This window comes from Hippoglossus hippoglossus, chromosome 3, assembly GCF_009819705.1.
Source record: "Hippoglossus hippoglossus isolate fHipHip1 chromosome 3, fHipHip1.pri, whole genome shotgun sequence".
Taxonomy (NCBI): domain Eukaryota; kingdom Metazoa; phylum Chordata; class Actinopteri; order Pleuronectiformes; family Pleuronectidae; genus Hippoglossus; species Hippoglossus hippoglossus.
The window spans coordinates 10,263,837-10,494,951 of NC_047153.1; the positions used below are offsets into that span (position 1 = coordinate 10,263,837).

Below are 231,115 nucleotides of genomic sequence, written 5' to 3' on the forward strand. Positions count from 1 at the left end.
ATGCGTGCGGGTGTGTCTGTCTGAGAGAGATACACAAAGACAGACATTTCCATTTCAATGGGTTGACCTTTACTGAGCGACAAAGGATTGAATGTCCCCTACTCTCACGACCTGCCTGTCCTTTCTGGCGTGATCACGTGTTTTTGGAATAGGAACAACTGTGGTTACACGCATTGGTTACACACACTGTCTATCATTTCATTGCTATTTCATACTCACAAAGTGCGCCGCCTACCGCCTTCCCCGCTGGCTGGGTGGTGGCGGCTGACTGGAGGGGTTCTGGGCAGCTTCAGCCTGCAGACAAGGACATGATCAACACGGTTAACGAATGACAATGAGGTGGGAAGCGTGTCAGGCGCCGTGCACGGCAGCAGGCCAACTGACCTGTTTTCTCTCCTTCTCTGCCTGCTCCTCTGCCCTTTTCTCCGCCAGCCAGTCGTCGACCGAGCGGCCCTCGGCACGGGAGCAGAAGTGCAGCGCTCTGTAGCGACTGTGGCCGTACTCCCGTGTCTTTGGCTGGCCACAGCGCTTGCAGGTAAAATGTTCGCAGCGCTTTCGGGTCTTGGTAGGAAGGCCCATCTCCCTGGCCCGCCGCTGCTCTTCCTCCCGGACCTTCCTCTGCCAGGCGGTGGATCTGGGCACGGCGGCGGGTGGGGCGGGGGCAGCAGAGGCAGCAGAGGTGGAGGCGGCGTGGGCAGCCGAGGTGGAGGCCACGGCGCCGTGGCCGGCCGAGGTGGAGGCGACGCCGGCGCGGGCGGCCGACGTGGAGGCGCCGGTGGGGACGGCAGACGTGGAGGCGCCCCCGTGGGCGACCGACGTGGAGGCTACGGCGCGGGCTGCAGAGGCGTGGGCTGCGGAGGCGGCGAGGATGTTAAAGAGTGGCGGTGCCAGGGGCCCTCTGCGTGTGACAGCCTGGCCAGACGCGTCCTCTGGGAGGGAGAGCGCGAGAGGCCGGTCAGGCTGCAGAGGCTCCTGCAGCAGAGCCCTGGCTGGAGGAAGCGGTTCTGCTGCCGTCTGCTGCGCGCTGGGCCCCGGCATCCCCTGGCACACCGTGTCCACCATCGTCCGCTTGCTCCTTTTGTGGTGCCTGACGGAAGGGAACAGAATGATATTGATGACGAGCGTCTTCCTTCCAGTATGCACATTCCACACATTGCAGGGAAAAGGCCGCCCGCTCACCACAGCAGCAGGGTCCGTTGGTTGACCTCGAGGAGTTGGATGGGGGCTGCTCTGGACAGCTCGCGACTGCTGTAATAGCTTTCCCGGATTCGCGAGTAGTCCCTCCTGACAGCACCCCAGCGGTTCACCCGGACCCCGGCGAGGGTACGGCCCTCCTGGTGTACGCTGCACAGCTCCAAGAAGATGGCCTCCATCAACCTGCTGGCATCCGGGAACTGTGCAGCACCCGCGCCCTGCCCGAGATACGAACTGCGCGCGCGCACGCACGCACGCACGCAGAGGGGTTAGCACCATACATGATAAAAAAAGGAGAAGAATATGACCGAAACGACTGTAAAGCGCATTTACCGCGTCACGCTGTCCACGCCGGGCGTGTGGGTGGTCTTGGAGCTGCGGGTCTTGAAGCGGCCCTTGGTCAGCCGCTTCTGGTGGCGCGGGGGGAAGGAGATAGGGGCCTTGTCCCGGTCTGACAGCTTCTGCCAGAGACCACCTATCTGCCTAACCTGCTCCTGCGTGACGTACAGGTGCTCGCGCAGCTCCACCAACGCCTGGGCCAGATGGACGGCGTGCTGGTAGCCGCCGTGTCCGTCTGGGCCAAGTACGTCCTGCAACAGACAGAGGTCAAGCATTTAATAGACGCGCCGCAGCATATGGCCCCTCCCTCGGCTGACTTGACTAGGCTTACCTCCTCCTCCTCCTCCTCCACCACCACCACAACGGCCGGGCGATGAGGCGTGTCACGCAATATGGCGTGTATCCCGGGCAGCTCCTCTTGGAAGCCCTCATCGTCGTCCTCCTCCTCCTCGTCCTCGTCCTCCTCCTCCTCGTCGTCGTCCCACTCTTCTTCCATCCCGTCTGCCACGTCGGGATCACGGGCCATTGCTTCGCGCAGAGCGCCGTCGCCTGTCTGGGAGTACAGGTACTCGACCCCGATGAGCTCCCCTGAGTTAAACAGAAAAGAAGAGAAATGTGGATTCTGGGCCCCTCAGCGCATTACACCTACGTTATGTGCATACCTGTGTACTCCCCAGGCTGTGTGAAATTCTCCACCAACGTCTTCCCCATGAATTTTTGGCTCAGCCTGCGGACGCCGCTCAGCAGCTGGGCGCTGTAGCAGCGTGCGGTGGAGCGCCGGGGCTCACCCGCCACTGCAGCGCGGGCGCGGTCTTCATTCCACCTCACCAGGCCCTCCAGCAGGTAGACCTGGAAGTGGAGGGCGTTGGCAGACGTGCCTGTGAGGGGAGGGAGACAGACGTTAGTCACTCACTCACTCGCTCAGTCAGTCGTGCCGGCTCATTCTGACAAACACACTCACCCGGAATGAAACGGCACAGGTGGAGGTGGAATGACTCCAGGGAAGTGGACCCGCGGGCGCAGCGGTAGACGGGGAGCACCACGCCGCCCCGGGTCAACTCCCCCTTCTTGGCATACAGCTCCACTCCCGGCGGGTCCTGTATGCAGCGGAGATGGCGACGCTGCGTGCTCCAGATGTCCTCCATCTTGGGCCGGTCGATGAGAGGGACACCCATGTTGTTGGTGGCCTCCCACATGGTATCCAGCAGCTCCTGAATGAGACGCTCCGTCTCCTCTGCGCCCCTGGTGCGTCGGCGGCAGTGACGGGCCAGCTCTCTGGACGTGGGATCCAGGCGGGACTGCTTGGCCTCTTGCAGGCGGGTCACGTCGCCGCCGTCCCACTCAAAGATGGCAAACGAGAGCCGAGACATGAATACGCCGTACAGCGGGTGGCTGTCGGTGGTCACGCCCCTGGCGAAGCGACGCATCAGATGCCACACGTCCAGGTGCACCACCAGCTGCTCCCACTCGCCGAACATTGCCGCCGTCTGACGAGAATGAGAAAGTGATCAGTCGCGTGCCTTGTTGTCGTTGTTGCTGCTGCTGTGTGATGTACCTTGCAGCGTCCGACTGTGGAACAGCAGTCCCGGTCCACGTACAGGACCCGAGGAGGGGCCTTGCCGGCTGCGCTGTAACGCCGCATCAGGCCCGCCGCCATGGGCAACAGCCCGTCCCCCTCGGACTCGGTGAGCACGGACATGAGCACCTGCCCGTGCTCGTTGCCCACGTTTGACACCCAGGCGGCCGTCCCGGCAGCCTCGCCCGCCAGCTTCTTTGTCATCTGCAAAGGAGAACCAGAGTCACGTGTGTTTCTCACTCGCCATGTAGTCGCTCATGTCTTTATTTATGCTGTGTGTGTATATTTGCATTCACAAGCCTGCCTTCTTGGTGGAGTCCATTTTCAGGATGTCCCCAAAGACGGACGTGACCCTGGCTTTGGTCTCCTCCAGACGTCCGAGGGCCTCCCTGGCGTACACGGAAATAAGCCAGGGCACGTTGGGGACTGCCTGCATCGGCGGCACCGTCACCAGCCGCGGAGGCACGCCGGGCACGTGGAGCTGCTCGTGGACCGACAGGTAGCGCAGGGTCCGCACCAGCCAGTCCTTGGTGTGCTGCTCCACCAGAGCGGCACGGAGGCGAGACGCGCTGTTGCCCAGAGTGCGCGCCTTCATCATCCCCACCACCCTCTTGTCGCAAGACAACCTGCAAAGGCACAAGAGGGGACTACTGTCAGCTGAGAAACACAAACACACACACACACACACACAGACAGGCTTTAACAGTGCAGCTTACTTGTATGTCAGGACAGCGGGGAACAGAGCCTGGTGAGCCAGGTCCAGCTGACCAACGATGTCTTGGGCCCAGGCAGCGTACTTCCGCTTACAGGAACCGCCACATTCCAGGTACTCTGTGCCCATGTAGTACCATCCGTCGATGTCCAGCACGCGACGGACGGTCCTGTAGAGGCCCGCGCCGGTCAGTTGCCGCCCGCAGTTGGGGCACGCCAGCTTGTAGGCCCACATCTTGTAGGGCGCCCACAGGAAGAAGCGGCAGTGGAAGAAGGCCTGGGCAGAGGGGATCTGCGTGTACAGGAGCCGGGCTCCTGGAGGGGCCCACCAGAGGCGCAGCTTGCTGGTGAGGACGGGCTGCTTGCCCGGGCCGCTGGTGAACAGAGCCTGGCCCACCCAGTTTTGCTGTTCCAGCGGCAGCGTCTGCCTCCAGCCCTTGGGCAGAAGCTGCACAGACAATATAGAGACATATCCAGATTAAAGTCAAGCCGCAGACGATGTTGACAAACACGCACTAGTCTGCACACGTGTCGCGCGTTTACCTGTGCGCTGGTGACCAGCAGCGGGGGATGACGCTCATCCGGTGCAGCGGCCACAGGGCGGTGGACCGCAGGCACCAGGGGTACAGCCCGGGAGGGTCCAGGCAGGGAGGGTCCAGGCCGGGAGGGTCCAGCCAGGGAGGGTCCAGCCCTGGTGGGTCCAGCCCTGGTGGGTCCAGCCCGGGTGGGTCCAGGCTGGGAAACTGTAAAATACACACTCAAGTTGTCACACTGACATACATAGATAGATATATATATATAGTACCAACGATGTTTACAGTCAAAAACACTCACGCAGAGTGTCAACCTCCATGGCAGCGGCGAGGACGACGTCGTCAGGCAACTCTGACGTAGGGGCCGCAGATGCCGCACCTGCGTTTGTGCAGAGGAGGAAAAATGAATGTGCCTCTTGATATGTGAACACACTACGCATTAGCTACAGACAGATTGACAGACATACAGGCAGGCAGGCAGACAGGCAGACAGACAGACAGACAGACAGGCTGACAGGCAGGCAGACAGGCTATCAGGCAGGCAGGCAGGCAGGCAGGCAGGCAGGCAGGCAGGCAGGCTGTCAGGCAGGCAGGCAGTCAGTCAGTCAGGCAGTGGGCCAGGCAGGCAGGCAGGCAGGCAGGCTGTGAGGCAGGCAGACAGGCGGTCAGGCAGGCAGGCAGGCAGGCTGGCGGGCAGGCCTTACTCGGTGCAGGCCGTGAAGATCTCTGCTGAGCTGGAGGAGGAGGAGCAGCAGCCGATGGCCCTGCTGCTCGCCCCTCTTTGTCCCGGCCCAGTATGTAGACCTTTGCAGTGTGCATCAGCGACCCCACGTTCACCTCCTTTTTGCGTAGCCACTGCAAGTAGCTGCAGACAGGAAAAGGAACAAAGTCGCATGTCAACACCTGTCACATCCAATCGTCAACTGCACCTGCGGACGCAATACTTACGTTTGAGAGTCGGTGCTGGTGGCCTCGTACATGGCTCGGAGCGACATGTGGGCGTGCGCTCCGAACCCCACCAACGCCTGGTCCATGCACCGCACGGACACAGACCCCTCACGCATCCGACGCCACTGGATCAACTGCCCCATCTCCGGGAACAGTTTAGCGTAAGAGGCCAGGGCGTCTTTATGCACGCCGAGAGGCGACTGGGAGGTGTCCCCGGCTTCCCTCTCCTGCATGTGGGACACCAGGATCCCACAGGCGTAGCCCACGTCGTGGCTGAGGAGCCACTTGAACGTTTGACCCCGGTACTGGCCAAACTGGAGCTGGCTCTCGCTGTACACCAGCTGCCAGCACGCGGGGTCTCCTCCGGCCTGGAGGATGCGGGCCTTGGCCTCCTCCCTCACCAACTCTGGTCTCTTGACCGCACATGCCACGGTGGCCCTGCGGTTGGCTGTGGAGACCGCCAGCGCAGCAGCTGAGGCCTTGAGGGTCAGCGTGTTGCTGGAAGGCAAGACACGGAAAGTGGGACGGTATTCCATTCTGAAAAGACATTAAGCAGACAAGCAGCAACGTTAGACAGGCACAAAAGACAGTAGCAGCACACAAAACAGTCAAACACAAAAGCATAGGAAAACAACCAGTCCATACTCTACAGTACATGCAAGTGTATTGGCATCACACAGACATGTGATGATGATGATGATGCTGATGATGATAATAAAACAGTACAGTAGCAGGATGTTACATGACGCTGGGTTAAACGGCACACTGTACACGGACAACATCGCCGGGGAAAGAGGCACTTTCCCCGGCGGAAAATGGCCGTTTGAGTCCGCGACGACATCAGCGGTGTGAAGGCACATTCTGCCCCGGGGCAACACACCCCTTTCCCCGGCGGGAAAGAACGTCGCGCCGGCGAGCACATCAGCGTACTATACGGACACTATTCGCCGTGCAAAACGACATTTTCCCCGCAGGAAAAGTACATCCACCCCGCGACGCCATCAGCGCACTTTACCAACATTACTCGCCGTGGAAAACAACCTTTTCCCCGGCGGACAAAGTACATCTACCCCGCGACGATGGCAGCGTGGTGACGTTAGCTTACGCGACGGACATTATTCACCGTGAAAAACTACCTTGTCCCGGCGGAAAAGTACATGGCGACGGAGCCGATAGCAGCGTTGTGAAGTCACAATGTACACCCGTGAAACACAGCCTGTTCCCGGGGGGAAAACGGCGGAACACGGCGGTGACATGACCATGACCTTACTGTCCATGCCTCATTTAACCGTGACGCACGACAGAAACAGGCAACCGGCAGGAAAAAAGAACATTAAACATGCACATGGATCGCTACTTACATCTCTCGCTTGGTTGTTTCACTTTATTCTCCCGTTAGGTGTGTCTCGTAGGAAGTTCACCGGCAGAATGACAGGGCCTCCCGCCCCACACTCTGGAGGGCGGCAGCCAGCCAATCCGAGAGCAGCGGTTCTAACATTCCGGCCAATGAAACGTTGCGAGAATTCGGCCATCTCCGAAAATTAAGGACACGCGGAGGTGGGGCTTCGAAGGACTCTAGGACTCGAAGCAGAGTACATCCCGACCCGCTGGGCGCAAAGACTGGCACGGGATGTGCGAGGTGGAGGCCCCGGCGCCCGGGGGGCGGGCCGAGCGGCCAGGCGGCCGCAGAGTACTTTTCGGGGACGCACTGTGGAGCCCTTTTGGTCATTGTCGCTCTCGGTGTATTTTTCCCGAATATCACCTTTGGAGAATGGAACGCAACGTCCAAAGGGGGGGGCCGTCGCCGGCTCACCGCGTCACGCGGCGCAGAGGCACCGCGTCACGCAGGTCACAGGGCTCCTACGCAAATGAGCCACGCGGGCCGACCGCCGGATGTCAACACGGGAGAGCGGCCTCTCCCTAACACGCCCTCCCTCCATCTCTCCCTCAGCATCAGCATCCCTGACGGCAGAGAAACCGTTATTCGACTGCAGACGTATAAAGCACCAATAAACACATGGAGGAGATATATTAAGCCCTTATGTTCAACTCTGTGATGGGCATAGATAAAGCACAATATTAACCTGTAGATATTATAGATTATATATATATATATAGATATTTATATTTATGTATGTATAGTAGCATAAACTAATACAGCTGTAATGCAACTACATCCCTTGCACCTACATTTTACTGGAGGCTGTATGATGACAAATGAGCAGTCTGAGAAGAGTGTAAAGAAATAAGTGTTTTTATTGCTAAACAATAAACATAAAAACAAGAACGCCAACAACACACACACGGAAGCTCTGGTGTCGTCGTCGTCGTCATCGTCATCGGCGTCATTCTCCCTCTCCCTCTCCTTCTCCTTCTCCCTCTCCTTCTCCTTCTCCCTCTCCTTCTCCTTCTCCCTCTCCTTCTCCCTCTCCTTCTCCTGCTCCTTCTCCTGCTCCAGGTCCTTGCCTTTGCAGCCTTCTCTCCCTCCGCGCCTTCTTTGCCTCCTGCGCTTCCTCCTGAATAACGAGAGACAGTGAGTGAGTGGGAGAAACACAGGATATGAGGAACAGACAGAAAGGAACAAGGCAAATACTCAAACACACCTCCTTCTCCCTGGTCCGATGCCGCGCCTGCCACAGGTCCAGGCTAATGCCGTCCCGCATGGCACAGTAGGACACCTTTCCTGTGCGCAGGTTCAGCTGGCTGTGGCCATAGTCTTTGACGGCAGGATGGCCACAGCGCTGGCAGATGCGCACTTTGGACACCTTCCGGGGCTTCCCCTGTCCCTCCTCTTCCTCCCGCTCGTGTGCCTTTTTCAGCCGCCACATGGTGGTTCGCGGGATACGCACGGCGTCCGCACGCGTATGCAGCCACTCCTGCGGAGTCTTCCCGCCGGGCCCTTCCGCGGTCGAGCAGTAAAAGTCCCCGCCGTAGAAGGCGTGGCCCGTGTCCAGGCGGCGGAGATCGCCGCAGATTTCGCAGTGTCGCTGCGGATGCAGGTTCTCGCTACCCTCGGCCTCGGACAGGATTTTCTGGTCTTTCTCTGCCCTCTTCTGCCTCCGGTACAGAGTGCACCGAGTGGGACGCTTGCGCTTCCTGTCCGCGGTGGAGGAACACGAGGGCTCAGAGGGGGAGGGGGAGTCCGACGACGACTCCGACGACGACTCCGACGACGACGACTCCGACGACGACTCCGACGACGACTCCGGCGACCACGACGACTCCGACGACGACGACGACAATGACTTCTTCATGCTGCACAGGAAGGGTGAAACAAAAGCAAAGTCAAGGAACAGTACAGTGAGACAGACGGACGGACGGACGGACAGAGAGAGACACTCACGTTGCAAGCACAAGTGGTCGACTGCAGTTGTTTGCCGTCGACCTGCTGTCCTTGTAGCAGCGGCAGCAGTGGCCGGGCAGCTTCCTCTGATCTGATTGGCTGGCTCTCCCCCCCCCCGATTGTCACAAAGACGTCTGATGGCTCGTTCCGGAAATGTCCCCCTGCAGTTCACACCTGGGGCCAGGTGTGTTGGACCCGAGGCTCGTGGTTGGCTGGCTGTGCGCGCATGCATGCATGCGTGCGGGTGTGTCTGTCTGAGAGAGATACACAAAGACAGACATTTCCATTTCAATGGGTTGACCTTTACTGAGCGACAAAGGATTGAATGTCCCCTACTCTCACGACCTGCCTGTCCTTTCTGGCGTGATCACGTGTTTTTGGAATAGGAACAACTGTGGTTACACGCATTGGTTACACACACTGTCTATCATTTCATTGCTATTTCATACTCACAAAGTGCGCCGCCTACCGCCTTCCCCGCTGGCTGGGTGGTGGCGGCTGACTGGAGGGGTTCTGGGCAGCTTCAGCCTGCAGACAAGGACATGATCAACACGGTTAACGAATGACAATGAGGTGGGAAGCGTGTCAGGCGCCGTGCACGGCAGCAGGCCAACTGACCTGTTTTCTCTCCTTCTCTGCCTGCTCCTCTGCCCTTTTCTCCGCCAGCCAGTCGTCGACCGAGCGGCCCTCGGCACGGGAGCAGAAGTGCAGCGCTCTGTAGCGACTGTGGCCGTACTCCCGTGTCTTTGGCTGGCCACAGCGCTTGCAGGTAAAATGTTCGCAGCGCTTTCGGGTCTTGGTAGGAAGGCCCATCTCCCTGGCCCGCCGCTGCTCTTCCTCCCGGACCTTCCTCTGCCAGGCGGTGGATCTGGGCACGGCGGCGGGTGGGGCGGGGGCAGCAGAGGCAGCAGAGGTGGAGGCGGCGTGGGCAGCCGAGGTGGAGGCCACGGCGCCGTGGCCGGCCGAGGTGGAGGCGACGCCGGCGCGGGCGGCCGACGTGGAGGCGCCGGTGGGGACGGCAGACGTGGAGGCGCCCCCGTGGGCGACCGACGTGGAGGCTACGGCGCGGGCTGCAGAGGCGTGGGCTGCGGAGGCGGCGAGGATGTTAAAGAGTGGCGGTGCCAGGGGCCCTCTGCGTGTGACAGCCTGGCCAGACGCGTCCTCTGGGAGGGAGAGCGCGAGAGGCCGGTCAGGCTGCAGAGGCTCCTGCAGCAGAGCCCTGGCTGGAGGAAGCGGTTCTGCTGCCGTCTGCTGCGCGCTGGGCCCCGGCATCCCCTGGCACACCGTGTCCACCATCGTCCGCTTGCTCCTTTTGTGGTGCCTGACGGAAGGGAACAGAATGATATTGATGACGAGCGTCTTCCTTCCAGTATGCACATTCCACACATTGCAGGGAAAAGGCCGCCCGCTCACCACAGCAGCAGGGTCCGTTGGTTGACCTCGAGGAGTTGGATGGGGGCTGCTCTGGACAGCTCGCGACTGCTGTAATAGCTTTCCCGGATTCGCGAGTAGTCCCTCCTGACAGCACCCCAGCGGTTCACCCGGACCCCGGCGAGGGTACGGCCCTCCTGGTGTACGCTGCACAGCTCCAAGAAGATGGCCTCCATCAACCTGCTGGCATCCGGGAACTGTGCAGCACCCGCGCCCTGCCCGAGATACGAACTGCGCGCGCGCACGCACGCACGCACGCAGAGGGGTTAGCACCATACATGATAAAAAAAGGAGAAGAATATGACCGAAACGACTGTAAAGCGCATTTACCGCGTCACGCTGTCCACGCCGGGCGTGTGGGTGGTCTTGGAGCTGCGGGTCTTGAAGCGGCCCTTGGTCAGCCGCTTCTGGTGGCGCGGGGGGAAGGAGATAGGGGCCTTGTCCCGGTCTGACAGCTTCTGCCAGAGACCACCTATCTGCCTAACCTGCTCCTGCGTGACGTACAGGTGCTCGCGCAGCTCCACCAACGCCTGGGCCAGATGGACGGCGTGCTGGTAGCCGCCGTGTCCGTCTGGGCCAAGTACGTCCTGCAACAGACAGAGGTCAAGCATTTAATAGACGCGCCGCAGCATATGGCCCCTCCCTCGGCTGACTTGACTAGGCTTACCTCCTCCTCCTCCTCCTCCTCCACCACCACCACAACGGCCGGGCGATGAGGCGTGTCACGCAATATGGCGTGTATCCCGGGCAGCTCCTCTTGGAAGCCCTCATCGTCGTCCTCCTCCTCCTCGTCCTCGTCCTCCTCCTCCTCGTCGTCGTCCCACTCTTCTTCCATCCCGTCTGCCACGTCGGGATCACGGGCCATTGCTTCGCGCAGAGCGCCGTCGCCTGTCTGGGAGTACAGGTACTCGACCCCGATGAGCTCCCCTGAGTTAAACAGAAAAGAAGAGAAATGTGGATTCTGGGCCCCTCAGCGCATTACACCTACGTTATGTGCATACCTGTGTACTCCCCAGGCTGTGTGAAATTCTCCACCAACGTCTTCCCCATGAATTTTTGGCTCAGCCTGCGGACGCCGCTCAGCAGCTGGGCGCTGTAGCAGCGTGCGGTGGAGCGCCGGGGCTCACCCGCCACTGCAGCGCGGGCGCGGTCTTCATTCCACCTCACCAGGCCCTCCAGCAGGTAGACCTGGAAGTGGAGGGCGTTGGCAGACGTGCCTGTGAGGGGAGGGAGACAGACGTTAGTCACTCACTCACTCGCTCAGTCAGTCGTGCCGGCTCATTCTGACAAACACACTCACCCGGAATGAAACGGCACAGGTGGAGGTGGAATGACTCCAGGGAAGTGGACCCGCGGGCGCAGCGGTAGACGGGGAGCACCACGCCGCCCCGGGTCAACTCCCCCTTCTTGGCATACAGCTCCACTCCCGGCGGGTCCTGTATGCAGCGGAGATGGCGACGCTGCGTGCTCCAGATGTCCTCCATCTTGGGCCGGTCGATGAGAGGGACGCCCATGTTGTCGGTGGCCTCCCACATGGTGTCCAGCAGCTCCTGAATGAGACGCGCCGTCTCCTCCTCGCCCCTGGTGCGTCGGCGGCAGTGACGGGCCAGCTCTCTGGACGTGGGATCCTGGCGGGACTGCTTGGCCTCTTGCAGGCGGGTCACGTCGCCGCCGTCCCACTCAAAGATGGCAAACGAGAGGCGAGACATAAATACGCCGTACAGCGGGTGGCTGTCGGTGGTCACGCCCCTGGCGAAGCGACGCATCAGATGCCACACGTCCAGGCGCACCACCAGCTGCTCCCACTCGCCGAACATTGCCGCCGTCTGACGAGAATGAGAAAGTGATCAGTCGCGTGCCTTGTTGTCGTTGTTGCTGCTGCTGTGTGATGTACCTTGCAGCGTCCGACTGTGGAACAGCAGTCCCGGTCCACGTACAGGACCCGAGGAGGGGCCTTGCCGGCTGCGCTGTAACGCCGCATCAGGCCCGCCGCCATGGGCAACAGCCCGTCCCCCTCGGACTCGGTGAGCACGGACATGAGCACCTGCCCGTGCTCGTTGCCCACGTTTGACACCCAGGCGGCCGTCCCGGCAGCCTCGCCCGCCAGCTTCTTTGTCATCTGCAAAGGAGAACCAGAGTCACGTGTGTTTCTCACTCGCCATGTAGTCGCTCATGTCTTTATTTATGCTGTGTGTGTATATTTGCATTCACAAGCCTGCCTTCTTGGTGGAGTCCATTTTCAGGATGTCCCCAAAGACGGACGTGACCCTGGCTTTGGTCTCCTCCAGACGTCCGAGGGCCTCCCTGGCGTACACGGAAATAAGCCAGGGCACGTTGGGGACTGCCTGCATCGGCGGCACCGTCACCAGCCGCGGAGGCCACGCCAGGGCACGTGGAGCTGCTCGTGGACCGACAGGTAGCGCAGGGTCCGCACCAGCCAGTCCTTGGTGTGCTGCTCCACCAGAGCGGCACGGAGGCGAGACGCGCTGTTGCCCAAAGTGCGCGCCTTCATCATCCCCACGACCCTCTTGTCGCAAGACAACCTGCAAAGGCGCAAGAGGGGACTACTGTCAGCTGAGAAACACAAACACACACACACACACACACACACAGGCTTTAACAGTGCAGCTTACTTGTATGTCAGGACAGCTGGGAACTGAGCCTGGTGAGCCAGGTCCAGCTGACCAACGATGTCTTGGGCCCAGGCTGCGTACTTCCGCTTGCAGGAACCGCCGCATTCCAGGTACTCTGTGCCCATGTAGTACCATCCGTCGATGTCCAGCACGCGACAGACGGTCCTGTAGAGCCCGGCCCCGGTCAGTTGCCGCCCGCAGTTGGGGCACGCCAGCTTGTAGGCCCACATCCTGTAGGGCGCCCACAGGAAGAAGCGGCAGTGGAAGAAGGTGTGGGCAGAGGGGATCTGAGTGTACAGGAGCCGGGCTCCTGGAGGGGTCCACCAGAGGCGCAGCTTGCTGGTGAGGACGGGCTGCTTGCCCAGGCCGCTGGTGAACAGAGCCTGGCCCACCCTGTTTTGCTGTTCCACCGGCAGCGTCTGCCTCCAGCCCTTGGGCAGAAGCTGCACAGACAATATAGAGACATATCCAGATTAAAGTCAAGCCGCAGACGATGTTGACAAACACGCACTAGTCTGCACACGTGTCGCGCGTTTACCTGTGCGCTGGTGACCAGCAGCGGGGGATGACGCTCATCCGGTGCAGCGGCCACAGGGTGGTGGACCGCAGGCACCAGGGGTACAGCCCGGGAGGGTCCAGGCAGGGAGGGTCCAGGCCGGGAGGGTCCAGCCAGGGAGGGTCCAGCCCTGGTGGGTCCAGCCCTGGTGGGTCCAGCCCGGGTGGGTCCAGGCTGGGAAACTGTAAAATACACACTCAAGTTGTCACACTGACATACATAGATAGATATATATATATAGTACCAACGATGTTTACAGTCAAAAACACTCACGCAGAGTGTCAACCTCCATGGCAGCGGCGAAGACGACGTCGTCAGGCAACTCTGACGTAGGGGCCGCAGATGCCGCACCTGCGTTTGTGCAGTGGAGGAAAAATGCATGTGCCTTTTGATATGTGAACACACTACGCATTAGCTACAGACAGATTGACAGACATACAGGCAGGCAGGCGGGCGGGCAGGCAGGCATGCATGCAGGCAGGCAGGCAGACAGACAGGCTGACAGGCAGGCAGACAGGCTATCAGGCAGGCAGGCAGGCAGGCAGGCAGGCAGGCAGGCAGGCAGGCTGTCAGGCAGGCAGGCAGTCAGTCAGTCAGGCAGTGGGCCAGGCAGGCAGGCAGGCAGGCAGGCTGTGAGGCAGGCAGACAGGCGGTCAGGCAGGCAGGCAGGCAGGCTGGCGGGCAGGCCTTACTCGGTGCAGGCCGTGATGATCTCTGCTGAGCTGGAGGAGGAGGAGCAGCAGCCGATGGCCCTGCTGCTTGCCCCTCTTTGTCCCGGCCCAGTATGTAGACCTTTGCAGTGTGCATCAGCGACCCCACGTTCACCTCCTTTGTGCGTAGCCACTGCACGTAGCTGCAGACAGGAAAAGGAACAAAGTCGCATGTCAACACCTGTCACATCCAATCGTCAACTGCACCTGCGGACGCAATACTTACGTTTGAGAGTCGGTGCTGGTGGCCTCGTACATGGCTCGGAGCGACATGTGGGCGTGCGCTCCGAACCCCACCAACGCCTGGTCCATGGCCCGCACGGACACAGACCCCTCACGCATCCGACGCCACTGGATCAACTGCCCCATCTCCGGGAACAGTTTAGCGTAAGAGGCCAGGGCGTCTTTATGCACGCCGAGAGGCGACTGGGAGGTGTCCCCGGCTTCCCTCTCCTGCATGTGGGACACCAGGATCCCACAGGCGTAGCCCACGTCGTGGCTGAGGAGCCACTTGAACGTTTGACCCCGGTACTGGCCAAACTGGAGCTGGCTCTCGCTGTACACCAGCTGCCAGCACGCGGGGTCTCCTCCGGCCTGGAGGATGCGGGCCTTGGCCTCCTCCCTCACCAACTCTGGTCTCTTGACCGCACATGCCACGGTGGCCCTGCGGTTGGCTGTGGAGACCGCCAGCGCAGCAGCTGAGGCCTTGAGGGTCAGCGTGTTGCTGGAAGGCAAGACACGGAAAGTGGGACGGTATTCCATTCTGAAAAGACATTAAGCAGACAAGCAGCAACGTTAGACAGGCACAAAAGACAGTAGCAGCACACAAAACAGTCAAACACAAAAGCATAGGAAAACAACCAGTCCATACTCTACAGTACATGCAAGTGTATTGGCATCACACAGACATGTGATGATGATGATGATGCTGATGATGATAATAAAACAGTACAGTAGCAGGATGTTACATGACGCTGGGTTAAACGGCACACTGTACACGGACAACATCGCCGGGGAAAGAGGCACTTTCCCCGGCGGAAAATGGCCGTTTGAGTCCGCGACGACATCAGCGGTGTGAAGGCACATTCTGCCCCGGGGCAACACACCCCTTTCCCCGGCGGGAAAGAACGTCGCGCCGGCGAGCACATCAGCGTACTATACGGACACTATTCGCCGTGCAAAACGACATTTTCCCCGCAGGAAAAGTACATCCACCCCGCGACGCCATCAGCGCACTTTACCAACATTACTCGCCGTGGAAAACAACCTTTTCCCCGGCGGACAAAGTACATCTACCCCGCGACGATGGCAGCGTGGTGACGTTAGCTTACGCGACGGACATTATTCACCGTGAAAAACTACCTTGTCCCGGCGGAAAAGTACATGGCGACGGAGCCGATAGCAGCGTTGTGAAGTCACAATGTACACCCGTGAAACACAGCCTGTTCCCGGGGGGAAAACGGCGGAACACGGCGGTGACATGACCATGACCTTACTGTCCATGCCTCATTTAACCGTGACGCACGACAGAAACAGGCAACCGGCAGGAAAAAAGAACATTAAACATGCACATGGATCGCTACTTACATCTCTCGCTTGGTTGTTTCACTTTATTCTCCCGTTAGGTGTGTCTCGTAGGAAGTTCACCGGCAGAATGACAGGGCCTCCCGCCCCACACTCTGGAGGGCGGCAGCCAGCCAATCCGAGAGCAGCGGTTCTAACATTCCGGCCAATGAAACGTTGCGAGAATTCGGCCATCTCCGAAAATTAAGGACACGCGGAGGTGGGGCTTCGAAGGACTCTAGGACTCGAAGCAGAGTACATCCCGACCCGCTGGGCGCAAGGATGACACGCAAATTCGTGAAGCGTTCCTCATTTTGTCCTCATTTTGTCCTCATTTTGTCCTCATTTTGTCTTGATTTGTCCTGAATTTCAAAAAAAATTTTTTTTTGCACCCTTGTCACACAGAAGGGAACTGCAGGTATCGGGCTCCCTCTTGTGGTGGACCAACAGCATCACAGCCACCGAACTGGCCCGAAGCAGACGCTGGGTGGCGCAATGGCACAAGAGAAAACCCTGGTGCAAGCTCCGTTTCTAGGATAAATATCTAAAAGAGGAACATGTAAGAAGCTGTTCATCAAGATTACAAACATTGAAGAATAGTATTACGATTCAAACAATAGGAAGTTTATAATAATAAATCATGAAGCTGAGTAAAGAGACACAATCAAACACCAGTTGTAAAGTAATTATTATCACAATTACAGACATGAAGTCATTATAATATTGATAACAGACATTCATAATTGTAACCTTTTTTTACAGGACAACACATTTAAAATGATATTCAATCATATATCCTTGACACACACACACACACACAGTCATGAGGTGCTTCAAGTTTGTTTCATTCACTCCGTCAGAATTTCCTGATTTCTGAATTTCTTCTTGGAAATAGGTCTGAGTTTTAGTATTTTAGCGAGCGACCCCTCACACTGTTTTTTGGTGCTGCCTCCAGGTGCTGTCGAAAAAAACCCATAACACTACTCAGAGGACGACCAAGTTTTTTTGACCCCTATTTTAATCTTTTTCAATTCTAATTCAAATGTCCGACTGTATATTCTTGAGAATTAAAAGTTCATTGCTCTTTGTAAGGGTTATTGTTGTCATGCTAGGATATTATCATTATACCAGTGGTATTAAATGGTTTCAAAATGATAACAATAATATCATTTATCACAATCATTTCTGAGACAACACATCGTCACAGGCCTACCTTAATATTTTTAATAATGCACCAAGTTAGAGCTTTCCTTGCACAAAATACTAGCAAGCATAGCTAGCCACATTATTTAGCATTTGACCATTTGCCAACGCTCACTCAGTATAAAGTATAAAGTGCTACACTTAAAGTTGTCATATGCAGTTCATTGACGTTAAATGTAAATTCTTAAACATTATCTTATATTATATGTACATTACTATACATACAAGTGCCCTTGATATTATTCACAATAATTTGCACATGATGAATAGGTTATTCCTCATGTTATCTATTATCATAATCATACTACATATGCTTACATGCCTCAAGTGCTTGTTTAGCCTGTCTTCAAACAGTCACCCTCTCCATGATCACATTCATCTCACTGCAGGTGAGGAATGACAGATAAATTACATTATTGTCATGTGGAATGATATAAAGAGAACACATTGTTAACAGGCTGAAACCACATTTGTTTTCAAACAGATATTCTTTGTGACTGAGTTCCAAGAGACAGACGCCTCTCACCTGCACATCCGTCGAGGTCCTGGGATCTGGCTGTTCGTGCTGGTCTGCTGTGCAGTTCAGGCTGCTCTCTGTGGCTGGCTTGTTCAGGAACGGCCCTGGTTATTTGACCATGTGGCAAACATGAAAATAGACTTTGTGAGAGCCTTCCTGTCATGCCCAGTGTCACCTCTGACTGGATTTGCCTTAATGCCATGTGTTATGGCCCTTAACTCATTCATGTGCACCTTCATGGCGGGGAAGCCTCTAAAGCCCAAAGGCCTCAAAATGGTAAAGGTTCTTCGAGGTTCGGGACCCCTGCCCCTGCCAGCTCCCTTTACTTTTGCCGACTCGCCTATGTCGGCCTTTTGCCTCCGGACGTCCTACTTGAATTTTTGCCCAATGTCAAGAAATGACATGCCGGCCAAAGTCGGGGGCGGCGGTGGGGCCGGTCACATGCATATCAGACCCTCACGCGGCAATGAGCCAAGGGGCCGACCGGATGTAAACACAGGAGGAGCACACGCCCGCTCTCTCTCTCCCAGTGTCAGCATTCATTCATGTGATGGATTTATCGAACAATCACAGACACAAATAAAGCAAGATATTAAACTGCAAGAGGGAGGAACCAGTCTGGTGTAAATATAAAGTATTTAGATATAAAGGGCCCACCATTTTGTACAATTGAGATGATTACACACTAGTGACAACATCACTAGGATTATTTGATAATCAATTGCTGCCAATACCTTCCTTTCACCTACATCTTACATGCTCACTGGAGCCTTGAGGTGCATATCATGACAAATCATAACACATGTGCAACATGTTAAATGAGCAGTCTGAGAAGAGCATAAAGTGCAAAAAAAAGGCTTTTTATTAAAAAAAAAACGCCACCACTGTTGGGACATGGTTTTTGGGAAACCAAAGTTCGGCCTCCATTATTTAGAGATCCTGCAGCGAGGGAGAGTGGTGGCACACACAAAGTTTCATTTTTGGTACTGCCTTCAGGTGCTATCGAAAACCCCAAACACTACTCAGAGGACGACCAAGGCCCAATCCCATTTCACCCTGTATGCCTACCCCTTGTTTTTTAGGGTTATCTTGCCCGTTGAAACGGAGTCACAAGGGTTAGTGGTTGAAATCTTCCCCTACGAATTGGGACAGAAATTAACCAAATACAATTTCAAAACAACTTGTATTGATTGCTCACAGGCGCGTGTGGTGCAGGTGCATTGTACGAGTGAACTATTATGATCTAATTCAACTATGTTCAATGTGTTTAAATCGTTTTTTTACCCTCGGGGTGGGGGAGGGGCGGCGCGCCAGCGCCCCGTATTAACAAGACGCACGAACCTCTTGGGCCCTAGTTTTCAATTTAACCTCGGGCCCTAGTTATCCTCGTACGCCACAGCGCACTGTACAAATCGCAGTATTATATTCATTCATAGGGCCCACCATGTCTAGTGGCACCCCTGGGTGTGTTCTTAGTTTGCTGTGTTAAAATGTTTTTATACACGAGTGGAGTGTTTTTCATGTGGACTTGTTATTTCCCACTGCCCGTGAAGGACACCTGAACCCCAGGCACACTCATGTTATTAGAGTAGCGCGGCTCCTTTAGGGGAGAGTGCTTGAAGGAGTGAGTGGTGAAGCGAGCGAGAGAGAGCGAGTCAGGAGAAAGTTTAAAGATGTCTCGAGCAGAAGCAGCTGACGCGCAGTGATCCAGAGACACTGCCTGTTTGCTTTGTTACTGTTGTGGACAAGTTTGGCTTAGTATTAGGGCTGTCAAAACATTAACGTTTTTTATCAGATTAATCACAGGATGGAAAGATAAATGACAGAAGGCGGATATATACATTTAACATTAGTTTTTTTATTGATGACAAGTCCAAATGATAGTTATTAAGATTGAAAAATAAACTAAAATCAAACTAAAACATACCACACCATAATTAAATGTGGCTGTCTCTTTGCTATGCCTCTGAGCAAACATAGGATGATGTTATTTAGAATTTTTTTTTTTTTTATCAAACTCAAAGATAACCCTTATCCTAAACAATTGGGGCATCTTAGCCTTTGCTCTTTTTTTTGTGCAAATATAGGATAGTTGAATAAAACTTGTGTGACAGTAACATTGCTGCTTCAGTGCTGTCCACGTACGTATAGAGCTGTATTTTCTTAAATTTACGGTATACGATTAGCTCTCACTGATTAAACGGTGAGAGCAGAGTGGAGGAGGACACAGAAACTCCAGCTCGGTACAAACCAGCTTCTGCTCTGATCATGACGCAGCTGATCACTGAGCAGCTGAGACCAGAGAGACTCTGTGTTTCACGGTTCTTCTTCAAAGTCCCCGACTTGCTGCTTCACGTGCACGAGCTCTGATCTCACTGCGCGTGTCGCTCTGAGCGAGTGAGTGGGGGCGGGTATGGGTACATGGAGCGGCTCATTCTGCGCATGCGTTATATTCCTCTTCTTCTTCTTAGTATTTGTATACTCGGGTTGGGCTTTTAACGTCATGGCGATTAAAAGGCTGAAACACCTGATGACGCCAAGGTACAACTGAAGATGTTCATTATAACAACCAGTCCGACAGAGTTGGAAAGTGATGCTCCTCTCTCACCCCCCACCCCTATCCATCTCTCCTTTCTACTCCCTCTTCGCCACCCCAACCGGTTGAGGCAGATGGCCGCCCACAGTGAGTCTGGTTCTGCTAGAGGTTTCTCCCAGTTAATGAGGGAGTTTTTTTCTCTCTCTCCACTGCAGTCGCCAAAGTGCTGCTCACTGTGGGAACTGTCTATAAATGTAAGGACTTGACCCTTTTATGTTATGATTTGGCTCTGAAAATGACACTTAACTGAATAGCTTCTATTATAATTCATTCCTCATTTTGCCATGGATTGTTTGTGTGAAGCACTTTAACCTTGTTTAGATAAGTGCTATATAAATGAAGTTATTATTATTATAATTATTGTTCTAGTCTTTATGACCACTCAGAGCGCTTCACAGTACAGTTTTATTGCCATTCACCTATTCACACACACATTCACTCCATTACCCATTTATGGGCAGCCGTTCTTTCTATGAGGGGCAATACAAGGTTCAGTATCTTGCCCAAGGACACTTCGGGCATGCAGATGGGGAAGACTGGGATCAAACCGCCAACCTTCTGGTTAGGGGACGGCCACTTTTTCTAACTGATTCAGCAGTTCAGCTTGAAATTTCCTCTTTTTCCATTCAGTTTATGTTCTCATCCAATGAAAACAGTTGTATAATGTCGTCTCTGGTCCTGGAGGAGCTTTGTCAAATTTGAGTTAATAAGCCATGCTGATACAGTGATGTCATGGATGACAGATGGTCTAATAGAGACAATAGATTTGCATTAAGGGAAATGTGGGAATTTTTTTGTTTTTGACTCTGGTGTGTTTATTGTGTGGTGTGTATAGTAAATCTAAATAGTGACCTTTCATCTTCAGTAGTTTGGTAAACACAGGTCCTGAGTACTCAGCCTGGATCAGAGAGTTTGTGTGTAAAAGACTCTTCTGACTGCATCATGTAAGTTTGGATCAAACACAGTACAGTATATATCTTAATGGAAACAGATCAGCTGGGAGAAGAAGCTCTCGCTCTGCCCCTTTAACCCGTTCACCCCGCTCCGCTCCTCGTCTCTCTCTCTCTCTGTTCCCCATCTCGCCGCTTTGTGTTCACCGTCGCTCCTCCGATCATGGCTGCTCACTCCACCGAAGAACCGTTCCCCTTCCACGGGCTGCTCCCCAAGAAAGAAACCGGCGCCGCGTCTTACCTCACCAGGTTCCCCGAGCACGATGGCCGAGGGGTGCTCGTCGCCATCCTCGACACCGGCGTGGACCCCGGGGCCCCCGGCATGCAGGTAAACCCGACCGGCTGTCGCACGTTAGTCAGTTAGCTTCGAGCTAGCAAAGCTAAAGGCCCCACTCATTCACATAATTTACACACAGCTATGTAGCTTGTTAGCATCGAGTAACGCACACGAAAACTGTGGCAATAAGCTTCATAGCATTCATGACAGCTAAACTAAAATAATCGATAACATGTATTTCGTCCTGTTGCCAAATGACATTAAAAGGCCAGAATGGTTTACAGTTAACTAACAGTAGCTGGTTACCTAGCACGTTAGCCTAGCAGCTAAGATCTGCATTATTCTGCTTTAGTTTTCTCAGTAAACACAAGTTGTCCTGTCATGTGGTTAAATCTGATCTATTTGTTGTGACCTGGTTAATGTGAGCTTAATGAAATAACTAATGCTCAGTCAGTTGTCGGTTAATGAGGCGTTCAGAGCTGCACCTTAAGTGCCTAGTCACACTGGAGTCCTGGTAGTTAGCTTCACAGTGCTAACTTTGTTGGTAGTAACCGGCTGGTTTTCATACAGTTATGGTCGTGAGGTTAGTTGGCTCATTGTTAATAGATTATTGTCAGACATATGTTGTCGTTCTGTAATCCTGGTTTGAAACGGACAGAGACTGAACCTGCTCCCCTCCAGTGTGTAAACAAATATCCTCCCATCGGGAGGGTTTGTATGCAGCTGAGCTTTAAGATCAGATTCAAGTGACAGGTTGGGATTTTTGTGTCAGAGGCTGAATATGTTTTCTACACCCTCTGATTTTTGACATTCTATGTAAAGTGCCCTGAGATAATGTATATTTTGATTTGGCGCTATACAAATAAAATTGAATTGGTGTCTCTAAAGCTGTCAGTGTCTGAATATGTACTCTACACCCTCTGATGTCTCTAAATGATTATTGTTCCCTTAGGTCACAACAGAGGGGAAGCCAAAGATCATCGATATCATCGATACGACAGGCAGCGGTGACGTGAACATGGCCACAGTGGCAGAACCTCAAGACGGGACAATCGCAGGCCTTTCTGGCAGAACACTTAAGGTCAGCAGACATCATTTGGTAACAGCTGTCACATACGATGTGTTGTTACAGCTACTGTCCTGTATGTTAAGTCATTTTGTAGTAATGTGTAATCATTTCTTGAAACCAAATTAGATCATTTGACCCAAACTTGATATATCTTCTTCATGTCTGTCTCACACCGAGTCTTTTTCTGTCTTCCAGATTCCTCCTGCTTGGGTCAATCCTTCAGGGAAGTATCGCATTGGAGTTAAAAATGGCTACGAATTCTTCCCTAAGGCTCTTAAAGAAAGAATACAGGTAGGAATACGGGGACTTTATTTCTGTACCAGCTCTGCCATGGCTTTGATTTTTGAACTCTATGGTTGTGCATCATAATATATAGCTATAAAACTTGTAAGAATGAAATGAGAGATTTTAAGATTTTCAATGATTATTTTTCAAGTGACACCTGTCACATCTTTATAATATGAACAAACAAGTACCTTATGAAAGAGTAGAAAAACTGGACTAATTTGATAAGCACAGTTTCTGCTGATGCAGCTGTTGTAGTATCATTTCTTTACATAGATTCATAATGACTAGTACACAGTACACTAGTACATTGCCAAATTTGAAAAACAATTAGAATAAACGTAAGGTTTGTCGGCTTCTGTCAATGTTGTTAAGGCACTTTAACTTTTGTTTACTAGAAAGAGCGAAAGGAGAAGATATGGGACCCACCACACAGAGCGGCGCTTGCTGAGGCCTCCCGAAAGACAGAAGAGTTTGACCTTTCTCACCCAACGCCCTCACAGGTTAGACCTGCGAAGTGGATCTCTTGATTACACATAACCTTTGCATGCTAGTCATAGCAAGGTAATGTTTCCTTTTCTGATTTGTCTCGATCACTTTCACATGTATCCCTCAACCCTGCTTTCTCCCTCCAGATGGAGAAGTTGCAGAAAGAAGAGCTGCAGAGTCAGTCAGAGCTGCTGGCATCTCTAGAAAAGAAGTACAGTGATCCTGGTCCTGTATATGACTGTGTGCTTTGGCATGATGGAGTCACATGGAGGTACCCATACTACATCTATTCCCTCATAATCCATCATTCTGTCATCTCTTTCTAGTCTTGGTACCACTTTGTTTTTGTTTAATTTATGTTTCAATTTTTATTTTTAGGGCTGTCGTGGACACTTCAGAATGTGGAGAGCTGTCCCAGTGCACTGTGCTGTGCTCCTACAGAGAGACTCAAGAATACGCCACATTAGGAAATGCTGAGATGCTTAACTACTCTATTAATATTTATGATGAGGGAAATACACTCTGCATTGTCACCAGTGGAGGTAAGGCAATCCTAGCAAAAGATGAATATTTGTTTTTCAGTTGCTCTTAAAGGAGTTAACACAAAAGATGTTCAGCGAAACAGTTAAGCTCCATTGTGTTATCTCCATTCTAACTTGCCTGTGTGCTTTTAAAGGGGCTCATGGGACACATGTGGCAAGCATCGCAGCAGGTTACTTCCCAGAGGAACCAGAGCGCAATGGTGTGGCCCCCGGTGCCCAGATCCTGGCTTTGAAGATTGGAGACACCCGCCTTAGCACCATGGAAACAGGCACAGGACTCATCCGTGCAGTACGTTGCACAGACGCTGGATATTAAAGTTTAGCTTCAATTGTTGTTTTTAACCTTTTTAACATTTTTGGTTTATCTTATGTCTTTGTCACATAAAGATGATTGAAGTAATCAACTACAAGTGCGACCTGGTAAACTACAGCTATGGAGAAGCCACTCATTGGCCCAATTCAGGGTAAGTATTGCTTAGTGGTAACAATGGGGTTATTCATTGTGTGGGTTAATTTGTGTTGCACATTTATGGTCGCTTACTTTTGTCATTTCTTTCCATTTTAGGAGGATTTGTGAGGTGATCACAGAGGCTGTCCAGAAGCACAATGTGATATTTGTCTCAAGTGCAGGAAACAACGGCCCTTGTCTCTCTACTGTTGGCTGCCCAGGGGGAACCACTAGCAGTGTCATAGGTACAAACACAGAAAAAACACATACATTGCAAAGGTATATCTTAGTTTAATATTTGAAATTGTATGCACCCTGAACTGTTGGAGTGGGGTTAGGAGTCTGCGTGTGGGTACAACAAATGCACAATATTAGATGGCCCATGCAAAATAGAGACGGCTTTACAAATTGGGGCAACTGTGGTTTAAAAACATACAATTTCTTACATTCCTGCTCTCTTCTTTTTTCCCCAAAGGAGTTGGAGCGTATGTGACTCCAGACATGATGGTGGCAGAATATTCTCTAAGGGAGAAACTCCCAGCTAACCAGTACACTTGGTCATCCAGGGGCCCCAGTACAGACGGGGCCCTGGGGGTCAGCATCAGTGCCCCTGGTGGTGCCATTGCGTCTGTACCCAACTGGACTCTTCGTGGTACCCAGCTGATGAACGGGACATCCATGTCATCGCCTAATGCCTGTGGAGGCATTGCACTAATCCTCTCGGGTGTGTTCTTGGACTAATATTTCATGTGGGAATATATATTCCATGTGTGCATGAATGTAGATCTAATGCTAGTTTGTGATTTTTGTGTGATAAAGGTCTGAAGCAGAACGGGATCCATCCCTCTGCTCCTGCGGTCAGAAGAGCGCTGGAAAACACAGCTCTGAAGGTTGATGACATTGAGGTTTTTGCACAGGGCCATGGAATAATCCAGGTAACTTGACCTAAGTTAATTTTTGGGGTTTCTTTTTCTGTCTCTTGTAACAGTCTCTTGTTCTATTTTTACTGTAAGTGCTGTTAATGTTATTTCTTTCAGTAATTTCCTCTTTTTCCTTCTCTCAGGTGGACAAGGCATTAGACTACCTCACTCAACATGCCTCTTTACCCACGAGCCACTTAGGCTTCTCAATAAGCGTGGGAACACAGAGAGGTATCTACCTCAGGGACCCATGCCAAATTCTTGGCCCTTCAGATCATGGAGTAGGAATTGAACCCATCTTCCCAGAGAACACAGGTGCTGTTCCTACTAGGGAGCACATTCACTGCGTTTTATTGTAGCGTTTTCTCTTTTTTAAAACACAATCTGTCTTTCTCTAATATCTTTCACAGAAAACTCTGAGCGAATCTCCTTGCAGCTGCACTTGGCGCTCACATGTGCTGCCCCTTGGGTCCAGTGTCCCTCGCATCTAGAGCTGATGAACCAGTGTCGTCACGTCAATGTCCGCATCGATCCTGTCGGACTGAGAGAGGGAGTGCACTACACAGAGGTAGGAACAGGACAGAGAGGAGGAGGAAAAACACGGAGCTGTCTCAGCTGAGTCTGTTAATGTTAATCTGATCACTGTGAATGTGTTTGTTTAGGTGTGTGGGTACGACACATCAGCACCAACCTGCGGCCCACTGTTCAGAGTTCCCATCACGGTCATTATCCCTGCCAAGTGAGTTCTTCTGTTAATTTGGCTTCTTTTAGAGGTAGAGGTTTGCATGAGTGTGTCTGACAGCCCTGTGTGTCTTTCTTCAGAGTGACGGATAATCGTAATCAGGAGGTGTGTTTCACGGACATCCACTTTAGACCAGGTCAGATCAGGCGCCACTTCATCACCGTTCCTCAGGGAGCCTCCTGGGCAGGTGAGCGTTCTGCACTTCTATATTTTCTTCAATTGGTGCAATTCCAGGGCACATGAATTAATTGATTAATATATTATCAAGAATTATTTTTATTTACAGCTGTCAACTAGTGACAAATGCAATATGATTGTATGCACTCATAACATAGCTGTAGGCTTTGTACTGTAGGCTTTGTGCTGCTGCTGGTTTTTCGCGGATGACTGAAATAAGTGTTAAATTGCACTGTATGTGAGATACAACTGGTCTTAAAGTGTAATTTAAGTCTAACTTATTTTGATGAGCCCTGCAGAAACCCTGTATCCTGTTAGACTCCTAGGATTTTGCTCAACGTATCAAATGTTGAATTTAGTTCTGTTTCGATTCACAAGTTAATGATACATTTCACTCTGGTTTAAGTTACACTTGAGGAAATGACTTGTTTCTGTTTTTATTTGAACATTTGGATTTATTTTACATTTCAAAATGAAACTGATGGTGTCATTGCAACATTTTAATTTTGAATTCTTCCTGTCTTCCTCCCCCACTTTCTGGTCTCTCTGGTTCCTTTCTCACCCTAACCTGCCCCCCCCTCTCCTCCCTGTTGTTCTGTTATTCACCTCTCTGTCCTGCAGAGATTACACTGACCTCTCATTCAGGAGACGTGTCGTCAAAGTTTGTTCTCCATGCCGTGCACCTGGTCAAACAGAAGGCATACAGAGCTAATGAATTCTACAAGTTCTCTTCACTATTGGAAAGAGGCTCGTTAACAGAGGCTTTTCCTGTGCTGGTACGTATACTTTATTTATAATAAGCATTTATTTGACTGCAACTTTGTATAAAAGTCATTAAGTAAACATACCAGAGTCAGATATATTAATAAAGGCCAATGCAAGTAACTCCATTTCTTAGATGCATGCATATAAACATGTTGGATTAATTCCTCTTTGTTTTTATCTCCTCCCCAGTCTGGTCGGATAGTAGAGTTTTGCATTGCTCGCTGGTGGGCGAGCCTGGGTGACGTCACAGTGGACTACAGCATCTCGTTCCATGGACTCAACACATCTCCTTCTCTCTTGCACATAGTAAGAATACAGACACAGCACAAAATAATTTGCAGTGTCAGCTCTGTTTTTTTCTTCTTCTTTCTTTGACTCTCGTGTGTCTCTACCCAGCTTGCATCAGAGGGAGTGACGAGTTTTGATGTGTCGTCGCCTCTGAGGTACGAGGAGGTTTCGCCCGCTATTACCCTCAAGTCCTGGGTTCAGCCTCTCAGGTAACACACATGCTCGCGCACACACATATGTATATATTGCTGTGTGATAACAGTGCTGTTCATCGTGTGTTCCCTGTTGTCTCTTTTTGGTTTTAGGCCTTTAAGTTCAAAGATAAAAGCTTTGGGAATGAGGGATGTTCTACCCAATAACAGACAACTCTACGAGATAGTCCTGACCTACAGTTTTCACCAGGTACTGCCAGTGCAACACAAGAGAAACAAAGGTTTTTTTAAAACTTTAATATGTGTGTGTATAATCTTATTTTGTTCTGTCCTCAGCCTAAGAGTGGAGAGGTTACCCCCAGCTGTCCCATGCTGTGTGAGCTGCTGTATGAGTCTGAGTTTGACAGTCAGCTCTGGATGCTGTTCGATCAGAACAAGAGACTACTGGGCTCAGGAGACGCCTACCCACACCAGGTACGCTCAGACAAGATGTGATTGCACCTAAGATTATATGGGTTTTTTTCTTCGCAAGATGTTCACACTTATCGGTAGCTCTTTTTCCCGAGATAGTATTCGGAATGAGAACACAGATTTCTCTGCCATGTTTACCAGTTGTTACCAGGTATTGAATCAGTATGACAACAAAAGACTGCAGACAAAAAGACTAAATGCTTGTTCATGATTTCCACTTGTCCTCAGACAGGGATTTTTTTGTGCGTTGAAAATGATGATGGACTGCCTGACATCAAGAAGAAGCGCGTGTTGTCATATTTGTCTGAAAAACATAAAAAAAAGGAATACAAGGATAGCCCTTGTCTATCTCTGATCTGCTGCATTTATACACAGATTTATGGTTACCATGTCACTGCAGGGCATCTAAACCAATGGTTTCTAATCTGAGTAATCGCACTGATTATGGATAAGAATAAATTCCTTGTGTGCACTTAATAAACTGAACTGTATCCTCTCTCTTCTGCCTGTTTGACCTCACAGTATTCCCTGAAGCTGGAAAAAGGGGACTACACCGTGCGACTGCAAGTTCGCCACGAGCAGACCAGTGAGCTCGAGCGACTGAAGGACCTGCCATTTGTGGTGTCTCACCGTCTGTCCACCACCCTCAGTCTAGATGTGTACGAGTCGCATCGAGCTGCCCTCATGGCCAAGAAGAAGGCCAACTCTGTCACCCTGTGCCCGGGTACCACTCAGCCTTTCTACGTCACAGCCTTGCCAGACGACAAGTGAGTCAAACTGGCCAGACTGCTTTAGTACAACTTTATAAAAGGATAACAAGAATGCCTCACCTAATGGGTATGACTGGTGCCTGGTCACAGCACAGAAGAGGTCTCACTGAAATTAAAAATGGTTCAATTTTCTCCCATGAAATGTGACATGAGGCTGAGCAGGAAACAGCTGTGGCTTGAGATCCTTTCATTCTCTTGTAATCTAAAGGAGACAGATTCAATTATCTTTAAATGAAAAGTATAAAGGTCATTTTGTAATTGATAAAATGTAACTTAGGGATGTATTCAGTTTCTGATAAACCTAATATTTAGGCGGCTGGGAAAGTGTGATGTTTACTCCCACTTACTATATTCTATTGAGTCTCTTAAACCGCAAATATCCCGGTGTAGCAGAATAACAATAGAATAGGTCAAATATTCTCTGCATTAATATAATTGAATATGACATTTCAGTCTTTATTCTTTCTATCTTTGTGTTTCTCCCTTTACGTCTTCCTCTCTCAGGATCCCCAAAGGGACGAGTCCAGGCTGCTATCTCTCAGGCTCCCTCGTTGTCTCCAAGAGCGAGTATGGCAAGAAAGCAGTGAGTGACTCTGTTCTTTCTTCATCTCTATATTTCAGAGCAGCAGTCAAGTCCTGATCCTCAGGACCCCAAAGTCACCAGTGCTGTTTTTTTTCACTTTCACACATAGTCGAATGAATGCAGAACAAACCCACAGGGTAATAGGGCTCGTTCGGTTATCAGAGCCACCCTGACAATCCTGGTCAATGATGTAAAGTCGGAAATTTAGTCATTAAATATGTGAAGACCAGTGCTTTTTGCTTTTTGCTTTTCACTTTTTAAAATATTGTCAGACATACTGTTTCTCCCATGACGATCAGACCTCAGTCTGGTCTCTTTAATTTTGACCTAATTTATCATGAAGTTCTTTATCACATATTTAACATATTAAACACATATTTAAACTGGTTTCCATCCTTTTGGTTAATGCATGTTCTTTTTTTCTGACTCAATTGCCTTTGTCCATTGTTCTGTAAAAACAGCCTGATGTTGCTTATGTCAGATTGTAACTGTGTACGACTGACTTACACTGGTTAAAATGAATCTTTTAATGGTGAGGGTCACCTGCTTTTGGAGCACGTTATCAATATTTCACCTAACCTGAAACTGAGAAAAATATTAGGTTTAGCAAAAAGGAGGGATTAGCCTGGTTTTAGCTTTTATACTGTTTGTCTGTGTTAGTATATAAATAAATGGCACAAATGAAAATGACATTGTTACCAGCAACACATTGTGTGTTTGTCAAAAACCACGAATTAATCTGATATACATTTGCAAAAACATTACTTGTATGTACACAACAATTGCGCATGTGGTTGAACTCACTGTACTTAGTGGCTCTAATGCAAAGGACTGTAAACTTTATCAGCCATTTAAAAACAATATTTAAAAACATTTTGAATGTTGTTTCACTCTGCATTGCTGGAGACCCATTTAAGTATAACACAAACACTATTTAAAAAAATAATATTAGTGAGATAGAAACCTGAGATTCACACCACTGTTTTCTGCATCACATGTTATACAGCAAGTCTGACAGGTAGGTGACAGACAGACTCTGAATGAGGGTGAACGATCAAATGAAGACAGAGAGCGAATCCTTTTTGGTGTGTTTGTGTTTTCTCTTCCTCACTCTGTGTTATTCTGACCACCAGGGGCAGGCCTCTGCAAAACGACAAGGAAAGTTTAAAAAGGTACTGGATGAGCTAGAAACACTGTACAACAGAGCTTCCACTGCTCTCCTACCATTTGGGAAATGGCCTATTCCTCACTCTAAGTCGGGATTTGTAACATCTGCATTAATCATGTCAAAGCATGTCAATATTGCTGTATAGAAGTTTGCATCATAGCTGGCAGCTGTTTTGATAGGGAGAAGTTAAAGTTTTCTGGTGGTCAGTGAAATTATGAATATATCAGTAATTGATAAACTTTAATAACTGGGTGTTGAAAAGCTTTTTTCTTAACATTAAAGAGAGAGAGAGAGAACCAGAGGGAGTTGGTTTGTAGGAAGAGGGTGAGCATCTGCTGATTCAGAGTAGAAAAAGAGAATTTGTTGAATGTGTCAGTTTTTGGTTTTTCATTAAACTAAACTCTTCTGTGTTCAAACAGGACATCGTACCAGTCGTTTATCATCTAATTCCTGCTCCCAACAAAACAAAGAATGGAGGGAAGGAGAAGGACAAGGAAGCCGACAAAGAGAAAGATGTGAAAGAGGAATTTGCAGAAGCCATGCGGGACATGAAGATTCAGTGGATGACAAAGTGTGTACAGTTTCTCATCTGCTTACTTTAAATGGAAAAATGTCCAAAGCAACTAAGTCGGACATTTATGTTCTCACATACAACCCCTCTGGAAAATTTCAGGAAAATGTCCTGACTTCAGCGCATCTGAAGTCTGATACTAGCTTTATTCTTTCAGTTCTCACTCATCCATGTGTCCGGTCCCCTCTTTGCCTTTCAGGTTGGACTCCAGCTCCATCTATGAAGAACTGATGGAAAACCACCTGGATTACCTTCCGCTGCATGTGCAAAGACTGCACCAGCTGGACTCCGAGAAGGTAACAGAGCACACAAGCAAGAGAAAAGGGGAAATGGAGGAGACTCTGTCAGGAGTATTGATTTATTTTGAACCAGATGTTGGAATCTTATAATCTCTGCTCACAGTCATTTCTCCTGTTTGTGTTAAGGAACGTGTCAAACGTCTCAGGGAGGTGGCGACAGCTGCAGACATCGTCATCTCCCACATTGACCAGACAGCCCTGGCTGTTTACCTGACCATGAAGACAGACCCTCGGCCCGATGCCGCCTCTATCAAGACGTATGTGCCACTGAAGAATCCTAATAAGAGTAGAAATGTGAATCCTGCATCAATGCATACTTAACCGATATTAAAGAGCCAAACAATAGCAGGAGAACCACACAAAATAACTCTGATATACAGTATAACAATACTTCAATTTTTACAATTACTTTCCTTATAATGATCAAGCATTTAACATTAACTCCAACATTCGAAATGTAGGGTTTCTACCAGGTAATTGCCAGATCCTAGTGTGACCAGTAGCTCATGGTAGCTAATGTTAGGAAATTGAAGATTAATATCATGTAACAGATTTTTGTTACGGTCACTTCTAAGCATTTAACTCCATCTAGTAATTCTCATTTGTGACGTTTCGTAGCCTGACTTTAAATATATGGTATTTGCTATTTTATATGTTGTTTCAATTATTTTTGCCTAAACCCTAACTATTTCAGAAAAGTTCTTTTTTTTTATTAGTGTTATTATGTCTGCCGACGAACACCAGGAAACCCTGAGTAGATCATCCAAAGCCCAAGGCCTTATTTTGCACATCTGCATTTCAGTGACATGGAGAAGCAGAAGTCGTCTCTGCTGGACGCTCTTTGTAGGAAGGGCTGTGCGCTGGCTGACCAGCTCCTGCTGCCCCCCGCGCTGCAGGAAGGTGCCGGTGCCCTCGCCATGGAACAAATAACAACAACAACTACTACAACAACAACAACAACTACAACAACTACAACAACAGCAGCAGTAGAGGAGGAGGAGGAGGATGGGTTGCAGGTGGCGAGCAGTTCTGACGACGCCGTGCAGAGCGTGGCTAAAGCTCTGACAGATACGTTTTGGGAGGTGCAGAAGTGGGCAGAGCTAACTGACTCCAAGGTGAGCAAAGGGTTCTTAGAAACCGAAGTGAATGACTTGGTACCGTGCAAACACAATTACATTGAACTATTTCAAATTGTTCTACTTTGACTATATTTTCCATGTGTTAAAGGATAAAGCTGACTCTTATCTCTCTATTCTCTATTTTTCTCATTGTCAACAAATTCCATGAAAAGACCGATGTGTTTTTCTTCCTTCCTAATTTTAATGCAGCACTAAGCTGGAGTCCAATGCCTAAGACACACATCTTTATATAATGTTCCACAATTGTATATCCGGACCCAATTATCTGGACTTTACCCAAAGGTCCTATATGAAAACGGCTTTAGACTCTTCTTACCTGTTGTTTCATTGACACTGAGTGCAGTAATAGTATTTAGGAGTATTTACAACAGTTGGATGTTGTAGTGAATGTGGGACTGAGTTAAAACCAACTACAAAGCCCAGTTTCATAGGAATAAAGAAACAAATTCTTTTCTGGTTTTTGTCTTTTCATGGTTGTTGTTGTGAATTACAAAATACAGTAACACCTAAGTTATCATCATTTAATACCATCATCTAATAATGTGTGATGTTGTTTTAATCCCTTTGCCTGTGATCTTTGTGTCATAACATTGAAGGTCTTAACTAAAACACTGCTCTCCTGCGGCTTCCCACCTAAAAAAATGTGGATTTAATGTATGTTGCTGTAAAAAGCTTGACACTTTTATACTAATTCAGTTAAGTAATATATTTTGTTTGTCTTTTGCCTTTTCCACTGCTCAGGTGTTGATGTTTTCATACAAACATGCTCTTGTGAACAAGATGTACAGCCGGGCCTTAAAATACGCCTCAAAGATGGTGGAGGAGAAGCCCAGCAAAGAGAACATGAAGAACTGCATCCAGGTATCACACGAGTGACGTCTGATGTCTGTCCCAACCTGAAATATTTGCTAGATATTTTGACTCCTTAGAGTAGAATAACATTTAAAAAAAACATATTCATGATTGAATCATTTTGTTAGCTGAATGTTTTGTTAATTTCCTGTTTCTCGTTTTCCAGCTAATGCGACATCTACGATGGACACACTGCGCGACCTACAGTGAGAACTGGCTTCCTGTCATGTACCCCACTGACTACACTCCTTACTAGGCACACACAGACACACACACACACAGACACACACACACATGCATGAACAACACGGCCATTCACGGTCCATTACATGGTTAGTTTGATATTGTGTCCCTCAGGGTCACATGGTCTATGCATCTGACCAACCAGCTGCCTCCTGAGAATTTCTTTATTTTAGATTGAGATGTAGGTGAACACCAAAATGAAGGACAACGCTGTGTGTAAACCGTTTGATACACTCAACACCTTATGAGACATCTTAGCTGGATGTTGTCTTTTATTTTGGTGTTACCTACACATGTGGAGGCTTTCAATCCACCCACCCTCCCCCTCGGCTGTTTGGGCCCCATATCAATAACCTCATTCTCTCATGTAAATACTGTGAAAGGGCCAGTGTGGACTCCAGGGATTCGTCCCAACTCTTTAAAAACACTGAAGTCACTTTCAGAAAAACCACAACAGAATGATGCGTCAGTGAGAAGTCGGGAGGACTCGCTGCTGCACATGCTGGGACATACGAGGGCAGGCAGCTGCCTGATCCTGGAATCAAAAGGAAAGGAGTCTCGGACAGAACTTAATCTTGTCTCTTTGTTTTTTAACGGCTCCAGGATGGCTGGGTTTATACAGTCAACGTTGAATCTTGTCTGTCTTGAGACCTGATTACACAGTCTCAACACACAACAGTGCTGAGGTGCCTTTCTACATGTACCTTACCTTCTCTGATGGGACGAAAGATGAAGTGCAAGGGTTTTGACCACTGACCGCTGCAGAATCAGCAGCATCAGTCAGCACTCCGCCACTTGCCGTCATTTCTCCCATCAGCCTTTGGTGTCAATATGGTTTTTAAGCTTGTATCAGCAGTGTGATGTGTCCGGGCACCTTAAGCAGGTTGTTGGTGACTTGTCAGGAACCTACAAACCTGCTCTCTTGGCTTCTACCTCCAGAGGTGTTGTTCACCCACGTCACACTGCTGTAACCCAAACACCACATTTGACTCCATCACACAGACCTCACTTAACACAGTTGCAGTTGGAGGAAGCGATAGGATGATCACATCACATTTCACTGTAAAATGTTCATGTCGTAGTCCAGTTTTTTCTCTGCTGCATTTAAAATGTTGCATTTGTACACAATGTCATGAAATGTACAGACACACGTAACATAAAAATATTATGATGCAATAGGTATATAATACAAATATTATTCTAATCAATGTATTTTGCATATATGCATGTCTTCTAGGATGTAAGAAAAAATAGTTTTATTTGGAAGATTTTTAGTCAGAAACAAGATTTTGACAATATCCACTTTCTTAGTGTGTGTTTGTGAATGATTTTATGTGAACCTGTGAGCATATTTTGTGTACATGAACAGAACTAAAACGATTGCCATTTAGGGGGGGGGGGTTCATCAGAAGTTTATTTAATTTTTTCTTCAAACACATTATTTACTTGGAAGGACTAAGCCAGTGGTTTTGTATGTTTTATTATAAATCACATCACAGTGAACCATTGTGCTCATTTGGTTATTTTAGACTTTTTATTTTGGAGCTATTCTTCCAGATAATCTTTGGTTTCCATTTATTTCTTTCCATGATGAACATTGAGTCTGAATTTATTCAAATTTCTCCGTCGTCTTCTTACAGTGGCCATCGAACATCAAATCGTATCCGTTTCACACAGCAACCGTCTGTCTGAGCTCCTCACTGGTTTGTGCACCTTTGTGTGCACCAATCAGATTTTAGCAATATTTGAATCTGAATCAGCTGACAGTTCTGGTGAAAGAGATTAGAAAAAATAGTTTTCAGGGAGTTTCAGTCATTTCCACAGTTTCAGTTTGTCGTGGGTTAGACTAAGTAAAATGAGTGCGCTGCCAGTTTTCATTGCTCTTGTGTAACATTACTGGACTCACCATGCACAGGTTTTTTTTTAATGTTTAAGTTGATACAGGCCAATCAGAGATGTAGTTTTCTATGTCTGGCACCTACATTACCCACAATGCTGACAGTTCAGTCCGTGATTTAGATGTGTAATGTTAGTAGCCTGCGTACTGTATGTAGCCTGGAGCTTCTAACCTCAAGTAGAAACGAGGAACAGGCTGCAGAGCTCGATTATTTCAATAAGCTCAATGTCAACTTCATTGTTTTCAGACTTTTCAGTTTTCCCTGAAGCTTCATCTTACTTGTGTCATAGTGGCTACTACCCGAGACCTGAGAACAGACTTTAATGTGGAAATGAGTGGAGTTCCCCTTTGAGCAAGTGTGAAACCCGCTTATTTTCGATGTCATATGGAAATGAATGGATGGATCGAATAGTTGCACAAAATTGATGCCTTTGAAAATGGTCAACATTAATTTGAAGTGATTTTTAGTTAAGGAGCTAACACATGAAAAAACCCTGCTATGGTCCTTTTTAGAATGTTTCACCCAACTCGCGTAACAATCGAGGACTCGTGGCTCTTAGTTTTTAGCTTATTGAGCTAAATGCTAAAGATACGAACAACCCGTTCAGTCGTTTCCTGTTTATATTTGTGATAGTTGTCCCTATTTTCACTTCTGTAAAAACAAACTGAGTTCCTGCCACACGTTGTAGTATAGTCAGTCTAACCAAAGAAGGTTTTTCCCATGTTAATTATGAAGGCTGAAAAGTTTTATCAGTAAAACTAAAGATGGTGAAATTGGACATTTAACGTGTAGAAGAAGGAAATAAGGATATACAGTAATGTTTGTACTTAATGGCGTCGTCTTTCCCTGAGGTTTTTTCTGTTGTCTCACAAGTGGAAGGTACAAACTTAAGAATGTAAAAGCAGCTGCTTTCAAGCCGAGGCCTTTAGTCCTCATGGGTATAATCAATCTGTTCTGGGATGACCAATACATGCGCAGCAAATCAGTGGTCACAACTCATGTTGACCCGGGGGTAGCAACACTTTGCGTTTCTGTTTTTAGCTGTGATTTGTTTTCACTTTTTGCAGCAGCCTCAGCACAGGCCTCTCCAAGTGCACATGGATTTTACAGGAGCGATGTGGTTTTGGTTTTTGAAAAAATGTGTGTCGATCATTTTTACATCTTTGCATCTTTTCTGTTCTGTATTCTCTGTGTCATTTTTTTCACCTTTTCTTCCTCCTGTGTTCGGGTTTTGGTTCAGACAGACGTCATGTTCAGGGCTCAGCAGTCGTCAGTACGCGTTGCCAGTGACAGTCTCTCCGAGAACAGCCTTAACTTTCACCGCAGGACTGAACCGTCCAGTTCTGGCACCAGACAGTCACCTCATATCTGTTGCTCCGCACTCCGCTGGTGTCAGGAAGAATTTAAACTTCTGGATGTTGAGTGTTTGTATTTATAATCATGAAATGTAGTAAATGCCAATGTTTTACAGAATGTTGATGGGATGAGGTTGAATGCTCTCAGTATTATTTTATACCCATTCTTCCTCCATAACATGTGGGAAAGACCTGAGCTACTGTCGCAACATTTTGTGCTCACATGGAATTCAAGTCACAAACAAGAAAAATGACACTGAATAAAAATTATTCGGAAGAAACAGTGGTCGTCTCTTACACATTTATTTACAGCTAATACGATTTTTTTCTTCATCGGGGTCAACTTGTCATATTTTAGTTGTGTTCTTCAATATGAGAGAATTCATTATACATGAGTTCATAGAGACATGACGAGAAAGTACAAGACAAAAAAGTTTTTCTTCAATTTCTTAATACTGTATTAAACATTAAAATGTAAAAAATAAACCGAACGAGGGCATTTCATTAGTGACCCTTATCCAAACTGTGATAGGGCAACAATTGGCTACAAAACATGTAAAATGTTTAAAATATATATTATACTACTAAAACTGTCTAAAGATATTAGAGGTATCTTCATTTTTATATATCAATTCACATCTGAGAGGCTGGTTTGGCATTTGTGTTTCAAAATTACTGAAATTGTTAATTAATTATCCAATGGTCTACACCGAGATCATTGATATGATTATATATTATATCATTCTCATCGCGTGGGGCACAGATGTTTCTCAGGATAATATCTCACCCGGCCTGGATCACATTACTGCAACGTCCTATGTTAGAGTCATGCTGGAGGCAAAAATACAAAAACTTCATTTAAAAAAACAAACTGCAGAAAATAACGAAAAATCTCATATTTTGCTTTTATTACCTTGTGTAGCTCATGCATCCTTAAAAGAGTTCACCCAAAAATGAAAATTCACTCAACATCTCCTCACCCCTATGCCGATGGAGGAGTGGGTGAAGTGTTTGAGTCCACAAAAAACTGCTGGAGTTTCAGGGGTAAACAGTGTTGCAGCCCAATCCAACACAACTGAAGATATTAGGGGCTTATCTTCAGACGTAGAAAAACCCACACATACCTCCATACTGCTCCTGTGGTGTCATCCAAGTGTCCACAAGCCCCGACATTCATATTCAACTGGAAACGAGGTCATTTACACCAAGTTTTAAAGCCTAAATGTCTGCTGATATCTGCCGACGAGGTGCATTCAGGGACCGTCAGAAATGGCAACGTCCACTAGCTTAGCCACTTCTGGTGTTTGAGGTGTAAAACACGGTGAAATTACCCACCCCTCCGTCGGCATAGGGGTGAGTAGATAATGAGTGAATTGTCATTTTTGGGTGGGCTAGTCCATTAAACAAATTGCGTTTAGTTACTTTCTTAACTGTTCCTAAAGGAATTAAGCTGATGTCCACTCAGAGGTAAAAGGCCCAGTGTATGTGACGCCTTCCCATCCTTCACCTTATCTCAGGTCATGCTGCTGTTTTCATGTTTTTTTTACCAAACTGGAAAAACAAATCCAAACTGACACATACTATATTTAACAAAAATAATATCATCTACAAAATAAAGAGAACATCTGTGATGCTGGTAACGAAGCTTATAGCGTGAAACTATGCGTGAAACTATGATTTCAATCAGCCAATCATGTTGTTGCTGCCAAACTTAAAATATATTCTCAGTGGGATTTGGGTTAGGGTTAAGGGCTAACCCTGACCCTAACCCCAACCCCAACCCAAATAATGTGACAAACACATCCTCATTCGAAGCCCTTTGACTTAACAAGAAACGTTAAACTCAAGCACTTCAGGGGGTCTGATGTAAGGGCCACATAACCCCTAGGGCCCACAGGCCTGTACCCAGTGAGCCAGCTCAGTGATCCAACCACTCCTTTTCTGTGTCTCCCTTTCTGCACGTCGCCATGAAGATTTTCATGTCTCCGTCCTCCACCACTAAACTTGTGTGAAAAGTCTTTTTAAAGTTCTCAGTGAAAGTCAAATCAGACTCCATCCTGACCCTGTTGGCCCAGATCACCTTCGTCCCGGGTCGACAGAAATGCTTCATGGTGGCCAGAAGCTCGGATAAGAAGTCGTGGTGGTAGACCACATCAGCTGCCAGCACGTAGTCGTACCTGTAGAGGGATGTAGGGTAGGTGGGCTCGAGGTCGTAGCTCCAGGACAGATCCGCCACCTGGGGCAGTTGTCTGCAACGCCCCCTGGTGTTCCTCATCACATTTGCCGTGAGGTTACTCAACACATGCGGTAAGTCTGTGGCTGTGACCACAGCTCCTGAGGATGCAGAAACATGACACGTGTCACCGTCATCATCACAGTAACAGGAAAGGAGCTCACTGGAGTCCAAATACATAAATTCCAACGCAGTACCATGAAGTACAGGGAGGTGACGTCGCGATGGGTTCCAGAACAGCTTGCAGAATTAGAATAAAAAGCAATAAAATTATACATTTCACGGGACCTCTACTGATTTATCGAATACAAATCAAACGATATGAGTCTTTCACAGACGTATCTGTATCAGCATTTGTGTTTGCCAATGTGAAACATTTTATGGTCTATGATCACAAAGGTTTAAGTGTCATGTTGGGGAGAAAGGCGCCTTCCATTTCTTTTCCTAAGCTGACGTCCTTTGACTAGTGTGTTTGTCATGATGAGCGCTCACCAAGCAGTGTGGCCACGATGGTGACCAGTCCTGTTCCTGCTCCCAGCTCCAGCACCTCCTTCCCCTGCAGGTTCACCTCCTCCCTGTTGTTGTCCAGGAAGGAGCACAGAGCCAACGCCTGCACCAAAACAAAAATCGGCAGGAATAAATTACGCTGCTGAGGTGAGATGTAAAGAAACCTTTAGCATGTGTACAAATTACTCACTGCCGGCCACATGACTGCTCCAAAGGAGTCTATGGATTCATAAATGACGATGTCCTCCCCTGCGTAGTGGTAGATGTCTTTACCAAGGCTGCAAATGATCCTGGGAGTCCAGGCCGGGGGTCTGGACTGCTGTGCAGCTGTTTGTTTCTCTAACATCTGTCCTGTAAATGCATATAAGTTCCCTCACAGTCAAACACAGTAAAGACAGAAATGTAAATTCACAGTGAATAGACCCTGACGGGAAAACAAAGAGATGATAAGTCAGCAGAGGAGGTTTTGTTCTCGTCTGCGTTTGTTTGCTGTTTGCAGGATTGCACAAAAACGACTGAACAGATAACCCTGAAACTTGGTGGAAGGATGCGCTGTGAGTCCAGGAAGAACCCATTTAATTCTGGTAGGGCTCTGGATCAGGGGGCGGATCCTGGAATTTCTTATCACTGTTATTAACATCACGAGACTGGGAGCTATCCACCCTGGACAGGTCTCTAACCTATTCCAGGGCTAAAATTCAGAGACATTCAAACCTAATTTAAAGAACCTGTGTGTCTTTGGACTGTGGGAGGAAGAAAACCTACCCTGACATTGGGAGAACATGTAAACTCACCTGAAATGTCCTCATCGCTGGCCGTGTTGCTGCAGTTTGAATCACCCCTCTTAGGTTTGTCCTTCTCGTCTATGATGCCCACGATCGTCCCCATCTCTTCATCACAATCATCCTCATTTTCTTCTTCGGCATCTCTTCTTTCAGACTCTGTCTCATCATTATAACTTTCCTGGTTGTGTCTTTCTTCATCGTCAGCTCCGTTTCCTTCCTCCCTCACTCTCAGCTGATCCTGGATTTCAAGCCCCTCTTCACCTTCTCCCTCTTCTTCTCTGCACGTCGCCATGAAGATTTTTATGTCTCCATCCTCAGCCAGCAAACTTGTGTGAAAGGCCTTTTTAAAGTTCTCAGTGAAAGTCAGATCAGACTCCATCTTGTCCTTGTTGGCCCAGATCATGGACGTCCCTGGTTGACAGAAATGCTTCATGGTGGCCAGAACCTGATCAAAGAAGTCCTGGTGGTAGACCACATCAGCTGCAAGCACGTAGTCATACCTGTAGTCGGATGTAGGGTAGGTTTGCTTCAGGTTGCAGTCCCAGGATAGAGCTGCCACTTTGGGCGTGTGTCTGCAACGCCCCCTGGTGTTCCTGCTAAGGTTTACTCTCAGATTGTCATGGACCTCTGGAAGGTCTGTAGCTGTTACCCAAGCACCTGAGGACAGTAGATAAAAAGCATTTAATTTCCTCTCAGGTAATTATGGATTGATCATGAGACGATGACGCCTGTTTAGAGTAGTTTACTCGATTGTATTTGTGGACATTTTGTGGCCTTTTTGTGGTCATTTTACACACTATTGTAGTTGTTTTGTGTCTCTCAAAATTATTGTAAATTTTCATTTCTATGATGGCTATTCCATACAGACGCTTTGGTTCAGGGGCCTAAGGAGTCTCGGGGCTTGTGCCTGGTGGGTCTGCTCAGTAGTCCGTTCTTGTTAGTGCGTGAGAACAGGTTCACAGTTTATCTCCTCTTACGTACCCAGGAGTGCTGCTACAATAGACACGAGGCCAGTCCCTGCTCCGATCTCCAGGACGGCTTTGTCCACAAGATTCAACTGTTCTCGGTGCGTGTCGAGGTAGCGGCTCAGAGCCAAAGCCTGAGGGTACACATCATCAATACAATCAATACTAATACTCAACACTTTGGTTCTGTTTATTTATTTGACATGGACATAGAAATAGCATTGGAGCTGCAACAAACAATAATGCACAGACACCAGATGCACTGCGTTTAGGGTTTGCAACACAGAAGGTTTTTTAAGAAAACAAGAATAGTATTGTTTGTCTTTCAGCCATGATCTAACACCTTTATTAAGAACATTAAGATTGTGTTGCATTTTCAGCTCAGTAGATATAAGTTCCAAAGTTTTGCTCATTTAACAGAAAAGAATGTTTTTCAAAATGTGGTTTTGAGCACCAATTCTGCATCCCATGTGCTGACTCTTGTGTAGTGTTGGTTTCTTGCAACAAATTCATTAAAGGGATAGTTCACACAGTCATGAAAATTAACTCATTATCTACTCACCCCTATGCCATGGGGGTTGGGTGAAGACTATTGGAGTTTCAGGGGTAAACAGTGTAGCTGATTAGTGACCTATCTTCAGTCGTAATAAAACAACAGAAAAAACATATAACATGATTCCATACTGCTCGTGTGGTGTCATCCAAGTGTCCGGAAGCCCCGACATTCATATTCGACTCGAAACGGCGTCGTTTCCACCGTGTTTTAGGTCTAAAAGTCCACAAGAAGTGGCTACGCTAGAGACATTAGCATTTCCGACGGTCCCTGAATGCACCTCGTCTGCAGTTGAATATGAATGTCGGGGCTTGCGGACACTTGGATGACACCACACGAGCAGTATGGAGGCATGTTGTTTTTTCTATTGTTTTATTACGTCTGAAGAAGAACTCACCATTGACTTCAATTGTTTTGGATTCTGCTCTTACAAAGTTTACCCCCTGAGACTCCAGGAGTGTTTTTTGGCCTCAAACACTTCACCCCTCCCCCCATCAGCATAGGGGTGAGGAGATCATGAGTGAATTGTCATTTTTGGTTGAACTATCCCTTTAAGCAGTGATGGAGCATGGCCATGCAAACATTTAAATGTTAGCTTTAGGTTGGAGTCGCTTGTGAAGCTGATCATGTTGTGTTTCTCCAAGATGTGACAGTGGTGCCACCTCATTGGGTTTTTCTTCATGATTTTTATTGTCTGATTATATATTGATATGAGTTGGTTTATAGTTGATTGTGAGGCTTGTGCCCAGGAAATAGATGTGAGAACATCATGGCATGCATGGAACTGAACTTTAAAATAGAGATTATTAACCAGTTAATTATGATTAACTATTATTAACAGGACACAGGTTATAAGGTTCCAAATTTCAAAACAAGGTGCCACTCACCTCTGGAAGTATCATGCTTGCATCTGAGTCCAAAGCCTCTTCGATGATGATCTCCTGCCCGGCGTAATAATGAACCTCTTTATCTGTTTTGCAGAGGAAACTCGGAGCACAGGTCGTTCTTTGGTCTGTCTGTGACTCATCTGAAAGATATAAAAATCAAACACACAGATCTGTGGAGTCTGAATCAAAAAGTCTAACCCAGAGTGGTTCATCTTACATGTTTCCTCATCTTCATCATCTCCACCTTTCTCCTCTTCATCTTCTTCCTCTTCCTCGTCTCTGCTTCTCATACAAAAGGTCTCCTCCACAAAATATGTCGATAAAGCATCCATGTAAAATCTGTTGGACAAAGATACTATCAGTTACACATGAAAAAAAATAAAAGAATGCATCAAATGCATTAGAGAATAAGCTTTAATAAGGTAATAATGTGTTCAGTCTCTCCTACAATTGTCTCCATTATCTTAGCCCTTAAATGAAGTAAAATAAAATGAGAAACTGTTTTTAAAATGATTTTTAGTCAGAGAAAACAGACTTTTACAAACCTTAACATAATATCCAAACTCGTCACCTTAAGTACTTCCCCCAAAACCTTTGCAAATTCAGTGAAAACCTCATGATCAGATTTCTTTGGCGTTCGATGACCTACCTGCTGCCGCTCTCCGGTAAAAACTCTCAGGAGCAATGTGACTGCATCTGGAGACGTCTGACTGCGCGGTTATAAAGACTCAGCATCCTGGAGGACACACCCATCATCACCACAAGGGCACGAGGGTATTTTTAGAGCCGTGCCCCTGAGAAATCAACACAAGAACACGTAGATACAAACGGCCGCCCACACACACACACACACACAACAACAAACAACAACAAAGATGATTCGGAGAGGGAGTCATGTCACATCAACAGTTGTAGATCTTTCTATAGGCTTTCGTGACCAAATAACTCTGATATAGCACGCATATTTGTGCTCAGCTTGAAAGCATCTTGACAAAGTGCCCTTGAATGTGTTTTGTCAACAAAAGCCTCATAAACTGATTTTAATGTCTATTAAGTTGGTGTCACTTCTACTGCAAGTCTTCTTAAAGCCGAGAATCTGTTTAGAAATACAATCTGGGACATTGCTTGCTTTTCCTGTAATGGCCTGAATTGCTCCAGCAGACATGGCAGGTAACAGGATCAGGCTGGCATGCAGCGGGCATGCATCGACCCTCCCCCCCCCCCCCCACCGAGCAAAAGAAAGGTGCTCCTTTAATCTGCACCTCAATCCGACCTAACCTCGGTTACATTTTAACGGCGTTTGACCATGAGGCATCATCCCAGTTTAAGTTTCAGGTATCATCAAACTAAATCTGTTCACATCCCAAAAAGCTGAACTCCATCCAGGAGCTCTGGGTGCTTTGACATGTTAATGGGGAGCGAGAGAGAAGTGCAGTTGTGTTGATGATGTGCTGCAGCCTTATTTGGTAAAAAAAGATGAGTTTTTGAGCTTCATCTTAGCTCTGCCTCCCAGTGAAAGGACGTTCGTGAAGTGATGAAGTGAACTGATACCTCCACAAGGCCACAGACCATTTACAGCTGCCGTGTGTTTGTTTGTCTTGACCATCGTACACGGAGCTTCACTGCCAGCATTAATAATCTCTGGTCCTCTTTAATCCAGCTCTTCATCACTCGTCTCCCTCTGCAGCCAAGCAACACATGTCAAAAAAAGAAGAGGAGTTACAGGGTAGAAAATGACCTGGATTTGGTATCCAGTACAGTATCAGATTTACCAGGTCACATAGTAATAATAGCTGGTGGCTCTAACTTAGCGTTGTCTTACCAAGAGAATCTCACAAAACTGGTGAGTTTCCAAAACATACAAAAATTGTGTGTGATGTGTTGACATCACTGAAGCAGTCCTCACTGCCCGAAATAGAAATTCTTTAATTTGATCTCTTCAAAAGTGTTTTGCTGTTGATGTTAACCGAAGAAGAACCATAAACACAAAAAACCTTAACATTAATAACATATGGAAGTAAGGTTTTTAGTTTGTTTTTTACCCAATGTGATTATCAGGTTCATACTGATGTCATGACTAAACTATGAGATAAAGAGTTTTTGGATTTTTGTTGGACTCTTTTGATTATGGACTCTTACCTGTGTTTTCCTTGTGTTTGGATTTGTATTCATTCTGAGTTCTGTGTTTTATTTTGAAGTTTGTTTCCTCCTGTGTCTCTAACTTCACTTGCTGTCTTTGTCCTGTTTCCCACCCCTGTGATTGTCTGTACCTGTTCCTCATGTCTTTCACCTGTGTTATATTATCCCCACCTACCTTGTGTATAGAAGTCTCAGTGCCTCCCTTTGTCAGTTTGTCGTTGGTTCTCACTGTCTGGTTTCCAGTGTCTTCTTGTTCCTAGTGTTTTCTAAGTTTTTTCCATTTAGCCTTCTTTGTCTTTTCTACTTTCCAGTGTTTTTCTGTTTTTTGGACTTTGATTTTTGTAAGTACCTTCATTAAATGACACTTTTTGTTTTGCATTTTTGGGTCCACCAGCACACCACAACTCTGACAACCTGTATAATGAAAACAGGGGATCTACCATTTTTGGGATTTTTGTGGAATGCAAATGGATTGAAAAGTACAAAAAATAACAACAAAATATTATTTTAGAAAGTTTTCTGTAGTTAAATGTAAATCATAGTAAACGTTTGGTAAATACAACAACAAAACTTAAAGTTTGCATTTTTGCCAAATGTCTGATTTGAGCTAATTTATTTTTGGTCACACTGGTGTAATGGGTGCTCATCTGAATTGATTGATACATTGAACTTTCCACCCAAAGAATGAAAAGTCCAGTATTCACTCTCCCTGTGTCTCTGTTTTTGGTCTCCACCAGCTCCTCTAGGAATCCGTCTGTCATGGTTCTCCACTGTGTTCACGGTGCTTGTCTGCTGTTCGGTGTTGAGCAGGTAGTGAACAGAGCATTTTAGCAGAAAAAGAAGCCACGAGGTGAGAGTGAACCAGAACAGTTCTGTGTTTCTGGGCCTGACAGCAAATCATTTTCCATATGAAAAAGCCTTCGAGTGTATCCAGACATACAGAGTTGCCATTTTATCAACATTTAAATTAAATGCAAAGCAACAGTCCTGCAATAAATGAAGTCACTAGTCATTTTGAGTTAAATAATATTGTATTATATTGAAATGTGTCAAGTGGACAAAGGTAAATACACCAGTTATTACCTTATATAATAGAATACACTGTAAAAACATGGATTTAATCTTGATATCTTTAAATGATAGGTCAAACTATGAGCAGCATGAAATAAAAACATTAAGACATTTATTCAAGATATATAAAAACACATTTAGCAAGATAACGCAGCAGTGACACAATATAGAATTGACCACTGTCAAACTCTCTGTTTTCTCAGTTCAGGCAGCAGCTTCTCCTCGGTCTTTTGTCGTCGTGTCCTTCCTCCAGGCCCAGAACAGTTTGATGCTCAGGCTCGGGAGGTCGTACAGCTCCTCCAGGTGGAAGCGCTGCTGGAAGCGATCCACAAAGCTGTTCTCTAGGTCCAGGCGGAAACGCATAGCCCAGAGGATCTGTGTGTTGTCCTGGCACAGGTGGTCGAAGGTGTCCATCAGCTCTTCCAGGTACGGGTGGGAGTACACCACGTCGGCCGCCAGGATGTAGTCAAAGCAGTGGGTGGCGCGCGGGAAACGCTGCTCCACCTCCTTACCCCAGAAGAGCTCAGTGACCTGGAGAAGATTTAGGGTTGATTAGCTCAGTATTACACCAACGTGTTCTATCCTGATTTATAAAAGTTTTTTTTTTTTAAAGGAAAATTCCACTTTTACGTACTTTTAGAATTTTTTTTTTTTATATCATCCATTTGGCCTTAGTGACACTGGAATTATCCCATGACAGTAGATTTTACATTTGGTCCTTGACTGCAAAAATAAACCAAGAAAAACACAATGCAGAATATATTGCTGATGTCGGTTTAATAAGAAGTAACTTGTAATATATCTGTATTTATTTCACACATTCATCAAACTCAAAATAGGAAACATGATAATAGAAACCCACCACAGGGACGTATTTGCACCGGCCCTTTGTATTGCGCTGAACGTTGTACCGGAGGTTCCCCAACACGTCTGGCAGGTCTGTGGACGTCACCTTAGCACCTGAAGAAGAAGAAGAAGGAGAAAGGCAGTGCAGCTGAGGAAATAATACAGAGACTTAACATTGACAGATTACGTCAAAGGGATAAATATGGTCACTGGACTGTTTTGTTTCTGTACCTAACAGGCTGGACACGATGGTGACGAGTCCGGTCCCTGCACCCAGTTCAATCACATTTTTGTCCGTCAGGTTGTATTTGTCCTGGTTGGTCTCTAAGAAATGACACAGCACCATTGCCTGGTTGGAAGACGAAGGTTTAGCATAGCTTAAAATGAACAGTAGTAGAATATTGGGACATTGAGTTTGGGTGTACCGAGGGCCAGAGGACAGCTCCGTAGAGGTCAGTGGACTCTTTGATGCGGATCTTCAGGTCAGAGAAGACGTATCCCTCCCAGGCCTCCGAGCCAATGAGAGAGGGGAGGAAATGCCGAGCCATTATGGTTTTAGCCAGCTCTGCTTCCACAGGATAAAAATAAAATATTTTTATATTGAGCTTTTCAAAAACCAAATTTCACAAATGACAAAAAAAACAACTAGTGGACATCATTACATTTTCAGTCTCACTGGCGTCATATACTGGTGCACCTCAATGGTGTGAAGCTATAATTAATATCATTAGCTGCACTTCTTTCTATGACCAGGACAAATGTATACGGTGACAAAAAATACCTCCAGAGCAAATACCAGCTGGATTGAAGATACTCTTTTGATAGTGTTTTGTTTTGGTGTTGTCTGTGTCCATTTTAGAGTTGTACATGTCTGCAAATATCTACAAATATAAATATCTCGCAGAGTCGGCTCCGATAGATCGACGACAGTTTTGAGTACTGCTGATTCCCCGTATTTGATACATGAGATGTTTCATTCGTGTGACGGCGCAGAAACACAAGCTGCACAATTACTTCTAGATAGATAGAGAGCTAGATATGTACTAAGTAAATTACTTCTACCTCTGAATTGTCATATTCACCATGAAATCCCAGTGGGCTCCACAGTGCTGTTTGTGAGACCTCAATTTATTTTTGCTTGATATTTGTTGAGGCTCTAAGTTCCCTTGATTGAGGACTGGATCATCAAGGTGGATTTTCTTCATCAGACCCCAAAAACAGGACTTTACATGAGACACGTGTACAATTATAATTTTCCCAGTTGCCTTGTGCTTTTCTGTTAAACGCTGGTGAAACATGGACCATGAGGAAGGAACCAGCTTTGCCTCCTTGTCAGTATTAGATGTTCCTGTGATTTTCTGACAGCTTCACATCAGGCAGACGAGTTGTTTGTTTTCATATCACATTACAGATAACACTGAATTCTCTGCTCTATAAATGAATCACACTGAGGATCATGATGCCTCCACTGATCCAGCTGTGTTGCTCTGTAACATTATGCCAGTGTGTCAGACTCCAGCTATGAGAGCTATCAGGGTGTATGACACACAGCTCCAGTTATGTAAGACAGGTTTAGAGAGAAGGTTAGGGGACCCCACAGAGTGACAATGCAGGAGATGAATGAGGTTTAAAGCTGTTGTGTTGTATAAATAACTGTTTATATCTGTCATTACCAAGCAGCCACAGTCGTTCACAGGGAATTAATATTTCAACACAACCACAAATCTTCAAGTTCGGACATTATCTTCATACGCAGCAGGTTTTTTAGGATTTATCTTGAATAAAACCTCGGAAAGGTTTAAAAAAGAACAGCATAAATTAATGCCACTGAAATAAAAGTTTGTTTTATTCTGTGCATGACTCCAATTTCGTACCTTCTTTAGTCTTGGAGTCCTCCGTGGTCTTAGACTGTTGAGACTCCATTTCTGAAGAAATCCAATCAGGAGGCCGGGACAGAAAAAAAATCTAGGCCAACTGTTTCTCTCCTTCTTGTCCAAGATGAAGTCCTTTGGATTTAAGTCAAACTGGATCCAGATCTCTAGCAGGCCCTCAACCGTCACCCTGTATGGTTTTAAGTTACACACAAATACAGTGTTTCCTAACTTCTTGTCCAAGCTCCCCACATTTCTTGCGCTCTCTGGCTCAAACCCCTCGGTGCAGCTGTAAAAGTGACTGACAGCAGCACCTGCTCCACCAGGCTGCTGAGCTGGAGCCTCACGGGGAGGAGGAGGAGGAGTAAAGACGGATATAAAGAAAACGTTAGTGAGGAAGAAAACTAAAGTTAATACAGAATTAATGCAAAAATTATTTTTAGATGCAGAAGTTTATATATATATATATGTGTGTGTGTGTGTGTGTGTATATAGAGTGTGTATGTGTGTGTGTGTATAGAGTGTGTATGTGTGTACGCAGGAGTACAAGTTGGCTGAAATACACCCTGAAAGAAATGTGAGGGATGTGTGGCACTGAAGATCAGACGACTCACTGTGAACACATTGACAAATGAGTCTGAGTCAAACTGAAATCCACTGTGGAAATATTTTTAAGCATTCCGCTTTAAATAAATTCACAAAATATTGTCTCTAACAGATCTACAACAGGTAAAAAATGTTTTCAGTCACAAACAGTTTACAAAATACCTTTTCTATGATATAGAAAAAAAACTGAATTCATATCCGTTAATGACAGGATGCATTTTCACTTTCACATTTCCATAATCAACATCAAATACTATATCACAGGCATCATTACCTCCAACAAGGAGGTTTGGTCTTGTTTGGTTTTTCGTTTGTCAGTTAGCAAGATTATGCAAAAACTACCAGACAGATTACAATGAAACTAAGTGGAAGGATGTGGTCGGGAAAGAATCCATCAAATTGGTGCAGATCTGGCTCAGGTGGCGGATCCAGGAATTTTGAGTCAATTTCTTTAACATTGTGAGTTCGTGCGTTTTTCCAACATTGATTTCTCAGAGAATAATTCATAAACCTCGACTGATAGTTATGAGGCTGTGCAATTTGGTGAGGATCCAATCAAAAATCTGGATCTATCTAATTAAAATGTGGTTTCATAAGGGGACTGTTGGGCCTTGGCAGAGGTATATACGGTCTTCAGTTTTTTCCTCGCGTTTTCTTTCCTCTTCCCTTCCCTCTCCCTCTCGTGTTTTTCGCGTTGCGCCCTCGTGCGCTGCCTTCAAAGACAGATCGGGCTGTAACCATAGCGACCTCGCCAACACCATCGCTGTCCTCGCCAGAGCTGCTGCTGCTGCTCCTGACCTTCCGAGGTGGAGTCTTAGTACACTGAGGGGCAGACTTTACTGAGATGGACTCGTGGTTGACGCTGCTCACGTCCTTGGACTCGTGGTTGACGCTGCTCACGTCCTTGGACTCGTGGTTGACGCTGCTCACGTCCTTGAGAGACGTATGAGGAGATTCATCAGTCACCTCTGACCCCAGAAACCCTCCTCCTGCCACGGCTCTCTCCGTTTCCTTCTCTCCTCCTCCTTTCTTTGAATTCTTGCTTGCTTCCTTCCCTCTCTTGGATTTGATTGGGGAAGGCATCTCCTCCTCACTCTCCTCCGCTCCTTCCCCCTTCTCCTTCCTCTTCAGGCAGGTGACCGCTCGCCGGAGTCGCTGGCTGCGGATCGCCTGTTTTTCTTGTTGCTCCATGCGGAAGAAAGAGTCGATCCGCAGCTGAGTCTGAACAAAAACAGCGACAGATAACATTTAATTGATGAATGACGACCATTATCCACTACTTTAATCATTTAGTTTTTGCTAAACTAACTAACTTTATTCATACTAAAAGGCTTATTTAGTAGAAGTGTGCAACTTTAAAACCTGATGATCTGTCTGTGAGCATCTCGTGTTGTGTCGCAGGTTTAAACATGTGTCTCAAACTCTAGAGAATCAAACAAACACAAGGTAAATGTCAGTTCTGTACGTGACCTAATAACTTGAGTGCTGGTGTTTATTGTCAAAGTGTAAAGTGAGCAGTGAACTGATGGTGTGGCCCCCACAGAGCCCTGATCCAAACATCATGGAGTCAGTCTGGGATCACAGGAAGAGACAGAAGACACTGAGACTAGATAAGTTCTCTAAGACGCTTGGAACAATCCCAAGTGTCTTGAGAAACATTGTGCAAAAGGCTCAAAGGCAAAAAAAAATGTAGTTTCACCAAATTTAATGTGTTTTCTCTCTTCTGAGATTTCTCCGTTACCTGCTGCGTGTTGAGCTGCTTGATCATAGGCTGAAGAGTCTCCTCTGTTTTCCGACTGCTCCAACCAAAGCGATTCAGACAGAACGTGCACTGCCGGTTCAGGAAAATTCATACATTCAATAACGTGCACACACACAAAAAGCTCCACCGCTCACGCAGAGGGAAAAGGATATTCTTTAATCACGTCGATCTGGGGGCGTCCCCAGCTGAAGGAGCCGTCTGAGTGGTCCACAGCGGGCTGCAGATACGCCTGAGCCACCGCCGGGTTTGGGAACCCAGGCCGCAGTTTTAGATCCCTCAACTTCTTCTTCACCTTTGTGTCCCGCGGATTAGCCACTAGGCGCTTTTTCTCCTGAGCCTCTGACCACCACTGACTAGAGGAAGGACACGATAACCAGATAAATTCAAATAAGACATCGACATTAGAAAGAGCAATACTTTATCAAATCTAGTTATTGTGCTGTACAAAACACGTGTTTTAGGATAAAACTAATTTACTGTACATATTAAGTCACAGAAGAACTGGAACTTATCGAGGTCATCACATTTGCCTGTATTTGACAGACAGTATGAAGAGACTGGAGGGATTAAATGTGAAAGACTTACGAGTTTGGAAACACTTTACTTTAAGTCCCTCTGTTCATTATCGGTATACAAAAGTTAGTAAATGTTTATCATAGACTATTAAGTAATTGTAAGCAGATGTAAGAAATTGTGTGCAGTAAAGGAAAAGTTTACTCATGCACAATACTAGTTAATAATTTAAACTTCTTTGAAGACATAAATACAACTGTATGAGTTGCTGACATTACTATTACAGTAATCATCAGTTTTATCTGCTTCCTACATTACAGTTTGTCATATTACTATTTATTAAACACTTGGATACTGATTATAAATGGTGAAAAGTGGAATTAACAAGTTGTGTTGGAACTAGAATTACAGCATTGCACATTTTGTGAGGTGAAATTAAACCTTTGACAACCGAATTCTAATCACAATTTTTGAGTTCAAGTCAAGTTCAAGTATCTGTGGTAGTGACTACACTCTCATTCCGTAAAAATGTACGAACCATGATGTTCATTATAAATCCTCGAACCTCTACCAAACCCTGACACGAACACACACACCTGAACTGTGTTAGCGGATCCAGCCCCGGTCCTGGGAACTCATTCAGTATCTCCATGCCGGTCACGTACCCGACCCCCGGCACGCCCTCTGTGTAGTCACTTCCAAGCAGGTACGCCAGGTTTATCAGCTTGGTCCTGTCCAGACCTGAGAGAGGAAGAGAGAGTGAGGCGGAGAGCGAGCTGTGGGCATTCTGTGCTCAATTTGTTGACAGCCTCATCAGTCAGCACCAGCATTAACACCTGACCCTGATATGTCCAATATTAGCGTATCAGATTCCTACAGTGATGTTATCTTAACACATTACTCTCCCATTTCAGCAGGCCCCAAAAAAGCTAAATGATCTCATATGATTGAGAATAACGACTGACATGAATCAACATATCCACATTTCAAATGCAGGAAAATAGGAAATAGTTGGTGATTGATGGCGAGCACTGACCCAGTTGGTTCTGCAGATCACTGCACTGGTAATGTTCCACGTATTTGTTCTGGCTGAAGAAGTTTTTGTACACGTGCCGCCCTCCGAACAGCCACACATCAGAGTCGTCCGTGATGGTCCCGTGAGTCTGTTCGGCGCGGTCGAGCTCTGCACACTGAGCCTCGGCCTCCATCGGCGCCACCAGGAAGGGCACGCCGAACAGTCGCAGCAGCTCCTGGTTTCAAACAGGAAACAGTCACTTCTTGTAAAAAACAGACGAGTCAAAGAGTTTAGTTTGTCTATTTGTAAAATTTTAGGTTATAGTCATAATCACCTCCGCCAAGTTGGTTGCGTTTTCACCCCTGTATGTTGATTTTCATACGCAAAAACAACTGAATGGAATTCCACGAAACTTAGTGGAAGGATAAATCATGGGTCAAGAAAGAACCCATTACATTTTGGGGTGGATCCAGACAAAGGAGTGGATTCAGCGTTTTTATAAACATTGCAAGAGAGGGCTTTTTATTTTGAAATTTTCTCCAATTTCCCAGGGGATAGTTCAGAGATATTGAAAAAAATATATATCAGGCACATTCAGAGAGCTGATATCTATGAGTGTAGCTTGATTGAATTTAAGAGACCTATTGGTCCTTGGCGGAGACATGTGAAGCCTATTCTTTTAAACATTGTTCTAATTTCAATGACAGGGACACTACTTGACTGACATGATTTTAAAACTTGGATTGTGAATCAGAAATCTACAGCAGCAAATTCCAGGTGGCTTTTAGCAGTTTGAAAAAAACAACCTTTCCTCATCAGGCATCGAAGATTACGTCGCCTGAAGTCAAATGAGAAATTCCTCTGCTCTTAACAGCTTAACATTGAAAACTCACCAGAAATCGTTGGTGATAAAGATCAGGTTTCTTATTAGTGGTAATTTTATAAGGGGGAAAATACTGACAGCCTGTGAAATTTAAGAGTGTTGGTGAGTGACACACACAGACAGCACAGATTGTGAGGTGAAACTGTATGTGAAGTAATACGTGAAGGCTCTGGGAATGTTTGGAAGAGGCCCCATAAAGAAATGTATCCCCAGTTGGTCCCACACCTGTTCTGGGTTGTCTTTTCTCAGTGCAGTGACAGAATGTATTCATGACAAGTTCAGTTTTGTCTTACAATCATAATTCCGTTTGCTTCAGGATAGATTTATATGTCCGTGTGTGTGTTGGTCAGAATTGATCTCGTCTGTGGTTCACCTGGCTCTCCAGGTACATCTGTCCGGTGACCGTGTTCGCCATCCTCTCCTGCTGCTGTTTCTGCTCCCTCAGGCTGCTCTGCTCCACCTGCAGAGAGCTCTCCAGAGCCTCCAGCTCCTCCTGCAACACAACACACACATTTGTGCCAGCGTCATACACATGAATCTGCTGAGCAGCAGGAAACACGGCTGAACAGCTCAAACACATCCCTTAAAATCCATCAGCAGCTTCTATACATCAGCTGATAAATAACAAGGAACTAAAGACCATCTATGTCAGAGATATATTTAAGGTAATGTCGATATTTTGCCATTAGATCGAAAAGCTGATCCTTTAAAATCTGGTATCAAAGTCTTGAATATCTGAACAAACATTTAAGGCTGCAACTGACAATTATTTCAACCATTACTTAATCTGGCAACTTTCTGGACTAATCGATTTGTTTTTTGGAAAACAAAAAGGTCATAAAATAGTAAATAATGCTCCTGGGATGACGTTTTGAAATCCCCTGTTTTGCCCAAACAACAATTATTTCAGTTCATCATTGAATAAGACAAAAAAAAGCAGCAAATTCTCATATTTGTGAAGCTGAATAAAGGTAATGTCCACAATTTAGCTACAACAATTACAGATTATCATGTTTGTTGCCGATTTTCTGTTTATGAATATGACAGAAATACCAACCATATCCATGTGATTCCATTCGTTGACCACTGGATTTGAGCTGGCCTCTGTTTCTTTTCGCTCGTCCTCTTCATCCTGTCTCTGTTTGTCCTCGTCTGATTTCAGAGCAGCAGCTTGAGCCTCTGTCGAACTTTCCTCTGGTTCTTCTTTCTTCTTGGTCTCATCTTCATGGACGTCAGCCGGACGCTCCATCTCTCTGATTTCAACAATCGAATCATCTTCATCCTCCTCTTTAAATTCTTCTTCTGAGACCTCCATGAAGCTCTCTGAGAAAACACAGAGCACAGCACTTTTAAAAAAAATCTACTTTTCTAAGAAATGATGAACGAGTCTGATCTTACTGATTCTCACCTTCTGACTCGCTCCCCTCGCCGCCCTCTGACTTCACATCATCTTCATCACTCTCCTCCAGAGTCTCAGCGGACACGTTTCTTCTCTGCTCTGACAGAACAGGCTGAGTCTCTGCACTCAGAGGTTTTACACACCGCTGAGCAGAAAGATTGATGGATGATGTGTTTTGACTGGAAGCAGCAGCAGCGTGCGGTTGAACCAAATCATCTTTCTTTTCTATCTGCCCTCCACTTCCTGTCGTTACATCCTCTTTCAGCTCTCTGTCCTTCATCTCCTCTTCTGACCTCATCTCTTTCCTGTGAGGTTGTGGCAGCACTGCAGTGTGAAGTGCTTTATTACTCTGACCAATCACGTCCTTCATCTCGTCTTCAGAACTACTAACTAACAAGCTATCTTTCACATGTGGACTTCTGCCTGTCGGGTTCTCCCTATAGTCAGTACTAGTTAATAAACACTTTACATCAAGGGGTTCTGTCTCTTCCTCTGAGCTGCTGATCACCAGTTGTGGCACAGGACGATGAATAGTCTTCTGCAGGTTGACGGATACGTTTCTCTGTTCAGCTCCACTGTCTTCCTCCTCAACCAGGACGTTTTGGATTGCCAGCAGAGTACGTGGAGACACGCTGCCATCCTTCTTACCCCGTCCCACCGTCTCCTCATCTGAGCTGTCGTTCATTGCGGCCTGGATCGCCTCGAGTGTGCGAGGGGAGGGTGGCGCTGTGTCCCCCTGAGGGGGTTCTGATGCTGAGCGTTTGAAGTCTTCTTTGGAGGGACTCGACTTGTCCTCCTCTCCCTCACAAACAGGACGCCACAGGGGCTCGGGTCTGTCGGCTGGTCGTCTTCTGCAGCCCGTCAGGGAGCTGCCAGACCAGGGTGCAGTGGCAGGTTGGCTCTCGGTGGCAGTTTTACTCTCTGTGGCAGTTTTACTCTTTTTGGAGCCTGATTAGGAGAAGTGTAGTTGTGTGTTAAATACATTAACACTCTCTTTAACCAAAGAAACTCTCACTTTGCATAATCCTGCTAACAGTCAGACAAACAGCAATGAAAATTAAAAACCTTGACGGTAATAATTTGTGAGTTTTGTTGTTCATGAAAATAACTGTAAAGATACAGTTGTGAACAGTGACTATATAGACGTGTTTTTTTGATTAACTCAACAAATGAGAGAACTGATGATAGACAATTTCCCTTGAAACACTGAAAAAAAACTGTTATGGTCCTTTACGAGACTGCACACATCATCACCTTTAATGAGGATATAGTGGGAATTGTCTTCTGAAACCAGTCGACGTGCCTCCACGCTGTGACTCTGCCCGTCCTGTTGGCAGAGCTGTGGAGCGCTGCCGGCGCTCCGCTCGTTCATCTCTTTCTCCACTCCCTCCAGACGCTGGTTCAGCTTGTTCCTCTGCAGCAGGCCGGACAACTGGTACTGAGAAAAGTCACCTGAGCCCTGAGAGGGAGGGAAGAGATGTCCGTGTTGAGAGGAGTAGACGGGTGAGCGGGTGAGTTTGAGCAGAGAGAGAAGGTTACCTCTGGAGGTTGCTGGTACAGGGTGCGGCGTCGTTTGGAAAACTCCTTCATGTCTTTGAGGATCTCGTGTTTCATCTCAGGAGGCAGGATGGCAAACTCCTCTGAGTTGATGTCCACTGAGTTGGGGTCTCCAGGCAGATCGCCCTAAAAAAAAGTGAGCAGCTTCAAACTTAGTGAACACAACGTAAACGTGTGAACGCAAATACAATTAACACAAAATACCAGATACTAGAAAGTCTCTCTATCACCATCAACATTATATTGTTTCCTCCAGCTCAAACACAAAGGATTTAAACTATAATTATTCGGTGATACTGCTACACAATATGATGTACTTGTGTGTAATGTGATAAATTTACCTGATACATGTGATAACTGTCACTCCCCTCTAACTCTTTATCTTCCTCCTCATCTGAACTGCAGGGGAAGGAGAGAAAACAAATGATAAGGATTACAGAACCAGTATAAGGGAAATAACTAATAATGAATAAGGCAATGCGTTTTGATAAGAGCATCTTTTGCCACAGTTAATGACGACTTGTCAGTGATTAATGAAGTATTTTCATCAGTCAGTTCGGTTTGTGAAAAGAGGACCTGAAATGGAAATATATAAAAGTACAGAAATTAAAAAAAGAAAAATCACAATATTTATACAGTTGTTTTTTTGTCTCTTTCCTATTTGATAATTGGATGTCTGTTTAACTCTGCAGATTTTATTTCTTGCCACTTTATCCACAATAGCATGTGAATCGTAACCTTTGCCTGGCCTCTGATCCGCTTTCGTCCTTCTCCTCTGCAGGTGGGAGGGCTGGAAGAACATACATGTCGTCCACCTCAGGTCTCTTCACAGTGGAGAGGCTGGGGAGAGGATCCTGACTGTGGCAGGGGGGGGAACACAGAAGATGGTTCAGACAAAACCACTGAGATTACAAGGATTACGATGTTTCTGGAGAATTACGTCGTGTTTTCTTTGCCATCCCTCCGCCTGTGCACGTCACTGTCCCTCACCTGCGGTCTCCAAGTGCAGCTTTGATAGCTTGTCTCTTGAGGAACGTCTTGAGGAGTTTCTCATTGGTCTGTTTGGACTCTTGGCTCAACTCCTCCTTCCTCTGCCTCCTCAGAGCCTGCAGGAGAACCACAGTCAAACACAAATCTATCTAGAGAACAGGTGGGAATAACAGGAAAGGCCTAAACTGTTGGTTGTGTTCACATGGAATCACTGGTGAAAGAAATCACTGGACTTACCAGAGTCTGCCTCTTCAGCAGCGGTGCGTCCCCGTCAAACACAAAGACTGGCCGGATGCGAAAGAAGAGCAGCTTGCAGACGCGGTGGAAGAGAGTGAGGAGGTGGGCGTTCTGGACGCTGTTGCCGTCCCGGTCCCTCACCCCCTTCACGGCCTGGTTCAGCCATATGCTGATGTCTGGAGGTGTCTGATTAAGGTCAATGCTAAGTCTTGACAGAAGAAAGTCAGATACAACAATATATCTGATGGAGAGACAACAGGCGGTGGTAGAGTTACTTTTAATTATAATGTTTTTGTGACAGCTGACTTAAGGATTATCAATAAATTACTCTTTATGTCATTGAATAAAGAGTGATTTAGGTCTATTTGTTCATTAGGTTTAATTTAGTATGGACTGTCTTATTTTGGGGTGTCTCTAGAGAAGTGGAGGAAGGTACATAAGAGGACTCTGACTTTCTTTGAGACAGGTAGACACTGGTTTGGTGAGTTGAGCCAAGGTTTAGATATATTTGTCCAATAGAGTAGTTCCATATCAAGATGGTATGTGGCCCCTGTGAAGTGGGGAGAGTATCATACTCCTTTTTGCAAGGACAGCTCAGATTTGGTGACGCTAATAAATTTTAATCAAATGACACAATACCAATGTCTTTTAAACACCCGTCTGAGCTGCCAATATTAGTGGAAATCATGAATTTTTAAATGGCTTAAAGGCTCAGTGTGTAGAATTTCATGACAACTAGTGGTGAAGTTGCACATTACAGCTGAATACCCCTCACCCCCCCTTCCAAACATGAAGGAGAACCCGTGGAAGCCTTCAATTGTCATAAAAACTCAAAAGGTATTTAGTTTGTCCTGTTTGAACTACTGAAAAAAACATGGCAGCCTCCGTAGAGAGGACCCGCTCTCGATGTATATATAAAGTATTTAAATATAAAAGGCCCATTCTAGGGTAAAGAAAACAACAATCACACCAGTGAAACACTAGTGAAAACATCACTAGGATTATATTAGATTCAATTTCTACCCTTTCAACTAAATTTTACACACTGAACCTTTAAATGTTCTCATGTAGTGATCTTACTACGATAGCTAATATGGAATGCATTTATTTTACATACATGTTTTAATAGAGAATAATTCATGTTTTTGTGATCAAATGAGTCCACATCAACACCAGAAAATAAATTTATATGTAAACTAATTCATACTGGATCAAGTGATTCTTAAATTTAAAGGTATGTATTAGAATGAAAATGAATGAGTTTTGTCTCCCTGTGACTCACAGACAGACAGAGCATCAGCAGGTGAGGATACCGACAGCGAGGATCTTCCCGTCCAGGGTCTCCGGGTTGATGGGCTTCCCTGAGCTCTCCAGCAGCCTCCACAGTCCGTGCACCCCCATGACAACACCCACCCGAAACTATGTGGATTTCAAAACTCTGACATTAACCGACCGGACTCAGCCGATCAGAAGGTTTTCAACAACTTCACAGCGTTTGTTGTAACAGTATTTATGTCCGTAGAGCAAATATTCCCAAGAGTCAAACGTTCCGCCTTATTCCCGTCGGGTCATATTACGCGGTTACACCACCGGCGTCAGGCAGCATCCGCTCACTGATCCCGGGTCAGTTTCAACATTTGGTTTCCGGCGGTAGACTGTGATAAGAAAGAAGTAAAGACTGATTGTAGATCAGTTGTCTTATGTTGGCTGGGTTTCGATCAAATAGACTTGTTGTCGTTATCGTTAAAAATGATAAACTTGTACATCCGTGATAAATTTGTTTTGATGGATGTTATGATGTGAACACGGAGCTTCCCCCCCCCCCAATGAGGAGAAAGCTCCGGTTCCTAAACAGGAAGTTCCTCCTCACAGCCTCCATTCTCCAGACGCCAACAGTATCCGGTGGCAAAACAAACCAGTTTTTCTGCGGCTCACGGCGATTTAAACGGCGGAGTGCGACCCATCTTTACCCGGTATGGTTTCTAACAAGCTGTCCGAACCCTAACTCAACGTGGAACAGCCGCCCCGGTGGCGTCCACGTGACCGCGTCTTGGGGATGGGGGAACTTTGTGTTTACGTTAGCAAGTTAGCTTTCAAGCTAGCTGCAGTCCACCGATACAGTGGAGCGTGATCAGACCGCCGCTGATCAACCCGGACCTTTGACCAGCGGCTTCCACTGATCGCTGATATAAACACCGACTGTTGTAAATATTAACAACTGAACGTGTCTCTGTGTTTCATCACAGGAAGAAGAGTCAGCGGGTTTTCTCCTGAACTACAGACATCTTGTCTCTCCTCCACCATGACCGCTGCTGTTGTGAGAGGTACCCATTGTTTCCCTGTTTCTCCTAACGAGTCTTTACACCTTTTGTTTAAAATACATCCTCATAGTTCATCATGTCTCCATATTGTCTCTCTTTACTGTTAATCAAAGCACCTACAATGATAGATAGATAGATAGATAGATAGATAGATAGATGGATGGAAAGATACTTTATTGATCCCGAGGGGGAATGTGGGCTTTCAGTATCAGACTGAACAGTCAAACACAAGAGCATCATAATGATAGAAGGTCAAAATGAGTCGAGATAACACAATTGTTACTTAGAACTGTCCTTAGACCAATTAAAACTGTAAAATCATATTTTTTGATCAGATTTAGTGACTGATGCTAAAAACTAAAAATTACATCTCTAATCATCTGTACAGCTGTGGCCCAATATGGTTTGAGATTGTTTGATATTTTTGATACTGAGTTTACTCCCACTTTAAGGAACTTAGTCATGTTTTTATAAGGCTTTTTTCCATTTAACAAAGGAAGTCTGAATCCTCCATTTCTTAATGTTGTCCAAACACAAACAGCCATACAAGACAAATGAGTAATCAAGATGACTAATCTGACACGTGTTTTTTAAATCACGTGTGCAACAGACGTACCAGAAAGTGTTAAGATTGAATGCCCAGTCCTATATGCAGCTATAGAGGGACTGTGGTGGCAATGCCTTGGCTTCTGTTTGACAACTTGTAGTTCTGGTTTGTGTGTAGAAGGAGTGGTCAGGATTACCACTGCACAATATGTGACGCATGAATCCCCTCAAATATGCACAGCTGCATCCCATTTAATCCTTTGAGTGTCACAGGAATGTTCACACGTAGATTTAGAGCATTCCACTTCTAAGTGGACCCCTCATGATACATTTAAGAGTAAACATGGCCTTATTTATTTCATCCAGGTTCTGCCAGGGCGCCTGTCCGAGGTGCTGGCGATGGCATGGAAACTGAGAAACCACCGGCCATCCTGGAGTTAAAAACGGATATACTGCTACCAGGTCCAACTGATGTTCCCCTTCTGAGGGCGACAAGCCCAAAACACAGCCCAAAATCTGCCCGTTCGGCTGCACCCCAGCCTCTCGGGGTGCTCCATCTGGGCAAGGTTAGTCGAGAGGCCTGCACAGAGGTGGAGGCTGTGAGAATCATCGTACCACGTTCTGCTATAAGCCGGAGCAGTCGCACAGGACCTGCTGAGGGTAAAGGGGACCACGGGCAACAGGCTGAGGAGCAGAGCTCTCCCCCGCCTCCACTGGTGGAGGACTGGAGAGGACAGATGGAGAAGCTGCAGAACTCTGAACGCAGGCTGCTGCAGGACAAGGAAGGGCTTTGCAATCAGCTCCGTGTGCAGACAGAGGTAAGGCTCCAATGAAACAGTTTAATTTAATGTGGATAGGAGACAAAGTGGGCTCTGAACAGCCAGGTTTGTTGTTGTTTCACATCTCAAACCATGCAGCGGTAAGTATAGATTAGTAGAAGCATACAGCACAGTCAGTGCAGGGTTATCATGCTCCTCTCAACAAGATAAACCCACTGTGTTTTTGTTAATCTTTTCAGTGAATGAGTGCCTTAAATGATTATAAAAGAAATAGTTAATTTCCTCATTTGTCTTCACCTTTGTTTGTTTCCCTTCCAGGTGAATCGTGAGCTAAAGAGACTGCTGGTGGCGTCGGTGGGTGACGACCTTCAGTACCATTTTGAGCGGCTGGCGCGGGAGAAGAACCAGCTGATTCTGGAGAACGAAGCTCTAGGCCGGAGTCTGGCTCACACTGCAGAGCAGCTGGAGCGAATGAGTATTCAGTGTGACGTTTGGAGGAGCAAGTTCCTGGCCAGCAGGTATGGAAGAGACGAAAGTTATTGTGGTACAAATAGAAACTGTTTAAAATGAAAAAGATAAAGATGTAAAGTGAGGGGATGTTTTATCCGAAAGCATCAGCTACGGACATCTCGTCCTCAGTTTTAAAACCATCTTTATTTGTATAGCTGAAGGAGGACAAATTAAAAAGGGCTGAAGTACTGTTAAGTGTTGACATAATTAGTTATCATGCTGAATAAACACTTGAATCAATGTTGCCTCTTCAGAGTCATGGCAGAGGAGCTGACGAATGCCAGAGCTTCTATGCAGAGACAAACCAGAGAGGCACAAGGAGCCATTCAGGATCTGCTGTTGGAGAGAGAAGAGTTCTCCGGGGACATGGTTCTCGCTCACAGGTAACATAACCACTGATCCACCACAGGTTGAGGAAATTCTTTGTTATAATAGAATCTGTATGAATATTACATACAAGAAACAGAGACGACTAATCTACGCATGTGAGCACAACCTCAGCAGCACTTTATTGCAGTGCTTGTGAGGTTTAAATTAAGAACCAGAGGTGACGGAGTCTAATGATGATTTATCTTCTGGATCTTCCGTCAGATCTCTGGAGCAGCTCCTGGTGTCTCTGCAGTGGGGCCGACAGCAGACCTACTACCCCAGTGCACAGCCCCTCACTACAAGAGAGCTGGCAGCAGCCAATTACAAGCTAGCAGACGCCATCAACTCCCACCTACTGGGCAACACCAGTAACAGCGGCAGCAGCACAGTGGTGAAGAGCAGCAGCGCAACAGCCGAGCAGCTGTGCAGCACGCCGGCCGAGAAGATGGCAGAGAAGGTATCGACTCCATATCCTTGTAAAACTCTGACCACTTTCTAACGTTAGTTGTAAAACCTAAAGGTTCACAAATGTGCTGTCTCTTCTGTCTAAGGTGCTGAAGATTTTAGACCCAATTTCCTGCCCAGAAAGCCAGACTGAACCTGAACTGAGTGACTGCACCCCATCAAACTTCCTCACCAATAAGAAGAGCATCGGCAGGTTTCACCCGTACACCCGCTATGAGAACATCACCTTTAACTGCTGCGAGCGCTGCTCAGGAGACATCCTGGTGCTGTAGAGATCCAAGAGCGACAACACGACCTGATGCCAGCGCAGCATCAGAACTTATATCAAATGGTCTGAACAGGAATGGATGCCGGTGGAACACGCTGCTTTTTTGTTGAGTGACATGAAAAGTTTGCAGCTTTTTTGCATCTTTGGTTGTTCCATCGATTTGAGTTCATACCTGCAGATAGTTGTATTTATAAAACTTTGGAGAATGGTTTTAAATTGTATCAACCTGATGTTTATTTAGTTCTTTGAGAAAATTTTGTTTTGTACATGTTGATTGCATTTCAGAGCCTGGTCTAAACCATGGAAAGTGTTATTTATTTCTGGATTGTGAGATCAAGATGAGTCTGTGTTACATGGTGAACAGATGCCTTTAACATGTCTGCTTCCTCTGACTTGACCATCAGGCGAGTGGGTTTAGATGTTTATTCACTCATGTTATGTTCTCAAGTCAGTGTGCACACCACAGAGCAAATGACAAGACGTGCAGAGGAAGTGTGAGTCTGTTCTTACAAGGAAAGTCTTACATACACTGTCTGTGCAATAGGTTTGCCCCAGTTCCTCTGTATGATGGGGCTGTCATATTTCAACGACATAGTATTTATGTATTTTGAATATTGAATGCTGTAAAGTATTCACAAGACATTCGACCCTTTGGAAGTTTATCAACGGTACGACAGACTTATTGTGCAGCAGCATCTTTTAAAAAAGGTCTTATGTTTTCAAATGCAGTTTGAAATAGAACTTTGAAGCAACAATGTTTTGATATTTTTCCAGATATTTGATTTGTTTTACTTGAATCGTGTTATATTCATTTGGGGGATGTTTCTATTATTTATTATATAAAAAAACAAAAACAGGATACAACAATGAAATTACTGTGTTTTTGTAATAATAATTAAAAAAAGCTGTGTAATACTTTGGTTTACTTCATCTGTATAAATGATGGTGATGCTATAATTTATCGTGGAAACACAAACAAAATATTCATACATCATTTGTATATCAGATCAAAAATAAAGACCAAAGTAGTTTCGACAGTTTTTAAATTGTCTTGTATTTTTTAACATTTCCACAGACAGTGCTTTTAACCTCAAATGTCCTTATTACACCGTGTTACAGTTTTTAAAGGCTTCACTCATCATTCCACCACAACTTGCTGGCCTTTTTTTTTTGTTCCACGTTGCTCTTAAACGAAGTCCGTACTTTGGTCACAGCTGCTTTATTTTCTCTGTCACTGGACACTCCAGCCATTCTGTCTCTGCCGGTGAACCTGGGCTCTTTATGTGACCTGTAAAGACCCTGGTCCCCAGTTTTAAATGTCTTTTCTCCAGATCTGAGCAGCCTGTCTCCATCCTCTCTTGGCCCATGATTTGTGACTCCCCGGCCCTTGTTGTGGATAGTCCCCTTATGATGCTGCTGCTGCGGCTGGTGGAATCCATCGTGCTTCCTCTTAGGCACGAACGTCAACGCCTGCTCCCATTTCCCCGTATCCTTGAGCGTGAGCATGATGCGGATCATCTGGTCCAGGGTCAGATTTTTGGCTCCTATCTCCCAGTGGAGGAACTCGTCCAGCGGTAAACGGGCCGTGGCCAGCTTCAGGCGCTTGGCGTTGGCCAGCGACAAGCCCGACTGGATGGACCGGTCTACCAGAGCTCCGATGATGTAGACCTTGGAGTGGTCGAAGGTGCGGAGGACGTTGGGGGAGTCTGCGGTGAGGTACACGAGCCGGTCCCGGGGGAACACGTCGACATGCTGGCGGTCCGTGCTGGTGATGAGCAGGCGGTCCCAGGTCTCCGCGCCGTATCGCTTGAGCAGCTCCGTCTCGTAGGCACCACCCGGCTGCAGGTTGCAGAAGTGGAGGTGGTAGGGCTCGGTGGCACGCCGGTTCCACCCGTCCACCTCCATCAGCTGGGACACTGTGTTCTCCACCTCCCGCCTGGACATGTTGGAGGCGTAGCTCAAGTCAAACACCAGCGGCTGATTGAACAGCATGGCCTGGGCGCTCCTCCAGGCCAGCACTTTGTCCAGGGAGCGGTTCCAGAACTTGAGGAGGAAGGTGTTTCTTAACTCCTCTCCATCACCGGCCTCTTCCCTCCTCCGCTCCAGCATGGCTTCCCTCTCCACCTTCCTCTGCTGCTGCTTCTCCTTGTGGCTCCGCTTGTAGCCCTCCTTGATGGCCAGGAACTTCAGGTACTTCTTCCTGGCGGACTTGGTGGTGAGCTTCGCCAGCGCTTCCACCTCCTCGTCCGTCATCTCTGCGGGTACCAGCTTCCCAGCCTGCCGCCACATCACGACCAGATCCCTGGTGGCCTCCAGGGAAGAACCGCCACCCTTTTCATCATGGTCGCTTCCATCCTCTTCATCGTCGACTTGTTGTCTCTCTTCTGATGCAGCTTTCGATCTCATCACAGATTTCCATTTGTCCAGATCGACTGTCTCCATGTCGTCTGACTTGTCTCCTTCAGGCTGCAGAGCATCTTTCCACACCGGGCTGCCGGTGCTGAGGAGGCGGACAGACACGGAGGCTCGGTGGTGACAGACTGGGAGAAAACCCAAGAGCTTCTGTCGCTTGGTGACACAAGATGCCACAAACCGACTGCACCTGTAGACTTCATGAAACCCCTGGATGTTGAAGAGCCGCAGCATCGCGAGGAAGAACTGCAGCTGAGAGCTCAGGCTAGGAAATAAACACTTCCGCTACGAGTCGAATGATTTAAACGGAACACAGGAAGTTACGGAGGAAGACCCGTTTCTTTGACATTTTATAAAAGAATTTCAAGTTAAAGCTGAACCGTGTTTCACGTGTGAAGTTTCCAGGAACTTAGCTCCACCTGATCTGTGTCCATGCTTGTCAGAAAGATATGGAAGGTCACGTTGCCACACGGTGCCTCACTGTAATATGACGTAGTGAAATTAAACTCTTAGTGTTATTTTATCCTGCTCACCGCAGCAAATTGATAAACCAATAGAAAATCACTGTAGGTTTTATCCTCTGTAAAATATCACTATAGATTATGCTAATATTTTTTATTATTATTGTACATATATCTTATTTTTTGCAGTACAAATATTTTTGCTTTTGTTTCCAGGTGAATGTTTTACAGCGTTGCACAGCGGCAGGGACGTAACTTCCTCTCGGTAACAAAATAAGACGCTTCGTTAGCCGCGAACATGAGTTTGTTTTTGCCGAAATTGACTTGTAAAAAAGACATAGATGAGGTTATTAAATGTGTGGCAGAGAAAGTCGTAGTGCTGAGGTTCGGTAGAGACGAAGACTCGGTTTGTCTCCAGCTCGACGAGATTGTAAGAAAGAAAAATAGATGTAAAAAAAAACCAAAACCGCTGCTCGGAGTCGGTGTGTTTATGCTAATGTGCTAATCTGTCGTTTCTGTCTTCTTGTAGTTGTCCAAAACTTCCCACGACCTCAGCAACATGGCGTCGATCTACATCGTGGATGTGAACAAAGCTCCGATCTACACGAGATACTTTGACATCAGCTACATCCCCTCCATCGTCTTCTTCTTCAACGGGCAGCACATGAAGGTGGACTATGGGTGAGAGCTGCTGAATACACGAGTCTCTGGGTCAGAATCAAACTGAAAATGACTGTTTTCAGTATAAAATGACCGCCACAGCTTCTCAGAGCTATGACTTCTACCTACTCCTTGTTTTTTCTATTTAGTACAAGCGAGAAACTGAAACCGGGAAATATTTAATGTGTTAACTGAATCATTTTATGTTGGTGTAATCATTTCATCTTTATAATCATGTGATTGTAGAGTAGTGTAAAATGTCCACCATGATTGCTAAGAGTCCAAACTGACATTTATACTGCGTGTCAATGGTCTATATCCTTTATATATAGAAAGTAATAAAAGCTGCAGATTAGTTTTACAACTAACAGTAATTTTCATCTTCAATTAATCTGCTGATCATGTATTCCTGTTGAAGGCTGGTGCTGGCCAGAGGAAATTACAGCTTTTGACTGTGCTCATTCAACATTTATGTTTCTTGGACAGTTTGGTGTTCAAACGTCTGTGTTGGAAAACTTTTTTTTACCAGCTGGATGTAACACAGTATGGACACTAAAGAAAAAGCATTATGATATAAATCATCTGCAAAGTTTGGTTTTCACTTCATCATTCGTACACGTCTAAACAAAGCTCAAATAGCAACCAGTAGCAGCTTAGTCGCTACATATTCAGTCAATGAAATAGAATTAAAGATAAATCATCATCTCCACAAATTTACAGAGTCAAAGGTAACACCTTTAAATGTCTTGTCTTGTTTGGTTGATAATAATTTTACTTTTTTCTCTTTCAGCTCCCCAGATCACACCAAATTTGTTGGCAGTTTTAAGACAAAGCAAGATTTCATGGATCTGATCGAAGTCATATACAGAGGAGCCATGCGGGGAAAGATGATTGTTCAGAGTCCCATCGACCCTCGGAATATTCCCAAATATGATCTCCTCTATCATGGAATTTAAACTCAGCACGTCCACTGTGTGGCCTTACGATCATAATGCGGTATCTACCACTGCTGAGTGATTAAGTCACAAAAATGTCTTCAACCTTCAGATACTAAACAACTGGCTGAAGAATTTTTTTATCTCAAGTGTTGTAGATTAGGAGCCTAATTAAATATAGTCACTTTCCAACAGAAGCTAAACAGCACATGACCCCTTACTTTTTCTTCTCTGTTGTGTGTTTGTGAAGTTTTGATACATGCACGTTCCAGTCAGTGGTTTCATCATATTCCACTGATCAACGGGTTCCACAGGAACATGAAGGTGCTGTTGAGGAAAAGTGAAAGGTTGTAAATATGGATGTTAACAATGCATCTTTCATGGTTTTAAAGAATTTTGGTTTTGCAGGGTTACATACAATTTTTGAGAAATGCAGAATGTAAACAGAAACTTTGTTTTCTAGAAAACTTCACAGGACTCTTGTGTACTGACACAAACTTCACCCAAACCTCATATAGTGTTAGTGTGACTGACTAAGATAGAACAAATATACACAATAAAATGGACTTTGTTTAAGATCCCATATTCAAATGTATTAACAGCAGGACATTTTTATGGTTTTCTCATTAATTGATGGTTTACGTATAGTGTGTGAGTTTGGATGAATGAATCGCTGTAGCTTTGTTGTAATTTATTTTTTCCCATGTAAAAAAATGTCTTATGCTTTTTTGATATTTCCAATGGAAATCAGCTGTTTATCAGCAATAAACTTTTATATGTCACCACGCACCAGAGTTTTTTCTTCTCCCATCTTTCTGTAAACTGTTAATGTTAATGTTTACAGTGTAGGGTTTAGTTTGTAGGGTTACAGTATCTCAGTGTAAAGAGGAGCAGGGTTTGGGTTCACAGTCATCATATTGCTTCATCATGCAAACTTTAGGAAATTTCTTTCACTGAGGTTAATGGATTACAACAAATACTAAACATTAAAAAACACCTTAGTGTAATATCACGATGACCCCACAAACCACATGCACTAAAATTATCATACTGATGACATCAACAATTTACAGTTAACTTTCATGCAGGTAGGGATTATTACAGGACTGTTGTATTAGACTGCATTAGTTTCAGTTTAGTGTAGATCCAACTAATACACTTAAAACAGGATGTGATATTTGAACTATTGACTTTTACATTAAGAAAAAAAAAATACATGTAAATAACTAATGGTGTATTAAGTTGCAGCAGTAGCTTAAAACAACAAGCCGATCTAAGTCTGTTGCTATGATTATCACTGGTTTACTTTAAACTCTGTCTGGCTTTTATTGTGAAAAACGCTCGGACAGACAGGAAGTGATTCTTCTTCTGACGGAACACTGCCGGAAGTGGTGCAGCAGAAATGGCAGCGACCTTCTCCAGAGCGTGTTCACGTCAGTTTAGTTAATTCACAGAATACAATGTTCATGTCTCGACCTCAGGAAGTGACGGTCCAGTGTTTATAGAGTCCAGCGCAACATCACCGACATGATTTCATTCATCAAGGCCGCTGCGGGCGGACTGACCGGAATCTGCAGATCCTCCGGTCACCGACAAGGTAACGACACTGACACTGTCTGTGCTGTATTTATTCACATATGGGTATATTTAACAGGTAGTGTGCATATTAATAAACACTGAAACACACACATGTAACATAACGCTGTTTGCTCCATTAGACAACAAGTAATCAGATCAATGATATAAGGACATGGAAGGAAACTGTAAAGATAATATTTACCTAACAGTATTGTTATAAGTTGTTAAAGTTGACAAATATACAAAATAAAGAACAAATATCTGGTGCAGTAATTACAAGGCATTCAAAACATGGATTGCAACACAAGCATAATAATATAAATAATATAATAAAAACGTTATATTATCCTTGACAGAGTTTATAACTCATAAGCAGTCATTCTCTCTCTCTGCCGTTCGCTTGAACCGAGTTTTGTTCACATTCAGAAATGTAAACTGAGCTAATTAAGCATTAACATATGACCATTCTGTTTTTGGCTGCTTTGTCCAAACATCATGTCAACGTGTCTGCTGCTCTTTATCCCACAGGTCCTTTGTACAGCTCCTTGAAAGTCCTGGCTGCTGGACTCAAGACGTATGACATCCCACCAGACTTCAGTGGTAACCCTTTATCATCTTATCATGTACTTGTTGTTTGTTGTATGTATTTTTGATTTATTGCACAACATAATTACAAGTGTGCATGTCAACAGCGAAGTGGAAACACCACTGAGTTCACAGACATTTGAGTTTGATCCAGATTTGGGATCTTTTTTTAATTCTCAGTTTAACAAGACGTGTTTCCTTGAAACTGTATGTTATTGTTGTTCTCATGTTTCTTTGTTCTTGTGTTTACCTTTCGAAGATGTGGTGCTGCCTGAGAAACCTAAACTGAAGTTCATTAACAAGGTGCCCAACTTAAAAAAGGCCAAAAAAGAGATGAAGAAGCTACGTGATATCCAAGGACCGGCGAGGGCAGCAAATACCTTCACTACAGGACAGTACGCTATCGTGGTGAGTCCATTTATTCTCTGTAAACGTGACCGCTGCTCAAAGCATTAAAGTCTATGAAAATGATATACTTTCACCTGATTCATTGATTAAACTGACATTTTGCTCTTCTGCTGTCTCTCTCTCTGATGTTCAGGCCCTGGGCGGGGGCTACCTACACTGGGGTCACATAGAGATGATTCGTCTAACCATCAACCGCAAGATGGATTCCCGGACTACATTTGCCCGGTGGCGCGTCAATGCACCATACAAGCCCCTCACGCGTAAAGGTCTGGGTCAGCGCATGGGTGGAGGAAAGGGAGCCATCGACCACTATGTGACGCCTGTGCGCTACGGTCGTTTAATCGTGGAGGTGGGAGGAAAAGTGGAGCTGGGGGAGGTGCAGCATATCTTGATTGAGGTGGCAAAGAAGCTACCTTTCCCTGCCAAGGTGAGAAAACAAAGACACTATCTACCTTGCCATTTTCTATATTAACAAATGTAGTGTATTCTGAAAGTATTTTAATTTGAGTACTTACGTCTAGAATATATAATTTATTTCTTTTCAACACTATAATTGTAATTAATTTCAACATTTATTACAGTTTATTTTTTTTCTCCCTGGTATTTCTGTGTTAAAATGTTTTATTATTGATGTTTTTCCAGGTCATGAGCAGAGAGAGCCTAGCAGATCTGCATCAGAAGCAGGCTGATATGGAGCAGAACAACCAGAATCCCTGGACCTTTAGACAGATAGTGCGGGGCAACATGCTGGGGATCAGGAAGGTGCTCAGCCCCTTTGACCTGCACAACCACGGACGCTTCACAGGCAAATTTCACATCCCGGGGAGGGTGTGACAGACCTGAGGGACTGGAATCAATAAACTGTCGCACCATCCAGACCACACTGTTGAAGAAGGAATCAACATTTTGGAAACCAGACTTTCTGTCACATTCGTAAAAACTTTTTTCCATATTTGTTTTGTTTTGGCATCGTTATAAGAGCCATTGTCATTTTGTTAAACAGACACGTTTTCCATTTTTCTGCTTTGAAAAAACAAATAAAATATGTATTTCAGTTTCACATGGTGACTCAAGTATTATGAAAATATTCAATTTGAGTCTTTTTGACTTATCAACTAAATTGACACCAATAAAAAAACATACAATTGAATAGAAAGTATTTACTTCTGTTTACAAAAAAATACGATCATGACAAACATTCCCAACTCTGAAGGAACGAATTTCATTGGATGACGAGAGATGCTTATGGCAACAGTTGTCTCGGTTACACCTGTATGTGCTCTGTCATTTGTTGTATTTAAAGTAAAATACAACGTGGCATTCAGAGACAGTGGGAAAATAAACATGAACATTTTCAGTTTAAAAATGTGGATATTAAAGAACACGTATCGTAAAAAAAAGATTTGGATATGACGGGATTGAAATCATATCATTGATGTAAAGTTGAGTCATATTTGAGCAGGGAGAACCCTAGTGTTAATTCTAATACATTTTATTTATTGGCCTTACAAGACAGTGATAAAAGCAATGAAACAAAAAAGATCAATACAAATAACAGTGAATAAAACATTATGTAGGTTGGCCAAATGTTATATAATCTCCAGAAGGACAGATCTATAATAAAATGTTTTTTAAATAATCTCAATTCCCTTTCAATCCATATTATATTCATGGTGCTCTATGCCCTGACTTTTTCCTCACAGGTAGCGTTTTGGTCCTGGCATGTTAGTGCAGTGGTTACTTTCTAGTATAACTGAAAGGAGCCATGTTTGTACATGCATCAACGACTTAACATATTCAATTTCATCTTAACATGAGCAGATTGCATTTTTAGCACAAGTGATGAAATGCATTCAGCCTGAGAAGAGGAGCCGCTGCCTGACAAACCTACTCCGGGGCAAGTTGTACCACGGTCCACGCATGCGCGTTATTCGAAAGTAACCGCGAAAAGCAGCTCGGTCTTCGCTCGGTAGCCGCTGCACCAGTGTCGCTTTGTTTACGTTAGCTTAGCTTAGCCGGACGTTAACGTCACGTTACTTTACATCTACGTCCTCGTCCGCTCGCCAGCAGATACAGTATGAAACCTGTACGAGGCTCGAACCGGCCGCCATCGAAAGCTCCTGGTTTAAAACACAAGAGGAAGACGACGGAAGAGACGAAGAAACAACAGACAGCACAACAGACAGCACAACAGACAGCACAACAACAGGTGAGTGTTGACTCGTGTCTGCAGTGTCCTGTCAGTCTGTGGTTGACATGTGAGCTACTGTTGATGCTTCATGGTGTGTTTACTGCAGGACCCGGAGCTCAGGGACGAGAACAGCCACAGACAAGCAGCACAGAAGAGGAAAGGTAAGAGCAACATGTCCCAGCAACATGTCCCAGCAACATGTCCACACAAGACAATAACAAGTAGAATGAAATGGAATATTACACATGTACAATTCTTTATTATAAAGGCAAAGTTGGCTACTTTTTCATTACAGGACTCATAACTTGCTCATATGAAATATATATATTGATATATTTTTTAAACTCCATCATCAACCATGAACAAGAGTGAGGTGAAATATCTGTGTCTCTCAAGGAAAGATAACAATTGACAAACAGCAAAACATTTGATAAATCTGAGCTTCATCAATTGTTATACGTCCTCACTGTGCATGCACAATTTGTATTATATCAGCATATATTGGACTTTTGTTATATTGCTAATGATGAAATTTATATTTTGGTAACAGTTATTATTATTGTTTCCTTGCCCAGCCCTAGGAACAATATGAGATCATGTAGGGTTAATGATGGATCACCTTTCTGGCTTTGGTCCTCAAAGCAAACAAACTCCACCTTTTTTTGTTCTTCTTGTGTCTGGAATAGCTGAAGATTCATCTTCGAATGCAAAGAAAGTCAAAGGACAAAATAACTGGAAGCAGATGCCACGGTCCACCATCATTTCTCTGGAGAACATAATGGACCTGTCATTGCTGTGAGTTTCAATGCTCAACACCTGTGAGGCTCTCGTTGCTACGCTGAAAATAATTGTTTATTTATTTTGGCTTATTACATAGATTTGCCTTTCTTCAAAAGTTGATGCAGTTTTTAAATTATTAAATTAAAAAAACTTGGATTTGCAGATTTCGTGTAGCGTGTCAATAAACAGTCTGACTTCTACAACAGAACAGTTTTTACTCCCCTCACTTGTTTTATAGATACATTTTTGCAGTATGGACATTCAGGCAAGAACAAATACAAGACACAAGATTAGGTAGGGAGCCTCTCAAGAGAACATGACCTGTGGGCCTGGTGTGTTACATTGAACGTGTAGCAGTAGGACATCATCCCATTCCACTGGTCATTTAGATCTCCTCAATCTATATTCAGATGGTGTCTGAGTTGTTCACTATTCCAAATACATATCTTTTTTTATCCTGTCAATCCATCTGAAATATGAAAGACATACAATGCAAGTAAATGGACGAGGTCATTAGGTTTTGTCACACCATTTGTTTTTAGGATGTTAACCTGGTCAAATAAGTCGCCCTCCATCTATTAACACCACAAGACATTTTATGCAAAATTGTCAAAATCTAAATTACAAGGATTACTTTCTTCTCTCTGTGTTATCAGAGCTGTTCTTGCTTTGAAGAGGACAGACAGGAAAGAGAGCCAGGAACATCTGAACCTGATGAAAACCAGGTGAGTAGCAAGTTAATTTGAGACTGACTGATTCCAGTGAAAGTTGATAAATGAACATCAAAATATCATCCCTCCCTTCTCCCCAACCTTGTATTGATGTAAACATCCTTATTTCATAAAAGTGAACAGGAAAAGCGTTGATTGTTTTTTAGTTGTACTTTTGATTTCGCTGATGTATTTCACTTTTTCAGGTTCCTTGCTGAGTGTGCACAGCTCACAGTTCCAGTGCACAAACAAAAAGATTTGAAGAGTTCACATCACCATCACCAGGAGGAGACCAAGAGGGCTGTGGCTGGAAAGTCGAGTTTGAGCAGAGTGGAGGTGAGAAACACTGTCATCTGGAGGGTTTATAGTTCTTTTACGATTATTATGATGAATTGGTTAAATAGAAAATTGATTTGCAGCAGTTTTAACTATCTTTTCTAAAACAAAACAAACAGGTTGGTTTAATTAATCTGTTGGTTGGGACAAAATAGGTGATTGGTTTAAACTTGGTAGAATTTTCTTCCTTGTGTTGCTTTGGTGTCTGAGAGTTGAGTTTATGTTTTCTTTTTAAGTAAAACATTGTAAAGTCATAAAGTTTATTGTTAAACGACATCAAAGGAGTCGTTGCCAGCTTTGTAAAACATTATATATGGACTGATTTATCTGGATTTGAAATTTTCACTCCCTAATATCTGTATTGGCTGAGCTCTCATTAATTATGTATTTTATATGTAAGGAAATTGTGTCACATTCTGTCATGTTGTCCTTATTACCAGGAAGACTTGCGGGCAGTGGTCCGTGCTCTGGAGAATGCTGAGGAGCAGACCGTCTCTTTACAGCAGACATGCAGTGCACTGAGAGACCAGGTGGAGGAAGAGGAGGAGAAAGCTAAAGAGGTACGACATAGTGACACAAGCCTACATACAAATATGCTATAGAATGTTTATGTGGCCTGAACTTTTAATACCAGCTGTTAGTATATTATAATACTTCAATGTGTTGCTTTAAACTTGGTGGAGTTCTCAGTTTGAATAGGTTTTTTGTATGCTGCCTGTTTTCATGTCCACACAGGAAACACACATTTTGGACAGGATAATAAAATACCCAATAACTCCCTCAAATATGCAGCTAATATGTGTAAAGATCTGTTTGGACGAGAAATGTTATGTTGTAAAAATCTGTCTTGTGTGTTTGAGATTTGACTTTATTAAATGGGCCATTTCATTACTGTAGACGTTAGAATTGAAAGGGAAGTGGTTGCATTTCTCTCACCCTGTTTGACATGTGAGTCAGTGAGTCTGAACACATCTTGTCGGTTCAGTTGAACTACTTAAGACACGATGTCTTAGCAGCACGCACAGGAAATATATATCTTTCCACATCAAAGCATTTTTTTCATGTTTGGTAATTATCTCAATTATTCGAGGGAGAGATACAAATATTATGATTTTCTAACACAGAACCTTTCTTCCGGTCTGTTCACACAGATTCTACAGATAAGTAGACAGGGAGTTCTTAACCTTCAACCTCATCCGCCACAAAAAGACAAAACATCATCAGAGGTGAGTGTGAGTAGTGCACAAAACACTCTTTCACAATATCTACTATGTGCTTGACTTGTTCTTATTGCTTAATACATGTTATTACTATTTGAGGTATTCATGTTGTTGAGATGTAGTGGAAAGGTCTGAGTCAGCATTTCCTTCCTTGTAACTTCTTTAAACCTGTCTCATGTAAGGCACAGAGATAAAGTGACATCTGGAGCTTTAGGATGTCGTGTTGATCTTATCAACTACTGCCAACCAAAAGTACACCTGCTAGAAGGACACAAATCCATGTTAGTGCTGAATATTTGTTTTTGTTTTCCTCAGACAATGAAAAAGATTATAGCAGACAGTGACTCTGAAGCCACTGCACGAAGACTGGGAGAAATTCTGCAGAAGTCTAAGGCCGTTCAGAACGCACAGGTGCTACTTCTACACGCACACAAACACGCTGATCGACTGTTCAGCTCTGGCTGCAGCACCATCAGTGGTTCACCTTGCTCAGAAGGAACTTAGCCAAGTCTTTCTTTACACCCGTCGGAAAACAATTGTTTGAACAAAGTGTACAGGTGTAAGTATTGTGTGCACACACTGTTTGGAGTGTCTGAAAATATAACCTGGTCTCAAAGGAACTCAGTTCCAAATTCAGCTCCAACATTACTACCAGTTATTGTAGTGCTACTGACAGCAGTTTTGTAAACCAGAAGATTTTGTTGAAGTTTGTGGAAGTATGTAAATATGAGGGTGGAAGTGACACTTCTCTGCTTGAAATTCATTGAGGTGGCAGTCACACTCTGCTTCTCGTCTCCGGTTTTCGTGCTTTCACCTCAGGATTCAGTAAATGTTGTATTTGAATTAACATTTACACTAAAGATGCATTTGTTTGTGGTGGAATGAATGTTCAGATATCCAGCTTCAGCATGCTGTAGAAAAGTATAAACAAACAAGCCTGCAAGTGTTTGTACGATCAGGTGTAATAAAATTATACAATTTCATAAAATCAAAATTTTTTTATTAATGTAGACAGAAAATAAATGTAAAGTGCTACCATTCATTTATATTGAAGCCATTTTTTGCACAAATAAAGTCCAGTCTTGGATGCGGTACATTCACAATGTCACAGAAAATCGTGCAACTTCCTGTTAAGCTTGTTTTGCTTTGTCCTCACAGTCATACATTCAGTGGGTCATTCAGTAGGAACAGGTAGCAACGGGTAGGTCGATACGGACCATAGACTGTAAAAAAACAAACAAAAATTGACGTCATAACAGTTCCACAAAAGTGATGCCAAATCGCCTTCATTGCCCCTTGGTGGCTGGCTGAGTTATAGGGCACCCTCCTCCATGTCAGTGGATGGGACATGTACCAAACTATGGTAGTTTTCATACCATTAAAACAGGTGAAATGTCATGACTGACAGCTGAGACTGACTCATGAGTTGTCGTGTGCATGTATCAGCAGGACCTGGAAACCTGTGGTTCATCTTTATGTACACTATGATCAGGACCTATTTTAACATAGAAATCTCATACAGGCATAAGTAAATCTGAGTTTCTGTTACATGAATCATACTGAGACGGTACGTGTGAGCTATGATGTAATGTTGTATTGTAAGCACCCATTACTATGGGGACCGGAATCTCTAATATTCTCTCTAAACATGTGGCCTGGGGCCTCATATCTAAGAAGCTGTTTCCTGCCCACAAACCAACATACAAGATGGTTCATGAATTCGTTTGGATGCCAGCTATGACCCTGCCTTCAGCATGTCGCAACAGAAGAGGCATTTTTAGAGTCCTCAGTCATCTGGTTTTACTGACCATGTATCTTCTTGTTCCACGGTAGAGGAATCCAGTGTTTTTCACTGATGAGATGTGTATTTGTCCTTCTGCACTGTTCACTGTTTTCTTATTCAGGCATCGTCTGTCAGGCAAATCACGAGAGCTGAGCTGTGTTTACCTAAAATGTTGAAATTATGATTTCTGCCAACATCAATCCACGCCTTTAAAACAAACTTTTTAATGCTAATCTCCTGTCAGAAGTGTTTCTTACATGGTGGAATGACACAAGTGGGAGCAGTCAAACTATGATTCAGCCAGAATCACTTCAGATTACAGTCAAATCTGTGCAGCAGGATAATGTCTCCTCTACATATAGGTCACGAGATCCACCAATTTTTCCATCTGCTGGGCCCTTCACACTGATCTGGAAAAGACTGGCCTGAAAATTTCACTCAATTCCTCAAACCTCTTTCTCATCTTTACTCAGCTCCCTTTTTGGATTGGTTATGAGCTATCTGCACTAATGGAGGAATCAACCAATTAAAAGTAACATCTCCATTTTCCACTTTACAAATATGAAAAGCATTTATGTTTTTAACTAACAAAACTACCTAAAACTCACACTGTTGACCCCTCGGTTACATCCGTGAGTTCTTCAGTGACTTCCGCCGTATGGACTCTGTGGAGTCGTCATTGAAAAGTCGCTCAATCGTGGAGACAAGTGAAGCTTTGACAGCCCGGCTTAAGCCTCTGGCAGCAAACACATAGAGCACAGGATTAAGAGCACTCTTGATGTACACCAGGTACAGTGATATGTAAGTGCCAAGTAACGATCCTCGATGCAGCTTGGTCCAATGAGGTTGATCCACGGTCAAGGCTAGCAGGAACCGACAAACAAAATAGGGCACCCAGCAGGTGAGGAAGAGGAGCATGGTGGAAAAGAGCACATGGTACATCCTGGTCATCCTGCGTGCAGTTGAAGGGCTGGAGGAGGTGGGTGTTGAAGGCAGTGCTTGCTGCTGAATGGTGAGTAATACGGCCATGTTACTTCCCAGGAACACGAGCAGGGGCAGGATGAAACCTCCTATTGTCTCTGTGAGAAACAGACCCATGTTAAAGTCTCCGCTCTCTATGCACTGGTATTTTCCGTTTATTTCCAACAGGACAGCGCTGTGCAAGTAGGGGGCAGACATAATGGTGGCTACCAGCCATAGGAGTCCACAGGCCAGAGGAACAGCCCAGGAAGGCCGTTGCAGTCGAGCCCACACAGGTCTTAGCAGACACAGGCATCGCTCCAGTGCCACAGCACAGAGAAGGAAGGCGGAGGCGTACAGCCCCAGGCCTCGCAGGAATATGATGAGGTGGCAGAAGACACGACCAAACGGCCAGCTGTAGTTGTGAGCTATGTAGCCCAACATGAGTGGGGTCCGCAGGAGAAGCACCAGGTCAGCTACGGCCAGGTTCAGTACATAAATACGGAAGCTGCTGGCGGCACGCGTCTGCTCACCACTGCCTCTGCGCTTCAAGTGGCTGTGACGCTGCATTCCAAGTGCCCAGACCACCAGCCCATTCAGAGGGATACCCACCTGGAGGAGCCAAGAGAAGCAGCAGGACTTTAGACTCCGATGACTTTAAAAGAATCAGTTTGACTTTAACAGGACTGAGCTCATTTGTTCCCTTGGAAAGAGTTAGATGAGACGATCAACAGGACTCTCATGTCTGTTCAATAGATATTAAACTACAAAGGAAGTTAGCTTAGCTTAGCATAGAGGCTGGAAACAGATGGAAAATGCTAGCCTGGCTTTGTCGAAATAATAACATCTGACGATCTGGCACAACCTAATGTTCATTAATAAACATGTTATATGTTTTCTTTGAAATCGGATCAACAGAAGTGTAAGAAGTTGTGGTTTTATTCGGCGTGTGCAAGAAATAGCCTTAGCATTTCTCCTAAAAGCTATTTATTTAAAAGATGTTAAGAGCAACGGCAAGACTTTTCTACCCAGTAACATTGTTGCACGTTTTTAAAAAAATCCCCAAAACCCATAAACTATCTGTGTTTTCAGCTCTACGTCCAATAGCAGGGTACAATTTTTAATGGAGCCACCAAGAATTTCTCACCAGAAAGATGAGCAGTGTCGCTGTGATCTGGATTCCCCTGATGGCCTCTGCTTGCCAAGAGCTGCTGGAGATGTTGGGGCTGGTCAGGGGCTGGTTCACTCCATTGACAGGAAACTGTGTCCCATTCATGTTAGCCATTGACGTGACGTGAACCTGGAGACGAGGCTGAAACGCAAGAGGCATATATTTAATGGATTTCTTTTTTTTTCTTTAAAAATTTCACTTAAAATATGAAACATTACAGCGTAAAAGCAACTTAGCATTTATGAAGATGGAAATGTGCAACCTGCATGAGGAGGTTATTTTTTCATCTGCGGTTGTTTGTCATGTGGCCGGATTATGCAAAAACTAGGGGACAGATTACCAAATTACCCTGTTGTTGGTCAGAGAAAACCCATTCAATTTTGGTGCTGATCCAACCAATTTATTTCACTTTCTCGAGATGGGATAGTTTTTGTGACCTTCTCAAAAAATGAACAGTTGAAAATGTGTGCAGATGTTGGTTAATGATCCGGATTTTGTGAATCAAAATTCATATTTATATGGGGGTGATCTTTATTGTACAGTGCCAAATATTCCTTTCGACTATATCAGATAATTTATATTTTGCCTGCAATAAATAACAGTTTGAGTTCTGCAAGTTCCTGTCCAGCTACAAATATGGATTTCACTTGTGTCGGTTGCCTAAAACTTGAACAGGCTTATGTCGAAATCACACAGACCACAGACGTCCTTCAAACTTTTGACACAGTGAATAATGTGAGTTTAGCAATGCAACCTGTGGCTTTGCAGCATGTCTGCATACAGACAGATAACAATAAAATACAATACTACGTGCTTACTCTCGTGCTGTAGAAAATGGAATAGATAACCAAACAAGGAGCAGCTTTTCGCTCTTAAAAAAGTCAAGTCCCCACAATGTCAAAACACGCACTCACCCACAGAGCAACCAGGTGTTGTATTAGCAGTAATGAAGAGAAAGGAATCTGATTTTGTCCCCTGCAGGCTCTGCTGCCCCGGGGCCCTGAGTGAGTGCACATCTAGACTGAGCCTGTTTGTTTGCAGCTGGGGTGACATCAGCATTCAAGCTGATAACACACCTGTGTTAATCAACCCCTCCTTTGGTCTCCAAACAGAAGCAGCGCTCACCCATACCAAAGTAACTGATAGCAGTTGTGGTGTTCAGTGATTGAAAGCTCCTGAAATTCAGATTTCTAGTATCAGCGGGGAGATCAATACGTTTAGGAAACAGGATTTACAGAATCAGTGTCTTGTAAATTTAAAGAGTTTGCTTCTTACCTCCTTCGTTGTCCTTGTGTGTTGGAGAAACGGCGCAGGAGACAGAGAGAGGTGTGCCCACTGGCTGCTATTAGATCATTGTCACCACCTCCCTCGTTCTCGCTCTTTCTTTCCTGTGTGTGATTGCAACACCCAAGCCTTCCTAAGAACGTATCTGCAAACATCAGAAACACTTAATCATGTTAGTTTTCAGCCAATGAAAAGCCAATTCCTGTGTCCAAACTGATTTGCATAAGCACACATTAACTATAACAGCATAAAAGGCAAAGAGAACAAAGTTATACATTAAACTGATGATTCATTCAACTATTTAAAATGTTGTAATAAAACATCCATGTTCTCCAGGTTACTACTTTATTCCTCTGCTTGTTTCTGTGGATACTCTGACATACATTTCCATAAAGAATCCTCATATAAATTTCCAGATTAGACACTTTTGCTCTGTAGATATAAAATCTGACGGGAAGAACTGGGAGGAAGGGGGAGTAAAATGCGGCAAATGTCCCCCAGTTGCCCTCAAACTGACAATGCTCCAATTACATGATCGGCATCTTAAAACCCATGACACCTTTATACCTCATCATTTGTTTCTAACATTTTCCACAAACTTTTTAAATGTTTTCTGTCTGTGCTTTGCTGCTTTGTCTGTGGGAAGCTTAGTTTTGCAACAATGGCAAAAGAAACATCAGAGAAGCAACATGTGTTTTTTAACACTGGAAAAATATAAAAGGTGCTGGATGATACAACAAACAAAGTAGCCACACACCGGGCTATTTTTAACTGCAGTTTAAAACCGTACGTGTTTTAAAACAATAGCATCCAGTCGAGCACACAGCTGTGGTTTCTACTTCTGCAAGTTGTGGTGTAACAGCCTGACCTAAGTTTGACAGAAGTAACAGAGCAAACAGTGACTCAAGATCTCCAGTTCGATTCCCAATACAGCTTCAACTTTCTTATTGGTCGATAAAGATGCTGCTGGCACCAAAACACTTTCCTGAAAACACACACGTGTATGATGTTTGGATAGAAGTGCGTTTTTGGGTTGTGTAGACACGAAAGCACTGTTCTAGACGCCTGTTGGCAGCTGCCACTTAAACTATTGAAGTCTGTATGTCAAACCTTCAAAGCATTAGCGGTATAGATAATTGAAAACCCAAAGAAGAAAAATTTAACTTAAACTGGTCCGAAATATTAACTTTAATTTAAACAAAGGAAAAATTCTTAAAACAGCAGGGAGCTGCAGTTTTTAATATCTGTTACTCAAAGTTGAATGAGTATATTTATAGACACACATTTTGTGGGTATGGAATTTATTGACTATAAGAAAAGTTAAGATGTCACCAAACCTAACATGTTTTGAAGTCTCTTTCTTTGAAGTCTGCTCTGTTGTGATGGTAAGACACGCCCTGTGCGAGGTTGTTACACTGAGGATGCAATTGTGGATTTTCACCAACAGATGACAGTGCTGCTCATTCGGTGAGAGGAGGCGCCAATATCTGTCTTCATGTGTCTTTCAGGGATGACGTGCTTTTTTTCTAATTGGCTACAATTTGTATGTGAGTGAAGTGAAACATGACTTTAATTACATGAGCAGCTTTAAGGGATTTTTGTGTTTTCCAGAATGAATAACAATGACGACATTTGATACATTTCTTTCACATGTCTGTATAGTGAGAACTTTCAAGCTTTTTGTTTATAAAGAATATGTTTCTAATTCGTACAAATACAAACAGAAGATTAGATTTAGATTATTATCACATATATAGATTTTTATACTAAACATATTTATATTTTCTATAATAATACATATTTCTTGTATCATTTTCCATTAATTACCTCATCTGTTTCCAAAAATAGAACTGCAATTTCTTTATCTGTATCCATTTTGCCGTTAGTTCTACCTTTGAGCCGTAGAAATGACTATTAATAAATTACAAAGCTAAATAATTTTCCTGGAATGGAAGTGGAGACATTTTCAATTTTTTAGAACTTAAGCAGGGTTGATTACCAATTTATTGTGATACGTTTAAATAGGGAGCAGTTCAATTTTGAAACGATTGCTTGTGTGTGGGAGACGTCAGACTGTCTGAATTAAGGGTTTATGCACATGTTCATGTTCCTACACCACATTTTCTGTGAAATGTGTTTATATTGTTTTAATCATTAACAAAAACTAATTAGTAGTCCCTCAACATTAGTTACAGATTGAAGAACCTGTGAGGATCCCAAACATTTATTTCTTATGAATATAAACTTTTACAGATGCAGTGTGGAGGTCACTTAAGGACACTGAGCTGATGTCTTTCAAACACAGAGATCTGTCTTAAACATAATCGGAAGCAGTTGAAATGTTGTCATGACAACTAATTTTAATGAAGCGCAAGTGACAAAACCTCAGCATGATCTTGAAACGTATAAGGTACATACATGTTACATGAATGAGTAAATATGTATTTTATGAATATTGAACATGATTCGTGTCATCTACAGGTTTCACATTAATTCATAAACTTGATTTTCTTTTGATAAAAGACATTTCCAGTTGTAATGACACTAGTTTGTGTTTTGAAATAATTGTAATGTGTGAAGTGATGACTGTGATTTATGGATGGACTGTTCAAAGTCAATACAAAACTTCTTTCTGTCTTTCTTTCTTTCTTATTGATTTTTATATTCACATAATGAGATTAATCCCTTGACACACGTCTGGATGACTTAAAATATTATAAAATGTTTGTATCATAGGAATTAAACATGAGTTTTAGGATGATACCAGAGGGAGGATTGAGGAGGAGTTTGTCATTTCCGCTTTAAAATTCTTCTTCTTGCCACTAATGATGCCAATGCTACAATATTCTTTAACGTTTAATGAAAAAATAAACAATAGCTGTCTAAATACGATGGAGGATGCAAATTGAATAGAAGTAAATTCAGGTCAAGGGGCATTTATGTTTATTTCTTCCTCAGCATCATCACCCTAAGAGCGGTTCCCTCTTTTTCTATTTATACTTTGCTTTAACATGTGGAAGACCCTTAAAAAAAAGAGAGTAAACAATACAGGATGTGAGACCCGTAACAAAATAGATTCAAGCCCTGACTTTGGAGGTACAATGGGAAATTTTAGATTCTGGGACAGAGCAAAGAGACGCGCCTGAAATTATGGAAAAAGGGAGGGTGAATTATGTATTTTAGTGTTTCACATCATTTGTTAGACAAAAATACTTTTCCTTAGTCTTTAGACAATAAAGCCAGTTTACCATACAAACCTATTATGTCTGCAATATATAATCAATATGGGAGTTACTGACAAATCTTCAAAAAAGCAAACAACCTAATACATCAATAAAGAAAAAGAAGTGATGTTTTGTTGTGCAGGCAGTATTTAAATTAACAGTCTGACAAGTAGATTGAAGATTTTCATGAAACCAATCACGACTACTTTCAATAAACCGAATTTGAGAAGTGTGTATGAATATTTAAAGTTGCTTTGTGGAATTTAACAAGTGTCGGTCTTTCCACCTCTGCTGCTCGCCCACACTTCCTGAAAATCGGCTAATTATAGATGCTGGGGTTTTGATCGGGGTAAACCAAATCTTTTTTGAACATAGTGTTTATCGAGGTATAAGTTGTTTAATGTTTTGCAGTAAACTGAGCGCTGATGGTTTGAGACAGATGTTGTAAGGATATTAAAATAAGATATATCTGCCAAAGAAACAACAACCTCAGTCTGTGTCAAGTCTGAAATTTTCCCACGTGGTGCCACATATATCACACTTTGACGACACACAGACTTCGGCATCGAGAGCTGGAAATGTTATCAGATCATATCAGCTGTATGTCTGTCGGGCCTCTCATGCGTATCCCACATATGACAGGAAAGCATGACAGGCCCTTGCGTTGCCCACGTGGAAACACTGAAACGGAGATCTGCGCTGAAGAAACGTACAGAAAAAGAAAGTTGTTTTTTTTCCTGCTTTCATCACGCAAAAATCATTTTGCTTTAATGTACAAACTTTCTCGCTGGTTTTCGTTTCTGGTTTCCTTTGCTGTAGCTCAGAAAATAATAGAAAGTAGGTGAGGTTGTGAGTGAAGGTGACGATAGTGATGAGCATCCGTCTCTGTCGAAATTTGACGTCACTTTAAGAAGATTAAAATCTGCTTTCCTCTTAACACCGACATATGATATTAGTTCCCCATTCAGGTGAAGGTTAGACATTTACATTTTAAATGTTTTAATTGATTAAATCAATCAATCAAATTGTATTTGTATAGCCCATATTCACAAATCACAATTTGTCTCATAGGGCTTAAAGGGATAGGGCACCCAAAAATGAAAATGCACTCATTATCTACTCACCAATATGCCGATGGAGGGGTTGGCGAAGTGTTTGAGTCCACAAAACACTTTTTGGAGCCAAATCCAATAAAATTTAAGTAAATGGTGACCACTTCTTCAAACGTAAAAAAAACCATTAAATGCCTCCATACTGCTCCTGAAGAACCTGTGAGGATCCCAAACATTTATTTCTTATGAATATAAACTTCTACAGATGCAGTGTGGAGGTCATTTAAGGACACGGCATAATTTTGAGCCGATGTCTTTCAAACACAGAGATCTGTCACATTAAGTCTTAAACAGAATCGGAAGCAGTTGAATTGTTGTCATGACAACAAATTTTAATGAAACATATAAGGTACATACATGTTACATGAATGTGTACTCAAACACTTCACCCACCCCTCCATCAGCATAGTGGTGAGTAGATAATGAATGAATTTTCATTTTTCAGTGAACTATCGTTTAAATCCTCAACAAGAGTAAGGAAAACGGCCAAAAAAACCCTTTTAACACTAATGAAAGGGTCTTCTCATCAGCAGGGAAACTTCTAAAAGCACAACTTCCCTAAATTTGTAATGTATAAGCAGAAGAGACAGACAGAAAGAAGAGAATCACATTTGAAGCTTCCTCAGCTGGCATATTACACATTGTGAATTTCCAGCATGTGAAGAGGGGGGGTCCCTGCCACGCTGTGCTTTTCCCCCACCTCCTCATATACTCCTTTTCCTTTTAAATACTTCATCATTGATCTGTCTGTTCTAAAGTGTTTCCTCTTCAGCACACACACGGGAATGCGACGTATATATGAGCAAGTCCGGCGAGTGAGATGCAAGCAAGGGGTTTGCGTGAAGTGCAGCCAGCAAGTGGGGGGAGGGGGATAGGTAGTGAGAATGGACGGGGAGGCACCGAGTGTACTCAGAAACAGACCAGTATGACTTGGTTACTGGGTTACCACAAGCAAACACTGCCGGCAATACGATTCTGGGCCAAGTTTACAGACAACACAAGAGATGTTGATGAGGATAGTTTGTAGGATCACAGTCATTTAGTGGAAAAGGGTCTCGTTGAAAATCCCCCATGAGGACACTCCCATAACTGGCAATCAGAAATCCAATTCATTTCATGAGCCTGCACAGTCATAACGTTCAGTCACTGTACATGTGGCTTGATAAGAATTGCTTGTTTAATATTTGTGTGAAACATTACTTATAAAATGTACATATTTTAAAATGTTTAAGGACTTTAACAAAAATATCTGTTTATGTCCACCGACACTAATAACGTTTCCTCTTACACCTGCAGAAATGTTGTCATTTGTCATTTTTAAACATCTATTTCTATGACCATAGGAAAGACTGCCATAAAATTTTGTTCGGTTTCAGTGAAAAAATGAAATCTCCCAATACGATACCTGTAAATATGACATAACCCCTATTCCTCAGATACAGTGTTTGTTTAGTGCTAAATGTGAGCATGCTAAGTACACTCGACTATCATTGTGAACATCAGGCTGATATTAGCAGTATATAACGACCTTAGAGAGCTGCTAGCATGGCCAGTGGTTCGATGTGATCATCTAAATTGTACGAATTGTTGTAGAATGGGCGTTATTTATTTTAATACTTTATATTTAAATCGGAAGCGGTTCCTTTCTACGGAGGCAGCCAATTTTTTTTTTTTTTACAGTAGACTGGACAAACTAAACACCTTTTGGAGTTTTTATGACAACCGAAGGCTACCACGGGTTCTCTTTCATGTTTTGGGGTTGAGGGGTATTCGGCTGCAACATGCAACTTCACCACTAGATGTTGCCAAATTCTATACACTGAACCTTTAACTGCCTTTAAGAGCTGCTAGCATGCCCAGCGTTTTAGCAGGCTGGTATTATTTAGCTGCCTCAGACAGCTGCTATTATGCAGCGTGTCAACAGGCTGATATTAGCATGGCTATAGATTCCGACAGCATATCTCTAAAACAAGTCACACACATATTTCAAGATGGTAATTAATGGTTTGTAGGAAAAGTGAGAAAGTGAAGTTTCCATAAACCAGACATAATGCAGATTTAATAGAGTCGATATTGGAGTGATCTGTTGATGGACACCATTCTCTCATGGTGAAATACATAAAGGGAATAGAGGGGAAAATGAAATGTAGTTGGAGAAGAAACACATCCGTAGAGATAACGAAAAATGAAAAAAATATTGGTAAAGAATCACTTTTTATTTGTTTTGTGAAGTGTTTGTATACTGTTAAACAGTAGAAGAACAAACCTTGGAATAAATGGTTTTGTATTTATATAGAGCTTTTCTAGTCTTGATGACCCAAAGCTCTTTACAGTACAGTTTTACATTCACACACACATTCATACAGTGCATCTATAAGCAGCACTTTTGTTGTTCTATGAGGGGCAATTCATGGATAAAGGGACTTCGGCATGCAGATGGGGAAGACTGGGGATTAAACTGCCGACCTTCAGATTGGGGGACGACCGCTCTACCCCTCAGCCACAGCCGCCCTAATAAGCAATGTAGTATGAATTTGGGACCCGGCTTCAGTTCTTATATCTTAAGGGAAAGTGAGGAATCACCAACTGTGAATGTTTTTAAGTGTCTTCTTTATTTATTCATCCACTCTCTTTATGAGGCAGTACAAAATGTGAGGAAAGGAAACACTGTTGAAAATCTTTTAGGTGTTTGATACTAAAACAGGTTGTTTTCTACTCTCATACACTATTTAAGTATCATTATCAAATTAATTCAATGTTCTACTATAATGGTGGCCTCTGTCCCTTATCCATTTTGCATACATTACTTCAAGTTTGATTAAAACTCTCTTAACCTCTCAGGTCCTAATGAGAATTTTTACACATGTTGCTCAAACCCAGCCATGTATTGGCCCACATTTATTATTCTGTCAAATCTTTACCGTGTTACATATTTAACGAGACCAACGTTTAAATTCATGATGTCAATCTGCCGTCATCTTTGCGTAAAGCTCTGGTGCTGTCATTGCAAAACCGTAAATACCGTGAAAAATCCAAAAAACTAATATACTTTGTCAAATGTAGGAGGCATTTACATAGAAGACAACTTCAAATTGGTTGCGTGATTGTCTTTCACTTTTTAAAAGTCATTCAGTTAGAAGGGGATTTTGCATGACTCACACTAGTGTATAAAAGACACGTAAAACCCACATTTGTGCCGACTGCGACACAGAGAGAAATACGGAGGGTGGAGAGATGACAGACGAGAGAGAAGCACGGAGCAAAGGAGGAGAGAAACGCCCGTTGTTGAAAGAGGAAGTGCTGTCAATGTGGAGACAGGTCAGTACCTATCTAACTCGTAACACACAGACTTACTTCCTGACATCTCAACTAAGATTAGTAGTTTCTAAGCCAGATGTATAAGAGCACCTGGTACATCCTGTTATTCCTCGTAACGTCTCTGTGGGGATACAATTTAACCGAAAGTATGATGGCCTCCACCTCGACTTCTTTAGTCTTAGAATTGTTTCTGATTTACCTGAAGATTTATCTGTTAAACTGTTCAACCTCACCCTTAAGAGGGTCAGAAATATGGTTCAAACCCACAGGAACATATTTCTGGTTTCTGATGCTTCCCGACAGACTGAAGGGCCTAAATGACGTCTTTTCAACGTTGAAACCCAAGTTGTTTAAGGGAGAATATAAGAATAGTTTAAATAAAAGGGTTAAATGTGTACACAGAGGAGTCTTTTTTTGGTATTTTGATTTATTGGGTAGTTGTGTTTGCAAAGTAAGAGTTTAGATCAATATTAATCATCATACAGGGTTTATTCCCTCTGAGCTTGTTTTTAAAATACAGACAAAACATCAAATCCTGCGCAAATTGGATTTTCTTTCTTTTTTTTCAGTTAAATGAAAATCTTTGCTGTTGTCAACTGTAATCTAGATTACCAAAAATTCACCACAACGCCCAGTTATTGGTTTATGTATAGTCAGTAATTGTGAATGAAACTCTTCAGTTGAAATGTATTCATCATCACTCAAAACCAACCAGTAATCTGTGTGTCTATCGCCCCCTGCAGGACTTGTCCAACACTGAGGTAAGCCCAGGAGTGATGACACAGCCAAGTCTTGTCCCAGGTTGAGGTTAATGCTAATCGTGATAGGGGTTGTTCTCTAGCAGACACCTACCATGTTAGCATTACCTTCAATTTGGGAGATCTCACAAAAACAAAAACAACAAACTGGAGACTGCTCTCAACAGTGATACCAGGATTGGGAAGGATGACTCATCATGGAACTGAGGAATATGATGCAGACAGAAAGTGAAACTGCTAGGGACAAACTGTTCAGACTCTACTACTCACAAACCTGTCACGATGCTGCAGTAGTGGCACAGTAAAAAGATTTGAACTTTATGTTAACTCCTTGTCAGCTATTTTAGCTGATTACATCTCTTCTCTACATTCTGCTTGGTTGGATTTCCCTGACCTCTTCTTGTTTCCACTGAGTATATATGCAATTTGATGGTCTCAGCAGGTTTGCAGCAGAGGTCCATTAACCTTAGACGAGGTCTAATCATCCAAAATCAAGAGAGGTACTGATACTTGTTTCAGGTGCAGGACAACAGATGGCCCACTAGGGACAGTAGACTGCTTCTCACCCAAAATACACAAAACTACTGTCTGGATGGACGAAGGCTTTAGCGGCATTTTTCTTCCGCAGATATCTGCTCTGTCCAAAAGTTGTTAATGGGATTTAGCTCAGGACTCATTGGAGGCCAGTTTAAAACATCCTCCTTTGACCTGCTGGATGTGTTGAAAGACCAAAGACCTTTGCCTCAAATCTGCAATGGTCTCCTGACTCTCCACAATCCAACAACTTTCACAGACTGGTCTGGTTGAGTTTCTTGTCAGGGCCATGTCCTGTAAACCATTTTTGGACTGAAGCTTCTTTAAAACACTACAAACTTCTGAAGCTGAAGTCTTTAGAACTTTGGCAAATGCCTTGTTGCTTTTGGAATTATTATGGTATTCCAGCAATCACAGATAAAGAATGAAAAAAATCTAAATCTCGGTTTAAGTACTGAGAAACTTCTTTAGTTGCTTCATCATCAGGCAAATTAAATAAGTAAAATTCACTTTGTTTTATTTGTACTGTTCCTTTTGTTGGTTAAATGTTTCAGACAGGAGGTGAATTATTACTGGCTGATATCTGTATGTTAGACTATTATTAGATAATGTTTAGGATCTGTCTCTTAAATGTAAATGCCGGCAGCTGAACACATGACAAGGAAATAAAATCAATCCTAAACATCTGAGGTTTCTGTATCTGAAGTTTGTTTTAGTAAAACCAAGCATCAGACTTGTATAATTTTGTGTTTACATGAGAAAACATCTCTGCATCCGCTTTCTCTATGTAGTCCACGTCAAAAAAAAACTCGAGTTTTTAAATGAATTATAAATATGAAAGATGTTGCCAGTACTTTGAACACACAGAGCCCGGCCTGTTTGCCGACAGAAAGGCAGACGTTTCTGCGCAGTTCAGCTGTCAAATGTGGTGTTTAATTCTTGTGACAGAAGCCCTGCATGTGTAATCTTTTAAACCACTTTGTCATTAGTTCAGATTCTCTGAATATGAAGGGGATTACAGCCTTGGCTCCTTAGATGCAGAATATACAGGATTTTAAAGAAAATCCCAACTCATCCACCCACAGATGGTGTTCAAATGTATTGATCCACATTGAGATAAAAACATTAATGTCATGGAGGATTTCTCTCACTGTTTGTTATTTGAGGAATTCACACACAACTTTTAGCAGTAGATGGTCATCTCTATTCTGTTCTCATTTAGGTCTATAAAAAATATGTGTGTTTATTTAAGGCGATTGCCCGGTGGAGATCGGTGAGTAATAGTCTATTAATCATCAATGTTCCCCAACAACAGGGGATAAAGCTCTTCTCATGAACGTCCCCATGTGGTTGCTTCACTGAACTGATTTCTGACCTGATAAAACTGGCCTAAAATTCCATTGGTGTGTGCATGTGCTGGTTTTCTTTGCCTCTTGAGGACCCTTTCTAGAGTAAACACTAACCTTGTAAGGACCAGTCGACCTGGTCCTATGAGGCAAAACGTGACTTCTGGGCTCCTGGTTAAGGTTATGACTTGTGGTTAGGGTTAGGCATGAATTGGTCATGGTTAAGGTTAGGGATAATGTTTTGGTTAGACTGTCCTCAACAAAGGGAAGTCAATGCACAGTCTTAATAAATTGCACAAGATTGCAGTGTGTATGTGTGTGTGTGTGTGTTTAAATGCAGATGTAAGCTGTTTTCATAAACAGTATCCACAAGTCATGCAGGCGAAGTGTGGTCCTATAAAGTGCTGATTTATCCACTATGTTCTATTCCATTATGTTTTGTTGATACTGTATCTTGGAGCAAGCTGGCACAATAATTTCCATCGGCATTAAAATTACCTTCTTATCTTATTTGATCTTATCTCACAAAAAATCGTTAAAGGCAACTGTGATTCAAAATAAGACAATAGAAATACATGTTGGCACAATATAAAGTCAATTTCACTTATAGAACTTACAGTCATAAATTTGCCTCAAATTTGCCCTTTACATTCTAAGTCAATGTTTAGACCTTCAGATGGAGAAAGAAGAATTAATTCAACTGTAAAACAATAGAAATAAATGAATGGATGTGGAAGTTCATTCGTTCCTATGAGGTGGATAATATATAGGATATTAAACCCAAGAACATTTGGGATAAGGATGGGGGGGTGGATGGTTCGTTTGTTTTTAAAGAAAAGGGTTTAAAGATATTTTGGTGGCACATTGAAGCAAGCCCTACAATTTCCACCAATGAAATAAAGGAATTTGTTTCTCCTAAATTCGATTTTTGTCTCAGTTCATATGAATAAAGTTACAGGAGAGGAGGGAAATAAAAAACGCAGCATCCCGACGCGCTCTGATACGCACAGTGTGGATATGGGCGGACCGGTCAGTCAGCTGATGACTGAACACTCCGCACAATCTCTGTCCTCAATACACCGATGATTTTCTAGCCAATTACGCACAATGTGGAACATTTCATCCGCGTGCAGGACTCGCGACTCGCTGGGATCTGGCGCGGGGATGAGTGGTCGGCGCGCACCTGGAGGAGACATGCACGGGCTGCGGCAGATTGTCGTGCGCGTCCTCTGTGGTTTATGATACGGAGCGAAAGCGTGTGGTTCGATCCTGCCTGTGATGGGGAGCAGCGCATGGAGCTGCGGTGCCGTGATGCTGCTGAGCGTCTTCTGCTGCTGCCGCGCCGCCACTCTGGAGTCCATCCACTGGAGCAGCTCCAATGCAAAGTAGGTGCATGGATCCAACTTCCTGCTGCTGCTCTGTGACCTCAGGGATCCACTGGAAGTTAAGACAAGCAACCCATGTAGAATGACTAGTCGGGTAATCTAGACAATGTTGATGAGGGATTAAACAAAAACCGCTTTACTCTGTTGTGCATTATGTCAAGTGATTGCATTTTAATTTTCCTGATCAATTATTTGATAGAAACTTGTGAACAAGTCACAAACTCATCCAAGCTGATGTTTTCAGTTTTCTGGATTTGCAAAGATGCTAATTTTTTATCACATTAGACAAAGGAAAGCAGCAAATTATTCCAAGGGAAAAGCTCAAACTGGGGGTTTTTGGTTTGAAAAATGACTCAAACCAGCACTCGAGTCATATTTATATACTAAACTGAACACTTGAGTTGTTTCTCAGATGAAAACACATCTTGGGTTGTTTTTTTATTTCTTTATTCATTGGCTAATTTCAGCATTCATTCATTTCACAACTTAAATCTTTGCCACTTTAGTAACTGAAGCAAATAATTAAAAATCAATGTTTCCCTCTCTATTGTTTCACAGCTCATTTTCAGTTACATTTATTTTCTGTTTCTGCCTCAGATTTACTGCAGGTCAGGGTCTGGTCCTGTATCCTCAGATAGGGGACAAGATGGACATTGTGTGTCCCCGGGCAGACGCTTCCCCGGAGGGGAAAGAGGAGTTCTACAGGGTGTACCTGGTCTCCCGGAGTCAGATCGAGAGCTGCACCATCGACAAGACGGACACGCCCCTGCTGAACTGTGACAAGCCTCACCGGGACGTCAAGTTCACGTTCAAGTTCCAGGAGTTCAGCCCCAACCTGTGGGGGTTGGAGTTCCTCAGGGGGAGGGACTATTATATCACCTGTAAGTTAGATGGTAGAGTGAGACCTGCCACCTGTGTGCGTCTCAAAGTGCAAATCAACACGGGCAACATCCTAAAACGAGTCGCCGGTTTGCCACAGGTGGAGCGGCGTTCGAGTCCCTGCTACAGCAACTGTTTCTTGTTCTCTCTTTTTCTTCCTGCAACGAGAGGAAGCCATCGTCATTGGCTCCCTCTCGATTTGTCAGTTTGCGTGAGAATCAAAAAATGTGGCCTCGTTATTGGACCGCTGTCGGTTAAACCAGCATCTTAGTGGCAAGTGATGCATGATATGGAGAGCAAGTCTGACAATGTAGCCTCATCCAGCGCGCCACACTCTGACAGCACACTTCGCTCTGGCAGGCCAGTGTGATTTCAAGGGCTTACATGCCCCAAATCACACAAGGCTTTTACAGCATCAGGCAGATTTGATGGGAGCTTTCATGGCAACGTGGCTTGTAGCCTCTGAGATGTTGTTATCTGACCTAAATGCTGCTAACAAGCCCATGTGTGTGTGGGAGTGACAGGGGGGTGAACCAAAGTTCTTGGTGTATGTGTGTGTCTGTGTGTTTATGCAGTTTTTAGTGTGTTACTAAATTGTTTTGGATAAGTTGATTTAAAGTCCACCATCCAAGTTGCATCTAGAGTTGAAATGATCATTATCAGGCAAATAATGGATTAGTTCATTCAACCAGAGAATGACATTTAGTTTGTAGTTCATTAGGTCGTCCAAGCCAAAACTAACACAGTTTAATTCAAGAGTTACACAATACATTCTTTAGTAAGGTTTTAATGTTCTCTTTTTGTTGAAACAGGAAGATGTCTCACGAGGCTCTGGGAACTTGTGATGAGCACTTTTAACTGTTTTCTGATGTGTTATAGATTTAAGAAATAATGAGTTTGGGCTGGGCAACGTGGCCAAAAATTACATCAAGATAAAAAATGTCATATCAATCCATTTCCACAATTATCACCATAAATGTCACACTTATATTTCTTTTAAATTTAAAGACTGACTTTTGCTCCCGTGTGAAGGTTTTTGGTTTGAAACTCTTCTTTATGAGCACAGTATCACAAAGGCTTGATAAACAGCAACACTTTATAAATCCTAGGTTGATCAATTATTCCATATACACTGTGCCCACACTGTGCACAATGCATAAGCAACATAACGCTATATATGTGACTTTTGTTATTTTGTATAATTTAAAATTACATTGTGATGGTTATTTACATCATTTTATTGCCAAACCCTATAATGAGTTATTTGTTGCAGCACTAGTTGTATCTAATGTTTTATATGTGTAAATAATGTATGTTAAATATAGTCACATGCATGTAGTTTGGTAAAGTTTGTGCATCTTCATGCATATTAAATGATGCAACATTTGGAAACTCAAACAGAAATCAAGGAAACTCTATATTGCTGGATGTTCTTATAATATGAAAAATACATGAGATTCAAACTCTAACAATAATTTAACATTTTCCCTCATCTCTGTATATCAGCCACCTCGACAGGAGCTCTTCAAGGTCTGGATAACACTAATGGAGGAGTGTGTAGGACCCAATCCATGAAGCTGGTGCTGAGAGTCGGCCAGAGTAAGTACTTTGTGTGTGTGTGTGTGTGTGTGTGTGTGTGTGTGTGTGTGTGTGTGTGTGTGTGTGTGTGTGTGTGTCCACAGGTTTCTAAAGCTGCAGATATGTGAATGAAAGACAGAGACAGGCTCCCAGACGCAGGTATCTGACAAACAGCGCCTAACAAAACAACACAGCTAATGTCCGTTCCTGCTTATTATATATGTGATGACGTTGTATCACCTTCTCTCCGGAATTGGTCAGATAATCTCGATCATCTATTCATGCTCTTGAAGAGAGATTACCGTCGTGAATTATCTCAAATCCCTAATTCAAACCGTTGGCAGCTTAAGGCCATCAGTATAATCTTGCATGCCATCGCTCGGATTGGTCGTTGCTTTCAATAATCTTTTTTTTCTGCTTTAACATCAGAATAGCCGATGTGTTCTGCTCTTATCACATACATTAAAATGTCATAAATCTGATTCCTAACATATCCACTGCCATAGCAGAGGATGAGTGAGTTTATAATGTTCACATGGAAACATATTGAGGATTTTTATTTATTAAACTATCACCACAATATTATAATAGTGTTATTTGTAAGTGACCTTTATGAGAAGATACCTATGTATGAGGATGGTATTGATTAGTGTTCTACACGTGAGGTATGTGTGTGTGTGTTATAGATCAATAGATTCTGTGCATGTTTATAAAACTTTGAAAAGCCGCATCTGCTCAAGCCGTAAAATGGAATTTATTTGACCTCAGAAATGTGGAGAATTACTCATAAATGATTCAAGAGTTTGGGTTAGAGATGAAAATAAAAATCGCAGCATTTTCTGTGTTTCTCCACTGATCATAACTGGGAATGTAGAGCTGTTTTTCTGCTGTGTTTACAAACACTGCAAGAGTAAACAAACCTTTAAAAACCACCAGGAAACATGAATAACTCCGATTTAGTTGTAATCTCTCGTTAATGTCGACACACGGTGGGTTAAGTCACGTTTGGGATTCACTGCAGCTTCCATCCTTTTTGGTATTTTAATGAACCCGTCTGTTTATGTTTGGATCTTTGACTCGTGCCTGTGGAACTGAAAATATAATCACGGAATTCATGGTAAATGGGTTTGAGAAGATGAAAATTTGTGTTTCTGTTATAAATTAATGTGAAAAACCTAAACTTCAGTTTCTTTAAGAGCATCGTACAGATGTTGATTAAAGTGATTACATTTGATCTAATTTGTAGATTACCAAAAGGCTTGAGTATGTGGGTCGACTTCAATACATTTCAAGCTGCTCAGTGTCATTTGCACACAGAAAATATTTATTAATCTGTAGTGATGAATGTGGTTCGATGTTTTTGCCTGTTTTACGCAGGCCTCCATATTTTCCTTCAACCTGCCATCTTTAGTTACTCCAGCAGTTTAGAGTTTAACTTCCATAAAGCTGAGGGACTTCTGAGAGACTTAAAAAGCAGTGGTGGAAAAAAATGACTCACATCCTTTATCTAAATAAAGTACTGATAAAATAACATTAAATTCCTCCATTACAAGTTTTAGTCCTGCATCAACTAAGTAAAAGTACAGAAACTATCAAACTTAAAGTTCCTGTTTCATCAGCTTTGATATATGATCACATATGACATAATTAGATTCATGCTAATGTATCAATATGAAAGCAGCATTTTACCAGTAAAGCCCCTCCTGGTGGAGATGTTTGAGACACTCTACTGTATTTACTTCACAGTTTAGTCCAGTGGTTCTCAACCAAGGGGCCGGGCCCCTCCCAACAGTCACAAGACAAAGCTGTGAGTTGTCAGATGATTAATGGGGTGCAGGCCAAAAAGAAAAAAGACAAGATTTTCATTGTCATTTTTCGATTTTTGAAAAATAAAAGGATTTGTTTTCTGAAATATATGATATAATATATATGTATATAATAATATATGATAACCTTACCAGTTTGGACCTTGAGCTGGTGTTTGAATAAAACAATATGACACATTTAGAGGAAAAATTTGATGACAAAGATCACAAATGTGACAAAGCAACACATTACTTTTCTTGTGAGGAATCTTATGGTTTCTATTTCTCTTGCTGGGTAATCGTAGTGTGAGAATTAAGTCATAGCTAAAGTTGTTAGTTAGACTGGACTAAACAGACGTCATGATTTCCATCAGAAATGTAGTAAAGGGGCTAGTTGACCTGGTAGCAAGTTTCAAAAAAGGCGAAATGCTTGAAAAACATCTTTAAAAAAAAGAAATGAAGTGCTATACATGCTATACATGTACTTTAGGGTACATGCCTACTTTGCCTGAGATAACCAAAGAAGCTAGGATTTGATGTCATTTTCTGAGACTTGACATCACTCCTCTTCCAGAGTTACACAAGACAATATCTTCTTCTCTGTTTCGGCTGCTTCTGTCAGGAGTTACTATGCCTGACGTCCTTTCTGACTCAATCCTCCCTTTCATCCAGACTTGGCACTGAGGAAGTTACACATCTGTGAATTTGGTGGAATGCCCCCTTACTTTTGATTTCCAACATTCCTTTTAGAAAAAAACCCCAAGGAAATGTATGAATTGGCTGCACTGAGTTATACGTCACACACAAGTTAGTGTAGGTGTAGATAGTGAAAGTGTTAGTGAGTTATGTTTTTCACATGTTTTTCACAAGACTTTCTGTGGTTTGATTCGTTGAGAAAATGTTTTCCCCACTTTCTCCCGTGATGTGTTTTTATCTGAATGACTGTCAGTGCAACAATAATCAGTCCAGAGAGAAAGAAGCTTTGACGGACTGACGGCAAACACTAATCATTTTGTTATGACAGAACTCCACCTACGCGGGAAAGCCACAGATAATAATGAAATGAAAATGAGGTGTGAGGTGTGATCCCTGTAATCATGTGCTGTGATTTTATTCAGGTCAGCTGCTCAACTGTCCTGCTTCATATTCCAGGCTCCTCAGATCCACCCTCAGTCCTCCAGGAGTCGCCCACCAGATTCCCGCCCTCACGACCGAAACCCAAGGCCAAGGACGAGTCTGCGAAAGAACGCGACATAAAAAGCAAAACTGGTACAAAAAAAACAACAGATATTACCTGGAGAATATTTACAAGTGTTGTCTTTGGCATTTTGACCCATATGACTTTGATTGAGTATTGGCGCCATGGTGAAGAAAATTTCCAGAATAATGTAATTTTACGAGACTGAAGTCACAGTTTAATGAGAAAGAATTTCATAATATCTCGTTATCCCGTCTTTTTTCCTAAATATTAAGATTTGTTTCTCACAATATTACAACTTAATTCTGGTTGCTCTAGAATTCCCACTGTAAGGAGTCATTATAATGTTTTTGAATGTTTTAACTTGTTAACTACACATTGAAGAGTATACATAAGCATATTTGTAAATGATAAATGTAGTGATTACATAAAATACAATACATAATCTACTTTTGTTATTGTCAGCAAATTCCATGAATGAAAGCTAAAACCGGTGTTAGTTTGAGAGACACGCCTCCAACTTCTATTCTCTGCCCTGAGCCCATTGGTTATTGCTAGAAATATAAATCTTCACAAACAGGTCACAAATGCATCCACAACATTTTTACAAAGGCTGGAGTTTATTTGCCTTTAAATAAATGGGGGCCTCTGTAGTTTGAAATTCTCCAAACTACAGAGGTGCTTGAATGATTTAACTATGTTAACTATAAGAACAAATTATTAGTACATTACAGGTCAGGATGAGTACAAGTCCTGTCACTGATTTAAAATACAAGTGATTTAAAGGCAAACAAGTATAAACATTTGTACTCTGAGGCTTTGAAGTGGAATATATCTGAATTTCAGCTTTCTGTTACTGGTATGCTTCAGAATTTTTTTTTTTTAAAACTTCCTGTTAAATCCAAGTTGTCCTCTGAATCAAACAGAAACATTTTGAAAGGAATGAAAACAAGACCCAGCTGATACATCAAGGATCAGGGACACATTGTCTTTATTGTTTTCGAATTATCTTCTTTACAAACCTTCAGTCTGACCCATTGACCCGTTCAGTGTCACAGAAAGGCTGTTTACTAGTGTGACACTAAAGATTAGATCACATTCTCCAGTGTCCAGCTTTGACAGAGGTGTTTCTGTACCATGCTAATACAAACTGATCGCAGTGTACCCGGGCATAAACTGAGTGAAACTGTTTTTAAATCTCTTTGTCACGCGTCCCGATTCACTCTTTCATCTCAGTTTCTCCTTTTTCTTCCTGCCTCTTCTCTTGTTTCTCCCGACAGACGCAGACCAGGATAAAGGACAAACAAACCCCAGTGGCGGCGGTGACTCGGAGACACAGCTGTTCGTGTGGGTTTTTTCCGGCTGCGTGATCGTCTTCCTGGTCGTCATCATTTTGCTGGTGCTGCTGTGGAGGCACCGTCGCCTCCCAGAGAGCCAGCAGTCCGCCTCCGTGTCCCTCAACACCTTGGCCGTGCCGAAGCGGGACAGCATCAGCAGCGACAACAACGGCTCGGACCGCAGCGACGTCGTCTTTCCTCTGCGGCCTTCTGACAGCATGGTCTGCCGTCACTATGAGCGTGTGAGCGGCGACTATGGTCCACCTGTCTACATCGTTCAGGAGATCACACCTCAGACTCCAACCAACCTCTACTACAAAGTCTAATGTTTGCTGCTCTACTCTTTATCTAACATGTTTACCACATTTATAAAGATGGACAACACATCTCCTCCTCCTCCCACTACAGCCAGAAATGCAGCCAAAACATCCCGGATACTAACGCTGCCATCTTGCACATTTGGAGCCAGAGTCTGTGTCAGTACCAATCTGTGGATGCAGCCCCGGTGGCGAGGTCCTGTCGATACGCACATTTGACCAATCATGAGTCAGTCTCAGCTGTCAATCATGACGTTTCACCCCATTTTCACAGCAACTAATTCAATTCAAACTTACTGGAAAAACAAGAACTTGAACAAACATCAGTGTGACATGAACTAACTAAACTGAAGGACTTTGACTTCTTAATTTGGTCAATAGCAGGGGCGAGGAGGTATTTATGACCTATACTGCAACCAGCCACCAGGTGGCGATCGAGACACTTTGGCTTCACTTTTTGGGAGCCAAGCATGTCGTCCATCTTTATAAACTAATGGTTAATGATCCTACATTTTACTTCAGGCTACAGTCTGTTCCACAATGTTCCTGTGGCTGCAGCTGTAGAGTTTGTAGCATTTAAAGGAAACGTTGGGACTTTATCTGAGAGCTGTGTTGCACTGAACATAGACATGACACATGTCAGTCTGAAGACTTGTTGGGGTCCTAGTGCACAAAAAGCTGCTTTGCACACTTGGTTTTCTTAGTGAAGAGACAATCCAAGAGATAAATGGTGTCATCAGATATCATTCAGTCGCTGTGTTCAGTTTGTGAGTTATGTCCTGTAGTGTCCAGCAAATGCCAGTTTGTTTTTGTTTGTATTTTACTAAGAAATCTGTTGTTTGTCCCTGCTACTGAATGTGGCAGCTTCAACGTGTTTTGTATTTAATATATTGATAAAATGGGGCAGAGAGATTGACATTGCATTAAAATACGCACACTTTTTGAGTACTTTAGATTTATGTTAGATTTAACATAATTGAAGTGTGTAAACTTTGTTTAACATGCTGTTCAGTAAAATTAAAATGATTTGGGGCCTTTTATTGTAGTAAAACAGTTTTTAAAATGATCATTTCAAATAAGCTTTTATTATTATTTATTATATTGTATTGTATAGCCAGAGGTCCCAAGCCACAAAAAAAGTATTTTCCAATGTAATTATTTATCACAGGATTTTTTTTGTTACTTGTTAAACACAAAAATGAACAACTTGTCAGTTTCTCGTCCTCTGTGTGTGTTCCATCTCTTCTCTCCAAAACCAGCAATGGTAAAAGGTAGAAGTGATGAACACAGGCAGGAAATGAACTGAATATAATGGAAAAATTAAAGTTTGATTTAGAATAAATGGTGATGAATCACAGTGCACTCCCTCAGTGATTCTTGTGAGCACAAAATCACAGACAACATGTCACCGTCCGCGATGACTTCAAGTAACAGTATGTGACAGCAGCAACACTATTTGCATATGGATGTTGTTAAGATCATCATGTTCCTATTCTGCAGTTATAGCCACTGTTCTCTGTTTGAAAGATTTACGGATATTACACTGTTCAGCTTTGGTTGATGTGGATGTATTCTAAAACTTAAAACCATCGTCTGGATGATTTTTGGAGGTTGAAGTTATAAAATGAGATACTGCCCACAGGGGCATGTCTCTCCATTACTCTTCTAATGGTGCTCCTGGGAAAGTGACTATCACTCTGCAGTTAAAAGTAATCTTACACCTGACAGGACAGAAAGAGGAGAATTCTTCTTTAAATACACTTTCCCCTGAACTCCTCGCTCAGTTGCAGCGTCGACTTTGCAGTGATTTACGAACAAAAGCTATTAAATGATCTACCGGTAAAGAAAATATATTTTAACAAAAAAATGTTCAGCGCATAATTGTCTCACAGTCTCTCCTGTGGCTCCGTTCACAGCATCCATGGGTGAACATGTTTCATGCTCCCCCAGCCACATCATGCGGCACATTTTCAACCTGTCAGCTTCCATGAGCTTCCTCTCCACCAGGGACACTGTTGCCTCTGAACAGACGATCATCAGGACATGTTCTCGGTGCATCAAACAAGAAGACTGCACAGCTAAAATTAAACAGGTGCTTTACAGGAAAAATATAAATGAAATCTTTCCTTTTGACTAAATCTTCAGCGAAACTCTTGAGTGAACAGGGTTATATTCTCGTTCACAGTGAGCCACTTGTCTTTTACCGCCTGTAACCTGATACAATAAGTTTGATAAAGAGCAGATGACAGGATTGGGCGGCCTCATTCTTGTCCTGCAGCAAAATACAATTTCCCCTCTGGCAAGAGAGGTGTTTTAAAATATCTGAGGGACAGTTAATAGAAAATGTGCCAAAGATAACTTCATTACTCCTTCCTATAATTGACTTCTTTAATAGACTCAATGTGTCCTGGCCAAAAAAAACTCTCTTACTTTTTTTCAATGTGGAAACATATATTCTAACTGTACAGTGAACTATATGCTCTAATAAACCACTCTGCATTTTATTCACTGAAATAAAAACTCTTCATTATCTTGAACTACTTGTACTTGCTGTAGTGTCTTGTGAAAACACAATATAACACAAAGATTTGCTTCCGTAGAGCATGTTCGTTGTCTGTGTGTGAGTGTGTGTGTGTGTGTCCCGTCCCCGTCCCCCTTGCTTGATGTGATCCTTGCTCTTGTGAGATGTTTTTGTCCTGTGTGAAGCTTCACAGCTGAATGGGCTGTGGTCAGGCGAGGTGAGTTCAGTTGACCTCGGGGTCACGCCGAGACAATGGTGGCCAGGCTTGTATGGGGCGAACAAAACAGAGACCCCCAGACTCACGGCCCCTGATGTGGGAGGGGCTTCAGGCATGGTAGGTCAGTTTTTAAAAAAGCGGGCAGATGTGGCGCTTTGTCGGACGGGATGTTTTGGATCCCAGGTACAGACTTGAATATATTTCAAGTGCAACCAGTATGTTGTTTTTAATTCCCGCATTTTACATGGGAAGTGATTTCTTTGTTGTTTTACAGGGAAATAACAATGATTTTATCTTGTTTACATGTGGGATGGCTTTTCCTTCATCTGTATCCCAAACTACCACATGAAATGTATCGTCCTAAAATGCTTTTGTAACTGATACCTGCTCTGATGAATCTTTAACCATCATTTGTGCAGAGAGCATAGAGCTGGAGGGAGGAGGGTGGGGGTCGGATGAGGAGAGCCAAACGCTTTCATCTGACCCCATGGGACAATGTGAAGTCTACAACCTCCCTGTGTCCACCCACCCCCCACTTCACTTCCATATGCAGAGGAACTAGCCCCACCGCTGTCTCCGGGTGTGGGGGGTTGGTGGTCAGGACTGAGAACTTACCACAGAGAAGAAGACGGAGAGGAACAGATATACTGGATTTTAGGAGTTTTTCTCGTTGTGGCTCGGTTTGAGGAGTGTGAAGTGAAGCTCAACTGAAACACTGCACCGATAAAAGAGGACAAAATAAACATTTTGCACCGAGCTTTTACAGAAACATCCTGGTGCATCACAAAGGAACACTACAGGAAACAAGATAAAATGCTAAACCTATTGAAGAGTATTGATTTGCTGCTTTGTATGAATTCTTCAAGTGTTTCCTCTGAATGTGTTGCTCAAGGATGATGTTCTCTATTTAACACTACAGGAAGTCCAGGGATGGGGAAGTTGTGGTTAGTGTTTCTAGTTACAGTTGAAAAACCATACTAACATTATAGTGCAGTATTTAGTTTGCTAGTTCCCTCTGCTGGCCAGCTCCTTTACTGTATTATCCTCACTGTGACAATCCACGGGGTTTAACGCATTTCCTCAACTTCCATTATAATGACTTGGCTTAATGTGGGAAAGGTGGAAATAATTTATAGTTAAGGGCTCATCTATTGTTTCTTTGTTGTTAAACTCCATAAGTTTAATCAGTGTTTTTCATCAATTATTTAACTGTACTCACATATTTGTGTTGTGAACAAAAACAGCACAGGACAGATGCATTTCAACTTTTTCTTTAAGCTACAATCATCGATCATACCAGAAGTGAAAGAAGTTCTCAACACCTTTGGGTAGGTTTCCGATTACAACAACGGAAAAAAAGAAAATATTGGATCATCCTACCCCTTCTGACCACAAACAATTATTTAAATGAAACTGAAGAGGAAACATCTGTTTGGTAGAATGGCTGAAAACTCCTAATGAAACATGACAGGTGGTCTAAAGTACAAATTCCTAAAAGGTGTTTGATATTGTATTTTATAAGATTAACGTGTGTTTTAATGTATAAAATCTTTGTTTCAAAAGGGAAATAAAACTCTCCACCTGTGGCTTTGTACTATTTCTATCCGAAAATCGTGGAGAGATACGTGAGGTAAACCATTTCAGTTATACGCCCTGTTGATCTCAAGTTAAAATAAAACGACCAAGATTATGACAAATGATATGTAGCTTTTCGTTTGATGATTAATAACTCTAAGTCTTTTTTCATCAAACGCAAAACTTTCGATGTCATCATTGTACTTTCCATAAAAGTGAATCAAACTTCTAAAGTATGTGTTGAGGTTTGTATTGGTCGATGTTTTACACCTCACTCTTCAATTGAATCTAATGAGATTTTTACTTAGAAGCAAAAAAGAAAAAACGTGTGGTGTGTTGAGCCTGGGCCCTACATCCTGCTTGAGGCCCCCAAATTTGTTGCAATGCTCGACTGCTCCTCTGTTGTGGTTTGTTGGCTCTTGCCCTTGCTCTTAAAGTCTCCACAACATCCAGACATCTTGTTTTAAATCTAAGAAGAAAGCAACACCAGGGCGTATTTACTGTGAGCATGAAATGTTACAGATACTTTGGTTCATTTCAGAGAGCAACACAAACCTCAAACAACAGTCATGATCTTTAACGTTTTATAATCCTGCACAAGTTTTAATTACTGTGGTTTTCCATATGACACCAACGACACATTTAGTTTTATGTAATTAGTACTATTGTGTTGTTTTTTTACTTTTGAACTATTCTGAAAGGAAAAAACTAAAATATCCCTTACAGACTAAAATTAAAAATGTCTTACTTTGATACAATTCTTTAAATTACACCTAAAACGTTTTTCAACTGTTTAACTTATTGTTTCCTTATTCATTATCATTGTTTTTATTTCAGTCAAATGTTTTCAGTTAATTATCTGGGGCAGATTTTTTTGTAAAACTGTAGCATTAACCAGGTATGTGGATTTCTTGTTGAGGTGTTTCTTCAAACTAAAACTTAGATTCCATATTGCTATTATATCTTAAAAATAACTAGCTACATTCAAATAATAAAGTCTAAACGGATGCCACTGTTAAACTATTCTGTTTCATTACCTGAATAATGTTTTATTGAACATTTAAGGCTTATTTGGAGACTTAAGAAAAGAATATTAACATTATCATTGGACAAAAACATAGTTTGGATAGAACTTTATTATTACTGCTCACAAACCACAGAGTCTGGATTTATGAATGAAATTGAGATACTGTTTTTTATTTTTTGTTAGGTTTTTGGTTGAGTTACATATATTTTTGGGGTTATATTCGTTTACATGTATATGTTGCACAAACTTGCTCATTTTATCCAGAGCAAATTAAAAGTATAGAACTAATTAACTAACTAACTAGTATAGACCAAATTCAATAACCAATAATTTTGCTATTGCATCTTTACAAGACTGTAGTTTTACAAAACTCTTGAAAACTATATTAAAAATATATAGTTCTTCCTTTTGTGACTCTGTATGGAAACCGACATTAAATGTATATGATCTAGAGGTCGATGCATTAATTCACATTATTTTAAAGTGTTTTGGTGCAACAGGTTAATCAGTCGTTTTATTTTGTTGTTAAACGAGAAAACAAATGTGATCAATATATCATTTTGTAAATAAAAAACAAAACCCGACTCTCTGGTTTGATTATTGAATCTTTTCTCAACGCACACGGACATTTCACTATACGTGTCTGAACGGACTGCTCCCTTGTTCACATACATATCTAAAGTGTTATCTCTGTAAGTTGGTGGGAATCTGCAGAGCTCCCCGTGTGCGCGCCTCCTTCCCCGGCAGAGGCAGGTCGGAAGTACCGTAGTTTATGTATGCTAATGTGGAGAGTTGGGGGTTGTAGCTAGATATTTACGTTCAGTGGGAGCCGCCCTTCATTCACCCACATGGTTACCAACTGGTCGCCTTCGCGCCACTTTCCTAACCCCGCAATCGTCTCCAGCGGCAGCTCCTGGCTCCGGATCCAACCCGGGTCGCCTCGGATCTCACCCCGCGTGTCGTTTTCGTCCGCCGGTAGAAAAGTTTTCGGCACAGTTCGCTGTTTATCCCGCTCTCTGTTTGTCGCGGAGAGACCACACGGCAGCCCGAGCAAGTGAGCGAAGATGGTGGATTTCGGCTGGTGAGTGTCTGCCGAGCGCATGTTTATCGGCAAGGAAGTCGGGTTCCTGCTCCGTTTTTCAGCCTCTGTGTGGGTCCATTGAACCCGTAGCGGGCGGGTTAGTGTTTCCTCTCGCCTCGTGGTGTCTCGGGAGAGGAACGGGGATATACATAGTGAGACATTACCGAGATGTTGGCGATGAAAACAGTGTAACGTGAGGCGCATGGCAGCCCCCTCAGCTCCACCATTGAGGGAATGAGGGAGATTTGAAAAAGCTTGTCCGGAGCTTTTTCTCCGCTGCGCCTCCGCCACCGCTGGAGGAGGGAGATACGGCTTTTTATCAACACTCCCAAGAGTTAACACGAAACCCCGCAGTGTGATATTTAGAAACAAGTTTTGTTAATGTGTTTATTTCGCTGCTCGGACTCGAGTGCAGTGGTGTGTGAGTTAAAGTGCCCCCCAGAACAAAGCAGCAGCACATGGGGCAGCTTTAGGCCGCGCGTTTTAGCTTAGCCTAGCCTAGCCGCACAAACTTAGCACAACACTCCAGCGGGGCTAACTCTGATGTGAGATTAAAAATGCAGGGAACCCGGGGAGATGAAGGCAAAAGTGGGTAAATGCGGCAAGAGCAGCCGGGGCAAATGCACCGTGGATGTATTTTCAAACATGTGTTCGTTTGTTGTTGGCTAGCGGCTAACCAGCGCCGTCCAACTCCACTCCCAATGATGTTAGCCGGAGAAGCGGACACTAATGAGCCGGCTGTCTCGCTGCTAACACCACCGGCCGCTCCCCCTGCCACCTCCTCGGGTAGTTTTGGGGGGTGAACCTGGGTTAACGTTAGCACGGTTTGCCATGTTTTCACCAGGGCTAACAGCAGCTCCAGCAGCACGGCTGCGGTGTGCTGTTAGCATCTGCTCCTGCGTGGACGGCAGCCCGTGTTTTCTAGAAGCCCCAACACCGCAGCTCGCGGCGTTCTCCCGGTGAACGAGCACCACGCAGGTTTAAACCTTGTTTTACGTGCAGCGCCACGTTTTTTTGCGTTTACATCGGTTCGGTTTGTTGGTATTTGTGCGAAGGTTGGCGCACTTCGAGGCGCCATGTTAAAGGCGGTGGGGGAGGGGTGAACAACACCGTGTCCCCGCGCAGGCGCGCCCGTGTCGCAGGGACGCGGGGCCGCAGGCTGCTCATTCATGTTTTCACTGACCTCGTGCTGCTGCTGCTGCTGCGATAAATCACAACATCTTCCCCCGTGAGAAGCGATGAAGCCCTGCACACTTATGACGGTGGCGATTCACATCCCCACGCTTTCAGACCGCACTTGATTTGTTACAGGAGCTCAGAACCTGCACGTGTAACTTGTTGCGGTGCCATAAAGTCTTGTTTATTGTATGTAACACTGATCCCACGTGTCCCTGTGTTTTCAGATCCGCCTTGCAGTGCCGGACCTCTTCCCTCTTCTGATCAGAGCAGTGTGACCATCCTCTCCTGGTGCTGGAGGGCAGTGATGCTGTAATCAGTCTGTGTATTGTCAAAGTGCTTACAGTGCAGGTAGTACTATGCAATACCTACTGCAGTGGAGGCACTTACAGCAATACCCCGACACTGGTGTGCAGAGTCTCCGGTGTTATTGTCATTTGACGTACTGTCTTTGTGCTAAGGTGCATCTAGTGCAGATAGTGAAATAGACTAGCACCTACTGCCCTAAGTGCTCCTTCTGGCATAAGGGGCTGTGATCATGCGCCAACCAGACTCATTTCTAATTTCTAATTTGGCTCAAATATCTCGCAGTTCTCTGCTAGTTTTGCATAGTTGCACTACAAGAATAGATGAGTTGTGCAAATCTATGCAAAACTGATGGTGGCCTGCTTGCTCTCCACCTGTTAAGATGTTTGGTTTCGGGGGGTTGTCACATCAAACACAATCTGACTGTACAATATGCTGTGTAATGCTGTTTTTAAAAAAAAAAACAGGACTACTTGACAGTTCTTGCCCCCTGACTTCAGTTTCAGCAGTACTAAAGTGCTTATAGTGCAGGTAGTGATTTCTCCCTATCTACTGCAATGTAAGCACTTGAAGTACTTCTAACTAACTGCATCTCTCTGAAGATTGGACGTCTATTTTTTGTCCAAAACTCATCTGTTGATCACCACCTGGTCAGTTTTGCTGGTTTGCATTCAGCTTTAACTAATGTTCGCTGTGCAAATCCATGCAAAACTGACTGGGATGGTGAACTGTGCTTCACCAAAGGATTTCTTTTAATCAAGAATATTTTTGCTGCATGGTGGGTATTTGCATGTTCTTGGATGTGTACTGTTTGGGTATGCGTAGCTATCCCTTCCTGTGCAGGTGGGGATTAGTAGCAATGCTGTGTACCTGGAGGTATTGCACTTGTCCCGGCCTGTGTAGGAACGAGGAGATGGAGCTGACCTGGATCCTGACCTGAATATCCAGAAGCCTGTTGTGTGTTACATGTCCTGTAATGTTTTGGTCGGTAAAATGTATGTTTTCAATTGTATATAATTTTGCTGGTAAAAGATTAAAAGTTTTTCCGCCAACACTGAATTATTCATTATGCTAATCTCACAATTAATGAGGTCGGAGTTACAGCTACACTTGGTGCCTGTATTAGACTATAGTTAACTAGTTTCCCCCTAGAGTTATTATACATCCCATTTGGATTTTAAGTTAGAATTCGAATAAGGTTTAAATCATGACCATGTTATAATTCTAATTTATTAGAAGTGCTGACGGGTTCAACAAGTCCTAATATGACAAAGTTGAGTCTTGGCCAAATTAAAATGAACCCAGTCGCACCACTAGGTTTGCAAGCTGTGTGGTCTGATTTGTAACATCAAGTTTTAAGAGACATCAATACTTGAATATCAAACATAATATATTGTTGAAACACATTTGCACCACCAGAAATCAGTATTTTGATTTAATTTCGCTTAATAAAAAAAACTAAAATCAAGTCTTTCAAGTAATTCTTAATTGAAATAATTGAAGTTCTTTTTGAGTAATGTGTGTATATATATATATATATGAGAAACATGAATAATAACTTCACATACCTCACTTTTTACACTAATGAAACTTAATTCACATGTTTATGGCTGTTGGGAGGCAAATCATTTAATCTATATAAAAAAACAAGATATTGTGAATAATAGAACATTTAAGTTGCTCACACTTGTATTAATCAGCTCGGTAATTAATCCTTACGAAATACAACACTAATGCACAAATATTTTAACGACTTAACAATTTAAACTGAGGTTTGCAGGATTACATATTACATAGACAGTTGAAAGTATGGAAGTGAAAATATTTTATACTTAAAAAGGCATCAAAACAAGAATAACAAAGATAAGGCAAATCACATTTTTTCATATGCGGTTACAGAAAGGGGTTTAACATCAAACACATTTTTAAAGGTTTAGGTGAAAGGAATCTATTGACAGAAATTTAATATAAAATAATCCTAGTGATGTTTTCACGAGTGTGTTTCATCTAAATTACACAAATTGTATGTTTTATTTACCATAGAATTGGCCTTTTATATTTAAATACTTTATATTTTCATCATGGGGGGGTCCCTCTCTATGGAGGCGGCCGTGTTTCTTGTAGTAGCCCAGACTGGACAAACTAAACATCCTTTGAGTGAGGATGAGGTGAGGGGTATTCAGCTGCAACATCACACTTCAGCACTTTATGTCACTAAATTCTACACATTTATTTAACCTACATATTATGCAGTTTTGTTCAAACCAAGAAACCATACCCTCACGTTTAAGATTTGGAGCCGTCCACTAGATGGCGCTGTCTGATCGCCGGTCACCTGCAGAGCTCAGGTAACGCCACGGTTCCGCCTCCTCTCTCGGGCCAACCTTGGACAACATGCCGCTTCCAAGCGAGTCGCGCCGCAGCAACTTTGTCAGCGTCCGGACCTGAATCATCCTCCTCAGCCTCACTTCGCTCCTCACTCACACCAAACCACACAAAGTCCCTCCCGAGACCCGACATGTGGACGTGGCGCACCTGAGGACCTGGGACTACACATGTTGAGGAGGAACCTCAACTTCCAAAAGACACTTTCATTTGGAGTCTTTCTGTTTGGAGGCGTCCTGTTGAAATGGGTGAAGTGTGGACGCGCTGCCTCGTCCTGCTGGCGGCTCTCTGTGGATTAGGGTTTGGACACAACCCCAACACATGCGAAGAAGTGCGCAAAGTTTTCCAACTCAGGCAAATTGGACCCAGTCAATTATTGCCTTTAAGCCCCAGAGCAGGTATGTTGGAGTTGAGTCTGGGAGCTGAGCTGGACTGTGTGTGTTCGTGTCTGGGTTTCTGAAGGCCTGCAACTTTCACTACACAGACTATCATACAATTTATAATTTTTTTTGTATTTGCATTGACATCTGAAAAAAGGCTGTCGTTTGACTCACTTTCCCGAGGAGCTCATCAACTGCCCTGTAGCTTTAACCTGTCATTTACTTTCCACTTAAATCCTCTCTGCAGTCCCACAAACGCCTTTTTAAACACTTTCCAGAGGCGTGTGTGCAGTTGTGATAATGATATAGACAATATAACAGCAGAGCTTTGAGCTATTTATGTGACATCTCTCTCTCTCTGAGACTTTTAAATCAAGATATTTAAAGGAAATACTGCATGTGTGTGCTGAATTATCACGAGAATAAAACTCACAATAGTCCATTCTTCTCTTAAATTCTTCTTAGAGTAAAATCTACATGGGTTCATCTAAATCTGCTAATGTTCACATGTAGACATTTTTTTGCCCAGATTTTCAGCTGATTTCAAGCTCTTAATCCTGATACATTTGATTGGATATAGATCTTCCAAGAGTTTGCACAACTGTAAAGTCAACATACATTTTTGTGTGTGTGTTTATTTCAGTGTATTATCAGCCTCGCATGGGGGAATTAAAAAAAAAGTGCTGCTTTAATCCTGTAACACCAGAAAATAAATCTGCTGAGATTACTCGCTGGTCGTGACGAATAAGAAACCAAACTCCACTCCTTCGGCCGACTAAAGCAGATAAGTGGCTTGCTGGGATAAACAGGAATTATTTAGTGTAAAGTTAGGTAAACTGGGCTTCACTGAACTGAGCACCACCCATGATGTAGCACCACATGATGGATCTGTCAAAGACATGGGGGAGGAATTAAGGATGTGGATATTTCATGTGTGCTGTAATTGAGTGGACAGCTTGCCCTGTGTGTTCTTCTCGGAAAAGTAAATCTTAATGGTGTTGATTACCATCCTGCCACAAACTGCTCCCTGTAAACTCCATCACTCCTTTCCTCTGCTGCTGCAAGGAAAATGATTCAGTTGTCAGAAAACCCTCAAATACCTCCTAAACCTCTAAATAACCCTTATAACGCCATCACCACTCCTACCCCCTTTAATGAGCCTGTGCGGATTTAAACCTCCGTGTTTTTTTTTTTCTTTCCAGAATTGCAGACTTGAACAGGACTTTCTCTTCCTCTGCCCCCTGTAGTCTAAGCGTAGATAAGCTCCTGATTCAGGAGCCAGTGACCCTGTAAAAACACTTGCTTCTATTTAAAGCTGCACCTCCTCCGACCTTTCTGGGCAGCAGCTAAAATGTCCTCCCAAGTCCAAATCCATCTGGACGCTGCGGAGATGAACATTGTTTCCTAGATGGATGCAGATAAACGTCCTGAAACGCACCAGATAACATAATGGGAGATGGCAAGAGTCGATCCCTGATTTGAGAAGATGTCTGTAAGTGCGGGCCTGCGAAAAATACCGTTCAGAAATTCCAGGAATCTGAGAGAGATGTTTGGCGCTGCCTGCCCGGTGAGAAGTGCCAAGCAACTTTCAGTTTAGGTCAGAACACAAAAAGTCGGAGAAGTCCGCCCCCCCGGCCAAAGAAAAGCGGTCGTCTGTGTTGTTGGAAGTGGAAAGGGTTGTGGGAAGTCTTAAGGTTAGAAAACGGAGGCCTGGAGTGCTTTCATGTTGTCTTATCTGGAAGAGTTTGAATTCCTCCACGTGTGCCATCGCCTTGCTTCTCTCCCCCCCCCTCCCCACTCTTGAACCTTGTAAGGAGCTGATAGCGTCTCTGGCAACAGCCATGCACGCTCTGCCTAGGCATGTCAGACAGGCTTTTGCAGAGGTTTCGGTTGCTTTCAAGATGTTTTGATTGACCCGCATGTGCGCAGATTGCTTACATTTGTTCTTAGTGGAAAAAATCTGAGATAACGCTTTGGTGAAGCGATAACGATTTGACTCAGATCTTCCCTCAGGATCTCCATGTTTTGGTTTTCTTGCTCCACTAAAGTATTTTTTTACTGCTAGAAAAACATGGGTATTGTATAACTTCTTACCTGATGTTTTTATTTTGTCTACCACCTCGATGGCTTTTCATGGGTCCACCATGCTCAAACATTTCTACAGGCTTTGTCATTAAATTATGTACAGACATTCATGGTTCCCAGAGGGTGAAGCCAAACTGACTTTAGTGATCTTTGACTTTTCTTGTGAAGTCACCAGCAGACTGACATTTACAGATATTTCTAAACAATTATGGAACTGACTTCAGGAGGACTTGCAGTACTTATAGACTGTATATAAAGATGGATGACACGTCTCCACATCCTATTACTATCCAGAAATGAAGCCGTAATAACGAACGCTGCCATCTTGCACCGATGACGTAATTCGGATCTGCACAATAGTAATTGCTGGAGTGATCCGTGCACTCGACCAGTCAGTCTCAGCTCTTGATCAGAACATTTCAACCGATTTTAATAGCATAAAATAACTGATTAAAACCAGACTTACCAGAAAAACTAACACTTGAGACAAATGCTTTTTTAAGTGTGCTTTGACCTATTAGTTTGGTCCATATCCCATCCACTAACAGGGAAGAGGCAGGGTTAATGGCCTATAGAGCAGCCAGTCTCCAGGGGGCGATCAAGACAATTTAGTTTCACTTCTGGGGCGCAGTCTCTCGTCCATCTTTATATACAATCCACTGTCGTAACATACACTTCACTCCATCAACTGGTTTTACAGACAACTACAAACTATTGAATGAAGCTCAACACTGCAAACTAAGATGTTGAGCATGATAAAGATTAAACCTGCGTAACAGTTACATGGTTGAGTTGCCATTGTGAGTATGTAAATGTTAACAGTTCAAATCAGCACAAAGAAGCCTCTAAATACTAAAACCTCAGTGCTGCTAACATGTCTGTAGACTAAATGAATGCTGCTAAAAGAAGGAAAGCTGCGTGTCAGTTTGGACAGCTGCCTTCCACACTAATGACACTGAGGATAGTTACACACTCTTGTTCACACCTTTAGGCTGTTTAAGGTGTTAGGTCCACCTGTCTGGTCTGTGACATGTGTAAAGTGAGGTGGAGAACCCTGAAGATGTCATACCCCAGTTTATGTAATGCATTAGCCTATATTCGATTAACAGATTTAAGCACAAGTTTAAAAATGAAAGCTGTTCTGAACATATTTACAAAACCCAACAATTTAATTTTATGAAAAAAAATTCTGTTTGCTGCACTGTAACAAGATGTTTGATTTGGTTCCAAATTTTCCTTTTCGTGTTAATTTAGAGCATCAATGGTTAATCTATGAGTCATTTGAAAGAAAATCAATTGATGGTCAATTCATCGCGTAAAAACACCAAATATTTGACCCTGTGCTTCAGGGGATGTGATGGATTCTGATGTTTCACTGATGTTTCAATGAGCAGATTCATTGATAATGAAAATAAATATTTGTTGCAGCCTTATATTTTATACTGTTTCCAAATCCAAACAAAGATGGAAGCCATAAACTACACATGTCGATGCTTAATTCATATAAGTTTAACCAAACTTATATTATCAGGTGTATTTGACTTGAAGCTACTTTCGGTTATTTTGTTTGATAACTCTAACTTATTGGTTCCAGCCCCCTGTGACCCTTAAAGGATAAGAGGTGTAGATAATGGTTGGACGGATGGATACAAATTAAATGTTTTTTATTGTATTTGACAAAAGAGAGGACAAACAACTGGATTAGGAACAGCAGTTGCAGTTTGAAAAACATGTTGGAACACAATATTTTTTTCATGCACATGTTTGGAAGAGTCTTTCAGGATTCTGTTAATTCACAACAGAGGTAAATTATATTACATCTCATTTTTAGGGAATCATTTTCTGAATGTTCTTCCTGGGTTAAATCAAAATCCATGCAGGAATGACTGCAAGGTGAACACTGATCCAGCCGCCTCTTACATTACTCTAATTTTAACCCTAAACTTCATCCATTATATTCTAAGATCATAACACTTATTTCCAATGACTCTTAGGTTCAGACCTCCAGGTGTGCTCGTCCAAGAACCTGACCTGCTGCACCAAAAAGATGGAGGAGAAGTACCAGGTGGCGGCTCGCAGAGACATCCAGAACCTGCTCCAGATGTCCAGCACCAGCCTGAAGTTTCTAATCTCCCGCAACGTGGCTGCTTTTCAAGGTAGAATTTTACTGGTTTTGCGTTTTAAGGGTTAAACTTCATAAACTCGTGCTGAGATGAGAGCACTAATGTTTATGTGGATAATTGTATGCGTGTAGATGTTTGTTTGTACTTCTGAGTATACGCTGAGGAGTTAGGGTTTGTGTGGGTGCTATAAAAACAGTGTGAGTCAGTGTGTGTGTGTGTGCGCGCCTGCAGTGAGGCAGAGTGAACAGAGTCTGGTCTGTCCTCCGTGCAGATCTAACACCACAGTCTGATCATGAGACAGGTTGGCTGTTCCTGCAGGAGACTCAGGAGGCCGTCTGTGGGGGTAAATGTCTATCGGGGATACGCACTGGAGCCTTTAGCCTCCCTTCCTTTGCAAGGTGCCCTACTTCACCGTTCAACCTAATTTTTCCTCAGTGTTTTCCATTCCTCACCATTATTTCACTCAGCGGTGACTGACAGCTGAGTGGCAAGCCGCAACTTGCCTCTGTCTATTTGCCGTCCCTGCCCAGAGTGGGATGTTTCTCCCACTTGAGCTGTAAGCTGTCATGTGATGGCTGAAATGGGTGGGCAACAAACACAGAGCTTATGAACTCAATGTACAGACATGTCATTAAGCCAATTCACTTTAACGACGTCTCTCAGTTTAAAGACGTGCTCTTATCCTCCTCCTCAACTCAAATGATTTATAGGAGAGTCTCACGTAATCACTGTGTTCTAGTGTTGGTTTGCAGGGGCTATGCCCTCTTTTTGTCATCAGACGTTTCATGTTTACTTAGCACTTTGCATCCATGCTACCTTTTCTAAATACTTCAACCAAGGTCACAAACCTTGCTAGGCTGATGAAAGTTGTTGGGATGTTGGCTTTTCAAAGTATAAGGCTTGTGTTATTCTATTTTTCTTGTTGGGAAAAAGTGTGGAAAAGAGCAAAATCTAAATAATACATAATATAATCTCTCAATATTTTCAAACTTTCTAACCTATCCTGTCTATGACCCTCATCGCCAGGCACATTTGTTGTTACCAAGGATGTTAATTTATAGTAATCAGTGATACTTATATAATTCTAAAAATAATTTCCTAAAACAGCAGTACACTAGTTTTTGAAAAATTTGAATAAAGAGTGATTTCTTGTGGACTATTTCCAGCTGTGGATTAAACCACATTTGGTATTTAAGTATTTAGTTAAGGGTTGACTCATAACAAACTACATTAATTGTAATGAAAGAAAATGTAAGCCAGCATTGCGTACTGATGTGTTTTTAGAATATCACCGGCCTCATCCATCCTAATCCCGATCGCCACTGCACAGACTGTGGCTCCTAATGACGTCATTGCCACGAGTATGGCCGCGTTCGTATCCAGGATGTTTTGGCTTCATTTCTGGATAGTGGGAGGAAGTGGAGACCTGTCATCCATCTTTACATATGGGACCTAAAGTGTTATGCACTTCTTGCGAGAGACCATATCTGCTCAGCCAGATTACATTGAGCAAGATCAGGCGTTCAGGACACAGAGGCTTTTTCTTTTTTAATTTCTAAATGTGTATTTTTCTTTCTGCCCTATAAAGTTCTCATAATCGTCCATGCGCTGAGTGTTTTGTTTACACAGGGCAGCAGCAGTCAATTTAGACTGCAGGAGCTGCTAGCTGTTTGAAAAACACTCACAAAATGAGCAGCACTCACATGGTTTCATCCGTGGAATGGCAGCCAGTGAACACTCCTGCCAAACCAAACAGAGTTCCCTGTCAACATCGACTCTCATCAGTCAGCAAACACTGGCAGCTGCCTCCAACATCCAGGCTGCACAATGCAAATGGCAACAGAGGTTTAGCAATTAAAGTCACATATTGAAGTCACAGTGGCAACATAACTGCTCCCAATATTACATCAGGTTATTATGCAGGGTTTTTGTTAATTGCAGAGCCAAGTTTGCCTGCAATTATTTCTATAGTCTATTAATTGCCTTGATTGTAAAATCGATTGGTTTACTTTTTCACAACTAATCCATCCAGCTGTTATTCAAACATATTTCCCCATGTATATTTTCCTTGCATATTTAATATATAGTCATTATTGCAGGGAAATACGCAAAGAAAAACATGAAAACATGTTTTTATAGCCTAACTATTCTTCTCCACCTGCTTAATATTTGTTTGTCTTTCTTTTTAAGTAAATCTGTGCTGATGAAAGGTCACAGCCAAACATGTCTGTTTACACACACCCACACACACAAAGTCACTTACACGCATGCACATTGTTGCATTGTTCTATTTGGCCATAGAGGATTCAGTCTTTGTCTCCATATGTAAGGGAAGCAAGGAGGGACAGAAATATGTGGCAGGATCTTAGAACCACACAGAGTGGGAAAAAAAGAACAGTCTCACTGTTCATGTGCAGATATAAAATAAACTCAAGTCAAGCATTTAATCTGTCTCTTTTCTGCCAAGGGAGTGTTCAATTATGTTGAATTAATACGAGTTAACTGTTTGTTATTCATCTTGTGTGACTGTTGGTTTGTTTCAGGTGTTTTTCATATTATAATAGAAGTGGAGAAGAGCCAAAAACTCTATTGATCACCCCGTAATTGAGAAAAGACTGCCCTCAACTCTTCGTCTTCTTGTTCTTATTGCTGTGACAAGCTCTTCTGCCTCATCATAAACACTTTAGGGGGAAACTGGCAGGAAAGAAGAGTGTTTTTGGAGGTGGGTGGGTTATGAGTGAGCAGGAAAACTAGTCCCATAGATCTCCAAATGATTGGCAGCCTGTGCTGTAATTCGAGAGACAACACGGAACAGGCAGAGTGTATAATGCATTTCGACCTCAGACAGGAAGAGGGACGAGTTAAATGGGGGCAGGCTGATGTGGTCATTTGTTTTGTGCAAAGCCTTCAATTAGCCATCTTTATATGTTGCAGCTGAAGGGAGAGGGGGGATGAAGGGCTTAGAAGAATGTAGATGGATAATAGTGTGAAACTCTAAGGAGACACTGAGAAATAAAACAAACCCATAAAATGCTATTTAAACGTTTTCCTGTGGGACTCGATGCTTATGTTATTGTGCTTATAATGGGCCCCAAAAAACTTCAAGGGCATCCTTTATGTAAGAAAAGAAAAGGGTGCTCAATATTTTCAGCAAAATGTGCAACGCAAATAAATGACAACAAGCGCTCGAGTTGTTAATTACGAGGAGAGCTTCAAAGCACAGCTCATCCCGCAGTAATGGTTCATTACTTGTTTCTCTTTTTTTCTTCAGAGAATTGTGCCGCAATGTTTCAAAATGTCATCCTCAAATGAACCTGATCCCCGGCTATCAAGTCATTTCACATCCAAAAGATAGTTGGGCAACTACGGTGTTAAAAATAAACAGACTATGTTGATGGCATCCTGTCAGGGCAGACGGCCTTTGAGCTTTCCAGCACATCACTTTCACCCCTCCGTCCTGCTCCTGGCCTGTCAGTGAGTCTCTCAGGACGGCATGTTTTCATTCACCGCTTGTGAGGTTCCTGCACATCGTCCACACAATGCACAAATATGCGAGCCTGCTGAGCGGGGCTTTAGGGGGAGAGCTTTCTTCATCCTGCGCAGGTTTGTCCTACATCCATGGCAACCAACCTGTGCACTCCCAGCGTCCCGTAGGGCTGGAGTCAAATAAAACTCAAACAGAGCCCACGATGAATCAGCTGTTGAAATGCCGGGGAGAGGGTGTGAGGAGGGCCCGCTCGAATCCCAGAGAAACGGTCTGAGATCAGCAGATCAGAGGAGCGGCTTCCTCTGGGACGAGCTTTCATCTGAGGGACTATTTGAAAAGCCATGTACTGCCTTATGCTGACTGCAGAAGTGAATGTTACTCTTGCGTCTGTGAATAATATAACCCGAGCTGCTCCTGTGTGATTTAAGGAGGGAAGGGTTTTGTTATAACTGCTGCAGCAGTGAGTCATAGTCCAACTGAGCCTGAAATAACTCACAACTAAGAAACTCTGAGAAGTAGTAAAGCATGCATTATTTTACACTTGCCATGAATGTAGATCACATGTAAATGATCATAAACAATATGAACTCTAAACCAGCAGATTTTAACATTGTGGCTTATGAAGCCCTAAAAAGAAAGTCTATTATTTAAAAAAAAAAAACAATCAATTTTCAGTGTCCGATGAAAAGATCAATCTTTCTTTAAATATGAAGCTACAGCCGCAGCTGTCATTTTAACATTTCTGTTCGTAACATGCATTAAACACATTCATTTCTATACTAAACCACTCTAACCAGTCTTCATGCTAAATCCAGATAATTGTCTTCTGTATACCTCGTTACATACAATTCAAATACATCATCTTTTATGACTCTAGAAAAATTGAAACCAAAACTACATACAGTGTTTTTGCCTATTTTGAGTGTTTCACAAGAAAGCAGCAACCAGCGATACCACAGGCCAAGCAAAGGGCCCACTCCAAACAGGCGTGTTTACAACGGGCACTGCACTGCACTCAGAACAAAGGCAGAAATGTGGAAAAACATGAAAACACAACAATTGGGCAATATTGAAAAATCTGTCATATAACCACAGGATGAGCGAGGTCTGTTACACATGTAACGCTACTGTTTCTTGAACGTCTATGGCTTGAAGCTGTTGTGACCATTAACACTCTGTGGCTTGTGGGCTTCCTTCCAGTCATTTTGGTTTCCAGCCTGGGAAGAAAGAAAAAAAAACTCCTGTCAACATGAGGCTCATGAATCCAGCAGCCTTTGCTTTTTTTTAAAATTTGCATTGCTTCTAATTGTGAGCGTCTGCTTTTGTCAGGAGCACAAGTGGCGCAGATGAATGTGAGATCAAACGGTCACAGGACTGAGAGCTGGTATGGCTGAAGAGCAAAGCGAGACCTGTTGTGCTCCGGATTAGCCGTTTGCACCCATACATGCTAATTGTGTTTCTGTTTACCAGCTTTTAAAGGATTCCACCGCACATCTTTTAGTCTCTGAGTTGAAAAAAGGAGCGGCGTTGAATGGCAGCGGCCCCACAGCTTGACTGAGAGCAGGCTGCAATCAGCCGTCAAATTGGTACAACACGCTCTGTGCCAGGGAGGTCCGAGTTAGGGGAGTAGTGGGGGGTTGTTTTGATCGCTGCTTATTAGACGGATGATGTAAAGTTTCTTTTCTTCTTCTTTGCAGCTGAGTTTCTATTTCAGTGGTTTTGTTAAGTCCAGTAAAGTTCAGCTCTCGGTTGGTTAACGCCCATACCATGTAACCACAACATCCTGAGTTTCAGTCCTATAAAAGAATATTTTTAATTTGATTCGAAAAAAAGAAGAAAGACATTATACAACCAGTGGCACGAAGATACTGAGATGAGTTGTAGTTTCATCTGTGACAGATTTTACCGCAAAGACGAAATGAGGATTAAACTCGAGCAAATATCAGAGGACGTGGATACCAGCTGAGATCTGAGTGTGATGTTTGCTTTTCATGAGCTTTTTTCTCCAGCTTTGTGACGGAACATTTTTCAACTAATCCGGTTTGTTTACAAATGGATTATCGACCTTAAGAAGCAGGAGAATCTTATCAACCACAGAGGAACACTTCATCCATCAGTTCTTACTGAAATATTCAAAACCACCACAATGGGAGATAAATGGACGGACGTTTGTTTCCGTACTCCTCATTTAAATCAAATGAAGCTCAGGTAGAGCTGCGTCTGGCTGAAGGTTAAAGGTGGTTTGGTTTTCTTTGGTTATTTTAAGGCATTAATTTCATATATATTTCATGATTTGATTCTCATGTGATCTTCTCAGAATTATGACCCCTGATCTTTTCAGAATTTTGCATAATTTAAAACACAATTTTAGATGAAAGACACTGTTTTCCAAATGTTAAATAAAAGCTGAGTAAAACTTTATTTTAAATGTCAAACAAAGTTGTAATCAGCATTTAATAAATAACACAAACATAGAAGAACACATATTTAAAGTAGTCAGAACAAATCATTGTCACAGTAGAAAATGTCATCTTATTTTTCGACTCTAATGAATCTTTCAAATGTAACGAATTATGTCTCAGGACCTCGTGACATACAGATGAGTAAGGTTGTACCGACCCGAGTGAAACACGCACCTTGTTTCTTTGGATGTTTCAGTTTAAAGTGGTTAAATAAATTTGTTTGCTTTACCTCCAACTGTTGCCCGACAAACTTGAGATTTGCTTTGTTTTACTTTGACAAATATGTGGCCGTGCACAGCCGAACCACTGCCACGCTACCGATGTTGAGTCATTTTTTGGCACCAGCTCCTCATCCACCATGCTGGTAGCTCCCCCCCCCCCAAAATAATGTCTTGTATGAAAGATCCTATGATGGAGATTTGATATCAATCTAGAAGACAAGCATTCTGTTGGTTTCTCAGTGTAGCGATGATCCATGTTAGCAGGGTACAGAGTATTAGTAGAATTCAAGATCAATCACACCCCTGTTTATGTTACTAGTAAATCTAATTTATCATCTATATGAACTTTCTGATGTAAAGTGACTTGGCCTCTGCTCTACCATATGTTTCTTGTGTTGCTGAAAGCCTGGTATGAGTCTTCAAGCCCCTGGAGGCTCGGCTGGATTACCAATTGGGCAAAGCGACCAACTGCCTCAGGGCCAGAGGCTCTTTAGGGAATCCCAAGGCCCTTTATTCATTAATTGCAAATGTATTTGGGCCTTGAGGCAGGTCCTGCATTATTACACACTTTGTCTACTTGAGAAACAAAGGGCCTGTGTCAAAATCTACATGGTGTATATTCTTGTTCCTCCAAATTACCACAAATCCAGTGTCAACGGTTTTACACAATTCATTTTTAGTTGATTAATTCGGCCTTGAAAAGAGATCACACACAAAGTGGTTTCGAATATGGTGACTGATTGTGGGTTCTATAATTTTTAGGGTCTCGTCCTTCTATGTAAAGTGCCTTGAGATGATGTTTATGCCCCTGTTTGTGTTGCTATCAATCTTGGCCAGGACACCCATGAAAAAGAGATTTTTTTTTTTATCTTAACGGGAATTTTCTTGGTTAAATAAAGGTTAAATAAATAAAATAAATAAAAATGTTTAAGTTTGGTGGTATACAAATAAAATGGAATTTTATTGATAGCAATTGCGTAGGTGAAAGCATAAAAATAATCGAAGCCTAACTTATATTTGTGAGGAAAATTTAAAGCTGAAATGCACAGTAGTTTTTCTCACACTGAATTAAGTGTAAAGTCTCATTCATGCTCAATGTTAGATTTTTTTACAGTAACAGATGGAGCCTTCTGTCTGTTCTCTGTTTATTTTGTCTGTAATACCACTGGTTATTGTGGGGGGCAGTGTAGCACATAGTTCAAGCGTGACGATACAGGACACGAGAAAGAAATCTGAAAACTGGCAGAACTTTTTGAGGAGAGACTTTGCGAGTTAAGAAACTGCAGGAATCTATATGATGTTACTTTGCCCGGGTAAACAGCTGCTTTTGACTCTTTCTTAAGAGGAACATATCCCAACCTCCTCCACTGTCTGTTTGTTTTTGTCAGAAATTCTCGACCATGCACTGCCCTCTAGTGGATGCATTTCTCAACAACCATGCCAACATAAAGGATACATGGCGGTATGTGGGGCAGTGACGGTTACATTGTTTAAAACGGACGTATCTCTTATCGTACGTTAAGGCAGCCTAAATGAGCTTTTATTATTGTGGTTTGAGACGCACTGTATAACTGCTGTTGAGATGTCAAGTTTGTTTAGTGGTTCTTGTCAGGTTTGCAATGACAATATATTAAACTGCATCACTTAAATAAATATAATATCAGTATCCACCTCTTCTTTTTAACATTTGACATTTTCCAAATATTCTACTATTGACGTAGGAATCATTTGGCATGAAAACTTTGCCGTAGTCTTGACACAAAAAGACATATCTTGGATTGTCTCATTTCCGCTGTTGACTAGTTGCTCTTTTTTTTCTGGGGCAGTTGCTTTAATATCTCAGTGTGATGACCTGGCTGCTCTTCAAGAGTATGTTGAGCAAAAAGTTTCTCTAAAAGCAGAGCCGGAGGAGCCACCACTCTCACCTAAGTGCTCCTTTGCGATCCGCATTTGTCCAAGAATTTCAAGTTCAAAACAATAATTTCTTCCCAAGGACAGATACTGTGTGGGGACCAGCCCTCAACAGCACTGGATCGCTGACTACAGTAACACACTGTTCCCTGCCAGTAAAGTTTCTAACTTGGTCACAAATTGGCCGCTTGCCTCAGTCAGGGAAAATATGCTGCTTTTTATAGGACTCTGCATTTTAGCATCTTTTGTCTTGAAAATGAGCATTCCTCATGTTACAGGCCCCTCAACCGACACCAGGCTGCCTCACATGGGAGCTGCCTTTTTGGTTTTATTGTGTCAAAAATAGTTTCTGGGTGTAGAGAAAATACAATATGAGAGATATGGGGTAAAAGCGAGCTATATAAACAAACATATTTTGTAGTTTGTGAGCTGTTGTAACATAGCAGTTGTTGTTGTGTCTCTCTTTAAAAAGATTGGAGTGTATCCACAAAATACCATCGTGGTGGCATATTTGTAGATGTTTCAAGTTTTTTTTTAGCCACACCAGTGGCACGGTACTGTAGGGATGGTGATCTGTGTGTGTCAGTTGGTCAGTTGGTCGACCACTTTGGTCCGGACTCCAGACTGAAATATCTCAATAACTGTTGGATGGATTACTGTGAATTTGAGACTTTCTTGGATCCTTGCGACTCCTGTCTTTTCCTCTAGTTGCACCAGCAGGTAAAAGTTTTAACTTCTCCTGTGAATATCTCAACAGGATGGATAAGCACAAACCTTTGCACAGATATTAATGGATCCTGGATGATGAAAGACTTGTTGATGCCCTTACTTTATCTCTAGCACCATCATAAGTTTGACATTTGTGGTTTTGAGGGAAATGTCTCTTTTTTAATGAAACGAAATTTGGGAACAACATTCATGAACCCCCCTCAGGAAGAACTGAAATAACTTTGGTCATCATTTAACTTTTCATATCGTGCCATCTTCAGGTCACTATTTTGGTCTTAAGGTCTTCTGGTAGGAATAATTGTTTTAGTCATGACTGCTTTCACACAGAAGAATCAGGTGGTGTGAATCTTTTTTAACCTGTTGTTAAACAAGTGTTGCAACTGTCGCAAATTGTTATCCCTGCCAATATGAACAGCATTAATGTCTAACGGAAAAGGTAGGTACCTGCTATTGACAAGGCTTGTCGTTGATTGGAGGGACGCACTGATTTGTTGTGGTTTTTTGTGATTTGGCCTTGTGATTTGCACTTGAGGGCCACCGTAGCTCTTGTTTTGTCAAGCATAAAAAGCTTTTAAAGGTGGGAAAAGCTGAGTGAAAACAGATTCTAATAGTGATCGACCATGCAGGTCTTAGGATATGTGCGATGTTACTTGCATAAATTGATTATATTAAATAGTGGTTCGATTTGTTTGAAGATTTCATAGGTAGATTCTCACAGCTGGCCTTCAAATCCCCTCTAACCTGCTCTCTGCTCCTTTGTGTGGGACCCTCTTTGTCCACCGGGTCTGCAGCCATGCCGTCTTTGTTGTCACTCTTACAAGAGGAGTGTGTGTCCGTGTGTGTTTGTGCGTCTGTGTGTGTGTTTGTGCGTGTGCGCCAGGCAACACAGGGGCCTCTCCTCGAGATTCCCACAGAATTTGGGTTTGGCTTTGTGATTCGAGGCTGGACAGTTGATCCAGGGGAGGACAGAGAGGGAAAAAGAATGCGAAGAAGAAGAATGAGCGACTGATGGAGAGAAAGTTGGGCGGATGCCAGATTCTATTGAAGGTCTTTGCACAGTGTTTGAAGTCAGAGGATGAGGATTTAGAGGGAAGCAGGATTATTCAGAGTCAATACCCCTCAATAATCCAGGCGTTCGTTCTGCTGCAAAGTAGTCGGACTGTTTTCATACTAGACTTTTCTAATCTTGTTATCATTTTCAGTGCTTGCAGGAGTAGTCTGACAATTTGGGGGAAGTAGCTCCTTTGTCTTCTGGCAAAGAAGTGGATAAAAAGATGGATACCACTGTTATGTCTGCCCGTTTAACATTAGGGGCTCAGCTAGAGCCTGGTCAGTCAAGCATTAAGACTGGAAACTGCTAGTTTTATACGTCTCTGTATAAAAAGATGGACGACATGACAACTCCCTGTAAGTGGAGAAGTGAAGCCAACACATCTCAATCGCCCTCTAGTGGCTGGATTCTGGACAATGCAGTACACCATGCCCCTTCCATTTTAACTGTTGGTACAAGGACCAAAATTATGTCAACATGCCCAATTTTTTTCCCCCAAAAGTGTTTTTTGTCATTTTTGTAGTTCTTATCACACAGCGTCTGTTCAAGTGTTTTGTTTCTGATTAATTTGGTTTAAATTAGTTGTTTTAATGCCTTAAAAAGTGTGAAACGTAATGACATATGAGCTTGACTCGATTAGTCAGGCAGGTGTTATGGGCAAGATTTCCATATCTCAACTCTGGCTCCAAATTCTGTCACCAGAACAAGATGGTGGCCCCGGTATACGGTATATTTTGGCATCATTTTGGAGGAAGAAGAGGGCTACACCATATGGCCCAAAAATTATATAGAGATTAAAATGATCATATAACTCGATATCGATAATTATCATAAGTGTTACATCATTATTTCTTTTAATTTAACCGATGGCTTTTTTCAAATGTGAGGTGGATCAATTGTGTTGTTCCTCGTCAATGCGCTTGCATTACATCAGTATATACAGAACTTTTGATATATTGCTAATGATGAAAATTATATTGCACTAATTATTGATAGTGTTTTATTGCCCAGCTCTATGTTGTCCATCGTACTGTGTTCAATTGTGTTCAAAGGTCACAAAATCCCCCAATCAGCACCTCAACACGCATGCACACGCACACGCATGCACACGCACACCCATGTATGTATATATGTGTGTGTGTGTATATATATATATATATATATATATATATTCTCCACACTCTGCACTGTCGCCACTTACAGCATAGAGATGAACCCTAAAAATACACACCCTTGTCAGCACTTTACATTGTTTGTCTCCCATGTGCCTGTTTGAAATGGAGATTCATGGCTGCTGGCTGTTGTCTTAGGGCCATTTTCTAGATTAGATGACAAAGCGCACTGCTAAACATGAACTGTGTCTTTATGACAGATTTATATATATTTCTGTCCTGAAATGGTGTTGAGCTGCGTGGACTCCAGCAGGGTAATATTACAGTGTGATGTTTGTGTAGGCGAGCTGACCGTGCAGCTACAAAAATGTGCAACAGTTAGCAATGAACAGCAAAAACTGAGCTCACACTCGCAGCTTTCCACACAAACCACGTTACTTTGATTCGGTGGTATGTTAAGTGAATGGTTCGGGCCATAATAGGCACTTTTCCTGGAAGTAGCCCTCAACTTTAACCAGTCATTCTTCAAATAATTTAGACGTCTAACTCCGGGGGGGTAAACCGGACACAAATAGGACTGTTCTCTACGTCAGAACTGAGAAAAATGACTTTCTACAACTGATCCCGAGAGGAAACTGCAAGGATGAGTTCAGCAGAAATGAAAACATGAAAACATCAGTGTCAAGTTTTTTTTCCCCAGCTCACTCGGTCTCTCGGCGTGTTTCTCGGGATTGTGCTTCTCTGTTTCACTGCGGTGGTTCAGAGGAGAGAAATGTTCTGTCAGTGTGACGGGAGGAAGTATTTCCTAAGCAAGGAAGGAGTCTCCAGGGATTAGGCTGTAGTCGTCTGGGCGTTGAAATCCTAAACACAGCAACACACAGCAACACACCAAGCCCACTGTCTGCGCCCACTCTCCCCGCTCGCACTCTACCCCCTCATCCTGTCCGTCTCCCCTACATGGCAGAGATATAATGGCATAATTGTCTTGCTTATCACAATATCCTGGCATGAGTGACAAATGAATGTTGTTTTTACTGCTGAGAGAGTCCAGTGTCTTGTGGCCCCTTCAGTACGGGTGATAAGTCTGTTTTATATAATTATTACAAAAATTCTCCTCTGATTTGTCTCATGGCTCAGATACGCTCTAATCTTACCACATTCATGATTATGTGATGCTTGTGCCACCATCTGTACATACTCCGATATAATAATACTTTATTTGTATAGCACTTTTTAAAACACACAGTTACAAAGTGCTTCACACACAAAATAAAGTATACACAAATGACCATATCCATCCATAGGTACTTAGATACATACAAACATGCATACAACCATACATACAAGAAAAGAAAAAGAAATAGGTTTTGACTAATGTCAGGCTTATTCATTCACAATGAAACAGCATTAAAGAGTTAAATTATTTCATTTGGATTTAGTCAAGACATTTTATGAAGTAAAAACATCACATATTCTCTGGTGCTTGTGTCTCGAATGTCAGGATTTTTTTTCTTCTTTTTTTCCCTCTTAATCGGAAACTAAATATATTTTGGTCTTGGACTGTTAGTCGGACGAAACTTTAAAACATGCTGAGGATTCTATTTGCAGAAATTTGATGTCACGATTAATTAATTTGATAGAAATAAAAAAATCAGGAGGCAAATCAGTGTTGAAAATAATGAGTAATGGATTCTGCTCGTTTTTACCCATTAGCCATTTATATCTACATTGGGAGTGGATCCTGTTCCATGGGGTCCACCATTTTGCACCGCCCTCTTACTGCAGTAGCTGCCGATGGACAAACTAAGCTATGTTTTTATGACACCCTAAGGCCCCTGTAGGGTCTCCTAGCCTCCTCCATGTTAGTAGATGAGACATGGGCCAAACCAAAAGTCAAAGAACACATCAAATACATTTTTCTCAAAGATGGTTTCTGTAATTTTAGGAAGTTCTTATCACACTGATGTTTGTTCAAGTGTTATAGCGTATCATGTTTCTATTTAAGTATAAATCTGTTATTGTGAAGGTAAAAACTTTATATTCAAAAAGAAGACGGCAACAACACATTGATGTACACACTAGAGAAGATGAGATCTGGGACAAGATGTCAACACACATCTTAGTCTTCTCTCTCTATTCCTCTCTGAAGACTTTTCTACAACAGCCACATTCTTTGCAGTGAAGTTAAGACCTGAGTTGTGTTTCCCTGCTTCCTCACCGGAGTCAAATTACACAGCTTACCACGAACAGATCCTTGAACCAAATGTTCCATATCATCTTTTCATAAATCTAATGTAATTATTCAGTTCAATAGAGTAATCACTGGCTTGCTGTGTGCATTAGCCCCTCCATTGAGGCTTATGACAGCCCTGTCAGCTCATTCACTGGCATCTAACAGCTCCCTAAGGCCAGCCGCAGGAAACCTTCAACAGCCTCACACAGAGCCACCTTTGAAAGCTAATGAAAGCTTTATTATGATGTTATTATTTTCACTCTGGCTGTTAAAAACTGTGGCAGCCCGCTCTCCCCTGGTATGCATGTGTGCGTGCTCTGAAAACCTCAAACATGTGCTCAACCTGACCTGTGTTTCTAAATGTGCAGCATGTATGAAAGGATATATGACCTGCACACTCACACACTTACTTCCCTATGACCCTCTCTGCTTCTTTTCCTGAACGGCATATTAAAGGCCGCGTTCACAGCAGAGCTTTGTGCTCTTTGAAGTGTTCAAGAGCTGCAACAGATCCTCAAATATTGACTTTTAAGCCTTGTGGAGGTAACGGAGAGAAACAGACTGAGAGAGAGGGGATGGAGAGGGAAACGTAGATGGAGAGATAGACGGGAAGAGGGGGCTTTTCTTTTGTTTTAGTTCAGCAGGGTTTTTGTGAGATTTATAAGAGCAGGGCCGGATTTGCTCTGGATAAATATGTGTTTTTCAACCAATAATATATGTATATGCAGGGAGGGGTGTGTTTATTGATGTGAGGGAGGAAGTACACTGAGATAAAGGCTGATGGGAAACTGAACCCGACTCCAGGCAAAACAGATTAAAATGACTCATGGTCTTAATGGGCCTTTCCTTTCCTTCATGCTTTCCTTCATCCTTTCCGTTCCGTTACTTTCCTTCATCTTTTCCTCTATCCTTTGCTCTCTTTTTTCTTTTCCCTTAATTTCTTTTGTCTTTCTCTAACCCTCTATTCATTTGCTTATCCTCTCCTCTCCTCTTCCTCTTTATCTCCTCTCGTCTGTACCACTTTGGAGTGAACGACTGTTTTCACTTTTTAAAACAATGCCTCCTTTATTGAAACTGAAGACAGAGGGAGAAAAAGAAAACATCCAAAGGGCTTTTACACTTTTTTCATAGGAAACTTTTCCTCTCAGAGTTGTCAGTCACCTTTCCCTCAATCCAGAAGGTTTAAACTCGTGTGGAGAATCATTTTGAAATGGGACAGTTTATCATGGTCTTTCCCTCTTCATGTGAATCTCTTCCTGTCCTCATGCGAACAGGCTCGGACACGTTTAACACACGCGAACACACACGCGTAAAAAGGCCCAGTCTTGCTCAGTGGTTTGTTTGTAGATCAGAGCAGGTACACTGGGCTCACTCATCCACTCTGAATAACACTTTGTGCTTCACCTCAATCTCCAGCTAAATCTGGACAGTCTGTCGGGCGGCGTGCGCGTTTGTACGACGCCACTGTCTTGATCCAAAGTATGATTAATTTGCCTTATCTGTCTTTTCTCTGTCTGTTCTCGTGTTCATTGCTGTCTGAGCAGCGGGCCCATGTAGACGTCGGATTCCTGGGCTCAAACCTGGAAGGCTGCGTGTTTGTGTGAACTCAACAGAGCTGCCTGCTGTCCCTCACCAACTTAACACGCTTGTGTGAAAATTGGTCATGCCAGAAAAGCCCAAATAAGTTTAAAAAAAAAAAAACTCTTATCAAAACCCAGACAGTCCTGCATCCGCTGGATTTAGGTGAATAAGTGCTCTGATGTTGTAAATGTGTTCTGCAGCCTCTTGCTGAGATTAGAGGCAGGTTTATTTTTGCATTGTGTATCCAGCAACTTGAGAGTCAGTGAGTTTGTTAGAGTAGCTCAGTCCAGACCAGTTTACAGCCTCTGTGGAAGGTCACGAATTAAAGACAGACCTGGTTTGTTTTCAGGTAAATCAGAAGCAAATGTGGACACATTTTTGGAAACAGTGCTGTATATAGAGGCAAAGTGAATGTTGATTCCTGACGTTACACCGAATAAAATGAAATCAAAGACATTTCATGAGCTGTGTCTCAGTTCTGGGGCCTCATCTGTCGGAGGCTGCATTTGAAGACTGACTGTATCACAGTGGCACGACCAGACTTTCCATTTCGAAGGCTGACAAATGTGACCTTCCATCCCTGAGCAATGACGGGTGGATCCTTCTCAGGGCCAACTCATCCCAGGATTCATTGCACTTCAGTGACTGTTTTTCAGAAATATTGGCACAGCAAGCGACAAAATCTAAATGTCGGATGCTTACACTTCTTTTTAAAAATATATTTTGGGCATTTTGCCTTCGCCCTGATTGCCCACTGTCCTTTGTTAGGACAGTGCAAGTGTGAAACTGAGAGAGAATGGGGAAGACTTGCAGCAAAAGGCTGAGTCGCAACCAAACCAAACCTGTGGCTCGAGTCTCTGTATGGGGGGGGGGCCCTAGCTCACCCAGTGGCACGGGTCCCCCTGATGCCTACACATTTAAATGTAAGTATCAGGCTTCAACTCAACCAAACAGCTACCGAGTATTAAAAATTTCTTGTAGTATCCATCTGCTGCTCTGTTGCTAGGTGACAGCGGGTGGGGTGGGACAAGCTGGTGACACATTTCTCCAGAGACCAGACTTTCTCATTTCGGTTCCGCCTCTTTCATGGTGCGCATTCCCCTAAAAGTCATAATCAGGGGAAAGTGTATGTGATCTGTAATCTCAGATTTGTTTTCTAACATATCCATTTTTTTATCTAGTGCACATTTTAGGGAAAATAGAAACATTGATCAATTCATACTCCTCCAGTTATGGATTCATTCCAATTAATTGCAAGCAAATTCTTGAACCATTTAGTCAGTGCACAGCAGATCAGATGAAAATCTGGGAAAATGTGTCGACAGACCAGCACAGAATTTTTTTATATATGAAGGAAAAGAAAACACAAATTAATGAATAATAAATTAACATTTCCCTCGGTTTGAAGGGAGTTGTACAAAAGTCTTTCCGGAGATAATCTTGAAATCATTAAGAATTGTTTTGTAAAACTTTGCTCTGCTTATAGGAATAAAATAAAATAATCCTTTATTCCTCCAACAGTGGGGAAATATACAATTGGAAAGATTAGAATTGACAGATGCTTTACTCTTTTTGAAGTTTTAAGCCCATCACTGTCAGACCTGTTTCTCTTTTTAACACAAACAATGTCATCAAAACCGAATCCTGGAACAACAAAGTGTGCGGCTGCATTTTTCATCCTCTAATACAACACAATTAAGACATAGTTTTCTGTTGACTCCTCTGACTGTGCCTCCCTGTAAGTCATTGACTTTCATTGTGTGTCCTCTGCTCTGGGATGAGGTGAACCCACAGAGCCACTGACTCATCCTCTCTTGATGGAGAACGGCCTTTTCTGCAGCCTATCAGATGTCACTGTGCTCCTGTGTTGTGGTCGCGGCCATTCAGAGAGGATGAATCACATTAGTAAGAGACATCTTCGTGCTGTTCAGCAGCTCAGCTGAGGTCAGCCGGCGGCATTTGATCGCTCGCAACCTGGAAACATGGGAATCTTCAAACAAACACACTGCTGTGATCTGCTAACGTATAACAGTGCACATCAACCACGTCTCTCTCTCTTGTGTGTGTGTGTGTGTGTGTGTGTGTGTGTGTGTGTGTGTGTGTGTGTGTGTGTGTGTGTGTGTGTGTGTGTGTGTGTGTGTGTGTGTGTGTGTGTGTGTGTGTGTGTGTGTGTGTGTGTGTGTGTGTGTGTGTGTGTGGGCGCGCTCATTTTGTTGTCTAGCATAAACACTGACCTTGTCTGGACCAGGATAACTCACAGTGAGCTCCTGTTTAAGGTCACTGGTAAGATGTGAATAGAGATTAAGTTATAGGGATGGTTCACCTAAAAATGAAAAATCACTCATACTTTGAGTCCACAAAACACTTGGATACTCAGGTTTAAACAGTGTTGCAGTCAAAGTGACCCCTTCTTCAGATGTAATTAAACAAGAGAAAAAAAACACAACATGCCTCCATACTGCTTGTGTGGTGTCATCCAAGTGTACGGAAGCCCCGACATTTATATTCGACTGGAAACGGCGTCATTTACACGAGTTTTAAGCCTAAAAGTCCACTATGGAAAGTAACGATGCTAGCAGACGTAGCAAAGCTAATGCGCACCCGCATGGCGAGAGTGTGTGCGGTTTTCCGGTGTGTCCCTGAGAGCGTGAACGTGGCTTCGAGGAGGATATCGGAGGACATTTAGGCTCTTCATCATTTACGTCTTAAGAAGGGGTCCGGTTTACTTCAATTGTTTTGGATTTGGCTGAAACACTGTTTACCCCTGAGACTCCAAAAGTATTTTGTGGACTCAAACACTTCACCCACCCCTCCATCGGCATAGTGGTGAGTGGATAATGGGTGAATTTTCATTTTTCGGTGAACTATCCCTTTAAGGTTTGTATTAGGCAGAAATTGGTCATGGTTAAGGTTAGGCATACGGTTTTAGGCTTTGTGTGTGTGTGTGTGTGGGTGGGTGGGTGCATTCCCAGGAGCTTTGATCTGTTGTCAGTTTAGAGCTTCAATTACAAATCATCTTATTCGTCATCCAGCTGACTGAACTTTTTTGTCATTGACATGTGTATGCATGCATGCACACACACACACACACACACACACACACACACACACACACACACACACACACACACACACACACACACACACACACACGCGCAAAGATGTCTTCTGCAGCACAAACAGACATTTGATGACCATGTTTCATTGTTTAAACTCTCATGAAAAGTCTGAGTTAGCAAATTATTCCCACATTCAGCCTTAATATAAAAAAATAGTTTGTTACGATGCTCTGCTACATTTTGCTGTTTATAGGTAAGGCAAGGCAAGCTGAAACACAAGGCAATTTAAAGTGCTTTACAAAGGCATGGAAATGGATTAAAAATAAAATATTAAAGACATAAATAAGATTAGGCAGACGAAGGGGACATTAAAAGTACATTTAAAAGACAATAAAACAAAGCAATTAAAAGTGCTTTACAGGCATAGAATAATTGGAAACACAAGAAGAACACATTCAAATTGCAATTAAAGGCAATAAAAACATAAACAAGAGAAAAGTTAAAGATCAAAAGAGCTTGTACGAGCTGAAGCAAACAATAGTGTTTTAAGCCCTGACTTGAATGAAGTTACAGTTTTCACTGTTCAGGGAGCTTGTTCCTCAGGTTGGAAAGGATGCTGCACTTTGCCTGGTTTTTGATTCACTGAGTAAACATTTCGCAGATGACCTGAGGGTCGGAACGCCCCGTGACATACAAGTAAATCAGAGGTGTTGAGCTGTGGTTGACACCTTTTAATAGAACAAGGTGACAAAGAGAGACGGTATTTTTTCCCTCTGCCAAGGAGCTTATATTTTCATCGTTGTTGGTTTGACTGTCAGCAGGATTGTATAAAACCCACTGAACTGATTCCCTTCAAACCTGGTGGAGGGATGGGATATATGAGCCAAGGAACAGATTTTATTAAAGCGGCAGATCCAGGATTTTTTTCACTTTTGTTCATATATCAAAATTGGTATGAAAAAAATCAAGCGTGTGCAGAGTGCTAATATATATTAACAGGTGAAATTGTATCAGATCTCTTTACATGTATATGCAATATTGTGGTTGGAGGTATGTGCTCTCCGAGTGCCCTTCTAGTGGGTCTGCCAAAAAACGGCCTGGCACCATCTTATCTTTTAGGCTGCATTCTGGATTGTGTGCCTGTCCATTTGCTGAGGTTGCTTAGTGCCGGTTTGCTGAAGGTGCCACATGCAAAACACTGAAGACGCTTTCTGTAATAATGCACCAAAGATTTGGACACGCATCAGAAATGCATCGTCGGTTGACATGTTTAAATAAAACTGGTCAAAACTTATTTCTATGATCTTGCTTTAAATCAATCCAACCATGTTTTTTCTTTTATTGTACTTTTAATATTGCTTTAACCGTTAACCTTATTGTTTTTACATATTTTACTGTTTTAATGTTTTCTATTTTTAAGCTTCTGTTTTTTATGTTATGGATCTTGGGCTTAATTTATGAAAAATACTTTATTTAAGTCTAAACAGGCGACAGGTTAGTAAACGGGAATGTGATTAAATCTGCCACTTTTGTTTTTCGGGCTGTAACACACGTTCTGTCAGTGTCTCCTCATCCTGCAGCATCACACTGATCACATTTTCTACAATAAAAAATGTCACCCTCTGCTGGTGAAAGCATCATCCAGCATCCTCTTATCACCTCACATCTCCAACTTTGACTAACCTTGGCTGGTTAGTTTCCCTGCTGAGTAACACTTGTCTTATATCTCTGTCCAGACATCACAGTTCCCTCCTGAAGCAGTCAGACACAGAGGGCCACAGAGGGAGAGACGCTATAATGGAGTGAAATAAAAAATTCCCCTTTTTTTCCCCCTTTAGTGCAAATTGCCACAAGGCCCGACCTTAAGTGCAACTCATCACTCGGTTAGCAACCCTGTCACAGTTAACCAGATCATCCTACATTAAAGAAAATGAGAAATGCAGCAATTATGGGTGAAAGGAAGAAAATGGGATCAAATTTAAAAGCCTTTTAGACATGGAGAAAAGCTCAGCTGCTGAGGAATTTAACTGAAAGGGCTTTATATAATAGCCAATACATCTGGATAATAGCCAGCGATTCCCGAGCTTTCAAGCATTAATTGTTCATATATATGGGAATTTATTTACCGTGCCGGCAGACGAGGGAGCAGGCCGATGGGTGGTACGTTGTAATGGCGTCTTTACTCTAATGGATTGAAATGAAATATTCAGATTTAAATATTAATCACCAATGAATTCATCAAAAATAATGAATCCTTTCATTTATACTTGTCCTCCTACCCTAATGTTTGGAGAATGTCTTGTCATGTTTTATCTTGTGTTGATGTTATTTTATTGCTCTTTGTTCATTCTCACTGTGTGGGAGAGCTGGAAAACAGCTTTAAAGCCGAGTCAGGCCCCACAGCTGGTAATGTTTTTCACTGCTCCAAAAAACAAATATGTAAAAATAATTGAAAAACAAATCACACGGTCCTGTTCTGCTGTTGGAAAATACTACGTGTTAAATATAGAAACTTTAGAATATATATATATATACTTTTTCAACAACAAAACAAGACTGGTGATGTATAATATTTTGTTTTCACAGGGCCCTGTTTATCGTGTACAAATCATTGACTGTTCACATTGCTAGAAAATCAAGACACGCATCTGATCTGAGATTGTGTAACTACCATCAAACACACGCATTAACACACGTATACCCACCAAGTTCCTTTAATCTGACAGGACGGTGTTTCCCGTCATGCTGACTCTGCCTCGTCTCTGCTCTCCTCTTATCAGCCGGGTCATTGACACTCGGAACACACACTCGGGCAAAACAAGTACACTGAGGCATTTCTAACACAAGGAATGAGAAATATGAGAAATCCAGAACCTGTAGTGAACATCAACATGGTGGATGCTTCAATCATGCTGTCTTTAGTTTTTCAGCTTTAAATCGGCATCAGCTGCTGTTTTGACAACGGGTGCAGCCGAAATGAGCTATAAACACATTTAGATATTTTATTACAAAGTTAACACAACAAGCTTATTAGCAAACAGATTGTTATTTACACATTCAGCAGACCTAGAGTAACATTATCATTTATTTGTCATGTTTCTGGTCACCTGATGAACAAAGTCCAATATTCTCTCCCCTATTTGCTTTGTTTTGGTCTCCACCAACTCCCGAGGGAAATACCAGTATCTGTCGCTGTGAAGTCTCCCCAGTCAGCTAGTTGCTAACCTTATCTGTCGTTTGGTGCCGAGCAGGTAGAGTGCGGAGGGTTTATTGGGGCCATCTGCTGCTCCGGTGAGAGCGGTGAGAATAAATCAAACCAAAAAAAAGGTTGTAAAACGAAATCAATACGCTAAAAGACACTAAAACGCTCAGTTAAACAGTAAGGGCGACTTGAACCAGGTGATAAATTGAGCTGCAGTACATCACACTCATTTGATCGGTTATAATATTGAATAAAGCAGCTTTAAAGCATGTATTTGCCACTTTTTCAAAATGCTGAGTTTAAGGATAAATATTACTGTCCTTAAAAACTAAAAAGATCCACTTCCTTCTCATCTTCCTGCTTATAGCTCTGCTGCATCCCTCTTTTTCTTTTTCCTTTCTTCCTCTCCTCGTGTTATTTCTGTCTTTAGGCGCACCCTGAGGCCTGGCCGCTGGTCTGAGTCTCCAAGTGAGAGACACACAGCTTCACACTCCTCTTTTGTGCAAAATAAAGTCATTAACGCAGCCGGGGCAGCTCCGTGTGGGTGTTCTTGTCATGCAGCAGATTTATTTAGACGGGAAAATCACCTATCTGATTGTTATTTACGTCTTTATTAAGTTTCTAACTTTTTTAAAACTGGTGAGGAACTTGATGACAAGATTTACACCCTGGGAAGCAGAGACGGACAGAAAACAGAGACAAATCTGTTTACTGCACAGGATTTCGTTATGGGGTCTGACGTGGGATTCATTAACCCCACAATCTAATGCGTTGAACCTCCCCTGAAGCACGTGCTGTAATCCCTGTGGGACTCCTCATAAGTCGGCCGTCTCTGCTTCATGCTCCCCAGGGCTGCAGTAATTGTTAACTGTACTCCACGAGCACAATTTTCTTTTCTCCCTGTATCTCTGCCCGTCTGAACACCTTCCTTCTTTCTCTCTGTCATTTACACATGCAGCTTCTTCACTGCATTTTCACATCTGTCCCACCTGTCATCTGCATTCTTTACAAGTTCCCTCTGTTTTTCCGTGCTGCTCTTTGACCAGAGGAGCTTCACACGAGCACACATCTTATAGGTCTCAGATCTTGTTAGAACCATCGCACTCGTGCAAGATCTCAGAAAACCTGTGATCAGATTCAGTTTCTTGTGTCTCAGTGTTTAACGCTGCCTGTGGGCATGTCAGACCCCTCTCTGCCCCCCCTCCCTCGCAAACTCCCTCTCCGGGGGGCGTTCGGTCAGTCTTTCCGTGTCGGTGCATATTGTACGGCACTTGACGGTCTAAGCCCTCATCACACTGGTTACCTACCCCCTCCCACCCGTCACAAGCCCAGCTCCTCAGACTCTCAGCCCCCCCGGGCCGCTCCAGGCCCTCACCCTGACCACTGCCTCTCACACCTCATGACGAGCACATGATGTGAGAATGGCCATGGCTCAGGTATTAGCTGAGACAAAAACTGGAAAAAAAGAAGTGAGACAAAGGGATAAAGACAAGCTCGCTGCTCTGCTGGAACATTTTCTATTGTGCTGAGGTTTTTCCTTCCTATCTGGAAAAAGAAGCATGTAGAGCTTACTTATCATTTTCTGGTGTCCTGTTTCAGGGAGCAGGGGATGTGTAGTGTTTATGATATTGTGATTCTACCCTGTTGTCAAAAATGCAAAACCTGGAGCTGAAACACAAGTTATTTTGAAATATCTTTTAAATGGCTCATCTTGCTTCTTGATGTGTTTGATAATTCCACTATTATTATGAATCTTCCAGAATTGAGCCCTGACTGATTGAACCCGATTCACAATATAGGCCAATATAAAAAAAAAGGCAATGATGTTTCTATCGTCCCCTTATGATACTACATTTAAATTCACTACATCTGGATTTTTAGTTGGATGTGCACCAAATGACAATGTAGAAAAATAACCTGTCTCGCAATGTTAAAGAAAGTTAAATACATGCAAAGATTTGCACCAACATGTAAAATGTTACTTCCTCACCCATACCACATCCTTCCACCTAGTTTCATGGTAACTTGTCCAGAAGGTTTTGTGTAATCCTGTTAACTACAGACAGACAAACAAATGCAGGCGAAAACATGATTTCCATGACAGAGGTAATAAAGTGTGGTTAGAATGATATGTGATTTTTCGACACTGTAATGTTGCACAATCCAAACACTTCCCCAAACATATACACACAGAATAAAATACATGCAATTGAAGCTATTGTAGATATTTCTAACAGCACTGTGCTCACCGCTGTGATGAGGATGGTGAAGACATATTAAAATGGACTCTTTCATGTATGCATGATTTTATAATGTGTGCTGTATGCAAATGTATGGACATTATAATAATTGCTTATTCCCACAGGAATTAATTTTTGAAGTTCCCATTATCCATCCTTAAATCTCTATTAACCTTTCTCCTCCCTCATTTCAATCTCTTAACCTCTGCCTTTGTTCATATTTCTCCTCCATCCTCCCCTGTGTGTCATCCACTTCACTTGTTAAGACACGTCTCCTCTTATTTTCTATTTGTTTTTTGAAAAACAACTTGCTAAACAGGAAACTGTGGCTTCTACTAGGACCTTCTTTCTTCTTCTCTCTTCTTCTCTTCTCTCTGACTCTCAACATGCAACAAGGACAACTAAAGCCAGATAAAGAAAATGTGTACAATTGAGCTGAAGTCCCTCTTTAATCTTTTGTCTTTCTTTCTTTGTCTCTCGTTCTCCCGCTGTTTCCCACAGAGACCTTTGAGCTTCTGATGAGACACGCCGAGAATCACACCAACGCCGTCCTTCAGGGGTTACACCACAGCATGGCCGATCAGGCTGCGGGCCCTGTGCGAGAACTCTTCACTGACATCAGTCTCTTCCTGCTGGGGTCCGAGCTCAGCGTTGATGAGTTGGTGCAGAGGTTCTTCGACGCTCTCTTCCCTGTTGTCTACAATCACCTCATCAACCCAGGTCCTGGCGAAATATCACCAGGCTACGCTGAGTGCGTGAGGTCGTCGAGACGCGACGTGAGACCGTTTGGTGGGGCGCCCGGCCTCCTGGCAGATCAGATCGCTCGCTCTGGGGTCTCCGGGAAGCTCCTTCTTCAGGCGCTGCACCTCGGCATTGAGGTCATCAACACCACAGACCACTTGCAGCTGAGCCGCGAGTGCAGACGGGCCCTGCTGAAGATGCACTACTGTCCTCACTGCCAGGTACGGATGCTCGTCTCTGGGATGAGTTTATCTGAGTTAATGAAAGTCTGCCCCAGAATCACTGATCCCAATGTGATAATGTTCCACAGGGCTTAACCCAGTCGAAGCCCTGCATGGGTTACTGCCTCAACGTGATGCGGGGCTGTTTGGCGAGCATGGCCGAGATCGACGCCCACTGGAGGGAGTTTGTCCGCTCGCTGGAGGGCCTGTCGGCGCGAATGCAAGGACCTCAGGACTTAGAGCAAGTGCTTCTGGGAGTTCACGCGCTGCTTCGTGACGCTGTCGGGCATGCTCAGAAAAGTGGACCCCGCCTCTCGGCACAGGTCAGATCATCTTTGAGGAGACTTGAAACTGTAGGGGGATCAATCTTATGGATGAATAGAAGAATGGACGAGGGATAGCATTTAATTTAAGTCCTGGAGTAATTTTTGTATGGAACTACGCTGCTATTCATGTTTCTAGCTCCACGTCAGATATGTGGTGTGGAGAGCGAAGATAAATAGCTTGAAATGGCAAACAGCACACACATCAGAGCAGGCTTAAACTCTCCATTAAGACCTGCGTGTGGGCAACTCTGAGGCGGTCAGGAACTTAGTATTTAAACCTCCAGACAGAGCAGGATAAATCCAGAGTGTCAACAGCTTATTCATCAGGCTTAGACGTTTACCCAAACCAGGACATACATATCCATCATCATCATCCTCCTTATAAGCTGAACCGCAAAGTCTTTATTAGTCCGTGCTGATCTTATATTTTGTGAAATGAATACCTCTGGATTTGCACCTGAACTGCTCCAGCTTCATTGTACCTTTTGAGACACCACAGCTCCATCTAGTGGTCGCCTGGTGTGGCTGCTGCCTGAGAGGTTGCACATTCAGAAACAAGGGATGATGGGCATGGCTGCACTAATGGCCCTTTCATGAACATCTGTCTTTCCCTCAGCTAAAATAAGGGCCATTTGTCCCGCACCAGCACGGTTTAACGAGATTTGCAAAGTTCAAAATGCCTGTTTCCTCCCCGCAGGGTTCCGAGCTAAATTTGTGTCTGTCTGTCTGGGTAATAGGTGCACAAACTGTGTGGCACGCCGAGCAGGAAGCCAACACAGTTAGTCAGCATCCAGCTCAGCAGCAGCAGCAGCAGCACAGACTCCATCGCTCTCAAAGCTCCTGTTAGACCGCTTGGAGACTCGCTCGCTGTCAGGAGAAGGTAAGACGTAATGGAGGAAGTACTCAAAACATTTTACAAAAGCACAAATGAATAGACAAAATCAACTTCAGTTAAAGTACCACATTAACTTTTCTAAGTAAGTACTAGATTTTAAATGAACTTAAAGTATTCTTTGCTGAGTTAAGCCTTTCTTTAATGCAGTGGTCTACTCCATCATTATGTATAAGCCTGGCGTAGCAGTTTCTTCACCAGTGATGCTGCCACTGCAGTAGGCGTGGTCTACTGTTACCTTCTCTGATTGGATCAGTGGAGCAGTTCCACTCTTGTATAATAAACAATGTTATATTTGGTGAAAGGTTTTTTTTAAGTTCAACATTGAAAAAGTAAAGGCAAACAATAGGAAGCATTCACACATTAGAGAACAAATCCCCAAAAAATAAACGTTACAAAAAAGATAAAACCAACCAAAAGAAAATAGTTACAAATAATAATGAATAAACAATGTGGCTTCGTTTTCAGGGACTTTCTGAGCAGCATGCGTCACTATCGTACGTACTATGGCGGCCTGGCAGATCAGCTGTGTGTGAGTGAGCTGGTGTTTGGAGACGGGCAGTCCTGCTGGAATGGAACCGACATCGTAAAAAGGTTTGTTTTAACAAGTCAATAATACAGATGATTGATAAGGTGGGAAGACGCCACCATGACACTTTAACTACCGGAGGAGTGAACAGCATCATCTCCTCATCTGCTGTGTTGATTCTGGTGCTGGAGCCAAACACTGGTTCAAAATCGCCCATAAGTCACATAAGTCCCTCTTGTATGTGCAGCGTTTGTTTTCACACTCGTCTCCTGAAGTGGACGTTTTTCTGTGCTCACCTTGAATCCCAGTTTAACACGTACAGTGGGTACCAGCAGGATACAGTGATATCACAACCAGAATGGAGGCCAGCTTTGGTTTTTATACTCCGCTTTTCACAAGTGTGGTGTGAGAAACCTGAAGCTTCTCATGCACGTAGAGTGAGAAATAATTGAGTCAGAGAAATATTTGTATATTCTGAATATTTCATTAAGTGACTTGGATTACATTTTAAGAATTGTTAACCAAGGAGTCGTTCTGAGGAAAAAAAACACGGCTCACCAGATTTCCGAAGAGGTTCTTAAATTTCATCCAACCATTATCTATTCTTCTTATCCTTTTAAGAGTCATTGGGGAGCTGGAGCCAGGTAAACAAACAGCATAGATAGCTAATAGAGGTGGAAACACATCATTGGCTGAACTAATATCTAAATATGTCACCTATCTAGTAATTCCAGAAATCTGTCTGTCTTTGGCTCACATAGTCGAGAACCGTTCATCTTATCGGCTTCACACTTTGGATGGTTATTGTTCAGGAAGTGCAGTGTGGAATTTGGTGCGATTTTCACATGTTCGATATCAATAAACTTTGCTGGCGCTCAGTTACCACAGGTAACTTTTACAGTTTCAGGAAGAAAACTGCAACCAGCATCACCAGGTTTAGAACAGAGACTGCACTAGTAATACTTCTGCTATTACTACTACTACTAATACTACTACTAATAAACAGGTCTACCTAAATCTGTTCACATGTGCAGCCCTTACTGTGACATATTATTTAGCTTGAGGTCAAAAGGTTTTTCAGCTGCTGTCCCAACGTGTGATCATAGCTTCAGTAGGCTGCTTGTCCACCATCTGACCTCCATCTAAGACACACACACACACACACACACACACACACACACACACACACACACACACACACACACACACACCATCATATATACTGCCCCCGTGGACAAAGTGACACCAATGTAGAATTAATCTATTAGCTGCCCACAGACATAGATCTCGGATATGAATGGTTGTGAACTCGAGCAGACAAACTGGCCTCTTTCATGGTATCAGTCAGCAGCCTTGTCTCCATTACATCACCGCTCTAGATCTTACCCGTGCTGTCATCACTCAAGGACCCCCTCATATATCCTCTGTTTGTGGTTGTTCCTCTTAACTGTCATCTGCTGTCAGCGCTGCAGAAACGGCAGGTGAGCCCATATTTCAAACCGCCGGCGAGGTTGGAGTTGCCGGTTCAGGTTTGACAGTCCATTGTAAAGGATGACAGCCTTGTTGAGATTGTTTCACAGCTGCGGCGCGTAGGTGAGGAAGAAGGCGAGCAAAAAGTAGAGGAAGGTCCTTCACAACCATCGTAGCAACCGCACAGATTCGCCGACTCGTTAAGAATGTGTGGTTTGCGTGTTGCTCATCAAAAGTGACATTACTATGGAGACACACCATCAAGGTTAAGGTTCACTCTGAGATTAACCACTTACTCTTTTCATCTTTTGTTATTTTCCCAACATCGCACCTCGATTTGCTGTTAAAAAGAGGCAGTGATCCCCGAGAACAGACGTGTTTCTTAAAAGCGGCTGTCCGTCATCTCTCCCAGCAGCCTCAGCTCTTTAACCCTCCAATCCTCTCCTCATTCACACAAACACTTATTGATGGAGACTCGTTCCCTCGCTCGCAGATTTTCATTTTGATTCGGTCATTACCAAAACATTATAGAATCGAGAGACGCTAACAAAGACAAGGCTTTAAGGAGAAAATTGAACCAAGTCCCCGCGTCTTAGCAGATCTACAACCCTGTGCTGCTTCCTATTTGCCCAGAACCATAGATGAGTGGCTGGGAGTCAACACAAGCTGAGACCAAAGCAATAAATAACCTCCAGCATATGGGTCATAACCCAACATCCACTGAGAGAGAGGGGAATAAAACTGGCTGCCGGACGGCGGCTGATTTACAGAAGCTTATTGAGGCCTCAGAAACCTTAAACGATTGGTTCAGTTGCTCCGTGAGTGTTTCCGTGCGTGTGAAACCGTAGATTTTAGTGTGTGCAGATGCCTTTTTATAACAGCCCTTTGCATGCTGGCATTGTTATATGGTCTTAAAGATGCGATGAGTTGCACCAGAGCTTAACTTAATTTAATAAAAATAGAAAAGGGACGAGCACAAAAAACAAAACATGACACGGGAGCCTCAGATTTTAAGGAGATTTTATGCACGTCCTGATCTGGGTCCCTGGTAAACAAAAAGATAAAGAACAATCAGATAAGATCATAGAGGAAGAACACAAGCTGCTTTCATCTCAATGTCTATGTGATTATACATGATGGAGTCTCGCTTCAGGGGGGAATTGGTAACCACATTCTTCCTTCCTGTTTGTTTTTCTCTGTCTCCTGATTTGTCCTTCACTTATACACTCATATTGTAAGAGGAAAAAAAGATTGAATATGACATTTTCTGATTTGTATTCTGGTTTATTAACACAGCTTCCTTTTCATTGTGACGTATCATTTTACCTGAAATAATCCCACAATGTGGAGGCTATTAAGGTGCTCGCAGCAAGAATGTAAAATAATGCAGAGAGAAAAAAGAAAAATGTACCAAAACTTGTCATTGAAGGCCTCGTAACATTTATAGTCTTGTCCAGTATTTAATCAATTGGTTTTTTTCTACGGATTTAATTTAATACCAATTTTAGAGTTTTGGGATTTCAGAATCTTTATTTCAGCAGTGGCCTTGTGTGTCTGCTTGCCAGAGACAACAATTTAGACTTGAGAAGTCTGTTTATTGGTGGTTTCATTGTTAACTCTAAAACCAATTTCCAACAAACTTAATAAGGGGGTGAGGCCTGGGGCTGAAAAGAACCCATCACATTTCGGTGCAAATCATAGACTGTAAATAAATGACCTCCCCGTTCTATACAAACAAACACGTACGTAATTTCTGTTCATGAGGACCAAGTTTTTACCCAGTCTGAGTACTCAAGTGTGTCGATGTCGGCACAAGTGAGTGAAAGAGAGGTAGAGAGACGAGTCAGGAGAGTCGGAATTAAGATTCGACCCATTTAAGGAAAGTATCGATGATTATGTGGTGATCAGTGTTGATACTGTGGCGGTGGTCATCAAAAAAATCAAGAAGAGGAAAAATATGTTTGATTCGTAGTGAAACTGCAGCGGGTCAGAGGTCGTCAGCTGAGTAGGAGGTCCTTCATATGTGGCCCAGGATGCATTAGCGTTCACACTGTATAAAGATGTGGTTTGGTGTGATTGAATCAGGACCTGAGTGCGTTCACACCTACAGCAAAGTCTCGTTGATGCACATGATGGAGACCCTTTGGATTCAGCGATGGATCCATGTTTTTTTTTCATTTTCTTGCTTTATGACAAATAGATCATTGAGGTTATCAGACCACCTCCTTTTCTATATTCCTACAAAAAGTAGAAAGTTTCTTTTACCTTTGTTATGGTCTCCACAAACCCCTGAGAAAAATAGCCGTCTCTTTAGCAGCTAATTGCTCGACTGTGCTCACCAGCCTGGCCTGCAGCTGTGTGGTGCTGAGCTGCTTGTGAAAAGCTGATTCTTAGAGATCGTTGTGTTGAAAACAGCTGCCTACTGCGACATGGATTAGAGCTGCGAGCGTGAACCAAGATCGCTTCGTGCCATAAAACAAAAGAAGCCAAAAGACGCTTAAAAAAAAAAAAAGAGAGGTGGAGGTGGGCGATATTTCTCTGTGGTTCTCTGTTTTACATAACAGAAGTCATGTGATCCTTGTTAATGTAAAACGTATTGATTATAGCTGCTTTAAATTCCAAAGGGCATTGTAAAAAAGGTTTTATGGGTATGAACTCAGGAGTAGAAGTGTTCTAGAATTGAAGAATGATTATCCAAACCCTGCCCCAGTACTGGTATAAAGGTGTTAGGGGTTGTTACGCTCTTTCGTTTGTCACAGGGCAAGACTGATGAAAGAGTTCATGTGATTTATGTCCCTGGACAACAAAGAGTGAAACATCCCTCAAACTGTGGAGGTGACGGTGGTGTTCTCTTCACCGTCCTCGTCTGGGCAGAAAAGGTCAAAACATTCCCACATGCTTCCTTCATCCGTCATGGATACATGCACACTGAGGGAATGGCAGGTTGCCATGAGCTGCCACCCCTCTCTATAAACACACACACACACACACTCACGAACACACACACACACACACACACACTGACTTGGATAAAGCTTGAAAATCGCACTGGCTCCTGCTCTCAGTTTATCTTTGTGTCTCTGTCGTAACTGACTGACAAAGACTAAATGTCATGTGATAACACCACAGGGATCCTAATTCCTCCCATTCCCATGTTGCTAATTCAGTTTGACACCTGTTCTGAAAAAAAAAAACTGCGTGTGAACTTGTGCAGGTACCAAATCTATTTTGGATGTATATTATGATATCTTTTTTACACTCTCTGCCAATGGGAGAAAACAACCAGGAGTTATAGCAGTGCTAAAAGCTACAGCCTCAACAAGTGCGAGTGTGATGTTTTATTCATGATCACCTCCTCCAGTGCAGACTCGCTTTAATTCATCCCCCACCTGCGCTCTGTCTCACGCCTGCCAACACACACCAGGTGTTTGGCGGTGTGTTTATATTTTCAAAGTGCCTTTTTCTAATTGAGTACAACAGGTTTTTTTTATTTTTACGATAATAAGGCAACTGACCTTGCGTGCCGGCGGATTTTAACTGGGAGGGATGAGCACTGCAGGACAACGCCGCAGTGTGTATCGAAAAAGATGCTCGAAGACAGGCGGGCAGATTCGAGTGTGGCCTTTCATTTAATAGGCCGCCCTTCTCGCCGGAGTGGGTGTCTGAGCACTGACCTTTGACCTTTCCCGTGTCTTTTGCTGCCCGATTAATCCCGAAGAGGTTAATCACATGGTAATAAGAGTCTCGCAGTCATAGAGCAGACCTCTTCACAGTGTGTGGCCGGTTTAACAGCGGAAGGCGTTGATTCTGTAATAGCAGGTTTATGCTTCTCTGTTCCATTCAGCTCCGTTCCTCGCACGAGCGCGTCGTCATTTGCCTTTTTAGTCACTTGTCTAATTTTCACTCCCATCCCCACCCCCACTAGACAAGAAACTCAGCCTTGGCTTAACTGAAATGACAGCATTTAAGCTCTGCTAATAGGAATCCAGTGAAGCTGCATCAAGAGCTTAGGTTAACCCGGCCCGCACCGGGAACATGCTTCGTCATTTGAGGGTTGTCTGCGCCTCACTGTGAAATCCACACGATGTTCCCACCGGGGGAGAGCGTGTGTTGAATAATAAAATATATCGCTCTGCCTCCTGACCTTTTCGGCTCCTGGCCTCTCATCACAGGTTGCATGTGTCTCCTACAGTTGTCAGCACTTCGCAATCCTGGATGGATTTATGTGGAGTTTAAATTATTCATTGATAGATGGTCATACGCACGCACGCACGCACGCACGCACAAATAAGATTAAAGCAAAGTCTTATGTATTCATGTCACAGAAATACATTTTTCTGCTCTCATTTTGCTTTTAATCATCTCGTGACCGCTGAGATAAACCTTGCAACTCTTTGCAGGGGTTTCGACCCCCTGGTTGGTAATCATAGCATGTATGTTAACCCTAATGTTCTGCCCTGGGCACTGGAGGCCCCGCTCCTCTTTGACGGATAAAAAAAAAATATCATATTCAACTTTGTCTCACCAGCTTGGTTCTTCATGACTTTCCCTACTTGTATAACAATTGTTGCCTTCACCAAGGAGCTTATGTTTTTCTCTGCATTTGTTTGAGTGTTTAATTATAAATACAAACCATTTATGAGCATGATGACTATGAAACCGTGAATTTAAACGTGGTTTCATAAGGAGACTGTTGAGGATTGTTGCATGTAAAGAGACAAACAACTGTTGAAACTCACATTCACACCTACTGTCATCTTAGTCTCCAATGAATCTGCATGTCTTTGGACTGTGTGCTCCACCGTGCAGACCCGCACTTCACATCTGGTCCTTAACAAGTTAATAAGAGTTGTTTTTAATATATCATCGTGTTCATATAAGTCAAAGTTGGGGTCTTATCAACAGTATAATAGTTGATGCGTAGCCCATGAAACATTTAAAGCCGCTTATCAGAAAGTAAGGCTTTTTGAGCATTTCTGCATTTTGTGACTTTTGTCAAACGTGCAAACCCCAAAGGAAATGTTATTTCTTTAAGGTCTGGGAAAAATCTGGTTTGTTATTTTATTTTTTTTACAAATACGGCAGAGGAATTTGTGGGACTGCAAAATACAGATGTTAGAATAATTACTTTTATTTCAAACTCGTAAACATAGTATATCCAGATGTGCAGCCTCAGATAAACATCACAGCTGTTGTCTTTGCTCTGCTCACATTTTGCGACAGACCCTTGATCCATTGATAAACCTGCTGTTACGTTCAGTAAAAATCACTGTGGTCATTGTGGTCCTGAATCCCAATAGTTCTGCTGTTGGCTCTATGACCAGCAGGTGGAGCTCTTATCTTTGGGTTTTAAACACACAGCTGCACACGCAGACACACACACACACACACACACACACACACACACACACACACACACACCAGATTGCTCCTCTGCATCAGTTTTGATGATCTATGCTGTGGAGCGGTGCTTCCTGTCCATGTCGTTCCTGACAGTGACAGACAGAAAACAAAATTCAAATGATAAACAGATACACGGAGGAACATCTCACCACCTCCTCCTGCGTTGGTTTGCAGTGATGAACTGACCTAATTTCAAATGGGAAGGAATAACCTTTTAAACATGCACTGTCAAATATATTATGCATAGCTGTCCTCTTAGTCACTCTCATGCGAGAAAGTAAAAGAGTTGTTTCCTTCCATCACATGCGAAAAAACAACTTGAAATAAATGTGGTGTAGAACCCCCTGCGATCTCCGAGGCAACAGTTCATAAAGTTGAATTCAAATTTAGCTGAGGTTTTTCTCTCTTTTTTTTCCCTGTCTGGGAAATGACTGGGTAATTTAGTGTCTTGCCTGGGCTCCCGCCACTAAGCATAAAAGTTTTGCTTTTACTCATTCTAGGTTTTAATCTTTGGGGAAAAACGCTCAAATCTAAAACAATAATTCACAAATGCGAAAATGAGATGGACGAGAGGAGGTGAGGGGGAGAGCTGATTGGACCGTTCTGATTTGGGGAAAGCGAGAGAGGGCAGAAAGATGAGAGGGAAGAGGAGAGGGGACGTTCTTGAAGAGCTCCTCTGTATTGCGACAGCTGGCTACTGCAGATAACCACAAAACCACTGGAGCACTTGAGGTCTGGGTGCTGCATGGCTAGAGTTCTACTCCAACATGACCTTATATCCTGCCTGGGTTTAGACGCAGGGGCTCGGTCAGAGTACCACATCCTGACGATTATCCCAAGTGACAGAATCAAGAAGTCTGTCTGCCTGACTAAATTGAGTTCATAAATCCCTCTTGTACGAGCACGTGTGTGTGTGTGTGTGTGTGTGTGTGTGTGTGTGTGTGTGTGTGTGTGTGTGTGTGTGTGTGTGTGTGTGTGTGTGTGTGTGTGTGTGTGTGTGTGTGTGTGTGTGTGTGTGTGTGTGTGTGTGTGTGTGTGTGTGTGTGTGTGTGCCCATTTTTGCTTTTGCCCCATCCCTCCCTGGTTTTTGAATTATGCAAGATTGCTCTGAACAGATACATTTTCAATCCGGCTCTGTGGGGAAAAAAACTGAGATGTTGTTCATTTGTGTTCAGATATTATCCCTGATGTTGCTACAGTAACTGCCATGTGCAGAGAGAACAGTGAATTCAGAGGTAGCTGGTTGTATAGGTGGTGCATCTATGTGTGTGTGTGTATCGTCCCATTCATCTTTCAGCGAGTCCACTCCCTTCTGCCTCTCGAGCACCGATTCCCCCCCCTCTTTCCACCCAAGAGTTGGACGCCTGCCTCCAGCATCTGGAGCAGATTGTGACCCGCGGTGTGCCAGGTAGCAGGACATTAACAGCCAAGGCCTTATTGTCAACTGTTGAGCTGTCAGAGCACACACCCCTCGCCCCCGTGTGTGATATCAGCCTGCCTCCATCTACCGTGGAGCACACACACTCGGTCCCCGCGGAGCACTCTTCCACTTTAGCTCAAATATAAATCAGAGGGCTCGCCGGGAAAAAAACTAAGAGTTGGGGGGAAAAAATGTGAGGTTAATGCCCATAGAGCGCGAGCCGAGGAAGCGCGGCGTCGGTGTGAAAACCCTCCGTGTGAATGGGATCTATTTGTTTCATCATAAAATAGAAAGTATTCTGTTTTGTGATTTAATCACAAGGACACAGTAATATTGTTTTGACAACAAAAGCTGCTCCTCACAGTTATAAGCAGCAACACTTGTGCACGAACAGTAGAGACTAATAGAGCAGTTTCAGTCATAGACATCCACAATAAAACCACTGATATTTCTTTTCTTTGTTTTGTTTTCTGTGTGAGGAGCTGCTGGTGCCTTCCGGTAACAATTTTTGTTTTTCTCCGTTATCTTTTATTTGAGATAATGATGACATTGGGATGAATCACAGAATAAAAGCTCGGTGCCTGATGTTGAATTCAACGCCGCTGCCGTAGCTCTAAGCATCGACGTCTCCACATGAATTAGAGTTGCGTGTCGTCTTATCAAGGGGCGCCTTATTTCATATCGACTTTATGACTACATGTGGACCACATCCATGTTGAGTTCTGCTCCAGAAGAGACTTAATTTCTCTCTTGCAGATGTGTGGCTGCAAACAAAGCCTCGCGTATCTTTGTATCATTGTGTTGCTTTATCTCACAGCTGCAGGCTTTTGACAGTGTGTGGTGCCTTCTGTTCCTTTTGATTTTCCACTCATTTGTTAACTAAACATGCTTCCCATTTACCGGCACAAAGTGAAAAATGTAGTAGTCATTAAGTATTCATTACCTGTGCAATTTGTTTCTTCTTCATGCACTTTTAGCCCGGAGAATACTCTGCATGCGTAGGTAGCCTGCATTTGGAATATTGACAGATTTAGAAGGCAACCCCTGTGCTGTTCAGTGTTGCAATATTTATTATGTCACAGAAAAAGTGTCACAGTCAATCCGCTCCTCATCTTTAAAATATTCCTCTTACATTTCATTATGCAGGATCATTTCATTATGCAGGATCATCACAGGATGCACAGCGCTCATTGGTCCTTTCTGTCTTTATCAGGGAGTTGGCAGCCGCAGAAGACTCAGCACCTCTTTATAAGTGGAGACCTACCTTTTAACTCCTGACCCTCGCTGAAAGCGAGGTGTGAATATGCTCTCATTAATCTCACCTCTCACAGTAAAAGGTCTGAGTCCTGAGGCTCCATGAGAATTCATCTAAATAGCTCGTTCATTTCTTTGACGTAAACACAAATGTCTCCAATAACAATGAGGCAAGCGGATGCCCCGAGACCAGGGTTTGGTCTCTTATCAATGTCTCTGATATGTTGTCCTGCTGTTTCTATGGAAACCAAGTCGGCCTTATTAAAAAAAAAAAAAAAGTTTCACCTTCTGAGTCTGCCCTTTACCTGACAGCCAAGATAAACGAGCAGGGTCCTGGGAGGAAGGCAACACAAACATGCATCTCTGCTCAGTGGCCCGTGCTCATTGGCTCTCTGCTGGAAGCCCTTATTTACCTTAATGCTGGGAGGTGGTGAGACCGGGGGGGGGGGGGCTTGAGGAGGAGTAGCCTCTGAGACTGAGTGTGTGCGTGTGTGAGTGAGAAGGGAAATTGTGATTACTCACAATACCTCCCATCAACAACCTTGAACCGTGCCGCAATAAAAAAAGAAGAAAAAAAGGAGCAAACAACTCTTTCTGGCCCCCGTAATGCACGCGGGCCAGATGATGTCATATGTCACCTTCAGCTAATGAAGGTGATGATGACATGCATGAGCGCCGCATACGTTCACCATCTGCTCGGTTCCACCACGCTGGAGCTGCTCCCCCACAATGTTGCCGGGAGGAGTCGAGGCACGTCCCAACCACAGTACGAATGTCCCCTGACGCGCGTGAAAGACCGCCGCCTGCATCCAGATGACTCACTGCGAGTTTTAATCATACCTTCGGCTTCACGAGCTGCTAAAGTGACTATAGTCTCTGAGGCCACTTGCTTTATATCACCAGAGCTCCCAGTACACGTCGGCTGATGCGACAGAAAGATCACCAACTCGTAACTCATCCCAACACGTGCTAATGTTGATTTTAATAAATGATGTGGATTTATTTACACGTAGTTGTTATTGATTTTTCTCTTGTTTAGTTGAAGCAGCGCAGCTAGTTGGCAAAAGGCTTTGCTGGGAAGATGTGAGCATATTTTAAATGGTAAAGAATAAAAAGATGCAATGAAGAGAAACAGGAAACTATGAGCTCACCGGAAATCCCAGAAATGACAGATTTATCTTCTGTAACTTATCTTTGTTAATCTCCACTGGGGAAGTTGCAGTCAGAGCCGATTTAACAGGCAGTGATGATAGTGATGTGTTTACGTCAAGTTGGTGATTATGATCAGAAAATGATTTTCCATCATGTTAGTGAAGAAGTCAGAAAATGACGTAATACATAATTAACAGCATAGTTACTAGGTGCCCCTGCATCCTATCATGGTGTCACGAAGATTATGCTTTTCAGAACCTGAACAAAGACAAATTAAAGACAAATTGATTGGTTTTCCTTTTCCCATCTATGTTACACATTTTCCCGTATTCTCTTGTTAAATAATCTGTGACACAGAAATGTCAGAGTTGGTGTCAGATACAAACTCCTCCAGGTGACGTTTGTCCTTTATTCCTTCTGTCGTTTCATTCCGTGCTTGTGTTAATGTGAGTGAGGATTGTTTTTTCAGATTGATCGTGTCGTGAAGCCGGAGCCACTTTGCTGTAGCTGCAGGTTATGAAAGTAGAAATTGACAGGTGCTTGACTTCAGCTGTTGAGCAGAGTGTAGAAAAGTGAGCGTTGGTGACTGGAGATGATCTTTAGATAACAGTAGATGACCTTTGAGAGCAGCTGAAACTATCAGTCTCTGCGGGGGCTACTCTCCTCCTCTTGTCATGTCTTGACACTTTTATTTCTCTCTCTCTCTCTCTCTCTCTCTCTCTCTCTCTCTCCCCCCCCCCCTCGCTCTCAGTCTTTTCCATCTCCTCTCTCTTTCTCTCTCTCTGTGTCTGGTGAGTGGAGTTTCTGTGAGTTGGCAGCCTGTATCTGATCCTGAGGTAATTTACTGGGAGCGATAAGGAAGTGGTGCACACAGTCTTTCGTTATAGTCCTTTCTGACAGGGCAATCTGAAGCCTATAGAGACTAAATTGGAGGAAAATTTTGACTCCTGATAGAAGGGAACCGCGCGAGGTTATTATAATACAAAGTCAACAAACTGAGATTGAGTGGGGAAACAATCACCGGTGACTGCTGGTTTAATTTTTTACTGACGCGCCTTTCCCTTTGACTTAAGCGGCCGGGAGTAATTGTGTAAGTGAAGGGTAGCGTGGTCTATTTTATTGTTTGGTAATGAGCAGGTGGAGACCTTGGCCGTAGTTAGAAATTAGTGCTCATTTGCACAATTTTGATTGTCTGCTTAATTCTGATTTATAATTGTGTTGTTGGCCATATGGCACATTTTGTGTTTCTGAGAAAGACTTCCAATCTTTTGCCTGTGCCAATACAAGCTCAAATCGGCATACGTATGATGCGTATAATATTCAGTACATGTGTTTACACTGTGTGTGTGTGTGTGTGTGTGTGTGTGTGTGTGTGTGTGTGTGTGTGTGTGTGTGTGTCGAGTCCAGTTTCGCCCCGGCAGAGCTCTTTTTTCCCCCCTCGCAGGCCAGGGTCATTGCCTCAGGGGTGTCGTAGAGAAATGCGTCTCTGCTGTGGGTGAGAAGAAATATGAAAGAGACCCTAAATCAAGACGCAGAGCCCCATGAATCATGTCAGCAGCCGGGCTGAAGAAGAGGGATGGGACCATCTGTAGCAGCATATGAATGGCTAGCTGACTCACAGCGCTGTTGACACAAGCTGAAGAAGTGTGAAGAGGTTGTGAAGATTAGCGCTGCTGCTGACTGCATCGCCTGCAAACCTGCTGCAGTCAAAAATGGGCAAAACCCAAATACGATGCACGCTCCATTCGTCACTCTGACGTTTTATAGAATTGCACGGAGGGGGAAATGTTTTTTTTTTGTGTTATAAAACAAGACAAATTCTCATTACAACACATCTGTAACACTTGAATTCATGCTGCATGAATTCTTCTTGAAACTTCAAAATTGTTTCCGCAGTTAAAGGTTTTTTATTTAGAGAGAGAGCAGCTACGCACACATGAGATGCTGCACAGGATGATTTAGAAGGTCTGTTGGCTCATGGCTGTAAAACTTTTCAGTGACATGTGGTAGTCTCTTCTTTTGTGATCCGGTTTGCAGTTTTGACAAAGGCTGTGTCTGAAATAACTCACTACTCACTTTATAGTCCACTATAGACTTGAGTTCACCATTTTGTCGTGCTGTCCGAATGTTTAGTCAGAATTATAGTATATTGTATATCAGGCACGAGACACAAAGGAGGGGTCCTGAAGGGATTTCCATAAATCCAACATTATTCAAAACCAATTAAAATAATTGTTACAAAACACTAAAAAATAGTGGTTCAATTTAAGATAAAAGCATACAAATGTAAATATTTTATCAGCCTTGTGTTTTCCTTTGTCCCCACATGACCCCTCAGGTGATTATGACGGATTAGTGATGGCATCATTTGTAACAGGTTAATTTATAGCACCACAGGATCCATTACAACATGTGCACAAAGGAGGTTTTTTTAACGAACTAGCAAATCCATATCCTCTGGGATAATGCCTCATAAACAGCATTGTTCATCTGATGGTCACTAACGGAGCAATATGTCATCATGCATTGTGCTTGACAGACCAGAGGAGAATGTAGGATACTGTATGATGTGAAAACAAAATTACACAACGTCTAATTAAAAAAGCTGCAGATTTGACCGAATAGAAATAACAGAAAAGACTTGACTGAAAAGAAGCAGATGTTTTTATAATTATCTATATAGGAAAATACGCTCAGTGTGATATGTGCTGACTGACTGGGGACATTTTGACCTGACCTTATCATCCTTTACATGAAACTCCCTGTATGAGTAGAGAGAAGTCGCTGAGTGAGTGATTTTGGACGTGACCGTAATATTTAAGTTTTTGTTTGGTGCTGATTAGTCAATTCATTGATTGGTCGAGCAACAAGAATCTGTTTTTCAAGCAAAAACACCAATGTCACTCTTTATTTTTGACAGTAAACTGAATATCCTTGGTTTTAAATGGTACCTCCCCTGTTTTACTCAGTTAAATGTGGACAGCTGATTAATCAATAATGATAATAGTTAAATAGTTAAATAAGTATTGGGTTTCACATTTGTTAATATTATAGTTTTAATAATTCTAATAAAATTCAGTTGTGGTCATGTTTATGCAGGATGAGGATTAATTGTCACTGTGAAGCCAATGATTTTGCCCCCTAATAGGAAATAACAGCGTCGGCGTTGTTTTGACATTTAAATTTCACTCACACTACGCTGTCGTAAAAGAACCTTGTGGCAGCGGTAAATTAGTCTCTTTGAGGAAGCACTGAATCTTAATCGCTGTGCCCGGCGCCGAGGGCATGTTGTTAAAGCGCAGTAACGGGACAGATGATAATCACAAAACTTCACGGCCGACCCCGAGGGCTGGCGTTCTGAAAATTTCTCCAAGTAGATTAACACGTCGTTCAATCCCTGCACGCCGAGGGCACAAGGTGGTATTCATGAAGGGGGGGGGGGGGCTGTTGTTTTCAAGCAGGTATTTGTTCATGTGTTGATGTTGTGGAGCAGCGTAATCGTCAATCTTCAGATAAATTATCATGATCTCCAGAGTGTGCAGAGCAGCTCTGTGGCCGACAGTGGAAGGAGAATTTCTGTAGTCAACAAGGAAGCACGTGACTGTTTGTGTTATTAAGGATCAGCCTGATTTGTGCTCATCTGATGTCATGCAACTTAAATCCTTTACTTTCTGAATCCAAATCCAAAACAGCTTGGGCTCTTTGTTGAATATGCTCATGCCGAATTAGTCGATGCATCCACTTTTCTTCTTTGCAACTGGTTTGTTTGCTTTTCGAGCACACGACGTCTCATCGCTATTTCAACTGATAAATGTTTGTTGTTTAAGCAAAAGAGAAAACGAATGCACCGCAGCTGTGAGCACAGCATCCAAAAAAAAGCTGCTCTTTGTTGAACGTTTCCTTAATTACGAAAAAGGAAGCTGAACTGCGTCCGCTGCCTGAGGGGGAAACATAGTGACAGATTTACTGTCAAACAGAGAGAGATGGAGAGACGGGCGTCGCTGTGGTGGACCTCAGCAGGAGCATTAAGAGCTGCAGTGAGAGGTATAAGAGGTGTGGCTGTGCAGCTGTATTATTCTTCTGCGATTGACCGTGCGGAGATGAGCTTGGGGAGATACTGCGTGGAAACATAAACACAGACAGATAAGGCCATCAGAGAACGGAGGTGGGGATGCTATGTGATCAGTCAACTATAAAATTGATTTAGACTGAGCAGTTTCTCTGTCTCTGGAGAAAGATTGGTTAGAAGACACGGAGGGAAAATGTTAAACAATCTGTGTTTTATCTCTTTCATTCTCGGCTCTTTCAGTGGAGCCATACAAACACTAAATCTATCAGGTTCTGGTTTATTAGCTTCAGTTTGAGTTAATCCTGCCTTCATGGCTCTTATAATCTGTTATAAGGGGAAACCTTATCTTAACCAAAGGGGTTTTTATTTCCTGTACATCTGAATCTAGAAAAACAATCTGTGATCAAACACAGTCCTGGTGGTTTTTATCAGAACAGAGCAGTTAACCTGACAGATGTGGAAGTCACGTATTGAAAATATAAACCATAAATAAAAATGGACGACCTGACTGCTCCCACCATGTGAAGCCAAAGCATCTCGATCATACATGTCATTAATCCCGCCTCCCCCATGTTATCGGATGGGACTTGGATCCAACTATAACGTCAAAGTACACGTCAAATAGATTTATCCAAAAGATGGTTTCTGTCATTTTAGGTCGTTCTTATCTCACTGATAAATATTCAAGTATTCATTTTTCCTGTGCGCGGCTCCATCCCTCGCTCGCTACAGCACAGACTCTGGCTCCAAATGTGCAAGATGGCTGGGTTCCTATCTGAGATATTTAAGCTTCATTTATGGATAGTGGAAGGAATCGGAGACTTAATTTCTTTTCTGTTTTTATGCATATTTTTCTTTTAAAATGTTATTTTAACATGTTCTTATGTTTCTCAAAATCTGTTCTCTTCTTATTTGAATTCCATTTGAACATTTAATCTATATTTGTATGTAAAGCACTTTGAGCTACATTTCTTGTATGAAAGGTGCTATACAAATAAAGTCATTATTATCCATCTTTATATACAGTCTAAGATTAAAGTTAAAGCTGCATCAAAGAAATTAATCAAATTAAACATTTAAAGAGTCATAACTGAACCGTACTAGTTACTTACTAGCATTAACAACCTGTTAACACCATGAGAGAACGATATTTAAAGATATATTGTATTTTTTTAAAGATATGCAGTATGTCAGTCATTGTACAGCAGGTTTCAGTTTTGTCTTCTCAGCTTCCTCCATCTCAGTTTGTGCCCTGAACAACATTCAAGGTATCTGGATTCTGCCTCTGTGGTTTTTCCATCTCCTTCTTTAAATCCACGCTTGTATCAGCATCACCAGACTCCTGGGCTGCTTCTGACTCCGTCTCCTGCATTTTCCCTGTTTTTTTTTCTTCCGCCTTCAGCTGTTTCTTGAGGTTTGTTTTAATTCCAGCGTAGCATGAGTGGGTGGAGGTTTGATGGTTGCTCTGTGTTAATAGGTACACAGTTGTCTGTGCCCACACGGAGTTGCAGCGTTCAAGCAGAGAACAAATCAAGCAATCCTGGAATTTGCTGAAGTGGTGGTGACAGGAAACCCCATGTTAAAGCACTAACAGATGTAACGAGATGTGAAGTACTGTGTTAATATGCTCAGGAGGAGCCACTCACATAATATGTCAGTTTGAGAAGTAGTTTAATAGCAGTAAAAAACATTTAACTATAATGTTCAGATTGGTTGAATTGTTGATTTAGCTGCTATTCTATTTTAGGTGAAATACCAGACACATCTCCTCCTGTATTATAATATTTCTCTCGTATTGAACAACAGAATATTTCCACCCACACTTTCCATCGACTCTTGCCTCTGTGCACTTGTTTACCTCCAGGTTATAACTGTCGTTCCTTTTTTGAACTTGGAGACACGCAGACTTCTTAATCCGACGAAGCCTTGAATTCACCTCAGATCCCTCTGACTGGTGTTTTGCAGCCGTCATTCACCTCAGAGCTTTCAAGGCTCTTCGGGAAGTTTATGAGCCGCTTTAACATTAGCAGCAGCTTTCTTCCCCTTTCAGAGTGAGAAGAAAAATGAGGGGGAGAGCAAATATCCACAAACGCATTTCACAGCGGTGATTAGCCTGTTGGTATTTGGGTCCCTTTTGCCAATGTGCTATTTACTGCTGTGGATCTCCAGCGTTCCCTCTGAGGTGTAGTGGCAGAGCGGCAGATCTCCAGTCAGTGGCTGGAGGAGCAGCAGATGCAGCTGCTTGTTCCTGCCAGCTGTGGCAAAACAATTAGAGGACAGGAGCCTGAGCACATAGTTGTAAATTAGAGCTTTACACTGGCCTCAGTGGTGTTTGTATGGGACTTTGAATTAGCGTTTGGCATCTCACACTGTGTACAAAGGAGTATGTATTTAATATATCATTATTGTCATTCTAATATTCATCCATCCATCAACCGTACCACTTGTCCTGCAGCTCGTCTGTGTATCGCAAGACAAAGACACAGAGACAGACAATCATTTACATTCACACCTTTTACAGTCTCCAGTGAACCTAACTCCAGTTTACATGTCTCTGGACTGTAGAGGAAGTCAGAGCACTCAGAGAAAACCCACACAGACATGAGGTGAACATGAAAACTCAACACAGAACGATCTCAGCCAGGCTGGGATTTAAACCGGCAACAGCGCTAACCCATCAGTCTGATTTTCTTGAGTTTGATTTATCTCAAGGATCTTCCTTTGACCATGCTGCATACTAAAGGCTACATTTACATTGATCAGGTTTATAATAATAAAGTACTCACACGGCACACTGCGTCTATTTTTGAGTTACTTTCCCTGTGTTCATTCCCCCCATGTGGTGAAGGGATACTTCCTATTAGTCCTATATGTACGTAGTCGTGCCAGGATAATGTAACTTCTATACAATAGCCTGGCTTATTGGGATCATAGCTGTTGTTAATTAAACTAGTAAAGGATCTTGTCAGTATGGAGAGGAGGAAAAGTTAAGCACTGAACTCTTGCAACTTAAATGTACATGTTCAAATGGTGTAAAAGACAGATGAAAACATCTGAAGCAAAGTGCTGTAGGGGATCCTTCTGTTGTTATCCCTCTCATGGTTCCTTCGTTTCATGATTTTCATGTTTTTTTTCCTCCATTGTCACTTTTTTCTCTTTGCTTGCCTGAGGGCATCTCTGACTAACTTGACTGTAGCCAGAGCGACTGTGACTTAGCATTTCAGCTGCATTTATGCCTGAAGAGAGGGAGTAACTGGAGTTCCACTGTGTGATGTGGGCTTGGATTCATTTCTTTTTGGCAACATCCCTTGATGGATGTATTGAACGTGATCAGACAAACATCTGCTGCCATGACGGTGCCTCCTCCACTGTTCTCATGTTTATATTCTTTAATCTACCTTTGCAACACAGAGAAACGATGTGCATCTCCTGACACAGTGAACCACATGGTCGATTGTATTGAGCTGAAGGTTTAAAGTGTGGAGGACTTTGTTAGATGTGTGTTGATGAAAAGGAGAAAACTACTGGTGCTTCCTCCAGCTTCAGCGAAATGTTGTCTAACAACTTTCCAACAGTGTTTGGCACTGGGATCTGCAGAAGCAAACACAAGCTGATCGCACTTCACCACAAGTTGTTCCAATGTGTTAGGTACATTTTGAGAGAGTACCACAAAAGCTCTGCTGAAGATATGTCCAGGTGCAATAGCTGAAAACCTGTATTTTAAATCGGTGTTGGCAAATAATGGTTTATTTACTCAAGAACGAATTTTGAAGTTCTTTTACTTCATATTAGTAGTTTTTAAGCTTTTTTAAATACTTTACTGTATTTATGAGGCAGATGTAATACATTTTAATATGCTACATTTATTTATCAGCTATAGTCATTATTCTAATATTATCTGTCTTTCTTCACCTCCGTATAGATTAGATTAAGTAAAGGCATGTTACTGTAAGTATCATAAAGTAACAATATTATGTTTTTAGTAATTCTAATGTCAGCTAAATTGCGTGACTTTCACTCCCTAATAAATTATTTTACATCGTGCCACTGCTAGTTTTACTCTTTGTGCTGAATTCTTCTATCATCACTGCAGACAGCTACAAAATGCCTGTAACTGTTTTAAAAACTGTTTTCAAGCCAATTGTCAGCTGCATTGGATCAAATGGGTGCAGATCTGTCTCTGTTCACCTTGATGTATTTTAGAATCTGAAATTCTTCGCTTCGTTCTGCTCGTACAGACACGAGGACTTTTGAAAGCAAAGGACTGATCATTTACAGACAGAGAGAGTCGCAGCACTGCTGAGCATAGCGCTGACAAATGACATGTTAATATCCTGGCTTAAATATCTCTGCAGAAAAGTGCTGAAGCAGGCTTCTTCAAGTCTGATCATAATCTATCTGGCCTCCTTTGGCTCCACCGCCGTGCTGGATGGGAAACAGTGGTATTGTGAGAGGAAGTCCAATCATTGCTCAAGTGTTTACTTTAAACCTGACATCCGCGCTGCTTTGACGGTTTGATAGCTCGGGAATGAGAGTGTTGCTCGAGGCTTGTTGATTTGTTTATGCGTGTTTACAGAGCGCCTCATAAATTCATAAGCATCCTCCTCTGTGCATCTTCAAGAAGCAGGTCTGGAGGTTTGGACAAGTTTGGTCAGAGGATGAACATAGCAAAGATGACTAAGCCTCTTACGTTGTGTGCCAGAGAGAAAAATCGTCAGTGATTATTTTTGATAATCTGCACTGGACTGAGACAGAAAGAAAAAAAAAAAAAACGATGGAAAAAATTATACCAGATATTTATCTGCGTTGCAGTAAAATCAAACTTCCAGACAGATGGAAAAGATGCAGTATTTATGCAGGGTACAGGAAATACAGCAGAACGTTATTTTAGATGGGAGCATGTTGATCACAGATAAAAGATAAAAGCTCTGATGTGTCTTTTATCGTCCGCCCTGCTCTCGCCACATCTGTTTAATCCTGAACATTACTGCCCTTGTGGGGCATTAACATCTTTTAAAATTCCCTCTTTCGGTGACCATCTGCTTTTATGAGGCCATTGTAGCTCCTGGATAGCCAACTTTTCCATTTGTCCTTATTACCCTCCATAAAACTCCAATATTTAAGAGACGTTATAAAAGTTCCAGTGCAATTTGGGGACCTCTGATATCTATTTAACATTAAGAGCATGCATGTTGCAGTGGCTCACACACAGCCACTTATCCTCAGTGGGAAATTATCGCTCCGATATAATACACTCTTAACAACCCCGAATAATGGATTTCTGTGGATGTGAGGTAAGTGTTTTGGGTGTCGGTGTCAAGAGAAGTGCCAGGCCATATGCTGGCCCTTTTTTTATGTAAATGTGTCTACAGTGTTGGAAGAATGTGTTTTATATACACTTATAAATAGCTTTGTTGTGGCTGTCAGGGCGAGGCTGGTGCAGCGGGAGGTTACAGCCACAAAAGCAGTGTCAGACCTCAATAAACCTAAACACGCGGCAGTCAGCGCTCATTCATTAGCTTTGTTTTTGACATGCAGCCACTATTTGAAGCGCAGGTGCGTAATTGAAATTTCCTCATTGACTTTGATATCGCCACCTGTTAACACCCGAGTGTACTGGCGGCGTTCCGTTGTTAGCGAGAAAACTGGTGAATAAATAGATGCATGTATTGATTTCCCCCCTGTAGATTTAGAAAAGTGTCTGTGCTACAAGCTCGCGCCTCGCTCCCCTCGTGCGGGGATTTCGCGGCTCGGTGCCGTTTTAAAGAGCGCGAGTCGTAAATTTCCCCAAGCAACGCACGATGTAACAAAACATGAATGAATGAATAAACAACACACCCCCCCCCCCCCCGCCCCCCCCCACCATCCAAGCTGTTGTGTCATTGTTAAGGAGAACGAGGGAAGAAGCATAATTTTCTGCATAAGATTCACTGGCAGCGTTTTTTCCCAATCCAGGAAGTTTCAAGATTATTTTGTCCCCATGGGTAGTATTTTCACCACGGCAGTTCCAAACCAATACTCAGATAAATTACACAGATGTGAAAACACTATAAGAACCGTAGACTGTATATAAAGATGGATGACGTGTCTCCACTTCCTCCCACTATCCACAAATGAAGCCAAAATGCCATCATTTGCATCTGCATACAGTAACAATCTGGGGACAAAGCTGCGGTAAAAAAAAGTTCCACCGGTACATGCGATCGACCAATCACGAGCCAGTCTCCGCTGTCATTCTTGACATTTCACCTTGTTTTTCAAGCATCAAATAACTAATCAAAACCAAACTTTCCAGAAAAATTGTAATGGTTTCCTCCTAAATTGACAGAAACCATCTTTGAGAAAATCTCGATTATGTTTTTTTTGTTTGGTCCATGACCCATCCCCTAACATGGAGGTGGAAGTGTTTATGACATATACTGCTGCCAGCCACCAGGGGGTAATCAGGACACTTTGGCTTCACTTTTGTAAGCTGTCATGTCGTCCATCTCATATACAGTCAATGTTAATAACACAGTAGCACACATCATAAAACCAGGCAGAGGAGGTTATTGTGTTTCAATGTAAGCAATTTAACACTGGAGGTCACATATGTCCAGTGTGTTTGCATGTTTAGACTCATAAAAGACCATTACAGAACATTTAACACTGTGGTTTTGGTTAAATATTTAACTCATTTTTTTAACTTTTTCAATATTTAATTGAGACCACGATGTTGAGGATTACATGATTCCCCCGACCTTAATCCAGCTCAGCATGTTAACTTAATTAAGCCATTGAAAACATTAATCATGCTTTGGCTATCATGAGAGGATTTAATAAATAAAATAGCTTTGCAAATATATTCAGTCAAAAACATTAACTTTTTTTAAAATCTTGATTTTAAACCAAATCCCACCAAAGCAGCACAAACACAGAAATCTTTCGCTGAGAAAGTTTTCCAGCAGTGAGTTGGATTATTTGTGTCCATGTTGAACCACATTCCTCCCAGTAAGCAGATTCTGGGCCTTCAAAGACTCCCGCTATGCTTTGTAGGGGTTCGCCCATTTGCTCGTACTCTGGCAATTTATGGAGACTTGAGCCGGGTACCAGGATCAAACTAAGAGGAAAAATCCTTATCTCAACATAAACACAAGTAAATTAAATTTTAACTTTTAATAAAAGAAGATAGTTGTTGGCCATCAGAGGGAACTTTTTCTTAATTTCCTCCTTCAGAGTTTCGCAGTCCTGCAGAACTAAGTTAATGAATCTGCAGCGACTGTGTCTCTTCATAACAGCAAACCCACAACATCTCAGTATAACAGTTCAGACTCCTGACACAAAATGCCCATTACCCACCGACCGACCGACCACCACACCATATTAATTACCGCTGCCACCTTGTTCAAACAGCTCTGTTTGGCTAATTCCATCGTCTCTCACTGACACAAGTCAATACAACTTCAAGGATCAGGGCTTCCTGGTAATTGGAACAAACATGGCAGTAGTGATGTTTGGACCTAAATCTTTGCCAGAGGCAACGTTGAGTGCTGTTGTATTATCCTCTTTGTCACAGCTCCCGGTGAAGGTCCACAGCTCTAGATACACATACCGGCAAACACTGTAATCCTGATTATAATAATCCTTTATGAAAATACCTAATTACAACCTGTCTGCAAAAGTTTTGTCAATCAATTTATCTGATTTTGAATTTGTGCATAAAGATAAATACGACATCCCTATAGATACATCTGAAACGTCTGGCCTTACTGTACGTACTGTGGAGTATACACATGCACTCATTCCCTGCAGGAGGTGTGGAAATCTTGATGCATTATTTGATTACGGTGATGTGTCACCTTGTATTGTTTTCTTTATTGCCATATTAACTCTGGGTTATTGCACCAAACAGATGTTAGTTTGAAGCATGGCCCTCTTGTTGATTTTACACAATAAACTGCATATGTTCTTTTGTCTTGCCTCAAGTATTTTCTGTCCCTTTGAGTTTAAGGGAACAGGCTGCTTTGAAGTGGCACACTCTCCCAGATCCTCTCAGCGCCCAGCGATGAGCCAGAAGGTGCGTTTCCTCTGTGACAACTAGGTATTGCCTTGTAGCCCACGAGCCTCAGGCCAGCGCTGTTTCTAACCCAGCCAGCCATGCACATGTGTGCACAGTCAACCTGCCTTATCTCACGAGCCACTGAACTCCTCCTTCCATAACATTTTGATGAAGCTGCTCTCGGGGGAAAAAATACATTTCTGCGTTTACACAACCAATTTTCATTTTCACGGATCTTTGTGGAACGAATGTATAGGAAAATAACACGTTTCGCTTTCTGTTTAAAATCGTATTTGTCACCCCCAGTAATTATTTATGTGAAGTCGCAATTGAAATACAATGGGTTTAACTGCCAGTAATTAACAGGCATTCTCAGTCGCAGCTCATTATTGATACAGCAAAGGCAGCAGAAGCACAGTTATGGATCTAAAACATGAGCTGCCTGTGACTTATGACGTCCTTCAGTAAACTGCTTCATTGATTAAATACCAGCAGCTTTAAACACTGCATCTTAGTTTGTGTTATAGACAACAGTCTGTAGACTTACAAGCAAATGTAGAAAAATGTAAATGTATGTATAATGCATCCAAAACCAATTTGTACTTTAAATTCTGCCAGGTAGTGAATTTGACTTAATTTGATTAATGCAGATGGAAATCAGAAATAAAACAACACCACCAATGTGTCAACAAACACCACATATAAAAAATACAGCAAAAATGTACAGAAATACAGCAAAAATGTACAAAAAATAGGCATTTAAGATGTTATACATGTAATCTCTATTAACTTCTTAGTATGAAAACATATAAAATCAAAATGTAATGTAAATATGACAGTGTTGAAAGGGTCACCTGAAGAACACAGATCCCTCTGCAGCTCCCCTCAGCTTTACGCACCTTTATTTCAGCTCATGTTGTTTAGCTCCCGGGCCGTAACAGCTTTTGTACACCCTCGCTCTCGGTTTCAACCACAGCTGAGCAGATATTCTACAGAAGGTTTTTAGAGTCATTTGGCTCAAACCAGCAGCCAAATGACTCTAAAAACCTTCTGTATAATATCTGCTCAGCACTGAATCGCTGCAAAAGATATGCAGATATTTCCCTGAGGAGTTTGTAGAAAGCGGAAACGGAGCTAAAAGGAGAGTGGGTACTGAACATGGCTCCAAATGACTAAAGTTTATTGCAGAGTTTATTTTGGTTTCAACTTTGTGATATTATTGCAGGTATCTGCTTTACAGCGAGTGCACAAGTGTATATGTATACAGCATATTCTTTATTAGACTAGATAAAAGTACTCAGCCACAACTATCGCAGCAACGTCGTTGTCTTAAGAGGTTTTTCTTTTGCTGTCACCTGGAAACTTGATTTTGTATTTTCTGTGCAGCTCACAGTATTTCTATATTTAGTTGAACTTGCACTGTGTTTTTGTTGTGCTGAACTTTGTTTTGTCAGGTTGTTAAGAAAATTCTTCTTTAGCTGCATTCACTTCTCTTCATTTGATTTGCCTGCGTTGTGTTACAGTCAAATTCCTGCCCGATTCTCCAACTTTCCCTGTCCTTAGCATCAGAAGTTTACAAATACGATAATGTACCCGAGACAAAAATATCACAAACAGAAAACTATCCGATTCTGCACGGTAGCTTGCATCTGTGTTTTTTTTTACACAACCACAGACTGAACAGAGCCACGCTGCTCCTCCTGTGCTCTGATCAGCACGAATTTCCTTACAAACCAATCCTACTCTGTCCTGAAGTCAAGGAATGAGGCAAAGACACGAGGGTTTTGCACTTACAGATAAACATGGCTGAAGGAGACGGGGATGAGAGCCAAGAATAAAATGACATTTTTAATCTAAGGGCTGAAACAGCAGTGTGAGCAGAGATGAGATGCAAACCAAGCGTCCCTTTGGGGAGAAGGTTATAGATTATAGGATCCTGCTGCTGGTCCACAGAGACGCGAGCAATCACTCTGCTGTTTGATATCCTCTTGTAGGCTTGATGCTACTGTGCTTTTTGCTCATCTGAAGAATATATGATGACTGTGATCAATGTTTTTTATCTGTGGCACCTTTTAAGCCGCAGACCCTCATTTTCTGGTGTCGCAACCCCCGGAGAGTTTTTGTGTTGCATTGCCAGCCCTGCACCAGATTGTATGTGTTGCAGGTTATGGATCCCAGTAGCATAATGAAATACATTCTTTACTGGATGCAAGAGGAGCTGCCCGTGTGTGTGTCTGTGTGTGTGTACCAATGTTAATGTTTTATACATGCTTCACATTTAACTGCATCTTAATTCATGCAGCGGTTTTCACATTATAAACACTTTTAGGTAATAACTTTTTACAGATGTGGGGCCGTGCACAGTTTCATCGTGTGTAACTGGGCACAGATGGCTCTGATGTAATCACCTCAATCTGCTTTTAACCACACGGTACAGAGAGGAGGAAAAAGACTGCAGCAAAGGTCATGAAGAGGTGGACCTTTGTGCTATTTGTAACATAGAACGGCACCTCATGATAACTGTCAGCAGCATATGAGATTATCGAAGGCTACAAGTGCAGCACTTGAGCCCAGGAAACTTCCTTTGCTACTGATTGTTTTTCTCCTTTATTTTTTTTTTAACAGGTTGAACCCTTAACAATTTATAGAATTGCGAGACCCAATGAGGACTATGGTCTTTCCGGTTGTTACACGTACAATCTCAATCTCAGCAGGTGTGTCCGGGGATTAAACAGAGCTGGAGGCAGCTGAATCCTAGCTGCATTATACATGGATCAGGTGAAGCTTAGTCCCGACACGTCAGCATCCAGCCACAGGCGCCTGCTGCACCGAGCTAACATGGGCCTTCGCTTTCACTCTCACATTCTGATCGATCAATAGGTTTAGATGCACTCAAGAAGTCCAGTTATTCAAAGGGATCGTGTCATGGCAGAAAATCATCTGAGAACTTTCTGTCGACAGGCAATGCAACAGGCCGGTTACTCCGAACTGCAGCTGGTGATCATGTTTCCATCCTCTTGCATCTAAAAATCTCTTCAATGTGTGCAAACCTTTTCCTTAATTACTCAGCTTTGGGTGAAGGAAGGTCCAAGCACCAACATCTTTTTGATCAAATTAATTATTATGATTTTTAAATTGATTTGAAAGGAAATTAAATGACACGTGGCACACTCAGTGGAGCAAGTCTGAGTCCAAATTAAGCCAAACGGTAAATTAACTCTGTTTCTATAGCTTGTGTTCATTTAGCTTAGATAGGGACCACCCGAAGCACTTTACAGGAAAAGTAGCATCAACTCATTCACACACACATTTATACACCTCTATATAAACTGTGCTTTTTATCCCTACCATTCATACGCTGTCAGCACAGCCATCAGGGGTAATTTGGGGTCCAGCCTCTTGCCTAAGGACAACTTCCACAACGCACGAGAGGATGGGGTCAAACCCCCGACTTTTTGGTTTGTGGGCGACCCGCTACCACCTGGGCCCCAGCTGCCAACAGTAAACCTCTGTAATATCTATCTTTGATTGAATAACCTCACATATTGCGTCATATTTTTTGTTTCAATCTTCCAAACAAACTCCTTTTTATAAATGTTATCTTTGGTGATTTACAGAACAGACGCTCAAAGCGCCGCCGCTGCAGACACATTCTAAATGTTCGTGTTAATATTTTATTTGACGGCAGCCACAGCAGAGCTGATGAGGACAGAGGCCACAGAAAGACGAGAAGGAGCTAATAACGAAAGAAAATGGTAATATCAGACTATCCACTGATAACAAGTTAAAAGGACTTTGGATGTATTTTCTCCCAAACTAATCCCACTCAGATTTGCAGGAAATTAACATCAACATTACATCTCAAGGACCCAGACAAACTGAGTGAGTTTGAGTTCTGCCACCCACCTTTTCTTTTAAATAAATTAGACACACAAGCTTCCTGAACGTTATTTATTCATACTTTTTCTTCTCCTCTGACCTTATGTTGCTTGAGAACATCCAATTTGTGTTAGCTGCTGCGAAATCACTCACCAGTCATTTAAGCCACTGATTGATTTTTTTTTTTATGTTTTATTTTTAAATCTCCGATCCGGATATAGCAAACACACACACTCAGCTGAACTTTCCGCCACGTGCGACTTTACCTTGATCCAGTAGTTTGATGAAATGATGTGGTGGTGATGGAGACGTGAGCTGCGTTCACTCATCGGCTGCCGTGGTCGGCGATTAAAGCTGAACTGCACTGAAACTAAATAATGACGAGTCCTTGAGATGAACTGAAGCCTTTTACCAAGCTATAAAAACAACACTGTGCTTTAAAGCCAGGATTAATGCTGCATATTGAAACGTCAGGGCACAAATCATAGATGAATTTTGTCAAAGGTATAGTGGACTCACAGTGTGGATTAATAGTTGTATATGGGGTCTGATGTATAGTTTTGATAAACCATTGAAATAATATACAGCCTCAGCGCTGCAGCAGAGACACACATTCATGTGCAGGTGAACCATGTTTCCTCCAACAACAACAACAGTCCCACTTTAACCTCAGCAGATGACTTCAAATGAATCACACCATCACTTTTCTATGAGTTCACTTTATTGATCATATTTTGCTGCTGCTGCTGCTGGAGAGAAGAAGAGATAACAGGTTTGATTTTGTTCACAGGGACAAGGGTGAGTTTGCTTGTCTGACACATCACGGGTGAATTCCTCTGTAATGGAAGAAGTACTCCACTTCAGTAAAGTACTATTACAATACTACAATGTAGAGTCTTACTGATAGATCGGTTGGCCTATGTTATCCACAGATATTACCGTTAAGTAGACATATCGGTGACCTCCTGTATATGAAAATTTGTATTCAATATTGACGAAAAGATTTTATTATTTATTTTACATACAAATGTTAAAAGTATGTAGTTGTATTGTGGTTTTCTTTCATTTATAGTTATTTCTAATACATTTTATATGAAATTTGAAGCCTCAAATACATTTTTTGTCATACAGGTTGAATAACTGGGGGGGTGTATGTATTGGCTGATATAACAATATCAATTTATTTTTACTTTCTAACATTGTTGTTGGAATCAGCTCCCTCAAATCCATATGGGCTCTACTACAATGTAGAAAGGTGTCATTAGATTATCAGGTTTTATAAAACAATGTCCATTGCTTTTAACAAGTGCTTTTATTTTCCATAATTATTTTATGCCATTGATTCCAGGTATGTTTCTGCATCTGTTCTGTGCTTAATTCTGTTTGTGTTTTAGCATATTATTTTGTGTTAACCATCTCTGCTTGTACTTATATATGGAATTTTTTTTTAATTGAAATCGCTGCCCATCTTGACCCGGACTCCCTGGAAGAAGAGAAAAAGTATATGAATGGGACTTTTCCTCGGTTAGATAAAGAATAAAGGATCTTATCTATGATATTATGATATTGTGTGTACTGACTCAATTATGTGTAAGCAGCATTTTATTGCTGCTCCAGGTGGAGTTAGTTTTAACTACATTATGTATAGTTGCCCTATAAAGGCTCTTAAGATAAATCTGAGCTCTTGTGAGATGATTCATGGAGCAAGAAATAAAGAAAAGCCAATTCAAGCCAAAGAAGTCTGTATTCATTTCTTCTACTTTTATGTAATTGTGTATTTATGTGTGAAATATTGCAGAGATTTACCTTTGTGGGCCTCATGCATTTAAATAAACTATGTTTGGAGGGGAAATGTCTCTCTTAGGTAGAACTGCTAACAACTAAGAGACAAATAAAACATGGCCTGTAGCTCCAACTAGAGTCTGCAACTGTTTTATATGTATGCATTTAAAAGCTTATGATGTTTTATGTGTAATGTGTAAATGTTTGGTTGGGTTCTTTCTGTGTGGAGTTTGCATGTTCTTCTAAAGACTTTAAATTGACCATAGGTGTGAATGGTTGTTTGTCTGTGTTTGTTGACCCTGTGATACGCTGGTGACCTGTCCAGGGTCCCCGGGGCCCCCCCCCCCCCCCCCCCCTCGCCCAATGTCAGATAGATCCTATCTTGGAGGATATAGATAATGTGGTAAGGACAATGCATGGATGGATGATATCTTAACGTGAAAATGAACTAGCAACTACACCCCTTAAATAAATATAGTGGAGTACAAAGTACAATATTGCCCAAGGGAAAGGGGATGAAGTAAAATAAAGCAGTAAATGATGTACAAGAATTTGTGCTTAAGCGCAGTACTTGAGTGAAAGTACTGAGTTACCTTGCACCACTGGTATTTCTCTTGTTTTTCCTGTGGTGTTTCTGATGACAGGTGTATAAAGATACTCACAGACTCTATGTCTTCTCTACTCTGTTCACAGCTACACCCTCCGTGTGGTCGGCAATGGGATAAAAGCTCAGAGTGGAAACCCAGAAGTCAAGGTGAAGGACGCCGACCCTGTGATAAATCAAATCATTGACAAACTCAAACACATCAATCAGGTGAGTCACGTCTTCTCTGTACATATTTACTGTGTGTTTATTATATTTCCTCTTTTCTTTCAATTTTATATTTCCATCCCTCATTTCATGATATAACTCTGGCAAATATCACCTTTTGGTAATCTCATAATTTTCTATTTTTCTGTTTGTGGAACATAAAGCCTCCTGTCAGCTCTTTGGCTCATTCCGTAAAATACACAGAACCTGGTATCTCGTGAAGAGATGAAATCTGTCACGAAAACCTGTAGCCCTTTACACTTTTACATTTCCAAAAAAAAAAATCCTTGATGAAATAATTCTTTCATATCAACTTTCATATCACCGGTAAATTCCAGCTAATAGAAAACTACTCTCAAATGCAAAATCATATCCAGGCGTTGAAAAACAAAATCAATCATGACGCGTTTAGAAACCCATTTGGTCTCGATTGTGCGTCTTCGTATTTACAAAATTCCTCCTCTGCTCTTTGTCGGAATCAATGTTGCTTTTCTATCACTCAGTCCATTTTGATGCACACTTGTGCGACTGTGGCTCCTCTCAGTGCTGTTTATCTTTCAAGGATGATGAGATTAGGGCAGTTTACGGGAGCACTTTCTCCTCTGTAGTTTCAGTAACAGCTGCTGGAGCCGTCTCTGGCTTGTTTCACTGCCGCAGCAGCAGCAGCAGATTTGTGAATCTGTTGCTTTGGTTTCCCGAGTGGCGGACCGAAGGCCAGGTCATCTCTCTTGAACTCGTGCTGGCACCCCCCCCCCCCGACTAATTCACACCATCTGTGGGATGTCAGAACACATAAATCTATATCATAACTATTCCAGAGCTCCTGATCTGCCTTGTTGACATTCAGTGGGTACATGTGTCTCTCTGTGTGCGACGTTATATCTTGAATTTGTTACTTTGGATGCCCTTGTGGTTCTGAGTACAGTTGCCTCTGACAAGGAGCTTATGTCTTTGTCTGTTTATTTGTTTTGTTAGCAGGATTATGCAAAATCTACTCAACCCATTTCCCTTATATTTTGTGGAGGGGTGGGACATGACCCCATGACTCTCAGAGAATAATTAATGGATGTTGATGAAGAAAATCAGACACGTTTATGGGACTGATAGTTATAATTAAATAAACTGGTCTGGTGAATTTAAATCTGGTTTCATCAGGGAACAATACTCTGACTGAGTGTCATTCCAGTTAATAATAAAGTTTATGTAAAAACTAAAATATCAAACCTCAGTTATAACGACTTGGGAATCATTGCCTTGTATTGGCCCACATATTGGTATCAGAATGTTTTTACTCCTTCATATTAGTATTATCCTAAGAATGTGTCAGAGGCAGTAACACAGTCAGTCCCTGTGGGGATAGAAGCTTTGTAAGTCATCAACTAAAGATAAAACACTTTGGGCAACTTTCAAGGTAAAATTATAAGTTTAAATATCTTAACCCAGCGAAAAAAGACATTCAGTTTTTTGTGTCATAACCTTTTTACCTAGGGCAGTTTACAACTTACCTCTGTGCCCTTTAAATTTATTTACTGGACTCGAACTGCTTAAATTATAGTAAAAATTCAAATAAATATTTTGGTATGAATAAAAAAAAAACAAATTCCAACACTGACTTCCTGGCTGTCAATTTTCCCTAAAAATCTGCCGACTGTGAATTCACTGTAATGTAAATGAAATTTCCTCAGTGAAGGCAGCATGAAATGAAGGACACAGTTTCAACTACACATGTGCTTTTTCATCCTATTAAATTGGTTTTTTTTCTGTTATGATCACACGTTTAACTAAAGGCTATTTTTATATTATAGATATTGTCAGATTGTTCTGTGTAAAGATATATAGCGCTTTGGCTCATTCAAAGTGGCTGTCACAATAATTTTTTATAGTTGATTCATTCCACCATTTAGGCTCAGACATACATTTAGCATATATTGAATAACATGAGTATAATAACAACATAACCATCATAAATTGTCAAAGTATCTGTATAAAATAACTGAGATTATAACGACAAATGATGCTCCTGGTTTCACCCACGTCTGATGCTCGTCAAAAGTATATTTACCAAAGTTAGAAATACATTATATTTATATAAGGTCAGTGACACCAAACAAAAGATGGTGCTAATTAGTCCTGCACAAAATATTCTATTGATAGTAACCAGATAAAATCTCTGTGCATATATGTAAACTAAACAGAAGTAAAATCCAATGCATTTAAGTCAGTTTAAGTGTTTGTAAATGATAAATGCAGTTTTGTCCCTCAAAAACAAATAATCTTATTAAACTGCACATGATAGTGTGAAAATATGAGTGAATATCATGACCAACAAATTCTAAAAGACATTTAATTAAATCTTAAATGATGACTTATGTCAATGCAACATTAACTAGAGTCACATGTGACATTGTAAAATGCGTAAAGCACAAATAAGGAAACTAAACAAACAAACAAACAAAAAAAACACTTATCAATATATATTGATCTCACATTGTAAAAGCAGAATGTTTGAATGTCTTGGTCGAGGAAGCTCTTTGTGAAAAATCCTTCAATGAGACATTCGCAGACTCAGGTAAACAAATCACATTTGCAGACGAGATTCAAGGTTTTGCTGCCTCTCTTTTCCATTGACTTTGCTTGTTGGGTCTGAATGCAGCCAATTTAAAGTCTCGTCCTGAAGTGATTGGTTGAAGTGTGATCGTTCCCTTCACTCCAGTCCAAAAAGCTGTTTTTTAAATGGGAACCCTGATAAAGGGGCCAGTCGTATAAACACAAGTGTCTCTGCTACCTGATTGATTGATTGATGAAGTCACAACATTTGTCAGCTGACAGCAGTTCCTCAGTGATGAACTATCACAGGTTGGTTGGCCGACTGGTGGAGTGTCGTCATTTGGCTCTTTCAAAACAAATTCGCTCGAACATTTTGAATAGACCATATTTACACGGCGGCCATTGTCCTCTGGCATGGTGCTCTGGGTGGGAAGCTTGAATACTGTTGTGAAGAGATTAATGTTACTGCTGTGATCCAGGTTTATATAAACACAGAGAATCTGACAAACTGTTTTCATTTCACTGCTTCTTAACGGATCAGAAACCGAAAAGAAAGTTAAAATGTGGAGGTTTTAAAGATGAACAGCCTATTTGATAGCTCCTAAGCTACCATCAGACAACATTTAACGTTTGCTTTCAACCACTTCCTTTCTCCCAGATGTGCATTTATATATATAAAAAGTCCTTGTGGCTAAATAGTGGTTGAATGCTAACATTAGCTGTTATCTAATGAGCTGTCAAATATGTTGTTTAACCTTGAAACCAACTTAGCATCTTTGTTTACGACCTTTAGCGACCTTATTTTTAAAAAACGCCTGGAAATCCATTCCACCGGAGAGAGTGCAAGGCACCTCTCTATGGACACATTGATCTTACGTCCATATACTAGGTTGTGACCTAGTCTTGTTGTGAAAAAGAAAGTTTGATTTTGTAGTTAAAGTCTACTTGTGCTGAAAGTCAACATTTGCCCTTCTGAACAAGTGTTGTTTGCCAAATCCTCCTGTTGTGTGCCAGCGCTGCCTCAGGGAGGAATAAAAATAAAGATGCTGTGCCTGTGTAGTGGAGTAAATGGTGCAACTTGTCTGTTTTGTTTATAGTCATGATGGTAACCGTCCAGATCTCTTGTTCGGTAAGCTGTTCCTTGGTCTGAGCTATTTCAGGACTTTGTTTGGGTATTTTGGGAAATAAAGATGCAAAAAAACTGAAATGAATTTTCATCTCAAGTACACTTAATCCAAATTACACCCAATCACTGGGTCAAAGTGATTATTAAGAGAGAAGTGTTTTGTTTCATAACACACTGATTTACAAAAATCATTTAGATTACATTCAGGGTCTGTTTAATCGCAGTCACTGCAGTGAATTGGACACAATTATTTGAAAGTATTATCAAATTTGGCCTAATAAAGTTAGACCTGCCAGGTCGCTGATCACTGTAGGGAGCTGGGAGTAGAACCGCTGCTCCCTCACGTCGAATGGGGAGAGTTGAGTTGGTTCGTGAATCTTATCAGGATGCCTCCTGAGGGCGCCTTCCATTGGGGTTTTACTGTTGTACAGCTGTGAGGAGACCCAGAGGTAGACCCAGATTTTGCTAGAGGGACTACATATCCCATCTGGCTTGGGAACGCCCTCAGGAGGAGCTGGAAAGCATGGCTGGGGAAATCACGCTGCTTAGGCGGCGGCCTCCGCGATTCAGACCTGCATGGATAAGTGGAAGAAAATGGATTGGTGTAATTTTGATTGGTGGATGTGGAGATTACTCGATTTTTCAAGTAGACTACGGCCAAGTTCAGACCAAATTGAGCTCAAGTTGTATTGCAACATGCGAGCCCACATTACTGACAGATGCTTTGTCACAGGAATGCTGTATTTCTGTTGTTCCATTGTCCTATTGTTCTATTGAAAAATAAAATAGCGTTAACTTTCCAGAGATGTCAAATCCTGTCTCTGAGTATCCAAACTGCTCCGCTGTGTTTTGGCGTCTGATAACCCTTTAATCATTCATCTGTTACTCAAGCTGGACCTCCTGGATCACATTTCATTCCCTCACTGGTAATTTAACCAACACATCCTCACCAACACTAACTGTCACTGTTTTAATGCAGAGCTCAATGGGTTGTGTCTCTCAGTGGTTGTGTGGATTGATACATGATCAGATAGAGCTGGTATCTGTTCATTAGACTGATGAAGACGGACTGAAAAAGACGTGAACACGCTGTGCGGAAGGTCCCATTTCTCCGAGTTGTGAAGTCGATGTTCCGACTTTGGTGTGTTCAGGTGCTTTGAAGTCAGAATGTGGAAAAAACATAGATGCTGGAAACAAAATGTTGTATTTATGTGTTTGGACTCGTTTAAACAACACCATGACACCTCTTTCCAGTATTTGCATAATATCAAAGAGCAAAGAAAAAGGCTGAGCTGCGACAGGCATATAAATAATTCAAAATGTGCATGTTAATCATAAAAATAGCGGCTAAAAAGTCTGGTGTGAGCTGCGTGTGAGAGATGGACATCCAGTTTGCAAAGTGACAAAAGTGTAACACTCGACAAGTTCACATGAGAAGCTAATATTTAAAGTTGCTTGTAAAATGATGATTATTTGTTGATAAGTTATGATGTCAGCAACTTGTGTCCCAACATTTTCGACAAATTGTTTCAAAATGTTGTTCCAACTCAAGGTGGTGTTCATGTGCATTTTTCCAGTCGGGAACTAATTTATTCAATTGCTCTGACGCCACATGATTTGATTTGATTTGATTTCACACTGTTGAGTCCAGACTTTCTGAAGCAGAAAATGTTTAAGAAAGCTAATTAATCAACATGGTATCTAAAATGTAAAAAAAAATCTAAAGTCTAATGTAAATAATCTTGTTACATCAGAGAAATTGCTTTTCACACGAGAAGTCCTCATTGAGGAAGGTGAAATCTTACCAGGGACTTTCTATATTATACATCTGGTGAGATTCATTTAACACCTTGTGTGCTCACAGTCCTTGAGTCTAGTTTTGATTAGCAACCAGATGGGACTTGATTCACAAATGGTTCTGTTTGGCATCTCATTAGCTGCTGAAGTGTTTATTTGACCTGACCTGTATTATATTTTATTCTTTTATTCATCTGCGGGTTTTAAGGTGTTGAAAACATATTTTATGAGGAACAGCATGTTTTGAAGTCTTTTACTGTGCAGAGAACAACAGGAAGTCCCATGTAATGCACTGATACTGTGACTGTGTGTAGATGTAAACAGGGGCTTGAAGTGGAAATGTGGGTCAAGTTGAGTACACTGTGATTTAAAATGTAGGCATTGTTAAGTGGTTGGTCTTCGAAATTTAAATATATTTATTTATGTTTGATGGATGAAGTGGATTCAAGTGTGTGTAGGTGTGTGTGTGTGTGTGTTAGTGTAGGTGTGGGGGGTTAATGGCAGCTCGGTTTACAACCAGCAAAAACATCAATTACATATACCAGTGCACACACTTTCTATTGTACACATGAGTGACTGTGTGCACATCTGGGTGTCCCCTACGCAGTATATTACGTCCATAAATCACCATAGTATTGGTGCACCTTATTAATATGATGGAACTTACCGTAAAGCACATGTGCGCCTGTGCATGAATGGCAGGTTGCCTGTTTGAACGGCTGTGCACTGTAATATGGCTGAAAGTGAAACGCTACCACCTTTAAAGACGCCATTGGCAATTTTTATAGGATAAGAAAAATGTATCAATGCGAAAGTTGATTTTCATGTTTTTCATCTACATATCAGAAACGTTCTTTACCATTTCCATTTATTCGACCTTGACTAACTACTGGGGGGAAAAAAACACTCCCAGTTTCCTCAGGACCAAATGTAAATGTATCATTACTATTCAACAGCAGAGACTGCGGGAAAACACAAAACAGCAATGCAGCTATTGACAAATTCATCATGCGATCGGAGCGTACAAACTCTAGATTTCATCATCTTGCTCATCAGCGGCCCTTTCCTATGAATTATTTGTTGGCTCCCTTCCTCCTTGCCTGTCCTCTCCTCTTGATGTGGTAAAACCCATCAAGAATCTATAAGTAGGTCCTGTCCCTGTGTCTCTCAATCAAAATCAGGGGCAAGCAGCTCCTCATCCAGTCTGTGGCCTGAATTATTTACCAGTCATTGATGTGCTGGTTGACCAGCAGTTTTGCTTGTGAATTATTCATGCTCTCTCTCCTCTTAGACCAAAGGATTAACACTGGTAATGTATTCACATTTTGTTGTGCTCCTAAATGTGCATAGCACATCATAACATTTGACTGTAATAGAAATCCAGTTCAGGAGCAAAGGCCACCCTGGTTATAACCATCATCCTGTTTTCTCAAGTTATTTCACTCACCACAGCTTCTTATAAATTGAGTTTATTCGTCTTGGCATCCAATGAGGAATCTGTGAAGTCAGATCCATCAGGACTGTAAAAGTTAGTCTTAACATCAAAACCTATGATGTTATAATCAATTTCCTCATCTTTATCCCCATGAATTAGGTGCATTAAATTAGATAATTCCACCTACTGCTATTCTGGAGTTAACAACCTTATCTTAAATGATTTCATGTGCATAGCCATGAATAAAATCCACTTTAAGCAACAGCAGGATAATCCTGTTTGTGTCATTGGTCATAAATTGCTACATTCAAGCTTCACCGTATTAAATAATGTAAGAAAACCACATTTAAATATATATCTACTTTTAAAATTCAAACAACCTTTGCATATAACATTTAGATGTTGTTTTTTTGTGCCCTAGGAAAATTGTTTCAGGGGAAATGTAATGCCAATACAATTTATATCAAAACAAGAAAGGCACTTGGAGAGTACATACACCTTTGCCAAGGTTGATGTACACAGACATTTTCAGCAAACTGCTTCACATTAAACACAGGCATCTGGTCCGGATCTACACCAAAATGTAATCACTTCCTCCCTGACGAGTGGTGATCCGTCCAGTAGTCTTTGCATAATCCTGCGAACAGACAAACAAATGATAGATGGAGACGTCACCTTCTTGGCAGAGAGAAATATGAGAAAATTACATCAGAATAATATCTACTTTTAAAAATCAACAACAATTAACGTACAACATCAATTCATTCTTGCCAAAACAACTGTTTCAGGAGAATTATAATTTACACAATTTCCATCAACATGATCACATTGGTGTCATGTTCTCAACCAGTATTTTTTGTCAATGTCACCAAATTAAGTTTGTTCAGTAAAAATACTGATACCTTTTTTTTGTGCATTTAAATCTTCACTGTTGTTTTTCTTTTTTCCCACCACACCCATTCGTAACACCAACAGCACGACGAAGATATGTTTGATTGTCGCTCAATGACACATTTTTAATAGTTTTGGAAAACAAAGCAGGTCTGTTGCGGAGTTCAAGAGACCTTTATCAGGCTTTAGTAAATTATGTGATTGTCAGTTTTGGTCCACGGGATTTGTCGGCAATTCGAAAGATCACCTGCAATATCCTTGAAATTCACCAATGTTCGAGCCGCAGGACAGAGGATTATTTTGCACAATAATTTTATTATATAAAAAAAAAGGAAATACATGATATTCTAATTTCCACTCCAGCCTCTCAGTCACTGACCTGCTGCCTCTCTGCTGCTGCTGCACTATGGGTAGGATAAACACCCTGTCAGTGCTGCGGCTGCAGTGAGGGCGATGGAATATGACAGTGTGTGTCGTGGGACCATGCTCACATCCTGACACTTCTCTCCTCCGACTGGCAAATATGATCATTGTAAGATCTTCTCCCCCTCCTTCTATTTACAGATAGTAGGACACGTTCAAAGAGAATACTAATGAGCTTAAAAATCCACGCAGCTTGATTCACCGCTTGGAAGGTGTGATTAATTTTGCCACATGACAACCTGCACCTCTTTAGGAAATGTGCTCTATACATAATGTGCCATTTTAATCAACGATAAATTTACTGTATGTTATTACCTGTCACTGGCGATCACTTTGAATTCCTTGCAGTGCGTGCTGGGTAATATAGACTAAATGGTGGTGTAGGCAGGATTCATGCAGTCGTAACACGGCCATCACCTTGTTCCATTACTGGAGCCGCACCTCAAATACACACATGAATGGATTGAGGTCACAAATTGGAGTTGACGGCTGAGTGGAAAATTCAGGCATTGGACGATGGTACAATGAGATTTTCTCCGATGTATGACATTGTTTTAGAAATATAGTAATACCTGCGATCGTCTCCTTGAAAAACATGTGCCAATTAAGTGACACTTTATACACTGCACTATACATAGAACTATATAGATTGCATGTATATATTTAATGTGTATGAGTGCACGTACTTCTTTCTGTGTGTGTGTGTGTGCGTGTGTGTGCGCGTGCGCGTGTGCGCGCGCGCAATTCATTATTCTGACTACCTGTGGGAAGAAGCTGTCTCTGAAATGGGTGGTGCGTGATTTAATGCTCCAGTAGCATTTTCCAGATGGCAGCAGTGAGAATAGTGTGTGGGCTGGATGACTGGTGTCCTTGCTGATGCTTTGGGCTTTCCTTGTACAGCGGGTAATGAAGATATCATAGAGGCAAAGTCGGTCTCTGCCAGTAAATTTTTGATGCCGCCTTTATAGTGATTTGCCGCAGTTTCCAGTCCTATGCATCCACAAGTGCCAAGCCATACCGTGTGATACAGCCTCGGTCCCCCGTGCCCAATCTTTTGAGACGCTTCACGAATGAAGGCCCGTGTTGTGATTTTCTCAGGAAGCAGCTGGTGTTATGAAAGAGTTTGCCATGTGTGCAGCGGTGAGTTTAGAAACTTATACATAAGTCAAGTGGCAAAGATAATATTGAGGGTGGGGGGTCGCAGGTTATCAAAGGCAGGGATCTATATATCGCTTCTCCCTCGAGGTACGCAGGAGGGGGTGGAGCTAATCGTAGCAGACATTGGGCGAGAGGCGGGGTACAGGCCGCCAGTCCATCACAGCTCCGACACACAGGGACAAACAACCATCCACACGACAACAAATGTGTCCCAATCAAAAAGATATAATACTCACAGGGAGACAATGGGTGATTTCACAAACAATAAATCAAAGCAGGAGATTTATCATCTTAGTTCAGCTTGTTAACGTTCACTAATGAGCGCTGGAGACAAAGCACAGCTGAGGCTGAAGGCTCTGTTCTCTATTTATTTTGAAATTGAGATAAATTTAATTGGAAATTAATCATTTCCAGATATTTTATCTTTCTGGACCAACCAATTGATCAATATTGTCATCCTCAGTGCCATGCGTCTTAATAAACCCATAATCTAATGGGGGAAATTATGAAAGAACATGTATTAAACGAGCGCGCGATGTTCAAAAGAAACATATCTGTTGTTTGCGTTGTTCAACCATTTTCCTAATTTCCATTACACTCTCACCTCCTGTGGCCAGTGCTGTTTTATCTTAATTATTGCTAAAGGCAAACAACAGACTCTCAGCACTTTCCTCCTGATTGTGTCTCCTGCCGTTGATCAAACAGTGACTCCGGAGTACGGCTGATAAAATGTTAACTGACTGGGGTCGTTGTTGCCATAGTTACCTATGTGGTGCATTTACTTTACTACTTCTCTTATTACTAAGTCGAGAGGTGGATCCGCTCTGGGATCTTTTATAACTAACTTTCCCTTGAAAAACATTTTAAAATCGCTGCAAGCTTTTGGTCTCACAAGCCTGTGGACATAGTGTAACACATGGTTTCAGACGAAAAACGCACAATCACAACAATAATTTCCTACCTCGCCGTCCTCGTCCTCTGTGATGGAGATGGAGAGTCGGTGCCGGGAGTTCACAGATGCACAAAACAAACTCTTTCGACCTTCCCCTGCTGTTAAATTGATGCCACCTTAACCCCTCCTCAAAGGAAGACTCACCGGAGGCACTTTGTTGAGATCGGTCGGGTGGTGAATCAGTGCAGTGCTTAACAGTCTCACTATTGTTAATAGTTGTTTCTTTCTGCTCAATGTCAACCTTATGCGTTGGTTGTGAAAGCCCTTGAATTATAATAATTCTTCCAATCAGCCGGTTTCATGAAAGAAATATCGGCAGAGGCAAATCAAAGGTGCGTTAGTGCCAGAGGGACGACCACCACTGAATATGGAAATCAAGACATTAAAGAAGCGTCACAATTTCAGCAGATAAGTGACTGATTGAAACATGGATTTAATCACAACAATTAGCTCCTGTTGTTTTTGTTAAAACTGACAGATATGGAAGGTGTTTGAATTTGCGTTATAAGCAGCAGCTGCGGTAAATTAACACGACCGGGGGGGTGTTAGAATAGAACTACTAATAAAGAACAGTAAACAGTCTGGGTTCCGAAAATTTCCTACAAAGTGCGCAGTCGAGCAGTGCTGTTTATGAGCACACGGACAGTTGTGTTAGTGGGGAGAGTAATTGGTATTATTTTGGCTGTGCTAACTCTCCACACGCTGCAGTAACAGCCACAGGCGTGCCCAGGGGTGCCCGCTCGGAGCTGCTTCTCATCTGGAGCTGCACTGAATGAATCAGAGCACCTGTCTCACAGCCGGCGTTACACAAAACCCCCATGTCATCCGAGGAAGTGAGGCTAATAACACAGTTAGGCCATTCGGGCTCATTTCATTGTGTGTCAGAAAGAGCAGCAGTCGTTCCTCCCCCGGCCCTGAAGAGTAAAAGAGCTGAGCAGTCGGCTGACAGACATGGTCAAACATGACAAATGTTTCCTCGGCTTCGCAGCAAATGAGTTTGCGGTGAAAAACCATTAGCTAGCAACACCCGATGAATTATTCACCACTGTTTGATGCAAATTGCGTCATCAGTCGGAAACCGCACAAACCCCAAACACATGCTTGGGTCTTCTATAAAATGTATAAAGGAAATTTGTATAAATTATAAATTGTGGGGGTTTGTACTCAGCCATTCACAGCTGAACTTGTGAGATATTTACATTTCTCTTTCATCCCCTTATTTCTGTTAACCCATTTTATAAGCTGCTTTCAATTTAGTCCATTTATGGATCATTTTGATCAAAAATGTTGAGGGATAAGGCTGCTGATCTTATTTGTATGCAGCAAGGGCACCACGCGTACAGAGGCTTGACTCCTCCTGCAGCAGCTGCAGCTATAGGTGCAGTTCTGACCTGATTTCATGCTTGAACCATCCTGTCAATAAAGGCAAAAATGCAGAAAAATTGAAACTTAAATAAATAATAAACGTACACCAAAGCTGAACCCAACTCAAAATATTACTTCAATAGGTGACATGTTAATTAAGTTTGTTCAACTTCAAGTTAAGTTATACTAACTTTAATTTGAAAAAAAACAATACTATACTATTCAGTAATTTTTCAAGTTTTTGAACAATTTTCAAAAAAAACCAACAGAGGTATACACCACAGATAAATGAGCATTATCATGCTTTGGCTTGTAAGTAGCATTTATTTATTATTAATTTGATCCTTCTTTAGGTTTTGTTGACAGTCTACAATATCTAGTTGGTTCCAGTTCCTTCAATGTGTGTGGATGACAAATTGTATATGTCCAATTTGTAGAGTGGGATTATGAAATATGCATTCGGTCGAGTCAATCTATCACAGTTTGAAATCACAGGATCTGAGGTCAGGTCAACTCTCCCATGATTCTCCTCATATATTAAAGTTTCTAGAGAACAAAGTCGGGAATTGTGGCCTGACCTAAGGTCATGTGATTCATCTCTGCATGTGTGATTAGAAGCTGCACTTCTTCCTCTTTCACACATACTGTACATGTGTCTCATGTATATACATCTGAAGCTTTCACTCTCTCATATAAGTGGATCTTAAAGCTCAGGCTGCACACTGTTTCCCATATGGAGATTAATTACTGGACGATATTATTTCCTTTGAAAATGAGTTCAGCGTTGTCAGTTTCTGAACTCCACATACTGAGGCCTCTGTAAGCAGGTTATTACAACTAACGATAAGATAATCCTTTATTAGTCGCACAGTGGGGAAATGTTACAATGTTACAGCAGCAAGAGGGCCATCAAAAATAGACATCAGTAGTATGCAGTAGTTATGAATGCAAGGAGATATAGAAAAATATAAAAACAATAAATGGAATAAAAATGAATATGTACAGTGTGAACATATGTACAGTGAAATGATTGCACATAAGCAGTTAAATGTCAGACAGGAATGAATATTGCAAAGTTAAAAAGTGAAACCTGAGTGAATACTTATGTATCGACCAGCTTTAGTAATTCTGATCAAGATAAAGAAGGAAATAAGATGAGAGCAACAAAGAAGGTGTCGGATTGATGGATGGACAAAACACTTTCTCATAGGAGACTGCTGTTTGTTTCCCAATTGTCAAAATATGCTGCTGTTGTTGTTTTAAGCAATGACGGCCCCCGGAGCATTTCAAGGGACTTTTGGAAAAAAAAACACAACCAAACAACATCCTTCCAAATGGCGCTTTTATTATCAAAATCATAAATATTTATGTGCATAACATAAATAAGTACATAAATACAAACGCCCACCACCATCCCAGACACATCGTACACACATTTAGATGTTGTAGTCTTCAACCAAACCTCTAAAATTATGATGCTTCTGGCAGAAAGTTAGTGGCTTGGGGTCTTGTTAGGGGGTTTCCTACCATGGTTGTTGTTACGGTCTCCTGTACATATCCAATCTTAGAATTTAAGGAGGTTCTCACAAAAATTATTATTGCTGTAGACTGATGCAATCAGCCGTTCTCAGGGGCCCCGGGTAATTGCCTGCTTTGCCTGCCCTGTTGCACTCCTAGATCGCTCTATAACTGGATGACAGAAGGTCTGAAACGTCTTGTACTAGTTCACTCTTGTGGGTCATATCCAAGGGGAGCAACAGGTTTAAGTTGGAGGACTTTCCCTGACCAGTCCTTCACCTCCTGGACTTCAGTGAATCAATTCAGTCAAGCTCCTAGACCAGGCTAATCGCATGCACCCCAGAAACTCATTATTCCACATAATGTGTTCAAGTTTTGGTCTGATTTCTGATGTAATTGGAAAGAAAATCATGGCAATTACACACATGGAGGGAGCGCTGAGATTACCCAAATCCTCGACGTTCTCCGTCTTCCGACCTGTCACCACTGAGGAGCGCAGGCTCCAGACAGGCTAATTACCAGCACAGATATGTCCCAGCTCAGCCATAGTCGCAGCCCTGACACTGCAGCTCCCCTGCAATGAACCACAACAGCAACTAATTAGCATAGACACTACCTTTATGATCAACACAGAGCATTCTCTCTTGTTTCCAGTGACGTACCGTGAATTTAAATGAGCCAATTAGCGTATGCATTTCCCCTGGTGTCGAGTTCACAAATCCTTTGATTGAGATTTTCCTCCACAGCGGTACAGCAGAAACTTTAGTCGACCTGCAGGTCACCGCAGCTGAGTGGGGTGAACGTCATGTTACTCGTGCTTTTGATTCATTAAAGTGGTGCTTGTAGGTGGTGGCAATAAGGATAATTGTAGATGCTCAGATGCTCAGTTTTAAGAAACATTAATCAGCCAGCCAGGCTATTTTAAATGTTTTTTTTATTTAAAAGTTGCATTAAAAAGTCAGGATGGCGGAAAAAAAATCCACAACAGAATTCCATTTGCAGTACAATTAGTTTTCTATTGCCTTCCTGTTTTTATATTCTATATTGTCCTTTAGAGCCCATTAGAGGACTTTGTTCACTGTCTCCTGCTGTGAATATGAAAGTGAATGATTCCTAGTAGCAGTAAAACTTTTAAGTGTGGACCACTAACCTAAAATATAACTACTTTTAACCAATTTGCATTTATAAAACAATAACAAGTGAATTTTTTCTCTTTTTCTCTAACCAGCTGTTGCAGGGAAAGTCCATTCCTAAACTGGGCTCACTGGACCAGATTGAAACAGGCAGTGGAGACGTGGAGGGACGTTACAGCGGCGACTGTGATGATGAGGACGGTTGTGGAGGTTCGGGTGGTGGTGACGTTAAGAGGAAAGTCTCAAGAGTCTCCAAAAGTAAGTCTCATTGTTTTTGAACAATTAACCAATGACCCTTCACCCAAGTGATTAACCAAACAACCCATATTCTGCACTATGGGAATGGACAATGGAGGGTATAATTTAACTTTTATTTGTATTAATTGTATTGGTTGTAGTTGTGCTTGTGTAAACCTGAAGCTGGAAAGTGGAGCAAAGCATCTATTCTGTCGATATGAAATAAATGCAATAAACTAGGATAAACAGTAAATAAAGTACACTAAATACATTTTTCAAAAGCATACAACTCATTTGAGAATTCAAGGAAGGTCATCAATATTCTCTAAGCACATCCGTTCAAAAGAATTAAATGATAATAAGAAGTAAAACGTGAAAAATCTTCCTTTTAATTTTCAGTGCCTGTGTTAAATTCTGCATTTCACCCACCTGTCTTTACAGAAATGACTGAATTTAAAAATAAAAAGTATAGTTATACGCCATCGACGGCCTTCAAAGGTGTAGTTGCATAATACTTTATTTTAATAAGGCTTGCTCCAGTCTCCGTTTTATGACGGTCATAATAATAGTCATTAAAGATAATAGTTGCTATGGGGACATTATTGCAATCAAGGCCTGTTACTTTATAAATTATTGAAATTATTGCTCCCCAGAGGATCAGTAACCCTCGAAGAATTACAGCGGCAGAGCTTCCCTCTTCCCTTTGTTACCTTTCCCACCCTCCTCCCGTCTCAGGGCGTGCATTCCTCCTCTCTCCTCCCTCGTCTATTCTCCATCAAACATGCTAACAACCTGATTAATCACCTCTCTCGTTTTGCCTATGGCGACAGTGGGGAAGGGGGGGGGGGGGTGTCATCCAAACAAGCCATTCTATCCGTGTAAATGTTTCCTCTACTGCTTGTCAGTCTGTCTCGAGGCTTCAGCGGCTCGGGCTCGGGAAGCTGCTTAACAATCACTCATCTGAGGCTGTAGGGAGACGCTGACATTTATCACCCATTACAGTAGAGCCGCCCTCTCCTTTGTCGTAGGCCAGATCAGCCTGTCTCCCATATTTATGTCCCGCTGTCTGTCGTGACCTCTGTCGAGCACCTGTCCCCCGACGCCTGACCCTCACACACTGAGGTGTCACCCACCTGGACCACACCTCTGTCCTGACCCTGTACGATTCTGCATGTTTTTGCTTTTAAGGTTGTTTTTTTTGGTGCATCCTCAATGCAATTAGTTAACTTTGCAGATGCAGAAGCTCTAAAAACAGCCTGTGTTAGTGCTGAAAAAGTCTTTCACAATACGAAGCAGCTTGAAATTGCAGCATATACTCGCTTTAACTACTAATCAATCATATTTCATAAACAGAAATTAAGATACATCCTCAAATCCCACTGACGGAAAGTGCTGCTGTTTGATAGGAATCTCAATTGACCATCAGAAAAAATTTAAATCTTTCCATCTCAATGCTGCTGGCACAATTTAAACATAAAGTATTGTACAGGAGGTTTAATCCAAAACACCTCTTAAGCCTTTTCAGCCTGTAGGAGTGAATCAAGTCCACAGATGAACAATCAACCCACATCTAACACACGAGACACGTAGTAAGTGTTAATAAATGTTGTGTCCTCATTTGACCGATCACAAGAGAATGTTAGTTATCAATAAACACTCAGGCCCTGACATTAACATGTGTCTTGGGTGATCCAATCACATATTGACACCTTTAAATAGGTCAGATCCAACCCGACATTAGAATGGGTCTTCAGAGTAAGTGAATCAATGGGCTGTGGACAGCCCTACAATGTAAAATGATTTTAATTAATTTGAAATGGTAAAAAGTTGAAGTTGGCAATAATATCTGAAATAGTCCTGTTCTGCAGCAACTCAACAGTAATCCTGTTGCTTTTGTTGAAACCTGTGTTGGGTAATAATTCCTTCCAACAGGTTTTTTCTCCCTTTCTTTTGTTTTGTCTTTTTCCGACCACATGGGGAGCAACAGAACAGTTTGCTGTTTGGTGCTGAGCAGACGCTATTTCTTCACAAACAACTTCCTGCTGCAGCTGAAAGTCACGAATCGAGAGTGAATCAAAACAGTGAAGTTGTTACCTGTCAGCTGAACGATGAGCTGAGACTCATTATGAAGCTCTGTAAAGCTGAGAGGAGCTGCAGCTTCAGCTGATAATGCTCCGTTGGTTCATCACAACAAGCAAATCCTTTCACACTGACACATTTTTATTCTATAACAAGAGAAGACCAAGTCAAAATTCTTGGTATGTGGCCGGAGTGCTTGTGGTCAATGTGCAAAATCGAGGCGGTAGTTGAAAACTAAAAAAACACAACACGCTAATTAATTTATCAAGATGTCGTTGCATCACATAAACATTCTAGTCTGTCTAGTTTCAGCTGGTTTATCTGTTGCACATCGGCTCAAACAGACATTACACTGACTCTGTACCAGGGAGGGTGCAGGATCAAGTCCACTTAATGTCCGCCTCAACTGATCCTGACGTTCGGGTTCACACATACAGCTCCTCCAGGTGACATCTGGAAAAGTTCAGGGTTGCAGTGCATGTCTGAAAGCAGCTGTTGTCTGTCACATTGTTCACAGCCTCTGTCTGCTGTGCCGCTCCACCTTTCTAGCACTGAACACAGAAGTCGTGCCTCTCGCTCTCAGCACTGATGATTTTATGGAAAGTGGCGAAAGTTTGTCCAAAAAGTCAGTAGATTTCTCACAGTGTGCGTCTTTGAGGAAAAAGCAGCTGAAGACGTCAGATAAACAGTTTGCAAGGATCCATAAATGACTACAGTATAGACACAGGTATTTATTGGCTCTGGCAGTGATGGAATTATGACGCTGCACCTTTTCCTGTGCAATGTTATTCCGTGCATTGTCCTTCACATGCTGACGTTTTCTGACACTTTTGTGACATTGAATATGACTCACCGGTGGTATAGAAAGAAATTTCTAAGAGGCAATCGGAAATGTAGTCACCTTCTTCTAGCAGGTTTACCCACGTTTAAAAAAGAACACATATACCTGCTAATTTGGTCTATCACTCGCTCACTCACTGTTTAATTAAAGCACATTGACATTGCCTGATGACATGATTTCACAAATATCACTCAGACTGATTGGCTGCGGTGCTCGGCTCTCGGTGCAGGGAGAGTGTTTGCTGTTTCTAAGATGCACTGTGATCATCACACTAGTTCAGATCAGACAGGCGAGTTGTGCAAATCAGCTTGAGAGTTGTCGCCGAAAGCTTGAGAGTCAACACATATACGTTGAAACTGTAGGTGATGAAAATGTATTTCATTACGCTTTATTCGTTGCTAAAAATACAGCTGAAACCTTATTACATCTCACTGCAGCAGCAGAGCTGATAACAGCCGCTACAATGAGGCTAAGTCACTGTGGTGGAGATGCAGTATTAATGGACGTTGTTGGGTTTTATTCCAGCCTGCGTGCAAAACTTCAAAACAGAAACCTGAAGAGACAGAGATACAATATTAAATACGACTACAGACCCAGAAACAATGAGAGAAAAATACATGAAGGTGAAATAGAAACTAACGTGCTATTAACATCTCACAAAACATGAGCTGAGCAGGACTTTAAATAACATAACTATCAAATACCATTGTGGAGTTATTCACCAGTGAATATAATCACAGGGATAGAAGGAGAGATGAATGTTAAATAATGCCAGCTGAGCTGCTCTCCTACAGAGTCGGAGTCTCACCTATTTCCTCCGTGTACCACGTGTGGTTCACAGCTAAATAGACAGTGAAAATTATCTTTCACTGCCTATTTCTCGAATATGAGATATACAACATTAATATACTTCCTGTACCCGTTTCAAAGTAGTAGTGTGTTATTGCAGGACTGGAAGATGCACGGCTTCAAACCGTACGTCTGGAGTGAATTTCTTCACATTTACGACAAAGTTTAAAGCCATGAGATCGCAAAGCCTCTTTTTGGCCATAACTCAATGAATCTTTTATTTATTTAGTATCACTTAATACTTTTCTTTCAGTCTTATCTTGTGAGTCTGGATAGACGTGGATTTAAACTGAAACTTGACTTTGGTGGTGAGATACAGTTACAAGGCGGTAAATCTATTTAAACCTCAGACTATAGATTGTACAGGACTCTGATATATTTCAAGCTGCCATTTAATGGCAAGCATTGTGATCTATAAAAGCAAATAAGAGTAGAGTGATATTATCATCTCAATGCCAGATACAGAGCTTAGACACCATGTATAATTTAATGTGATTTCTTTCTCTGCAATTATCTATAATCCCTCTCCTTTGTGTCTTTGATGTTTATCAGCAGAACACTCTGGTGATAGATCAGCACGATAAGGAAATAAAATGCTATCAGCTCAATACTGACAATACGAGGCTGATTTAAGGGATTATCCTCATTAGGCAGAATTACTGTTGAGAGAGAATGGCACGTATGTGACAAGAAGCCACAATGTGAGCAGCTCATCCTTCAGTATTGTCCCGCAGATCTCTGCATGTTTAGAAATTGCACCAGGAGAGAATTTATTGCATCGCCCTCCAGATTTCTGAGCCACCTGACTGAGTCGCTGTAAAAATACCAGTTCTGTTAGTTTTTTCTAAACGCAGGGAAATATTGAGAGCAGAAAAGCATTGACTCACTTCACTCCGTTCAACGCGTGCAGGCTCTTCACGGCTCATTAGGTAACATTGACTGATGAAACCTCAATAATCCAAGAAGAGCGCACCCCACGAGCACCTCCACCTACATTAGTATCTATACCGTCGTCACACAACTGCCGACAAACACACACATCTGACTTTTGCTCTTTGATGCAATGAAATGATGATTTAACTCTAATGACAACTAACACCTCAATGTCAGAACTATTTTAAGATCGCAGTGATGTGTATGGCTGGATCTTAATTGCTAATTATAAAAGACATAACTGGAATACCTAAGAAAAGTTGTAATGTATCTAATGTCTGTGAAACGCATCCGTTCAGCCTCTGGTGTGTGTTTCTCTAAGTGTAAAATGGTTAAATCCCTTTTATGTATTTATTGCACAAAGTCTGATCTCAGTTTAATTAGACACCGTTACACTCCAAAACAACAGCGGCGAGAGAAAATTCCGCTTTGATATTCAGAGCTTGATTTTGGTAAATAAGGCAAAACTCAAGGTTGTCGAGCGAGGTTGAGACGGTTCACTGCTGCAGACCTACTTTATGATTGAGCCTGACGAGACAATTATACACCTGGTTTAATCACATAAAAACCTTGTCGGGCTCAGGTTTGAATATAATAAATCCAGTTTTGGCATTTTAGCTATGGTGGTTTATTAATCTGCTGTGAGATAATAACAAAAAAATAAATTCTACTGCCTTGCCAGAGGCTCCGTGAGGCTGTACTTAATAATGTTAACGTCAAGGTAGTAACACCTTCACACAGAAAAAATCGATCATGTTGATGATTCAGGAGTTTTAATGTTCAGTTTAGTGTCTAAAGTCATCAGTTATTCATCTAATAACTGAGACGTCCCCTCAAAACCACAGATGTGAACCTGCTTGAGGCAACAGAGGAAAAGTCAGGATTCATCCTCTGGGAACCATGAATATAATGAATTGTGAATCAATCCATCCAACAGATTTTTAGATATTTCACTGGATGCCTAAAAATCACTAATTCATCTGCGTCACTATGATTCATCCCCTGGGGACCATGAATGTCCAAAAAATATCCTAATAATCCACTCTACAGTTTTAGAGATATTTCAGTCTGGACTAGTGCGAGAACGACTGTGCCACCGACTTAAAATTACACAAACCGGTCGACGTTTCCTGCCTGATTGCAGAATGTAAATACCAGAGGAAAAGAAAAATATTTTCCTCAACTTGCCTTTGCCCAAAACTAAATCGTAGCTTCCCGTGACCTGTCCGCAGTGCCAGCAGTGGAAAAGAGTTTCTTTCATGACTCCAGCCCCAACAGGCAGCTCCGGGCCTCTTATCTGGCCGGGCATGGTTCCCGCTGCAGACACTGTGATTGCTTGCACTGTGAGCATTTTACTGTAGAAAGATATCTGTCAGACACAGTGGCAGCACGAGAGACAGAAATCGATTTCTAGCAGGTAAGCACAATGAGGGGGAAGGAGAGAGGCTCCTTTAGCATGAGTCTTATTAATTAATAGTGTCTCGGCAGGAGAGTATTGGATGTTATCTGAGCTTCTCCCTCGCAGGCCAGAAAACGAGTGGTGAATGTAGCCGGCGCATGTAGAACTCCTCCACTATCTAACGCCAAGTGATAATGGGCACAGCAGCGTTCAGGAGAGATACAGGGCACAGGGATCAGCACACATTTAGTCAAACTTGTTTTCTGTCATAGTTTGCCGGGGTTGTTTAAGTTCCAGCTCTAAATGAGAGACTGGGGGTAACATCCACTGTGTTGGACACACACACAGTAATGGCTGTTAAGCTGGGAGCCGGTTGGAGTTTTTCGAACAGACTCTTTTATACTTGGCATCGCCTATTAGAAAGATCTTTATCCTCATTACAGTGTGAGATCAAATTAGGTCACCTGTTGTGACTTCTGCCCTCTTTTGTGCCAGCGATAATGGGATCAAAACATTTACAGCTGTGTAACTCATAAGCTTTTGACCTGTGGGCTTCACAGGGTGGATGATTATTACTCCATTAAAGTAACCTGCCGAACTAATTAAGAACCAAGGAATTCAACGGGGACTTGCATGTCTCAGCAACACTGCACTAATGTACCTTTAGAAAAAGTCAAGTTTTTATTGTCACCTGAAATACGGTATCTCAGAAATGAGAGTTTGACAATGAAGTACAAAGTTTGGCTAAATAAATCACCAGAACAATTGTTTAACACTACAATTTACTACACTGTGGATTATGGATCATTATTTTTAGGTTTTGATTTTCAAAAAGTCAGAATTTACTGTCATATTTACATAAAAAATAAAACATTTGTTTGAAATAATATTGGAAGGAATGGAATGAATGGAAGTTCTGTGTTAGTAATCTGGTTGGTGAGCTGTAGGTTGTGTTAAAGTTAGTCTCTGACAGATGAACCGCTGTGTTACGTAGTTGCAGCTGTTGTTGAAACACGACATTGGTTTGGGTAAAGGAATAATCAAGTAACATAAATGCTCTGAGGCTCATTGACCCAAAACTCAACTATCGCAGTCTTCTCGAGCAGGAACCGCTCACCATTAGCAAAGCAAATGGCTCCTGAAATAATCAACACCCACTGGTTGATGAAACTAATCATGTCAGGCATTAATGCCAGGCAGCACAAATGAGCCATTTACGGACAGCAGGCTCCCTTCTCCCAGTGTCTCAACACAAGGCAGAACAATACTGATCATTAAAGATCCCAACAAGGACATAGCATCATCCAACTAGTGTCCAACTCCTGTCAGACATCAACGTCTTCAAGCTGAAGAGACAAGCGTGTGAATACCCGAGCAGAATAAACAGGGGATTGGAAACGACGCCAGGGGCCCAACGCACCAGCTACTGAGAGCAGAGCTGTCACTGTACGACTGCAAGATGAAACAGATGAACCTGAGCACAGCACGACCACCGAGTACACATTTACTTTCCACCACTGGGTGGAGCAAAATGAGTCACAGGAGTTTTTTATTGTTTTGCCAGTGTCAAGAGTTTCTGATCAGTCACACCATTATAATACATAACTGTTTTTTAACTTTGTGGCCGATGTATTTTTGACTGGGACAAACCGTGAAGCCATTTGAATATTAGATTGGACCTGAGTTAACTAAAACTCAATCAAGCTGCACCAAATTTCACACAATTATAGGATTTACCTGTAGAATCATTTTGGAGGCTGTGGTGCAGTTGACCTGTATTGTTTTATAATCACCCAGTTCAGATTGGTGAGGTTAGGCTAAGTAACAGAAACCCCTCTCTCCTAAATACAAAATTACACATCAACAGCGCCACAGATTCATTCTGCTCAAATATTCGTATTGTTATGTTATTGATTTCCACCATATTCCTCAGCTGTGGTCTGGAAGAACAACTGTGGGCAGCACTCATGGATCCTTGGGAAATCAGGCAGTGTCCAAGGTCAACAACACACTAAGAGACCCGATGGAATTGTGGAGAAAAACACTAAAAACTGCTCTCAAACTCGACAAGTGACCATCAATTGCTGCTCTGCGCAACCTAATTTGCAACCTCAGTGCGTTTCTGCATTCAGTGTGATCACTGCAAAGACTGGATACAGGTTCATGGGGGGGATGGGCACAGCCAGTCACCTCGTCTACATGCAGCCCATCAAGCTGAATGACAAGAGGATCTACAGACACTGGAGAGCCATTTGGAGTGGGAGGATGTGACTGGGCGGAAGAAAATGGAGGGCGAATGATTGGACCTGAAGGGCTGGAACTATCGGCCAAATTACAGACTCGAGACTGGACAGCTGCAGGAACCTGGAGCCAGGTGGATTAACCACGAGTATGCACAAAAACCACGCGCACACCATGTACTCCTCAGACTGGGCCCACAGGCAGCAGCATCCAAGGTATACACTAGTATCTGAATACAAGCAGTATGCCCCAAAGGTTGTTAGACGTTCAGCTGTGAGCATGAGATGCAAATATTTGGAAACAAAATCCTCATGCTGTACAGGGGAGTACTGTATGTCACCCTCTGCACCTCTGCAGCTGGAGACAGTCGAGGTGAGCGTCAAGGACACTGTATGAAACACGAAGCATTCATGAGAGCATTAGTAAAATGGCTCCTGTCATCGCAGACAGATGAGGTGGCTCTTGGAGATTACCAGAGAAAAGACACCATCTGCCATTAGAAGGGGCCAGAACTTACAGAGCAAATGATTGGATAACGAGTATATAGTCTTAATTCAGCAGTTTTGTAATATTACTGTCGCATATGCAGTATTTCAATTACTTTTTTTTCCAAGTACAGGTAAAAAGGTGACTTTCCATTTGAAAATGACCAATTTGTCTTATTGGTGATGTGAATTAATTAGTTATTACATTAATGTGAAGTACATTTTTTCTTTTTGTAAATTTACCACCCAAGTCTTAGAGAATACTTATTTATTTTCTCATAAATTTAAGACTTTAATGTCAACAGTGCTGATTTGAATTATTTTCATACTGATCAAACTTCTGCAGTGACGCATAACATGATTGAACGTTTCTTTAATTTGTCACCCGTCTGTAAGAGTCAGTTTCATTTTATATTTAACAGCCAAACAGTCTGGATTCTCAAAACTCCGGCGGCAGAAATAAATCCACCATATCCGGTGGATTCAGCTCGAGCTGAAAAACCTCAGGGTAAACATTTCATTCTAGACTTCACAGTTCAGGAGTTATTGGCCAAACATATGCACCATTTCTCATAACACCACTGGCTGCTTAAGTAGTGGTGGAGAACTTCGAAAACTCCAAACCAAGACTTATGTCTGTAAGGTCTGTCCCCTCTGTGGTAGATAGTGCTGGAGGTCACTCAGTAAGAAAGGCTGAATCTGAAAACATACATTAAAGTTTCAGTCTTCTAGGCTTCGACTTTTAATATGTAACGAAACAACTACATATTCAGTTTAATTGTGTACGAGATAATCCCCCAAAAAACACAGAGAGAAAGCCCCTTTTTTTTCAAAGTAACAGGATGTTTCATTTTGGTTGCTTTTTAATTGCTTCATAATCCTTATTACCCATGGCTTTGCTCGTCTCTGCTATAACTTCCAGGACAAACAAGATATGACTAAGGAAAAACAGACAGCTAGCCAGTTAGTTAGTCGGCTGTTTTTCTTGGTGGAACAGTGGTGGTGAAGACAACAACTCCCATGATCCCACGCTGCTTCACAATGTCATCAAACTGGGTCTTTTTTTGTTTTGTTTTTAATGTGGGACCCCGAGCGGCCAAAGTCACACTTTTTGTACATTAAACAAATATAATTGGGAAACGCAGATAAACAAAAGTCAAGTATACTCTGAAATTAATTTCTCATCCAATTTTAGGCCCAATCTGTTACTCATAGCGAGGAATGGGCCCGGGTGGTATGTCTCCATGGTTACTGTAGAGGTGACGCGTTATGTGTCCCATGTTTATGTCGCTTTCTCAGAACCAATTGACAAACCTTCGATTACTAAACTGCCCTAGATTACTAAACTACCTCAAACAACATATTAACCCTGCCGCCTCCTACTCAGCCACAGATTGTTTGAGGTTTTAGCCTCACTGAGGGATTAGTTTATGTAATCAGTCTCTTGTGACTCATCGTGAATGCCTCCCCCGTTTGCTGTGGGCTTATCTAACTCATATTATGGATAATCGTGCACCTTTCTCCGGCTTGCGGCACTTTCTGCTACTGGAAACCACAGATGTGAGTGACTTATCAAAACTGTTGTTTAGATCAAACTAAAATTATGGAGGTAACGTCAGCAAAACAAAAGCACCGTCTGTGAAGCTGTGCACTCTGTTGTTGTTTAACATTTTAAATGGGGGGGGGGGGGGGGGGGGGTCACCTTGTTGTATGTCCTTGTTCAAGAAAAAAATTCACATACAGTTAGTAAGCCGTAAAAAGCAGGCAGATGAAAGCATACAGATTAATATCTGCTGTGTATTAACATATGGTCACAGCTCAGATTGGATTCATGTAGCAGATGAAAAACACACCAATTGTCTGAACGTCGGTGCCTGCGCCGACTCCAAGTGTGCGTGGAGGAAAATGAAATGCAATTGCCTTTTGATTTGCCACAGTAAACATAATGACACTTTTATTGTAAGATAATAGAAACCTTGCATTTTCTTTATCGTTTCCCTTCCAGGTGTTTGTGTTTTTTTTAAGCAAAGCCTTTTTAACCACAGCGTGTCGTCATTATCTCCAACTGCACATTCCTGTTTTTCAATCATTTCCTCGTACCTTGCATGATTTAATGGAAGGCTTAATGAGCTGCGGCTTGCGTGTGGAAGGACATCTTATTGTGTTAATGAACCGTGAAAAGGGCAAGCACATATCATTGTGTGAACTGTTTTAATAATCAGCTCGATGTCAGACACAGCCCCTCCACCAAAAACCTGCTCCATCAATCAGCACAGATGCTGCACATTTCATTAAGGCTGGTTTCACACCGGCGCTTTATAGTCCAGCCAAATCCGACCCGTTGGTTTTGGCCCTCGTTGCGATTTGTTTGGACGTGAACGTGGTAGCTGGACTGCGGATGAAAAGCAACCACAACAAGACCCCTTTAGAGGAGGTGGTCTCGGTCTGGTCCTCTTGCATGGTTTGCTTGTGGTTGGATTGTAATCCAATCTCGACAACCCCATTACCCAACTGGCAGGTGCACTCCGCAAATTTGAGATAAATTGCTGCTTTAGCCAGATGTGCTTTAAATCCGACCTCCTCCATGTTAATGAATGGGACAAATATATATATATATATATTCCAACATGGTGTCTGTCATTTTAAGTAGTTCTTTACATTGATGTTTGTCCAAGTGCACATTGTTCAGGTAAAATGGTTTTAGTTAGTAATTTGATGCTATAAAACCTTGGTGAAACTTCACGATTGCTACAGTGTGTAGTTTTGATGAGACCTCTTCTGATCTCAATTGTGCAGACTCTGACAAGATGACCCCGTTCGTATCCACAATACTTTGGTTTCATTCCTGGATTGTGGGAGGAAAAAAGATGCATCGTCCATCTTTATAAACAGTTTGTGCCCCCAGACACATCTGACTAGTGAACTCTGTAATGCTGTGATTTATTTTGGTTTGCTATAGGATTTTTATCAATGTGAAAAGAAACCGAACTAAGGATACACGATGACGAGTTTACAAACCCACCAACTCAGACAAGTGCAAACAAACCAAAGGTGTGAAAATGCCCTGAGACAACTTAATGTCTGATGGACCAGCAACCAATCTACTCTGACCTTCTTCCCCCTGCATCCTCTTCCTCTCCTGCTCTGACACGGTCTGTGTGCTGCCAAGCAGATGCTTTCAAGGCTTGACTTGCCGCAGCTTCTCTGCTGCAATATTTTATCAAATGTTCGTTTATATAACTTCCTCAAGTTTCTAGTCTTATTTTCCAATATATTCATGTTGGACAGTGAATGATGACTTTGGTGGACTGTGTAAACACTTGGTAAAATAATGGAAATGTATTGTTGTTTCCCACAACAAAGTCTGTGTGGTTTTTGCAGAGTAAACTAAGATTTTCTCATCACCCCATTACAGTACAGCTGAGTCTTTCATTTTGCAGCTAATTGAACCACAGCATTTGTGGCACCAGCTTAAATGTCAGGAAATCATTGAAACGTCTGTGGGTTGAATGTGGTTATCTAATTACTTGGCGACCCATTCTAGTACTGGAGACGTTTCACTAAAAAAAAAAAAAATGCGGACGTCCAGGGATCGTCAATGTTAGTAGGATTCATCCTCAGGGGACCATAACTGTATCTGCAAAATTTTAATAATAAGCAATCCAGCGAACAGTATTGACCAATATATTTTGCCGTCTACTGAGGTGCAGATTTAAGGTAGCATTAGTGGTGTAGCCTCAGTATTAACTACATTAAAGTCTGCTACCATTCAGCACTATTTTATGTTTGAGAGAAGTAAAACTACACACAATTCATTTCCCTTCTGTCCCAAAAATCGATCAAAGCCATTTTCAGACATGAACTGGACCTTCAGTTTTGCTTTTTCAAATTTTAAGGAGGCAGCACAAGTTTGTGAGGATCAGACACTTTCACAACGATAGAAAAATGTCGGGGACATACAGGCGAAGGGAGGCACCTGGGTAGAGCAGCAGAAATCACCTTTTTGTTCAGAGCAGGTCAACACGGGGCGTTTGCCCTCATGGTCTGTGCCTTCTGTCTGTTTGGCTCCTCTTTTTTACTCTGAGATATTTGTATTCTTTTGTGGGGGGTTTTCAGTTTTGTGTCTGTTTCGCCTGTTAGAAACATGTCCACTCGCTCACTGTGACATTTTCTCTTCTGTATTCTCACCAGGCCTTACGTGCACATTTTCAGACATTGTACTAGGAGTCTGGCAGGAAAAGTTCTAGAAACTGTCCAGAGCAACTGACTTGGACATTTGCATTCTCACATACAACCCCTCAGGGAAAATTCTGGAAAATGTCTGGACTTCAGTACATTAAATTAGAAGATTAGAAAATATATTATTTCTTTGGGAAATGGATTTTGCAATAGTTTAGCGCTGTGATCCATTGTAATGTTCCAAGTCAGCCATTTTTTCCTACCGAGTTTTATATTTCAGCCTATGGCAAAATAAAAGTATAGACTTTGTCTGACCCACACCACTTGTCAGCATGGTGACATACGACAGGCAGGTTTGTCTCCTTCTTCGCGTCCTCTGAAAATTTCACTCAGCCCTTCATCCTCAGACCTCCAAGGTCATCCTTAGATGTGCATCAGCAGCCCTGGCAGACCCACGCGCTGCTCTCCCATCATCCTTCCTCTCTGTCTGCCTGACCTCCCAGGCAGAAAAAAACCCCCCTATCTACTGAATGTCTGCTGCAAAAGCCCTCAGCTCACCCTCTTTCTCAATAGTATGCTCACCCACATTTATACAGAAGCAGTGGCACGCACGCACACACACACACACACACACACACACACACACACACATACACACATGCAGACACACACTCTTCTACACTCGCTGGCACAAACACATCAGGTGAACCGATGAAAATACGAGTCGCCCAACAGCAACAAGGTATCTGGGTCTACTCAGGCTGATGTTTTGTGTTGACCTTCAGTGATAATGGATGAGAAATAATGGAAAAAGGTGATTTCCTGACAGCAAACATTGTTTGATGTTTGTCACGGCCACGTATGAAGAGGACTGGTTTGATGGCTTCATGTGCTCTGACACTTGCCACACACATGAGGAAACACTGAGTTGTGCTGTCTCTGCGAGGGCATGTTTTAGCAGCCTGCATACATTTGCATTATCACATAATCTCGTATTAGGGTTAGATTCTAAATATGAACGTAGGTACATGTAGTATGTTCTTAGAGTCTCTGTGTGCTGCACGCCTTACAATATTTCAAAATGGATGGATGAAGAGGCCCAAGATATTTTAATGTGATGTGAAAAACTCATGTTAAAAGGTCTCTTGAGCAGTTTGTAAGGTGTGGGTCCCTTATAGCAACTTACCTGAAAATTCCACTTGTATAATATTACTGATGTTACGACTGATTTAATATTACGAACCCCATTTAACGTTTAGCCAATGTGCCAACCTAACTTTAATGTTAGCCCCTGTGGGTGCAAGCATTTTATGTTAACAGAATATTATCAAGGCTAAAAGTGAAATAGCCACAACACGGCAATTAATCACTTTGGATTTGATTTAGAGTGTTAGACTAATTCATGAGACAACAGTGCAGACATTTATCTAAAATAGTCGTTAAATAACTTATGATGTAGTTAAGCAGAATGGTTGTTGAACGTCATATCAAAGCCTTGTCTTTTAAATGACCAATCAGTAGTTTACCACATTAATATTTAATGGTACCTCCCTCCTCTCACCTCTGATGAGTTTTTACCTCTTTTGATTTTATATTTTCATGTTTAATTTATCTTGTGATTGATTCAACAGCGGTTATGTTATCATTAAAACATGGCTTCTCTTACTTGATAGTGAATAAATGCACATAAAATCAATCATCTTAAAAATCTGCTTTTGATTGCTACGCCCCAGGTGCATTTATATAAAATGCCTTTTTGTTTGGGATGCATTCTGAAACTCTCCATTTTACTCTAAACCCCATCGACTAAACAACTACTCAAAAATACAAATCTGCTAATTAATCAATAATGAAACAAATATTGAATTCAGTTGCAGCATGTCCTGCATCTGTGACGAAGCCATCACACAAAGGCGATGCTCTTAGAATAATTATACTAGTGATGGATAGAAATGTGATTCGTTTCATACAAAATAGATTGAAACTTAGATTGGAAGTACATGACAATCAGGCAAACTTCAAAATTAGCATCACTGTTGGATAATGTTCTTAATCTGTGGCTTTATGGTGAATAAAGTGCACTTTCCAGCCCTGTAATTTGCAAGTGGTGTTCACGCCGCAAACCCCCCCCCATCACAGCCAGTCTCACAGGTGCTCTGTTTAGTTGAGCTCTGGTGACTGTGAAGGCCGTTGGAGTAGCCTTAAGTCTTTGTCGCTTTCTTGGAGGCTTCAAGAGATAATTAGTACTTATGGTCCATTATCCTGCGAGTGTGGCCATGGAGGGATGATCCCGGTGAGCAGAAAGAATGGCGTCGCATTTAAATGATGCTCAGCTGGCATTAAGGGGCCTACATGTGCGCCAAGAAACACTCACAGAATTACACCAACGTCTCTACTTTGTTCCTCCAGCAAAGACATCAGAGCCTGACCCATATATGGGTTGGCAGATAATTTTTGCCAATGTGACATATCACATTGGCAAAAATTTGTGTTTTCTTCTTCAAATTCTATGCATTTGTGTTTTATTTTTACTAGTAGTGATTCATAATAAGGTTTTTGGTTATATCAAACATCATTCGCACCTATTTGTCATAAGGATTTATATAACGGCTTATATATCAGTACCGGAATTGTTTTGCTCCCTAATATCAGCATCAGCCACAAATATCCACACAGATGGATTCAGGACACGAGCAACACACGTCACGTTCCCACTTTACCATCAGCACGTGGCAGCGGAAATCAAAGGCTTTGAAAATGTCCATGATTATCCACCATGCGATTATTAAGGTGCGGTGAACATGTGCCCTCTATAGCCTCATTTCCTTCTTATTAGGGCACGGCGGTTGAACCTTGTAGGTGCTACAACCCACACATTTTCAAGGTTCAAGACGTGGCACAGAAACGCTCTCCTTCACCTCGCTTTTGTGCTTGACTTTCATTCAGGGACTTTACCCCTTTCTTTAGCCTCAACGACTCCTGCCAGTTTCCTTTGGCCTCTCCTCGGAGATGTTTTCATCGGAAAAAATTGCCACTGACTGCATATTGCTCTCGACTATTTCAATTGCTTTAAGCTCTATAATTGTTCCGGTGCACAAGCATCTCAGGAAGGAGGCAGCGGCTACATTTGGCACCAAATTGCTTTCTTTTTCTTCTGATAAATCAAACACTTCTGACCTCTTGCTCCCTAATTTCCTTGTGCGAAAACTCTTGAAAAATATAAACCTCAGACACCAGAGTGATATTATTATTTCAACTATAACAAAATGCAGCTTCTCGGGCTGCAGAGGCCGAGAAGAAGACCGAACATTTGACAGTGATAACCATCTGCAAGAAAAAAATGTGCGTGTCAACAGTACTGCAACCACACGATCGTATCGGTCAGATATCAGACAGCTGATATGTGTCAGTGATCTGCGATTCCCCTGTGGGAGTCACATTCTCCTCCCCGGTTCGCCTCCTCAAGTCCCACAATGACTCATTCTCGACATCAGAGTGACTGAATGTCACAACACTGTGTGCAGCTCGCAAACACTAAACACTCCCATCTCTCTGATCTCTGTCAATTAATGGGCAAGACAATAAACAACACAGACACACACAAGCTCAACAGCACAACTTATAGTTACACCTATTATATTTAGAAGGTGTTCAGCCTGGTGTAAATAAGATATATACGGGTAAATATGTGACAATTAGACAAACTGTAATTATCATACAGTAGGATTCAGCTCACATTCCAATTAAATCTCATATCCACCCAGTACTATAGGATTCCAGTCTGTAGCAAGAGTGAGATAAATGATAGAAAACTATGGGATATCAGGAAGTATGAATAAATTGAATTCCTAGAGTAACTTGCATGCTGTGTCTTGGTGGGAAGCAATCATGATCAGAAATGATTGGAAATATTATTCAGTTAAATAGATGAAGAATGAATTAAGGTTATATGTTTATATATATATATGTATGTAACAGCTTATTTATAAATTGGTTATACTAAACCAATGGCACAGAAACAAATCTTGTCTTGTAATTGAATGTTACAGAAAGAAATATGTATTTTTGTATTTGTTTAAGTTGCTATTTATTCAGAATATGCACAAGCCGCAGCTACGCCAGTGAAACTTTTAGCTGCAGGGATGGTTTGCCTGTTATTCTCATAATCTCCTGCTGTATAACCAAACAGAGGGTGGTACAGTAGCCGGCACTGCAAACGGCTCTTGAAACATGTGGTTTAAAATTACAGCTCTCTAATAGATTGGGTGCGTGTTGTATAAAAAGTGATATTAAATATTTTAAAAGACAATAGTCCTCATGCTGCGAGATGTTTTGGAAAGCAAACCAGGCAACCTTTATTTGCCAGCGTGTCTCTGGGATACTTTAAATTCACAGTATTGTTAGGTGCATGTTTTCATGATGGGAAGCAACAGGACTGTGAAATCAGAAAGGGTTGGACATATTTTATCAGTTTAGGCCGTGATGAAGAATAATTGTAGGTTTCAGCCTTAATAGGTCCCCCATTTGTCAACTGAGTAAACAGTGGATCTGAGCGGGGCTGAGCAGAGTCTTGTTAAAGTAAACAGTTTAAGTGTTTTGTGCTTCTCGTTGGAGCAGGAGAACATGTTTTTGCATCTCAGGCCAAACTTCACATTTTCGTTTGAATGTTTCCAATGAATGAATTATTGCCCAGTAAAAGTCCCATGCACATGCCACTTCTGAATCATTGTGTGGCACACATGGGATATTTTCTTTGCAATAGGTTTTCTTTATTCCTTTTCAATTATGTTTGAGGCAGAGAGAGAGACAAATCATTTCAGAAAAGCAGGTGTTTTTTTTTCTTCTTGAATAACAGGCTGCTGTATAAGTCTACATGTGCTCACCTCTGCCAAAGGCATTAAGGGAGAGTGATAAAACAAATGCTGTGGACGACTCCAGTGTAGACTGACCCAATAGTCTCCACATCAAGTGTGCATTGCATTCTTAAGCAACAGTCACACCAACCGATGCACTAAAACAGTGTAATGGTTTATGGGATCAGTTTAAAACCTGATCAGCATTTCAGCATTTAAGCGATCAGTCGCTGTGTGGTGCTGTTTTGAGTTATACTCACTTCTAGCTATCACCACCATAGACCATAGAGGTGCTAGAGGACGATGAGACTACAAAAACATAGAACTAGTGCTCTTCCTGCCGAGTGCCATAGACGACAAAAAACACCAATATCAATTTGACAATGAGCGATTAATTTGTTGCCACCTGATTCCACCACCTCGGAGAAATAACCCGGTTCAGTGAACTAGATCCTCGGTCAGTCCACCAGCACTTTTATATGCAGTGAAAACCTGTTAATAGGATCAGCTTTTTCAAGCCGGTTCACTGTTTCATCTTGTTTACTGGGATGATGAACGTTTTCATTGTTCCATCCAACACAAAAGGCTAATTCTCTGATTCAAGCACACATTTAAGTGGAGTTAAATAAGAAATATTCATCCGAGCTGTATATTCATTGTTGAAATGTGCTTGCTTTGGCAAACACAGTGCAGCGGAGCTGAATACATTATTTTCCATCACTTAAGTCCAAAATGCCTGTAGAGTAATCAAAGTAATGCCTCACTGACCTCAACGTTTGGCCCGAAATTTATTTCATTGCTGCTCACAAACACACTCTTGCATTGTGAGAGTGAAATAAAGGCGAAGTTAATGTTGTGGGTGGATTTGGAGCAATTATATTCTCCATTAAGCCTCCTGTTGAAAGTGTCTATTATTTGTCCAATTGCTTTTTGAATGTTTTTGAAAGCAACCTTGACATTGCCTTCATTATCTGCTTGATATAGTAGCAGAGGTTTTGTTACATTTCACATTTCTGCTAATAATTGAATGAAATATACCTGTGAAATCGGTGAGTAATTCCTCCTGTAGGTTTAGAAAGCAACATTCAAATTCAGTGTGAAGCAGTATCTTAAATCTTAGATGTTATACTCGCCCCACCATGTGATGGAAGAAGTCTGTTTTATCTTATTCATTAAAATAATTTAATGAAAGAAAAATTCAAAGATTACTTCAAGTTATATTGATGACTTTATTTTAATATTGTATTTTTGTGACCTTTTCCTTATACTGCATTATATTTTAGCTGGCTATAGTCGATTTTCAAATCCTTAAAGAAAGACATTAAATCTAAATCTATCAACAAAAAAAATCTTCAGGACTGAGATGGTCATTGTCCATCAAAGTGCTTCCTGTCCCACAGTCACAGAGATCCTCATCACATCCTGCATCTAATCCAATTATTACATTTCAGTAGAGAGTAAACAACCTGGAGTTGGATTACCGACATGATGAAATCACTAAAATGTCCATATAAATGGTAATTAGCCTCATGATTGTAATGGGCCTCCTCAGGCTCAGTTATATTCCAGATGGAGACGACTTTCCTGTTGTTTCTCAACATGTCAAAGATCGGACAACTTCAGAACAGTCATTGTGCTCTAGATGCACATGTGAGACGGTGGTTCATGCTGTGTAAAAGATGTAGCACCTTGAAAGATTGGAAGTGTGTAGTTACAGAAAGTCAGATCTACTTGAGGGCTACAGCCATTATAAATTATAATTGCCTCAAGTCTCCTGTGGGAAGAAGATTTTTTGGCGTTTTATTTATTTAGTTTGAATTTAAAAACAACTTTTTTTTAATCTTTCGAAATGATTACGGTTTATACCGTTTTTTAAATGTTGTTTGTTTTCTGGAAAACATCTCACAACCTCCCTTAGTGCCTCCTGGTGTGTGTGTGTGTGTGTGTGTGTGTGTGTGTGTGTGTGTGTGTGTGTGTGTGTGTGTGTGTGTGTGTGTGTGTGTGTGTGTGTGTGTGTGTGTGTGTGTGTGTTTGTGTTTTCTTAAAGCTTTAACATTATTGACGTTATCAGCAGGGAACAAAAACATCAGGCATGTTTAGGTGACTCATTATTTATGAGTGTGTGCAATTTGGTGGAGATACAAATAAAAATACAAATCTAGTGAATTTAAATGCACTTTCTTAAGGGTACTGGCGGAGATATGTGGTCTCTGAGTGCACTTCTACTTTCTTTCAAATTTAACTACCTTATCTTTTGTCACAAATATGGTCTAAATCCGCTATTTCTAAAGGAGTTTTAAATTAAATTTGTTTTCTGGAAATTATCTCACGACCTCCACTTGGTGCCTTGTGATGCCGCGGTGTGTGTGGAATCATCAAGCTTGAACATTATTGACGTTATCAGCAGGGAACAAGTTGTATTCTCCCGGATAGAGATTGAGATGTCTCTGATAATCTGTTCTGACCTTCTGTCGCTTTGGTCCCAAACAAGCCAAAGAGGCTGAATTATGAAATCCTTTCTGTTTCTGTTATTGAAGAATTACCGGACGAACGATGGCAACAACACCAGCTATCGATCTGTAAGATTCAGCAATAGGAGAAATGTTTGAAAAACTTAAATGTGTAAGATTGGCAACAAATGCAGTAGTTGTAAAGTGGTCATTTTCCCATTGGAGCCGTGAATCCCTGTTAGAGCAGAATCTGAGAGGATGGACATCCATTATCTGTAGTGCCGTAGAGGTAGAGAAGATTATCTGACTCCTGCAGGTTGAGCCGGCATCCCACAGTTTGCAGACATCAAGATCCATCTCCCGACTGTCGATCAGAGTCTGGCGCTGTCTCCATTAGCACCTCGTGGCAGATGTTTTCCACCCGCCGTCCATTGCTTAGTGTCACACATCCTTAATTGGGCATGGTAATTATCCAATCACACGATATTAAGTGTCCTATTTGTGGCAATGTGGCTCCTGAAAATGAATAGTTATTGATTAGCAACACTGACATTCAACTTACTCCTTTTCGCACATTAGCCTAGCATTGATTGCTGGCAGCACTTCCTGAGAATCGACCCGATTCCTAATGTGCGGTCCAGGCTTGACCATTAGAACCATCCATTATCACGCTTGCCATCCATAGGCCTGTCACTGAGGTCTGGTGGGAAATTGGCAAGCAGACATGATTGTGACTGGGAGGCAAAAGCAGATTTAGGTTCTCTAGTTTCTGTCAGCAAGCTATTGCATAATTAATTGATTATAGCCTATATACTGTGTGGGTCTGTTGCTTCTTAGAATATGTATGAATGATGCTTTATGTGTGTGAGTCCGTCTGTTGTTTTTCCATCAGCCACAATGTGAATTTTACATTTTGCATGAAGCTCGCGGATTAAGCCTTTTAAGTCTTGTGTTTTTTGTTGTGCGAGACTTTGTAATGTTACCCACTTACAACTTCTATTTTTTCTGTTCCTTGGAAATGAACTGAAAAATGTGTCTCTAACCTTCATGGAATATTTATACATCTCATGCTGGGACTTCATATGGATTTGCAGTGGTCACGGCCGGATTAACCTTTCACACAGCCCAAGGGCGAAAATCTGTTGCCGAGCGCCTATTGAACCCTCACCCACCCTGTGTGCACACGGCAGACAGTGTGTGACAGCTTCCTTATTATATGTATGCCCTCGCTGGAATACACCACCTGGCCTCCGATTTTTCTTTGTATAAATTAGCTTTTAGAAATTTGAATAAAGTTGTATTCCTGTCATCGGGAACAGCAAGTGTCATTCAAAACACAAAAGACTGAGGATCAGATCCCAAATACAACAGAAACATTGTAACCTAAGAAACCTTAAATGTTATTTCTGCCAATTAAGGAGGTTACATTTTATTCTGCATTTGTTTATTTATTTGCTAGTAAGATTACGCAAAAACCACTCAACCGATTTTCATGAAATGGTGTGGAGTGGTGGAGTGTGACCTGAGGAGGAACCCATTAAATTTTGGTTGACGTGAGGTTGGACATTTTTCTACAGTCTACATTCATGGCTCTTGACGAAAAAAATTTTCGGGGACTTTATGACTGTGTGCAATTTGGTGCAGATCCAAATAAAAATCTGGATCTAGTGAATTTAAATGTGGTTTCATAAGGGGCTGTTTGTGGAGGTACGAGCTCTACTGTGCCATTCTTGATTTAATTGAGCCGGCAGTCAATTATTAGCCTTTTCCCGTCTCGACGAAAGTCATCTCGATGCACCGTAACGGCTGATTCATGGTTCTGCATTGAAGCTGCGTCGTAGCCTACGCACGGGGCCGAGCATTCATAGTTGTGCGTAGGGGTGTGTGAGCCGTGCTGCAATTACACTGCAGAAACGCTAGTGGCGGTAGAGTTTCTATGAAAATGTTGAGCGTCTTCTGGCTTCTGGTCCGCTTAATAACAACTTCTCTGGCGTCTCTGTTTACTTCAGAACAATGGCGGGTGTTACTAAGCGGATCGTGTTGGAGTTGGAGCTGATAGACGTTGAAGAGCAATTACTTTTCTTAAGGAACAGCAACGAAGAAAAGAAAGATTGCTCGGTGGATGTTTTTAAGCGGTAGGAAGAGTTCTTTGCATTAACCGCGATACGAGTGTAGGAGGGTAAACAGTGAGGCTGATAACACCGAGCTAAAATTAAAAACGGCAACATTGAATTACAGGCTGCATTGTTTCCTGTTAATCCTTTAATCCAGGTGGGAAATGGTGGACTGACAATGAAAAGCACTTTAAAGAAAGTTAATTACAGAATGTAAATACATTGAATGGACCAATTGCTTAAAAAATGCCAAACATAAATAGTATCAAGAACAAAGATGAATATAATTGGAAATCTTGAGGTTTAGAAACACAACTTTATTTAACATGCAGGGAATCTTGGGCCTTTCAGACCCACTGAAGTTGCCCACTTAATAATCCACTCTTCATGGAGGTTGGTCCTCAATAATTTCAGCCACTATGAACAACCATAATCACGATTAATGATAGTAAAATAATAGATTCTGGTATTTCCCCCCTTTCCTGTTCTTTTACAGTGGTTAAAGACACCTTCACCAACATATTACTATCATTATGATTTATGATTCTTTTCTCTTCCCTGACATCTTACCATCCAAGTCCTTGCATTGCTGGCTGATTTTCATTCTCTCCCCTCCGGTAGCCTTCTGTCCAAGTAGAGAGCCAGTCAGCTGTGTGCGCCCTGATTTCATTGCTCATACTGATTGTCCGCACAAGTGATCTCTTTATGTTCTGCATTCATGGCTAACGTGTTGCTGGGGGTCCAAAGGTAAGGAGAGATCTATCATCGTAGCAGAGCCAGGCAGTTTAATAACGCTGCTGTGGATTCCTGAGAAAAGCCAGGCATTTATTTAATGTAACGTGGGCAATGTTGGGGGGCTGACAGATGACCCAGGCGGGAAAGAAATTATGTCCCGTTTCCTCTACCTGCTGAATTCATATGGGACAGCAGCCTGGGAAGGAATGCACTCCCCTAAATACATACCCTAACATGTATATTTACGATTTAAATGAAGACTTTAATCCCCTTATTTCTTTGTTTATATATATTTTTTGAATATGATAAACACTGCAGGATTTTAAATGATCTAAATTCCGCTGATCACAACCTCCTCTACTGTACGGAGCCTTCATTTGTAGATATATTCAGTTTCCTCATTATTTTTGGATAAAAGTAGTCAAATCTCTCAGCCATAAACACGATTTTCTGTTTATTATCATGTATTTAACTCCATGTAAAGGTTATTGAGTATGTGGTTTGTAGTGGTGTTGAGCTGCACTGCCACATATTGAGAGGCGTTTCTGCTTTGCTGACTTCAATTAAAAACACTTCAATACAACTCAGTACAACATCACTGCTAACCAAAAACTCAGAAATGAACATATTTGAATTAACACCTCGATAACAAAACAACATAAACTGGCCATAATAAGCTTCATGGAGGTTTAATATGTTTTGGCCAATTTCTTCCTCCAGTTACTCATAATTGTTCTGTTGCAGCTGACGAGGCTAAAACTTTATTGTTCCCAAGGGGGAGTTTTTGTTACAGCTGTATGTAACACATTATACACCCACACAGACTTTAACATAAAACATAAACAGAATACATTAAAACACATTAAAATATGTCGAGCACATAGATGCTGAAATTTACCCCCAAAACACTAAATAGTGTAACACAACACCAAATGTGATGTACACGGCTCAAGGGATAATGCGGGTCGTCCAATAGTCAGAAGGTCGAATGGTTCGATACCTGGTTCCTGGTCTGCATTCGAAATTGTCCTTGGGTAAGATACTGTACTCCAAAGTGAGGACGCATGATGTGTGATAGAAAATGTGTAGAAAAGTTTTGAATTATGCATTGTAGGGGCTTGTAGTGTAAAGAGTGGTCGATAAGATTGAAAAAAGCATTTTGTAAATACAGTCCTTTTATCATTATTATCATCTTCACATCATTTTATTAAGAGTTAAAGCAAGATCGCCATCATCAAACAACAATACTACAAGGAACACAGATTATTCCTCACCATTTGCCATAAGATGAAATTCATGTCAGTGTCAACCCAGGATCCAAATAATGCTTCTGTTGTGAGAAATACACATATTATTTTGTTATATTAGAAACTTGAGCTTTAAATGATCAGGACCATCTGTCCTGGCAACAAATCAGCTGTTGTTTGGATTAATATTAATAAACATATCAGTTTCCTCAATCACGAAACACAAAACCCTTTATGTCGCTCCATAAATTCCAGTTCTGTTTGACGTTAGTTTTTGGAGCTCTGTAAAATCTCTGCTGTATTTGCCAGGACTTGTAACATTCAAGTACCGAAGCAAAGGGAAAACAGAGGCCAGGGTCCTCACACAGTCTGCACAGTCCATAATAATAACAGTAGTAGAGTTACCATGAGTGTCAAGCAGCTTGTGGAAACAGGGAACATGTAAAATTGCACTTTAGAGCAAGCAGCATCAGATTTATCTGTTTAGAGCATATTCATTAATAAAACAGGAGGGTTTAAAAAAAGAAAAGGTGTCTCCTGCAACTCTGTGCTTCCCAAAACAGCAAAGGTGTTTATGCTTTGCTCTGCTTATAAATATTTCAAAAATAATTACAAAGGCCTTTCAACACAAATCTTCATCCTGATATGCAAAGATCGAACAAAACAACGTTTAAACACTCCCAGTTCCTTTGACATTTCATTGGGTTTAGTGTTCTCAGATATTTGGTGATGGGTTCGGATCTTATGCATAAAATATTCTGCGTGTTAGCATAGTCCACAGGGCATTTGTCAAGATTTACAGAGTGTTGCTCCAGAATACCTCCTTCCTCTGTGTACTGGTGGTGTACACCACTTCACATTGATGCTCCTTATTGCGTTGAAAGTTTGCTGTGGCAAGAAGCCTGCTTGTAAATCATGCATATTGGATGAGACATGCAGCAGATGAGCCTGGGCCCTCCAGTCATGCCTAGCATTAATTAAATATCAATTGGCCCTGCTTCCGTACCTCATTTCATGCCACATTCACACCTTGTCTAGGCTTGTTGAGGAAGAGTTAGAATGAAAGTTGTGGCCTTGCAGCATCATACAATCCTCAGCACTGTTGTGCTCCAGCATCGAGGTCCTATCGATATCAATTCGGACTTGATTTCTATTGGGAATGCACAAGCAAAGAAAAGAGTTGGAATGAAATCCAAACCGAATAACGGTTTCTACTGGAAGGGAGAAAATATGGCAAGATGGTTGATTGTTTTGAGTCTCAATCTTTTGATGAAATGAAATGAAAAAGAAAAATAATCTTTGACATAAAAGATTACATCATTATATTTAGAGAATATTCTGACATATAATTTAAAGTTATATGTGGTATGATATATGCCTCACAAGGATGCTTAGTGGTGAAATATTAGCCTTGTCATAAACTGTGGCTGTATTTTGCCCCAGAGTTTCCTTGATTCTATACTTTGCTGAGGGACACTACACGATGGCTGAATATACCACGGACTGTATATGTAGCTCCTCCCACTGTACAAAATAAAGCTAAAATATCTTGAATATCTACATGTGTTCGTCCAATCACGGGTCAGTCTCAGCTGTCAATCATGTTTACCCTGTTATTATAGCATTTAATCACTATAAAAAATTTAAAAATTACCGGAAGAAATGAACACTTAAACATACATTACTGTGATAAGAACAATACCTACAATGACAGAAAGCATCTTTGGGAAAAAACATATTTAACTTGTACTTCGACTTTTTAGTTAGGTCCATGTCCCATCCACTAACATGGAAAAGCGGGGTTTCATGACCTATACTGTAGCCTTCCACTAAGGGGCGATCAAGATGATTTGGCTTCACTGATGGGGGACAGTCATGTCGTCCATCTTTATGGAATATACCCTGAGGTCGCAGAAGTAAAATATGTCTGAGGAGTGTCACCTGCACACTAAAAAAATTATGTTGAAAAGCTTTCAAAGATTTAAAACTCTGACCTTAATAGATCCACATTTTTTTTATTTCACCCTGTCCATGTTTTAGGATGATTTAGCCTCAAATCAAAGAATTAAAAAAGTAAAATCAATTAAATTAATAAATTTGATTGACAGTGAAGTGTGTTCAAAATACAAAACTGCTTTGCTTCACAGAGTTTTAATAAAATGGCTCATTTACTATATAAAAGGCTTCTCGTGTAGCATGTGGACTTGTATGATGTGTGTTTTATAAACATGTCAGAACATGGCCTCTGCTTTTAATGTGGTTGTGTTAAGTTCAGTGCTGCAGAGCAGACGTATGGATTATATTTGACCATCCTTGGATTGGAGCATATCAGCAGGAGCAGAGTTTCTGCTCAGTTCACTGACACTTAATGGAAAGTCAGCAGCACTCTTCACCTTTTGATGTTGTGTCAGGGATCCCCCTAATCCTCAGAGGGTTAGGGCGGAGGGCACTCGCTCCCCGCTGAGGGGCTGAAGCCACTTAATGGGTCACAAAGTTAATCAACCACAGGGGGAGTCTGACGGACCTGGTGGGATCGGTTCAGTTGGAGAGCAACGGACCACATGTAATGGAGCATATATTTTAATACCAAGTTTGAGCAAATTCATATTTAGTTATGGGAGTTAAAATCTATTAATTACTTAAAGGGATTTAACTATTCAAATTGAAATGAAAAATAATTGTAGTTAAGTTGAACTCTATTAAGCTATCCATGTAGCTAAATTATTGTCAGCACAGTAGCAAGCTTGTTAAGCAGCAACATATTTGACACGCACATTTATATTTAAACTAATTACGTACATCCATTTATGTACAATATGTACCTACTGAACCTAAATGTCTGGCAAATTTGAAACAGCCGACTATAAACAGCCTTTTCTGGTGCTATTTTTCTTTATTTTAAGAGGCTTAGTTGCAAGGCAACAAGGTGAAAACACAAGATTCCCTGGAACTTTAAATCCACATCGTTGTTTTTCTTGTTTACTGGTTTTCACTCTAACTTAATGATGTGGAAAATAAAAGGTCAAGTAAAAATTGGGCCTTTATCCTTTAACCAGACTAAACATCACCATCAGAGTGACTGCTGGGTTCTGTCTACTTTAGAATGCCACATCCATTCACAGAGTTACATGTAAGAAAATGTTAATTACAATACATGAAGTCCACTAATTGAATACTGAATACTGTTTTCTGTTATCTGTGGTGAATTACATTTGAAGTTACCTTCCCACACACCACTCTCCTGACATTAAATCCTTTTAGTTGCCAGTTTATGAAGTAAAAGCACAGTAGCCTCCAACATGTACTTATATAATTAAAATATGTCTTTGCTTCAGTGCGGGTATAGTTGTAAAAGCACTGTGCAATAAACCCCATCCTCTTCAATGACCTTACAGTTGAATAAACATCTCTCAAAAACACAAACTGAACATTGTAACCTTCATGAACATAGAACCTATTGCAGAACTACTGTACAGGACTACATTAGTTTGGTACATCTAATAAAGTAGTCTTATAAAATGCCTTCTGAAAAAAAATATTGGTCTAAATTATAAGAATAAAAGAGTGAGAGGGACACATACAACACGTGTACCCATAAGCAGGCATTGTGACTATTAATGAAACTTTCTTTTGAAATTTGTACATTAGTCCTGCAAGGTTACCGCAATTTATACACTGAAATGATCTATAACCAGTGATTTCAGTATTTCATTTTTTTTTACTGGAGTGCTATCAAAGAAGACGCACTTCTTTTCTGTTTTATAAGAGTTCAGTTCTATTGAAGACTCTGACTTTTATAATGGACCTTGGGCCGCTACAATTCATTCTCTGCAGCTTTAGAGTCTTTCATATTTAAAGACAATAACCCTGTAGGCTCTTCATGCAAGTTATATATGCACTTACTGATCAAGGGTCTGCCGGCTTATGGTGTTGCCAGAATAGTCACTCTTGTGATAAGACAAGAAATGTAATTCACGTAAATACTTATTTGCATTCAAAGCTGTTGGATTTGCATATAATTGCCATAATAGTAGCTTAAAATCTGTTCAAGCATGAAATTTGTTCCTCGACAAAAGTAACACTATAAACACTCGTGGTACCAACATTACCTCTTCTTCCTAATTTTTTAATTATCTTATTTAAACATTCTTTAGTGTCAAAGTCCTTCGCTGTCATCGTCTCGCATGCGACCCGCTCATTTCGGCTGTCCACACAGGAAAAGTTCCAGCATTTTCTGTTTGACAAATCACGTTTACATTTACTCCAAAATAACCTCTACTGGTCACGTGAATTATGATTTGAATTATTGCTCCTGTCATCTGACGGCAGCAAAATTGAAGGTGGTGAGATGTCGTCATATCACTGCCAAATCTCACAGGAAGCAGCAGCCTTGTTCAGGACCGTCTCATCCACCTTGTAGGAGATTGGCCTGAATGGTTCCTATAAAACAAGATGAGCTAAAAACCTAATATATGACCAGGTGGTGGATGGTCAATGTGTTTTTTGAGTTGCCAAAGTGTTGTGGAATGACAAAATTAACATTTTTATGATGTCATCGCATCATATTTGCATTCTGCCCGGTGTCCGCCCTTTTCAGCCCTTTATCTGTTTGCATATCGGCTCAATTGGACATTACACTGACTTTGTAGTAGAGAGGTAGAAGGGTGACATCTGTTTGATGTCCAGTTCAACTCATTCCTACATTTGGGTTCACACATACAGCTCCCTCACGTAATTACTAGGAACGTTTGGGGTTGCATTTCTGCACACAGCCTCTGTCTGGGAAACTCTTCTACAGAAAGTAGATATAGGGGCTGTCATAGTCCTCATCTATATGTGTAACTAATAACATCTCCAGGATAGAAAGACCCTAGGTATCATATTATCATATTGGTGAAATTATGTTTTTATTGTTTTTTTCAGCTTTCCTTTCCTCTAGTGTATTATATAGATTTTTGTCTATGTAAAAGTTCTAAAAGTTAAAAGGCCCATAGTAAAGCGACTCCTCTCCCCCTTAGAGAAAACACTGCTCCTGAAACACCTCGTCAGTAGTCAGGCTGATACTTCTGCATCATTGTGATATCACAATTCCCCATAGTTGTATAATGCACACTTAGCAGCTAGTCTGGCACTTCCTCTAACAAAGTGGCCAATCAGAGCAGACTGGGCTTTATCAGGAGGAGACTGTAGCTAAGTAATCCATTCATCCATCCATCGCCTATACAATTATAATTTTTTGCAGATAAACCAGGTTAAAGTTCCCGTACTGTCTTGGGATCAGAACATTTTCTTGTGACACATTGAAGATGTGATTCTGTTGCTTAGTGTGGAAAACCTGTTTTTGCATCTTTTCTGTGGTCACTTCCGCCTCTAATGAATCACAGTTAATAATGGCTGTGGTTTGTTTTTCGACACGATAAACTGAAATTTGTAGAGAAAATGTTATCCTTCGCCTCCTAAAACAGCCTCAATGGTGTGGCCAGCCTCTGAAGTTCTTTGATTTTTGTTTACAGTCTTTTTTTTCTTTTTCTTCTTTCAGTTCTGAAATCCTGTCGGTATTTTTGTGAATTCTTTAATTAAATGCTGCTGAGGGACGTCCAAACCAAACACACAGATCCTTTTACATTTTCTCTGAATATTTGCTCCTGCCCTCACTGAAGATAATTGTGAATTATATTCATCTCTCAGATTTTTCTCCTGTGCGTAAATAACCCACCAGTTAGCCAACAGTTGAATAAAATCCTTTCTCCTGTTTTCCTTCTGTCTTTCTTTCTTTCTTTCTTTTTTCTTTTTGAACTACTTCATAATTTCTTTAACATGTCTGCCGATGCAAAATGCATCAAATTAAGATAAGCAACCTACAAACTGAAATTCATTTTCACATCAAATATCATCGTGGCTTGAGTTTACAAACCCAAGAGTTCAAAATATTCACAGTCAGTGTTTCCTCTCGTATCGATTAACCAATCACCAATAGATGGCTCTGATGACCTGTGTGAGGCGAGGACACGCAGACTCAAACAAAGCTCCAGCTGTTGTGTAACCTCCTCACTGCAGCTTCTACGAGATCTTCATCTTCAGTGAGGCGCCTCGCCATCACTGGCCTAATCACCCATAAGCTATTCCACAGCTGGTCTGATGAAGTTTTTTTTGGTGTGTGATCCCAGGGAATAATACTCGGAGCGACCTCTGTTTATCGAAAGGTTAATGGAAGGTTAATAGGAAGAGAGGGAACAGTGTAAATTCAAAAACCTTATTATGCAAACTGTGTTTCCTGAAAAGAGTAATATCTGGTTGTGATGCGGTCGTGCTAATTAGCAATGGAAGAAAACATTCTGCTGTGTATGAAGCTGACATGAGCTGATTACTCACTCTGTGAAATTATTCTGGATGGAGGTGTTCCATTAAAACCCGTTGAGCTAATAGTGTTGAACCTGGCATAGCACTATCCTCCTTTATTTTAATCAGCTCTTTTCTGACTGTGGGTGCATGCTTTATTGTTTACATAATATAAACTGGGACCAGCACGTTCCAATTGGTTGCTGATGCAGCTAACATCATGCTGAGCTCAGCATCTAACCCGCACATAAAGCTGCGAGGCTGGAACAAAGTGCACAACGTCCCTCTGATTCTCATTCACAGACAACAGTCCCAACAAACAGAGCCAGATGGGAAACGATGCACCGGCATTCACACATCATCATCATATGAGACTGTTCTGGAACATTTGATTGATTGTTGCAAACATTTCTAATCACACAGGAAATGGCTTTTACGCATTTGACTAATCCTGATTTCATTCAACCACTGATACAATGATCATCCCTTGAGGTTAAAGAAATCTCGGTTGCCTTCAAATATTCCGTATTTCTCTGCAGCATGAAATATTTATGACTAAATAAACAAAAAATCGTAGCCAAGATTCAGAAATGATCAACCTGAGATGTTACTTACTGAAGGCATTTTCACACCTGAAAGTCCCGAACAAGGTCCGAACAACGCTTCATATCTTTGTTATATTATTACACATGATCTGGTTAGATTTGGTTTCACATTGTAATTTAGGGAGCGGACTCAAGGCTTTAATTTATTGTATCGGCTCACCTTTTTGAATAAAGTGCAAAGAAAATCCGTTTGAATGGAGACAATACATGAACCTGTAATATCACCGTGGTTGTTCAACCAGCAGAATGAACTTTCCTCATCGTTCGAGCATTATATTGTCGGAGGTGGAGATAACAAGCAATCCTGCTACTGCTTCTTTTTTCTGCTATTGTTTAATGCTGCCTCTTCCTTCTGTGCACCTCCTACTGTCAACTTCCTGCAATTGGTCTGAAAGTCGAAAATATCCAAAAAGATGCAAACCAACCAAACCGTGGTTTTGTTTGATCCAGAGTGAGACCACCTCTTTTGCTCGGACAAAAGTTTGGTCAGTTGGTCCAGATCATGGTCCGAGGCACCTTTCATACCTGCAATTTAATTTGGACTAAACTGAAAAGTTTGAAGGTCCGGACCAAACAAAGTAGATGTGAGAACTTCCTGAGAGTAACCATCAAAATCTCAGCTAATCTGCTTCATACTTTGGTTTGACCCAATTTGATTCACAACATAATGAGACAACTGTCATCATGTTTAATTCAAAAGTTGTTACTTGTGTAACACAAATAAGTGTTAATTGGTTCATAGACACAACATCACCCTTTTCAAACCAGTGAAAAACACTCACACAAAATACAGAAAGTCTGTCAGCAAAAGAAAAAAAAAAATCTAAAAGTTTTGTGGGTTTCCATCATTTAGAATTAGAAGGTTACTGAGAAAATGGGTTCTCAGGGCCGTTAACACCTCCATTAATAGTCATGTATATATTTCTCCACACGTGAAATAGCTGAATGACCTTGTCCTGTTTATGTGGCGCCAGAGGTGTTTAGTTTGCTGTTGCATGAAGTCGACTGCATGAGCCTGAACTCCGAGGATGTGAAGGAGGGGGAGATGGGGAGAGGAAGGTTCACAGAGACCTTTACCAGTGCATGTCAATTTGGTCAGCCCCGTATGTTTTTCTCAGTGAGAAAAGGAACTGCGCATGAAAAATTTAACACATCCCCCCCTTTTGTTAACACACTCTGACTCCGTGTGATACAATATTAACAGGGTTTTTTAAGCTTGTTTTTCTATCACTTGGCAGGATTTTGGGGTTTGGTTTTCACTTTTTTTTCCAGTTAAATCATCATTATCACAGATAGAGTTGGGCAATAATAAAATCTGATATTGTTGAGGATCGTAGGGGAATCAGTAAAACATTTAATCTTTCAGGTTGTGTCGAGTTCCTTTACATAATAGAGACAAGTGGTTATTGAAATTCTGCCAGAGCCCAAAGAGATGTGTTCAAATCCATCGAAAAACAATACGCTCTAAATGGCACAAAATAATATTTTCTGATTTAAATAGATGGTGATTTATTTTCTGATGAGCAAATAACTGATTGTTATAACTGTGCCACCTTTATACTTTCCACATCCGTGCATATGCGAGGGAGTGTGTGATGTATGTGACATCATCAGCGGCTGAGGTTCTGTGAGGACATCCGTATACCTTCCACTTTGTTGAGTGAGAGGCAGCCGGTGTTACAAGGGCATTAATGCTCCTCCAAGAAGAAGAATAATAAGTCTGAGGCGGTGATAATAATTGATGCCTAATAAGTAGGCGTATTTGGAGCCATATTTCTTATGCATTAATGGACTTTCATTACAGCTTTTGTATATGACCCCAGACCAAAGAACAGACTTGGCTCCATTATCACATTTACAGCTCATTTCTCGATTTTCATGCAGTTTTTTTAATTCTTGTTTAATTCTGCGACTCTAACCTTTTGTGACGTACCGGATTTGCGGGGGAAACGTCTCTGTCCAAACAGCAGCTTGCAAAGAAAAGGTGTGTACACAGAGCGGATGCAGAGCTTTGACTTTTCCAGGCTGATTTGTATTCTGCCCGTGTGTGCAACCTGAGAGTGACTGACTGGCGGTCAGAGCCGAGTATTGACTGCTCTGAGGATGTAATAGAGGCTGGGGTGATGGGATCCAGGACATGAACACTCTCACTGTGGCATGTGCAGCAGAGCCATACAGGATATAACCAAGGCACTTAATCATTCTGCTGGCTCCATGCAGAGATGCACCAGGCCTCTGTGCTTTAGAATAATGCTTCTGCCTTAAATTAGATTCCATTGATCCAGGTTTTCTCTATAATTGCACAAACAGGATGGATGCTGGTTTTATTGGGGGTCAGAGCAGGCATTTGGAATACTTTAGCTGTAAGTACAGGGGGTAAATTAAATCAGACAAAAGGCAGGTTGACCTGATTCAAGGTGATTGGACTATTAGGAGATTGTCAGCGGATATTTATGTTGGGAGAGCAAAATATGGTCTCAGTTTAACTTGTTCAAAACCTCCACTGAATTATTATCTCTACTATTACAATGAATACAATTTATTTATCATCAAAGAGTTAAGGTGTCACTCTTTTCTACTCAGGACATTTGATATTAATGTTCTTTTTTTACTTATTTTTGATGATGTTATGAACAGCCCTTGTGTTTAGGGATATGTATCTTGCTGCCTTTACATGGAGCTGCACACGGTCAGCTTGGCATTCGAGGGTTCAGGTCCGGAGAAAACTGCTGCGAAGTGATGGCAAAATGGCTGCTGCAGACGCTAACAATTTATGAAGCTAGTAGACACATAGTGTAATGTAGCACATACAAAGACATAATGTAAGAATGAAAAGATCAGATCATTGGTAACCTTTATATGTTTTATATTAAGCAGTTGATAGAATATCTATGTAGGCTTGAAAGTGACTGCAGATTTGGTGACACCCTTGCGTTTGGCTGCATGTCTACCGCCCAGTATATCAATTCAAATACAATTTCAAATTAAATACAAAATTTACTTTATTTACTTCTCCTACCTTCTCTACTTCTGAAAGCATAGTTGTAACCCGTCACAACTCACGAGTTTTCAGAACATTCTAAAGTCAGAGGTTCTAAAACCACAGGAAAGGAGCGTTAGCATGTTTCCTCTTTTACCTGTGAGTGTGTGATGCCTAATCCACTGAATTAGGTGTTAGACAGTAGTATTATGTGCGCCTCCTCTGGTGGAGTAAACACACCGGGCAGCTGAAAATATCTTGATTGTGGCCACATTAGAACAGAAAGGAGCACTCGTGTTGGATCAGTCTTCATAAACCGGCTCCTGGCTAAACACTGGGATTGTGCGGCTGACGTGAATGAATGAGACTGTGCGAAATGACGTGATTTTGGTGGATAAAGAGTTGATTTATTCCGTTTTCTCTGGGCGTCTGGGTCTAATTGGGAGGGGATGCTGTCTCCAGCGCGGCGCTGCAGTCAATTGTTCTGTTTGAGAATGGGAGCGCTCAGCCTTCTCTCCGAGAGGTCTCAGGTGGTTTCTCTTCATTTAGCGTCTCTCCTCAGTTGCTCTGGTTTATGTGTAAACAAAACAATTCTGGGGGAGAAAAAAACACAACTGGCTCAGAAATATTCATGTGTCGACGCTTCCTCTGCTTGCTGTGCTTTGTATGTCATACTTAGATTGGGTTATATGCTGATTATTAAAATTCGTTTTAAGAGGCTTAGCTTTACACACGTCCAGCATGTGTGTGTACACAAGAGGGATTGTTTACCATATGTTGATGCGTGTGTTGGAAAGTGTGACAGGAATAATTTCACCCATTTTTTCCCCCTAAGGTGTTTTTTGTTATAAAGTGAAAGTTTATGAAGTGAACAGTTCTTGCGGAGCTGTTGGGTGATGACGTCGCACTTTTTTAGGGAGTATCAGCTAAAACAGCTAAATCAACTGAGACATGTCCACTCCCGTCTCTTGCTTTCTGATTTGATGGACAGGATTTAGGACTAAAGAATCTGTTTGGGTAGAAGTTTCAGAAATATACAACTTTTTTTTCATGAACCCCTAATGTGTTCCATAGAAGATGTGTTTGTTGTCAGGAGAAATAGGAGTAGGAGAAATACAAAGAAATGCTGCCTCTGCATCTGCTGTCACGTCTTCCATTGAAAGCCTTTGTAACAGTTTGTGAGACATGACAAGATGAATCAAAATGTAGATTTGAATGTTAGAACTAAGTGACAACCCAGTGTGGAGGTTTTATTCACAGCACACAAGACATTTCCTGGATTTTGCAGTTTCTGTAAAACTGATGAATGAGATCTGGAATCGTAGATGGCAAAAAATCGTATGAGCCACAACATATTTTAGAAGATGTAAACATTAACTTTATGGAAAACTTGCTCTGTTCATCAGCTTTTGCAAAATAGCAGTTGCTACATTTTGATTTATTTAAAAATATATATATTCTAGAAAAATGGTTGCACAATCCCATAATGAGATGATTACTGCACACAATTAAACATCTGTGTAATCACACATTTAATTGTCTGTGATGATGCTAATGAGGCACAGGGAAGGACGCTGGTGTTATTCTTATTTAGGAGAAAAATGGGCAAAAACACAATATTCTTACCAGCTCAGTCTGGATACTTGACTATTATTTACTCACTAAACTTTATAGAGACATTTTCTTAAATGTAGTAATATATAATAATCTCTCTACCTTCACTTATTCACAGCCGACTCACTGAAAAGACACGTCTCCTCTCAGGTTCAGCTCTCGGGTTTATTTCTGGTAGCAGGCGGTCTAATAACACTGTCAAATAACACAGAAATCAATGTGGTTAAACGGTTGCGAAGCTCTCACCCCTGCAGGCTGCAGTCAACAGCTGAGGAGCTCTGTCACAGTGTTTGATTCTGCACAACAAAAATAACCTCAAATGTAGATCTATTTATTCAAATTTACATTGTCTGATATTTGTTATTAATATTTGTGTCTTGAATCCATTTAATTTCACAGACTGACATGATGACAAATGACAGAATCTGAATTTATGTATAGGAGGGAGGTGGGAATAAGTGAAGGACATTTCTGCAACTACAATACAAATACTTGAGTTTACTGCACTAAAGCCTCTCTACCAAGCTATTTAGTCTATCTGTGTCAACTTTCTAATTCATCCTGAATATTATTGGTTCATTTATGCATCACATGACTATAGCCTCCAATCACATTCAAGCTTTTGTCATATTCAATAATGAAGGATCACTTCAAACTCTGCATTGCTGCTTGAATTCTGTGATTCTTTGAATTCCATCATATTAAACTATGAAGGTATTTGCAAAGTTACTGGGCTTAGATTCAATGCACCCTGTTGCTCACACAGTCAACGTGAAGATCTTGGACTCGAGCTCTTATGGCCGACCCTCCTATAACCACACAAAGGGCTCTCTTCCATCACCGCAGCTGGCGCAGTTAGTGTGCTATTGATCATTGTTGGTCCAAGTCCTCAGGAATCAGCTTATATTGATTTAGCTTCAGTTGTAAGCCTCTCTCTCTGACCTGTGTCTCTCTTCAGACCAAACGCCTTTTCAAACATCCTAACCTCTCTGCTGAGGGTTTACTAAAACATGTCATTACGCCAGCACTTTCCAAGCAGATTTCCAGAGTCAGTTGTGTGGATCCTAAAAACAGACGGAGCATAATAGCTCTTTTCAGCCATTAGCTCTTTGGAGAATGAACTCGTTGTGGCCACAGAAGAAAGATATTTTCTCTTTTGGGTCGTTATTGTGAGGATGCAGTTGTGCTATTTGAGGGATAATATGTGGCTTCGTGTGGACGTTCAATATCATTGTTATAACCAGAAGAATCAGCAGTCATGATGGGAAGTAGTAGCTACAATGTAATGTGTATGTGAGACCTTTGATAATGTGAATTTGTAATTAAGCAATATTTTAGACTGCTTTAAATACTTTGGACAAATGTTAAATACATTGCAAAATGTTTTATCACAACAAAGTAAAGCACAGTCAAAATTCTACATCTTTTGTTGCTTTTGTTTCTTTCAGACCTCAGTGATTTAGTGCAAAAATGTAAAGTGATGTCAAACTGTATAGTTAAATATAAAAGTTATGAATCAGCTCCTCAAATGAACATTATTCTCTTTAGTTTCCTTTTGTTCCATCGATTTCTTAATTTGGTTCTTTTATCCCTGCACCTGCAATAATATAAAATGTTTCCTTAAGCAAATTACATACTTTTACATTTTAATAGATTATTTTGGTCAGAGCTCATGTTCGTGACTCTGAAGTTTTACTTTTGAAGCAAGAGTCTATTTTGTGTTTCCACTGCAGTGAAAATAAAACCGCACTTTCACGGTTGCAAAATTGATTAATGAGTAAAATGCATCCAGCCATTCTGTCTGCAGCCTGTTTCTGCGTTTGAAGCTTCGGTACAAGGAGTTGATTGAGTTGAGTTCACTGCTCTTGATTACAACATACTTACAAATATAATATATCAGATGTCATGCAATGTGATATTAGATAGAACTATCGTGATTCTCATTGGAAAATCCAGTCATTACAGCAACAAGTAATTCCTGTGGATTCTGCGATGGTGAAATAATTTACAGGCTATTTCTGCTGCACCATAAAAAGTGGAATTGAAGTCCACAGAGTACAAATGGCCTCTGCAGCAGGTCTTATTTTTCAGCTAGTAAGATAAAGTTTGATAACAGAGCCTTTATATAGTGTGAAAGGGTCTGGGTTAGAGTAATCCCACCTGCGACAGACTTATGACCCTGAGGCCTATAAGTGAGAGGCTGAAAACTCCGGGAGCAGCTGGTCTGTCGGGGTCCTGCCGCCCTCCTTCCCTGCGGGGATGAAGCAGGATGGAGGCTGAGGTGTCCTGAGGTAACATCAGTGGGGCTAAAGAGGACACTGCATTTCTCTCAGGAAGGGACAGTGAGTTTCCCGTCTCGACACTCGAGGCCTCCAAAGAGATGTAAACAGCAAGATGGATGTTGGCAGCTGGTGCGGTGCAGTTGTCTGAATTGATATCCGTTGCTGTTAAGTGTAATCTCAAAGGTGTAGAGAAACAGGCTTTGGAGTTCAAGTCCAGGTGGTTTGAGATATATAATATGAAGGTTAGAGGGAAAAGGGAGCAGATTTTTTTGGGGCTTTATTTGATGAAGTCATCTTCTCATATAGTGTATGTTCAGATTTTGTCTTGGTTAACTGTTGTCACTTATACTTACACTCCCCACTGCAAGTTCTGTTGAAGGCAAAAACAAAAAAGTTACCTCCCTGAAGAATCCAGGCAATGGACAAGGTCCCTATCCAAACCTTATCTGCAGTGTGTAACAAAGTGTGCAGCTGTGATGGATTCACATGAAGGACGTTATTAAATGAAGGACTCTGTGTTATTCAGAGGTTTAATGATGCACCTTTCAGAAACTGTTAAAAGCACAGCGAGGAACCATCAACCTGCTTCCTTTGGACCTTGGCACATTAACGGCAACGCTGATCAATGCCACGAAATAGAGTGATGAGATTTAGTGAATTATTTTGCTCAAGGAAAAGATGGAATCAATATCAAGCTATGATGATCTGGGGCTTTTATTTAATAAAAAGAGAAAAAAAGACAAAATACCTGGGCTCACCCAATAGAACTTGGTCCAGGAGCTGAAACTGTATGACAGTATCTTCAGGGCCTTTTTCACGACATCTGTTGGACAGTCTTTGCATTTAATTTGGCTAATGTCCAATTTGGTTAATTGTGGGGCCGGGGTAGAGCGGTTGTCCTCTAACCAGAAGGTCGGTGGTTCGATCCCAGTCTTCCCCATCTGCATGCCGAAGTGTCCTTGGGCAAGATACTGAACCCCGAATTGCCCCTAATAGAAAAAGTGCTGCCCTGCTTTGAGTGCCAAAAAAGAAAATTCTGCCTGAATTTGATCATCTGACACAGGTCACCTTGTATTAGGTCACACTACTCCGCTCCTCCGCTCCCTTCACTGGTTACCAGTGGCTGCCCCCATCCGTTTCAAAACATTAGTACTTGCGTACCGTGCTGCGAACGGATCGGGTCCAGTCTACATCCAGGACATGGTCAAACGTTACACCCCAGCCCGTTCACTCCGCTCTGTTTCAGCCAATCGGCTTGTTGCTCCCTCACTGCGAGCTAAACACTCATCAAAATCCCGACTGTTTGCTGTCCTGGCTCCTAAATGGTGGAATGAGCTCCCCAAGGACATCCGGACAGCAGAAAGTTTACACATCTTCCGCCGCAAACTAAAAACACACCTCTTCCGACTATACCTTGAATACAATTTTTAAACTAACAATTTAGTAGCACTTAAATGGCACTTACTTATAGCACTTTGTAGTTTTGCTTTTTTTTTAAAGAAATTGTACTTTCTCGATTCTTGTTGTTCTAGGGTTGTACCCTTTGTTGAATGCACTTATTGTAAGTCGCTTTGGATAAAAGCGTCAGCTAAATGTAATGTAATGTAAAAAAAGTAAAAAGTCTAAATCTCCTTGCTTCATGCATTCCAAGCTCAATACTAGCAGTTTGTTAAAATTCAATCAACAGCAAGAAACAATAACAACAGATTATTCAATTGCTAATTTCTTTTCTGTTCTAGAGAGCTAATTGTTTACGTGCTAGTTATCTAACTACACAATCAGTTTAAACAGACAGGGACAGACTGTATTTACCATTAAGTCCTGTCCGACAACAGCAGAGCTAATGCTACATCTCTTTGGTTTATCTTTAGTCTCTAAACACACACGATTACCCCAATTCACCCTCGCATGTGAAATTATCACATGAAAACAACATGTCTAGTCTGTAAAGACCTTTAATCTTAGAAATGACCCATATGGAGCACAGTGTGTAACATGAAGGGTCAAGAATAAGAGCAGTCACCATGTGGTGTCCGGGCAGCTTAAGATGCTCATCTTAAACTCCTCACCTTCTTTTTCACCATCTTTGTTATGTGTGTGTGTCTGTTGCTCTAAAAATAAACAATATGGCACCATAAAGTACACACTGATCAGCCACTATACAACATTAAACTCACCGGAATATACGACCACACGACAGAAACTGAGAATATAGAATAATTTTACAGCTGCCGCGATGTGCAGTGTTAAATGTCACGTTTTCATGAATATAAATTACCTAAGAGGAAATTGATATGAGAAGTGTCCTCTCAGAGGCTCCACAAACTGGAATCCATGTCGAAATAAACAGAAAAATGTATAGAAATCTACATGTTGATTGATGCTGATTTAACTAGCATGCCTTCAGCTTTAAAACCTCGGCACAAACACTCAGCAGTTGACTCACAGGAGCGTCCAAGATGCTCTCTGCTGCACCTCGGGGGAAGAGAGGGAGGCTGCAGGTGCTCTATAGCTCCATCGGCTCCCTATAAATAGGGTGGTGGAAAATTAACAAACTCCCTTAATGGTTTAGTGGGTGCTGTGAACGATGTGTGAAGCCTTATGGCTGCGGTTAGAACAACAAACCCCAAAACGTGAGATTTTGTAGAATGGTGTAAATCTTTAATGCGGCTGAAATGTATCGAATGGTTTATTCTCAGCTTCCAATTAGTTTGGTATCATGGCTTATGTTTTCATTAAAATGATTATTTTTCCAAAAAAATCCTGGAGCTTAAAAGGTACATTTACATAAAAGTGTGTATAATAGCACAACTTTGATCATCTCATGGTGTTTCGGATTAGAGATGAAAACATGATACTGGCAAGAGAATATTTTTTGTTATTTTCTTATATTTTTATTTTTCCATTATGAACAAACTCCTTTAGAAGACAAATAGCTACTTTAATGTTCAACCTGAGCCTGAGAATCCTTATTCCTCTGTGTTCTAGACCTTTACTGTTGCCTGAAACCCATTAAAACTCAGAAATGAGCCACAAAGTGTGACATTTCCCTTCATTACAATGACCAGGGGCCCTATAGCTTAATAAAGTTGATCCAATATACTGGTGCACATACTCACTAGTGTAGGCCTATTAATCAACTTCTAATAATACACTCTTACTCCTTTAAGTAAGTTTGCTTAAAGCCACCATGCCCAGCTGTGGAAGTAAATTTCATTACCTGTGTGTGTGCGTGTGTGCGTGTGTGCGTGCGTGCGTGTGTGTGTGTGTGTGTGTCCTAGGGCAAAGTGATGTGGCCAAAAATTATACCAAGATAAAAATGTTCATATCGGTCGATAGCGATAATAATCACTATACACATTTATTATTTATTTTAGGCTTAAAGGCTATGACAATTGATCAACAGTCCCTGATTAAATGTTTATTTTTTCTTTATTATGAGGAGCTCTCTAAGCTTTGACACATTTCAGGATTCAGAGGTTAAAACTTTTTATGCTGTTGATTCTTCCTGCCCGGTCAAATTCTAATAAACAAAACCTGAAACAGAACATTTTACAAATCTGAGGTAAACCTCCTTAATGTGCTTACATAATGCATAAGCATAAAATCGATATATAATCTGTGCTCCAGGCAGCAGAGTGAAACCTCCATGTTTTGAGAGATGGGTGAAGTCTTTGTTTTGTTCATTGCGTTTGTTGACAATAAGAAAAAATGCACAATGAACCAGCCTTGTCCCTCTAAGCTATCGTGTCAATACATCTTTCATAATGTGATATTGATAAGGAGCATCCTCCTGACTGCCATGTTGCTCTCTGCTCTCTCCTCAGTGAGTCCAGATGCGACCGGTGATCACAGACATCATCATTATCATCATCCACCTGTCGAGGACGCGGAGATGGAGGGCAGATCCAGGGCCCTCGGACTGACAGGAGCCGTCTGGGTCTTGATATTGCCTTGTCTACATATGCTCCCGGCCTTGTAACAGCTGCATTTTTGCAGCGTGAAACTTTCAAGACTTGATTTCAAGCTTATTTATCCATAAATGAAAAGGGCCAGTGGACGTGATATGCTCCAGTGTGTAATGCAGCAGCACTTCGACACAGTGCAGAACACGGCGGGAGTGAATTCGTCGCGCGGAAAAAGACGAGACACTGGGGCTCCTGTATGAGAGCAAACGGTTCAGCTTTGCAAATATTAACTGTCCTATTGTTTTTTTATCAGTTACCTGCTGTTTATTAGCACTAATAATGAATTATAACAACCAATTTCACAAATGTAAGTACTGCACACATTGTAAAAATGTCTTATTAATTTAATGATCTGTAGATGCATTTTAATGTTGGATTTGAAATTTAAAATATTTTTACAAGCCCAATTTAAAAAAAGCCTGTTATTCTTATACCAAAAGAGGAAACATAAACTTTTTATTTTCAGGTAAACTGGTTCAGATCATTGTGGAAAACCTACAGTGAAGTGTTGCATTAGTGCTGTATGTTCTTGTGCATTTTCCAACACTGCAGGAGCAAACAAGGATTCAAGACATCTGCTTCTCTCCACTCGTAGCAGCTCCCATGCTGTTCTGGGTCCATTTAATTGGCATATTTCAATTGCAAAATTGACCTATAACGCTGCTGCTGAGAGACACGGTGAAAGGAGATGGTAGGCTGGAGGAAGTGGGGAGGGGGGGGGAAGTAAGAGAATTCATACTCCTTTCTTCTTTAGAAATAGATTAGTTTCCTCAGGAGTCTATTATCATCTTTCAAACTCAATCCTGCTCTGGCTTCATGGGCCTGGATAGCGGCTGATAGCTCCTGGAGCCACTGGCGAGGAAGAATCCATTCGCTTCTACCTGCTGCAGGACCCGACTGCGTGCTGCTGGTGTGTGGCTGCCAGAGTTTGTGTGCAGAAAAAAAGGAAAGGGATATGTTTCACGTGTGCTAAGCATGTCAGGTCAGTAGTTCTTTGGCTCACGCATGTAGGAGCTAAAAACAAATCTTTTGAGATTATGTAGAAGCGAAAATTGTTCTCTTTACTGCCAAGTTTCACTCTTCATGTACAATATACATGTACAGTATGATGGACAGTATAATGTACATAAATACACGGTTTATTCCACAGAAATACACAAGGGACACATTGAAGCTGCTACTGTTAATAGATCACATTGTAAAAATTAGCTGAGACATTTGATGGAGGCTTCAGTCTCCACCCTGTTATTTCTATATGGGTGGACAGACAGATCTGTACCTTGTCATATTATCATCACAGTAAAAATGATGTAAACATTATTACGAAGATAACGTGACCTTAATTTAAATAATAAATGAAGTTATTTTGCAATTAAATTAGACTTATAAACATGTGTTTGACCCGCGATCGTTTTCCTCTCATCTAGATGTAGAACTGAATAAATGCAAATTGGATTTGATCTGCAGCTTTTTTTGAATTTTCCAGCCAAAGGCTTAATCTGCTCAGGTACTCATGAAAAAATAAGTTCTGTAGTAATTTTAAGTAATTTATTTATTTTTTTAACGACGACCTTCCTAGTGCTGCACTCGTCCTAAAACTTGCACAGTAATTGTGCCCATTACTCATTTTCACCATTAACACTCCAGGTCAGACTTTTATCATAATGATATTTGAGCATCTGAGCCACTCGAGGAGCTCAGAGCCCCAATGCAAGGGGTCTGTGTGTGAGACGTCTCGACTGGACTCGTTTTAGAGAGTAAAAAACAATTCTGTTTCTTGAACTGAATGATCACTCTTCTTTCTTCAGCCTGTCTCTTGCAAGTCTCCCACATGTAAAACTTTGTAATACTTAATTGGTCATCAAGTTTTTAAAAAACAAGTTGAGTATTGATTCAGTATCTATAATCACAAAGACTTAGAGGTGGATGATATTTCATCAATTATATTTATTCACAACATGCACATTAGTTACATATTCACAAAGAGGTTTACGGGTAAGGAATAAAGGGTAAGGGGTGGGAGGAGAGAGGAAAAAGTGCTCAGGCTTTTCAGAGCCTCCTCCACCACTCCTGTCCTCGTCACTTCTTCTGCTCCTGAGGTTTAATCTCGTTCACCTCTGGCTCGTCCTTCTCCTTCACAGTTTCCCTCTCCAACTGTGACTCACTGTCTTTCTGCGTGAGCTCAGGCTGTTCTTCTTTCAGCAGAGCGACCTCGTCCTCAACTGCCTCATCTTCAGCTCTGACATCCTCCACCTCTTTGCCACAGGTGTCCTCGGCCTGGACGGGCTCCTCGTCGAAGCTGACCCGGTGTGAAGCTGTGTATTTCAGCTTCACAGCTTCGACACTGCTCCTCTGCGACTTGTGAGTTGCAGCGAGCATGGAGACGGAGCAGAAGAAGACTCTGCTGCGAGCTCGCCTTTTCTTTGTTTCTTTGATGACGAGCTGGGATACTGGGGAAGTTTAGGACAATTGAAGCCCAAATGATGAGGCAATTTCTGCAGAGTCAAAAGCTTAGCATGCCATGGACATGTAAGTATGGTGCCGAGTTTCCCAGTATTTTGGGAGGACAAATGGTTGGGACTTTGTCGCACAATGACACAGCTGATGTGCTTTATGTGTTTTGGTGTCAGCAGAAAGACTTCTCTTAGAAAACTGTACAGTGGTGCCCCTGTCTCCATTCCTACAGATTATCTTGGATGAGTTGACAGACATGTAAAGTTGACAATGTATCATCAGATTTACCCTGAAAACTACCACTGAGGTTGACTGTTTTGCCATTAAATGCAAAAGGGAAACATGGGTAACACTAACAGTTTTAAGGAACCCATCCTTGACCCTCTAACAGAACCTCGACCAGCCATTATTAAGCAGTTCATAGTTGTTAATGTCATGAGAAAAAAGGTTCTGCATTCCAACATGTCATTGTCCAAGTTTCCTGCTTCATCCCCATCTGGACATTTTTATGGAAAGCCAGTAGATGTTTGGAGCTTGACCCCTCATACCCTGCATCATTTCTTCTTGTTGAGCGGATTGCTGGAGATGTGTGGTAAACACATGAAAAGGTGACTGTAGTCATGCCACTCTGCACTGAGAGTTAGGGTAGTGTCCATAGGCAAGATTGAAGAGGTGGGGTTTCAGTCCAGGGAAACTGTGTGTGGGTGTGTGGACTTGTACAGCTATCTTTGTGAGGACCAGTTTGAGCCTAAAATCTACGGAGTGAGAACCTTTTGGGCGGTCCTCACTTTGTGACCCCCCCCCCCCCCTTTAATGGACTGTTTGGGGGTTAAGATTTGGTTTACGGTTAGAGTTAGGTTTAGTTTAGGTTACGTGTTAGGGTTAGGGTTAGGCATTTAGTTTGGATAGGGGGGGTTAGGGTGGGGGGCTAGGGAATGCATTATGCCAGTGATGGTCCTCACTAAGACACCTGTACAAACGTGTGTGTGTGTGTGTATTGGTAAAACAAGTTACTGACCCTCATTGGAGAGTATGAAAATAAAATGTTGAAATAAATTGCACTGTTTCTATCTATTTTTTAAATAACATAGACCATTGCTAATGGGCACTCACTTACATAAGGTAAATCTTTTCAAACTACAATTTATGAATCTATATTTATAATAAGCCTGTTGTACTTATACCAGAGATTTTCTTAAAATGGAGTTAATACCTTTTAGAAAAAGGTGTAACGTCTGCACCACTGGTGAGTTAAACTATCCTGAGCTGCGTTTGTAAAGCTCACAGTTTTGTCATTTACATGTGAAAGCCTCCCCAAGACCTCAGGGCGGGGGGGTCAACTGCTAAACTTCTCATGCTAGAAAATCTACCAGAAAGTGGAACCCCACGTCAACTCCCCGCAGTTCCTGCTAGTTTTTCCTGTGAACAGTCCTCAACCTGCTCTGCAAATTAAAGTGTCATTAAATTAGATAGAAAGTGACATTAGATAATGACATTAATCACACTCGTGTTTTCTGCTGTACTTTCATCATCACGTCTCGTCCACGAGGATTTTTCGCAGCATCACAACTGCTGCGCCGAACCAATTATATTACGAGTTGGCGCCGTCAAAGTTGGAGCTGTTGTAGAACCACTGTGTTAATGACACTATCAAAGAGTGGAGTTCAGTCTCTAAGTAGATAATATGGCATCATGGCAGCAGGCGCAGAGACAAAGGAGCCTCGAGGCTGAACGCAGATGTCGGGTTACACAGGTTCACCGGCACTAAAAGGAAAAGGTTCAGTTTGATGTCTCCTGTGATTATTTTTATCGCTTCATATTGAGACGGCTGAGGGAGCAGAGGGGACAAACGCTGATGAAACTGCACCCACATCCACAGGCGTCATCCTGAAGGCGTTTCACTGCGTCACAGACTCTTAAATAACACGTTCCCTCTCAAATGTTCAGTTTGGAGACTCGATGTCTCAACTGAAAAAGACATTTCGGTATTTTGTTTTACAATGGTCTTCAAAGGAAAACTGGCCTTAACAGCTTGCTTTGTCTGTTGAATGTTTTAATATCAAAAGATCACAGTTGCTGAGATCTTGTAACACAGTGAATTTGTTGAAAATAGGTCAGACAGGCACAAGCAGTCAAACGCTCAGACAGGTTTTAAACAAATCCCCAGGAAAAAAAAGGCAAACAGGAGAATGATGATACTAATTGTCCAAGATGCCGAGTTAACAGACTAAGCTCCTGGTTTAACTTTGAGCTGCCTACTTCACTTTTCCTTTCCAATGATATTACCTCCGCCAAGAAGGTTGTGTTTGTTTGTTTGTTTGAAATTAAAAAGAAAAACTTACACTCAAAAATAATTTTGCCTAAAACGGTGGCTTTATGTATTTCAAATACATATTAAATTTCCATGTAACTGTATTAAGTTAAATGTAAAGGGTTCCATTTATTAAAGTGTTTTCCATCGGTTGTTAGTGTGAGTAAATCAAATAACTTAAATAAAGTTATTTTATTAAATAAACAGTGTGTTTAATGTATATATTCAATTTTTTTCACATATCTCGGTGAAAAAAGGGGACTGATATTCATGAATGTGTGAGATTTGGTGCAGATTCAATCAAAACTCTAGTTTGCATCATTACAAAACTTTGGTTTTACCCCTGTGTTCTGATTGTTTGAGTGTGTACATTTCTTTTAGGAGATAAGAGTAATAAGAATAACACAAGAGTAATTAACGTTTAACTACAACACATCAGTTTGTATTTGTTTATTCTTGAGACTGTTTATTGTTTTTATATCAGTCTATGGAGTAACTCTTCTCCTGCAGTGTCCTGAGGCTTTGGGTTGTCATCCATCCTTTTTTAAAATATTTATTCCTGCTTGCTCCTGGTTAAGCTCATAGCAGCTTGGAGGGCCGAGCAGAGCAGCCTAACCGTCCTTTTGTCAGATAATACCCTTTGGCTGACCTGCTGGGACTTGTAATCCAGGGTTTCATGTTTTCCCGTGGCTTCAAAATGATTTCTTCCACAGTATAAATCACAGCTTCATTTTTTTTTGGAAAGTGTGAGTTCAAAACACAAAACTTCAGCGAAT

The 231,115-nt window shown here is 42.3% G+C and overlaps 14 protein-coding genes and 1 long non-coding RNA gene across 22 annotated transcripts; 8 read left to right on the plus strand and 7 right to left on the minus strand.

Moving 5' to 3' along the window:
- Positions 1–1,860: 1,860 nt before the first annotated feature.
- Positions 1,861–6,799, minus strand: LOC117759334. The gene is made up of 12 exons (XM_034581401.1): positions 6,723–6,799; positions 5,302–5,838; positions 5,058–5,218; positions 4,655–4,732; positions 4,364–4,563; positions 3,826–4,268; positions 3,414–3,735; positions 3,089–3,313; positions 2,495–3,020; positions 2,196–2,411; positions 2,019–2,121; positions 1,861–1,879 (listed from the first exon to the last, which is right to left on the minus strand). Exons 1-12 carry the CDS (start codon positions 6,797–6,799, stop codon positions 1,861–1,863), a joined length of 2,907 nt encoding a protein of 968 aa, XP_034437292.1.
- A 14,049-nt stretch (positions 6,800–20,848) lies between these two features.
- Positions 20,849–34,542, plus strand: tpp2 (tripeptidyl peptidase 2). Of its 2 annotated transcripts, XM_034581808.1 has the most exons (29): positions 20,849–21,131; positions 22,033–22,161; positions 22,345–22,440; positions 22,833–22,937; positions 23,070–23,194; positions 23,302–23,465; positions 23,600–23,754; positions 23,853–23,929; positions 24,031–24,158; positions 24,389–24,637; positions 24,733–24,848; positions 24,977–25,148; positions 25,244–25,401; positions 25,496–25,572; positions 25,656–25,762; positions 26,374–26,528; positions 26,707–26,823; positions 26,914–27,014; positions 27,111–27,207; positions 27,294–27,431; positions 27,951–28,195; positions 28,703–28,781; positions 29,915–29,953; positions 30,369–30,520; positions 30,720–30,816; positions 30,946–31,076; positions 31,622–31,934; positions 32,700–32,819; positions 32,977–34,542. In XM_034581808.1, exons 1-29 carry the CDS (start codon positions 20,967–20,969, stop codon positions 33,064–33,066), a joined length of 3,897 nt encoding a protein of 1,298 aa, XP_034437699.1. In that variant the 5' UTR covers positions 20,849–20,966; the 3' UTR covers positions 33,067–34,542. The 2 variants fall into 2 exon arrangements, with proteins under 2 accessions (XP_034437699.1, XP_034437700.1); XM_034581809.1 differs by lacking the exon at positions 29,915–29,953 and having other exon boundaries at positions 20,852–21,131.
- Positions 34,543–35,119: 577 nt separating this feature from the next.
- On the plus strand, positions 35,120–36,727 carry LOC117759608. Its single transcript, XR_004613521.1, has 2 exons — positions 35,120–35,786; positions 35,831–36,727. It is a non-coding gene; the product is annotated as an uncharacterized LOC117759608 (long non-coding RNA).
- A 1,266-nt stretch (positions 36,728–37,993) lies between these two features.
- LOC117759603 (protein-lysine methyltransferase METTL21C-like) lies at positions 37,994–43,006 on the minus strand. Its single transcript, XM_034581819.1, has 6 exons — positions 42,886–43,006; positions 42,481–42,583; positions 39,841–40,092; positions 39,237–39,397; positions 39,032–39,149; positions 37,994–38,640 (listed from the first exon to the last, which is right to left on the minus strand). The coding sequence occupies exons 2-6, from the start codon at positions 42,566–42,568 to the stop codon at positions 38,225–38,227; spliced, it is 1,035 nt and encodes a 344-aa protein (XP_034437710.1). The 5' UTR covers positions 42,569–42,583; positions 42,886–43,006; the 3' UTR covers positions 37,994–38,224.
- Positions 40,100–42,471, minus strand: LOC117759291 (protein-lysine methyltransferase METTL21C-like; the record flags this gene model as incomplete). Its single annotated transcript, XM_034581354.1, has 4 exons — positions 42,454–42,471; positions 42,237–42,371; positions 40,813–40,930; positions 40,100–40,488 (listed from the first exon to the last, which is right to left on the minus strand). Coding segments are annotated over exons 1-4 (660 nt in total), but the record flags the coding sequence as incomplete, so codon positions are not given.
- A 2,526-nt stretch (positions 43,007–45,532) lies between the features above and the next one.
- On the minus strand, positions 45,533–48,573 carry mettl21e (methyltransferase like 21e). Of its 2 annotated transcripts, none has more exons than XM_034581823.1 (5): positions 48,167–48,573; positions 46,718–46,860; positions 46,524–46,641; positions 46,309–46,406; positions 45,533–45,977 (listed from the first exon to the last, which is right to left on the minus strand). In XM_034581823.1, exons 1-5 carry the CDS (start codon positions 48,213–48,215, stop codon positions 45,651–45,653), a joined length of 735 nt encoding a protein of 244 aa, XP_034437714.1. In that variant the 5' UTR covers positions 48,216–48,573; the 3' UTR covers positions 45,533–45,650. The 2 variants fall into 2 exon arrangements, with proteins under 2 accessions (XP_034437714.1, XP_034437715.1); XM_034581824.1 differs by having other exon boundaries at positions 46,718–46,857; positions 48,167–48,567.
- A 647-nt stretch (positions 48,574–49,220) lies between these two features.
- ercc5 (excision repair cross-complementation group 5) lies at positions 49,221–58,668 on the minus strand. Of its 3 annotated transcripts, none has more exons than XM_034581811.1 (16): positions 58,439–58,668; positions 57,126–57,301; positions 56,889–57,004; positions 56,637–56,756; positions 56,240–56,297; positions 55,881–56,024; positions 55,596–55,800; positions 54,351–55,289; positions 54,000–54,265; positions 53,316–53,435; positions 52,081–52,294; positions 51,641–51,785; positions 50,684–50,884; positions 50,511–50,595; positions 49,687–49,990; positions 49,221–49,629 (listed from the first exon to the last, which is right to left on the minus strand). In XM_034581811.1, exons 1-16 carry the CDS (start codon positions 58,524–58,526, stop codon positions 49,403–49,405), a joined length of 3,408 nt encoding a protein of 1,135 aa, XP_034437702.1. In that variant the 5' UTR covers positions 58,527–58,668; the 3' UTR covers positions 49,221–49,402. The 3 variants fall into 3 exon arrangements, with proteins under 3 accessions (XP_034437702.1, XP_034437704.1, XP_034437703.1); XM_034581813.1 differs by having other exon boundaries at positions 49,221–49,646; positions 49,707–49,990; positions 58,439–58,617; XM_034581812.1 differs by having other exon boundaries at positions 49,221–49,642; positions 49,703–49,990; positions 58,439–58,617.
- On the plus strand, positions 58,617–62,777 carry blzf1 (basic leucine zipper nuclear factor 1). The gene is made up of 7 exons (XM_034581815.1): positions 58,617–59,098; positions 59,372–59,449; positions 60,359–60,810; positions 61,090–61,289; positions 61,536–61,664; positions 61,873–62,107; positions 62,202–62,777. The coding sequence occupies exons 2-7, from the start codon at positions 59,428–59,430 to the stop codon at positions 62,385–62,387; spliced, it is 1,224 nt and encodes a 407-aa protein (XP_034437706.1). The 5' UTR covers positions 58,617–59,098; positions 59,372–59,427; the 3' UTR covers positions 62,388–62,777.
- A 263-nt stretch (positions 62,778–63,040) lies between these two features.
- trmt10c (tRNA methyltransferase 10C, mitochondrial RNase P subunit) lies at positions 63,041–65,340 on the minus strand. The gene has a single exon (XM_034581814.1). It carries the CDS (start codon positions 65,027–65,029, stop codon positions 63,515–63,517), a length of 1,515 nt encoding a protein of 504 aa, XP_034437705.1. The 5' UTR covers positions 65,030–65,340; the 3' UTR covers positions 63,041–63,514.
- Positions 65,341–65,478: 138 nt separating this feature from the next.
- On the plus strand, positions 65,479–66,939 carry txnl4b (thioredoxin-like 4B). Its single transcript, XM_034581825.1, has 3 exons — positions 65,479–65,686; positions 65,786–65,937; positions 66,707–66,939. Exons 1-3 carry the CDS (start codon positions 65,555–65,557, stop codon positions 66,870–66,872), a joined length of 450 nt encoding a protein of 149 aa, XP_034437716.1. The 5' UTR covers positions 65,479–65,554; the 3' UTR covers positions 66,873–66,939.
- Positions 66,940–68,212: 1,273 nt separating this feature from the next.
- Positions 68,213–70,482, plus strand: mrpl16 (mitochondrial ribosomal protein L16). The gene is made up of 5 exons (XM_034581822.1): positions 68,213–68,448; positions 68,958–69,029; positions 69,274–69,422; positions 69,556–69,849; positions 70,065–70,482. The coding sequence occupies exons 1-5, from the start codon at positions 68,379–68,381 to the stop codon at positions 70,254–70,256; spliced, it is 777 nt and encodes a 258-aa protein (XP_034437713.1). The 5' UTR covers positions 68,213–68,378; the 3' UTR covers positions 70,257–70,482.
- A 914-nt stretch (positions 70,483–71,396) lies between these two features.
- LOC117759604 (centromere protein Q) lies at positions 71,397–75,893 on the plus strand. 2 transcript variants are annotated; one of them, XM_034581820.1, is made up of 9 exons: positions 71,404–71,454; positions 71,490–71,631; positions 71,720–71,774; positions 72,300–72,408; positions 73,050–73,118; positions 73,310–73,439; positions 73,880–73,999; positions 74,591–74,665; positions 74,975–75,893. In XM_034581820.1, the coding sequence occupies exons 2-9, from the start codon at positions 71,500–71,502 to the stop codon at positions 75,161–75,163; spliced, it is 879 nt and encodes a 292-aa protein (XP_034437711.1). In that variant the 5' UTR covers positions 71,404–71,454; positions 71,490–71,499; the 3' UTR covers positions 75,164–75,893. The 2 variants fall into 2 exon arrangements, with proteins under 2 accessions (XP_034437712.1, XP_034437711.1); XM_034581821.1 differs by having other exon boundaries at positions 71,397–71,632; positions 71,748–71,774.
- Positions 75,894–76,668: 775 nt separating this feature from the next.
- On the minus strand, positions 76,669–80,428 carry LOC117759601 (C3a anaphylatoxin chemotactic receptor). 3 transcript variants are annotated; one of them, XM_034581816.1, is made up of 3 exons: positions 79,849–80,428; positions 78,550–78,702; positions 76,669–78,014 (listed from the first exon to the last, which is right to left on the minus strand). In XM_034581816.1, the coding sequence occupies exons 2-3, from the start codon at positions 78,685–78,687 to the stop codon at positions 77,067–77,069; spliced, it is 1,086 nt and encodes a 361-aa protein (XP_034437707.1). In that variant the 5' UTR covers positions 78,688–78,702; positions 79,849–80,428; the 3' UTR covers positions 76,669–77,066. The 3 variants fall into 3 exon arrangements, with proteins under 3 accessions (XP_034437707.1, XP_034437708.1, XP_034437709.1); XM_034581817.1 differs by lacking the exon at positions 79,849–80,428 and having other exon boundaries at positions 78,550–78,731; XM_034581818.1 differs by lacking the exons at positions 78,550–78,702; positions 79,849–80,428 and adding an exon at positions 78,175–78,298 and having other exon boundaries at positions 76,669–78,052.
- A 10,804-nt stretch (positions 80,429–91,232) lies between these two features.
- On the plus strand, positions 91,233–98,989 carry LOC117759176 (ephrin-B2a-like). The gene is made up of 5 exons (XM_034581132.1): positions 91,233–91,534; positions 92,132–92,415; positions 93,920–94,012; positions 96,949–97,065; positions 98,275–98,989. Exons 1-5 carry the CDS (start codon positions 91,428–91,430, stop codon positions 98,655–98,657), a joined length of 984 nt encoding a protein of 327 aa, XP_034437023.1. The 5' UTR covers positions 91,233–91,427; the 3' UTR covers positions 98,658–98,989.
- A 9,949-nt stretch (positions 98,990–108,938) lies between these two features.
- LOC117759175 (glypican-5-like) lies at positions 108,939–225,991 on the plus strand. Its single transcript, XM_034581131.1, has 9 exons — positions 108,939–109,334; positions 113,396–113,557; positions 137,314–137,774; positions 137,864–138,097; positions 138,838–138,980; positions 139,461–139,586; positions 168,682–168,802; positions 183,240–183,402; positions 225,434–225,991. The coding sequence occupies exons 1-9, from the start codon at positions 109,181–109,183 to the stop codon at positions 225,586–225,588; spliced, it is 1,719 nt and encodes a 572-aa protein (XP_034437022.1). The 5' UTR covers positions 108,939–109,180; the 3' UTR covers positions 225,589–225,991.
- The last annotated feature ends 5,124 nt before the right edge of the window (positions 225,992–231,115 follow it).

Bases quoted from the DNA above. Each gene is read 5' to 3' on its own strand.
- LOC117759334 (XM_034581401.1), bottom strand. From the start codon at position 6,799: ATGTTAGAACCGCTGCTCTCGGATTGGCTGGCTGCCGCCCTCCAGAGT. The intron at 5,839-6,722 runs GTGAACTTCCTA...ATGTCTTTTCAG, and splicing joins GAGGCCCTGTCATTCTGCCG to AATGGAATACCGTCCCACTT. The intron at 4,733-5,057 runs GTAAGGCCTGCC...GCACAAACGCAG, and splicing joins ATCTTCACGGCCTGCACCGA to GTGCGGCATCTGCGGCCCCT.
- tpp2 (XM_034581808.1), top strand. From the start codon at position 20,967: ATGGCTGCTCACTCCACCGAAGAACCGTTCCCCTTCCACGGGCTGCTC. The intron at 31,077-31,621 runs GTATGTGCCACT...TCTGCATTTCAG, and splicing joins GATGCCGCCTCTATCAAGAC to TGACATGGAGAAGCAGAAGT. The intron at 32,820-32,976 runs GTATCACACGAG...CTCGTTTTCCAG, and splicing joins ACATGAAGAACTGCATCCAG to CTAATGCGACATCTACGATG.
- LOC117759603 (XM_034581819.1), bottom strand. From the start codon at position 42,568: ATGGATGCTTTATCGACATATTTTGTGGAGGAGACCTTTTGTATGAGA. The intron at 40,093-42,480 runs GTGGAGATGATG...AAGAGGGAGAAG, and splicing joins AGAAGATGAAGAGGAGAAAG to GTGAAGAGGGGCTTGAAATC. The intron at 39,398-39,840 runs GTGAGTTTACAT...ATGCATTTACAG, and splicing joins CAGCGATGAGGACATTTCAG to GACAGATGTTAGAGAAACAA.
- mettl21e (XM_034581823.1), bottom strand. From the start codon at position 48,215: ATGGAGTCTCAACAGTCTAAGACCACGGAGGACTCCAAGACTAAAGAA. The intron at 46,861-48,166 runs GTACGAAATTGG...ATCCTGTGGAAG, and splicing joins GGACTCCAAGACTAAAGAAG to CAGAGCTGGCTAAAACCATA. The intron at 46,407-46,523 runs GTACAGAAACAA...CTTCTTCTTCAG, and splicing joins CATCGTGTCCAGCCTGTTAG to GTGCTAAGGTGACGTCCACA.
- ercc5 (XM_034581811.1), bottom strand. From the start codon at position 58,526: ATGGGGGTGCACGGACTGTGGAGGCTGCTGGAGAGCTCAGGGAAGCCC. The intron at 55,801-55,880 runs GTAACCTTCTCT...CCTCCCTCTCAG, and splicing joins TGTACCAGCAACCTCCAGAG to GGCTCAGGTGACTTTTCTCA. The intron at 50,596-50,683 runs ATATCCTTTTCC...CCGGCAGTGCAC, and splicing joins CAGATCGACGTGATTAAAGA to GTTCTGTCTGAATCGCTTTG.
- blzf1 (XM_034581815.1), top strand. From the start codon at position 59,428: ATGACCGCTGCTGTTGTGAGAG. The intron at 61,665-61,872 runs GTAACATAACCA...ATCTTCCGTCAG, and splicing joins GACATGGTTCTCGCTCACAG to ATCTCTGGAGCAGCTCCTGG. The intron at 62,108-62,201 runs GTATCGACTCCA...CTTCTGTCTAAG, and splicing joins CCGAGAAGATGGCAGAGAAG to GTGCTGAAGATTTTAGACCC.
- trmt10c (XM_034581814.1), bottom strand. From the start codon at position 65,029: ATGCTGCGGCTCTTCAACATCCAGGGGTTTCATGAAGTCTACAGGTGC.
- txnl4b (XM_034581825.1), top strand. From the start codon at position 65,555: ATGAGTTTGTTTTTGCCGAAATTGACTTGTAAAAAAGACATAGATGAG. The intron at 65,687-65,785 runs GTAAGAAAGAAA...GTCTTCTTGTAG, and splicing joins GTCTCCAGCTCGACGAGATT to TTGTCCAAAACTTCCCACGA. The intron at 65,938-66,706 runs GTGAGAGCTGCT...TTTCTCTTTCAG, and splicing joins CACATGAAGGTGGACTATGG to CTCCCCAGATCACACCAAAT.
- mrpl16 (XM_034581822.1), top strand. From the start codon at position 68,379: ATGATTTCATTCATCAAGGCCGCTGCGGGCGGACTGACCGGAATCTGC. The intron at 69,423-69,555 runs GTGAGTCCATTT...TCTGATGTTCAG, and splicing joins CAGGACAGTACGCTATCGTG to GCCCTGGGCGGGGGCTACCT. The intron at 69,850-70,064 runs GTGAGAAAACAA...ATGTTTTTCCAG, and splicing joins AGCTACCTTTCCCTGCCAAG to GTCATGAGCAGAGAGAGCCT.
- LOC117759604 (XM_034581820.1), top strand. From the start codon at position 71,500: ATGAAACCTGTACGAGGCTCGAACCGGCCGCCATCGAAAGCTCCTGGT. The intron at 73,119-73,309 runs GTGAGTAGCAAG...TCACTTTTTCAG, and splicing joins CTGAACCTGATGAAAACCAG to GTTCCTTGCTGAGTGTGCAC. The intron at 73,440-73,879 runs GTGAGAAACACT...CCTTATTACCAG, and splicing joins CGAGTTTGAGCAGAGTGGAG to GAAGACTTGCGGGCAGTGGT.
- LOC117759601 (XM_034581816.1), bottom strand. From the start codon at position 78,687: ATGGCTAACATGAATGGGACACAGTTTCCTGTCAATGGAGTGAACCAG. The intron at 78,015-78,549 runs GTGAGAAATTCT...TGGCTCCTCCAG, and splicing joins CGACACTGCTCATCTTTCTG to GTGGGTATCCCTCTGAATGG.
- LOC117759176 (XM_034581132.1), top strand. From the start codon at position 91,428: ATGGGGAGCAGCGCATGGAGCTGCGGTGCCGTGATGCTGCTGAGCGTC. The intron at 91,535-92,131 runs GTAGGTGCATGG...TTTCTGCCTCAG, and splicing joins TGGAGCAGCTCCAATGCAAA to ATTTACTGCAGGTCAGGGTC. The intron at 92,416-93,919 runs GTAAGTTAGATG...TCTGTATATCAG, and splicing joins GAGGGACTATTATATCACCT to CCACCTCGACAGGAGCTCTT.
- LOC117759175 (XM_034581131.1), top strand. From the start codon at position 109,181: ATGGGTGAAGTGTGGACGCGCTGCCTCGTCCTGCTGGCGGCTCTCTGT. The intron at 113,558-137,313 runs GTAGAATTTTAC...TGTTTCCCACAG, and splicing joins CAACGTGGCTGCTTTTCAAG to AGACCTTTGAGCTTCTGATG. The intron at 138,098-138,837 runs GTCAGATCATCT...TCTGGGTAATAG, and splicing joins GACCCCGCCTCTCGGCACAG to GTGCACAAACTGTGTGGCAC.